We start from the raw sequence: 288,358 nt of genomic DNA on the forward strand, positions 1-288,358 counted from the left end.
CCGGGCAGCACCTGCTACCTGCGCGGCTGGGGCCTGTTCCAGAGCAGCAATCCGATCGAGCTGCATAGGAATCGCTTGCTCCAACGCCAGAACACGATCACCCTGAAGAGGAGCTGCCTGTTCCAGCGCCGTAATCCGATTTGCCAGTCGTTGCAACTGTGCCTCTGCTGCCCCGGCGTTGTGTTCGATACGTTGCTCCAGCGTGTCCAGCTGGGTCCTAATGCCTGCCACATCCTGCCGTATCAAAGCAAGCTGCTTGCTTACACGTTTCTCCAGGGACTCTACACCTGCGGTCTCCATATTGGTGGCTTGTATATCCTGTAATGATGTATAGTAGGTTTCTATGAAGACAGTGGCTAGATGATAGAGTCACAGACACAGGTATACGTGAAAGTAGTTTGTATTAAACAAGCAGCACAGAACAGCACAGGTGCTGGCGGAGCCAGACAATGACAGCAGTGGTAACAGCAGCAGAACTCAGTCCAGTAGATAGCAAGTTGTACACCAGCACTATGTAGATGTAAGCAGACACAGTCTTAAGGATGCAGGCAAGGACAGTCACTTAGCCCTCTCCCTTGCGGGAGGGGAATCTTCGGGCACAGTGAGTGGCAGAGAAAGTCACTAGGTAATTGATACTGGATGATTAAAGGTAGCAGGGATAGGTCTCTCAGGTGAAACGCACACAGCAATCAAGATCTTCAGCGCATACCGTGAGTGCTGTAGTAGCGGTGAGCGGTGGAGGCAGAGCTGGAAGGAGCCTTCAGGCAGACACCGTCAGAAGGTCCAGGCGGCGGCAGTTAGGCAGCAGGTAATCCAGGTGGATTCAGCAGGAAGGAAGGAGGTAGCACAGCGTGCAACTCCCAGCTAGCAGATCAGGTACAGGACGAGATATACAAGCAAGGTAGTCACGTCCAGGAAAGCTATTTAAACCCGGCGGGCGGGACCAACAGGCGGTGATGTCACAGGAACCAGTATGGCCGAATGAAGCCAGGCTTAAGGGCAACAGTAAGGGCAAAGTCCGAAACACAGCAGAATAGGAACGATGCTTACACAATGATGCGGTGCTCAGGCAGGCCCAATCTGCGCTGCATGGCTGAAAGGCGCGATGCAGCCATGCTTGAACGCCGCAAATGAGAGCACTCGTATCTGACTTTGTGCAGCAGCTCCTCAAGGTCAGGATAGTTCCTAAGGAAACTCTGCACCACCAAGTTTAGGACATGGGCAAGGCATGGAATGTGAGTCAGACCACCTAGGCCCAGAGCCGCGACCAGGTTTCGGCAGTTGTCACACACCACCATACCTGGCTGGAGGTTGAGCGGCGCAAGCCACATGTCGCTCTGCTCCTTGAGCGTGTTCTACAGCTCGGTTGCGGTGTGGCTAACATCACCCAGATAAACCAATTTCAACACGGCCTGTTGATGTTTGGCCGATGCAGTGCTGAAATCGGTTGTTGTGGTACGTCTGGGTGCAGGTAAGTCTGACGAGGAGTATGAGGAGGAATCAATTTGTATGGAGGAGAGGCCTGCAATCCGTGGAGTTGGCAGGACCCACGCCCTTGCACTGTCTACTTCAGTTCCAGGCTCAACTACATTTACCCAACGGACGGTGATGGAAATGTAGCGTCCCTGGCCATTTTGACTGGTCCACACATCGGTGGTCAGGTGGACCTTGCTACTAACTATATTTTGTAGCGCATGCTTAGTTTTATGCTCCACATGCTGTTGCAGGGCGGGGACGGCTTGCCTGCTGAAGTAAAAGCGTCTGGGAATGCTGTATTGTGGGATTGCAAACCCCAACATATCGATAAAGGCTGGCTTGCTCACCAGCCAGAATGGTAGCATTTCCACTGCAAGCAGTTTGGTAATGCGAGAATTCATGCCCTGTGCTCGTGGGTGGTTTGCCAAGTACGGGCGCCGTTTCTCCCACACCTGTGTGACAGATGGCTGCACACTGGATTGGGAGTGTGAGGATGCCAGCAATTGGGATGCTGATGCTGACGAAGTACAGACAGTGTGCCGCCGTACAACACTGCCTGCAGATGCACCCTGGCATTTTGGCGAGGAAGCGGGAGCAGCTGTTTGTGAGCTGGAGGAAGAGGTGGCCGCTGTGGCTGAAGAGGTGGAAGGTGGGGGACCAGCTGCAGGTGGCGAATCATCTTGGGTGTGATGCTGCCACTCCACAGGGTGCCTCTTCCTGACATGCGTCAACATATTGGTGGTATTAAGGTTGCTGACGTTCTTCCTTCCCTCTCCGCACAGTTTGTTGACAAAGCTTGCATCTGACTACTGTAACGTCATCTGCAACTTGGTCGAAAAAGGCCCATGCACCACAACTCTTGGGCGCACCCCTTGTGCTCTTTAAAAGACCGCTGCTCCTAACGGGTGCTGAAGTTGAGGGAGCCGACAACCAATTTTTCCCTCTTCCTCTCCCACGTGGACGGCCACGCTGCGCCACACCTGCAAGCTCTTCCTCTGAGCTGTCCCCACTTGCTTGCTGCCCCTCAGCATGCCATGATGGGTCAAGGGCCTCGTCATCCAATACACTTTCGTCAGCAGAAACTGGCAGCTGAGTTTCATCATCATCTGCTGACTGGGGTCTGGTCACTGTGGGCACTGGCCCACCCTCCACTTCTTCCTCAGACGCACACAGTGGTTGCGCATCTGTGCACACTACCTCTTCTTCAGCTGCAGGAATGCTGTCTGGCTGGCACACAGATTCCTAGCCAACAGATTCTGAGAAGAGGATTAAGGTTGGCTCCTGGCCCTCTGAATGTCTGGGCAATTTAGTGGACGGTGAAGAATCAGATGGGTGCTGCTCTTCAGTGGCCTGACCCGATGTGGTGGAGAGGTCCTGGGAGGATCCTGCGCTCATTGAGGTGGATGCCTCAGCTGCCATCCAACCAACAACGGTTTCTACTTGATCCTCTCTTATTAGCCTATGGCCCTGCGCTCCTAACAAGCTGCGCATAAATGACTGCTGCCGGGTGAAAGTAGGTGCTGAGTGACTTGGGCCTGCTGCTTGCTCTGGATGTGCACCATGTCTAGCTGCTGATGCACCTCTTCTGCGGCCGCCGCAGGGACGTCCCTTACTCCCTGCCTTCTTGATCTCTATCAATGGATTCATAACGGCAAGAAAGTAATTATTAGGGATTAGTGTGCTTATTCCTGTAGGACTACAAACAGGTATAAGAAACACTAATGGCACTGTATGATGGTGTGTCTGCTACACTTTATTTGAATCTAGTGTGGCCTACACAAAGAGTAACGTGTGTTTGTGGTGTTGGTGTACACGTTACGGTCGGATGATACAGCGCAGTAAATGACACTGCTGTGATACCAAAAAAAAAGGATTCTCTGGGACTGGGCCAGGTGCTGTGTGGTACCAGCCACAGAGGTTGTTTGGGCCCTCACAGTACAATCCCTATATAGTGTTTAACTTTATACTCAATAGATGCTGTGAGGTAAAGTAACACTTATAGGGGCACTCAGAGTGAATTTACTGGTGAAAAATTTTGGGGTGCGCGATAGAACAGGCCGCACTAGGGGTCCTGCAGTCTGATGTTACTACACAGATTGACCTAGTGGGTGCAGCACTCCACAAAAAATAGCACACAGGTGGCTTACACAGTGGAGGTTACTAACTGTGCAAAGCGCAAGAGGGAACAGGGGGGTGGTTTGGGTCCCTCACAGTACAATCCCTATATAGTGTTTAACTTTAACCTCAATAGATGCTGTGAGGTAAAGTAACACTTATAGGGGCACTCAGAGTGAATTTACTGGTGAAAAATTTGAGGGTGCGCGATAGAACAGGCCGCACTAGGGGTCCTGCAGTCTGATGTGACTACAAAGACTGACCTAGTGGGTGCTGCACTCCCCAAAAAAAAGCACACAGGCGGTCTGCGCAGCGGAGGTGACTAAACTGTGCAAAGCGCACCCAGGCACCAGGAAAATTGAGGGATAAATGGGGGTAAGGGATTGGGGGGGAGGTTCGGGGGGGAACCTATCACTCAAAAATCCCTATATAGCGTTCACCAAAATGTACTGGATGGTGAAGCTACACTTTTAGGAAAAAATAGGGGAAGGGGATTTAAGGGATGAAAAGAAAAGGCTTTGAAAAGGCAGTGAGACACATGGGTCGCCCTCCCAGGGCTGTGGGGTACTCTGCACCAGGCCGATGTCGGCGGGATGTGTCACAGCAGCGGTGACCTGGTCCGTGGCCCTGGGTGCCCAATTAATGGGGGAAATTGAATGGTAGAATGTAGTGAATGGAATAGTTCGTGACGCCACCTGTGGTGTTTGGCAAGTGAGATGTTAGGCCGACGCTGCATGCAGATCCTCTGGGGCTGGTGTTGTGTTGCAGCCAAGATGGTGAAGCTCCCCACAGGTGGAGCTGTAGCCCCAGGGCAGTGTAGATGTAGGGGAAGAGGAGAGGCACAAGCGGTGTAGAAGCTGGTACCCAGATGTAGCGGTGCTGGGTGCGTTGGTGCAAGAATGAATGGAGGAGACCAGGGCTTGTAGTTCCAAAGCTTTACTCACAGTCTGTAGTACACACAGGTGCCTGCCTCCGTGCCGTGTCCTCCGGGTCAGGGACTCAGTCAACCTCCAGGCAAGATGGAATTCTCCCTTCCAACACTCCGCCAACATGTGCCTTTCTGAACGTCTCCTCTATAGCGCCTTTAAGTGTGAAGTACTCCTAGTACTGAGTTACACTGGAGTGCCTCCTGACAGATGTTCCCAAGAACTCTACTTGTACGGCAGACAGCTGTAGCCTGCTTTGGGGACTCCTGAGTCCCGGCTCACTATCCAAGTAGCTGTTGTGCCCCCAAGTCTTAGATGGGAGTAGTGCATTTACATCCCACTACTCCACCGGTGTCTGCTGCAGAACCATTAGTGTCCATACAACCTTGGGGACCGGGCCCCGGCCTTGCGCTTAGAACTTCTAGGCAGGGTTCTTCCTCTAACCCACGTCCTCTGTGTTCCTTTTTACTCCTACGTTCCGTACTATTCTTTCCTTCTTATGGAAGATCAGGTTTCAGTTCAATGTCTTTCTCCTTCTTTCCTTTCCCGTGCCAGCAGACCCAGGTCACTGAGGTCTGCTGCAGAACCTCCTTCCTCCATCCCTCTCTCAGGGATCTTCTTTCCTCACTCCTCTCTGAGTGGCTTCCTCTCCAGACTGCCCGACTGACTGACTGACTGACTGAAATTCTAAACATTCCCGTCATTGGCTCAGCCTATCTTTCTATCTGTGTGAGTGTTTTTTCATCTTGCTTCACCGTCATTATATGTTGGGGGCTGCCTATTGCTTTGGGGTCTGCTCTGGGGCAGTTTAGATTTCCCTTTCTGTCTTTAGGCTATTTAGTTCTCCGGCTGTGATCGAGGGGTCTAGGACACTGTAGGAACCCTCCACGGCTACTGCTAGTTGTTGTTGATAGGTTCAGGGGTCTGCAATCCGATAGCTGCCAACTTCTCTGGTTTTCTGGACTTAGCTAGTATTTCTGTTTTTGCCTCCTACGGTGACTCATTCATAACAGAATCAAAAAACACTCACACAGATAGAAAGATAGGCTGAGCCAATGATGGGGCCCAAGCTAACTAAATAGGACAGGATAGAAAAGCTGCTGTCTGCAATCCGCCAAAAACCCTATCGAATCAAGAGCCGACAGACTGATAGGGAAAAAAGCCCTGAAGACGCTAGGCTTCAAAAAGACTATATCAGTACTCAGGTATTTTCTGAAGACAGAGCAAAAAGGAATTCAGCTCACCCCAGCAGGGAATGGCAGAAATCCAGAAAAACAAGGCAAAACAAAACCAAAACACAAATGCAAAAAGCAGAGCAGAAAACTTAGCTTTTGAGGAGCAGGAATCAGACTGGTCTCCTAGAATCTCTCAGAGAAATCACCCGCAAGGCAGAAGGGCGTCAGCTGCCTTATATCCAGTCAGCAATTCCAGTCACCCAGTCATCATCATTCTGCTCAGGTGCTTGGTAATCAGCCTCACTACCTTCCCTCACCAGAAGAGGGAGTTCATCAGACCTCAATGGTGAAGGGGAAAATGGAGGATCTGAGCTTACTTTGTAACATGAGATCTGATATGGCCAATTCAGCTGCTCTTTGTTTTACTGAGACCTGGTTGAATGAGACCATCCCTGATTGTAGTCTGGATCTACCTGGTTTTGTTATCTACAGAGCTTACCGTGATTATGTAGCTTCAGGTAAACAAAGGGGGGGTGGGGTATGTCTCTACATCAACACTAGCTGGTGCTGTGATGTTAACATACTGGGAAAAGGTTGCTCTCCAGATCTAGAGTACCTTGCACTCAATTGTAGACCATTTTACACTCCAAGAGAGTTTTCATCTATGGTTCTGGTTGCAGTATATATTCCCCCTCAAGCATCTGTTAAAGCTATTGGTGAATTAGCTTGCAAAATATTAGAATGGGAGAAAGGATCTCCAGAAGCATTTGTGATCGTAATGGGGGACTTTAACAAAGGAAAACTCAACCTGGATCTCCCCAAATTTACTCAACATATAAGCTGCTTCACGAGAGAGAACAATACGCTTGATCACTGCTATACAGTCATAAAAGGGGCCTACAGGGCAGTGAGGAGAGCAGTAGTGGGCTTTTCAGATCATTGTCTAATTCATTTAATTCCAGCCTACAGGCAAAGGTTGAAAACATCCAAACCTACAGTTTATACAAAGAAGCCATGGTCTGAGGAGGCAAAATTGCAACTACAAACATGCTTTGAATGCACGGACTGGGAGGTATTCCAGGAAACATGCTCGGGTGTGGATGAATGGGTTGATGCAGTGTCCTCATATATCCGTTTTTGTGAAGACACGTTTATTCCATCCAAATCTGTCCACTTTCGGGGAAACAACAAGCCGTGGTTTACAAATAAAGTCAGGTTGATCCGTAAGAGAAAAGAGGAGGCTTATAAAGCAGGCGATATTACTGAATTCAAGAAACTTAGGAACTCGCTATCTAAAGAGATCAAGTTAGCCAAACACGAGTATGCAAAGATTCTGGAGGAAAGGTTCTCATCAAAAGATACTAGATCTGCATGGAGAGGATTAAGAGAGGTCACCAATTATAAAAGCTACCCCACTATAGTGAACCCCAGCAGAAGTCTGGCAGCAGAGTTAAATGAATTCTACTGCAGATTTGAGGAAAGCTCTACACACAGTGGCTATTCATCTCTAAGCTCCTCAGTCTGTTCATGTAAAGATCATTCATTGTGCAACACCCAAGTAGTGATCTCCGAGGCAGAGGTGATACGCATCCTGAAGGGACTTAAGGTCAAAAAGGCACCTGGCCCTGATGGTGTATCTCCAATGTGTCTGAAAGTATGTGCTACCCAGCTTGCCCCTATACTGACAAATATATACAATGTGTCACTGAAAGAGTGCGTTGTACCTCAGTGTTGGAAAAATTCCACAATTATCCCTGTCCCCAAGAAAGTGGGATCCTCTGAGTTGAACGACTATAGACCAGTAGCACTCACATCTGTAGCTATGAAAGTCTTCGAAAGAATTATGATGTCCCACCTGATAAAATTCACGCAGAAGCTATGGGACCCGCTTCAGTTTGCCTATAAGGAGAATCGTTCGGCAAACGACACTGTCAATCTGGCACTGAAGTACATTTTGGATCATACAGATGAACTGCACTCATATGTCCGGATTCTTTTCATGGACTTTAGCTCAGCGTTCAATACCATTGATCCGCATTTACTTCATAAGAAAATGGTAGCTCTTGGAGTCCCTCTCAACTTATGCTTGTGGATTTATAACTTCCTGACAGCCAGGATACAGAGTGTAAAAGTTGGACCATTCACTTCGGACACCTTGGTCACAAACATCGGGGCACCTCAGGGGTGTGTTTTGTCCCCGTTACTGTTTTCTCTCTACACGAATGATTGCATCTCTTCAGCAGACTCAGTAAAAATCTTGAAATTTGCCGATGATATGACACTGATTGGTCTCATCAGGGGAAATGCTGAAGACTTGTATCATAGAATCATAGAATCATAGAATCGTAGAGTTGGAAGGGACCTCCTGGGCCATCTGGTCCAACCCCCTGCTCAAAGCAGGATTCGCTAAATCATCCCAGTCAGATGTCTGTCCAGCCTCTGTTTGAAGACTTCCATTGAAGGAGAACTCACCACTTCTCGTGGCAGCCTGTTCCACTCATTGATCACTCTAACTGTCAAAAAGTTTTTTCTAATATCTAATCTGTGTCTCCTCCCATTCAGTTTCATCCCATTGCTTCTAGTCTTTCCTTGTGCAAATGAGAATAAAGTTGATCCTTCTACAATGTGACAGCCCTTTAGATATTTGTAGACAGCTATTAAGTCTCCTCTCAGTCTTCTCTTTTGCAAACTAAACATTCCCAAATCCTGCAACCTTTCCTCATAAGACAGGGTTTGCAGACCCTGTCTTATGAGGAAAGTGAGGTGGAAAGAATATGTGACTGGTGTAAAGCCAATAATCTTGTACTCAACACTAAAAAAACTGCTGAGATGGTTGTGGATTTTAGGAAAGATCAACATGAGATACTTCCAATCTACATCCATGACGAAGTGGTTCTTAGGGTCACAGAGACCAAATTCCTTGGTGTTATCATCTCTCATGATCTTAAATGGGGGAAAAACGTGGATGCTGTTATAAGAAAAGCACAACAGAGGATGTTCTTCCTGCGTCAGCTGAAAAGATATGGTTTGTCTAAGAATCTGCTGATCTTATTCTTTAATGTTGTCATCAGATCTGTGATTTGTTCCTCTCTGATAGTCTGGTATGGGGGAGCCACTGCGCATGACAAACTCCGCTTACAAAGGACTTTCAGAACAGCAGAGAGAATTATAGGTTCCCCCTGCCTAAAATCCAGGATCTTTATGATAAGAGTATTCGATCCCACGCATTGAAAATTTCATCTGATCCCTCTCACCCGGGACACTCCTCATTCCAACTACTCCCTTCAGGACGTCGCTTCAGAGTCCCCAAATGCAGCACCAACCGCCATATGAACAGCTTCTATCCACTCTCTGTTCAACAATTAAATCGTCATGTGTAGACTATATACTGTATCTGTCTTGTTAGATGTTACTTGTTGTATCTGTTGTTATATATTATGTTGCCTCTTTGCCACAAAGAATTCCTTGTATAAATGTAATATGTACTTGGCGATAATAAAATTGATAGATTGGTTTTACTCCTACGTTCCGGACTATTCTTTCCTTCTTATGGAAGATCAGGTTTCAGTTCAATGTCTTTCTCCTTCTTTCCTTTCCCGTGCCAGCAGACCCAGGTCACTGAGGTCTGCTGCAGCACCTCCTTCCTCCATTCCTCTCTCAGAGATCTTCTTTCCTGACTCCCCTCTGAGTGGCTTCCTCTCCAGACTTCCCTCCTGACTGACTGAAATTCTAAACATTCCCGCTCTTTTATGTATTCTCAACTCCACCCGCCTCCCAGCACGTTTCGTGATCCAAGCAGGGAGCCACCAAAGGTGCTCTGCTACACTCCAAGCAGGGAGCCGCAATGTGGCTTTGCTGAACTACTCTGTTGTGTGGGGTGCAAGTGTTGGAGCGTAGTCAGGAGCCTCCAACTTACCTGGATGGTGGGGCACCACACCTCAGGAGGAGGTGCAGTACCTGTGTGGCGACCGAGCCTCAGGGGCGCCACACACACCACACAGTGCTGCAGCAAGAGGAGCTACAGCAGCTGCAGTGAATGTGCGCTGCACTGTCTCACTAAGCACCTCACTGATAGCCTGCACAGCGCAAAAAATGAAACTGAGCAGGGTAAGTGAGGAAAAAGACTGCTTCTGTAACACACAGGGGCTGCTACAGTCGCTGAAAAACAATTTCTATCGCTATTAGATCCGAGATCTCTCCCTATCTCCAACAGCAACCTTTCCCTAACTGCTTTCACAGTAGAGTGAGGCTAAAATGGCAGGCGCAGCCTTTTATACTGCCTGATCACACCATCCAGCCAGCCAATCGCAGCGCAGCCCCTAACTAGCAAGTTTGGATGCCTCCTACCAAGCTTAGGGGAGTTACACAATGTTGTCAGCAATTCTTCAGCTCCTGATTGGCTCCACGGAGCGGCTAAAGGCTGAAGGATTATGGGATTTCCGATGTGAAAAAAATATCGGAATCGGAATTCCGATATCGCAAATATCGGGCCGATTTCCGATATTTCAATATCGGAAAGCTCATCCCTAGTTGTACGGCTTTTAGGTTCTCGGGACGGTCCCAAAAAAAACACAAAAAAACTTTTCCCTTCCTCAGGAAAATCTGTCTGGAAGGACATGCTTGGGTTCAGGCTGGATCGGCCCACCTGCAGAGACCCCAACATCAGTGACCTGCAGCCGCTGTTGCTGCTGCTGAACCTCATAGCGTAGGTCATTGACATCCAGAGACAAACAGTCCTGCAAACGGATCCATACCAAGGGAGAGAAAGAAAAAAAAAAAAACACTGTAGGGAAAAAAAACATTCACAAATAAAACCATGTGTCATGTTTTGTTTTTTTTTAAATAAGCACGATTGGTGATAATGTCACACGCAGTGTAGGAAAGACTACATGTAACACGAAGGGATAAGGGGAAGGGAACCAAACACTAGGTAAGGAGGAGTGGAAACCCCTAGGCAGATCTAATGTCACGCTGTCTGCCCTAAGCATCCTTATATAGGTTCAGCACCTATCGCCGAGCAGGATGACTAACCCTTGCTGCCTGACCCTGGCGATAAACCCTGCATAGGGAAGGACAGGATGAGCACTAGTCAATCCCCACTTCCACTAAAGATAGATGGGATACACAAACAAGAGTAACACTTAGCTTTAGTAAACTCAGAGAGAAACACAGATGTCCTCCAAACACCAAAGAGGAAGATAGCTGACTGCTATAGCTCCGAGCCTCAACAGCGAAATGGCAATGGAAATATCACGTTGACTCCCAGCAGCAAGCTGGGAGTCATAAACACCCTTGTCCAGGTGTGTCAACTAGAATCAGGGGAGATTGCCACTGGGTCCTAAAGTTAGAAGGACTAGGAAGGAGTCTGCAAAGCCAACCACTGAGGCCTTCTGCAGCTAGATGCAGTGTGAATGTCTGCAGCCTCTGACACACCCATGACAGACGGACATGCACTGCTAAAGATCGGGCAATCTCTTGAATCGTTCTGTCCTAATGGTGATTCAAATTCCTCTATATAAATGATCTTCTTGTTAGCAAACAAGAGGTTATGGAATTGACCTAATAGTCATGGAAATTGTATCTATGGGTAAACACTACGCCCTACTGTCCTTGGAAGCAAGAACTGGAAACAAAGTAGTTCCAGTTTGATCTTTGATATGGGGCCCTATTTCTCATGCAAGTCAAGAAAACTGCTAGTTTTGATTCCTTAAAGGGGTGTTCCCATCTCCAAGATACAATCCCATTATGAAGTAGGTGTAGTAATAATAATATTATTATCAAATACCTCCAATTAGAAATGTAGTATAGTTTTGCTGATTAGTTAAGTCGCTTACCCCATGTGCAGGGCATTGCTGTAGCTCAGTGACCACTAACAGCTAACTAACTGTCACTATATGAGTGGTTGTAATCATGGATACCTAAGCTACTGCAAGAACTATACTACATTTCCAATTGGAGGTATTTGCTAATATTATTATTACACCTACTATTGGGATAAGATTTTGGAAATGGGAATACCCCTTTAATCAAATGTTTTTCCAGTAGTCTTCTGTTTTTGGCAAATTGTATGCAGCAATCATTAGATGGGTAATAGCTTCTATCGTATTATACACTGTAAGGGCTTGTTCACACGGCATTATTGATGCCTTTCCTCCTTGCGTTTCTTTGTGTGCAAAATTTTACATTAATAGCAGAATGAATGAGGAACTTCCTGATACAAAGAAACAAAATTACTGAGTTTAACAAACCCCCCATAAGATAAATAGGTAGAAAGGTAACTGGGTGTCAATAGAAATAAGCACAAGAGATTGTTTATTATCATGTAATAGCAGAATTATAGGTGACGGCTGGAGAAGGTATTTAACATATGAGCGCGTCTTTTATGTATTATGTAGTTTTCTAATAGTAATAAAAGATCTTCGTAAACATTGTGACATTAACTCTGACAATATAATATTTGGAAGCTCTCTCACAAATGTGACCATTAAACAAGGCAAGCCCATTAGCCACAGCCACATCCCTCAGCCTGAAATGGCAAATAACAATAAGTTTCAATGAATTAAAATCAATGAAGTATTGAAGTTTGAGTTTTGCCATATGTCACCCAAAGATGTGGACATGACTGTTGGACAAAATATTCCAGTTAATTAGTACTCTGGAGATTAAATTGAAGACATTAACAAATTATTACAAACATTTGTCCTTGGTGTTTGATAAATGATAGGAGGTTTGCTTCATTAATGAGTAGGACAGCTCTGCTTTCTGCGGAATTTTTTGTTCTTATAGTAATATCAGCATAATACCTGTTTTTATCAGACTTCTTGCATATTAATAGCGATTGTATCTATACACTAAAATAAAATCCTATATATATTTCGCTTATGAGCTGAAACGTTTCCAATTAATACATGGGATATATAGCATAAAGTGAGAATTAAAATATAACTTTTAATATACCCATTAAAATGTAGAAATAAAAAAGTGCCACCTCTGAAGTGAGAAAAGGGAGGGTTTTACTCACGGACGACGGTGGTCAATTAAATGTCAACCAAGGGAAAAACACCTCTCCAAGGATAAAAAAGATTCTTCCTGCAGTAGCCAAAATAGAATGGAGAGTGGAGAGACCACATGTCTCTATAGCACAGCACTTAGCACTTTATCTCCTATAACAAGCAAGTCCCCTGATGATTAGGTTTGAATGAAACGCGTTGGAACACCACCAGAGGGAGAGTGTGTGAGTAGGTTGCGAGATGCAGTGACGGACAGGAGACAGAGCAAGGGTTAACGTATCTTACTTTAACAGATCTGTACTCCACACAAGGAGAGAAAGAGTTAAATAGGGGAAATTCAGGTAGTAGGTAATAAAGTGTCAGCAATTTAGAAAAATGCAGGGGAAAGCGACAGTAGCAGTTCTTAAGGTATAACTTATCCAATCCGACGACTTCCAGACTGTAGAGTCTACGAGGCAAGTGTTGGCACCAACAACGGTCAGCGTGTGGTTAATCCGGTGTAGTCCTGAAGACAACTACGAGCTGTGTACTCCCAGCGGCGGTGAGTCTCTGATATCTCCTGCGGGATCCTCAGTCCAACGGATGCTGTGAAGGGTAAGGCACAGGCCACAGCAATGTCGTGGCCCGACAAATATGCACCGGTGGGTCAGGATTCATTTCACGGTCACACACCAGGTACTTTTAGGCGGAACTCGAGCGGTACTCACGAGCCCGGAGCGTTTGGGCCAGCGGGCACACGGTATATCTCTGTACACAGTCTCTGCGGGCAGCAGCGGGGATGCTAGAGCGCGGGCCTGCGCTGCTTCGGTGCTTGAGGGATGGAGCACTCACCTCCCCCTGCTGTGCACTGTCAGTTCCCGCCAAGTCACTCTGTTTCTGTGCCCTTTTGCTTTTTAGCCTCAGACATGCCCCCTGCTGCTAAGTGCAAAAGTTGGTCCTGTTCTTTAAGCTTTCCCCTGGACAACAGAGGAGACAGCCCCGACAGTTCCGGACCCGGTGCAAGAAAGGTACCCCCAGCCCGGTTCTTCTGCTTACAAGTGCAGGGTATGCTTAGTACAGGGGAAGTTGTGGACTGTCCTTGTCACGGCGGGAGTCTGGGGGATAGGGCACTGCTAGCCCCATAGGGACTGACAGGGTATTGTCCATTGCTTGAATCGCCTGATGACAATCTACAATACAAGATTTATTCCCCCCTCCATACAGTTATCTGATTGGGTGAAAACGTTCCTTTTATTATATTCTCACTATTGACTTATCTGTATTCATTTGATTATTATTGGCAGTGACACCTTGCTGCCATAGATGTTACATCACTCTGTTTACATGCAGACAGGGTTATACTGCCGTGTTTTTGATGACTAGGCTCAATTTACTGAAGTACCAGATTCTTTGCCTCATGACAGTATATCTTGTATTTACATAGATTCTGTCCCGGCTACTGCAGGAAGAATCTTTTTTATCCTTGGGGAGGTGTTTTTCCCTCGGTTGATATTTAACTGACCAACGTCGACCGTGAGTAAAGCCCTCCCTTTTCTCACTTCAGAGGTGGCACTTTTTGTTTCTACATTTTAATGGGTATATTAAAAGTTATATTGTAATTCTCACTTTATGCCATATATCACATTCTCCTTGGTGAGATCCATAATATTTTTTTGGGTGGGCAATTCCCCATCATTGCTTTCTTTACAATTAATACATGGGCAAATAAATAACCTATTTTTTCATCTTGAATCTTTGGAGCGCATAAAAAAAATGTGACAATACAAACAATGTAACATGCATAGACCATGCTACATCCACATATATACATTTCTCCAAGTTTTGGCTTTAGCACAGTTTTTAGCTTTAGCACAGTTTTACTGCCTATTGTAACACCCAGTTCTTTGGAAACTGACACCCTGATTTGCGAGAAACTATACAGAGGATATAGAGAACAATGAGGACAAGAGAACATTGTTTCAATAGTTGGACAGATGTATTTACATTATGTCTCAAAGGGAGAAGCAACTACCTGATGTGTAATGGTTACCAGATTTTACAATAACCCAGAAATATCAGTGTTCAGGAATAATGAAAAAAAGTGAATTCACACTCTAATATGTTATTCGTAACCTTCTATACTGTTACTCACAAGAGAAGCATCCATTCCTTTCTTCAATTCATTCAGTGAGTTGGCCATCACCAATTCCTCAGGAAGAGAATTCCAGAGCCTCACTGCTCTTACCGTGAAGAACCCTCTTCTACTCTTCTATGCTGGAGCAGAAATTGTCTTTCCTCCAAACGAAGAGAATGCCCCCTCCAAACGAAGAGAATGCCCCCTTGTTCTTGTCACAGTCCTTGGTACAAACAGTTCATTGGAGAGATCTCTGTAATGCCCTCTGATATACTTGTACATATATATTAGGTCTCCCCTAAGTCTTCTCTTTTCTAGAGTAAATAGACCTAATTTTGATAACGTTTCTGGGTATTGTAGTGAACCAACTCCATTTATCATTTTAGTAGCCTGCCTTTGAACCCTTTCAAGTTCAGTAATGTCTTTCTTGAGCACCGGCGTCCAAAATTGCGCACAATACTCCAAGTGTGGTCTGACGAGTGATTTGTACAGAGGGAGAATTATGTTTTCATCTCGTGTCCCCAGACCTCTTTAATGCATCCCATGACCCTATTTGTTTTGGTAGCAGCTGCCTGACACTGGGCACTTCAATTTAGCTTCTTATTGACTAAGATGCCTAAGTCTTTTTCCATGTCTGATTTTCCCAGCAGTTTCCCATTTAGTAAGTAATTGTAGCATCTGTTTCTCCTTCCCATGTGCATAACCTTACACTTATCTGTGTTAAAACTCATTTGCCATTTTTCAGCCCAATTCTCCAATTTACTCAAATCTGTCTGTAGTTGCAAACTGTCCTCCTTTGTGTTAACTACCTTACATAGTTTTGTATCATCTGCAAATACTGATATTTTACTGTGTAAGCCATCCACTAGATCATTAATAAATATATTAAATAGTAGGGGGCCCAATACAGAACCCTGTGGTACCCCACTAGTAACCCTGGCTCAATCTGAGTATGCACCATTAATAACCACTCTTTGTTTTCTATCACTAAGCCAGCGACCTACCCATCTACACACATTTTCCCATAGCCCAAGCTTTCGCATCTTACTTACCAATCTTTTATGTGGGACAGTGTCAAATGATTTAGAGAAGTCGAGATAAATGACATCAAATGATTCTCCTTGGTCCATTTGAGCACTTACATCCTCATAGGTTAGTTTGACAGGAGCGATATTCCATAATAGTATCCCTTAGAAACCCTTCAAAAATTTTACCCACAAGAGATGTTAAGCTTACCGGCATATAGTTTCCAGGTTCCCTTTTACACCCCTTTTTGAATATTGGTACCACATTGTGTTTTGGATCGTTGTCATGTTGGAACGTCCAAGGACGTCCCATGCGCAGCAGAATTTGCCTCAACACATTAACTATTCGTTTGTGCTGTGGGTGTAATGTATCTAACTTCCTGCACTACAGTGTCCCCCGCTGTATCTCCCAATCCTAGCTATAGCTACTTCCTTATCTTATCTTTTACATCTAAGTCCTAATTCCTTACCCTAACACCTTTCCCTAATCTTATCACACTAACAAACATGCAAAATATGGTAGTTGTAACACCCATTCCCAATATAATTAATCACATTATTATAAGCAAGCTACAGGTAAGCAACATTTACATTATAATACATTAACTATGCACACATTGTCATTAGGGGAGAGGCGCATGACAGCTCCTGTCACACCCTTAAGGTACTGTCACACTTAGCGATGCACCAGCGATCCCGACCAGCGATATGAGGCGGTCAGGATCGCTGGTGCATCGCTAAGTGGTCTCTAGTGAGATGCCAAACAGGCAGATCTCACCAGCGACATCGCAGGGGTCGGGGGTCGCTACTTACCTGTCAGATGAGGCGATCCTGACGTCCTCCCGCCTGTGTCCACGCGTCGCTCGTCTCCAGCAGGAAGCCCCAGGAGGAAGCTGACGACGAGAAACGGCCCAGGACGTTCTTGCGCGATCAGCGATAACCAGCGGGGGAGCAGTCGGAGGTAAGTATCAGACATAGCGATATCGCTAGCAATATCACTATAACGTCACAAAAAACAGTGACGTTATAGCGATATTGCTAGCGATATCGCTTAGTGTGACGGGCCCTTTAGACTATCATAGTTTTTTTTATATAAAAAAATGGTTTGTATTGCCATTTTTGAAGCAAGTAGCATTTTTCTTTTTTCTTTCATGGAGCTGTGTATGACTTGATTTTTGCATGGTAAGTTGCCATATTTATTCATCAATTTGGGTTGCATACAATATTTTGATAGATTTTTATGGCATGTTTTGAGGGAATTCAGGTTTAAAAAAAAACCTGAAACTCTGGGATTTCATTTTTTTTCTTTTTATTTTGATAGACCGAGTTTTTACAATGCTGAGATAAGAAATATGTATATGAGGGAGTGATTCAATGTTTTTAAATTATTTTTAATAAATTGCAATCTTACACTTTACAATACAATGCTACAGTATTGTGCAGCAGGCCAACTCAGTGGGTAGCACTTTACTATGTATAGGACAGCACAGTGGCTCAGTGGTTAGCCTTGCAGCGCTGTGTTCCTGGGTTCAAATCCAATGAAGGACAACATCTGCAAGGAGTTTGTATGTTCTCCCCGTATTTGCGTGGGTTTTCTCTGGGTACTCCGGTTTCCTCCCACACTCCAAAGATAATGGGGACAGTGTCAATATTGTCTGTAAAGCGCTGTGGAATTAATGGTGCTATATAAATGAGTAAAATAAATAAAAAAGTAAATATAGGACAAATCATCGTCTCCTATGAAGCTCAGCTTATGGCTGAACCTCCGACAAATTGGGAGATTTCAAGAGTTAAATGCTCCTAACATAAATAAAGATGTTGTAATCCTTAATTTGGGTATTTTATCAAACTAACCATGTAGCATGTCATCTGACAAGATTGCTATAGGTTCATAGGATCAGAACCAATAACTTGACAGGAATACAAAACCAGTACCAACATCAATACATGAATACAGAACCAGAACCACTTGTTCTTTCTGCTAGTGGCCACAGTGTTTATGTAATTATTTTTTTTCTAAGTAATACTTTTAAAAGGAACCTGTCAGCAGGATTTTGCACAGTAACCTACATACAGTGTCAGGTCGGCGCCGTTATACTGATTTGGCTGGAGTCACACTTAACGTATAAGAAAATCGGTCCGATTTTGACGGCCAAGTATCGCACCAATGTTCTCCGTACGGTGATTCGTGTGCAATCCGTTTGCAATGCGAGGATGCGATTTCCTCGCATCTAAGTATCCATGTGACATCCGTATGGCATGCGTATGCCGTTTTTTTCTCGCAGACTTGCAAAAATGGACATTTGACAGATCCATGACCTGAAATTAACTAAAATATTAATCATCAACCCTATTTATAGCCTCAACAACAGGTGACACCCTCCAATATTTGCATTAGAGTCCGTGCTTGTGTTGTGGTATTTTTGCTTTGTGTCAAACATGTCAGACAGGCTTACTTTCAACACTACTGAGTGGGTGCTTTTCCACTTGGTTTTGTCCCAATGTTTTGGGGAGCCATACCCAGTGATTGTGGATCCAAGGAGGCAGAGACAAATGTGAGTACATCCGCTTTTGAGGCGACGGCTGACTAAAGGGCATTTCCACCATCTGTATGATTCTCTTTACAGTTATCCTGACAAGTTCTTCCAGTATTGTTGGATGAGCATGCCCACATTTGACATCCTGATGGAGATTGTGTGCCCTGGGATCACCTTCAAGGACACCAAGATGTGCAAGTGTATTTCCGAAGAGAAGCACCTTTTACTTGCATTATTGTATGTATTCATTATCCATGTTAGTGATGTATTTTACTTGTGTTTTAGTGAAATACACTCATCCATTACTTTTATTGTAGTGTTTTTTCCTTTTTATTTTCCTTATAGTCTCACATTTTGACTTTGACATTATATGCTGCTTTGAATGCAAAGGCATTGAATTATGTTTTATTTTATTAAGGCAGGGTTGTTTTCTACTGCCCATAACTTTTAGGAAGGTCTAAACTGTTTTTTTGAGGCATGTATATGTAATTTTTTTTGTTTATATTCCCTTATAGATTCCTTTCCACTGTGCTCTTATATGCAGCTCTTCATCTTGAATTTTTAATTGGGAAATCCACCATCTCAGGCATTGTCCGTTCTAGGTACTCTAAAATATGGTCCCGACTGCATCAATTGGTTAAGCCTGAGACCAAAATACAAGACTGGCTTCGGATAGCCCGTGGGTTTGAGGAAACATGCCAGTTTCCAAACTGTATAGGAGCCCTGGATGGGAAACACATTCCTGTGCGTAGGCCACCAAACTCAGGGTCCCAATATTATAATTTTAAACAGTAATTTTCTGTAGTGCTTTTGGCCCTGGTCAACAGTGCCTACAGGTTTATAATTGTAGATATTGGGGCCCATGGAAGAACTGGAGACTCCAGAGTCTTTAATTCTTCTTTTATGGGTCGGTGGCTGCGCAATAATGAGTTGGACCTCCCACCCCACACCAGCTACCAGGGTCTACTATGAAAGCAGTGCTTTAGTGATGGTTGCTGATGAGGTCTTTCAATTAACATGCCACGTCATGAGGCCCTATGAGAGGCATGGACCACCTGCGCAGAATCTTTAATTTCCACCTATCATGCGCACGACGACTTGTGGAGGGTGCCTTTGGCATTCTCTGTGCCAAATGGTGGGTACTGCAGTGAGCCATTCAACTTAGTGAGGGAAATGTGAATGAGTTTACTAAAGCCTGTGTGAAACTTCACAACTTCACCAGAATCCATGACTGTATATCAAATGCTCATGATGAAGTTGCCTATGCAAATGATTGAATGGCTACTACACATGTACTGCATCCATGTCGTCAGCCCTCTGGACTAAAAGTGCGGGATGTGTTTACAAATTTTTTTCTATCACAAGGGATCTACTCCATGGCAAGAAAATGCAGTCTCAATGTTGTAATTTTTTGCTTTTGAGGGACCAAAATAAAGTAATGTTAATGTTTGAAGTGTGTGTTGTGTTGTGTTGGCCTAATAATGTGTACAGTATGAAAATAAGCACATCATCTATATCAACATGACATCACAAAACACTCATATTGTTTTAACTTGTTTTAATTCAAACATGTTTTTGTAACAAATCAACCATATTTGTATCATTGGCATATGGGACCATCAAAACTGGGCCTATACTGTATAAAAGAAAAAAACAATATGTGAGGTTTACAATTAACCTTACAAGTTCTGGTAGGTTGGGGGTGGTGATTGCGGAAGGCCAGTATGTGAGGTAGGCCTAGTTTGTTCGCCAACCTGACTTTCACCCTGTGGGATGGATGCTGCTGAGCCAGGATTCCGGAGCAAGGAAGGATTCTGTTGGGGAGCAAAGGAGAGGGGTAGAGGGTATGGCTGTTGGTACACCTGGGTAGTGGCATTGCCCATTTGTTCAGACCCCCCAATATGGCCATGTCGAGCATACCCATTTTGGGCCCAGCCTCCAACAGTTGGTCTTCTCAAGTTGCAATATTGGGCAGGTGCTGTATGCTCATAAAATTACACATGTTGTTGCGGATGTTGGGTTGGGGCGGGCTGTGGCTGAGGTGTTGGCATACGTGGGGGAGGTTGTGCAGCAACTGATGCAGCCTGCTCTTCTGGGATTCCTGGCATTTGCAGTAGGTTATTGGTTGACATTTGCCAACTTTCCAGGAAAACAAATACTGGGTTGGGATTATTTGGGGTTGTGCATGCATCAATTAGAATTTGTATGGCCGCTCTGGCCCGCAGCCTCACCTCATGGGGAATGGGACGTAAGTAGCATGCCAGACTGCGCATGTACGCTTCCTCCCCATCGTCATTGACAGTTATGGAAAGATAGTGTAAGGGGAGGCCAGGACTGTAGTCATGGCCAGAGACACTGAATCATCTGTGTCCCGACCTTCCCTCACAGAAAACTAATCCACTGCTCAGCGTATCTGCGTTTCCAGGTTCAGGTCCCCCTGGACACTTCCCAGGCTGTGACGGACCCTCTTCCAGGTGACCTCCAGTAATGGAGACTCAGTCCAGAACAACTTGAATGTTTTCTTTACTTAGAGCTTCACACATTATATCCAGAGTTGGCGCATCATGGAATTCACATTTAGCTTCACTTGCTTCCTCAGCTCTCCCTACTTTGCTGGCGTTTCTGTATGGCACACGTCTGGACCAGACCGTCTTAGATTGCTCCCCAGCTTCTTCTTGGCCTAACCTCACCATGATGACAATTCCTTCTTCCTGTTTCGCTGATCCTTCACTGACCTGCCCCTTAGTTTGCATAATAAATATCTGTACATACTGAAGAAAAAAGCAAAACCTCTTCTGTAGGCAGGTGCTGGCCGTGGCTCCTGCTCTGCAGCATAATTGCATGTTTAGTGTCCAGTTAATAAGTATTCTTGATGTCACTGAGCAAGTGTAACAAAAAAAAAATCAATTTTAAAATGGCGCCTGCCGCGCCTGCACAGTAGCTGCTATCGGTGTCTATAAAGATCCAATAGCTACTATTGCGCAGAAGCCGGCGGTGCCATCTTGCTGGAGAAGAAAAAAAAATGTCCTTCTCCAAGATGGCGCCGCCCGCGCCTGCACATTAGCAGCTCTCAGAGATCTCCACAATGGACATGAGAAATTTAAAAAAAAATACATTTTACTCAGTTCTGCAGCTGCTATTTAATTATTTGGTAAATTTAACATGCTAAAACTGGTGTAAGATATTCTTCAAGAGCCCCTTCCTCACTTTTTCCCCTACTTTTCAAAAAAAAAAAAACCCCATAGTGCTTAGGTGGTTCCCTACACAGTATACACAGTACCAGTACCCTGATTTCATTCCCCTCACAGTAACAGTATCCTCAGAAATAAAATATACTGCTCAAAAAAATAAAGGGAACACTATTCCATTTGCAACAGGCTGTTTGTGTTCCCTTTATTTTTTTGAGCAGTATATATTACTATAGTGATGTCCCCTTTTCACTCCCCATACACACATTATAAATGTCCACTCTGTGTTCCCCCTGCAATAATAATGCCTATTATGACCCCTTTGTGGCCCCCGTACATTACTAAAATATCCTACTTATGCCACCTGCTCCCTATACAAATCAGTGGACAAGCAATTCAGATTCGCAAGCCTCAGTCATTGCGGGCTGTGCATGATGTCACTGCAATGTGCCACCCCGTACACCTGCGCCAGCTATAGCGGATAAGGAGGATGCTGTTCGTCGTGGTAATGGGGACAGGTGAGAGGAATCAATTTCTGTATAATGTATTTGTGAAAAGCGGCAGAATGGGGGACATTATTACAGTATGGGGGACATTACTACACGTTGGGGGATAGCAGGGGGGACATTATTACAGTAAGGGGGACATTACTACAGATTGGGGGACAGCAAGGGGAACATTACTACGGGTTGGGGGACAGCAGGGGGGGGCATTACTCCAGGTTGGGGACAGCAGGGGGGGACATTATTATAGGATGGGGGTCAGGGCAGGTGACATTAGTATAGGATAAGGGCCAGGAAGAGGGACATTATTATAGGATGGGGACATTATTTCAGGATATGGACTAGGACAGGGGACATTATTACAAGATTTGGGCTGAGACGGAGCACATTATTACATGATAGGGGACAGGGAAGAAGACATTATTGCAAGATGGGGGCCAGGACTGGGAACATTGTTACAGGATATGTGCCAGGGTGAGGGACGTTATTACAGGATTGGAGCCAGGACAAAGGACATTATTACAGGACAAGGGAAACTATTACAAGATAGGGTCCTGGAAGGGGTTATTATTATAGGACAAATGACATTATTACAGGATGTGACACATTATTACAGGATGGGGGCCAGGATGGCACTTAATTACAATATAGTGGCCAGCACAGAGGACATTATTGTAGTATGAGGGACATTATTACAGGATATGGGCTAGTGTGGGCGACATTATTACAGGTTAGGGGCTGGAATGGGGAAAATGCATTATTAGTTTATGGGGGAAAGTGGGGCCATAACTATTATAGGAAACCAATTGGGGGATTTTATTACTAAATGTGGCCAACTGGTGGACAATATAACAGTATAGGGCCAATGGGAATTAATATTATTGTATGGCGACCAGAATGGAGGGCACTATTACTTCACAATGGTGGAAATTAATAATATTCCAAGTTTTAGCCATATGTTATTAATTCATGGAGCCACAATATAGCATGTTTCAACTGTAATGAGTCATAAAAGGTGGGCTATATAACAGTATGAGGGCAGAAATGGTGTACATTATTATGCATGAGGGCCACAAGCATTTATATTGTATGTGGGTCACAAAGGGAGACAACTCTATTGTAATTGGGTAACAAAGGGAGATGTAATATAGTGAATTTTGTTCAATAAGAGGATGGTGGTGGAGGTCATACTCTATGTGGTGATAATACATGGTCATATGGTAATATTTGATAACTATGACTACTATTTTGAATTTGGACTTTGAAAATGATCTTATTGCCGTGTTTTCTATGAGATTTAAATATTGTATCTGTATTTTTTAATGGAAAGGGGGTTAATTGAAATATTGGGTTCTTAAATTTCTTAATATATTTTAGGAAATCTGCTTAGCAGCACATGGTATGGTGAGTTTTGGGATAGCATTGTGCCACTGCAGCCCAACTGCTTCCTCCCTTCTCAGCTTTTTGCATCAGTTTTGTCATCAGCTATCATCCCGTTGAATGAACGCCCTCCCCTTAGTGAATACAAGGGGGGTCTCATGATAACGCGGCTCCCATAACTATTAATTTGATGGTGTTCAGTTGGTTTATTAAGCTCTGGTTTACAAAGACTTAATGTTTCAGTAAGCTGTGATATTTCATGAGCAGGTTCCCTGTTGTCTGGCAGATTTGGCTTCCCGCTCTTTTTTTGAACCTGTTTTGATTGGCTGACAGAGTATGAGCAGGAAGAACTTGTTATATAATCAGCTGTGTGAGACAGTTACCTCAGTTTACCTCAAGATTTCAAGATAAGCAGGATGGAGATGGATTCACTACTTCAGCAGTTACTTATGAGGCAACACAAGAACTCCAGCGAAGCCGGTCCACATCATCAGACACAGGCGCCGACATGTCAGTGAGGCGACGGGGAGGAGCACCCGGGGAAACAGCGGTGAATTTGAACTTACCGGAGACATCTAGCTGCGGCAGCCGTAAAAGAGCTGCAGCGGCTCAGGGAACCCCAGTACAAGCCAGGCAGCGTTCAGCAGCTGTCTGTGCAAATGAAGATAGCGAGGCTGTGGCTGCTGCTTTATCATGGAGAGTAGTCTCGACGGCAATGGATACCGAAGTATGCCAGGAATCATCTCCTCCGCAGCATTCGCCCGCCGTGACAGGCTTGAGTGCCGAAGCTTCCTTGGACCCGGTCAACACACAGGATCAGAGGGGTGAGATTTTTAATGTCCCTTTATCTACCCCATTGTATGCTAATTTGAAGTGTTTGGTTAGAGAAGTGTTAAGTGAATGTATGTCTGCAGGAACAGCCCCAGTGTTACACCCTCATGAGGTTTGCAGCCAGAAGCAGAGTAGTTGTAAAAACAGGGCTGCTAGAAGTCCTGTTAAAAGAATCTTTGTCATGTGAGATGTCCCCACTTGGTTTCCATATTAATATGTCATTAAAAGAACAAATTTGGCACGGGGAATACATTGATATTTTCTCCCTTTTACCATCAATTAAAGAACAATATCATAGATATGAAAGAAAAGATGAACCGGAAGAAAGGAAACGGGTGGTTATTCAGAGGTCATTTAATAATTGGCTTCAGGCATTTGCTATCTATGCTGCTGTACTGGGTGAAAAACACCCTTCGTTATGTTCGGGGCTGTTTCAGCATTTAGATTCAATTTTGGATGTATATCGGAACTTTGGGGGCATGTCGTGGTTACAATATGACGAAGCATTTCGTCAAAAATTAGCTATGCACCCTAACCTATCATGGGGTAAAAAAGACCTGGGATTATGGCTAATTTTGATGTTGCCCCAGAAGTTCCCATCATATAAGCAGAATATGTCTACACCTAGTAAAAAAGGGGTGTGTTTTGCATTCAACGAATCAAGCTGTAAGTGGGCTGCAAACTCGTTTTCGCCATGAGTTCTCGTTTTGCGGGGGTACACATGCAATGTTTAGATGCTTCAAAAGTCAGTCACAAAATGGTCAACAAGGACCCAATAAAGATGCACTTTCAAAGAGCGCTGACTCCAGTGAAGTTACAAAATATGGTCCCATGGTTAGAAATGTACCCAGACACAGAGAGTAGTTACATGCTAAAAAATGGTTTCTGTAACTGATATTTTGTTCCAACATTTTCAGGCTGTAAACAATGGAACAATTTACGATCAGCGTTAGATTATCCAATGATAGTCGAGGAAAAAATATTAATAGAGATTAAAGCAGGTAGAGTAGAGGGCCCATTTGATTCTCCTCCGTTTGATAATTTCAGGGTCTCTCCCTTGGGTTTAGTCCCTAAAAAAGAGGTGGGTTCGTTTAGATTGTTTCATCACTTATCGTATCCCATAGGAAGTTCCCTAAACGATGAAGTGGATGTGGAAATTTGTTCATTGAAGTACCCTTCGTTTGATGTTGCCGTGGAGTTTCTGCAAAGTTTTGGTCACAAGTCATTGCTAGCAAAATCTGACATAAAAGCTGCGTTCAGGTTGTTACCAGTTGATCCGAGAGGTTTCAATTGAAACTGAAACTGAATGGGAGGAGACACAGATTAGATATTAGAAAAAACTTTTTGACAGAGTGATCAAAGAGTGGAACAGGCTGCCACGAGAAGTGGTGAGTTCTCCTTCAATGGAAGCCTTCAAACAGAGGCTGGACAGACATCTGACTGGGATGATTTAGCGAATCCTGCTTTGAGCAGGGGGTTGGACCAGATGGCCTAGGAGGTCCCTTCTAACTCTACGATTCTATGATTCAATTCCCTTGGTTTTTGTTTTAAAGATAATTTTTTTTTTTTTTATAAATGTCTCCCTATGGGGTTTTTTCATTATCTTGTTGTTATTTTGAGATGTTTTCAACTTTTCTTCAATGGGTAGTGGAGTCCAAATCAAAAGGCGGTGGAGTAGTGCATTATCTTGATGATTTCTTGTTTATTGGTCCCAGAGATTCTGATGTTTGTTTTGCTTTGATGGATAAGTTTGTTAAAGTTTGCAAGCATTTTGGAATACCTATGGCAAAGAAAAAACGTGTCTCCTTGTACTTCTTTGGAATTTTTGGGTATTCTGATAGAGTCTGAATCTATGACATGCTCAACATGCTCTCTCCCTGCGGAAAAGATTGACAAAATTTGTTATATGACTAATCTGTTATTTGTCGAAGGAAAAAGTTTTATTGAAAAAAATTGCAGTCATTATTAGGTTCCTTGAACTTTGCCTTAAAAATCATACCCATGGGTAGGGTTTTTTCGAGAAGGCTATACGATGCCACAGCAGGTAACCTTGCGCCTAATTCACACCTGAGATTAGGTAGCGAGCTTAAGGAGGATTTGAAAACTTGGTTTTCTATCTAAATTTTATGGCAAGACAATGTGGCAGACCCCGTTTGTATTTGCCGAAGATTTGGATTTGTATATTTTTATGGACGAATCAGAAGGTTTTGGTTTATCTTTTAAATCGCACTGGTCATCAAACAGATGGCCTAGTTTTTGGTCTTACAGTAATATTATTAAGAAGGGAGCAATTTCAGACCTTTTCGCCATATATGTAGCCATTCTTTTGTGGGACCTAGCCTTTGCAATAAGCATATATTATTTTGTTCTAACAACCAAGGTTTGGTTTTTATGTTAAATACATTTTCGGATAAAAACAGATGGGCTAACCAGATTCTTAGGCCGTTAGTTCTTGCCTGTATGGAGTGTAATATCTGGTTAAAAGCATCATTTTCAAATGAGTTAATTAATGATTGTGCTAAACTTATTTGTCACCGCCAGTGGTCAAAGTTTTTGGAGCATGTTCCCGGAGCCAACAAAGAAGGAACGATTTGCCCAGAGAATATATGGGACATAGTACAGGTCTAATTCAATATTTTATTGGAAAGTCCTTGGCTAAAAAAAAAAAAAAAACTTGGTCCGAGTATTCGGGTGCTTGAAATGTATGGATAAGATTTTGTACAGCAAACGGTTACTCATATAACAAAGCTAAGGAAGAAACAGCTCTGAAACTTGCAGAGCATTTGGTTTTGAATGGTCTGTCTTATTCAGCGTTAGCAAAACACATTGCTGGTGTTTCATTTTTCCTTAAAACTTTGGGCAAGAAACCGACAATTTTAATGAAACAATTGTTAAAAGGATTCAGAAGGGCTAATTTTAAACAGGATGATCGTCGTCCCATATCATTTCGCTTGCTAAAAGACATTTGCGTGTCTCTCCCATCGGTTTGCGACAATTTTGAAGAAAGTTGTTTGTTTTCAGCAACATTTACATTAGCATTTTTTGCAGCTCTTCGTATCGATCGGGGAAGTAGTTTCTCAGTCAAAAAATTCACCTTCTGGCTTGTTAACGAGGATATAAAGGTATTTGAATCCTCTGTCATTTTATTTATAAAAAAGTCAAAAACGGATCAGTTAGGAAGAGGAGCTTCAGTTAGTTTATCTGCAATCTCAGATTCAGTCATTTGTCCAGTCTCGAATATGAAAAGATGGCTTAACATGGGACCAAATTTAGAAGGTCCATTTTTCATTCACCGCAATGGTAAACCGGTGACTGTTTTTTCAATTTAATTTTATTTTTAAAAAATGTCTGGTCCAATTGGGTTTGAAAAATGTTAAAATCACGTCTCACTCTTTTCGTATTGGAGCAGCAACGGAAGCGGCTAGGTTGGGTTTTCAAGACAATAATATAATGAAAATTGGAATGTGGGAATCAAAAAGGTTCAAATTGTATGTTCGGCCAAATTTATATGAATGCTAACATCTTATTCATTTTGTAGGTCCGCTAATTGTGTGGATCATCGGACACTCGTATATTTATTGAGCCGAAAAAAAGGGCGACGATGCGGTACTATACAGAGAATCTCTCATTTAATACTTCTTCCTTCCACATTTTTTGGTTTAGCAGAAGAGGAATGTTATGGAAGAATTTGGTTGGATGTATGCAGCAGTTGTCAAAGAGTCATCCATATCCTGATTTAATAATTTTGCATTTAGAGGGTAACGATTTAGGTAAAGTTAACACACTCGATTTATTAGCCTTCATAAGGAAGGATTTGAGTTTACTAAAAATGGAATTGTTGAAATCATTTTTTGTATTTTCAGAAATTGTCCATAGATTGTTATGGGCAAATTACAATATGTTGTTTGCTGAAAAAATAAGAAAAAGGGTTAACAGGAGTATGCAGAAGTTTATGATTTTGATTGACGGATTTTCTTACAGACACGTTGACTTGGAAGAAAAGATCCTCGGTATGTACAGAAGGGACCTTGTGCACCTTTCAGATGTTGGCGTGGACATCTTTAACTTGAATTTCCAGGGCATCATCAAAAAATGGCTGTGGCGTTTTGGGGGGCCATGCATTAATATGCATGGCGTGTGGATAATCTCCCTGTTTTAGGGAGGATTGGGTCATGAGAGTAATAATTTTATTCAGTGATGGAGATATTTAATGGTTTTAATGGTTATGATGAAATAAAATTTGTTGTTGAGTAACTCAAAATAAACGCCACAGCCATTTTATGCCAAACTTAGAACTCGTGTGCTTTTTTCTTATGTATGAGAGTGTGGCCTGTGTTATCATGAACGCCCTCCCCTTAGTGAATACAAGGGGCGTCACATGATAACGCGGCTCCCATAACTATTAATTTGATGGTGTTCAGTTGGTTTGTTAAGCTCTGGTCTACAAAGAGTTAATGTTTCAGTAAGCTGTGATATTTCATGAGCAGGTTCCCTGTTGTCTGGCAGATTTGGCTTCCCGCTCTTTTTTTAACCTGTTTTGATTTGCTGACAGAGAATGAGCAGGTGGGTCGCCCTCCCAATGTAAAAAGGCGGATTGAATGGTGGAATGTAGTTGATTAAATGCATAGACTGTGACGCCACCTGTGGTGTTCAGCAATAGAGATGTAAGCCGACGCTGCAGACGGATCCTCTGGGACTGATGGTGTGGTGCAGAAATGATGTTATAGCCCTCCACAGGCAGGGCTGTAGCCCTAGGGCAGAGTAGGAGAAGTGACACGTAGATGGTGTAGTGTCTGGCGCAAGGGATGTGGCGGTATTCACAGGAATGAGTGGAGGACACCAGGGCATGTAGTTCCAAAGCTTTACTCACAGTCTGTTGTACAAACAGGTGCCTGCCTCTGTGCCGTGTCCTCCGGTTCAGGGACTCAGTCAACCTCCAGGCCAGATGGAATACTCCTTTCCAGCACTCCGCCAACATGTGCCTTTCTGAACGTCTCCTCTTATAGCGCCTTTAAATGAAGTACTCCTAGTACTGAGTTACACTGGAGTTCCTCATGTCCGATGTTCCTATGAACTCTACTTGTACGGCAGACAGCTGTAGCCTGCTTCGGGGACTCCTTGCTACTAAGTCCCGGCTCACTATCCAGTTGCTGCTGTGCCCCCAAGTCTTGTGTGGGAATAAAGTGGTCACTACTTCTATTCCTCCAGTGTCTGCTGCAGGACCATTAGTATCCATATAACCTCGGGGACCGGCCTTGCTCTTAGAACTTCTAGGAAGGGTCCTCTGTTCTCTTTTACTCCTCACATTCCATACTGATCTTCCTCTCTATGTAGAGCCAGGCTTTCAGTCTATGTTGCTCTCTCTCTCTCTTCCTTTCCCGTGCCAGCAGACCCAGGTCACTGGGATCTGCTGCAGCACTTCCATCCATCTATCCCTCTCTCCGGAGATCTTCTTCTCTCTCCAACAACTACTCACTGACTACTCAACTCTTCCCTCTCTTTGTTAAACTAACTCCACCCACCTCCCAGCATGTTTCGTGTTCCAAGCAGGGAGCCACCAATGGGTGCTTTGCTATACTCCAAGCAGGGAGCTTTGCTACACTACTTTGTGGTGTGGGGTGCAGGTGTTGGAGTGTGGTCAGGTGTCTCCACCTTACCTGGATGGTGGGGCACCACACCTCAGGAGGAGGTGCAGTACCTCTGTGGTGACTGAACCTCAGGGGTGCCACACAGGAAGAACTTGTTATATAATCAGCTGTGTGAGACAGTTACCTCAGTTTACCTCAAGAAGATTTCAAGATCCCTCCCTCCCGCCCTGTTAAAAGTATTTCACTGTATTGTTGTGTCGTTTATTTGTGAGATAATCTCCCTGTTTTAGGGAGTATTGGGTCATGAGAGTAATAATTTTATTCAGTGATGGAGATATTTAATGGTTTTAATGGTTATGATGAAATAAAATTGGTTGTTGAGTAACTCAAAAGCCACGGCAATTTTAAGCCAAACTTAGAACTCGGTGTCCTTTTTTCTTATGTATGAGAGTGGGGCCTGTGTTATCATGACTTTTAGGCTCGAAAAACTGAGCCTCATGCAATAGATCTATGTGAACTCAGCCAAACACATTTAGAAATGATGGCAGACAGTAAATGGAATATTCTGCTTCATTTTAACTCAACCTAAAACCTAAATGTGAATAATCAATGGTAGCTTTCACAACATTTCACTAAGTATATAGAATATATACAGTATATACTGTACCAGTGTATAGAATGTGTTCCAATGAATACACCTCATGGTTTCATGACTTTTCTTTTTATCTGGCAATGTTAGTTTTGCTTTTTCCCAAGAAATTCCTGTGTATACAAGTAAATTCTGCCTATTCTTCTCAGTCCAAGAATATCTGAAGGGTTTACATACTTTAATACGTTCACGCATTGCTAATACCTGCCATTAACTGTCATGACATCATGATGTGTTTTATTCCAGGGTCCTGCTAGAAAGCACAGAAGAATAGGCTTTTCTAACGAGCGTGTTCCCATGTGTGGTGAGATTTACCGTGATACCGGTGCTAAGCTCCGTGCGTGGTAGGGAGGGAATATCTCACTCTCCACACCGCAATGTAGAAGACTTTCATTTAGGCGTTGAAGGAACTCTACAAGCAAAGTGTGCAACTTTACAGGTTGCTTCTGGAACATTAGATATCAATGAGAGTCTATTAATTTGTTTTTATGTGTATATTCGAGGGTTTGTTCACTACTCGGACAGCTGATTGGCTGCAGAGTCACGTGGTATAACAAGGTCCACAATATCCAGAGTAGTTTATATTGCTATGCCATGTGAGCACTATGTTAAAGGGGTTGGGATTAAACATAGTAATTAAAGGGATGATGTTGAATCATTATTTATTAGTATTTCTTAGGCCACGTTCATACTATCAGCCTTTGATGAGTTTTTTACCTCAGTATTTATAAACCAAAACCAGGAGTGGTGAAAAAATCCAGAGGTGGTGACGTGTTTCCATTATACTTTTCCTCTGATTGGTTTTGGCTTACAAAGACTGAGGAAAAATACTGACCAAATACTGAACATGTGAATGTGGCCTTAACTTCCAATTACTAATGCAAAATACTAACAATAATACTCCTGTGTATTTGAGGACTTATACCTGGTATGAGATTTCCAAGGAGTTCTCCTTTTCATTATGTAGCAGGTGACATTATGGCGGACTTCTAGGAGAACTTGGAATGGACGCACCCAGACCTGAATGTGTGACACCAACACAGCCGGAATTCCTGGCATTTTTGTATGGAGCATCGTTTCCTCTTGATATTACTTCATGTGAGCACTCTGATCCTCAGATAGATCAGAAGCCACTTGCGTAAGCCCCTGGAACATCACCGCTGGGTGGTTAAAGGGTGGGTGGAACAATTTTGAAAAGGAGGTGGAGGAGATATAATATCTGAGTGGGCTTTAAAGGTAGAAACCAGGATCAAGAATCAGCTTGTAGCTTTCTTCAAAATGTATTTTGTGTAACTGTTCTTTTTATGACAGATTAATACTGTCAGAGACACCGCACTGCACTTGCTCATAGAGCCAGTGTGCGTGTCCTGAGAACAGAAGCAGTGCTAAAAGATACCTGTGGAGTGTGCAGCAGAGGTGACCATGCGTGCTTCAGGATAATAGTGTCAGGGTCCAGTCAGCGCTGGAAAGTAAAGATGCATAGGACCTGCGGACACTGAAACTGAATAATGTGCACGGGACCTATGGTCATGTGACTGCAAGGGGGCGGGGCTTAGCATCCTGTATTCAGATAGGACAGGACACCATACAACAACTCAGAGTCAGGCAAAACAGAGGTCAGACACAGTACGGGCAAACGAGGTACAGGAGAGATGAACAGACGGGTAGTCAGACAGAGCCAAGGGTCATACACAAGAGGGCGACGTGGTACCAAGGGGACGAGCAGAGAGAAGTCGGGTCACAAGCAGAGAGTCATACACGAGAGGTAGCGCAGTACAAGAGGGTCAGGCAGAACTCGTAACACGGACAGAACCAGATCACAACCGAACAAACAAGCAAGATATCAGGCACAAGGCACACGTATACAAGAGGTCACTTAACTCAGCCGAGGGCAGGAGTATAACTGACACCGGACCCAGGTCCAGTGAACACTAAATAGCCTCCTGCTGCCAGAGAGAGGCAGCACAATTAACCCATAGTCTAACCAGGACGGGTCAAAGCGAAATCCCGTCCTGGATCATGACAGTACCCTCCTCTCAATGGGGGGCCACCGGACCCCCAGGTCTCTCAGGGTACTTGGCGTGAAAGGCTCGGATCAACCGATCCGCATGAACTGATCGAGCAGGAACCCACGAGCGTTCCTCAGGACCGTAGCCCTTCCAATGTATCAAATACTGAAGGGCGCGACGGACCAACCTGGAGTCGACAATTCGTTCCACCTCGTACTCAGCCTGCCCATCTACCAGGACCGGTGTCGGGGAAGATGATGATCCCTCCCCACTGGACCTCACAGGTTTCAAAAGGGCCTTATGGAAAACATTAGGGATCCTTAGAGATGGCGGAAGACTCAACCGAAAAGCCACCGGGTTAACTGCTTCGGTAATTACATAGGGACCTATAAACTTGGGTCCAAGCTTCGCAGAGGGGACCTTGAGCCTTATATTTTTGGTGGATAACCATACCTTATCTCCGACCTGAAACACTGGACCCACGGATCGTTTTTTGTCCGCAAAAAATTTAAATTTGTCCTGGGGCTTCGTAATGTTATTCTGGACCTCCCGCCATACCTCCCCCAACCGCTGGATCGACTCGTCCGCCCCAGGACACCCAGAATTCAAGCGGGAAAATTCTCCAAAATGAGGATGAAACCCATAATTGCAAAAAAAAGGAGATGTACCCGTAGACTGGTTAGTGCGGTTGTTAAAGGCAAACTCAGCCAATGGTAACACAGAACACCAATCATCCTGTCGGGCTGAGGTCAAACAACGCAGAATTTGCTCCAGAGACTGATTGGTCCGCTCAGTCTGCCCATTAGTCTCTGGATGGTAGGCGGATGAAAAGGACAGACTAATACCCAACCTCCTACAAAAAGCTCTCCAAAATCTGGACACAAATTGCACTCCCCTATCAGACACCACATTCAGGGGTACCCCATGCAACCGCACCACATGCTCCACAAACAATCTGGACAATGTTTCCGCATTAGGTAGAGCTGCCAAAGGTACAAAATGTGCCTGCTTACTAAACCTGTCCACTACGACCCAGACCACGGTATTACCCTTGGAAGCGGGAAGGTTGGTGATGAAATCCATGGACAGATGAGTCCATGGTCTCTCAGGAATTGGCAGTGGTACCAATTCCCCGGCCGGCCGGTTATGGGGAGTTTTCGCACGGGCACAAACCTCACACGCAGACACATACTCCCGAACATCAGAGGCTAAAGAAGACCACCAGAACATTCTAGCAATGGCCTTCCGGGTCGCTGAGATCCCTGGATGTCCACCCAGAACTGAGTCATGGAACTCCTGGAGGACCTTGAAACGAAACTGAGCTGGCACATAAAGTTTATCCACCGGCTTAGCTGGAGGTGCAAGAGCCTGGGCTTCTCGAATCTCTCGTTCCAACACATTAGAAACCTCTGCCACCACCACCCCAGGCTGAAGAATGGAGGATGGAGGTTCCGGGGGGGACACCGGATCTAGACTGCGTGACAACGCATCCGCTCTGATATTCTTGGATCCTGGTCGGAAAGTGATCGAGAAGTTAAATCGAGAAAAAAAAAGTGACCATCTAGCCTGTCTGGGAGTCAACCTTTTAGCAGACTCAATGTAAGCTAGGTTTTTGTGGTCCGTGATTACCGTTATAGGATGGACAGCCCCCTCCAAAAAATGCCTCCATTCTGCAAAAGCCAATTTTACGGCCAGAAGTTCCCGATTCCCCACATCATAGTTTCTCTCTGCCGGAGAGAACTTCTTTGAGAAAAAGGCGCAAGGTCTTAAATTGGTCAAAGTGGCGGGTCCCTGGGACAATACCGCCCCCACCCCCACCTCTGAGGCGTCTACCTCAACAATAAATGGTTCAGAGGGGTCCGGTTGGATAAGAACCGGGGCCGACATGAAACATTTTTTCAAAAACTGAAATGCCGCTACCGCTGCGGTAGACCAATTCTTGATATCGGCCCCCTTTTGAGTCATGTCTGTGAGGGGTTTAACCACCTGTGAGAACCCCCTTATAAATTTCCGATAATAATTAGCGAACCCAAGGAAACGTTGCAGACCCTTCAAATCACACGGTTGAACCCACTCGAGAATGGCCTGCACCTTACTAGGATCCATGCGATACCCTTCAGCAGACACGATGAACCCCAGAAAGGACAGTTCCTGAACAAAAAATAAACATTTTTCAAGTTTAGCAAACAGACAGTTCTCCCTGAGCCTTTGGAGAACTGCCCGAACATGACCAATGTGAGTCTGTTTATCAGGCGAGTAGATTAAAATGTCATCCAAATACACCACCATAAAACGTCCAATCAAATCGGAGAACACATGATTTATGAAATTTTGGAAGACCGCTGGAGCGTTGGTCAGGCCGAAGGGCATGACCAAATTTTCAAACAACCCTTCAGTAGTGAGAAAGGCGGTCTTCCATTCATCTCCATCCCGGACTCGGATAAGGTTATACGCTCCCCGTAGGTCTAATTTCGAAAACCACTTAGCTCCGGACAACTGATTGTATAAATCAGGAATAAGTGGAAGGGGATAAGTATTCCTCACAGTTATTTTATTTAACTCACGAAAATCGAGGCATGGGCGCAAACCACCGTCTTTTTTTTTTACAAAAAAGAACCCTGCCGCCACAGGAGAAACAGAAGGACGAATATGTCCCTTACGGAGGCTCTCAGAAATATATTCCTTCATCGCAGCCCGTTCCGGACCCGAGAGGTTATACAGGCGGGCTTTGGGCAATTTAGCACCTGGAACCAGGTCAATGGCACAATCAAATGGGCGGTGTGGTGGTAAAACCTCAGCCTCTTTTTCGGAGAAAACGTCAGTATAATCTATCAGGCACTCCGGAATGCCTTCTAGACCCACGGACGACACAGACACAGAAACAAGACATTTCTCAGAGCAATAGGGACCCCACTTAACAATGTCCCGAGATTCCCAATTAATCACAGGATTGTGCAGCTGTAACCAGGGGAACCCCAACACCAGTCCCGCAGGCAGGTTGTTCATTACAAAACACGAAATACGTTCCTGGTGTAAGGAACTCACTTTAAGGAGAAACTCTTCAGTACAAAACACAATGTCATTCTTAACCAGTGGTGTTTTGTCAATAGCAACAAGGTGAATCGGAGTCTCCAACCTAACTGTCCCTAACTTACACCTGGCCACCAAGTCAGAGTCAATAAAGTTCAATGATGAACCGCAATCCACGAAGGCAGTTGTGGATGTGGAGACACCCCCACAACAAAGTTCCACTTGGAATGACATTTTAGAAAATGCAGAAAAGGGTACCTGAGAGCCTGGGTGACCTCCACGATAATCACCTGGGCTCAGTCGTTTGTTGGTTAGTGGCCGGGAGGGGCAATCCTTTTTCCCATGTCCAGACTCGCCACTGTGAACACCGCATTTTCTCACGTGCCATTGCCTCCTTTCTTCCTCCTTACGGTTGATGGTTCCCATCGCCGTGATTTTCAGTGAAGAACTGGCTCCCCTTCCTTGGGAGAATAATGTTGTCTCGGTTTGTATCACTCCCCTTGCCCGTAACCCGCGATCCATTCGGACGGCCTGTGTCATAGCTTCCTCCAGGGCATCAGGTGGGGGGTGGAGAGCCAAGGCGTCTTTCAGATGCTCAGACAGGCCTCTACGGAACAACCCCCGGAGAGCAGCGTCGTTCCAGCAGATCTCAGCAGCCCAGCGTCTGAACTCTGAGCAAAACCACTCGGCTGAGTGTTTCCCCTGGCAAACATTCATCAGCCTGTCCTCAGCCATACGCACCCGATCAGGCTCATCATAAATATGCCCCAGGGCCTCAAAAAATGCATCCACAGTCATACGCTCAGGGGCCGTGGTAGGAAGGGAGAAAGCCCAAGCTTGGGGGGCTCCCCTTAACAGAAAAATAATGACCCCCACTCTCTGACTTTCATCCCCAGAAGAGTGTGGTCTTAAGGAAAAAAAAAGCTTACAGCCCTCCTTGAAAACTCTGAAGTCATTTTTATCTCCAGAAAAGGTATCTGGTAACTTCACTGGAGACTCAGGGGAAATTAATGTAACATCCCGAGCCCACCATGAAAGAACCCCCTGCACAGTGTCAGCGATCAGCTGCTGAGACTGAGCCAGGACTCTTTGTTCTCCAAAGAGTTTCTGAGACATCTGCGTCAGATGCTTGACCTGCTCAGAAAGAGTGTGCACAGGATCCATCACACACACAGGTGAATGGGAGCAGAGAAAAAAAAATGGTATGGGTCAGTTATAATGTCAGAGACACCGCACTGCACTTGCTCATAGAGCCAGTGCGCGTGTCCTGAGAACAGAAGCAGTGCTAAAAGATACCTGGGGAGTGGGCAGCAGAGGTGACCATGCGTGCTTCAGGATAATAGTGTCAGGGTCCAGTCAGCGCTGGAAAGTAAAGATGCATAGGACCTGCGGACACTAAAACTGAATAATGTGCACGGGACCTATGGTCATGTGACTGCAAGGGGGCGGGGCTTAGCGTCCTGTATTCAGATAGGACAGGACACCATACAACAACTCAGAGTCAGGCAAAACAGAGGTCACACACAGTACGGGCGAACGAGGCACAGGAGGGACGAACAGACGGGTAGTCAGACAGAGCCAAAGGTCATACACAAGAGGGCGACGTGGTACCAAGGGGACGAGCAGAGAGAAGTCGGGTCACAAGCAGAGAGTCATACACGAGAGGTAGCGCAGTACAAGAGGGTCAGGCAGAACTCGTAACAGGGACAGAACCAGATCACAACCGAACAAACAAGCAAGATATCAGGCACAAGGCACACGTATACAAGAGGTCACTTAACTCAGCCGAGGGCAGGAGTATAACTGACACCGGACCCAGGTCCAGTGAACACTAAATAGCCTCCTGCTGCCAGAGAGAGGCAGCACAATTAACCCATAGTCTAACCAGGACGGGTCAAAGCGAAATCCCGTCCTGGATCATGACAAATACAATATTGTGCTACAACTGCCATTTATGTTTTATTACATATTATTACATTTTTTTAATAATGTAATGTGATGTTTTTAAATGTCCAAATATATCACATACTGTATATAGTATATATTATATAATAAATGCTGATTTTTCTCATTTTTAACCCTGTCTTCAACATGTTCCGTAGAGAAAGGGGTGCCCTCTAGTGGTACATTTATGTAAAAGGTCAGGCGGTTGAGCTGGATGAGATATTGAATTAAACTGATTTTCAGTCACTTGGGAATATGTCCATGTACAACCCTTTCCAGGAGTTAGGGCCAATTTACATGACTGTATGTGAAAATCATTTTCCATCTGAATATTTCTTGCCAAAAACAGGAACATATCCAATTTTAATTGTTGGAATGGACTGCAGACCCCAATGTACTGTCATAATCGAGAGTCCTGGTGATCTTTTCTGCGTCATTTTGACCCAGGACTTACACAAATGAAAGAGCTATATTAGTAATTCGTGTGCTTTTTAAAACAAACAAAAAAACAACATATTAAATAAAACAATAGATGAATATATACTGTGTGTATATATATATATATATATATCAGTGTGTGTATAGGTGTGTGTATATACATATATATATATATACCTATATATCAAGAGGGATATCTATATATACTGCTTGTGTAAAATATATATATATATATGCTACTCAAAAAAATAAAGGGAACACTTAAATACCACATCCTAGATAGCACTAAATGAAATATTCCAGTTGCAAATCTTTATTCATTAGGAATGTGTTGAGAACAATTAAACTTGAAAATGATCAATGTAAATCAAAATTAATATCCCATGGAGTCTGGATTTGGAATGATACTCAAAATCAAAGTGAAAAATCAAATTACAGGCTGATCCAACTTTTAGACTATGTGCACACATGCGGAATTGCTGCCGAAATTTCCGCGGCAATTCCGCAACTCTCTGCCGCAGGAAATTCGCGGAACAATCGCATGCGGAATTCCAGCAAAAAACTAGCGTTTTGCAAGCGTAATTAGCTTTCAGAATGCTAGCGCTTGAAAAATTGATTGACAGGTCGGTCACACTCGTCAAACATAGTGTTTGATTAGTGTGACCAACTTTTAACTATTGAGGCTGCCTATGCAGCATCAGTAGTAAAAGATATAATGTTAAAAATAATTAAAAAAATAAAAAATTGTGATATTCTCACCTTCCGGCATCCCCCGCAACCTTCCCGATCCTCGCGATGCTCCCGGCAAGTCCCGTTCCCAGTGATGCCTTGTGACAATGACCTGTGATGACATAGCATCTCGTGAGACCACTACATCATCACAGGTCATTGTCGCAAGGCATCACTTGGAACGGGACTTGCCGGGAGCATCGCTGAGGCCTGGGAACGCTGCGGGGGCCGCCGGAAGGTGAAAATATCACAATTTTTTATTTTAATTCTTTTTTTTAACAGGTATATGGTACCCAGGGCCTGGAGGAGAGTCTCCTCTCCTCCAGACCCTGGGTACCATCCTCACATTTTCCACTTACTTTGCGCATGGTGGGCATAGCCACATGCGGAAAGTAAGCGGAACAATGCATTACTATGTGTGCGGAATCCCCGGGATCCGCAAAAAGAATGAGCATACTGCGTATTTTCCCGCAATGCGATTCCGCCACGGAAAAATATGCAGCATTAGCACAGCATGTGTGGAATGCCATTGAATTCAATGGGTTGCTTATTGTATGTGTTTGCGCAGTGTTTTTGCGGCGAAAAAACGCGGCAAAAACGCATAAAATCCGCGGCAATTCTGCACATGTGCACATAGCATTAGTGTTCCCTTTATTTTTTTGAGCTGTGTGTGTGTGTATATATATATATATATATATATATATATATATGAGAGAGAGAGTAGATTGCTCCGACCGCACTGTCTAGTTAAAAAAAAATCAATGATCTGTTTTTTAGCATGTTCAAAAATGTTTCACAGCTTTAGGGGCTATCTGTATTTCACTATCAAAGGGGTGTAAGAGGATTATGTGACTTGAAAAATGCAATTTCCTTTCAGAAACAGGGCAAATGTGTTCCCAGACTGTGATTTGCATTTCTTATTTTCGCTATTAAAGTGAATAGGGTTAGTTAAGCTGTAATACCAGGCACAGCCCATAAAAAAGAATGGCGCTGTTGGTGGAAGAAAGCAACATTGTTTTGTTTTTTTTCACACAGGAACACAGTAACAAACAAAACTTACTATAGACAGTACTTACTATATACAGCACTTACTATACAGCACTTACTATATACAGCACTTACTATATGCAGTACTACTATATACAATACTTTATACAGCACTTACTATATACAATACTTACTTTATACAATACTTACTATATACAGCACTTACTATATACAATACTTGCTATATACAATACTTACTATATACAATACTTACTATATACAATATTTACTTTATACAGCACTTACTATATACAATACTTACCATATACAATACTTACTTTATACAGCACTTACTATATACAATATTTACTTTATACAGCACTTACTATATACAATACTTACTTTATACAGCACTTACTATATACAGCACTTACTATATACAATACTTACTATATACAGCACTTACTATATACAATACCTACTTTATACAGCACTTACTATATACAATACTTACTTTATACAGCACTTACTATATACAGCACTTACTATATACAATACTTACTATATACAGCACTTACTATATACAATACCTACTTTATACAGCACTTACTATATACAATACTTACTTTATACAATACTTACTATATACAGCACTTACTATATACAATACTTGCTATATACAATACTTACTATATACAATACTTACTATATACAATATTTACTTTATACAGCACTTACTATATACAATACTTACCATATACAATACTTACTTTATACAGCACTTACTATATACAATATTTACTTTATACAGCACTTACTATATACAATACTTACTTTATACAGCACTTACTATATACAGCACTTACTATATACAATACTTACTATATACAGCACTTACTATATACAATACCTACTTTATACAGCACTTACTATATACAATACTTACTTTATACAGCACTTACTTTATACAGCACTTACTATATACAGCACTTACTATATACAATACTTACTATATACAGCACTTACTATATACAATACCTACTTTATACAGCACTTACTATATACAATACTTACTTTATACAGCACTTACTATATACAGCACTTACTATATACAATACTTACTATATACAGCACTTACTATATACAATACATACAGACAATACTATGTAGTATAGATTCATCACTGTATTAGACCATCATTCATTCTCTGTTTTCCCATTTGATAAGTTCCTTTTTTGACTTGTGCTCCACTCTGTGGCCCCATTTTCTACATACACAGATATAAAGGAAAGTGAGCAGCACAATCCTTCAGGCATCCACAGAACAATTACTCAGGATCTGAATCTGTGATTGATTGCAGGTCACCATCTATAACAAGTTTTTGACAGGACAATTCATACAATCCTGGTGAATAGAGCAGCAGGACCCCAGTACAGGGAGGTGTGTCAGCACTAGCACTGGGGGTCTGTGGGGGGCTAGGAAGACTGCTATACAGAGTAGGATGGAGTGTGAGCAGCAATCCTGGTGTGTGACCTGAGCACAGTACATGGGGGCTTGTGTCTTTCTATACAGTCATCAGCAGGAGAGATAGATGGTTATGAGCTCAGGGCAGTGAACACTGGGGTGTGTATATACCATCTACAGACGTGTGTATATTCGGTGCCATCAGTGGGGATATAGTATATAAGCTTTGGACATGGCATCATAAAAAAGACGTGTGTGTTTAAAGCAGCAACTAGTATGGTGTAGAGTGTGCATAGGAAGGGAGCATGGGCTGGGCTCCCATAAGAATAAATGTCTGTATTCATAAATGGCCATGACCTTCCTCTATGATCAGGAAAAGCCCGAGGTCCCAGGAAAAGCTGTTGAGTTCTTTATTGGTCTCCTGTCACAGGCAGCAGCCATTATTAGTCTTTATGGGATTAGGAGAATTAATTAATATGAGATGCAAACTTTTTAATTGAGTGTCAAACGAAATCAGATGAGAGGAGGCTCCAGCGTGTATTCCTTCTTCCTAGGAGGTGATACATTGGGATCCTTAATTTATTGATCCCAGCTCCTCTGCTTGCTGCATTTATCCTATAGGTCATTAATCACAGGAGAAAAACCTCCCCGGGTCTCCCCATGTTTCCCTTGTACCTGAGATGCTGTTGTCTCTGCGCAGACATTACACCTCCATTAGCTCCAATAGTCAATGATTGCTGTGCTGCTGGGTTATTCTGTGCTGGAAATTGTGCCAGTCAGTCTAGATCTTGTGATGATGGGACATAAATGCCCTTACCGAAGGGGATCAGGAACTCATAAACTAGCTCTCACTTTATAATAACTAGGAACTATTCTTAGGAAGCCATCAGAATTTGTTTCACCAGCTTCTATTCATTCCATGCAGAAGTGGTAACTTACAATTTAAATGATACTATATAATAGATAGAATGAATCCCAAAATACAAAGTAAATATCAGTAATATAAAATATGACAAGTATAATATATAATGCATAACAAGCAAAAAGTAGGAAAGAAAATGTATGAGAAAAAAATGAAATTACATACCAGAGATACTGCAATATTATTATTATTATTATTATTATTATTATTATTATTATTATTATTATTATTATTATACCCAGGCATACTAAATGAAACAATACTTTATATAAATTACATCCTAACCCAGCACTGACATTATATATGTTATGTAATGTGGTATACCTGTTAATAACTTTAGAAGGTACACATGGATTGTTTCCTTACTTTACTAGTTCGTTTAAACAAGGTTGTCTTATGTTGAGTAGATGTAAAAAAATATGACAAAGTGATTACTAATCGTACACAAATTGGAGAAGAAAATGTGTCACAAGGGCAAGGTGAATGATATATTCTCTGGTATTGACAGCTAATTTAAATGTCATTTCAGTTCAAAATAAAACAAGTGCACAATATTAATGTTATTATACCAGATAAAATGTTAATGAAAGCAATGAAAATAACAATAAACACATTTAATAATACTATAAAACAATACATAATACATCACTTAGTAAAATATGAAAAACAAGATAAAGTATTATAGAATAAATAATAATAAACACATAAATTATTAGAATGAAACAATATAAAAAGTGTGAATGCAGTAACAATAATGCAAAGAATCTTACACTGCCTCCAATAATTCCATATCATTATTATTATTCCTTTACTACCTGATCGGCACAGACTGTGTCGCACACTGAGGTTTTCCAGGTTTTCCACACTGATGCAGCAGATGTTCTGATACCTGCGACTGCTGGAAGGAGAGATCAGGACTCCGCCAGGTAACAATAAGTTTCAGCACTTGATCTCCACCCCAGAAAAAGTCATAGAAAATGTCTGAACTATTCCGATGCTTCCACCGTAACATAAGATGCATCTCAAATGAACTTCATGAAATATTAGAGATGTGAACTTGTTTTGCACAGATGTGTTAGGACTACTTGAGTTTGTCATCTTCACCTAATCCCTTCATATTTGATTTTCTCATGATGCGGATATTATTAAGGATGAAAAAAAAATAAATTCGTTCATAAAAACTCACAAATTCACATTGCAAAATTGAAATCTGACAGCACCGGTTACAGAAAGCTTCACAACATTCATTAGTTATCAGACAGGAACGAAATCCCAGAGTACAGGCATACATCACACAGTATAGGGCCAGCAAATGCATGGATAGCACCCACACATACAATACAGGGCTAGATCATCTGCAATATGGAAAGAGAAAATACAGATGACAGGGGAAGAACATATACAGTATAGAGACAGAACATACACAGTGCAGGGATAGCACATACACAACTGAGACAGCACAGCACATGGATAAACCCTATACAGCACAGGGATACATTATACACAGCAAAGGGACAGCAAATGCACAGCACACAGATACATTTCAGGGATAACACATGTATAATATAGACATAGAATATACACAGTACAGGGAGAGAACATATACAGTATAGAGACAGAACATACACAGTGCAGGGATAGCACATACACAACTGAGACAGCACAGCACATGGATAAACCCTATACAGTACAGGGATACATTATACACAGCAAAGGGACAGCAAATGCACAGCACACAGATACATTTCAGGGATAACACATGTATAATATAGAGATAGAATATACACAGTACAGGGAGAGAACATATACAGTATAGAGACAGAACATACACAGTGCAGGGATAGCACATACACAACTGAGACAGCAAATGCACAGCACATGGATAAACCCTATACAGCACAGGGATACATTATACACAGCAAAGGGACAGCAAATGCACAGCACACAAATACATTTCAGGGATAACACATGTATAATATAGAGATAGAATATACACAGTACAGGGAGAGAACATATACAGTATAGAGACAGAACATACACAGTGCAGGGATAGCACATACACAACTGAGACAGCAAATGCACAGCACATGGATACAACCTACACCGTATAGAGATAGAACATGCACAGTACAGGGATGACACATATCTGACGCAAGGATAGAACATGTAGAATAAAAGACAGCACAAACACATTGTATCCCTGTGTTATGTATGTTTTATCTCTGTAATATTCACAATATAATGATAGAACATACACAGAAATAAAACATACATAATGCACGGAAAGAACATGCATTGTGCAGACAGAGATAGAATATTTGCTATATAAAGATAGAACCGATACAGGGATGCAACTGACATTGCAAAGGGACAGAAAAAAAGAATATACAGAATAAAGAGATGGAACACACGTACTACAGCGATGGAAGAAATATATAGAATGGGATACAGCGTGCACAGTACAGTATGAGTCTGGGGGGTACATTATACTATAGACCATACATGGTATAATACAGAACACACGGGACTGTATAGAATGGACACAATACAGAGACAGAGCATACAGTGTACAGTATAGGACATGTACAGCACAGTATAGTACATACACAGCACAGTATAGAACATTCACAACACGGTATAGGACATACAAAGCACATTATGGGACATGCACAGCACAGTATAGGATATACACAGCACAGTAAAGGATATGCACAGCACAGTATAGGACATTCACAGCACAATATAGGACATGCACAGCACAGTATAGGACATACTCAGCACAGCATAGGATATACACAGCGCAGTATAGGACATGCACAGCACAGTATAGGACATACACAGTATAGGACACGCACAGCACAGTATAGGGCATGCACAGCACAGCATAGGATATACACAGCACAGTATAGGACATTCACAGCACGATATAGGACATGCACAGCACAGTATAGGACATGCACAGGACAGTATAGGACATACACAGCACATTATGGGACATACACAGCACATTATGGGACACACACAGCACGGTATGGGACATACACAGCACAGTATAGGATATACACAGCACAGTATAGGAAATGCACAGCACATTATAGGACATGCACAGCACGGTATGGGACATGCACAGCACGGTATGGGACATGCACAGCACGGTATGGGACATGCACAGCACGGTATGGGACATACACAGCACAGTATAGGATATACACAGCACAGTATAGGATATACACAGCACAGTATAGGAAATGCACAGCACATTATAGGACATGCACAGCACGGTATGGGACATGCACAGCACGGTATGGGACATACTCAGCACAGTATAGGACACGCACAGCACAGTATAGGACATTTACAGCACGGTATGGGACATAAACAGCACGATATACGACATACTCAGCATGCACAGCACAGTATAGGACACGCACAGCACAGTATAGGACATGTATAGGACACGCACAGTATAGGACACACACAGCACAGTATAGGACATGCACAGTACAGGACATGCACAGCCTCCGTGATTTAATAAAATAACACAACATTAAATTATCGATTCAGCTGCTTCATCACTTGTATGAAGAACAGTTTTATAACTATAGCGAAAAGTCAGGTCTGAAGCAGAACTGAGTTTGGGATTTGCTGCAGTTCGGGTATTTTAGTGCTTTTTAAGGACCGCAGGTATTATTATTTGTGTTAAGTCTGGGGCCAAGTTTATCTCTACCACTTATCTATAACATAGTAGATATATTATCGGTATATATATATATATATATATATATATATATATATATAAAATCAAACATAAAATATTGTATAAGTAATTGGATTGTTTTATTAAAATCGCCTACATAATGATACCGTTAGAATCAGTCATGACAATTATTGGGCAGACCGGGCAGGTGGATGGACCGGGCAGGTGGATAGACTGGTAAGAGGTGGAGAAGAGTTGTTCAGACTATATGTGGCAAGTCCCACTTTCCATAACATCAGCTGTCCAGATCAGGCAGGTCGTCGGCGCTGTGCAGCTCTCACTTTGCATGCAGGAGCTGCAGCAGAGCGTGGTGGAGGAGTGACAGGGAAGGGTTAATGTGTCCCCCAGTGTGTGCAGACACGTGTGCAGCAGGAGTGTGCCAGAGAGCAGCTCAGCGGCCAGCAGTGCTCAGAGCTCAGAGCCTGCGCAGCGCTCACACAGCCCACAGCTCGCTCTGGATCTCCCCGGCTCAGAGCTGGACCTGTTCGCCCTCCTCGGAGACGTGGCTTGGAGGGAACATTCCCAGGTAGGTGCCCGGTCCGTCTGCTCAGCAGTGATCCAGCACTGACAGCTACCTACAGTGCCCCAGAATGCCTGATGCCTGCATGTGGTCGTGTGCATGTCATTGGGAACAAGAACTGCATGGGCACATGTGGGATGTGCATGTACCTGGAGAGCAACATGTGCAATATATATATACACACCTATACTGTGAGGACATGCAGGGGAAATGTGTGCAAGGCATACATGTATATACTGAGGGGAATATATGGAATACTTAGTATATGTGGGGAGAAATGTGTCTATATATAGTATGTGCATGAGTGCATGCAAAGAAAAGCATATCCAATGCATATACAGGAGAAAGTATATACTAGGCAGCCGTAATTACAGGAGACAGTATATAATACACCCATGGCTGCAGATAAGTGTGTGTGTATAGGTGTGTGTGTGTGTGTGTGTGTATAGGTGTGTGTGTATAGGTGTGTGTGTATAGGTGTGTGTGTGTGTGTGTGTATAGGTGTGTGTGTATAGGTGTGTGTGTGTGTGTGTGTATAGGTGTGTGTGTGTGTGTATAGGTGTGTGTGTGTGTGTGTGTATAGGTGTGTGTGTGTATAGGTGTGTGTGTGTGTGTATAGGTGTGTGTGTGTATAGGTGTGTGTGTATAGGTGTGTGTGTATAGGTGTGTGTGTGTGTATAGGTGTGTGTGTGTGTGTGTATAGGTGTGTGTGTGTATAGGTGTGTGTGTGTGTGTATAGGTGTGTGTGTGTGTGTATAGGTGTGTGTGTATAGGTGTGTGTGTGTGTGTGTGTGTGTATAGGTGTGTGTGTGTGTGTATAGGTGTGTGTGTGTGTGTGTGTATAGGTGTGTGTGTGTATAGGTGTGTGTGTGTGTGTATAGGTGTGTGTGTGTGTATAGGTGTGTGTGTATAGGTGTGTGTGTGTGTGTGTGTATAGGGGTGTGTGTGTGTGTGTGTGTACATGTGTGTGTGTGCAGAGGCAGCTGTGTGTGTATATGTGTATGTGTGTGTGTATAGGTGTGTGTGTGTGTGTGTGTGTGTGTACATGTGTGTGTGTGCAGAGGCAGCTGTGTGTGTGTATAGGTGTGTGTGTGTGTGTGTGTGTGTACATGTGTGTGTGTGTGCAGAGGCAGCTGTGTGTGTGGAGCCGGCAGTGACCCCTGTGTTGTCTCCAGGTGGTGGCCATGCTGAAGCCCGGGGAAGGCTCTGCCTTCCTGAAGGTGGACCCTGTGTACCTCCAGCACTGGCAGCAGCTTTTCCCCCAGACCCACCATCTGAAGGCTGGAGTCCTGAGCCATGTCCCGCTCTCTGAGCCTCCTGCAGCTGCCGACAGCCTTCGCCTGCGCCCGGCCTCCCTGTCCTCCATTTCTTCAGCTTCTTCTACACCTGCACCCTCTGCCCCTGCATCACTGGCCGGGATCACCCCAATAACTATTATGGGAGCTGCTCCAAGCATGGAAGCGCCTGGACCACAAAGAAAGGACCTGGTGGCTTCCAGCTGCCAGGAGGGGACATCACCCAGTCGCTTGCAGTGCACCCCCGAGGAACTGGACTACTACCTGTATGGGCAACAGAGGATGGAGATCATTCCACTCAGCAACCCCACCAGTGACCCCAATAACCGTATGTACTCCTGAGAATAACCTCCGTGTACCGCTCTATGCGCAGGAATGTTCTACCAAATAAATCTACTAGTGCCTACAATAAAAGATTATACACACAGTAACACTTCATCAGCGACCCCCTAACAACTAAATGTACCTCTACTATCACCCGTGACATGTACACACAATGCCCCTCCATCAGCGACACCCAGCAACTATTTGTACCTCTATCACCAATCATATGTATACACAGTGCCCCTCCAGCAAGAACTATATGTACCCATACTATCATCAATCACATGTATACACAGTGCCCCTCCAGCAAGAACTATATGTACCCATACTATCACCAATCACATGTATACACAGTGCCCCTCCAGCAAGAACTATATGGACCCATACTATCACCAATCACATGTATACACAGTGCCCCTCCAGCAAGAACTATATGTACCCATACTATCACCAATCACATGTATACACAGTGCCCCTCCAGCAAGAACTATATGTACCCATACTATCACCAATCACATGTATACACAGTGCCCCTCCAGCAAGAACTATATGGACCCATACTATCATCAATCACATGTATACACAGTGCCCCTCCAGCAAGAACTATATGGACCCATACTATCATCAATCACATGTATACACAGTGCCCCTCCAGCAAGAACTATATGGACCCATACTATCACCAATCATATGTATACACAGTGCCCCTCCAGCAAGAACTATATGTACCCATACTATCACCAATCACATGCATACACAGTGCCCCTCCAGCAAGAACTATATGTACCCATACTATCACCAATCACATGTATACACAGTGCCCCTCCAGCAAGAACTATATGGACCCATACTATCATCAATCACATGTATACACAGTGCCCCTCCAGCAAGAACTATATGGACCCATACTATCATCAATCACATGTATACACAGTGCCCCTCCAGCAAGAACTATATGGACCCATACTATCACCAATCATATGTATACACAGTGCCCCTCCAGCAAGAACTATATGTACCCATACTATTACCAATCACATGCATACACAGTGCCCCTCCAGCAAGAACTATATGTACCCACACTATCACCAATCACATGTATACACAGTGCCCCTCCAGCAAGAACTATATGGACCCATACTATCACCAATCACATGTATACACAGTGCCCCTCCAGCAAGAACTATATGGACCCATACTATCACCGATCATATGTATACACAGTGCCCCTCCAGCAAGAACTATATGTACCCATACTATCACCAATCACATGCATACACAGTGCCCCTCCAGCAAGAACTATATGTACCCTTACTATCACCAATCACATGCATACACAGTGCCCCTCCAGCAAGAACTATATGTACCCACACTATCACCAATCACATGTATACACAGTGCCCCTCCAGCAAGAACTATATGGACCCATACTATCACCAATCACATGTATACACAGTGCCCCTCCAGCAAGAACTATATGGACCCATACTATCACCGATCATATGTATACACAGTGCCCCTCCAGCAAGAACTATATGTACCCATACTATCACCAATCACATGCATACATAGTGCCCCTCCAGCAAGAACTATATGGACCCATACTATCACCAATCACATGTATACACAGTGCCCCTCCAGCAAGAACTATATGGACCCATACTATCACCAATCACATGCATACATAGTGCCCCTCCAGCAAGAACTATATGTACCCATACTATCACCAATCACATGCATACATAGTGCCCCTCCAGCAAGAACTATATGGACCCATACTATCACCAATCACATGCATACACAGTGCCCCTCCAGCAAGAACTATATGTACCCACACTATCACCAATCACATGTATACACAGTGCCCCTCCAGCAAGAACTATATGTACCCACACTATCACCAATCACATGTATACACAGTGCCCCTCCAGCAAGAACTATATGGACCCATACTATCACCAATCACATGTATACACAGTGCCCCTCCAGCAAGAACTATATGGACCCATACTATCACCGATCATATGTATACACAGTGCCCCTCCAGCAAGAACTATATGTACCCATACTATCACCAATCACATGCATACATAGTGCCCCTCCAGCAAGAACTATATGGACCCATACTATCACCAATCACATGTATACACAGTGCCCCTCCAGCAAGAACTATATGGACCCATACTATCACCAATCACATGCATACATAGTGCCCCTCCAGCAAGAACTATATGTACCCATACTATCACCAATCACATGCATACATAGTGCCCCTCCAGCAAGAACTATATGGACCCATACTATCACCAATCACATGCATACACAGTGCCCCTCCAGCAAGAACTATATGTACCCACACTATCACCAATCACATGTATACACAGTGCCCCTCCAGCAAGAACTATATGTACCCACACTATCACCAATCACATGTATACACAGTGCCCCTCCAGCAAGAACTATATGTACCCACACTATCACCAATCACATGTATACACAGTGCCCCTCCAGCAAGAACTATATGTACCCACACTATCACCAATCACATGTATACACAGTGCCCCTGCACCAGTGACCCCAATAACCGTATGTACTCACTGATACTAACCTCCGTGTACCGCTCTATGAGCAGGAATGTTCTACCAAATAATAGTACATACAATAAAAGATTATACACACAGTAACACTCCATCAGCGACCCCCTAACAACTATTTGCACCTTTACTATCACCCATTATGTGTATACACAGCGCCCCTCCTGCTATACACAGTGCCATTCCACCAGTGACCCCAATAACTATATGGACCTCTACTAGTACCTACAAAAAACATTATACACACAGTGCCCCTCCATCAGCGACCCCTAACAATTAAGTGTACCTTTTTCTATCACCCATCACTTGTACACACAGTGCCCCTCCACCAGCGTCCCCCCAGGAACTATCTGTGCCTGTCACTCATCACACCAATAACACTGTGCACAGGATATTTTCCGCCTGTGTTTCTATCACGCGTGGATTCCTACTGTCACCTGCACACAGTAGATCACGGCGCTGATAGCAGTGTACCGAACAGCTGCGATACATTATGATATTGGGGGGCATCTGCCCCAAGGAGGGTCTGAGTAATAACTGATGAAAGCAGCCCTGAGACCCCGCAGTGACCACCTACATCATCTGCAAGAAAGTTCTCCACAAATGGGAAATTTACTATAGATATCTGTATATATATATATATATATATAAAACATACAAATGCAGACTGCATACACAGGTACATGAATTGTTTTTAGCAGAAATTTCTAGAAATGTTAATAATTATAAAACTTCCCATTAATTTGCATAATTTGCAGACATTACTAACACAGAGAAATTACTAATGTAAAGAAATGATGTAAAATCTTCAGTTTCTCCGTTGGTGTGAACGAACATAGAGCTGTAGTGGCTCCCAATGACAATCCGAGCACCATTGTGTATGTCACCTGGAAGGAAAAACACAGGAGCGCTCTACAACTAATGTACAGATGATCTATCTAGCTATCTATTAGTTATTATTATTACTACACTAATGCAAGCATGTATATTCATGACTGTGTTCCTACAGGACATGAGTGATGACAAGAAATATGATGATTTTATACAACGAATTCAAGTCCACATAAAATATATATTATTAGTAGTGGTAATGTATAGTGATTTATGAACGTGCTTTCCCGATTTTTCAATACCATTAATTTAGAAATACCAAATAAAATGTTTCCAGCACTAGTTTGAAGAATTCAGCCTGAGGCGCTGACTATAGAACGGAGCATTAATTCTATAAATGGTGAGAATAATGGTAACAGTATTTAGTATATATATTTTTATCTTTACTATAATTATATTTAAATTATTAACATTTTAGCTTCATTCTGATCAACCACGAACTGGCCTCGGCTCTTTACTGACCGATATTAATCTTAGCCGGATTTATAAAGTCAGAAGAAATAAATGTACTAAATACACTGCATTTAATGAAATAAAAGTATTATGTATGTATTAATATATACTCTCTTGTGGCGTATAATCGAGGACTATCAATACATGAGCCCTAGCTGTACACTGTGATTTCAGATTACTACGAATGAATATATATATACAGATGTGTATGTGTGTATATATATATATATAAACTTGTGCACAGTACATACATATATAAATACGTGTGTATAAATGTATATATATGTGTGTGTGTCTATATATATGTGTGTTTGTATATGAATGTATACATGTATACGTGTGCTTAAATGTATGTTTGTGCATATGATACATTTCTATTTGTATGTATATATGCACATGTACATATCTATATATATAGGTATATATCTATGTATCTATATATATATATCTATATAGATATCGCTATATACATGTGTATATATATATATATTGGTCAGAAAGTCCAGTATCCAGCTAGAGCTCACATATGGATAGCCCAGGCTTTGTGGAGCTGAGTTGGTAATTGGACTTTTTAGTTGCTTTCCTAGTGAGTCGGGCACTGACGGTGTCTGTGGAAAGTCCCGGCCCCACGATGCTCGGCCGCTGCCTACCTTACACTATTACACTCCATCAGCTATTGTCTCTGTTATCTCCTATGTGAAATCTTTAGACAATATCTAATAGCATCAAACGAAGAAATCATAAATATAGAGCTTCTACTAAGTGATAGATGAACTTTCCGCAGCTATTTCCTCCCATCACGGAGCACATGCAGTCTGATCCCTACCAGGACTGTGTGTCTGTGAGTCCGTGTGTCTGTGAGTCCGTGTGTCTGTGAGTCCGTGTGTCTGTGAGGGCAGTTTCACACTCCAGATAATTCCGGTACCGGAGCTATCAGTGTCCGTGCGCATACGTATGCCATCTGTGTGACATCCATGCGCTATCCATATAGGCTCATTCACACGTCAGTATTTGGTCAGTATTTTGCATCAGTGTTTCTATGCCAAAGCCAGGAATGGAACTTACCAAGAAAAAAAATATAATTGAAAGACTGATGTCTGTTCTTTGTTTTGGAGAAACTCCTGGTTTTGGCATACAAATACTGATGAAATACTGATCAAAAATACTGATGTGTGAAAGAGGCCTATGTCCGTGTGTACCATCTGTGTGCTGTCCGTGTGTCCGTGTTTTTGAAAAATTATTTTCAGTGTTAACCCTTTGAGTTTTAAAAACGCACACGGATTGCACGCGGACAGCACACAGACAGCATCCGTGTGCGGTACGTGTTTATACGGACCCATTGACTTGTATGAGTCCGTGTGATCCGTGCTGTTGCACAAAAACGGACATGTCAGGGCAGTTTCACACGTCAGTATCTCCAGTACATGTAATGACAGTTTTCTCACATACCGGAGACACTGACACACAGACACCTTCTAATGAATGGGTCTATGCAGATGTCAGCGTGTTTTCACGGACCGTGTGTCCGTGTGCAAAACACGCAGACATGTCCGTTTTGTGCAACAGCACGGATCACACGGACGCATACAAGTTAATGGGTCCGTGTAAACACGTACCGAACACGGATGCTGTCCGTGTGCTGTCCGCGTGCGATCCGTGTGCGTTTTTAAACGTCAAAGGGTTAACATTGAAAATAATTTTCCAAAAACACGGACACGGACAGCATACGGACAGCACACGGTTGGTACACATGGACATACGGATAGCACATGGACAGCACATGGTTGGTACTGTACACATGGACATACAGATAGCACACGGATGTCACACGGATGGTATACGTATGCACACGGACACACGGACACGGATAGCTCCGGTACCGGAATTATCTGGACGTGTGAAACTGCCCTCAGCGTGTTTTGCACACGGACACACGGTCCGTGAAAACACGCTGACATCTGCATAGACACATTCATTAGAATGTGTCTACGTGTGTCAGTGTCTCCGGTACGTGAGAAAACTGTCACTACACGTACCGGAGACACTGTGAAACTGCCCTGTGTCTGTGAGTCCATGTGTCTGTGAGTCCGTGTGCCTGTGAGTCTGTGTGTCGGTGTGCCTGTGAGTCCGTGTGTCCGTGAGTCCATATGTCTGTACTGATGCACCTACCTTTGGTTACTAATATTATACTATGCCCCTTGCCTCCTTAGGGTGGGCCAGTAAATCCCTGTGCCCTGCTGGTGGTGGCACACAGTGGAGGGCACAGGTTTTGGGTCCTGAGCCCAGCAGCAGTTGTTGCCCCTCCTATAAAGGAGGACATGCAGTCATATATTAGATTGAGGTTAGAAAAGGTGGTGGCTGTTTATTTAAGGTGATAAAATGGTCCATCAGCAGTAATCTCCATCGATATATGCCACCAGCAGATGAAGGATGAGGGGACAAGGCACAATTAATTGCCCTATAGTTTTGTAGGAGAGAGTGGAGCCAGCACCGAGACAGCATCGATCCCTGCTCCCAGCTCCTATTCATCATCTGTACACTGTATCTGGGGGTCTCTCAGGGCCAGGGGGGCAGCCTCCATACACACAATATTCTACTCTCAACCTCTTCTGGCTGACAACAAACATTTAATTCACTAATCCAATCAATCCTTCTTCTGTGTAAATGGTGATATAAGGGGCCACTAACTATCAGCATGGTGGGATACACACAGGATCACATCCTCTGCTGTCTGTTAGTCATCTGCTAGCTACTGCTCTCTGTTGTCAGACAGATGATCTACCTATGAAACTAGGAAACATGGAGACCACTTGAATTATTCGGACCCTGCCAGATGCAGCTGCACCTCCTCCCCACATGTCATGTTCTGTACATTTATACTAATGCTCCTGTTGTAATATGAAGTGACAATTGAAAACTGGATTTATTTGGGAATGTGATTATGGGGTAGTTGGGGCCTTATTAAACTCCAGGTGTCCTGTACTATGGATGGGGGCATGCTTTGTGGATGGAGTGGTGAGGTTGGAGCTAGTAAAGGTGTAAGTTTTATTGCTGCTTCATAGATCCTTGTTAAATTCACACATCTTATTACATTACTAGAGGAAGGGATAGACTAAATAAAACAAACATATCGACACACTTTATAGGTCTATAAATACAGATCTCATTGGGTGTGAGTGAGGGGAGAGATCAGAGAAGGTTTCTATGGTCCAGGATCCCTATACTGAGCCTGGGATCAGATCCGGCCTGTTCCCATGAGCTCACAATCTATCTGATCTCAGGCAAACTCACCCCGGGGACAAAGTGATAGGACACCAGCTCCCCTATCAGTGTGTGGACGGAAACCATATTAGCTGGAAGAAACTCAGATCCTTGCTCATGTCCCTCTTGGTTAGTTTTCAACCTAGTACCCTGTGCTAGCACATTATTATGCCCATCATTTACCTTATTATTGTCATAAGTTGGAATAGAAATAAACACATAAACATGTAAATGGTGCTGCAATAATAATAATAATAATAATAATAATAAACACATGTCATCACAAACAACACACATAGTGCTCACCATATTAACTATATTGCTCAATCATTCACATAATGTATCCCGATATTTGTAAAAGTGGGGGCTGATAGGCCTCCCTATGCTGACATATGTGTGGAGGGTGGTGTACTGTAGACTTGGGCTGACATTCACTCTTTCCTCTAGATCAGGTTGTAGTAAATGATATATTCATAAATTTATAGTCTTTTTAAGGGTTTTGCTTGTAAATCAAATTTGTTACATGAAGGACTCAACTGATACATGGTCCTTAAAGGGGATGTTCAGTCTCAGAAGAAAAGTCGTGCAGTCACTTTATGCCGAATTAATACAATGCCCAAAAGTCTCACCCAACTTCTCTCAAGAGAAGAGAAATTAGACAATGCAGGAGTCTAGTCGGCACGTGACGGCAAATATGCAAATCCTATACATGCGGTAACATGACCACTTGCCTGCCAGAGGAATCGTGACAGTGTGCGCATCCACACATACAGTAACTGCATAACTGCAGACTTTTCTACTGAGACTGGACAACACCTCTAATTCTAACATCAAGATAACCATTTATTTTACTCTTAAGAAAGTACAGTGGGTCAATGAGGTTTTTTTTTTAATGAAAACTATGTAAAGTGATTGAATAAGAGCATTATCTATGTATCCTATTATCTATCTATCTATCTATCTATCTATCTATCTATCTATCTATCTATCTATCTATATGTCTATCTTCCTAAACTCAGTTTTCTTAGATTGCTAGGATCAGTCTTAAATATATGTCAGCTATAGTATATTTATAATTACAGAAAAAGTATATTTCTTGGGCACTGCCAGTATTAGTTTCAGTACAGGAGATGGTTTGAGCAGTTAAATCAATTGGATTACTATTTAACTCCTAATTAGCTAGCTGAGGTTTACACTCCAAGTGAAATTCAATATAGAAATGATAACTGAGGATCCAACCTTGAAATTTGCATTTTCACATTTATTTCTAAAACTGTCAATACAATATCTATGAAAGTGGTACTTAGCGTTTATCCATTGATGTTACGTGGAGCATTATAATCCTCTCTTCATAATCGTGATCTTATTTATCATTTAAATAGTTAACATATTGTTCCACATTTAATGTATTCAGCTCATTGTGCTTGGACAAGCAATGCTCTCATTTACTCTCAGGTTCTGGGAGAAGGCAAATGTGTTGGAAAACTCTTGAGTGCTACAAGACGATGGATTCTACATTAATGTAAATATTTACAAATATATATGTATCGTAATCACATTTCTAGTATTGATGAAAGGACATGCACATAAGGAGCTGTCTTACACCACGTGCCCATACTAGAAAGTGCCTGTCTTAATCCTGTTCATTTAGACACTGTTCATATGTTCAGGTTTTAAATACATTAGATAGGGACTGCTCCATTAAGGGTTACCTTGATGAGGTGGAGTGGTTTGGTATACACTTTTTTGTAAAAAAACGTATCGACTAAATACCCTGTGTTTGTTGTCATCTTTTTACTAGCACTTGCTGATTATTGTCATATTTTTTACTGCAGGGAATTTTTGCACATTTGTTATTCTGTGCTTTCTTTTTGTGTATGGATGAAAGGAGTAGGAGAACACTGGGATCTACTACTTTCTGCATCACCGAACCTTAATCCGGTCACTGCTAGAGCAAAGTGCTGCTTAATAATTCACCCTGCCAGACTAGGAAACCTAATGAAGCTCCTCAAAAATAATCTACATATTATTTCAGCTTATAGTTACTTATGTCTATAATCTACCATGAAACCAGTGAGTAAAGTCAAAGCTCGAGTCTTATATACGAGCTGTTGGCTGTTGTGTTGCCCAGCTCTCAGGAGATAAGAATTCCAGGTATAACATAAGTGCTAATATTATATGTCTAGGTTCTGTTCCGACAACCATAGATTGTGAAAAGTGGGAATTTCTCTGTCTACAGACAAAAGGCCTCAGCTATATCCCACAACCAAAATTATTACTTTGATCTGCTACAATTTCTATCTAGTGCAAATGGCATTTACACTTTTTAGATATGAAACTTTGTAGAGTAAAATAAAAATTGGTATGGAGGGATCAGCTACCTCTTATATTATTCAATATCCACAATCTATTCATTATATAAATAATAATTATATAAAAATAACAAAAAAAGATAATGTATATGGGCAGCATGGTGGCCTACAGCGCTGAGATCCTGGGTTCAAATCCCACCAAGGACAACATCTGAAAGGAGTTTGTATGTTCTCCCCGTGTTTGCGTGGGTTTCCTCCGATTTCCTCGCACACTCCAAAGACATACTGATAGGGAATTTAGATTGTGAGCTCCAATGGGGACAGTGATGGTGGCACTATATAAGTAAGCATGATAAAAATAATGCAACTGAGACTTACAAAGCCAACCCATGAAAAGTCATTGTGGAACATGTAGGCCAGCTTTCATATGTAAAGTTTTATTGACTTTTATGATACATAACATCCCCTTCATCAATTTGTCCCATCAGTCACACATTGTTGAGGTTGTTTTGCAATTGTGCTCTACAATGGTTAGGAGTCGACTTATTTATTTTGCTTGCTTATATAGCACCAACATATTCTGTAGCGCTTTACCTACACTATCATTACCCACTGTCCTCGTTATGGTTCACAGTCTAAATTCCCTATGAATGTGTTTTTGGAGGGTGGTAGGAACCTACACAAACACATAGAGAACATACAAACTCCATGTAGGTGTTTACTATGGACAGATTGGAACCCAGGACCCCAGAGCTGACAGACAGCCATACTAACCACTGAGCCACTGTTCTCTCCATTATTATTATTTTATTTAATTTACAGTATAATTATATTTTATAATGCCGTATAATATTGAAAAAAACAGAAAAAAAAACACAATACAGTTATTAATAAAAGTAAGATTAGAGCGCTAAAGCACATACATCACATGACACATAGGGAGAGAGTAGTAGTCCTATCAGCTAACAGTCTAAATAGTGTGAATTATTTCTAATTCTTAATAAAATTTAGTTTGTGAAATAATATGAATTTAATAGCACAGCTCTTATTGCTCAATGCCAGATGGCTACAGTAAAGCGGAGAATAGCATCCTGACACGTCAACAGATAACTTTACTACAATGACACTGGTCCTTAATAAGCTGGAATAAGCTACAGAATCTTCGGTGTGAGTCCTGTCATTATTGACTACCAAAAAGTCTTTTTTTTTTATTAACTCCTGGTGACCATAAGAAGCGTCTTCAGGCTTAACATTAACATTTTCATGATTCTTTAGATTTTGTCCAAAAATGCTGCTGCTGTTGCTCCCTGCGTTGCTTGAGTAACCCATAGCGGGGAGATGAAGAACTTATCCGGCTTTGGTAACTAATTTCTAGTCCAAAGTAAATGTAATTGATGCAGTCGGTTTTACCGTACGATTGTTAATATTTATTACATGGCTTATTAGAGTTCTCAGAGTTGATGGCACTCTGGAAAATATATTCTACACGTGTTTGGTGTTTTCATGAGACATCTAACTACTCTTTATCTATCAGAGAGGAAAATATCTCTCGCAGTTTCATATCTCAAGTAGAACTTCCTGTCTTGGAGCCAATGGAGCTTCTCGCAGATAATAATTCAGGAGATTATCGCTCCAAAGAAAAATAAGTCGGTAAAAAAAGTCGGTAACGCATTCACTGTTTTATTCATCAATTAATAAATTAAACATTTTGCTTTATTAGATGAATATTGTTACCATGGTAAGAAATACCTGTCCACCACTTATCCTCATGGTAGGAATGTAGCACACATTACAACGTTGGTCCTCAGTACATTATCACTAATCCCCTACCTCTTTCAAAATTTTCTGTTTTAAGGGTCTAAGTTTAGGGATGTGTTTAAAGTGTTTATAGGTCATGTCCATGCCTTGGGTTATAAGGGCAGACCTGCTGAAGGTAGCATGTAATACGCCCCCTCTTGACCCTTTTAGATATACGTTTCACAAATCAGCTTTCCTCCAGAAGATAGAAATGTATCTCATAGATGTCTTCTTTCTGGAGGAGATCTGATTTGCATACTTTTTTGGGGCGCGATGGCTGGTAGTAGGTTTCCATACACCATCTGGATCCCTTTAAAAAACTACAGTAGTGCTCCCCTCCTCAGAAGTTGTACTGTATTCTTGCTGAATTGTGTCTCAATAGTGACAGGCCTCTGGATACCATTGGGATCTTAGGACTTAGACACAGAGCTATAAGGGATATAATTTATCTACTGCATATTTCTTGACACCTTGTGCAGAATTACTGGTAAGGAATGGGACTTTAATTAATGGCCAAAATAATTTTGTATTGCAGCTGCCATTTGATTTTGAATGACATCACAAAGTTTTTCTTTGTCATGTACCCCTAAAATTATGTATTTTAGTAATTTATTATTTATTTATAATAATTATTCTTATTTCTACAGTGCCAGCATATTCTGCTGCACTTTACATTTATTTGTTATATTTTTATATTTACTTTATGCAATAGTGATTTGATTGAATGTAGCTACTTATCTTCTACCATAGAAGATAAGTTTTGTGCTATAAAAATTGAAATCTTTTTAGGATAAAGTATGCCAACTCCCAATTAGCGTTTTTACACCGGGACGAAGGATGGAGATGTGGGACTATTTCTTTTTTATAGTATATGAATCTAACTCCACATTACATTTCCTAGTATTAGGAATAAATATCTTAGGGTGCACCATGTTGTTGAAATACTGATTCTTGATTCTCACATCTATTCTCACATCTACCCAGGTTGAGTCCTTTTCCTTTCCATTTTTATATGCAGACCAGAATGGCTTCTATGTTTAGTGCTGAGGTATTATTATTATTTATTATTATAGCGCCATTTATTCCATGGCGCTTTACATGTGAGAAGGGGTATACATAATAAAAACAAGTACAGTAAGCTTAAACAATACAAGTCATGACTGGTACAGGAGAGAGAGAGGACCCTGCCCGTGAGGGCTCACGATCTACCAGAGATGGGTGAGGATACAGTAGGTGAGGGTAGAGCTGGTCCTGCAGTGATTTGGTGGATGGGTGGTTACTGCAGGCTGTAGGCTTGTCGGAAGAGGTAGGTCTTCAGGTTCTTTTTGAAGGTTTCCACAGTAGGCGAGCGTCTGATATGTTGGGGTAGAGAGTTCTAGAGTAGGTGGATGCACGGAGGAAATCTTGTATGCGATTGTGGACAGAGGAGATAAGAGGGGAGTACAGAAGGAGATCTTGTGAGGATCGGAGGCTGTGTGCAGGTAGGTACCGGAAGACGAGGTCACAGATGTATGGAGGAGACAGGATGTGGATAGTACTATGAGTTTTATGTGCTTAATGATTGGACTATAAGCTGCCCGTTCATCCTTGGAGTCACTGAAAGTTTCCACTCATTGGAATTTGACATTGGGTAATTTATTTAGTCTTTTATTCCCAAAATCAGTTAAATTATTGGATCATGCCATATAAATCAGCATTGTGTCACTCCTATCCAAATATCTGAATGCCAGTACTAAAATCTACCTCTAATGACAGGTCACGTTACTAATGATCAAGAAATTACCGAAAAACCTTACACGATAATGTACAATGTCGTCACTTAGACTTTTCTTGTTCCACCAGTTCTCATCTCCCAAGGTCTGGTGTATGGACATGTGAATTGGCTTTCTATCAAGTTAGATAAAAAATACTGAAGTCGGCCGTCGATTAATCAATAATCTTGAATAATATGTCTGATTTTTAGAGTCAAACTGAAGGATCAGTCAGAAAAAAATGATCTTTTCTGCTTTAATATGCTTCTCAATCACTAGATCATAGTAATTAGTTCACGAGGCCCAGGAAAATGCATAGGTGCAATAGACAAGAAAGATATTCCTCATAATTCAAATGATCATGTTGTCAAGAAATTTAATTCAATTGGTGGCCCCTTCTCGGGGAATGTTATGATTACAAAAATAATTGGGGATTTTGTCGGATTGTGGACACATTTTTAGGTCTACAGCTAATATAATAATAAATGCAATGAGAGGGCAGAAAACCTGTCATTACTATAGTGTCCAGCAGGGGGCCTGCAATTACACAATGAAATGCCTTCTAGTCATATTTTAGTTTTACAAAAAAGTGATATAAAATATTTATATAAATGGATATTTACCAACTTTGTAGCCATTTTGCAGTGAATAAAGCAGTGTACCATTACTCTGACATGTCTTAGATATAATTTTTCAATATCCTGACCCTAAGGTCAAAAACCCTTGACATAGTTGTCAAACATAGCTGTACTCATCAATGTATAAAACACACTAGAACTGGTGTGCTAAGGCGCTTAGCTGCTGGCTGCTGGGATCCTCAGCAGATACAAGTAAGCAGATGCAGTAGCCATGTCAATGTCTAATGTCTTCATAGTGCACAGAACCAACTATTGTATTAAATTTGGAATTATGTGAAAAGAAAACCAAAGCACTGAGGGAACAATCTTTTCCTGTGCCTAGATGTTGGCCTTTTCCTCTGATTGTCAGCGAGTCCCCAATTATAGCAGTTTTTGTGTGTGGACACCTGTCACTAACAAGTACATTGAGAAGAGCAATAGATTTTGCCAGGACTGCTCGCATGCCTCCTGGGAGGGATGCTGACATTTGATCACTATTGACCTGAGCCGGATTGAACAAAAGTGCTTTCATTTGCCATATAAGTTGTCAGGAGAAGCCATTATTGTAAGTAATTACAGCCATGGTTCTGCATATGAGGATCATATAATAATGTCAGCAAAACAACCAAAATTCTCATACACATGTACATGCACTGACAGATGTGTGTGTATGTATTCTCCTATCTATTTTCTCCTAAACTACAACCCAGATAAGGCAGAAAAGCCAAAAATACATAGTTAATGAATATTTGCATATTTTATGCTTTATTAAATATACCGGAAATGAGCAGTACAAAATAAATTCTATTTTTTGCTTCATATTTTGCAAGCAAAATGTTATCAAATTATTATTAATTCTGACTCCAATATTTTGTAGAAAACAGCCAGAAAAATGTAATATAGTTATAATAAAATAAATATATAGTAGAAATAATAATAACAAACCTAATACTAGTAATATTACTACCTTTAAACTTCAACATATCATGCGATGGCTTATCTGGTGTGACTTACATTATAGCGGGCAGCAAGGGTGGCTCAGTGGTTAGCACTGGGTTCAAATCGCAACAAAGGACAACATCTGTAAGGAGTTTGTATGATCTCCCGGTGTTTGCGTGGGTTTCCTCTGGTTACCTCCAACATTGCAAAGACATACTGATCGGGAATTTAGATAGTGAGCCCCAATGTGGGACAGTGATGATGATATCTGTAGAATATGATGGGTCTATATAGGTAATAATAGGTGTGAGCAGTGTTCTTTCAGTTGCTGTTTAATAAAATTGCACGGTAAGTGAACTGCTAACAAACAGACAATCCCTGCATACGTTGCGGCTGTTGAACAGCCACGAGACATGCAGCTACGGGGACTCGAACATATTTTTCGAGTACGGCAAAGACACACGGATAGCACCCGAGCATGCTCAGATAACACCTTATCCAAGCACGTTCACTCATCATCTGCTATCCATCTTACTCTCAGGCACTGGTCCAGGCTGGATCCCAATGTTTCATCAAAGGTTGTGATCCGGTATCGGTCCGGTGCCTTAACCTGTCTGGAGCAGCAACTGTAACAGTATACAGATGGGAACAATACTAATATGAACAGTAGGACCAGCCCCGCGTTAAGTTTCCATCCTGTTTTGTTAAATGCTGGCTGGAAACAATAACGCAACGCAGGACTTATGTGAATCCAAGCTTTATGCTTTTAATGTTCAAATTTCAATATATTCTGAGATGTTATTTGAACATAAGTAGTAGACTCCTTGAAGAGTATACATAATTAAGGGGAAGGGGCTTATTTCTTTGCCCACAGTAATCATTAAATAGAAAATCTGGGCTCTTCTAGGGATATTTTCTCTCGAATTCACTACCCAGGACAATTCAATTAATTCCCAATATCCATAGTTTTAAGCGTGGCCTAAACCCGCATTTCTTTAGACTGGCCTACCGCCTCACCTCACTTATGTAACTATTACCATTTTGCCATTCCAAAATTGTTTTTCAAAGCATGACCCCCATAGCATTTGTTCACACCCTCCATGCATTGTACTCATACTGACTGGCGCAGCATTATGCAAATTCCCTATCTATTATATTAATGGTAGGACCATACAGTGCAAGCACTTTTGTGTCCCCCCATTTCCTCATAGCCTGTAAGCTTGCGAGCAGGGTCCTCACTCCTTGGTATCTGAGTTACATGTTATTCTGTAATGTCTTTATTGTCTGTCCTTTCTATGTTGTAAAGTGCTGCGGAATATGTTGGTGCCATAGAAGTACAAATTGTTATTATTATAATTATTATGTTTTTGGATCATTATGAAAATCTCACTGCAGCTATAAAATGCACATATAAAACGGAAAGGTTGGATCCCTAACCTCAGCTGGTGCCACAGGAAAATGGGGAGTGAGTTAAAGAACTGGAGTCATCTCAGAATGATTTTTTTTATTTACTTGTTGCTTTCCATTAGTTGCTTGATTGCATAGTGAAAATATAAAAATGGAAGATGAGCAACATTTATTACAGACATAGCAAAGATAACTTTTTATTGGAACAAAAATGGGTTTGTGATTTAGGGCTCATACTAACTTGTGAGAGACACGCAAGATTCTCGTGCGAGTCTCTTGCATGAAAACCCGGCGCTGCCGCCGGCACTCGGACCGGAGTTTGCTGCTCTGTGTATTTCTATGCAGCTGCACGCTCCGGTCCGAGTACCGGCGGCAGTGCCAGGTTTTCATGCAAGAGTCTCGCACGAGAATCGTGCGAGTCTCCCGTAACTGAGTATAAGCCCTTAGTGAAATGTTCAATGATCTCCGTTCATTCTTGACTCTTGTTCCTACAGATCTCAGTTCTAGATGTAGGATCCTGTAGTCCCAAGCCATATACTCATGCCCATGAATTACTAAGGCCGGCTCCTCGGCTTATATCCCTCTTACTGCAGGATTTTCTATGTGCATATTTCTTTAATGATATGTATCCACTTTGCTTTAATTCCCTACTATTTCTGGAAATCTTACAAAGACATTGATTTCAGTCAGTGCATCTGTGTTTTCCAGCAGCTTCTGCTACAATAGTTTACCAGTCAATACCAACTTTCTTTATTCTTACATCCATCACTATATTAACCTCCTACTACATTCTTCTAAAAAGGAATATGAGCGCAGAGGGGCTCGTAGTGACAGAAAGTAGACTTCTCAAATCCAGAATCACTGACTGCTAAGATTTGTGGAATGGATGACTTTTATATTACATGTGTAGACAACATGTCTCCAGGAAAACCATCAATAACCAGGAATTTATACAGTAGGAACCTAATTAAAATCAGTAGAACCTCATTCTTTACAGAAATCTACTCCTTTATGTCTATAAAATACAGTGAGATCCTGAACACTGTTTTCAGCATCAGATTTATTATGTTACATAATATCATGCCATAATACTCCATGCTCTCCATTTTTCGGAATGCATCAAGTAACAGAATACGTTAAATATTTAGTCTACGATAAAACGGCTGAGATGGTATTGATTGCAGAAAATTAGGAAAGCTTTGACAAATATCTCTGATATCACGTATAGACATTATACAATTCATATACTTTTATATAATTGAAACTTTATCTCTGGAAATGTCTTTTTTCAGTTGCGATGCTTTGGCCTCTATCTAGAACGCGGTTATATCTAGAGTTTGTATTGAAGGGTATACCAGCCAGGAGTTGTTTCAGAACTTCTTCCATGTCATTCAACATGTTATTAGAAATAACTTTTGGATACATTAGTCCATGATACAATTGGGGACTTTTGGTTGTGTGTTACTTGGAGTTTAAAACATTGCCCTCTATTTCTAAATTTTCATAGCCGTCCATCACATTCCTTTCATTGATGCGCGATCATTAGAGGAAGTCTCTACTCAAAGATTTCCATTATATACCATATCCAGCTAGGTTCATCTCTATATATAAACATCAATGTGTGTGTGTGTGTGTGTGTGTGTGTATCACCAACAAATCACGAAGCATCTTTCATTTCACCATAGCTGTTCAAAAGAAGCTAAGCTGTGATTGGTTGCTATGACCAACAGTTTTCCTTGCAACCAATCACTAAGCATCTCTCATTTCACCAGAGCTGGTTAAAAGTAGCTGAGCTGTGATTGGTTGCTGTGCGCAAGTTTTCCCACTTGACAACACCTCAGCAGACACTGACATGGTGGGAGAAATCTAGCATCCCCAGGAACATAAGCTCCAGCCATCGTCTGTCCACCAGAAAGGAGCAGTGAGTACATGACAGAAATGAATCCCCCCTCCTGTGTGGTATCATTAAGTGACACACATGAATGTAGGAGAGTGCACATATTAAATGTCATGTGGATTTAATATTTTCTCACAGACACTTTTATGCATTATTGATGTGTTACTGTGCTCTGATGCTGTGAGTTTTTTTTAAAGTGCTACTTTCCCCATAATTCACTTGAATATACCCATATAACATGTAATGCTTTTCCCATAACAACCCATTAAATATGATACTATACTGCATACAGATGCTGTACATCCATGAGCAACTCAGCCGGACAAATTACAAGTTGAAGGTGCATGAAAATGTGTGTAAAGGTTTCTCTACTTTACTAATGTATAAGATTTGTGCCTGTCCATTGGTGAAAAGCATGACTGTGATATTTATGCTGACAGATAAGTGAGAATATCAGCCTGATCAGTAGAAAACCTGGGATCTTAGTGAACCATGTTTCTGTGCAATTTCACTATTCTACTTTTACTGGCTTTGATGGGATGATGTGGAATATTAGGGGTAGTAGTCCGGTGGCTCTGGCTGACGGGATGATGTGGGATATTAGGGGTAGTAGTCCGGTGGTTCTGGCTGACGGGATGATGTGGGATATTAGGGGTAGTAGTCCGGTGGCTCTGGCTGACGGGATGATGTGGGATATTAGGGGTAGTAGTCCGGTGGCTCTGGCTGACGGGATGACGTGGGATAGTATAGGGAATGTGGCTATACGGAGTGGGCGGGGCTATACACTCAGCTTTATATATAGATATAATCATTATAATTTGTTATAGCTAACCGTAGTTAGTTACTATGCCCGGGCAGCACCGGGCTCTTCAGCTAGTAATTAATATTTCCCACCCATGATCCAATCCTTCTGCGTCACATAGGCTGTTTTGGGGGAATACTCTTCTCTTGATGACTGGAGTATTGGAGCTGTCACCTATAACATCCTTAATGTTAGAAATTACATTTGGCTTCTGGTTGGCTGATTGATTTAGTGACCTCTTTTTGGGGTGGTCACTTTTGTTTTGTTTTTTTTTCACCTATGTATGATTAATTGTGATGATCTTGTGTGTTTTAGGGCTTCTCTAGAAATTGTTATATAAGCATTTACTACCTTTATTTTCATATTTCTGTCTCATTAAACATTATTTAATGCCATTTTCTCTTCCATTATGGGCTACTATAGGCATATCTGTCACTAGTTATGGCAAGAACAGTTCATCTTGAAGGGTTAATTGTGTTATTAAAATGGAAGAAACCTCATTATTTGACTACACAATAGTCAAATAATGGCCCGGCTCAGCATTATGGCTTTGGTTGTGATGATGCAAATGTGAACATAGCCATAATTGTTCAAAACAAAATACATAAGAGAGACAAAAGATTCGGCACTGCTCCTTAACCCCAAAGCAGTTCCATGACTGCTATTCAAGTCGAAAATCACACACCTGGACCGACCGCCAAAATACCATCAGAAGGGGTGCTCAATCCAGAAAAGCAAACATGTAATCTGATTTTGTACAAAAGTGATGGCACTCACCGTTCTGTCGTGAAAATCATAGCCATAATTGTTACCTATTAACAAGTACATTTACTTATAGGTCTAATAGTAAATTCTTACTCCTGTTAATAATATTGTAGACGCACATTACATTAGTTGCCACAGTTGTTATACAACCTGCCTATGTGGCAGACTTCCCTAAAGGTGGCCATACACATTTCATGAATGTCGGTCAAATACATGATGCCAACAGGGCAAGCCAACCATCCAATGTCTGTTGTCGTGACTCAACTCTTCCTCGATGGCAGATCTCAAGGGAATATAATGAACTTTAATTTATACAATTCTTTTGCTTGCAAAATAAAAACTTTAACAAGATTTTTTTTTAACTAATACTGAGTACCTCTATAAATTGCTGCTGTATCACTGATTATGGAATAGTTTTCTTTTGTGCCCCTTTATTCCAAAGTTATGGCCCCAATTTTCCCTTCAACCAACTGGGCGCATACCACTGAATTTGCATCATAAAGGAGAAAAAGAAACAAAAATTCTGTGACATACGCCCAGTTGGTAAGGGGGGAATTTGCTTTCCTTATTACCGGTGAACATAACTTAGGAACAGGGCGGCACAAAAAAGAAAGAAAGTGTTCCAGAATCAGTGAAGCAAAGGCAGTAAGAGGAGACATTCAGTTTAAAAAAAAAAATATATATATAGTAAAGATCCTCTTTAAGAGCGTTACGCTCAGCTATCGGTGTCTGACAGGAGCATGCCTACCTTTTATTACTGTATGGGGTAGTGGCAGGAAGTATAGAGCGTCTTCCTTAAAGGTGTTTGGCCAACAACGTCTAAACTGTATGGCCAGGTTTCTCAGTGATGTTTCCCACAAACATTTTCTGTCACTCATTATACTTTCAGGGATGGCCATTCTTTTTTAATAAGTAGCAGCATCTTTCATGGGATCTATTAAACAAAGCTTCAAATGCTGTCAGTCGTTTACTCATGACAGCTCCTCTCCTCTGCCACTCAAGTGAAAAATTGCTGGCAACGAAGTAAGACTAATACAGGGCTGCCAACCCATTTTTATTCTTTTTCTAGAATTTTTTTTCAAAAAGCAATGACAAATAAATTTTTTATGGACACATTAGAAAATCATAGTTAATCGTAAAGATTCTATATAATACACGCCAATATATGGGCCCTATACAGTCCAATAGCTCATTATAATGCACAAATCCACCTGATTTGGTGGTGTTAGTGGCCCTCCTACCTGTTGGGCCCCTGTGCAGCTGCACAGATTGCATCATGATATGTCAACCCTTGTTAATAACCATTTACTGTGATCCATACGATGATGCTGATTACAGTCATAATAATGTGCACAAGATAGTACAGCTAAAAAAAAATAAATCACAGAATCATCAGTTTCTTTCATGGACACTGGGTGAAAGTTTTTAGAGACCATTGGCAACCATATATAATTGTTATATAGCACCACAGAGGTGTCAGCAAGCACCTGAACCACTGTGAGAGGAGCGAGAGGACAGAGACAGCTGAAGATGCTATTTTGGCCCATCCATTTCACAGTATATAGGAAATGGAGTACTCTGAAATCCAAAACATGTTTGTTTTGAGTAATCGATTCTTATGTCCAGTAATAGTTTTATCCTTAAAACCAAATATTCCATTTAGTTACAAGTGAAAAGAAAAAAGATAAAACTATAATGTAAATTAGATCACTTTTGATATATTGAACCTATTATATAATTGTCTTTATCTTATATGGCACCAATTCTAGTGTTATATGTTTAAAAAAGCTCACAAATGCTACAGATTGTCCAGATAAGAAAAGGAAACACGATCAAAACGGCCCACTTTTGTAAAAATCTAGGTTTTATTAATTCATCAAAGAGAACATAAACATGAGAGAGACATAAAGTGCACATGTGCATAGACAAATACCAGAAGGGTACAGATTGTACAGGGCATCAAAGAATACTAAACATTTAAAGATCCATATAAATGGTGCATATCAATATATAGTTAAATCATGCAAAGTGCTGGCCCACATAACGGTAAGTATGTATTCATAATCATAGGACCACCACCGCACAACTGATCTTACCTATATAATAGTAGCGATGCCCTGGGACCTGTACCCACCCCAACGTGCGTTTTGGTCTAGCCTTCGTCAGGGGGCATGAACAAGTGTAAGAAGACAAGGTATTAAAAAAGACTAGGCCACCAATGAACACACTGAAGCATATTACTGATCTACTCCCAGAAATGACGCCCACAACGCTACACATAGAACGAGACAAGCGAACAAACGGCGAAACCGGAAGTGATATCATCCACGTCATACAGGGCGGAGATCCGCAAAGACACCAAACCCCTTACCCACCACGGTAGGAAAACACCGGGAGTGACATCATCCACGTCATACAGGGCGGAGATCCGCAAAGACACCAAAACCATCATCAGTGGCGGATTAAGTGGACTATGGGCCCGGGGCTGTTCATAAAACCTGGGCCCCTGTACCCCCCTTCCCACCTGAGCGCTGCGGTCCCCGTGCGGGAATTGACAGCCGTACGGACCGCAGCACTTGGTTTGCTGCGGGTCCATACGGAAAACCCGCCACCATTCCACCATGTGAAGCCCCCACTCATCCCCCCTTCATCCTGTGAAGCCCCCACTCACCCCCTTCATCCTGTACAACCCCAGTCACCCCCCTTCATCATATACAGCCCCCAGTCACCCCCGTCATCATATAAAGCCCCCAGTCACCCTCCCGTCATCATATACAGCCCCCAGTCACCCCCCTTCATCATATACAGCCCTCAGTCACCCCCCCATCATCATATACAGGCCCCAGTCACCCCGCCTTCATTGTGTACAGCCCCCACTCACCCCCTCCCCCATTTAATTCATTTTATAAATAAAAAAATAAAAAAAGTTCCCCATACTTACCTCACAGCCGGCTCGCTCCCCAGCAGCGCCTCTGCTTTCAGCATCCTTCGGGACATGTCGGCGCGTGCACGATGACGTCATCGCGCACATCCGACATCTGACCCGGAAGTACAGCCGGAGGGAGCCGGAGCTGAGCAGCCGTCAAGGTGACGGCCGTGCACAGCTCCCAGCCCCTCATAGAATGTGACGCGGGCGGCTGTCTGCTGCCAGCGGCGTCACAGGCAGCACAGGACACGGCCGGCCCTGTACAGGTGCTGGGGGAGCGGTCCGGGTGGCATTTGCCTCTCTGCCACCCGGCCCAGCCCGCCCCTGCCCCTGCCCCTGGGCCCCCAAAAAACCTTGGGCCCGGGGCAACCGCCCCATCCGCCCCTATTAGGATCCGCCATTGCCCATCATCCACCGCGGTATGAAAACACCATTCTGCCCATAACTTCCGGCCAATAACATCATTACCATCATGCATAGCATAAATTCCCGATGACGTAGGACCCAACATCCACCGTGCTAATGCTCACCAACCTGCCCATACATTCTAAACTATATCAGGCTATAGTGAGCAAATATTCATCTCTAACAACTGTCATATGTCACAATGTAGAGACGTCACCACCCGTGAATAAGTCCCGTTTAATCATATTGCAAAGGTTAGGTAGCAATCCCATTGTAGCTTTACTCTACATATACAGATAACGCCAGGTCATATATTTAACGCATGCCAAGTCGCACACACCAGTCTGAACTGTGAGATAAAGGCCAAAAAGACCTAAAGTAGCACTGGACAGAAAAATAGAGGAAAGGCTGGCATGCGTAGATAGACCTTAGATATTTAAAGCGATATACCCATATAAAAAGAGATGAATGTGTCAAAAGATACTATATTATACAAATTTAAATTGACACCGAATATAGCATACACATATATATATACAGTGATTGCAGATATAAGTAAAGAACAATAGAAATTCCATAGTGATAATTGCAGGGACCCAGCGGGCTGAAGACCGTCACAATGGGCAAATCGGTTGAGCATGTTCCAATAACGAAGCAGGGACAGGAAGAAGGGCAGCATCATTTACACAAAATCCAAGTGTATAGACGTGATCATTGAAGCCTTAAAAAATAAAAGCAAAAATAATTAAAACAATACCTAAAACCATACACAAATGCAGAAACATGGTACAACACCAAGAAATATTGCCAGAGAGCAGACCTACACGTATAATAAGTCAATAAATCACAAGAAAGGGGCAAAACTTATGCCCTCATTGAGTCCATTTGGTTGTAAAGTATTCAATGTGTATATCCACCTTGACTCCAACTGGGCTAGTTTTTGAGAAACTTTACCACCACGGATTCCAGGTTCAATGCAATCAATGCCCTAACCCTCAAAAGTGATGAATCACAGCCATGAATAGACCAGAAATGACGGGGAATAGTCTTAAGTATATATGGGTCAGTTTGACCTAAGGCAGCAATAATGCCTAGAACATGTTCTCTTACTCGAACTTTAAAAGGACGAGTAGTTAGATCCACATAAATCAAACCGCATGGGCAAGTGGCGAAATAGATTACATTGCGTGTGGTGCAAGTAATGCGCTTCCTGATACTGAATGTCCTGGATCTATCAAAATTAAAAAATGTATCACATTTCTCAACGTTTGAGCAGGTCACACACCTGCCACATGGGGCACGTCCATTTCTCACAGGGAAAGAATCCAAAAAAGTAAATCTAGGAATGCCCACATGTTGGCTACGCACCAGAGAGTCCCGAAGATTCCTGGAGCGACGCGTAGTAATCACTGGTCTGATTGAAATATATTTGGCCAACACAGGATCAGCCAATAAAATTGGCCAGGATTTACTGAGGGCATCCCTCACCTGTGAGAAATGTGCATTGTAATCCGTGATAAAGCGTACCACATTATCCTGTTTCCTTTCAGATGCACCATATATCAAATCATTGCGAGAGGAGTTTTTGGCATGGTTGTATGCCCTTTTCATCATTCTATGGCTATATCCACGCTCATAGAATCTAGCCCTAAGTTCCTCAGCCTGTTTTTCAAAGATCTCCCTAGTGGAACAGATCCTACGCAAGCGCAGAAACTGTCCAGTAGGTACTGACTGAATCATGTGCCTAGGGTGTGCAGAGGAGGCATGCAACAATGTAATTGTGGATGTGGGTTTCCTATAGATATCCATCTGCAATACATTTCCCTCTCCACAGCAAATCAGGACATCCAAAAATTCAATTTGTGAATTATCAAAATGGTAGGTGACATGTATATTGTGATCGTTGTCATTTAAAGACTTCATAAATGTATGAAGAGAATCAATAGGACCCTGCCAGATCAGGAGAATATCATCGATGTACCGTGTCCAAAAGGGGACACGGTCCATCGACACCCCCCGATCCGACAGGAAGAGGTCCCTCTCCCACAGCCCCCAAAAAAGACATGCGTATACGGGCGCAAAAGCCACCCCCATTGCGGTCCCCTGGAGCTGTAGGAAGAAGGACCCCTTAAATGTAAAGAAATTATGTGAAAGAGTAAATTCAAGTAATTCCAGAACCAAGTTCTGGAATGCAGCAGGGAAATTAGTCATGCCCAAATAGAACTTGCTGGCCCCGATGCCATCGGAATGCCTGATACTGGTGTACAGAGACTCAATATCCGCTGTCACAAATACCGCATCCCCATCAACATGGAGGCCATCAATCCTCCTGAGGAGAGAACCCGTATCCTTGAGGAATGATGGGAGACTTTCGACAAGAGGCTGTAAAATCGAGTCAATCCACCGATTAACATGCTTCAAGAAATTCCCCACCCCTGAAATAATAGGGTGCCCCGGGGGCCATCTACTATCCTTATGGATTTTTGGCAAGAGGTATAGCGATGGAATTGCAGGTTCAGATACAACAAGTGCTGAAGCCAGATGTCACATTACCTTGACTTGGTCCTTGTTAGCTTAAACATTGGAAAGCATGCTTAAAAACACAGAAATGATTGGCTTTTTACTATATTTAAACACGTTTTTGTCTTTTCAACCTAGGATGCGACATGTGTGCAGATAATCGGAATGGAGAATGCCCCATGCATGGGCCCTTGCATTCTCTACGACGTCTTGTGGGCACCAGCAGCACGGCATCGGTGGCTCCTCCTCCTGAGATACCTGAGTGGTTACGGGATCTTCCACGTGAAGTGTGTCTGTGTACAAGTACTGTGCCAGGTCTGGCATATGGCATCTGTGCAGCTCAAAGAATTCAACAGGGCACATGGATAGGGCCCTTTCAAGGGGTCATTGTGTCTCCAGACAAAGTTCAAGCTGGAGCTCTGAGGAACACTCAGCACCTCTGGGAAGTAAGTCACTTTTAATTTGAATTTATGACATTGGTATAATTAATCTCTAAAAAACTCACTGAGCATTATAGAAGACAATGGTACATAGCATGAAGTTGCTCACAATTCTAAAGGCCATCATACAAATTAAAGCTTCTGAAACTGCCAATTTTGGTGTGATGGCGGTGGATGTGGACCAACTGCGCCACTGGCTGGGCTTGCATTGGAGGGGCATAACTAAGTTGCTACTTAGTCTTCACTAGAGCCTCTGATGGTGAGGATAGGTTTGGGTTGTTAGGGTTGCGACCAGGTGCCACACCAAGGCAGTACCAGGACCTGCAGCCGCTGGCCAATGAGTCAAGGCAGGGATATGAGGTACAGAGGGCACAGGCAGAGATGTAATCAGACAGTATGAAGTCCGGTGGGCAGCACAAGATCAGAATACGTAGCCGGGGTCAGAAACGAAGAGATCAGACAAAATGAGTAGACAAACCGATGTGGTAACAATAGGGACAAACAACAAAACACCTTGACTGGGAGCTAACTGCAAAATGGAACCACAGTTGAGGAAAGGAGTGGAGGGAGGAGCTACCAGCAGGGGTTAGGCCAGGGAAGCTAAACTTTGCAGGACACAGAATGGTTAAATTTCTGCAGAAATTGGCCATGCCTGCCTATAGCCAGGTGGAGACAAGAGGAAGTTGCAGCAGTGTGGGGAGTGCTGCAAGATGCTACCCAGTGAGATCGCCTGACACGAGGAAAAGCAGAGCAGTGACTGTGAGTAGAACAGCGCTGAGAAGACATGCGAGTTACCGGCGTGACATTTGGTAGTACCAGTTTTCCATTTTCCAAGATGTTGTTAAAAATAGAATATTTATAGAGTGGACTACTCCCCTCTCCCCATTGAAAATACAAGCATGCTTGGCCAAACCAAATATGCATGTGTATGGGGAGGTTAGGAGGAATTATTATTGCCTGAATTAGTTTTTGTCAGACAGCTGTTGATGATCTATGGGCACAATTAGTCCATCGGTCCGATTAGAAATATCTCTGAATAAAAAGAAAGTAAAGTATCTGTAATCTTAAAACCACTTATAACTGTATAAAATGTAGATATCTGAAGGAGACACATAAACTGGTACAAGATGATTACTAGATAACGTCTATTGTTTGCATATGTAATAGTAGATGACCATCATGACCTCATACTGTCTAATCAGGTGGTGCCTGATTAGAAAAGACAGTTATACAGTCAACAATCAACATCCATGAAGCATTCATCCTGTCAAAGAGAGATAGTGAAGGTATGAAAGTCATTAAAAACAATCACAGCTACACCACCTAAATAACATTGCATTGTCATTTAGGTGAGGTAGCTGCAAACATTTTTAATGACTTTTCAATAAAGGTTTTGGATTTTTTACGTATGATTCTGGACGCTGGATTTTCATGCCTTCCTCTCTCTCCTTAAACTACCAGTTGAAGCAACTAGGTGTTCCGAGCCTCTGGACCATCCAGTGGGTGAGCTGACTTCCCTCCTGTTACTTATAAATCATCCCATAAATCACAGTTCAGGCCTAACACAATCATCACCAGCCTGTGCTCTCCGCTCCTACGTGCAATTCTCCGCATGTAGTTGACGGGACAAATCTTATGATCTTCAGGTGTAGACATTTTTAGTCATGTTGCCTGTCTTAGGGTCATTGTGCATAGCCCATAATGAGTGTCGATGATCTAAGAGACCAGTGTTTACTTTAATTTTCAATGTTCGTGAGGGGCTCGTACTGATTGTTCTTGAGGTCGCTTACTTCCGCCATATTCATTGTTGGCAGTACATTACCTGTTTATGGAAGGAGATGTTCTGATGTTCTGCTGGCCAACTATAATTTTTATGGGTGCATAACAGATGCGATCAATGACAAATGAGTTTTGCTTCATCTATTGGGGTCTTTAGACTGAGCAATTAATGAGCATTCATATGAACACAGGTTCAGAGATCACCACCCCATGTAACAGAACCTCTAGAACCCAAGGGGTTCTTCTATAATACAAAAGTTATCAAAAGCGTATTATAATATTTCATATGTGTTGAAAGGGGAAATTGCAAATTTGTCTTTTCCGTATCTTCATCTAATGCTTTTTATTACATTGTGGCTCCCAGATTTAGTGTAACAGCAGAATAATCCATGATAGTATAAAGCAGCATTTAGGTGGACATACAATATATTAAAGCCATCGAATCTTTCTGATGTACGGGGCATAAAAGGGACAGTTTTCCCTGTTATTGAATCAATTGAGAGGTGCAGAGTTCAGATCTCATGATACAGAATTAAGCTAGTTTGCAGAGTTGAAGAGACAGCTTCTCTCTTTGTTCCCTGGAGTCAGGCATTGAACTCGCAGACCGCTCACTAGAAATCTATCTTCTTATCAACATGCTAACATGTTGTTTATTGCTTTGTGCTGCCTTTTACGAGAGCTCTCTGTTTCAGAAGAAATACGCTGTATAACATTTATTGATGGCCTTCCCTTTAAACAAATCTATCATCCGCTTGTAACAGGTAGAACAGCGAAATAATCCCATTAATTTGATAATCTGAAATATCAGATTTTAATTAACACAGATGCTATTTAGAATAAACCACTCGGTCCAAATGTGTTATATTTTATGGTTTGCAGCATGTTAAAAAGTAAGGACACCCTCATTAATTTCTGTATGTGTTTATTATTCATTCAAGCATTATATAAATTTTATGGTGATCAAGAAATATGAACACTGAGTTTGTAATCATTTTTTGCTTTACCCATCACAGACTATTTTCATTTTTGCATTTTTTTGTTTTTTTCCTCCTTCTTCCAAGAATCAATACTTGGTCATATGGAGGCTTATATTTTTTCCGAAGCGAGTTGTAGCTGTAAATGCCACATTTAAATAATTTAATAATTTTCATTTTTTTAGTCTTTTCCTGTAACCGGTTATATAAACTGCAATATAATAACATTGCAGTTTATGACTAATATCACAGATTCCTGGGCTTCACAGGAGTAGCAACATGGAAGCCATGGTGATAGAGATGCAGGGAGTGGACGATGGTGAGACCCCGGGACCGTGCACTTTAAATACCATAGTCAAAGATGGACAGAGGCAGCTAAGGGATTAACAGTAGTGACTGGAGCTTAGCATCTGCTTGGTATAGTGAGGGCTCCTCTTCTGAACCTGCTCCAACAAGCTCCTTAGTTGTATGGATGTCAGATGTTCAAGGAAATGTCCTCTTTAATGCACTTTCTATAGGATAGGTAATAAATGGATATTTTCTGGGTGCCGATCCGTGGAGGTCATGCATGCTGAAACATGAAATATCTATTTCTGAACTGACGCTAAATTGGAGAATTCAATTTTCTTGAAAATCACGGTGCGCCATACCATGAGACTTGCATTATTTACTGGTAGTAAGTGGCCCAGCCCAAATGATCAAAAAAGAGCGCCAGTTCCCTTTGTCCATAAGTCTACAGTTGGCCATATATTTGGGCATGAAACACACGCAAATCCATCTGTCAGACTGCCTGCTGGCAAAGAATGAGTTATTACTCTAGACAATATCTTTCCACTGCTTCAGAGACCGGCGGCGGTGTGATGTACACCACTTCTGGCATCGCACATGGTGCTCTTTGGTTTATGTGCCACAACTTTAGCACAGTAGGATTGGGTTGATGTCACTTGTTGGAAAGCCATCAATTGATGACAATACTACATTTATTCATCATTCTGATGCTGCTATTTGGCTACAGAGATAGGTTTATACTTGTATATATGTAGTTTTAGCAAAGTCTATAATTGAAATACCCAGATATAATGCGTTTTTGTTATGAGCTTCTACCTATGAGAAGGAAAGCAATTGGAAAATGGTGAAAATGTATTCCCTCCACTGTATATGTCCATATACACAACATAAAAGGCATTATGTATGGTTAGTGCACTGCTCGCTTCGCCATGTGAATACGCATTGCTCATCTGTTCCCCAAATAACCTTTTAAATACAGAGTTACTTTTATTGACCATTTAGTCCATTTTCTACTTCTTGCATGTTTTTTGCATTACAGAAACAGTTGCTAACGACTTAATTTCTGTTGATTTGGAAACCTTTAAGTTGGATACTTTACTTTCTTGCCAGTGAATGTGAAAGACTCTAAATTATGCTAGAAGTTCTATTTTAAAATAAATGCTCTGGGGGTCATGTTTTATGCCAAGTCTGGAAACAAAGATGGCGCAGATTTCTCGCAGCCACAATATATAAGCTTGGAAACATGAGCTCGATTATAAAAACTGTTTGCTGCGTCCAGTAGTTTTCTATACTTTATAATGTCTGGATCCCTAATTAACATATTGCTTAAAAAGTGCCGTAGTTCATGATGAAACTTTTCTGGTATTTCACAATGTTACAGTTTTTTATACCATTGCTATACACGGCCCCCTCTGTGTTAATCACGAAGCTTTGTGTTCTATAAAACGGGAACGTTTATTAGACTTTGTATGCAAGCGATCGCCTGTGTGTGTGCTGACAATGCCAGTCATCTTTGGTGGGGCATTACTGCCTGTCTCTGCAGTTTGGAAACTGCTTTATTTCGCCACATATCGAACAAGAAAGCCGGAGGTTAGAAATGGTTATAATAACGTCTCAGTGAACTGTGCAAAAAAAAAAAAAAGTTGTCTGATAGGGTTAATATCTGAGCCATTTCTTTTTCGCTGTTTATTTTACAAATGAATGCTGCAATTGTTAAAATATATGGCTGCCCCCATAGTCCCAGTAGTTACAGTAACATTAGTGGGAGTGACTATAGGGCTGCATGAGCTAATAATTCCACCCTCTGATTTATACATCTCATAGAAAGACCCCAGGGGCCATTTTTCATCTTATTACACTTTTATTACAGCAAATGTGGCCTATGTATAAAAGCAACAGTCACATCAAAGCGCGCAAAAAAAAACTTCACAATGAGTTGTGCTGGTAGAATTAAAAAAGACATAAAAAATGCTCTGAAATCTGAATTAGTTTGTGAAGTGCCGAATGAACATGACCGTTGCACACTTCTAGATTTTCAAGATACCGGTTAACAATTACTAGTATCTGACAAGTTTTACTCAGTGTCAGCATAAACAAGAAATGGAATTTACAATATACCTTTGTGTGAATATGTAGCAAAATTACCCTTCTATGCATCATATATGCTTCATTTTATTGTTTTGTTATTTTCGTATAAACTGCTTGAAGAAAAGAATGACCTGATTAAAAAAACATTTATTTTTCATGCTTACATATATAGCACCATCATATTCCACAGCGCTTTACAGACATTATAACCTCTCTCCCTGTTGAGGTTCACAATCTAAATTCCCTATCAGTATGTCTTTAGAGTGTAGAAGGAAACCGGAGAACCCGGAGGAAACCCACGCAAAGACGAGGAGAACATACAAAGTCCTTTCAGATGTTATCCTTGGTGGGATATGAACCCGAAACCCAGGTTATAGTGCTAGCTACTGAGCCTCCGCACTACCAGGTTATAGTGCTAGCTACTGAGCCACCGCACTGCCAGGTTATAGTGCTAGCTACTGAGCCTCCGCACTACCAGGTTATAGTGCTAGCTACTGAGCCAACGCACTGCCAGGTTATAGTGCTAGCTGCTGAGCCACCACACTGCCAGGTTATAGTGCTAGCTACTGAGCCACCGCACTGCCAGGTTATAGTGCTAGCTACTGAGCCACCGCACTGCCAGGTTATAGTGCTAGCTGCTGAGCCACCGCACTGCCAGGTTATAGTGCTAGCTGCTGAGCCACCGCACTGCCAGGTTATAGTGCTAGCTACTGAGCCACCGCACTGCCAGGTTATAGTGCTAGCTACTGAGCTACCGCACTGCCAGGTTATAGTGCTAGCTACTGAGCCTCCGCACTACCAGGTTATAGTGCTAGCTACTGAGACACCGCACTGCCAGGTTATAGTGCTAGCTGCTGAGCCACCACACTGCCAGGTTATAGTGCTAGCTACTGAGCCACCGCACTGCCAGGTTATAGTGCTAGCTACTGAGCCACCGCACTGCCAGGTTATAGTGCTAGCTGCTGAGCCACCGCACTGCCAGGTTATAGTGCTAGCTGCTGAGCCACCGCACTGCCAGGTTATAGTGCTAGCTACTGAGCCACCGCACTGCCAGGTTATAGTGCTAGCTACTGAGCTACCACACTGCCAGGTTATAGTGCTAGCTACTGAGCCACCGCACTGCCAGGATATAGTGCTAGCTGCTGAGCCACCGCACTGCCAGGTTATAGTGCTAGCTACTGAGCCACCGCACTGCCAGGTTATAGTGCTAGCTACTGAGCTACCGCACTGCCAGGTTATAGTGCTAGCTACTGAGCCACCGCACTGCCAGGTTATAGTGCTAGCTGCTGAGCCACCGCACTGCCAGGTTATAGTGCTAGCTACTGAGCCACCGCACTGCCAGGTTATAGTGCTAGCTACTGAGCTACCGCACTGCCAGGTTATAGTGCTAGCTACTGAGACACCACACTGCCAGGTTATAGTTGTACTGTAGCTCCTGAGACACCGCACTGTCAGGTTAAAGTGCTAGCTACTGAGCCACTGCACTGTCAGGTTATAGTGCTAGCTACTGAGCCACCTCACTGCCAGGTTATAGTGCTAGCTACTGAGACACCGCACTGCCAGGTTATAGTGCTAGCTACTGAGCCACTGCACTGTCAGGTTATAGTGCTAGCTACTGAGCTACCGCACTGCCAGGTTATAGTGCTAGCTACTAAGCCACTGCACTGCCAGGTTATAGTGCTAGATACTGAGCCACCACACTGCCAGGTTATAGTGCTAGCGACTGAGCCACCGCACTGCCAGGTTATAGTGCTAGCTACTGAGCTACCGCACTGCCAGGTTATAGTGCTAGCTACTGAGCCACCACACTGCCAGGTTATAGTGCTAGCTACTGAGCCACTGCACTGCCAGGTTATAGCGGTAGCTCCTGAGACACCGCACTGTCAGGTTATAGTGCTAGCTACTGAGCCACCGCACTGCCAGGGTACAATACTAACCAGTGAGCCACCGTACTGCCCAAATAAACATAAAACTAATTAATTCTGTAATAAAGTATTGGAGCCACATTATTTTAAATTGGTCATTGATCATTATTATAGCATAGTATGGATTGGATAGTTATTGGAAATTAGCCATTTTTTTTGTTATATCTTCTAATATTTTATTCAGCTTTTTGGGGGGCATACCATGGTCTCTAACATGCTGACTGAATATACCTCTGAACAACTATTTTGAAAAACTGTGTGCTCTATGACATTGCTTAAACCAATATAAAAGAAATGGTGATAGACTAATATTTGGTTTTGAATTATTTTTTTTTTACTATTTTGTTCCATAGAAGCTATTTTTATTTTTTATAATTCTTAAAAAAAAAATAAAATCATCTACATAAAGTAGTGATATTGCTACATTTGCCAGTATAATTAGTGAGTCTGAATTGCTCATTTTAATACTTGTTTAGATTAGTAAATCAGATTATATAGGTAAATGTTTAGAAATTACTGGTCAATGATCTAAACTGCAAAATCGAAAAGTAAAATTTGTAAAACAAAAGAGGTCGTTTTGGAACAGATGAAATGAAAAGGGGCGAAAAAGAAACAAGAGTCCGGGAGTGTGTGATATCACTTGGCCAAAAATATTATTCACGTTTGTTAATGTTCCATTTCTCGCAGATTCAAAAATTCACTTCACTAGCACAATGCAACTTGTTCTAAGGAAAAACAGCGTGAGGCAAACAAAGCAAACATTCTCCCTGGGTACGTAACATGTATGCCAACCATACTTTTATGGCTTATGAAAATTCCTGGTCATTTTCATTTTGGAGTAATGGGAACGATTCCGCTATAATGTTTGTGCAATAGAAGTCAGAAACGTTCTCAACAATTAGGTATTATGGATGAGTGTGAGATAATTTTCCCCTCATGTGTTTGCTAATAAAGAATTGAAAAGGCACATTTGATTCCAGCATGTAGGAAAACATTATCTCAGTTATTAATGTGTCTTTATTCCCAGGAGATAAATTAATCTCCTCGCACATGGTTTCCCCTTTCTGGTTAACATCACGGTTTTATAGGACTAGACTTCAGGAATGCATGCGTTGCAGGCTCACATTGCTATGGGGGAAAACCCGGAAGTTTCAAAAGAAAAACAACTTGCTCTAATTGAAGAGTTTTGCAAATCGTAAAAAAAAATGAATGTACCTGGGCTTTGTTTTATGCTAAATGCTAGTTTATAAGGTTTTCATGTAAACTATACCTACAATGATACAAGAAAGTGATCCTCTAGCCTGGGGCTACGAAAAAGAAAATTATAATTATATAAGCAGGAAAATGCTAATACAGTATATGCTTGCTGATACATTCTGTTAATAATTCTGAAATTCTTTCATAAAATTGTAGGGTAAGGATTTGTCCACACACTACCTTTTTTTCTGCGGAAGAAACTCAGCATTTTAAAGTACCACCAAAGTAAACAAGATTTCTGAATTCCGTGTAAATGTTTCTTATTTTTTTTCTTGTGGATTTGAACGGCCAAAGCATTTTTCAAATTTGCCGCATGTCAATTCTATTAAATATTTTCCCAGCGTTTTTCACTCATTCAAATGAATTATGAAAAAACGCAAGTAAAAATGTGCCATAACGGTGGGTATTTTACACAGTGTTTTTCCTGCCAACTTTCTGGTTTTTGCAGGAGACAAATCTGTGCATATAGCCTAATCCTTGGAAACTTGATTGTAGTTTTAAGAGAGTTCTATTGGAGGGTCAGGATTCGCACTCAGCAAGGGCAGGCAAATGTCAGAGTCCATTGCTGATCTGTAATTACTGTGTTCTGTGTCCTTTCTTTTACACAGGACAGCATTAAAATCTGCACAGGACAGCACTGTGTTCTTTTGTGTTAGGCCACTCCCCGAACTTCAGCTTTGCTTTGTGGAAACCTTTCCTTTTTGTATTAATATAGGGCCATAACTATAGAGGTTGCAGGGTTTGCAGTTGCATCCTGGCCCTTTGGCCCATTTCAGAATACCAATAGTATTAATGGCACGTGATATTATTGGGTCTTGTTGAAGATTTTGAAGTGTTGCCCACAAGCTTCAATTTACGCCACTGATATAATTAATTGTCAGCCTTTGCTTTCACCAAGATCTCTGCCAGGACTCAAACTCAGAACCTGACGCATAAGAGGAAGATACATTAAAAGTTATCCACAGAATGTCTGATTGTATTTTATCTGCTTACAAGCATAATATTATCCTTAGTTCCAGGAAGAATGTGTCGGTATATCAATATACATCTCTATATGACCTCACATTTTAGAATAATTAATGTCATTTACTGTAACATGATGAGACAGGAAATGCTCCCCTGTGCGGAGCTGCAGGGACCTAAGACAGCACTGATAGCTGAAGTTTGTGGTACCTTTCGAAATGAAAGGAATTACAATTAGAAAGCTAAATATATTTCTATTACAAACACATTTAAAAGAGTATTCTCATATTATTAAATTGTTTTAGTTAAACAGCAAGAAAATCAGCAAGTTGGCAACTGACTTGCTTTTTCTATCTGATGTTCATCATCCTGCAATGAGAACTTTTATCTTACATAGTGTACATAGGGGATTGATCACTACATTCCAGGGTGATGCGTTAACTCCTAAGATACCTCCTTCTTGCTACCTAGTCTTTTCTTTTTTTCTCTTCCTTTCTCTCTCCTCTATCATGCGCAATCATTTTCATATTTCATGACTTCCTGTGCTCTGACTTTGGGAAAAAAGAGCCTTGTGTAAGAAGTATGCATAATAGGTGATTTTTGGGTCACAGAGTTATTGTTCTCACCCTATCACAGGTTAATGTTAATAATGGTTCAAAAAAAAATTTAAAATATAAGGGACAACTTGCAAATACCTCTTTAAAGATATTTTTTTAGATGTGGACAACCCCTTTAAGGGAAAAAAATGCACTAGATTAACTACTAGGGAAATGGATGTCTGCTCCACCCAACATCACGTTACTGTGTGAGCTGTTTGCGGAATCCTTGCTGTACACACAGTATAAGTGTTTCATTTCACATTATTCAAATACACACAGGAAAGTGAGCCAAACATTTGTAAAAGTTATAATTATATTCCTGAGCAATCTGTCATCTAGGATTTTCCACTTCTTGAAAGTTCTGTTTTCAATTTAAAATGATCATTATATTTACTCTGAATGTTCACAGACATTTGCTGTACGACCGCTTGTTCCCACTTCACTCTTTAGCTTTTAGCTTCTTGAATAGCGTGTGAAAATTTTTACTTGATGGTGGCTTGGCAGGCCTCTGGGTCAGACTGTAAAAATTGGATTTCAATGGTTTTGGCCAAAATCAGTGATCCGTCTGTGTCTTTTTTGACCCAGACAGAAATGTATTACTCGAATGCACAAAAAGACCCTAAATGTGGTAAAGGAAACTATTTTGTAAATGGAGCTAAGAAAAAACTGCAGAGTAATAAAAACTGTAAGTAGAACGTAAAAGCAACAGAAATAGTAACAATAACAGCAGTAAGCCAACAGATGATAATAATGTAGGTTTAATCCACAGATCATTTCAAAATAAAATTCAAACCCATTTCTGCTCCATCAAAGATAGAAATGGCTTTCCTATTATTATGGTTAGTCCAATGTTGGCTGTAGTAACACCTTTAGCAGGCTTTATTCAATCCCTTTCAATTTCTTTAACACAACCTAGTCATACTAAGGTCAAAGTGACCTTACTACTCACCATAGACATCTGGTAGTAACCAGCATCCCATTTAATAGCACAACACACTGACAGACTTTTCATGTTTTTTTTTCATTAATAGACCCTTCCAAAAATTATCCCTGTAGTCATTTTTGATCAGGCAGACCATTTTGTGCAGAACACTGTCTTTAACCAATTGTGACTGAGATAAGGGATATTCCATATGCTCCATATTGTCCTCCTCTTCCTTCCCACTAATATGCTTTCTGGTGGCAAAGAAGGTGTATTATGGTCTACATCTTGTATTAATACTGCCAGACACCTGTTGCTGGTGGAGTTGCTTCTGTTGCTGCTAGCAGTTCCCATATTCTTAGCCATTTGTTTTTTTTTTTGTTTTACTACCTCATCCATAGCCAGTTTTTATATGTTTAAAAAGCAATTATTCCCCTCACAAAAATTAATCCACAAGAAATGAAAAAGTACAGTAGCTTGTGACAAGCAAACACACCATCTGTCACAGTTTTTTTTTTCAGAAAAATAATGTGCTACCTTGCTGCCACATTTTAGTACATTATGAATGAAAAAAGTGTAATTGTAATTGAAATACACCAGAACCAATGCCAGCTACATCATATCATTGATCAAACACATTAGGTCTGCTGGCACTTCTCTTTCCCCACTATTACTCAACTCTCTCTATCATTCCCAGACTACTACTCTCATCTTCTTCACTACTGTAGTCATACAACACACGTCTGGAGTATTGGTCCAATGTTTTAAGGCTCTCTCTTCCTATCTCTTTTTTTGCTGAGATTAGAGCTCTGACATCCTCTCACTGTCCTATAAGGCTTCATGTCCTGTTTCGGCTTTTATACCGACAATAATAGTCCCTCCTGATTGACTGCTATACACCATGTGATGTGATGGGTGTAAGGCATTTTCAGGAAGCCGGCTTGTTGCCCTTGAGGTCATGCCAGCCTTCTGTGACTGTTGCAGTCTCTTTATTACATGTAATACATTGGCTGGTATTTGTTTGTAATTTGCAAAAATTGAAATGCAAATTTTTTAAAATTCGACTTGAATTAATTCTAACATCTCTAGTATAGACTAGTAAGCAAAAAGTTACTGAATATTTATATTTTATGTTTCTTATTGTGTTTCTTCAGATGTTATTTCCTTCTACCTTTCTATACTTTACTGTAATCTACATACATAAGTATGTTCCATATTGTTCTTACATCTTCATGTGTCTACATAGTTTTATTAAAGTTCATTTCCCATAATTTTATATTGAATTTTGATAACATAACGTTTGATCAGTGGTGGGTCCAACCTACGGGACCTCCTTAAATTTGAAGAATATTTAGAGAGGTCCCTTAGGTGTTTCTCCTACACTGTTTCACCCACCCACACATTGTGCACAGAATTGTAACATATCCCCATTTACTTGTCCTGTTTTACACTTCACTTGTATTGTAGATTTCTGTACAGGAACATAGATTTGCACCCTCTTCCACATTCTAGCTGTGTCCCTTACATGGCATGTGGAAGAAGGTGCTCTGGTCAGATGAGAGGAAACTAGAACTTTTTGGGCTAAATGCAAAATGCTATGTGTGGCAAAAAACTAACATTGCACATTTTTATGAAAACACCATCCCCACAGTCAAACATGGTGGTGGCAGCATCATGCTGGGGGTATGTTTTTTTTCATCTGGGACAGAGAAGCTGGTCAAAGTTGATAGGAAGATGGATGGAGCTAAAATCACTATTCAGCAAGACAAAGATCCTAAACTATCTGCCAGAGCTCCAATGCAATGGTTAAGATCAAAGCAAATTCATGAGTTTTCGAATGACCCAGTCAAAGTCCAGACCTAAATCTCATTGAGAATCTGTGGCAAGCCTTGGAAATTGCTGTTCACAGACGCGCTCCATCTAATCTCACTCAGCTAGTTTGCAAATAAGAATGTGTGAAAATTTGAGCCTCTAGATGTGCAAAGCTGGTAGAGACATACCCGCAGCAGTAATTGCAGCGAAAGGTGGTCATACAAAGTAGTGACTCAGGGGGGCTGAATGCAAATGCACGTCACAATTTTCAAATTTATATTTGTAAAATATTTAGAAAACCATGTATCATTTCTTTTACACTTCACAAATGCTTGCTACGTAGTGTTGGTATATCACATAAAATACCTAGAAAATACATTTATGCTGGTGTGTGTAATGTGAAGAACGGTGGAAGAGTTCATGGGGTATAGATACTTTTTCAAAGCACTGTAAATATATTCTTAAAAATAATGAACATGTGCATTGCAGTGTAAAAATGATTTACTGTTTATATGTGCAGTCTTTTTGAGCTTCTTTTAACTGCGTCAGTATTCCAAAGACACTCAACGGTTAAAAGAAGTGATCTGACCATTCTTCTGGTGGTTTGTGCTTGGAAGCTGCTCACTATTTTATTCAATTAAATTTAAATAAATAACCGGTGGCCAAAAGATGTTAGAGAAATTACCGAAGCTACATTAAAAAAGGTATTTCCAGACAAAACTCGATGAGTTCACAGACATCATGCACTTATATCCTGAAAGTACCCATTCCCTTTTGATACTTTAATGTGTATGAGGGTCTTGACCACTAACATCAGCCTGCCTATATAAATGGGTTTGACGACAGTAAAATGTGTATGGGTGCCTCTGACTGATAATTGTCAGGAGAGATAAGGATCCAGCATATTCGATTTCAGACTGCAGATCCTTTTGTTTTCTAAGAGAGAACCCCCTTCACCAGAGATGTCTAGCAGCGGCTCTCTTATGGAAGTCACAGGGGCAGAGCGAGCGGTCCTGTGCATGGGAGAATCGAGTGATTGGATATGGGGGCTTTAGTGAAATACTTTTTCGGCTGACATACATGGCCTTGTTAACATGGCTGTAGTTTCAGTCTTTATGTTGTCTCATGTGTGCAACAGACAGCACACTGACTTTATAATTATCTATTATATCATGTCTCAATGGATGAAATATTACTACATCTACTCATTTTAGGATTAGAACCACCATTAGTATATGAATACATCAACAGAACCATAATCAGTATATGAATACGGTGCCAAAACCATCATCAGTACATGAAAACATACCTAGAACTATAATCTATGCATGAAGTAATCACCAGAACCACCATCATTAAATAAGTACAGCACCAGATCCACCAATAGTACATGAATACAATATCAGAGCTATAATAAGTACATGCACCAATAATAAAGCTGATTATTGGTCTATGTAAACAGCCACTCACCCAATGTACAAGAAAAATGTTCATTTGTCTAGTGAAATGATTTTGTAGCTTGCTTAAATATCATTGATCTCGGCATCAGATTGTCCTGGGTAAACATGTGTTGCCAAGAACAATGCTATTTTATGCGCACAGAACGATCAAGCTATGCATATGAAAATGTGGTCGGCCTGCTTAATAGGATATTAAATGACTGCTAATTGATTTCTTATAACCAGTTGGTGTTCGTTTAAAGGCTGTATTCGTCTTGTATAAATGCAGCCAGGTACTTTAAAGACGATGTCTTCTCTGACAGTAATTCTTTTCATGCCTTTCTTCTTCATCTGGCCTTGATGGCATAATGACTTTCCACAATCACAGCTCTTCTCTGTTGATTTCCTTCTTCACCAGTCTTCTGCAGCACATCCTGACAAGGTGCCCTTAAAAATAACAGTGTCATTAAAATACCGGCTGAGTAAAAATAACCACCCATGCTGTGCTCTATATAAGCCACATTATCCTTTCCTTCATACTGAGCCTTGCATGCTAACCCCTCTCCATTCTGAACCAACATGCTGCCCCTTTTTCATATTGTTTTTCCCATGATGCCACTACTTCATACTGTCCTCCCTCCATATTGCCAGAGAATATGGGAAGCAAGGTGTGCCACAGTCCGCGCTGCTGAGTCCACAAAATCACCTGGGATGCAAGATGTTGTAACAAAGTACTTCTTTATTCCTTCCTACGCGTTTCGGCGCCCTTCCTGGCACCTTCCTCAGGGATATTACACCAGCCATAGGAGCAGGGAATTTATAGCCCCTTCCATTAGCAATTATGGGTGTGTTCTGTTTACATATGATGTCATAATGGTCATCACTGGGGGAGGGGCCAGCATTTTTGGCACAATTTCACACAAATAACATAATAAAACAAGAAAATCCTTCAAAACACTTGCTAAAATGTACATAAAAATCCTACCAGTAAAATGATATGAAGACCTTCATAAAAATTGCAGCGGAAACATTGCCAAAGTATCCAGACTGTCAATGCAAAAACAAAAAAATTTTTTTTAAAAACATTATCTCCCGACTTTCAGGGTAGTAGAACCCATGTGTTAACTGGTTTCATTGTTTTCTCTTGTGACTTATATTGAGCGCCACCGTCGAGCTGGTATCAGTGCCTTTGGAACATAGGTTCTATGAACTATTTTTTCACAAAGCTATCCTGTTAAATATGTGATACTATGGTTTGTTAAAAAATTATTATAAAAAATTGCAATGAACAATTTTCTTTATTTTTGTTTTGTAGGAGGGAATCAAGGAGCGATGCTACTATTAAATAAACTTCATAAAATAGATTATTTCTAAAATTAACTGCTTTTAAAAAACTTTTATTTTTATTTTTATTTTCATTTTTATTTTATCTAAAAATTACTATTATATTATATTTATATTTTTATAATAATATTGTCCATCAGACTACACTTCACTCTGTAAAGGTACTATCACACTTAGCGATGCACCAGCGATCCCGACCAGCGATATGACGCAGTCAGGATCGCTGGTGCATCGCTAAGTGGTCGCTAGTGAGCTGCCACACAGGCAGATCTCACCAGCGACATAGCAGGGGTCGGCGGTTGCTACTTACCTGTCAGATGAGGCGATCCTGACGTCCTCCCGCCCGCGTCCATGCGTCGCTCATCGGCGCCACAGGAAGCCCAGCAGGAAGTGGCCGACGAGAAACGGTCCAGGACGTTCTCGCGTGATCAGCGATAATCAGCGGGGGAGCCGGTCGGAGGTAAGTATCAGACATAGCGATATCGCAAAAACCAGTGACTTTACAGCGATATTGCTAGTGATATCGCTTAGTGTGACAGGCCCTTAAGTCTCTACTTCAAACTAGAAAAAGCCCCCCTGCTTACCTGCTGCTGGCTCTGATTCCTTCTCTTCTTCTGCAGCGCTCTGCAACTAAATCTGCACCGTGATGAGGAAGACTCGGAGAGGCGTGACTAAGATGCTCACCCAATCTGACCATGGATATACAGCAGTGTACAACACCGAGATCCGAGGAGAAAAAAGGGAGGTGGTCCAGGTGCTTCTCTAGGACTGACCTTGGGTAGATGGCAGCTGACCCCCTAGGGACAGGTAGCTGGAGTGGATCGCAGGAATGTCCAAGAGATCCAGGCAGTTGGAGTACGATGACAGTTGCCAGAGATGCAGACAGAACCGGCTGACAGAGAGGTGAGCACTAGCTAGTGCAACTGGACCAGGTGATGTAGAGATGAACACTGAAAGGTGCAGTGGGACCGTCTGACATTGAGATGAGCCCTGTCAGGTGCAACAGGACTGGCTGACATTGCGATGAGAACTAGCAGGTGCCGCGGGACCAGCTGATGTTGAGATGAAGGCTGGCAGGTGCAACTGGACTGGCTGATGTTGAGATGAGTGCTGGCATGTGCAACTGAACTGGCTGATGTTGAGATGAGTTCTGGCAGGTTCAGCGGGACCATCTGACATTGAGATGAGCAGTGGCAGATGCAACTGGACTGGCTGACATTGAGATGTGCACTGGCAGGTCCACTGGACCAGCTGACGCTGAGATGAGAACTGGCAGTGCAGTGAGACTGGCTGACATTGAGATGAACACTGGCAGGCACAACTGGACTTGCTGTTGTTGAGTTGAGCATAGCACTGACACTGGCAGGTGCAGTGGGACTGGCTCACATAGAGATGAACACTGGCAAGTGCCACTAGACCGGCTGACATTGAGAAAGGAACTGGCAGATGCAGTGTACTGGGTAACAAACACTGGAACCTGATAACTCACAAGAGTATTTGGAAACAAAATCACAACATTGCATAGGCACCTCCATGTTGGAGGAAGTGCTTTAAATAGTAAATGTCCTCCAGCTATTGAGCTATTGACGCATGCAACTTCTTTAAGAAAGAAGAAGTGTGTGCGTGCGCCCACCCTAAGCACAGTGCCTGGGGACCTCTGTGGGGTGCATCCACCATGGGTAGCAGCAGACGTGGAAGGAGCAGAATGGGGGATGCGGCGGTGAGTGCGCTTGCGTCTCTGCAGTAAGAGAGGGACTACAGGCAGAGACGCTGGCACTACAGTACCCCTCTCTTTTTTAAGCCTGCCATAAATTTCTCCAGAAGAAGAGGGGTATGGATGTTCTCCCTGGGCTCTCAAGATCTCTCCTCAGAACCAAGAAAGAAGGTCTTTCCTTTTACCCTCTTGGTAGTTAGAATGTTCTCTACCTCAAAAACATCCTCAGTGCTGACATGAGCCTGAGTGGTACCAGGAACCTTGATGAAAGAACTGAAAAGAACAGGTTTGAGAAGAGACACATGGAAGGAATTGGGGATTCGCAAAGAGGCAGGGAGTTTGAGTTTAGGTCAAAGGGACTGATAAAGTGAGGCCCCAATTTATAGAACGGTATCTTGAGATAGACATACTTGGATGAAAGCCAGACTGCTATGATTGGGTCACCGAGGAGGAAAGCAAGACCAAGCTAAGCCACAGAAAACCAGAGAGGTTGGTAACTAAGCAGATTGCAGACCCCTGATCCTATCCACACAATTAGCAGTAGCCGTGGAGCGTACCTACGATGATTCTAGACGCCTCGACACAGCTGAAGAACTAAATAAGCCTAAAGCAAGAAAGGGGAAATCTAAACTGCCCCAGAGCAGACCCCAAAGGAATAGATAGCCCCCAAACATATATTGTCGGTGAGACAAGATGAAAACACAAACGCAGGTAGGAAAATAGGCTGAGCAAACGATGGGGCCCAAACTACCTAGACAGGACAGGAAAGGAAAGACACTGTCTGCAATCACGCAAAAAACCCTGCAAAAAATGCCCAACACGTCTGATAGAAAAAATACTGAAGTCACTAGACTTTGCCCACTATATCAGCACTCTGGTATATTCTGAAAACAGAGCAAAGAGAGGCCAATCTAATAAGGGACAAAAACAAACTGGCACAAACAATAACATAAGGATGGAAATTCAGCACAGCCCCAGCCGGGGCTGGCTGGCCACACAAAACTGAAATAGACAAAACCAAATCAAATGTGAACAATAGCAAAAGAACACTTAGCTTGAGCATGCAGGGACTGAGCTGGAAACTAAGACTAAGACCAGGAAAAAATCACAAGCAGGGATAGAGGGAGTCGGCTGTCTTAAATCCAGTCAGAAACTCCCAATGTCCAATCGTCGTCCTCATTATCAGGTGGCAGGCCTCGTTAATTAGATCAGTTCCATTACCTCCTGTAACCACCAGAGGGAGCCCGGAAAGAGAATTTGCGACCCCTCTGTCAATACAAGCATCTCCACTACCTTCACCAGCAACCAGAGGTAGGCCAGAAAGTGAATTCACAACACCAGACCTTATCTCCAGGAAGAAACGTCTCTTGTCCTCTTGTCTTTTCATCATCTTGGAGGATTTTACCTAAGACGCCTTGGTGTCCTCCCAGATTTCTGAAAAGTTCCTGACGAGGGAATCAGCAGCAGGAATATCGGAGGTGATAGCCACAGGAAATCGGACTTTGGGGTGTTGACTGTAGATGACAAACGGATATTTGGCTCACGTGGATACTGTATGAGAAATTGGCCCAAGGCAGGAGTTCAGACCAGTCTCTGTGGTGAGCATTGACAAAGTGCTAGAGGAAATTAGTTAGGATCTGATTGACTGTTTCCACTTGGTCATTGCACTGAGGATGGTAGGATGATAAGAAATCTAAAGTAACATCCATTAGCTTACAGGTGGCCCTCCAAAAAACAAAGGTAAACTGAACACCTCTATTGGAGACTATGTGAAGTGTAGGCCATGGGGGTGAAAAATATGAAGATTAAATTATTTTACCAGTACTGGCACATATGGAAGACCAAATAGTGGGGTGAAGTTGGCCATCTTGGAGAAACGATCGACAACCTCCCAGATGACAGTACTCCCAGCCGATATTGGCAGATTGTTGATGAAATCCATAGAGATATGCTGCCAGGGGGAAGGCGGCATGGGTAAGGGAAGGCACCGACCCAACAGAAACTGTTTGGAAGCCTTATTTTGGGCACATGAGGAACAAACTGAGACAAAATTTGCAATATCTCAGCACAGGGTCGGACACCAATAGTGTTGAGAGATAAGGAGAGCTGTCTTCTTCTGTCAGGCATGGCCCGCTACCTTAGATGAATGACACCTGAGAAGAACCTGCTTCCTATCAGATTCAGCTAAGTAGTGTAAGTCTTACCAGTGGAAAGATGAGATAAGTCCAGCGGAGCAACCGCAATTCTTTTGGAGGGCTTGATGATGTGTTTAAGCTCCTCCTCCTGGTCGGAGGCCTGGAAGGATTTGGAGAGAGCATCCACCTTGACGTTTTTATCAGCCGACCAAAAAATGTAGAGTGAGGTTGAAGTGAGTGAAGAACAAAGACCACCTGGCTTGTTGAGGGTTAAGTCGCTCTCTGGATTGCAGATGAGCAAGAATCTTGTGGTCAGTGTATATAACCACAGGGCGCAATGCTACTTCCAGCAAATGTCATCACACCAGTTCTCTATCACCAATAGAGCAATTGCGTTTCGATGCAGAGGGAAGCTTAGAGAAGAAGCCGCAGGACACCATACAACTGGATGAAGACTTTTGAGTAAAGACCCTGTTACACATAACGATGTCCCAGCGATCCCACCAACGATCCGACATGGATGGGATTGCTGGGACATCGCTAGGCTGATTGCTGTTGAGCTGTCTCATAGACAGCCCCTCCAGCGTTCAGGACTAGCGAGCAAGCTGGTTTCTAATGTAAACATCGGGTATCCAGGAGCCGCGGCTCCTGGATACCCGATGATTACCTTGGAAACCGGCGTACACGCTGGTTTCCAAGGTAAACATCGGGTATCAAAGAGCTGCATGGCTCCTGGATACCCGATGTTTACGTTGGAAACTAGCGTGTAAGCCGGTTTCCAAGGTAAACATCGGGTATCCAGGTGCCGCGGCGTCACAAAATGAGCGATCTCGCTAGCGAAATCGCTGTGTGTGACGGGGCCTTAAGAATGACACCGGCCCTTTAGAAGATGCATCCACCTCCAGAAATATCTGATTATTATGGTTTGGACGATGCAGCACAGGAGCTGAGGAGAATGCCTGCTTGAGTGACACAAAGGCGTCTTCTGCATCTGAAGTCTATTCCTTAGGATTGGATGCATTGCTGGTTAAGGCAGAAATAGGAACAGTCCGGGAGCAAAAATACGGAATAAATTGCAAATTGCCTCTTCAGAGAAAAAGAGGACTTGGACTCTATAGCACCTCCTGGCGGTAGTAGCGATCCTACAAGTCACAATCAACCCTTTAACGAGTCTTGTAATATGACTTAGGACTTGTAGGATCGCTACTACCGCCAGGTGGCGCTATAGAGTTCAAGTCCTCTTTTTCTCTGATGAGGCAATTTGCATATTATTTTCCCAGAGGAGCATTGCACGGCGAATAAGCCTCCTTACCTTGACAAGGCAGAGCTGGCATGTCACTCTCCACAAGGAGAAACCTTACCCCTTAGACCTCGGAATAAATTGGTGATAATAATTTGCAAACCCGAGAAATCGCAGGATAGACTTAAGACTGTCCGGACGAGGTCACATCAGTACAGCAGATACCTTCTTGGGATCCATCTTCAGACTGGTCTTGGAAACGATGTAACCAAGAAATGGAAGGGAGGTCTATTTGAAGATGCATTTTTCCTATTTGGCATACAGACGGTTAGTTCTCAACCTTAGCAGAACCTGGAAAACGTCCCACATGTGTGTTGGCAGATCGGTAGAGAATATCAAGATGTCGTCTACGTATACTACAGTACATGTATAGAGCAGGTCTCGGAAGATGTCGTTTATCAGTTCTTGGAAGACGGCTGGGGCATTACAGAGTCCATACAACATAACACGATACTCATAATGGCCATCGCAAGTGTTAAAAGCTGTCTTCCATTCGTCTCCCTGGCGAATCCAAATTAGGTTGTAAGCCCCTCGTAGGTAAAGCTTCGTGAAGACTCTGGAGCCCTTCAGGCAATCAAACAGCTTGGAGATGAGAGGTAGGGGTTAATTTTTTTTTAACTGTGATTTAATTAAGGCCCCTATAGACAGTGGAGGTTTGCAGAGAACCATCCTTCTTCTTCACAAAGAAAACCCCAGCGCCAGCCGGAGAGGAAGATTTCCTGATAAATCCCCTAGCAATTTTCTCCTCAATATACTCGGACATTGCATGAGTCTCGACCTGGGATGGGATAGATTTGGCCTCTTGGAGGTGATGCACCAGGCAGAAGGACAAACCTGAACGTTGCCTATGGGAAAATTGTATGTCCTTCACCAGTGGAGGAAAAGAGTAATGTCTGAAATTCATTGCTCCGCGTTGGCTGGTCATCCAGGTATTTTTGGTACCAGAGATTTGGTGAGTCGGTCTTTTGGTGGCCTGCCTTATCTCGTGATGTCAGGAATTTTGTGTAGTCCTGTGGGACTTGTTCTCCGTCCAAGCCCTGTTCTCGTTCTAGTGGTTTGTTGATGCCCTTGCCGGTGCCCAGGAGGCCATGGACCCATATCTTAATGGATTTTATTTCTGATCTTCCTGTCTGTCAGAGAATGACTGTTATCTGGGTGTTCAGTGATAGATTTTCTAAGATGGTCCATCTTGTACCACTCCCAAAGCTGCCATCTTCTTCTGAGTTGGTGCCCTTGTTTTTACAGCAGGTGGTTCGTTTGCACGGGATTCCTAAGAACATTGTGTCAGACAGAGGAGTCCAGTTTGTTTCCAGATTTTGGACAGCTTTTTGTTCCAAACTAGGAATTCAGTTATCTTTCTCCTCTGCATTTCATCCTCAGACCAATGGGCAGCCTGAGAGAACAAACCAGACTTTGGAATCCTATTTGAGATGTTTCATATCTGCTGATCAGGATGAATGGTTCTCATTTTTGCCCTTGGCTGAATTCGCGCTAAACAATAGGGCTAGTTCTGCCACTTTGATGTCGCCTTTTTTCTGTAACTTTGGGTTTCATCCTCGATTTTCTTCAGGGCAGGTGGAATCGTTGGCCTGCCCAAGTGTGGATTCTGTGGTAGAGAGAATGCAGCAGATTTGGGACCAAGTAGTGGACAAGTTGTCCCACTCTCAGGAAAAGGCCCAACGGTTTTCCAACCGGCATAGGACCATTGGTCCCTGGTTTAAAGTGGGTGATATGGTTTGGTTGTCTTCAAAAAATATTCCTATGAAGGTTGTGTCTCCAAAATTCAAGCCAAGATTCATTGGATCTTATAAGATTTTGGAAATCCTTAACCCCGTTACTTTCCATTTGGCTCTTCCAGTTACGTTTAAGATTCATAACGTTTTTCATAAATCTTTGTTGAAGAGATTTGTGGAGCCAGTAGTTCCCATGACGGTGCCTCCTGACCCTGTATTGGTTAAAGGTAATTTGGAGTATGAGGTAGAGAAGATATTGGATTCTCGTTTGGCTAGACGGAGACTCCAGTACTTTTTCAAGTGGAAGGGTTATGGCCAGGAGGATAATTCTTGGGTCTCTGCTTCTGACATTCATGCCGAGAGATTGGTTCGTGCTTTTCACCGGGCCTATCCTGACCGGCCTGGTGGCGTGGATGAGGATTCGGTGACCCCTCCTCAAGGGGGTTACTGTTGTGAATGCTCTTTCTGGGCTCCCTCTGGTGGTTACTGAAGGTAGTGGAGCTGGTCAGATTGACAGAGGTGTTGTGAGTTCTCTTTCTGGGCTCCCTCTGGTGGTTACTGGAGGTAGTGGAGCTGGTCAGACTGACAGAGGCATGCCACCTGATAATGCTAATGACGATTGGAGATACAGTCATATGTTAAAGTTTGGGCACCCCTATAAATGTTAACCTTTTTTCTTTATAACAATTTTGTTTTTTTCAACAGCTATTTCAGTTTCATATATCTAATAACTGATGGACTCAGTTATATTTCTGGATTCAAATTAGGTTTATTGTACTAACAGAAAATGTGCAATCTGCATTTTAACAAAATTTGACCGGTGCAAAAGTATGGGCACCTCAACATAAAAGTGACATTAATATTTCGTAGATCCTCCTTTTGCAAAAATAACAGCCTCTAGTCGCTTCCTGTAGCTATTAATGAGTTCCTGGATCTTGGATGAAGGTATTTGTGACCGTTCCTGTTTACAAAATAATTCCAGTTCAGTTAAGTTTGATGGTTGCCGAGCATGGACAGCCCGCTTCAAATCATCCCACAGATGTTCAATGATATTCAGGTCTGGGGACTGGGATGGCCATTCCAGAACATTGTAATTGTTCCTCTGCATGAATGCCTGAGTAGATTTGGAGCGGTGTTTTGGATCATTGTCTTGCTGAAATGTCCATTCCCTGCGTAACTTCAACTTCGTCACTGATTCTTGCATATTATTGTCAAGAATCTGCTGATACTGAGTTGAATCCATGCGACCCTCAACTTTAACAAGATTCCCGGTGCCGGCATTGGCCACACAGCCCCAAAGCATGATGGAACCTCCACCAAATTTTACTGTGGGTAGGAAGTGTTCTTCTTGGAATGCTGTGTTTTTTAGCCTCCATGCATAACGCCTTTTTGTATGACCAAACAACTCAATCTTTGTTTCATCAGTCCACAGGACCTTCTTCCAAAATGTAACTGGCTTGTCCAAATGTGCTTTTGCATACCTCAGGCGACTCTGTTTGTGGCGTGCTTGCAGAAACGGCTTCTTTCGCATCACTCTCCCATACAGCTTCTCCTTGTGCAAAGTGCGCTGTATTGTTGACCGATGCACAGTGACACCATCTGCAGCAAGATGATGCTGCAGGTCTTTGGAGGTGGTCTGTGGATTGTCCTTGACTGTTCTCACCATTCTTCTTCTCTGCCTTTCTGATATTTTTCTTGACCTGCCACTTCTGGGCTTAACAAGAACTGTACCTGTGTTCTTCCATTTCCTTACTATGTTCCTCACAGTGGAAACTGACAGGTTAAATCTCTGAGACAACTTTTTGTATCCTTCCCCTGAAAAGCTATGCTGAATAATCTTTGTTTTCAGATCATTTGAGAGTTGTTTTGAGGAGCCCATGATGCCACTCTTCATAGGAGAATCAAAAAGGAGAACTACTTGCAAGTGGCCACCTTAAATACCTTTTCTCATGATTTGATACACCTGGCTATGAAGTTCAAAGCTCAATGAGGTTACAAAACCAATTTAGTGCTTCAGGAAGTCAGTAAAAAGTAGTTAGGAATGTTCAAATCAAGAAAATGATAAGGGTGCCCATACTTTTGCACCGGTCAAATTTTGTTTAAATGCAGATTGCACATTTTCTGTTAGTACAATAAATCTCATTTGAATCCAGAAATATAACAGAGTCCATCAGTTATTAGATATATGAAACTGAAATAGCTGTTGCAAAAAACAAAATTGTTATAAAGAAAAAAGGTTAACATTAATAGGGGTGCCCAAACTTTAACATATGACTGTATGGGGTTTCTGACTAGAGTATTTAAGACAGCTGACTTCCTTCAATCCCTGCTGGTGATTTTCTTCCTGTTCCTTCTGAGGTCTGATGTCTCCTGCTCTGTTCCTGCATGGTTCAGCTAAGTGGTTCATTTGCTAATCTTTTTGCATTTGATCTGTTTTTTTCTATCTCTGCATTGTGCGAGTCAGCTTGCTCCTGTTGGGGCTGTGCTGGATCACTGCCCATATGTTACTACTTGTGTCAGTTTGTTCTGTCCCCTGTTATATTGGTCTCTTTTTGCTTTGCTTTCAGTATATACCAGATCGCTGATAAAGTGGGGGCGAAGTCGTGTGACTTCAGTGTTTTTTTGAGCATCAGACGTGTTGGATTTTTCAGGGTTTTTTGCGTGATTGCAGACAGTGTCTTTCTTTTCCTGTCCTGTCTAGTCTGTCTGGGCCCCATCATTTGCTCAGTCTATTTTTCTGCCTGCGTTTGTGTTTTCATCTTGTCTCACTGACAATATATGTTTGGGGGCTATCTATTCCTTTGGGGTCTGCTCCGGGGCAGTTTAGATTTCACCTTTCTTGGTTTAGACTGAGTTAGCTCTCCGGCTGTACCAAGGCGTCTAGGGCATCGTAGGTACGCTCCACGGCTACTGCTAGTTGTGTGGATAGGATCAGGGGTCTGCAATCTGCTTAGTTACTAACCTCTCTGGTTTTATGGTGGCTTAGCCTGGTCATCCTGCTATCCTCCTCGGTGACCCATTCATAACACCTCTCCTACAGACCATAGTCACTGGATTTTCCCGATCTCTCAGGGCAGGACAGGTTAAAGTGTTCAGAGCTATTGCAATAAAATCATGTTCCTTCAGTGCGACAAACATCCTGGCGGTGTTTAGACAGCTTTGCCTGGTCAATCTGCATGGATTCAAGGAAGGATGTCGCTGCAAGAACTTGCTTAGTGATCCGCCGTTGAAAGGTGGGAGCCATACACACAGATCCCCTTTCGCAGTTCACCTCTTTATTTTGCTCCAGGAACCTGATGTCAATCTGGGTTGCCAGGAACACCAGGCTATCCAGAGAGGTGTATATCTCCCAACCAACTAATTCAACCTTGATCCGCCTGGAGAGACCCTACCAGAAGGTTGCTACCAGAGCCTCATTATTCCACATGAGTTTGGAGGACAAAGTACGAAAACGGATCACATACTGGCCCACAGAGAGGTTACCTTGGCATAACTGGAGTAAAGAGGAAGCTGCAGAAGAAACACGGCAAGGCTCATCAAAGACTTTATGGAAGGCTTCCAAGAAGGACTGTAGGTTGACACCAAAGGATCCCCTATCTCCCACAGAGGATTGAGCCATGCTACGGCCTCACCACATAGATAGGACATGATGAATGCCACTTTGTCTCAGTCCGACACAAACTGAAAAGCCAGGAGTTCAAAGAGCAGAATGCGATGGTTAATGAACCCCCGATATAGGGTGGGAGCATCATCAAAGCGTGGAGGAGCTGACAAACGAGGTCTGGAACTTGGTGCATAACTGGCAACCTGGTGGGTCATCGTCGTGGTAAGTGCCACCTGAGAGAATGAGGAAGTGGCTGGTACTGCCAGCGTGTCTAGATGGGTATTCACAGTCCACAGATAGGATAAAATTTTATCCTGCTGATCCTTCTGGCGGGTGACCTCTTGGTATAGGTCAGAGATGGAAAATGCCTGGGAGCCAGCGGATTCCTTGGCCTGGGCAAACTGTAACGGGTTGGGTGGTAGAACAACTGTTCTGAAGTCCAAGCAAGACCTGGAGTGGTGTGACTAGGCGCCTTACCCAATATGACCAAGGATATGCAGCAGCCTATGACACCAAGATTCAAGAAGAAACAGGGGAGGTGGTCCAGGTGCTACTCCAGGACTGATCTTGGGTAGACGGCAGCTAACCCCAAGGAACAGCTAACTGGGGCAGCCCGAGGGAATGTCCAACAGATGCAGACAGGTAAAGTAAGATGACAGGTACCACAGATGCAGAATGGACCGGCTGATGGAGAGATGAGCAATTACTTGTGCAACTGGACCAGGTGATGTAGAGATCAGCGCTGAAAGGTGCAGCGTGCTCAGCTGACATTGAGATGAGCACTGGCAGGTGCAACTGGACCAGTTGACATTGAGATGAGCGCTGGTAGGTGCAACAGAACCGTCTGATGTTCAGATGAGAACTGGCTGGCGCAACTTGACCGGCTGAAATTGAGATGAGCAATGGCAGGTGCAACTGGACTGGCTGACATTGAGATGAGCAATGGCAGGTGCAGCGGGTCCAGCTGACATTGAGATGAACACTGGCAAGTGCAACTGGACTGTCTGACGTCGAGATAGGAACTGGCAGATGCAGCATACTGGGATATGATCACTGGGACCTGAGAACTTACAAGAGTGTTAGGAACAAACTCACAACATTGCACAAGCACCTCCAGCTATTGGTTGGGGACACTTTTGAGGAATGCACTTGGCTTCTTTAAGAAAAGGGAAGTGTGCGCACGTGCACCCTAAGCACAGTGCTCGATGACCTGTGTGCAGTGCGCAGCAGGCCCAGAAGGAGCAGGACAGGGGCTGCGGCAGTTAGTACGCTTGTGTCTCTTCAGGGAGAGAGGGACTGCAGGCAGAGATGCCAGCGTGCTACTGTACATATATATATATATATACATTTTTATATATACACGGTATTTACAATTCTGTTAAGCCATTGACACCCTCTGCAATCCAACGCCATATATCTATATATATCTAATATATAAAGCTCAATGTGTGTGTGTATGTATGTGTGTATATCCGGGATTGGCATCTGCACCACCGCAGCCGTAGCCACAAAATTTTGTGCAGTCACACGTCTGGACCCCGAGAGGGTCATAGGCTATGTTGTGAGGCAAAATTTTATCCCCGCGCGTTCCAATTCACCAAACAATTTTGCCTATTATTCTAATCATTTCTATGGTGTTATCATCCTTCTGTAAAACTGGAAATAACACAATTTATTACCGTGCCAACCAGACCACCCTCTCACACAGACTGCAGGGGGAGCCCAGTATCACCCAGGATAGGATTAGATACATGGCTCAGCAGTCAGTATCACACAGGATAGGATTAGATACACGGCTCAGCAGTCAGCATCACACAGGAGAGGATTAGACACATCCTTTGACAGCATGTTTCCTTCACAGCAAAACCTTCCAAATGCAACACCTCAAATCAACTCCAGGCCTTTTATCTGCTTAATTGAGAATGACATAATGAAGGGATTGCCCACACCTGTCCATGAAATAGCCTTGGAGTCAATTGTCCAATAACTTTTGGTCCCTTTTTAAAAACAGGGTGGCACATGTTAAGGAGCTGAAACTCCTAAACCCTTCATCCAATTTTAATGTGGATACCTTCAAATGAAAGCTGAAAGTCTGAACTTCAACTGCATCTGAATTGTTTTGTAATTCATTGTGGTAATGTCTAGAACCAAAATTAGAAAAATGTTGTCTCTGTCCAAATATATATATGGACCTAACTGTATACAGTATATAAATCTAATTGTGCCACCCTCTGCAACCCGTAACCCAGTGCCATTCTCTGCAACCAGAAGCTTTAGTAATTGGACCTCTAGTGGCAAATATGGCCCTGTCTGTAAGTACATTTTCTATACATCAGCCATTTTAAATTGTTGTAAAATGTAAGATGTATGGAAAACAAAAGCAAAGATATATTTTATAATTAATAGAAATTATTTATATGTATGTTTAATTAATAATTAATAGAAATTATTAATATATATTTTTAAAATCTTAGGTTCTAGTCTTGTAATACCTTTAGGTAAAGTATTTTTTTAGTGACATCTAAATAGAAGTAACTGATCTGATATACTTACTAAGTGCAGAGGATTAAACCATTGTCATCTAGACTACCACAGTCTTCATGCTGCTAGTCTGAAAGCTGTTAACACACAGATTTGCAAAAGGAATTTACAACCCGTAGGACTGACAGAGGCCAATCAGCGCACAATAAATGTCAGGTTACAGAGCTTGAGATTTAAGGAATGCTGAGTGACAGAACAGCAGTCACTCAAATCAAATGCTTAAAGGCGCAAAATTAGTTTCACTTACAATTAAATGCTATTATAAATATTTGCCAATGTTTAGACTTTTTTAAAATACCAGCATTTCTTGATAAGCTAATAATTTATTGTTTGGGATGGCAAAATGTAATATAAGATTCACTAATAGGATTTTTATGGATTAAACGTGCGCTGCCAGACCATCACTCCTCACAAGTTGTATACTTAATATATTTATTTCCCAACGCGTTTCGAGGTCATAAAACCTCTTCCTCAGGGGATGACATGTAGGTACATGTCATCCCCTGAGGAAGAGGTTTTATGACCTCGAAACGCGTTGGGAAATAAATATATTAAGTATACAACTTGTGAGGAGTGATGGTCTGGCAGCGCATGTTTAATCCATAAAAATCCTATTAGTGAATCTGAAGATTTATGGCCACAGCGTGGTCATTTGGATGTGCAGCAAGCTGACCGCGTTCTTTATGCCTGTTACTCTCCTATATACGGTGAGTATAAACTATTGTTTGATATCTTGGTTTTCTCAGATAAGACCCTATTGCGCTTTCTTTCCTTGCAGTTTCAAAATGTAATATAACACATTTTTGCTTCGAAAAAGCCAATGACATTCAATTATATTAATTTAAATGACATTGGGAAATAATAATCAAATACTATTATATATAAATAGATACAGCTGTATATATATTCTTATAAAATCTTTCACTTTATTTTATGATTTAAATTCCATGTATTCTATCTTGTATATTCTGTATATTTCATCCACATCCATATACGGTATTTCATTTTACATAATGAATTCATGCGTTTTGCTCTCTGGCTTCAAGGCCACATATTACAGCTGTCATTTTGGTGGTAAATCAAGTTCCTGCCTCTTTGTTCGCCTCACATTCTGTGACAGGAGCGATAGGATAATTGTCAATAAATGACCAGAACATGCTCTTTAAGTTATCATTCAAGGCGAGCTGAAGTTTGGCTTCTGTCCATTTATCTACTTCCTCATGCCGTCTGCTATCAATGTAGGCTAAGAGGGGACTTGTACAGGAGAAGTGCTTGAGGATGGGATAAAAGCATAGGCAGTCATTGATTGACATGCTGATTTCTCTTTGCTAGTTTGCAGGAAAAACAAACAAACCTGAATTGTGATATCTGAAAGTTGCCATCTTTTCAATTTCGCATAAAAATATTCAATTTTTTAGTTATTTATTTTACTCACTTTAAGCCATTAATTCCACAAAATTAAACTTACACGTTTCGATAAAAAAAGTTGTGATCCGCAATTTTTGGGGTAATGTTATGTCAATAGGGATGATGAATCTGGGAAAATGTGCGCTGTTTTTGTTTGATTTTCAACTTTTCTCGAATTTCAGAAGATTGAATCAATGACTCAAATTATAGGTTTCCTGAGAAGATCAATGTCATGTAATTGAGCTCCAAAACTATCACTCTTTATTTTTTTTGAGATTGTAAGTCATAGAAGTTTGGACATTTACGAATAACTATGACCTCTTTGTTCAGGAGTTGTGACCTTTATTGTACCACATTCATTGTAACTTGTATCATCAAGGAAATTGATGCAAAATCTTTAACATCCAAACCAGGTGTCTTTCTTATGTGGCAGAGGGACATTTCACTTCTTTTAAGCTTCAAGGTCTGGGTGCGACTTAATCCTTTGTAACCTATAGGCCACGTTCACACTATCAGTATTTTACATCACTATCTGTGAGCCAAAACCAGGAGTGGGTGATAAATACAGAAATGGTGACGTGTTTCTATTATACTTTACCGCAGATTGTTCCACTCCTGGTTTTGGCTTACAAGTTCTAATGTAAAATACTGACCAAATACTGAACATGTGAACGTGGTCTTATAGTTAGCTGGCAAAAAATAATGGAGTGAGAATCCTGTTATAGTTTTCTCCTTTCTTGTTTTTAGATCAGATCTTATGTGTTGTGTACCTTTAAAAAGATGTAAGCCATGGTGATGTTCTAGGGATGTAGCAATGCAAATAAACACAACTAACTTATACTCCAAGTGATAAGGAAGTAATCACTAGGAGAGCAATCTGTTGCATGGATGAAAGTGTCTTCTTGTTGAAAAACGGTTAATAAATCATCCGATATAAATATCCTGTCCGGCGATGACTAAATCTATCTAAATTCTCAATCTGCGGCTAACTGCTTCCACATTGTGATGATATTCCTAACAAATGTAATGACAGCAGAGAACATACGGCCTTCATTTCTCTCAAAGAACTTTATTTAAGCCAAACGTGCTTTGTGTGTACTTTTAATTGGAGTCAGTCTCAGAGCAGTCACCAGGGGATGACAAGTCACTCTGATCTCCTATCAGCTATTGGTTTCAAAAGCCCGTTCTCGACAGATCGTCTTCTGCAAAATGAATGGCAGGAGTATCATTCAACAATAAATTAACTTTTATTACTAACAGTGAAAAATATAGTAGATTAACTCACAGTTGTTATATGTATCCAGTAAAAGGAATATGCTGCCATCTATTGCCAAGGAGTGAGATTTCAGACTTTTAGCATAGTTATTTCATTACCGTATATATAGCACAAGATGGTTTGTTATATTTATGTCCATTGATCCATGCCCAGTGTTAAAATAAAATTCACCAGTTATGTATTTATTAACCTCCATAGGCATTGGAACAACCACAGACATATTTATTGCAATTCAATATATTATACTTATCCATTTATTATTTATACAACATAACAAATATATATTTCACATTTAGTGAATGCTCCATTTTGTCCACCGAATTATATGGGACTAATGGATTCAACATAGAATGTGATTAGCTCTTCTTGTTTATAGACAGATTACACATATATGTCAGGAGCTTTTTCTATCATGTACAATGATGCTTGAATTTTCCATATTGCTACAAACATTTGATATAAAACTATATAAGACACAAAGTCCTGAAAACAGTCAAAGTGAACTAAATAAACAAGCAAAAAATATTAGACTTTTTAATTTTTCAATGTGGAAAATGATCTTATATCACATGTTTCTGAGTGACAAAAGTATGTGAACCTTTAGGATTAGCAGATAATTTGAAGGTGAAATTAGTTTGTTGTTTTCAATCAATGGGATCACAATCAGGTGTTTGTGGACAACCTTTGTTTATTTAAAGAACATGGATCTATCTTAATGGGATCACAATCAGGTGCATGTGGACAACCTTTGTTTATTTAAAGAACATGGATCTATCAATTTTTAATCTACATGACTTATGTTTATGGAACTATATCATGGCATGAACAAAGGAGATTTCTGAGAGCCTCAGAAGGAGAGTTTTTTATGCTCATCAGGCTAGATAACGTTACAAATGAAGGATAATCAAGGCAGTTTTTACTTTCTCCATGAGTGGTCAACCAAAAAAGATCACTCCAAGAGCAAGGCATATAATAGTCACAAAGGAACCCAAGGTAAACCTCTAAGCAACTAAAGGCCTCTCTCACATTAGCTAATGCTAAAGTTCATGAGTTCATATCAGTAGGACACTGAACAGCAAACGTGTGCATGGCCAGATTGCAATGAGAAAAAACATTGCTGGCAATCTGCAGTTTGCTAAAGATCATCTAGAAAAGCTAGAAAGCTATTTGAACAATATTTAGTGGATGAATGAGACAAAAATCAAAATTATTTGTTTAAATGAGTAGTATTACAACATGAAAATCTTATGCGATCTGTGATACACGGTGGTGCTAGTATCGTGGTTTGAGTCTGTTTCGCTACTTCTGGGCCAGACCAGCTTGCCATCATTGATGGAACAATGAAATTTGAATTTTAAGAACAAATTCAAAAGGAAAATGTAAGGACTTCTGTCTTTTAACTGAATCTCAAGAGAACCTGGCCCATAGAGTAAAACAATACCCAAAGAAAAATAAGGTTAAACTTCTGAAATGGCAAAGTCAAAGTCCAGACTTTTTTCCCCTGGTAGAATTGATGTGAGATGAGCTGAAGCGAGAATTTTATGGGAGAAAGCTCTCTAACAGAAAAAAGTGGAAGCTATTTTTTAGAGAGGAATGGGCCAAAATTACTCCTAGCTAATCTGTACAAGTAATCAATTACTATTGCTACAAAAAGGGTTAATGCCAGATACTGAAACAAGGACATATTTGATTATTTTTCTTCATTTAAAAAGTTAAAGTCTAATATTTTGTCACCTATTAGTTAGATTTTGCTCTCTTCATCTACTTTCAGGACTTGTGTGAAAATCTGAAGTTTTTTTAGGTGAAATTTAGGCAGAAGCTTTCAAGCACCACTGTACACTAACCAGAGAACTGAAATGCAGTGTGAACCCACTCTAATACACGATATAATCAACCGGCTGTGCTGAATATCTTGAAATGATTGCTATTGTTTTTTGCCAAAAGAAGACTGTAAATGTCTGTAATTGACTTACATATAGAAATATGGTCGAATATTTACACAGCACCAGCAGATTCTTCACCACTGGACTTCAAATAATTCATTTCAGAATGGAGAAAATCAGCAATGAGGTGAAATTTTTAATATAACCCCATATACTGTAAAATGGGTTATACATAATTTTTACACAAATATGTATAGATTCTGCTTATTCCAGTAAGTTTATATTTAACTTAAATGGTTGTGCCTATTTTGGAAACCCTATGTCCCCGGCTGCGCTTTTATTCCCCATCCAGGGTCCAGCGCTGAGTCTCTGCCGCTGATCTCAGTGTCTGTTATTGTCTGCAGCTCTGATGTGATGGCAGCCAATAAGCGAGCTCAGTGGCTCTGCCGGAGTTGACTGCGCGAGCTGCTGAGGCCGCTGATTGGCTGCTTTACTGTCGACGTGATATCAGTGCTGCAGAAAATAAGATACCAGCAGCAGTGGAGTCTGAGTGCTGGACCTGGGGAAAGTGGAAAAAGTAGAGTTTTTATTTTTAAAAATAAACTGCAGAAAAGGAAAAACCCTGTTTTTTTTTTTTAAAGGAAATGTTGCACTTATAAAACAGCAGTGAATTAACTTTCAGTATCTGTACAAATGAGCTCCTGCCTCTTTCCAGCATATTGTTGACCCAGGGTTAAGAGTCTTGTCCAAGAGACTCAAGAGCTGCTAACTTGTGCTTAAGTACCACTTAGATCTGTCACACGAGTTGAATGAAACAATGCCACTCGCAGAGGATCGCAGGGAAAATACAGTTCCTGAGTTCCATTAATACCCTGGTTGTGATGAATGAATTGTAATAAAATATCACATGTAAGGACATAGAGCGACTGATTGACAATCATGAGAGTGAATCATTGTTTAGTAATTCTAATGCAGATTGTGCAATAATAGCTGATCCGATTTCATGGCTTTCTCAGCACTGCGAATTTGAAAATGTGATCTGCTTCTGAAGTTCCAGGCAATCTCTTTATTAGTTATTATACATACAGTCTATTTCAGAAGTCTTTTTATTTTAATTGTTTTTATTGTACAGACTATAACATTTCTTTCAGCTGTGTTCACATTGAGCTGGTGGTTTCATCAGGAGCCTTTGTCCCTCAAGATGGAAAAAACCCAAAACAAAATTACATGTTAACACAAATATAGGATTGCATTTTTCATTGTTACTAAGAGTAAATATCCTAAATTGGTCTTTGTACCTAATATTCTTTTGCAAAATTTGTATTGCACATCTGTGGACACAAGAGTCAGGTTATCCAACCTTCTGGAAGAATATATGTCAGGTTAAAGTTGTTCCACTGTATAAATGTTGACTGTGTACAGAATGCAATATAATACAGCCTGATCCTTATTTTTACTTCATTTTTTTCCTTTTTTTGTGGCCAACCTTGCAGAGGCACGCCCAACGTCAGCACGCTTGGCTTATTAATATACATGTGAGGATATCACATATCTCTTTATACAAGTCCAAAGAAAGCACATATATCATCGCCGCTGCCACACGCAGCTGTGACATTTGGGATCAGACGAAATTGCTGGCAGGGAGGTCAAACTACATAAGTGAAAGCCTTCAAAAAATTATGACTTGAATGATATTTATGTTATATAATGTGATACATTTTAATATTTATGAGGTCGTTTTCCTTGTAATAACATAATTATGTATTTGAGTTTTGAAGTTTTTCCATTTCTAAGAGGCACCTCTTTTAAGGGCTTTTATTTTTTTTTAGAGGTTCATTTTGTGCGATATGGAGGATGTCTTTAAAACATCTATACATTAAAATGTAAAGTTCTAGTGTTGTGAAGAGTTTTTTCACAGCTTGGGTATTTAGAACTTTAATATCACTTTATTTATGATCTGCACTGAAGTTCACCATTCTTGTCTCTAGTTCTCCAAGGCTTATTTAGATTTGCAGTAATGAACCTAGATAATCTACTCAGCAGTTTTTGAGGAGCTTGTCCTTTGCCCAGAAGATGACTCTTTAAACTGAAATATGTTGAAATTATTACCCTAGGAAATGACTATGTTCAACTACAAATATATTAGGACAAACCTTTTTATCTATATATTCTTTGAAATGTTTAGAACTAATGCTTGGATTAGTCCTAATAATGGTCTAAAAGGGAACATGATAGAAACCATAAAGAAAATATGCAGAAGGAACTTGGACGTGTCATAGTTTGAACACCATTCTCATGAAGCTATCTATGCTTTACTCATTATGGACTAATCTCGTTGGATGTAGAAAGAGGAGTGCATGTTTTTGTTTCTGAAAAGATCTTTAAAAAAAATCAATATTGAGCCTTGTTTTTTGTTTTTTGATAGTTTAGGGCAGGAACACCAAAAAGCTGTGACCTATTTGACCACCAATTCTTTAGAGTTGACTGTGTGCAAACTTGTTCCCTTTCAGATAGAAGAAAAATACTTCTGGTTACTGAGATAGCTGGTTACCCTGTAAGTCTTTATCCTACTTGGCTAATGGTAGACCACCATTAGTCAAGTTAGAAGGATATTTCTATCACACAAAGTGATAACGTATTGATATAATATGCCATCATTGTTTCATTGGTGGCATTTTCTTATAGTTAGCATGAAAGGGCCAAAGTGCTGCTTTCCTTTCAAAGTATCTCCTGCCATTTGGTTGTGCCATTGGTTGTGCAAGAAACTACAGAATGGCCCCATTCACAGAAAGCAGAGCTGTGGCCCCTTCATTCTCAAGATCATTGTGATTCCCAGCTGTCGGATGCCAACTGACAAGGTGTGATGAGAATTACCTTTTAATTGTTAGACATTGCCATATTCTTCACATGCATTGCAATTAAAGGCTGGTGGAAATCTATTTTCAGGATCTTGTTGAGCAGCTGGATCAGTAATCAGTGGCTGTTGGATGCGAGCCCTGTGAATCGCCTTTTACCTGACAACTTCCCAAGCTCCTCTTTTGATTAGCTGGCCTTGATGTGGCATGATGCACATGTGAGATTGTGCCAGGCTGGCTAATTAAAGGAGGCTGCCATTAGGAGGTGGTTCACTGGGCTCCCATCAGGCGGCCACAGATTACTAACTTGGCTGCTGAACCGGGTCATGTGAATCAATTACACCATCAATAATTTTCAATTATTATGATGTGAACTTAGGATAATACATACAGTGGGGAAAAAAAGTATTTAGTCAGTCAGCAATAGTGCAAGTTCCACCACTTAAAAAGATGAGAGGCGTCTGTAATTTACATCATAGGTAGACCTCAACTATGGGAGACAAACTGAGAAAAAAAAATCCAGAAAATCACATTGTCTGTTTTTTTTTCATTTTATTTGCATATTATGGTGGAAAATAAGTATTTGGTCAGAAACAAGCAATCAAGATTTCTGGCTCTCACAGACCTGTAACTTCTTCTTTAAGAGTCTCCTCTTTCCTCCACTCATTACCTGTAGTAATGGCACCTGTTTAAACTTGTTATCAGTATAAAAAGACACCTGTGCACACCCTCAAACAGTCTGACTCCAAACTCCACTATGGTGAAGACCAAAGAGCTGTCAAAGGACACCAGAAACAAAATTGTAGCCCTGCACCAGGCTGGGAAGACTGAATCTGCAATAGCCAACCAGCTTGGAGTGAAGAAATCAACTGTGGGAGCAATAATTAGAAAATGGAAGACATACAAGACCACTGATAATCTCCCTCGATCTGGTGCTCCACGCAAAATCCCACCGCGTGGGGTCAGAATGATCACAAGAACGGTGAGCAAAAATCCCAGAACCACGCGGGGGGACCTAGTGAATGAACTGCAGAGAGCTGGGACCAATGTAACAAGGCCTACCATAAGTAACACACTACGCCACCATGGACTCAGATCCTGCAGTGCCAGACGTGTCCCACTGCTTAAGCCTGTACATGTCCGGGCCCGTCTGAAGTTTGCTAGAGAGCATTTGGATGATCCAGAGGAGTTTTGGGAGAATGTCCTATGGTCTGATGAAACCAAACTGAAACTGTTTGGTAGAAACACAACTTGTCGTGTTTGGAGGAAAAAGAATACTGAGTTGCATCCATCAAACACCATACCTACTGTAAAGCATGGTGGTGGAAACATCATGCTTTGGGGCTGTTTCTCTGCAAAGGGGCCAGGACGACTGATCCAGGTACATGAAAGAATGAATGGGGCCATGTATCATGAGATTTTGAGTGCAAACCTCCTTCCATCAGCAAGGGCATTGAAGATGAAACGTGGCTGGGTCTTTCAACATGACAATGATCCAAAGCACACCGCCAGGGCAACGAAGGAGTGGCTTCGTAAGAAGCATTTCAAGGTCCTGGAGTGGCCTAGCCAGTCTCCAGATCTCAACCCTATAGAAAACCTTTGGAGGGAGTTGAAAGTCCGTGTTGCCAAGCGAAAAGCCAAAAACATCACTGCTCTAGAGGAGATCTGCATGGAGGAATGGGCCAACATACCAACAACAGTGTGTGGCAACCTTGTGAAGACTTACAGAAAACGTTTGACCTCTGTCATTGCCAACAAAGGATATATCACAAAGTATTGAGATGAAATTTTGTTTCTGACCAAATACTTATTTTCCACCATAATATGCAAATAAAATGAAAAAAAAACAGGCAATGTGATTTTCTGGATTTTTTTTTCTCAGTTTGTCTCCCATAGTTGAGGTCTACCTATGATGTAAATTACAGACGCCTCTCATCTTTTTAAGTGGTGGAACTTGCACTATTGCTGACTGACTAAATACTTTTTTTCCCCACTGTAAGTATAGAGCTATTCAGTACATCTTTTAGTGTATACAGCATGAAAACTTATGGCCTATGGTAACCCTCACTTGCTAGGAGCTTGTGAATGAAGACACTCAATCCACCGACATCCGCCACAATTGGCTGTTCTGGAAGGATTGAGAGTACAATTATGTACATTTTAGCTACATACTGTACATATCACTCTACATATAGACAGTCTTTATGGATGAGTATGCAGATAGTGAGAACTTAACAAATCTAATGGCAAGCAGTAGTGCCGAGGTCAGCAAGTGTCAATGTAACATATAAAATGAAGGCACTACATGCGCTCAGTCAATAACACTAAGTGATAAAATGTAAAGTCCTCGAATAATACTGAATGGCTGATTTTATTGCTGTCTGTTAGTGTTGATGTAGTTTCATTTCTAATTTTATGCATCTCGTTGCGGTAATTAAATTACCCTGAAATAAATAACCAAAGAGTCAAAAAGTCTTAAGTATTAAAGTCTATTGATCTTGGTAAAGATTTATTTTGGAAATCATTCTCCAAACATGGCAAGAGAGAGCATGTCAAGCTGTTGGGAGCAGTTTATTTTACACAGGCGTAGCAAGAAACTTCAGAGTTTAATTTCTCCTCCTCTGACCTCCATGTGTCTTCCGATCTGCAAAGTATTTGCTAACACCCTAATATTACATACCAGCTATCTGTAGAGAAAAGTCAAAAACTTCACTAAGATATACAGTGTATTGATAAAAAGAGACAAGCATGAAGCCAGGATTAGGGAACATACTGATAAAAGGCTGGAATTACAAGTCCCTTGAGACGCATGGATCATTGACTAAAGAATTAGAGAAGAAATGTTTAGAAACATGCTTGTAAAAGCCAAAATATTTGTGTCTAGTAAAATCAGTATTCTTGCTATCCCCATGGGCTAACATTTTGCTATATAAAATGCAACTAAAATTTGAGGTTAATTTTCAGAATATATTAGAGAATCTTGCTGCGCTGAAGCTTTTCATAAAGTTTAAGAAATATTTTAGGACTTTTTATTATAGATTGATCAATATTAATTCACATAATAATTCCTAATAATTATGATGTCATTATCAGTTCCTGGGAGCATCCAATATGGAGTAAAAGATATAATAATAATTGTTATTTTTAAATAGCGCTAACATATTCTGCAGCGCTTTACACACATTGTCATTGTTGTCCCCGTTGGGGCTTACAATCTAAATTCTCTATCAGTATGTCTTTGGAATGTGGGAGGAAACCCACGCAAACACGGGGAGAACATACAAACTCCTTGCAGATATTATCCTTGGAAGGATAAAAGGATGGTAGAACTGCAGCAAGGCTGCTGTTCTATCCATTGAGCCATCGTGCTGCCCTGTAATTCATGATTGTTTTAATTGAACACTCATTCAAAAAATCAAGTAATAAACAACATTTTTATTTATTCCATTAAGTAAAATATGTACGTACATTAATGGTTTTGTCCACAATGGGTTAATTTTTTAACAGGTCAGAAAACTACTAATTTATATTATTATTTATTTTTTATACTCACTTATATAGTGCCATTAATTCCACAGACATTATCATCACTGTCCCCATTGGGGCTCACAATCTAGATCTTTGAAGTGTGGGAGAAAACCAGAGTGCTCGGAGGAAACCCACACAAACATGGCGAGAACATGCTAAGTATTTTTATTATTGTCCCTTGCATGAAAAAGACCCATTGAGGATGAAGCATGGTTGCAAATTTTGTACACGATGGAACATATAAAAGTTGTGTTTTATATTTGATTTCCAGTGACTTGGATTACTGAACTCTTAGACCCCTTTGAAAAACCTCAAAATATTTGTGCAAAAATTTGGTGACTTTTTAAAGCAATTTACGTCAGCATTCGCCTACCTACACCAAAAGGGGAAGAGCCAGGTGGATATGGGGCACGACAGGGTGCGGCAAGGGCGTGATGCTCGTCTTAAGGCCCTGTTACATGCATCAATGTCCCAGTGATCCCACCAACGATCCGACGTGGATGGGATCGCTGGGACATAGTTAGCTGATCGCTGGGGAGCTGTCACATAGACAGCCCCTCCAGCGATCAGGACCAGCAAGAAAACTGGTATCCAAGGTAAAAAGCTGGTAACTAAGAGCCGCGTTGCTCTTAGATACCCGCTGTTTACATTGGAAACCAGCTCCCAGCGTCGCTGATCGTTGGTCTCTCGCTGTCACACGCAGCGATGCGTGCTGGCCAGCGGGAGACCAACTAACAAAAAATGGCCCAGGACGTTCGAGCGCGATCAGCGATACCCGGCAGGGGGGCGATCGCTGATATATGTCACACACAGTGATGTCGCTGGCGAGATCGCTGTGTCATCACAAAATCAGCGATCTTGCTGGCAATCTCGCTGTGAGTGACGGGGCCTTTATTCATGAAGAGTTGTTACCTTCACCAGAAATCTTACTCCACTCAGGCATTTGTGTAAGATTTCTGGTGTAGCGCACAGATGAGCACACCGCTTATTAGATGCTCCTGATTCATGAAAAGGCATGTACCTCTTCATCAATCATGAGTGTCCGACTTCACCATGACCCTTCATCAAGACAGGTGAGAAAATCACCAATCATGGTGAATTGAGGTTTTTACACTTTGTCAGTTGGGTGAAACTTTGCACCAAGACTTACATGGATCTATACTAGAGGTGCATGGGACTCCTGACTAACTAAATTCAAAGTTTTTTTTGTCATTTAGGTCCCTCCTCTACAAAAACTTCACAAATATGTATTTATCATATTACAACTACTAGAGCATCAAGCCCATGTAACAATGAGATTGCACACAGGTGAATTTCTTTTCACTAAGCATGTGACTTATGAAAGTAATTGATTGCACCAGACATTTTTAGGGACTTCATAGCAGAAGGGGTGAATATATATATATATATATATATATATATATGCACATGCCAATTTTTCGTTATTTCATCCCATAAATTTAATTTTTGCCTATATTTTTCTCACTTCACTTCACCAACTTGAGTATCACATGCTGATGCATTACACACAAATCGGATTTAAAAAATATTTAAATACAGGTTGTAATGTAACAAAATAGGTAAAAAGCCAAGGAGTGTGAATATTTTCACAAGCCACTGTATTAATTATTATTAATACTGTTAATAACAATATAAATGTGAATGATCAGGGCTATCACTTCTTTTCAGTTGGTCGTTTTGGAACTACGTCCTATTGTATGACTACGCCATCTGAATGATGTGTAGATTACGTTCTTTCGAGCTGCATGAATTGCATCAATATCGACTGCTGTTAAGTTTTGCCAATATTCTTCACAGTCCTCCTTAGCTGTCACTGCGGTGAACTTTGTGATAGATTTTAACGTGATATCTAGTGCATCTGTTACACTGTAGCCTATCAAATGTTTGTTTATATGCTGACAGAATGATGTACATCACGAGGGTCAAGGGGGAGTTGAACTGTTATTGTGTTCTTGTCAACTTAGCTTGAAAACCATTTGTATTCTTCTTCTAAATCGAGTAATAGGCCAAGTAAAAGTGAAATACTCAGACTTAGACTTCTAGGGCCGACTGGACACATTTAGGGAATTCTCTTCAAGGAGAATGTTTTTTTTCTTTTTCATGACATAGTTTTGGAGGCACAACATACTTCTCTGGGTGATCTGTCCTGACTAATTCGATGGATGGTTAACTCCTAAGCAGACACCAAACAAAAGTTAAACCATAAATCTAACAATAAGTATAACAGAACATTGAAAGGAGCTGTCTTCTGACCGAGCTTAATGGACTGCTGGTTTATATACACATGTCATGGAAAAGTTAAAATGTATGTAGGAAACATATATGAGGAGCACTGCAGAGATGTGTGGTGTTCAATGCTTTCTTTTATTTATGAAGTTCACAGTGGCCGAGGGAAGGAATGAGACTGTTCCAAGCCTAGAAGCATTACAGGTCATTGATGACATGTTAGGAACAACAGAGCCATGATATACTTGGGTCGGGTTAGCAAACTGCATCATAATGTTTCATCCATTTATAGGTAATGAATGTGAAGCACAAGTGCATGGCAGAATTATGTGTGTCTCTCATCACAGATGGATTCTGCTAGGCTTGAAGACAAAACAGGGATTCTGGATCCCTGAACTCAAGAAAATGAGGGGGTTCAAGGGTGACATTTCCACTTATCACACATTTAGGATATATTCTTTTTGTTTGAACGACACCACTTAAAAGAGTTGTGAGTTGTCTTTGGTTATGACATAATACCCCAACAATCAGTCTGAAAGCATCTCTTTGGAAACAACCTGAAAAAGAACCTATCTTGTCCTTTACTTCATAAAGTAAAAGGAATCCAAAATATAATACCTTTGTCAAATATATTATATTAGGAAAACCATCAAATTCTAGCTGACTTCAGTTACGGAAGTCTACAACTCGCACTATTTTTTGCTAGGTACACTAGACTTCCATTGTATGTGTGGAAGGGATTGTGACTGTTTAGAATGCAAAATCAGGGGAAATCAGTGCTGCTATATTACTTACTGGATATTATTACATAACTATTAATGTAAAGTGAATTCCTGTGTATTATGAAGCATCAGGTGGAGAAGGAAGAATCTAAAACCTGCAACAGCAAAAACACAGCTTCCCATCAGTATGTTGTGGCTATCCATTTGGGTGTGTGAAGTGAGAGACTCAGAATGACAATTTATCAGCATTGCTGCCCTCCTCTTGAAGAATAACCCTTTAGAAGCAGCGGTATCCTGCTACTTTATCTGACCTGCATAACACACAAAATACATATCATCATAAGTACCAATATTTTGTTGATTTGCATTTTACTGGTTTGCTGACCCTGGGGATGCATTGGTGAATTAAATTACCATGATGATTATTCCCTTTTGGAGAATTTATGAGAAAAATAGATAAATCAATAAACCCTTTATACTTTATGGACCATTAGAAAAATAGTGAACCGGTCTAGATCTGTGCAAAAGTCTCCATTTTGCCAATCAGATGCTGTATCAAATTAGAACCCCTCCTAACCTTAAAAGTTGATACCTCCCAGAGAATTTCACCTGTTTTTGCATTTAGGAAAAAAACAATACTCGCCTATAAGTGTAGGGTCACATGCCCTTTTTTCCCTATATCCTAGAAAAACAGTCCAATTATTCAGATCAGACTCTGATCAGAGTGGCATCAGTTTTTCTTGTACATGGAGAGAATAAAAAAACTTTCTCCACATTCTCCATTCTGTCAGTCAGGGAAAATCATACCACATTCAGAAGTCATCCAAATGGAATCCAATGTTTTCATGGACCCATAGACTTGCATTTCCAACTCTGAATCAACACATGGAGCAAAATCACTCAAGTCACCAATTTTTCCACAAGCCACCCAGTCTGAGGAAAAAAAATCGGACCTGTGCACAGCCCGATAGAATATCATAGGAATGAGTGCTATCCTTAAAAAGCATAAAGACATATATTTGAACAAGTCTTTCATCTCCTGTCACCTTTTCTTTTTCTCACAAACAATTTGTCACAACCCAACAGGGGTCGGTTCAGCGGACGGCCCAACACACACACAATGGGATGGTAAAGGGGAGAGGAAGGCCCTAACAATGGTATGCAGCATTTCCTAAACAACAACCTATGCCTATCCCTAAGCCCCCTAATGCCCTATGCGGGTCGTTTCCCCCGCCACCATCACTTGCCTGGGCCCTGACTGTCACCTCACAATACCCTGGCTAGTGCACTGGCTGGCAAGGACTCTAGCATCAACACCAGATGGTACAAACACAGGGGATAGTGACAAGCACGAGACGGACAAAGTAAATACACAAGTAACTTAGCTCTATGCTCCGCTGCCAAGCTCCACACCGCAGAGGATGCGGAAACAAAACCCAAAACTCCACAGAAGTAGAAGATTCAGAGTTGACACCAGAGAGCAGCAACTCCACGGCTGGTCTCCATAGGAAACTCTATTACCAACAGCAGCTTATGAATCATGTGGCTATTTAAAGGATGTTGGGAGTGGTCACCACCCACATCAGCTGACCAGCAACACAGCAGCTGCCAGCAAGGAAACTGACATTAACCCTTACAGGTCCAAAAGTAAAAACCACGTTTAAATTAAAGCAGAACCAGAGCTGTCACAACTCCAAAAATAAGTCGTGACACAATAAGTCCACTTTCACAATAACTAGAGCAGGAGCAGGTTTTGCTTTGTAATATGCTAAAGTATACAACCTCTAATAGAAGCAGTCCTGTTTCCCAATCTCAATAGGATTACAGAGAGAAGAGACAATTTCTTGTAAATTGAAATAACTAATAGAGCCAACTGGAGAAAACCCCTTAAAAATTAACCATTCATAGATAGCTCTAAAAAGTGTATCTACATATATCCAGAAAAACCCTTTAAAATGATTATGAGCTGGTCACCTGCCTATCTGTGGAGGTTGGCACCCTAAAAATGCAACATGGCGCTCCTGTTCAACATTGGCAGTCCCTGAATAACCCTATTGTCCCCTATATTAGGCACACACATATACAGTTGTGGCCAAAAGTATTGACACCCCTGCAATTTTGTCAGATAATACTCAGTTTCTTCCTGAAAATGATTGCAATCACAAATTCTTTGGTATTATTATCTTCATTTAATTTGTCTTAAATGAAAAAACAAAAGAGAATGAAGCAAAAAGCAAAACATTGATCATTTCATACAAAACTCCAAAAATGGGCCAGACAAAAGTATTGGCACCCTCAGCCTAATACTTGGTTGCACAACCTTTAGCCAAAATAACTGCGACCAACCGCTTCCGGTAACCATCAATGAGTTTCTTACAATGCTCTGCTGGAATTTTAGACCATTCTTCTTTGGCAAACTGCTCCAGGTCCCTGATATTAGAAGGGTGCCTTCTCCAAACTGCCATTTTTAGATCTCTCCACAGGTGTTCTATGGGATTCAGGTCTGGACTCATTGCTGGCCACCTTAGAAGTGCCAGTGCTTTCTCTCAAACCATTTTCTAGTGCTTTTTTGAAGTGTGTTTTGGGTCATTGTCCTGCTGGAAGACCCATGACCTCTGAGGGAGACCCAGCTTTCTCACACTGGGCCCTACATTATGCTTCAAAATTTGTTAGTAGTCTTCAGACTTCATAATTCCATGCACACGGTCAAGCAGTCCAGTACCAGAGGCAGCAAAGCAACCCCAAAATATCAGGGAACCTCCGCCATGTTTGACTGTAGGGACCGTGTTTTTTCTTTGAATGCCTCTTTTTTTTCTCCTGTAAACTCTATGTTGATGCCTTTACCCAAAAAGCTCTACTTTTGCTCATCTGACCAGAGAACATTCTTCCAAAACGTTTTAGGCTTTTTCAGGTAAGTTATGGCAAACTCCAACCTGGCTTTTTTATGTCTCGGGGTAAGAAGTGCGGTCTTCCTGGGTCTCCTACCATACAGTCCTTTTTCATTCAGACGCCGACGGATAGTACGGGTTGACACTGTTGTACCCTCGGACTGCAGGGCAGCTTGAACTTGTTTGGATGTTAGTCGAGGTTCTTTATCCAACATCTGCACAATCTTGCGTTGAATTCTCTTGTTAATTTTTCTTTTCCGTCCAAATCTAGGGAGGTTAGCCACAGTGCCATGGGCTTTAAACTTCTTGATGACACTGCGCACGGTAGACACAGGAACATTCAGGTCTTTGGAGATGGACTTGTAGCCTTGAGATTGCTCATGCTTCCTCATAATTTGGTTTCTCAAGTCCTCAGACAGTTCTTTGGTCTTCTTTCTTTTCTCCATGCTCAATGTGGTACACACAAGGACACAGGACAGAGGTTGAGTCAACTTTAATCCATGTCAACTGGCTGCAAGTGTGATTTAGTTATTGTCAACACCTGTTAGGTGCCACAGGTAAGTTACAGGTGCTGTTAATTACACAAATTAGAGAAGCATCACATGGTTTTTTGAACAGTGCTAATACTTTTGTCCATCCTCTTTTTTATGTTTGGTGTGGAATTATATCCAATTTGGCTTTAGGACAATTCTTTTTGTGTTTTTTCATTTAAGACAAATTAAATGAAGATAATAATAATAATGATATATTATAATATATATATATATATTATAATAAAGAATTTGTGTTTGCTATAATTTTCAGGAAGAAACTGAGTATTGTCTGACAAAATTGCAGGGGTGTCAATACTTTTGGCCACAACTGTATATACAAAAACATATACAATATACAAAAACATAACCTTGATCTCACTAATCAAACCTTTTTAAAGGATGTTGTCTGGAAATATGTATATACACTTTTTAGAGATATCTATTAAAGGTTCGTTCTCAAGGGTTCTTTTTCCAGTTGGTGCCGTATGATATTTGACCCCATTTAACTTTTTCAATTGATTTGCTATCTTTTTAAATTGAAATATCTATCCAGGTTAAGGGTTTTATTTACTAATTTGCAGGGAATAAAATATGAAAGGTGCTGATTGCATCCTTATACACATTAATTTTATGTAGGAATATTCTAGTCTGACCTGTAGATATAGTCACAATCATTCAGGGAACTCCAATTCTGCAGTTAATTTCTTACAGGAACCAATTGTTAATTTGCTCTTACTTGAAAATCTATTGAGAAGTAGTATATATGCCAACAAGGTAAAAACTATACATATATCTTACTAGACTTAATGGGTGCAATATATTGCACTGGTGAATAGAATTAGCCATGCCTGGTTCTAATTACTGCACCCTATAAGACATAAACCACAGTTTAAAAATCAAATATTTCATATTATGTTATAGCAAAATGAACTGAGTCTGAACTGCAACGCAGTACGTTAAGTGTAATAAAATATTAATAGGCATTGCAACCACTAATGAACATTACATTTTTTGACAGCAAAATACATAATACCTGTCATGACTGGTAACTGTTACTTTATTAATTATGTTTTCCATAATAAATGTTAGTGGTATTCTTAATTCAAAACATTATTTTCTCATGTGAAGCCTTTATCCATATAAAGATCAAATAAAGTTCAGCATGACATAGTGAAATACAATTATTTGTTTAGAAATACGACCCGAACATTGTGGTTTTGCTTCTACAATACACTTGATGCCAGTACCAGATTTGAACCACATGTAGCCACATACAAACTATACTTGAAGACAGACTTTGATCTTTGTTAATTTCATATTCAGAAAATGTTACATTAAATAGATGTCAACCAAAGAAAACATGGTTTTATAGAAGTTGCGTTCACCAAAAGAAAGGTACTCTATTTGCGTCGCGACATGCATTTCTGCTCTGAAGATTTTTATACTGTGCCAAGTGAATTTATAGTTATATGACATTTGCCTCATCCAGTTGCAAGCTTTTCTATATGCTACATTGCTTAGGTTGTTAAAAAATAAAGAAGTTTTCCGCAAAAAATTGATTTAAAACAACTTTGTCAAGTTTATTTTCATGCTGCCTAAGGACAGCATAGGATAGTCGAAGAAATGTGGAGCTCTGGAATATATATATATATATATATATATATACACTCTGGTGCTGCTGTTGGTCTTTGTGACTGCCCTCGCAGTGGTGAAGAATTGATAGGCAGAAGCGATTGCTTGGTGCAGTTGGCATACAGCCACTGCAAGGACAGTCACAAAGACCAGCAAGTTGGTGACATATTCAATACTTATTTCACCTGCTGTATATTGTTACAATCCCATACATTATAAGCTGGTGATACTTTGTTTAGGGGACGGCGTGAGCAATATTCTATCCTTGGTGCATTTAAACCATAACAGACTTGATATCCCCAAGCTCAGCTTTCCACTGCTCTTGGATACAGACAGACCTGTTTTATTATGATTAAGCCTTTTGCGTTTCGAAGCCTGTTTGCCTTCTTGGCAGCATGTTCAAGAGGTTGTGCAAAATGTTTTGAAAAAAAAAAAAACGACATAAAATGACAAAATGCGGTATACTTGGCACATTTCCCACTGTCGTTGTCTTTGTTGCTTGGGCTGCAGTGATGATATGCTCACCGGTGGCACATTACTGCTGAAGCCAAGCGGATAAGTGCCAACTGTGTTACTAGTAATTCTGAGGCCAGTGATTGGCAGCAGCGGTTGCATAGTGTTGTTGACACATCTTCATATCCATGTGCATATGCGCATATCCAGAGGGCGCGTGGTGAGGAATGTAATAGGTGAGAATAGTATATTTGTTATTAAAGACAGCCCCTACAAAGTTTGTTAGAGATTATTTTTTTAATGTTTTTGTTTGTATTCTTTTCATAGCATACAAATGCTCCATTACTATGTGGTTACTATGAGGTTTGACATTTGTATCTGAAGGGGCACTGGCAGATCAGACATGTTATTCATTGGAATAGGGACTTGTCTTCTTTAAATTCAGCCACATTAGAGGAACAGAAATAAAAGTAAATGTAAAAGTAATTTCCAAATAAAAGATTCTATTAAATGTATCAATTGCAACTATTTTAAATGTCAATTTTAGTAAAAAAAAATGAAACTTGCTGTGTGTTGTACTAATAGTGAAAAGAAAAGGAATTTTAAGAATGACATTTTTCTGAGTTCAGGTATTCGGTTTGTTACACACATTTCTACAATTTACTTTACAATAACAGCTAATTGAATTACCAATTGTACGGGGTGGATAAATGTTATTGTAGTTAGACCTCTTCATCTCACAGACCCCATGTGTTCCAGATGAAATACTGGTGAACTCATTTTTCCAAGCCTTGAAGAACAATTATAAATCAAGTAACTATTTACATACCATGAATATGGAAAGCTCATTGCAGATTATGAAATTCCTTTTCAGTTCACTTTCCATTTATTCAAAGACATTTCTTCATGGAACCTATGGATTTAGGATGAATGTATTATAGTTGCAGCACTCAGCTGTCTCTATACGTAGCTCCCATGGAGCTTGATTCAGGTAGGTCGTAACAGAGGACTGCTACCCCAGTTCTAGAGGGATCCAGTGGTGGGGCCCCCAGCAACCAAACATTTATCTCTCCTGTGTGTGGTGAAAAAAAAAATCCTTGTAAGGGCGCAATCAGACTACTGAGATCGAACCTCAATGCTCGGACTGACCGGGGGCTCTCCCGACCTGAGCGTAACAGCTTCTTATGTTTCTGCCATACAGCTGTCACGCTCAGGTCAGGAGAGCCGCGGCCAGTCCGGGCCTTGTGGTTCAATCTCGGTCCAATTTATACAGCTTTCTGACTGCCCTCTTAGTGAAATGAAAATTACCCAGTTAGTAACCCCTCCATGCCTGTGCCATTTTTCTTTTTGAACTTTTGTTTCTTTCTTCTTTTTTTTATTTAAGTGCCACAACTTTTTCCCATTGACATACCTGTATGAGAGCTAGCTTTTGTGGGAAGAGCTGTAGTATTGAATGACACACTACCAGATAATTTAAAAACCACAATTCCACCAGTGTTTTCTTATATTAGTTGTGCAGTAAAAATGACCTAGCAACATGATTCTTTATATTGGTATGATTCTTTCAAATCGAAACTGATAAGGCTATTTTTTATATTTTAGTGGTAAGCAGTATGAGGACTCATTTTTTGTGTGGCCAAGCTGATGGTTTTATTGACATCATGTATTGATACCATGCGATGGTTTAATAATTAGAAGTAAATACTCTGCTATTCGCCAAACCTAATTGCTTTATTATTATCAAATTTAGAACAACATGATAATCACGGTGGTGGAAGGGGGCGGCTGTTATGAATGGGTCACCGAGTAGGATAACAGGCACAGGCTAAGCCACAGAAAACCAGAGAAGTTGGTAACTAAGCGGATTGCAGACCCCTGATCCTGCCCACACAACTGGCAGTAGCCGTGGCATGTACCTACGATGATCCTAGACGACTCGACACAGCCGGAGAGCTAACTAAGCCTAAAGCAAGAAAGGGGAAGTCTAAACTGCCCCCAAAGACCCCAAAGGAATAGATAGCCCCCAAACATATATTGTCGGTGAGACAAGATGAAAACACAAACGCAAGCAGAAAAATAGACTGAGCAAATGATGAGGCCCACACTGACTAGACAGGACAGGAAAGGAAAGACACTGTCTGCAATCACGCAAAAAAACATGCAAAAGTCCAACACGTCTGATGCACAAAAAACAGTGAAGTCGCACAACTTCGCCCCCACTATATCAGCACTCTGGTATATTCTGAAAGCAAAGCAAGAAGAGACCAATATAACCGGGGAGAAAACAAAGTGGCACAAGCAGTAACATATGGGCGGTGATTCAGCACAGCCCCAGCCGGAGCTGGCTGACCCGCACAAAGCAGAGATAGACAAAACCAGATCAAATGCAAACAGAGTAGCAAATGAACCACTTAGCTGAACATGCAGGGACAGAGCAGGAGACATCAGACCTCAGGAGGCACAGGAAGAAAATCACCAGCAGGGATAGAGGGAGTCGGCTGTCTTAAATCCCAATCTGAAACCCCAGATCTCCAATCGTCTTCCTCATTATCAGGTGGCAAGCCTCTGTTAATCAGATCAGCTCCACTACCTCCAGTAACCACCAGAGGGAGCCCAGAAAGAGAATTCGCAACCCCTCTGTCAATCTTACCAGCTCCACTACCTTCAGTAATCACCAGAGGGAAGCCAGAGAGAGAATTCACAACAGGCGGCATTTACAGATGATGGGTGTTACCTAACGTGAAACAACCGTCACCTGTAAATGCCTACCTGGCTCTGCACCACCTTGGTTATTATTTCATTCTTATATGGAACCTGTCACCAGGTTTTCTCCATATAAAGTACTGTCAGCACCTCCACGCCTTCCGTTATTGTATTCTAGAATGCTGTAGATATGTCCTCAATCCATTCTGCAAGGTACAAAAAATAACTTTTATTATACTTTGAAACAGCATGGTCCACTTCGATGGGTGTCTCTGGTCTTGATCTGGTGCCTCCTCCATATGAGCTGTAAGGCCAAAGACCGATGACTCTTGGGTTAATGTTGATGCATGCACACTACGGTACTTTGTTCTGCCCTGCACAGCAGCACAATGGAGGATACTGTGTGGTTGATGTAAGATGCGTCATCCACATGAAGCAGGAAAGGAGGTCAGTGATTGTAATAAAAGAGGAGGTGCTGAATCAAGACCAGCAATTCCCATCAGACCGGCTCGCATCGTAGGTGAGTATAATAAAAGCTCTTTTTTGTGTTAAGCTGAGCGGATTGGGAACATTCTTTATATGGGGAAAACCTGGTAACCGGTTTTCTGTAACTGAATTTGAATAAAGCATTGATGATGTACCACAACATATCAGACACTCGCCTACCATGGAAACCTTTAAAAAGAACCTGAAGGCCTACCTCTTCCGACAAGCCTACAACCTGCAGTAACCACCGATCCACCAAACTGCTGCACGACCAGCTCTACCCTCGCCTACTGGCCCATCCCTTGGAGATTGTGAGCCCTCGCGGGCAGGGTCCTCTCTCCTGTTTACAGTCGTGACTTGTAATGTTTAAGATTACTGTACTTGTATGTATTATGTATACCCCTCCTCACATGTAAAGCGCCATGGAATAAATGGCGCTATAATAATAAATAATAATAATAATAATGTACAGCTGGTGAATGGTGCAGTATTTGATTCTCCTAATTTTTCATCTGGTTGTCACTGCCAATATGCAGAACACTACGGATAGCATGGAGTGTAATGCAAAGTCCTAGAAGTTTTGAAGATGGTTTTGTAGGTCTGATAGTGCCATACCTCATCTCTTTACAGTTGTTGATCTACAAATAATAGTTTGTTTTTTATCGCATATTTTGGGGGAAGTGAGGTGAACAAAAACCAGCAATCATGACAATTAGTAGTTTTTTTTTTTTTTTTTCAGTGTTTAATGCACAGTTTAAATAATCTGATAAATTGGAACTTTATAGAGATGATGGTGCCAAAAATATTTTTTTATTTATTTATTTGAACTGGGGAAAGCGGTGAATAAAACTTTAATTTTATTTATTTCCCTTTTTTTGTTTGTACGAATAGGGAATTTGAACCTGTGATTATAAGAACAAATAATATTACAATAGTTCTGTCTGTGCTGAGCCTTTAGTAGGAACCTAGCTGCAATGATGACCTATCAGCACCTCACAATCACATCACCACTGTCCATTTTATGCTGCTGTCAGTGGTTGAACATCTAAATGTTTATACAACAGCAATTGCAGCTATAACATAGCTGGCGTCTGCAATCTATGCCATTAAATGAATTTGGCGCATCATTTGGAAGCGAATTCTACATCATGACAGGTGTGCAAAAATAGAATTTTGATGAATAGAGGTCTTAATGTAAGTTACAAAGCATCAAACTTTGCACACATGTATCAGTACAACAATGGTCAACAGACAGAGAACTGTCTAATAAAATATTGTTTAGCAATATGAGCAATCAGATACTGTCTAATGCTTCATCACTATGGTAAGATATATGAAGATTATCAACACTTGTTATCTGGCATAAAGCAATAAATGAAAAAGAGTTATATGGAGATACTACTAAAATTCGTGTTATCAGGATCCTACAAATGCTCTATCCTACCATAAGCAGTAATATTCGTGTAACGATACAGTCGAATATCAGCACTTCTTGTTTTATTTAAGCATTGCATGTTCATTACATAATCAAAAATGGTGGCATGGTGGCTCAGTGGTAAGCACTCTATTACAGCACGGTGGATCAGTGGTTACCATTGCAGTGCTGAGATCCTGGGTTCAAATCCCACCAAGGACAACATGTGCAAGGAGTTTGTATGTTCTCCCCATGTTTGCGTAGGTTTCTTCTGGGTTCTCCAGTTTCATTCCAAAGACATACTGATAGGGAATCTAGATTGTGAACCCCATCGGGACAGTGCCAATAATGTCTGTAAAGCGCTGTGGAATTAATGGTGCTATATGAGTGAGTAAAATAAATAAATAAAAGTCTGCAATGTTCTAATATATTTAGTGTTTGGCTTCTTTACCATTTACAAGCCACTGGCTTATTGTCGTGGGATGGTAATATCATTTATATCTAAAAAATAACATATAGACCTAATTACCTGCCATAAATGTATTCTTTCTAGACAATTCTCTACATTCTGGACTGGTACCGGTGGTCCCATCTTCTCCTTTCAGGAGTGCAGTGCTTGCTGGGGGCCCTTGTGTTCCTGCTTGAGTGATCGCTCATACTAGGGCTATCATTGCACCAATGGCTTTAGCTGTGCACACTCGTATTCTGCTATATGAGACAGCTTTGCCTATAGAGCATCAGAGGGGAACAGCAGCACCAAAGCTTACTGGGATTGGGAGCTAACGGTGCGCTGCAACGTACCTGACCAGCTGGGGAGCAGTGCTTACAAGCTCTGCACATGTTTAGCCTCGATGCTAGGCCACAGTGGTTGCCAGTCTTCTAAGCCATGAGCTATAAGCAATAAAACATTAAATAATGCATACTTTTAATAAGGTGTAAATTGGAAAGTAGGTCTGTTTTTACAAGCACTTTCTAATTATACCCATCTTTTAAGCAAAAATGCTATTTGCTTGTAAATAGAGTGGCAATCTGTAGATAGTGTTTTAACCCCTTTATCCCCCAAGGGTGTTTTGCATGTTAATGACCGGACCAATTTTTACAATTCTGACCATTGTCCCTTTATGAGGTAATAACTCTGGAACGCTTCCAAGGATCCTAGTGATTCTGACATTGTTTTCTCGTGACATATTGTACTTCATGTGAGTGGTAAAATTTATTTGATATGACTTGTGTTTATTTGTGAAAAAAATGGAAATTTGGCAAAAATTTTGAAAATGTCACAATTTTCCAATTTTGAATTTTCATGCCCTTAAATCGGAGAAATATGTCACATAAAATACCGTATTTTTCAGACCATAAGACGCACTTTTTTCCTCCAAATTTGGGAGGAAAGTGTGGGTGCGTCTTATGGTCAGAATGTAGCATGGGGGAGGGGGCAGCGGGGAGTGAGATCGCACTGGGATAGCAGGAGGCAGGAAAATGTTGCCTGCTGCAGGAATCCAGCCACTGGGGAAACCAGTGGTCCCAATACTTAAAGTGAAGTGAATATTCATGAGCCGCTTCCCCCTCTCCTGTCAGCTGAGCAGTGAGCAGGGAGCAGCAAATGACAGACCCACATGGTTTCCCCAGCGGATTCATGCAGCAGCTGGGGAGATGTGTGTCTGGTGGTGGAGGGGTGCAGCAGGAGGGATCGCCACAGACCTAACAGTACAAGAATTAATTATAAGGTTAGTAACTGCAGCACATAAAAATCACTCTGACATCCTGTGGTGAACTATAACTCCCAGAGTGCCATATGATCTGCATGACTTGCTGAGAGTTATAGTTCTCCCTTGGGATCTTAAAGCAGCAATCCAGTGTTATTTTTCAGTGCTGGATTGGTGCTTTAAATATAAGCCATGTGCCCCCATTCTTATACTCACCCTCCAGTGTCTTTATATAGTACTTTACAGACAACACACTAGTCTCACAGCGCCATCTTCTACCTGTAGCTCCCAACATAATAACATACAATTATATGTTATTAAATATTTTACCACTTTTTTTGGTTCAAATATATTTTTCTCTATTTTCCACCTCTAAAACCTGTGTGCGTCTTATAGACCGGTGCGTCTTATAGTCTGAAAAATATGGTACTTAATAAGTAACAAGTAATAAGTTCCCACATGTTTACTTTAGATGAGCACAATTTTGGAACCAAAAATTTTTTTGTTAGGAAGTTAAAAGAGTTATAAGGGTTAAAAGTTGACCAGCAATTTCTTATTTTTACATCACCATTTTTTTTAGGGACCACATCACATTTGAAGTCACTTTGAGGGGTCTATATGATAGAAAATACCCAAAAGTGTCACCATTCTAAAAACTGCACCTCTGAAGGTGCTCAAAACCACATTGAAGAAGTTTATTAAACCTTAAGGTGCTTCGCAGGAATTTTTTGAATGTTTTTTAAAAAAATGAACATTTAACTTTTTTTCACAAAAAAATTACTTCAGGTCCAATTTTTTTTATTTTCCCAAGGGTAACAGAAGAAATTGGACCCCAAAATGTATTGTGAAATTTGTCCTGAGTACGCTGATACCCCATGTATGCAGGTAAACCACTGTTTGGGCGCATGGCAACTTTGAACCCCCAAGGGCTTCACAGAAGTTTATAACGTACAGCCGTAAAATTAAAAAATCATATTATTTCCACAAAAATTATCTTGTCACTGCAAATTTTTATTTTCCCAAGGGTAACAAGACCCCAAAAGTTATTGTGCAATTTGTCCTGAGTACGCTGATACCCGATATGTGGGGGTAAACCACTGTTTGGGCGCATGGCAGAGCTCAGAAGGGAAGGAGCGCCGTTTGACTTTTTCAGCGCAAAATTGTCTGCAATTGAAATCGGACGCGTTAGGAGAGCCCCTGATTTTCCTAAACACTGGAAACCACCACAGGTGACCCGATTTTGGAAACTAGACCCCCCAAGGAAATTATCTAGATGTGTGGTGAGAACTTTGAACCCCCAAGTGTTTCTCAGAAAGGAAACCAATTTCTGTCAGTGACCAAGGATAATTATCTGTCACAACTTGTGCAGGGCCCAACTAGAGGGACAGCCCTTCTGGACTTAATTTTAAGCAACAGGCCAGATAGAATAACAGAAGAACGAGTCGATGGGCACCTAGGGAACAGTTACCACAATATAATACAATTCCTCTTGTCCTTCAGTAAGGTGCCCTGGAAGGGGGTTACAAAAACGCTGAATTTCAGGAAAGCAAAGTTTGATCAGCTTAGAGAGGACCTTCGCCGAATTGATTGGGACAATGTCCTCAAAAATAGGAGCACAGAAAATAAATGGGAAATATTTAAATCAGTTTTACACACCCACTGTGAGCTAGCCATACCGTACAGAAATAAAAGAGCTAGGAACAGGAGAACACCAATGTGGCTAAATAAGGATGTAAAAAGGGCAATAAATAACAAGAACAAGGCATTTAAGAAGCTAAAACAAGAAGGCAATGAAGAAGCATTAAAAAGTTATAGAGAAAAAAATAAAATGTGTAAAAAACAAATACATTTAGGAAAAGTGGAAACTGAGAGACTCATTGCTAAGGAAAGTAAAACAAACCCCAAACTATTCTTTAATTATATAAACAGTAAAATGATTAAAATTGATGGTGTCGGCCCTTTAATGAACAATGAGGGTGAAATCATAGAGAGCGATGTGGGAAAAGCAAATGTTTCAAATACTTTTTTCTCAACAGTGTTCACACAGGAAAAGGATTTGCCAGGGGAAATGCAGAGTGATAATGTAAACTCCCCATTAAGTATTACCTGCCTAACCCAGGAAGAAGTGCAGAACCGCCTTAGTAAGATTAACATTGACAAATCACCAGGCCCTGATGGCATTCACCCTCGGGTATTAAGGGAGTTAAGTAATGTGATAGACAGGCCTCTATTCCTTTTATTTAAAGACTATAGAAACAGGGTCTGTTCCTTTTGATAGGTGGCAAGCAAATGTGGTACCAATATTCAAAAAGGGGTGTAAAAGGGAACCTGGTATATAGTTTTATAGGCCGGTAAGCTTAACATCTGTTGTGGGTAAAATTTTTGTAGGGTTTCTAAGGGATACCATTATGGAATATCTCAATGTTAATAAATGTTTAACTCCATATCAACATGGATTTATGAAAGATCGCTCCTGTCAAACTAACCTGATCAGCTTCTATGAGGATGTAAGCTCTCAAATGGACCAAGGAGAATCATTGGATGTCATTTATCTCGACTTCTCTAAAGCATTTGACACTGTCCCACATAAATGATTGGTAAGTAAGATGAGAAAGCTTGGGCTAGGGGAAAATGTGTGTAGATGGGTAGGTAGCTGGCTTAGTGATAGAAAACAAAGAGTGGTTATTAATGGTGCATACTCAGATTGGGCCAGGGTTACTAGTGGCGTACCACAGGGTTCTGTATTGGGCCCCCTACTATTTAATATATTTATTAATGATCTAGTGGATGGCTTACACAGTAAAATATCAGTATTTGCAGATCATACAAAACGATGTAAGGTAGTTAACACAAAGGAGGACAGTTTGCAACTACAGACAGATTTGAGTAAATTGGAGAATTGGGCTGAAAAATGGCAAATGAGGTTTAACACAGATAAGTGTAAGGTTATGCACATGGGAAGGAGAAACAGATGCTACAATTACTTACTAAATGGGAAACTGCTGGGGAAATCAGACATGGAAAAAGACTTAGGCATCTTAGTCAATAAGAAGCTAAATTGGAGTGCCCAGTGTCAGGCAGCTGCTACCAAAGCAAATAGAGTCATGGGATGCATTAGAAGAGGTCGGGGACACGAGATGAAAACATAATTCTCCCTCTGTACAAATCACTCTTCAGACCACACTTGGAGTATTGCGCGCAATTTTGGACGCCGGTGCTCAAGAAAGATATCACTGAACTTGAAAGGGTTCAAAGGCGGGCTACTAAAATGATAAATGGAGTTGGTTCACTACAATACCCAGAAAGGTTATCAAAATTAGGTCTATTTACTCTAGAAAAGAGAAGACTTAGGGGAGACCTAATATATATGTACAAGTATATCAGAGGGCAATACAGAGATCTCTCCAATGAACTGTTTGTACCAAGGACTGTGACAAGAACAAGGGGGCAGTCTCTCCGTTTGGAGGAAGGACAATTTCTGCACCAGCATAGAAGAGGGGTCTTCACGGTAAGAGCAGTGAGGCTCTGGAATTCTCTTCCTGTGGAAGTGGTGATGGCCAACTCACCGAATGAATTTAAGAAAGGAATGGATGCTTTTCTTGTGAGTAACAGTATAGAAGGTTACAAATAACATAATATTATAGATAGATGGTTGACCAAGCTTAGGGGAAGGATTTTTTTTCCCTATGGAGAAAATTGGCTTCTACTTTGTGGGTTTTTTGCCTTCCCCAGGATCAACAATGCAGAACAGCTGCACTAAAAATAGGCTGAACTAGATGGACATAAGGTCTACCTTCAGCCTTCAAAACTATGTTATGTTACTATGTTATGTTATGCTTCACAATTTATAATGTAGAGCCATAAAAAATCATATTTTTTTCCACAAAAATTATATTTTCGCCCACAATTTTTTATTTTCCCAAGGATAACAGAAGAAATTGGACCCCAAAAGTTATTGTGTAATTTGTCCTGAGTATACTTATATCCCATATGTGGGGGTAAACCACTGTTTTGGTGCATGGCAGAGCTCTGAAGGGAAGGAGCACCATTTGACTTTTTCAATGCAGAATTGGCTGGAATTGAGATCAGACGCCATGTTGCATTTTGAGAGCCCCTCATGTGCCTAAACAGTGGAAACTCCCAATTCTAACTCCAACCCTAACCCCAACACACTCCTAACCCTAATCCCAACCCTAACCATAACCCTAACCACAAACCTAACACTTGCACACCCCTAACCCTAATCCTAACCCTAATTCTAACTTTAGCCCCAACCCTAACTTTAGCCCCAACCCTAATCCTAACTTTAGCCCCAACCCTAACCCTAACTATAGCCCAAACACTAACCCTAACCCTAATGTGAAAATGGAAATAAAGGAGGGTATGATTTACTATTTATACTGTTATACTATTTATAGCAGGTTTTTATGTTTGGCAGCTGTCACACTCTAAAAGACACTTTTTATTTCAAAAAATAGTTTTTGCATCACCACATTTTCATATCTCGGCCCACAGAGTCATGTGGGGTCTTATTTTTTTGCGGGACGAGTTGACATTTTTATTGGTACCATTTTTGGGCACATGACATTTTTTGATCGCTTTTTATTACGATTTTTGGGAGGCAGAATGAACAAAAACCAGCAATTCAGGAATTTCTTTTTGGGGGGTGTTTATACCGTTCCACGTGTGGTAAAATTGATAAAGCAGTTTTATTCTTCAGGTTAGTACGATGACAGTGATACCTCATTTATATCATTTATATCATTTTTTTATGTTTTGGTGCTTTTATACATTAAAAACAATTTTATATAAAAATAATTATTTTTGCATCACTTTATTCTGCAAGCTATAACTTTTTTATTTTTTGCTGATGATGCTGTATCATGGCTTATTTTTTGTGGGACAAGATGACGTTTTCATCAGTACCATGTTTACTTATATCTGTCTTTTTGATCGCGTGTTATTCCACTTTTTGTTCAGCGATATGATGATAAAGCATTTTTTGTCTTGTTTTTTTAAGGGGTTCACTAAAGGGGTTAACTAGCTAGCAGGTCCGTTTTATAGGGCGGGTTGTTACGGAAGCGGCGATACTAAATATGTGTACTTTTATTGTTTTTTTAATTTACATAAAGAAATGTATTTTTGGAACAATATTTTTTTTTCTTTATTTAGGAATTTTTAAAAAATAAATTTACTCATGTCAATTTTTTTCTTTTTTAACTTTTTTACTTTGTCCCTGGGTGGGATATCACTATATAGTGCCAGATCACTGATCTGACACTTTGCAGAGCACTGTGTCAGATCAACGATCTGACAGGCAGTGCAGGAGGCTTGTCGGTGCATGCTCTCAGGGAGGAGGCCCTCAGGACAACACAGTCACATCGCGTTGTTCTGAGGGTCTCAGGGGAGCACGCAGGATGCCCCCTCCCTGCGTGATGCTTCCCTATACCACCGGAACACTGCGATCATGTTTGATCGCAGTGTGTCAGGGGTTAATGTGCCGGGAGCTGTGATAATCAGCCGTGATCAGCCGCGCTCCCCCTGTGAGCGCGGCTGATCGGTATGACGTACTATCCCATCCATGGTCATACGGGCCCGGGTCATCTGGACGGGATAGTACGTCATATGTCAGAAAGGGGTTAAATAGTGTTTTAACCATGTTTTGTTGTGTTACTGGAAGTGCATCTCTAAGAGGAGGTGATGGTATCCCTGAAGAGCCCCTGCGTGATGTGTCATTAGTGCAGAAAGGGTGCCACCTGGCTACTCGGGACCATGCGGAGCCAACCAGCATCGGAAGAGTTGAAGGGAATGAGTTCAAGTGCGGGACCCGGTCAGGTGCCTTGGATTATGAAATTCCTGGATATAAAAGTCCTGAGTGTCAAACCATGGAGGGATTTGTGCCAAGAAAAGGAGCCGTGCAGACGTGGGTCAATGTGACAGGCCTCTGCAAAGAGTGTGCACCAGCAGAGTACTGGCCGCTGTTAGGAAAAGCCAGAATGACGCCCAGTGAGATCTGCAGACCTGACTACACCGGTCAAAACCCAAGAACCAGATCTACACCAGTCAAGACCCAGAGCATAGACTGCACCGGACAAGGTCCGAATCCCCGATCTGCGCTGGTTAAAGTACAGAGGCCAGATGATGGCAGTCAAGAGCCGGAGCCCAGCCCTCTTTCCCATAGGCCCAGGAGACACTCGTCCTGGACAAAGCACCGAAGATCCAAGAAGAGACTTTGACCGGGGGGAGGACGCCTGCGGTGATAGGGGGAAGACACAAGTGAGATGGGCCGTCACTTCCTAAACCAATGTATGGTACAGGGGTCGGCCTGGGCAAGGACAACAGGTGGGGTGGGGTCGGCTGGGGTGAAGAAGACTCAGCGTTCCTTGATAGACTTTCTTAGGAGAACTTGCAGAGTGGCAAAAATACCCAGTGACCCCCGCTAGGCCCATTGTGTCAAGAGGAACTAGTATAGCAGCCTTCCCAAGAACAAGAGTAAATTCCCTGAAGAAGAGATACTAGTATAATCTTTTAAGAGACTTCTCTGATTATTCTGATTGAACTGTAAGACTTATTGTATAATCCACTTGTGTTTGTGCTGTTTTCTATTGTTAAACTGCTTTCTCAGTTCCACAGAATTCCCGCCATAACGGAAGCAATAAATAGTTTTGTTGTCTGTTTCGCCTTGTGCTTGTCCGTGCGTTGCATCCAGTCACCTGCTTACACAGTTGGAGAGAGAAAATTATGTTATATTCTCCCTGCAGCTGCTCACTTTCACCCATAGATGCAGGAAGGTGTAAGAGCTCGCTCACACAAGCTATGATTCTCTCTTCTGAGAGAATTGGATCGATTCTGGTAATGACACTCGGCTCAAACTCTGATCTGAGTTTGATCAGAGTGTCATTTTTCTGTGATTCAATTCCCTTGCATGAGAGAATCGTATCACAGGTGTGGAGACGATGGAGAACCTAATTTCTCCATCTTCATCATTGTCTATGTCAGCGTAAATCGGACTGCACTTTGATGACATCCGAGTAGAGTACGATGTTTCACATGCATCCATAGACGTGTAGGGTGCATGTGATAAAATTTGAGGAGCCGCTCGTGGCATGCTGAGATTTTTTTCTCATGCCAAATAGATGTGGCAGATCCAAGTGCTATCACACTATTCATATTGGTCCAAGTGCTATCCGATAAAACGTCAGATAGTACTCGGCTGTGTTATACACTCATGTGAGGGAGTCCTAACAGTCACTACACAGTTATCACTCCTCCTGCACTTTGACTGACAGCCTACCCCACAGTGTATGTGTTCATGGTTGCATTTTTTTTAGGATTACCACTATACCTGCAGGTAAATTAGTATTTTTGGAGGTGAAAAGTTACCTTTATAACTGATTTATGTTACCTAAGCCGATATATTGCACCAAACTTTCAGACTAGGTGAGAGTCCTGCCGATGTATCTGTCTCACAGGTGAGGGCTATCCTTCTTTGATAATTCTGTAAGAATCTTGTTCTGCTTACTATGCAGAATGCAATCCCTGGTAACAGAATTATTGCCCAAGTATGACAGCCTTTAACCATTGTGCTTACTTTCACGACATTGATATCAAATTATTTCACTTCCCACCATTGACCAGCGCTATTACAACTTTAATTTAGTACTTTCAGAAGCAAACATACCAGTTCATTTTTAACTACCGGAGCTGATTCCAGTCTCTGATCACAAGGAATGTTTTGACTAATAGTTTTAAATATTGAAATGGTATGTCATCTGAGACTCCGTAGGCAAGAAGTCACTTTGCCAAAGTATGGCGTGTCTGAGAATGGGGCTTTCTTATACGGGTGAGAGAAAGAATTCAGAAAACTTACAAAAACATAATAATTTAAAGAGAGGCATTCCATCATAGATATAAAACTCCAATCAATTCTGGAAAGAAGTAAAACCACAGGAGAATATTACTTCAATAAAACAAACATTTTCTGCAACTTTTGCTGATGTCTAGAAGAGAAGTTGTTCTCAGCCATTCTTTGTCGTCTGACTATAGCTCAGTCAGGTTGAGCGCAGGAAGCCGTTACTCTGCCATCACTTGTCAAACGCTCGCAATGTGCTTTGTCTGTTAAACGATCCCATGTTTATGTAACTGTTATGTTCCGAAAATATTCACATGGACTTTAGTACATTGTCTTCTGGTTCTCTGCAATCTATGCAAAGACTCCCAAATCTTGTATTATTCCAAGGCTGTGCTAGGCATAAACTGTGACTGAGTAGAGGAATGCCTTTTAGTTGGTGCCACAAATGCAATGAGTGCTATAGTGACTACAAAGCAGAAAAATGTGGGCAAGAATAGTACAGTGCGATCTTTATGGAGTTTGATATGTGATAATTTTGGAATCATGAGCATTTTTACTGTTCATATTTCTTTGTTTTTGGTTTACCTTGTGTCTCTCATTTCTGCACCGGGGTGTGTTACTGACATTGCATTGCTAACCAGGACTCTTCCATGGCTGCTACACATCCTATTCTAATAGGACAGGTACACAATACTTACCAGTCAAGCTCCAGACCTGCCGATACCTATCAGGAAATCCAACACATTAGTAACGCCTCTTATATTGGTGTCTCCCTTTAGTAGTGACACATTATTTGGCTTTTTTGAAAGATTGTTATGAATTCCAGTGGTTATTACTGTTTGCGTCTTTATGAATAACTTACAAACTCTGTATAATCTGACACTGCAAACATCTGTCCCCTGCTATAACTGATTTTAGTGGGTTGTCCACCACGTGAACAATATCTTTCACTGTAGCCAATTAGTGTTGAGTGAGAGACCTCGGATAAGTCGTGGAAATAGAGCACGTCTAAGATACTCTATGTTCGAGTCGCCGTGGCTGAATGTCTGGTTGTTAGGCAATCCCTGCATGTGTTGCGGCTGTCGAATAGCCGCGAGACATGCAGCCACTTTGCCTTGAACATAGTATTTGAGCACGCCAAATATACTATATTAACACACGAGCATGCTCGAATAGCACCTTATCCGAGCACACTTGCTCATCACTATAGCCAATGCAATGGGCTGCAGTGCTCAGGTTACATAACAATGTCACACAAACACCGTCAATCACAGTGTTGACATCACAGAAATGGCACCAGTCAGGGAGGTGAGTTTATGCAATTTTCATTTTACTCAGAGCACTGTTTCATTTGAAGGGAACCTGTCATGTTGGAAAACGCTATTTACCTCCAGATATCGGATTAATTTACAGGCAAATATTGTTAAAATCTTACCTGTCTGCCCCACTGGAGCAGTGGCTACAGGTAGAAAAGTATACTTATGTCCTCCCGGTAGCCAACTGCTTTCAGTCATAGAATCATGTTGGGAGCGGTGACAGTCACCACTCACTGTAAAGTAAGTGTGCTGTAATCACTTCCTAGAATTTTGATTGACAGCCTGCTCTGCACACATACACTGCACTCACACTGCAGAGCAGATGGCAAATAAATGAGCCGGGGAGTGGTTACTGCTGCTGCTTACGGAGCGGTGACTTTGACCACTCCATAAATGCCCTTATGACTGAAGCAGGGAGGATATAAGTTCATTTTCTCCCTATAGGTGTGCTTCAGGTGAGGCAGGCAGGCATTACTTTAATGCTATTTACCTCAAGAATAACCCTACATCTGCAGGTAAATATTGGTTTCTCAACATGACAGACTACCTTCATGAAGGAGTTGAGGACAACCCCTTCTCAATTACTATATTCCCTAGTGATGGGTAGTCTGGCTCTTTTTAGTCATCTGGATTGCTTCACTACTATTACCAAAGAGAGCTGGTTCTTCGGATACAACATGGATCCCTATTAGGCTGGTTTCACACTAGCGTTTTTTAGCGCAGCGCTTCGTGCGCATCCATGTGCATGCGTCCTGCGCCCCTATCTTTAACATGGGGGCGCATGGTCTAGCGTATGCACGCATTTGTATGCGTTTTCGTGCGCATGCTTTTTTTGCAGTGTGCGCTTAGGCACGCCGGACACAACCTGTTGCATTTTTGGTCCGTCCGACCTGTCTAAAAAAAACGCATGCGCATGCTTGTGCACGGAATGCAAAAAAAAATCACATTACAGTCTATGGCAACGCAGGCGTGCGCATGGACATGCGCACGCCTGCGTTGAAAATCGCATGCGTTTTAAGAGTTAACATGGCTTGAAACTGGTTAAATCGCATGCGCCTAAAAAAAGCAAGCGCATACAAAACGCATGATGCGTTTTTTGTATGCGATTCTATTGCGCACGAAGCGCAGTGCTAAAAAACGCTAGTGTGAAACTAGCCTTAGATATGTGTTCACCATTGGTGAACATATATTTAAGATGTAATTATCGCAATCGAAACTGGCGGGGTTTGGTTAAAATGGGCGGGGATTCACCCTCTGAAATTCATCATTTTACACCCAGTGAGAGCTATTTAGAGACTTTAGTGGCTCTCACTGGGATGCCGACTGCCATCGTTCCCCGTAGGGAGCTGGCTCTTTGTCTCCGATTGTTCGTGAATGACCCATTAATAGTATTCCCTCATATAAAATAAAAACAGCCTGTACTCACTACCGGTGCCGTTCCAACGGCCGATGATGGGCTGCTTCACTCTCATTTCCTCTGGACTTAACTGACATCAGGAGTACAAAACCAAACTATGAACTGGGATATAAACTGGTGTGCATGCAGCATGTAAGCGCACGTTCACACTAGCCACTAAACAGAAAAAAAGAAAGACAGAAACATAATGATTAAATACCCTGCAGTAAGTAAATAAATAGCATAGTGCATGAAAATAATATACGGTACTTAGTTAACATGTTTTTTGATTAAAAAAATAGGCAGAACACATCCCGCCTTGTCACGGCGATCGTAATTGGGACAATCCTAACTCTAATATCAAAAACCTTACTGGAGTTACAGGAGTGCATCAGGGAGCAGAAGCAACTCTCACTTCTTACGGATGTCAATTTTGGCCAAAGGAGGTGAGAGTAAAACAGCCCATTAGCAAACACTGATTGGCTGCAGGGCTCATGTGACATAGCGACATCAAGCAATCTCTAGTAGATCCAGCACCGACACCATTAGGACAACATCTGAGGTGAGTACAGACTGTTTGTATTTTACATAGGGGAATATAATAATTGAGAAGGTGTCAGAGTAGTGGACAACCACTTTAATATATGTTTGAAAGGTGTATAAAGTAGATGAAGAATACGACTGTAGGATTAGACTACACAATCTTTATTTATAGTTGGCTACCATGGATGCAAAAAAGCCTAATGGGAACCGTAGACATAAATTTAGCTGGATATTGTAAACCAAGATTTCAAATTGCCTTATCAATTAATTTTAGATACACTGGAGAAATACAATATGGTTTTGAAATTTGAAAAAAGCTTTGTCTAATGGCAGATGATGAGGCAGAACAACAAGCTTAGTAAGCCCCATCAATACACATGGAAGTCATATTCCAGATATCCAGATCCTAATATTTGATTCTCTATACATGACGGCAGGCTGTTCTCATCAGAGTATATGCTGAATAACCCTATCACATAACATACGATCTTTCTACGGGAGTCTAGATTTTCCTGCTTCAATCCTAAATGCAATCTATTGTCAGTATGAGGATTTTCCAACACGACCAGCCTGGTTTAAAGCTGGGTTTCTCACGAGGACTTGAGTAAACAGTTAGTTCAAACTAATCATGGAAATCTCTATCAGCTTGTATTTATGAAGTGAAACTTTCCAAGCAATAAAATTCCTGTCATAAGATTCATATACTGCTAGCAAAATACTACAGTTATTTCATATTTTTCTCATCTTCAAGAACCGTGAAAATCATAAGAACATTTTTCTTACAATCAGAATTTCTTTGGTTTTGTAACATTAAAATTGTTTGACTTTTCAGAATTAAAACAAATAGAATTTGTTTTGGTTGATCCATCACCATATTATGTGAGTCACGGTTAGGATTCTCACACTCCCTTATGCTGGCCTTATAATATACATTAGATACTATGAAAAGTCTGTATAACCTTATGATTTTGGTAGGATCAGCCAACCATATCATGTATATGGGGCCTCTTCCTAACTATTCCATAATAGCATTAGGTAAGAAGAAGACATTTTGGATTTTAAGAGGCTTGATGCTTTCTTATTATGTTAAATAAGCTGTTGCTGTTCATAGTGGAGTAGGGAGGAATTGTGTATGACCAGCCTACCTGGCTGGAGCACTCTTTCATTGAGAAAAGGATTAAATTTAGCTGTAGATTAGTATGGGTGTGTGCATGGCAAGATTTTATATATGTTGGTCACCTGTCCTGGCTCCAGTGTGATCCCAGTGCAGATTTTTGAGCTGCATGTCAGGGGTTAATGTCTGGAACTCAGTGCAGGTTTTGACCTGCACACCTGGGGTTAATGATTGTGGCCTCTCTTTCGTTCTGGGATAGCTTCTCAAACCCCTGGGAAGCTCCAATCCCTGTCAGTTATACTTTTGCCTTTGGCCGAGTGTGGTGACCTCTGTGTGCCTGTGCCTGTTCGTTGTTATAGCTTGGTTATATGGTTCTGACCTGGTGCTGTTCCCCGTTGTGAGTTTGCCTGTTGATTCTGTACTGCGCTACCCTCTCTGTGTATGACTCGTTGCCTGTGATCTGACTACTCTCTGCTCGTCCCTCTTGTATCTTGCAGCTATCTCTGTGTATGACTCATTGGCTACGTCCTGACTATCCTCCCTGTCTATGCCCCTTGGTAACTTTGTCTCGCAGTTACCCTGCTAGGAGTTCTCTTGCAGCTTCTAACTCTCTGGAGTTTAGGCCATGCCCCAGCAGTCATGTGCTTCAGGTCCTGCGGCTCTGAAGTATGCATCTACTCGACTGCTGCCAGCTCCACAGGTATCTATGAGCACAGTTCGCTTTACTCGCTGCAGAAGCTTAGTTTGGAACACCAAGCTCTGGCCCAGTCCCAACTTCGGGTTGAGGACTCAGTTCAGGGGGTGCTTTCCGCAGGCTTTCAGCAGGTGGGGAATAGAGATGTCATTTTAGTCCCACCAAAATACCCGGTTAAATTGCCAGATACGTTTGCTGGTAACAAAGATGAATTCAGAGCATTTAAGGAGGGCTGTAAGCTCTTTTTCTCTTTGAGACCCCGCTCCTCTAGGGATGAGAAACAGAGGGTGGGGGTGGTTATGTCCCTGCTTAGGGGGTCCCCACAAGCCTGGGCATTTTCGCTTTCCTCTTCTGCCCCGGAGAGAATGTCTGTGGATGCGTTTTTTGAAGCCATAGGGCTTATTTATGATGAGCATAATAGAGTGCATTTGGCTGAGGACAAGGTGATGAGTGTCTGTCAGGGGGAGCACTCAGGCGAGTGGTTCTGTACTGAATTCAGACGTTGTGCAGCCGAGATTTCTTGGAGTGGTGCTGCCCTTTGGGGGCTGTTCCGTAGAGGCCTGTGTGAATGTCTGAAGGATTCCTTGGCACTCCATCCTCCTACTGACTTCCTGGAGGATGCCATGACCCAAGCGGTTCGCATGGATCGCAGGCTACGGGCTAGAGGCATTATGCAACGGGAAACACCATTATTCTTCAGTGGAGATGAGACCCGGACTCTTCCTGTGGCTATGGAGGTGAGCACTGTCACCTGTGAGGAAAAGGAAAGAAGACGCCGCCGGGAGAAGCAGTTGTGCTTCTACTGTGGGGAATCTGGACACTGGAAGAAGGACTGCCCCTCCTGTCCGTCATCCTCCAAGATGGCAGGAAACGACTAGGTCTGGGTAGTAGTCGAGGAGGCTACCCAGACCTTCAGGTACAATTTTCCTCACATGCAAAAATGGTGCTGCAGGTAGAACTGGAACTTGGTAATGGTCCGGTTCAGACTACTTTTGTTGACTGTAGTTTTGCTGTGAACCTGATTGATACCAAAATTATGACTCATAATAAGATAGGGACAGTCAGGCTTCAGGATCCTGTTAAACTTGTGGAAAAACTAAGTTGTCTTGTGCTAGATAACTTGACTGCAGGACTGGTACTGGGGATGCCTTGGCTTCAATGCCATAATCCTACCATTGATTGGGTTACAGGGGAGATCACTCAATGGGGATGCAAGGATAAATGTGGCAACCTGGGACACCTTGTTAACGCTGTTAAATCCATATCTGTGTCATCTGTCGGTCTAGAAGTTATTCCGGAGTACCTGAAGGATTTCGAAGATGTTTTTTCCGAAAGTGAGGCTGAGGCGCTGCCACCACATAGACCATACCAATTTGCCATTGATTTAGTACCTGGAGCCAAGTTACCTAAGGCTCGATTGTTCAATTTGTCTGGGCCTGACCGCCAAGCCATGAAGGAGTACATAGCTGAGAGTCTCCGCAAAGGGCATATCAGGCCTTCTGTGTCACCTGTGGCAGCAGGTTTCTTCTTTGTGAAGAAGAAAGATGGTGGTTTGCGGCCGTGCCTCGACTTTCTGGAATGGAACAAGATAATGGTTAGGAACACTTACCCGCTTCCCCTCATCCCAGACTTATGTAACCAGTTAGCTGGGGCCCAATGGTTCTCCAAGTTAGATCTCCGGGGGGCCTACAATCTGATAAGGTTTCGGGAAGGGGACAAGTGGAAAACTGAGTTCCTCACATCAGAAGGACTCTTTGAAAACCTGGTAATGCAGTTTGGGTTAACTAATGTGCCCGCTATTTTCCAGAATTTCATCAATGTGGTGTTTTCTGACCTGATAGGCCATTTTGTTCTTATTTATTTGGATGACATTTTGGTGTATTCTCCGGACAGCCAATCTCACTTGCAACATCTACAGACAGTTCTCCAGAGACTCAGGGAGAACCAATTGTTCGCTAAATTGGAAAAATGTTCGTTTTTTGTACAGGAACTGTCTTTGTTGGGGTTGATTGTGTCCTGTGAGGGGTTTCGTATGGATCCTAAGAAGGTGCTGGCGATCGCTGACTGGGTTCAGCCTCAAGATCTCAAGGGGCTCCAGCGCTTCTTAGGATTTGCGAACTATTATCGGAGATTCATTAAAGATTTCTCACAAGTGGTTAAACAACTCATGGATCTTACACAGAAGGGCGCAGATGTAAAAAATTGGTCTGTACTCGCTAAGGAGTCCTTCTCAGCTATTAAGAAATGTTTCATGTCCACCCCGGTGTTGGTCCAACCAGACCCGTCCAAACCAATCACTATGGAGGTGGTTGCTTCTGAAGTAGGGTTGGGGGCAGTGCTGTCCCAGGGTCCGGCCACCCTTACCCATCTCGGACCCTGTGCCTTCTTCTCCAAGAAGTTTTCTTCAGCCTAGAGAAACTATGATGTAGGCAATAGAGAACTTCTTGCGGTCAAGCTGGCGTTTGAGGAATGGAGGCACTTTTTGGAAGGGGCGGCCCACCCTATCATGGTTGTCACGGATCACAAAAATTTGGCATACCTTGAATCTGCTAAGAGGCTTACTCCTAGACAAGCCCGTTGGTCACTTTTTTTTCACGATTTCAGTTCTCCATTACTTTTCGACCGGGGTCCAAAAATGTTAAAGCAGATGCCCTGTTTAGAAGTTTTGACCCGCTGTCTCCCCCCGAGCAGCCATCCTCCATTCTTCCCCCAGGGGAGGTAGTGGCGGGGGTCTCATCTGAGTTGGCACAAGAAATTCTAAGGGCTCAGGCCCTAGCTCCGGCAACCAGGCCAGGGGATAAATTGTTTGTTCCAGATTTATTGTCTAGACTTCTGCAGGAGTTTCATGAGTCTAGGCTGAGTGCTCATCCAGGTATCACGGCCACTAGAGAGGCAGTAGCAAGCTGTTTTTGGTGGCCTTCAGTAAGGTCCGATGTCCAGAAATTTGTCTCTGCTTGTGGTGTGTGTGCCCGTTCCAAAAGCTCGCATAACCGGCCGGCTGGGGAACTTATACCTTTACCGGTTCCTGATAGGTCATGGACTCATCTTTCCATGGATTTTATTACCGGCCTTCCACCTTCCAGGGGCAAACCGTGATCTGGGTGGTGGTGAATAGGTTTTCTAAACAGGCCCATTTCATTCCCCTGGCAGCATTACCCTCAGCAGAAACATTGTCAAGATTGTTTGTGCAGCATGTGGTCTGATTGCATGGGGTACCCCTGAATGTGGTGTCTGACAGAGTTGTACAGTTTGTGGCCAAATCTTGGAGGGCATTCTGTATGAAGTTGGGCATCTCACTCTCCTTCTCGTCGGCATGTCACCCGGAGAGTAATGGTCAGACAGAGCGCACCAATCAATCCCTGGAACAAATTCTTGGGTGTCTGACCTCCGCCAGACAGGAGGATTGATATGATTCGTTACCGTTGGCAGAATTCGCTTTTAACAACTGAGTGAGTCAGTCCACCATTCCTGATTAACTATGGGTTTAATCCTCATTTTGGGGAGCTTTCACAGGTGGATTCCGGTTGTCCAGGGGTAGAGGGGTCCATTCAACGGTTAAAAAACCTCTGGGCTGAAGTCCAGCGTAATATCTCTCGGGCCCAGGGGAGGTACAAATATTTTGCTGACAAAAAGAGAGCCTCGGGAGACATGTTTCAGGTGGGAGAGAAGGTTTGGCTTTCCACACGTAACATCAACTTAAAGGTACCATCAGCTAAGTTGGGACCAAAGTTCATTGGTTCGTACGAGATTATGGAGATAGTCAACCCAGTGGCATATAGGTTGTGTCTCCCCACCTCCTTAAAAATATCCAATGTGTTCCATAAATCTCTGTTGAAATCCGTAGGGTCTGTCAAAGAGGACTCCGAGCCTGTTGTTCCTCCAGTGCTGGTGGAGGGTCAATTGGAGTATGAGGTCGGACATATTGTGGACTCTCGGCGGGAGCGCCGCTCTTTGCAGTACCTGGTCCACTGGAAGGGATATGGACCAGAGGAGCGCTCATGGGTCCCTGCTTGCTCTGTACATGCAGATCGCCTGGTTCGGGCTTTCCATGCCAAGTACCCGGGGAAGCCTGGGGGTCCAGAGGCCCCCCGTTTGACCAGTGCCAATCTGTTTACCCCCTGCTGCAGCCAGTGTGCACCCTTACCATCATCTCACTTGGCCTGTTAAGGTTGATATGGTAGCCTTCTCCCACCTGACTATTTAGTTTGGAATGCGCACTGCTTTCATGTGTGTAGCTATAGCTAGCCACCGATCTACCCGAGCTCTATTATTGTGCCAGCTGAAACATTCTACTCTTCCATGGCGCTGCCACAAACTCGTCTCTGCTACTCAGTGCACTTGACAGACAACTTATCACTGTTGTGACTGAATTCACAGGAACACTTGGCTCAGATTCTCCAAGATGCCTCACTGCTGACTCAACTCTGCTCTTCCATGGTGGTGTCAGCAGTGTCCCTACATTCGGCTCTGCCGCTCCAAGATACGTAACTGCCAACCCAGCTTTGCTGTTATTGGGTGCTGCGTACACACTCAGTTCTGCTACTCCAAGTGACCTTTCTGGTGCTGACTGTATTAGAGCTGCTATTTTTAGGTGTCTATCCATATCCCCTACTCTGATGATCATTACACCATCCAGCATTTCTACCTTCACTGATACTCTTCCCAAGAATCATATTCAGCTCTTCTGGTCCTTGCAGTTCATGTGCTATCTATTCATATCCAGCTGCACTGCATCAATTCTTCCAGTACTTGCTGCTCACCTGATATATGGCTTAGAAAACCTACCTAATCAGGTGAGCCCATAACAATAAACTATGGCCACATGAAAATTTTTTTTATCCCATAATGATTAAATATTGGACACCACATTGTTAAGGTATATGATATGATAAGCATTAAAAAGCAGCACCATGGACTCAGAAACTGAATCATGGTATGACTGATTGTAGCTTACAGATATATTTAGACAGCAACACAAGTTTGGTATTTTAGCTGTTTACTAAAATATATTATTAAAGATATTGTTATATAATCAATATGAGCTTAACGTGCAGACTCTCAGCTTTAATTTGAGGGTATTCACATCCTAACTGAAGTAAGGATTTAAGAATTACAGCTATTCAATATGTAGCTGCCTCTTTTTCAAGGGACCAAAGATGATTGGATAGTTATCTCAAAAGCTTTTTAGTGAGCTGCATGAGCTATTCCCTCATGAATCCATCATCAATTATGCATGTAAAAATTCTGTAATTGATTCCAGGTGTGGCACTTACATTTGGAAGCTGTTGCTGTCAACCTACAACATGCGGCCAATTAAGCTTTCAAAGGACGTGAAAAAGACCATCATGCAGTAAGGTTGATTGTGCAATTCTTCACAGTGCAGATGGACAATGACCCAAAACATACTGCAAAAGCCACCTAGGAGTTTTTCAACGCAAAGAAGTGGATTATTTGGCAATGGCCGAGTGGATTATTTGGCAATGGCCGAGTCAATCACCAAATCTCAATCAAATTGAGCATGTATTTTATGACATAAGCATCACAGAGCAGGAAACCCAGCGTTTGGTGATGTCCATGGCTTACAAGCTTCAGGCAGTCATTGCCTGCAAAGGATTCTGTACAAAGTATTAAAGATGAACATTTTATTTATCGCAAAATTAATTTGCCCAATTACTTTTAACAATGGTTGTAATTCCTAAACGTTTCTAAGGATATTTTTGTTCAACCCCTTTAATTAAACCTGAAAGTCTTGACTACAATTGCACCTTAGTTGTTTCATTTTAAATAAATAAAAAAGGGTGGCGTGGCACAAAGAGCCCAACTTGGCCACTGTCCAAATATTTCTTATCCCAACTGTATTTCTGTTTTCAAAAGAGAGCATTGTATAACATATCTAAAATATATTAGGACTACCTCTGAGCTAATAGAAACTGTGTGATCATTTCATCAGTACTATAGCATTTTGTATAACCGTGGTGAATCACTGGAGACCCTGGGCCACAATTTGCAGCTGAGTGTTCTCCTATTGCCCATGGCTCATTTCTTCTATGTGCACTCTCTATCACACTTAATAGAAGATGCAAAAACAAACAAGCATACTTACCTGACTGCTTCCTTATTTTGCATAGATTATAAAGGAGAGTGGCCATATAAGCCTGGCCACCCTTTTCCTTCAGCTATATAACCTTTGGGTCACTGGCATGACATATTGTTCTTTGCGGTTCTCTAGTGCCATAAATATCCAGGACACAACTAGTTAAAATAATGTGTACCATGATTTAATTTATCTGAAGTAAGCAGGACAGGTCTAGGACTAATAGTTGTGTAATTGACTGGTGCTTCTATTCTTAATTGCAGCTTAATAATGTGTAGTCAGAACTATAACTCCAGTATTTATTGCACACTGTTTTTCTAAGAGAAATGCTGCTCAGATAGGTGTACATCACAGTATGGGAGATGGCGACTTTCCAATCCCTTGAAAAATGGCAGGCATGTCAGACTTAACAGCTGGACGGAGAAATATTTCACTTTAATTTGGAAGAATAAAATTGTCTTCCCAGCAGGTCTTTCTTAAATGAGTGTAACATCAAAGAAGGCTGGTCTCACCAGTCAACTTCATCTGGCTCCAGAAAGAAGCTAGATGGCTGAACTATCCCAACCACATTTTTTTCCTCTGCATTTTTCTTTTTTTCTTGCAAGTAAAAAGTGTAACATTTAGAGACATGTTTTAACCCCAGACTACAGCCAGATAACAGAAAGTTAATCCTCAGTCATTTACATCTGTCAAATGAAGACCACCAGAATGAGTGAGTGACCACTTTGTACACATGGTCTCTGTCAATCTCAAAGATAAGTTAGATTCAATGTACATGTTTAGCCAGATAGGAAAAGCTCGTAACTGTCAGAAAACACTGTGAAGTAGAATATAGCTACAATAAGATCAAAATAACACATTATTTTGTGCTTTTACCTTCATAATCAAAGTTTAGGAGAGCACAAAAAGAAGTTTGAATGCCTTATTTCCAAGCCTGTATAGAGTCATAGGCATGATATCACAGGCCACCCACAATGAGTGTCCTCTTGAATTGCATTTAAAGCTACTGTAATTAAATATTTGTCAGCTGTATCAGGATAACTTCTAACATTTATTTCATGTATAAAAAATAAATATGATGCAATGAGTCAAGGAGTTACAGTCATATGTAAAAGTTTGGGCACCCCTATTAATGTTAACCTTTTTTCTTTATAACAATTTTGGTTTTTGCAACAGCTATTTCAGTTTCATATATCTAATAACTGATGGACTCAGTTATATTTCTGGATTCAAATGAGGTTTATTGTACTAACAGAAAATGTGCAATCTGCATTTAAACAAAATTTGACCGGTGCAAAAGTATGGGCACCCTTATCATTTTCTTGATTTGAACACTCCTAACTACTTTTTACTGACTTCCTGAAGCACTAAATTGGTTTTGTAACCTCATTGAGCTTTGAACTTCATAGCCAGGTGTATCAAATCATGAGAAAAGGTATTTAAGGTGGCCATTTGCAAGTAGTTCTCCTATTTGATTCTCCTATGAAGAGTGGCATCATGGGCTCCTCAAAACAGCTCTCAAATGATCTGAAAACAAAGATTATTCAACATAGCTTTTCAGGGGAAGGATACAAAAAGTTGTCTCAGAGATTTAACCTGTCAGTTTCCACTGTGAGGAACATAGTAAGGAAATGGAAGAACACAGGTACAGTTCTTGTTAAGCCCAGAAGTGGCAGGCCAAGAAAAATATCAGAAAGGCAGAGAAGAATGGTGAGAACAGTCAAGGACAATCCACAGACCACCTCCAAAGACCTGCAGCATCATCTTGCTGCAGATGGTGTCACTGTGCATCGGTCAACAATACAGCGCACTTTGCACAAGGAGAAGCTGTGTGGGAGAGTGATGTGAAAGAAGCCGTTTCTGCAAGCACGCCACAAACAGAGTCGCCTGAGGTATGCAAAAGCACATTTGGACAAGCCAGCAACATTTTGGAAGAAGGTCCTGTGGACTGATGAAACAAAGATTGAGTTGTTTGGTCATACAAAAAGGCGTTATGCATGTGCTGTATTGTTGACCGATGCACAGTGACACCATCTGCAGCAAGATGATGCTGCAGGTCTTTGGAGGTGGTCTGTGGATTGTCCTTGACTGTTCTCACCATTCTTCTTCTCTGCCTTTCTGATATTTTTCTTGGCCTGCCACTTCTGAGCTTAACAAGAACTGTACCTGTGTTCTTCCATTTCCTTACTATGTTCCTCACAGTGGAAACTGACAGGTTAAATCTCTGAGAAAACTTTTTGTATCCTTCCCCTGAGAAGCTATGTTGAATAATCTTTGTTTTCAGATAATTTGAGAGTTGTTTTGAGGAGCCCATGATGCCACTCTTCATAGGAGAATCAAATAGGAGAACTACTTGCAAGTGGCCACTTTAAATACCTTTTCTCATGATTTGATACACCTGGCTATGAAGTTCAAAGCTCAATGAGGTTACAAAACCAATTTAGTGCTTCAGGAAGTCAGTAAAAAGTAGTTAGGAGTGTTCAAATCAAGAAAATGATAAGGGTGCCCATACTTTTGCACCGGTCAAATTTTGTTTAAATGCAGATTGCACATTTTCTGTTAGTACAATAAACCTCATTTGAATCCAGAAATATAACTGAGTCCATCAGTTATTAGATATATGAAACTGAAATAGCTCATGCAAAAACCAAAATTGTTATAAAGAAAAAAGGTTAACAGTAATAGGGGTGCCCAAACTTTTACATATGGCTGTATTAAAAGCTAAAATCCCAGACAAAAAAATTCAGGTTTAGCTGTAGTTTATATCCCAATCCCCAACCTATGCCATACCCATAGGGGTCCAAGAAGCTGAAATAAGCTAATTCTTTGCAGGATTTGTGCACTTGATGGCTGCTTTTGTATTTGTATTGCACTAAGGGAACAACAAGGTCACCAGTGGTTTTTTATATCAGAAAAAAAAAATCTTTTACGTCTAAACTTTTTTTTTTATAAATAGATATAGTCCTATGCAGAAGATTTAGGAAGTTGTGGAAAACATTTTTGTAAAGAAAGAATGCTTCAAAAATAGAAGTTTTAATAGTTTGTTTTCAGCTAACAAAATACAAAATGAATGAACTAAAGAAATCAGATCAATATTTAGTGTCGCCGCCCTTCGCCTTCAACACGGCATCAATTCTTCTAGGTACACTTGCACCAGTCAGGGAGTTTGTAAGATTATAGTCAGGTATATCCTTAACCAATTATGCCAATGAGGTAATATGATCATCATTTTCACAGTTGGTGAGCACAGTTGGTTTGATAGGTGAGTATGTGTTATTTTTTGATTTATCACCACCCTGGGACAATTAGCACATTCCCGAAACGGAGAGAATAGCTACTTTTGAGGACCTGATTTTTTTTTACTATGAAGAACCCGGCAATCAAATGTTAGTTGCCAGTAAGGGATTAATTTATTTACACATGCAACCCATTGATATTTTTTTTAGCTGTGAGAAAAAATTATAGAGCAGAGCTAGGCAGTGAATAGTTTTTATACAATGCTTACTACTGACAGCATGTACCTAGATTGTAACACAGTACGAACATGCACTAAACATCAGCTCATGGCTTGTGGGTTGAAGATTCACAACTTTCACGGACATTTGCCTGGATCCACAGACTTCTGGACCCTTCTGAAATCCTGTAAGACTTAATGATAGTTCCACCATGGTTTAAAAGAATGTATAAAAAAAAAACACAGTAGCTCATTAACTGGACAACATGTTTTGGCAGGTTATGCTTAATTATTTGTGGCCAACCACCATGTAAACTGGTTCATGGGCTCCTGTACTTCTTTCACTTTTTCTACGTTTTTAATAGATTGTAATAGATGTATGAAACTATTGTTGTTATTATTGTATTAGAATGGTTGCCAAAATATGTTAATTTAGTAAGATTCCTTCATCAGATGAGAGACAAAAAAGACAGACATCTTGGAAATATTCTGCAGATCATGGAATATCTTTCCAAATTGCTCCTATAGTTAAGATAATAACAAACTCCAAAACTAATTTTAGACGGTTTCCAATCAGGGATTAGTATATATAAATATATACCCAAACATCAAAGTACTACACTTATATTTACAAAGTGGTCAGTAACTCCAACATAAGAAGCTAGCTTTGGTTATCCTCTAGAAGATCCTTGTCAAAAACTGCGATGATAATACACATGCATGCTGAAAATTGACTATTGTTGATTTACCAGTATATGAGTCTTACAATATAACAGTTCTCGCCATTGAAGTTATTAGATATAGTTTTATTGCAGTTTAGTTGAGTTTGTTGAAGTATTAGAAGTTCAAAATAATACCCACAAAATATCCTAAGTAATTTAAATGAAACATTCAACTATCACGGTCTTCCATGGTCAGATTTTCTCAGGAAGTACCCCACAAATTAATATTTTGTCATAGCTTAATTATTTAGGTTTTTTTTGCAGATTTTTAGAGAAGGGTATTCTGAAATAATCTTGTTTTAAGACTCATTTGAAGTGATCAATATATGTTACGAGTCATTTGTTTCCAATCTATCGTATCAATAATTGGTTGGAGGAAATGAAAAAAAAAAGGTTGAAATGAAAAAAAGAGTAATGATTGGTAAATGTTGCTTCTGGGCTCATTTACTTTTACTCTGACATTGTTGCATAGCACACAAATCTTGCTAGACATCAGTGACGCTGATTGTACATTTCCTATGCACCGACTAAGAGGATCATTGGGATAAAAAAAAACCCACTAGATCATTTGAGATGACTTTTTAACCCACAAACTGTGTAGATGGGGCTTTAGAAATAAAGTAATAGTCAGCTGAAAGTTTATCTACTCTTGACCCTCGCTCCCATACTTATTCAGCTGATTAAAATGTGTATTACTCCTGAGAGAAGGTGTATAACTACCCAAAATCCAAAGTAAAGCTTTTTGTTGAAGATAAAATTTTATTGTCTTTAAAATATCCAACATGGCTGCTCCTTACCGCTGATCGCTGGAAGAAACCTCTGGACATTTCTTTGGTCGCTGGTCTCCTGCTGGCCAGCACGCATTGCTGTGTGTGACAGGCGGGAGACCAGCGATCAGCTGTAAAAAATAATAAAAAAAATAAAAAATATAGTTATTCTCACCTTCCGACGTCCTGTTCAATCATCTTGCCTCTCTCCACGCTCCGGCCCCAGTGATCCTTTGCATGAATGACCGTGAGATGTCACGGTCTCGAGGGATAACAAAGTCTCGCGGTCATTCATGCAAAGGATCACTGGGACCGGAGGGTGGAGAGAGGCCGGATGGCTGAACAGGACGTCAGAAGGTGAGAATAACTATATTTTTTATTTTTTTTATTATTTTTTACAGCGATGGCCAGCGATGCCGCACGCTCGACATCGCTGTGCTGATCGCTGGTGAAGCTGTCTGTGTGACAGCTCACCAGCGATCACATAGCGACTTACCAGCGATCCTGACACCTTGATATCGCTGTCGGGATCGCTGGTAAGTCGCTTAGTGTGACGGGGCCTTTAGAATGAATAACCAAACTGACTACCCTAAATAGTAGTATTTGACGTTGGTGGCATTATACCCCAGATCTTACGTCTATAATGCTCTCTAATGCTACTACTAAATGCTGGAGACATGTAAGTGTGAAAACTAATCTGCATGCTTGGTGATATTGTATTAATATTTGCTCAGTTTTGTCACCCTTCATTCAGGAGAAAGTTTCTATTCGCTGTCCAAACCTTGTATCTTAAGATACTGGTCTAGGTGAAGTAGCTTGTTAGAAGCCTTCTTGGTGCCTAGCACTTGGGTTACTTGTCCTTGTTGTCTCGTTTCCCAGCCGTGCACTTAAATTCACCTCAAGAGAACCCGGATTTAGCATTGATAACTTTAGTTTCCTACAGTTTGTCAAGTGAAAACATAACTATAGTTTTCTACACTTTGATGTTCACTAGATTATAAATAGCTAAGAATTGGCTGGGTAGAAATATTGTAGACATGACAGAGTTGATTAACTCTATCCTTTAGAATTACTTAATGGAACTGATCATTGCTCATAAGACTGAGAGTTGTCAAAATGTATTTGATTATGGACAAAATTGTCCAAATTATTGCAATGTTCCTGGAAATAGGAGGGATCTGTACTTGAGCAAAATGACTTCCTAAAAGGGTTATCCAAGACTTTTATTATATATGGTATGGTGCTAAGAACTAACAGACAGGAGGTAACTGCCAATTACCTGACTGTTCTGCTAAGGGACGGTCCCTACCAGCTCAGCCAGTGATTCCACTGCTTCACTTCATCTCTTGTTAACAGCACAGCTCTTCCTCTTCTGCTTTGTTCTGTCGATGGGATATCACTGCCGATGTCACTCTGATTGACTGCCAGCTTCCTGCAGTTAGGCAGCCTGACATTGGCAGACATGCCCCATCAACAGGGTAGAGTTCAAGACAAGATGTTTCTCTTTCGATATGATGTTAGCCGCTGAATCATTGGCAAGAGGAGTCTATGACCGCTCTTAGCTGGCAAAGATCAGTGCCGGCAGAACAGGCAAGTAGATAGCAACAACCCACCCGTTAGGGTATGTGCACACGTATGCAGAAAATTCCTGACTGAAAACTGGACTCTTTCCCAGAAAACGCATGTTTTTTTCCCGCGCATTTTCTGCGCATTTTTTGTGCAAAAAAACACAAGGTTTTTATGCATTTTTTTCCGGAGCGTCCCCAGTCTCATAGAAAATAGCAAGAAATGCGGAATTTTTCGCGAAATTAATGAGCATGCTGCGTTTTTTACCGCGATGCGTTTTTTTTGCGGAAAAAAGCGCATCAATTTGCGCAAAAAGCGCAGAATTCATTAAAATGAATGGGATGCTTCTTTTAAGCGTTTTTTAAGCATTTTATTTGGTAAAAACGCTTAAAAAAACGCGAAATAAACGCTTACGTGTGCACATACCCTTAGTCCTTAACCCACGTGCAAATTTACAAAATTCCTGGATAACCCTTTAAGCTTGGGAATAGGTGAAATTAATATAATATAGAAAATAATAAAGAGAAGGGAGTATGTTGATATATGATTTTTATTCCCAGGCCCAAACCACGTCCATGTCCAATAGACATCATCTCAAATTTCAACAGCTATCCAATGAGCAGTAGTGTAAACTATCTTTGTATTGTGTAAGGTGTCAACCACTGTGGTCTCAATTATTATTTTTTTTATTAGGAATCTATAGGAATCTAAAAGAAGAATAAAACCAGATTATCCAGAATCCCCATATTTAGCAATTAACTAATGACACATTCTAGTATCTTTGACAAATGAGACATAAATGTTATAATTGTTGATGCCAAACTTTAAACGCCACATTGTAATTTAATGTAATAATACTGTGTGTAAAAAAATAATTTGCTACATTCCCTGGACTGTCTTTGATTACTTTACCATGACTTGGGGTTAGTTGTACCACATATATCATAACACAGATTAACTGGCAAAAAAAAGTTGAGATTCAGATTATGGCTGAGCTAAACCTCATAAATACCCTCATTATTGAAAAGTCAATGTTATGATAACGTATAATTGAATGTATGTGTGGTGTCGCTGATCCAAGGAGAATTTTGAAAGAATATTTACAATATATATGAACCTTTGCTATATGATATGAGGGCACATATGATACCACCCATACACTGATAGTTCAAAGGAACATTTGTTGAATTTCAATGCATTACTAAAGGAAATCTTGGAAAGCATCATCGTCAAGTTTATGCTATATTTCAAGTCTTTGCCCTACCCTATATATCCTTTGAAAGTATGTTCTTTCAATATAATAACTGGTCACTTGATGGTAAGGCTAGTCATTTTCAGTAGGATCCAGCTACACAATGCTGTTATTCAGGCATCAGCAAGGCCAATTATACTGTAGACATTACTGACCAAATGATATGGCCGAGAATTGATATTGCAGTAAGCTGCAAAACAAAGAATCTGTTCACTTTGGCAGGATCAGACAACATTCCGATCCGTCATAATGAAATTGCGAAGGAGATAAATCTCTGCTGGAAGTGCCTCTCGCCATCGTATCCCCTTCATATTGCATGCTTGTAGTGGAGGCATAAGAAATATCTAATGGCTGACCAAGCACTTGTATGGTCACTATGTGTATGACCAGAAGATACTGAACATGCCTTTCACTATATAATTAGGTGAACGATTCTTCTTGCAAAGAGTGCCAAGCGAGTGTAAGGAGACTTATAGGCTAAGCAGTGTTCCTCTGGGAATTGAAATATACAAATAAGCTCTTTAGAAGGAAAAGGACTTTATTTAGGATGCCACTTATTGGATGTAGCAATCCAAAAGATGACACTGAAGATAGAGTCCTCTTCCTTCTGAAGAGGCAATTTGTATATTATATAATTAGGTAATCCTGATTATTGTATTATGGGACACAATAGCCCAAGATGTGACCTTACATCTAATTTTAGCCAAGAATATTATACTAATACTATTTTTGTTCATCTGGTAACCTACCTGTACCAGATATTGTAATTGCCCTGAGTGGTTCAACCATAACTCTCAAGCAGCAACTTGCTGTAATATTTGACACAGAACTTTCCTGTATTCCCTATATTATTATTATTATTATTGTTATTTATTTATATAGCACCATTAATTCCATGGTGCTGTACATGAAAAGGGGGGTTACATACAAAGTTATAGATATCGTTAACAGTAAACAAATTTACAGTGACAGACTGGTACAGAGGGGAGAGGACCCTGTCCTTGCGGACTTACATTCTACGGGATAATGGGGAAGAGACAGAAAGTCGGGGGTGCAGCAGCCTGGTGGTGATGAGGAGGCAGCTTGGCCGGTGGTTAGGCAGCAGAATGATTATTGCAGGCTGCAAGCTTTCCTGAAGAGATGGGCTTTCAGATTCCATTTGAATGGTCTGAGGGTGGTGGATAATCGGACGTGTTGAGGCATGGAATTCCAGAGGATAGGGGATATTTGGGAGAAATCTTGGAGGTGGTTGTGTGAGGAATAGTGTTGAGCATTCCGATACCGCAAGTATCGGGTATCGGCCGATACTTGCTGTATCGGAATTCCGATACCGACTTCCGATATTTTTTCAATATCGGAATTCGGCATCGGAATCGGAAGTTCAGTTGATTGACGGCCTGACGTCATCATGATGCGCGGTGTGTGCGCATCATGATGCGCCGTCATTTCGGGCCTTCCGGGGGTCTCTGCCGGCCTGCCGGGGGGCTGTGCCGGCCTGCCGGGGGGCTGTGTGGACTGCCCGGGGTCTGTACCGGCCTGCCGGGGGGCTGTGCCGGCCTGCCGGTGGTCTGTGCACCCTGTGGGGGTCTGTACCGGCCTGCCGGGGGGCTGTGCCGGCCTGCCGGGGGGCTGTGCTGATGTCCGGGGGTCTGTGCAAGCATCGTCCGATGGGACTACAAGTCCCATCGGGCGATGCCTGCTACCATGACAGTGATTGACACATTAGCCAATGATGGGACAGTAGTAGTCCCATCATCCGGCTAATGTGTTAAATGTTAAAAAAAAAAAAAAAAAAAATACTACATACATACTACATGCATGCTACATACATACTACATGCATGCTACATACATACTACATATATACTACATACATACTACATACATGCTACATACATACTGCATGCTACATACATACTACATACATACATACTACATACATACTACATATATACTACATACATACTACATACATGCTACATACATGCTGCATGCTACATACATACTACATACATACTACATGCATGCTACATACATACTACATATATACTACATACATACTACATACATGCTACATACATACTGCATGCTACATACATACTACATACATACTACATGCATGCTACATACATACTACATATATAATACATACTACATACATACTACATGCTACATACATACCACATATATACTACATACATACAATACATTCATACAATACATACATAGACATACAGTACATATAACATAGAGTAACATACTTACCAATACTTGTCACATTGTTCCCCGAAGCCATTGTCTATTCCGGGATAAATATTAACATAACAAACCACAAAAATACTCACCCACGATCCGAAGCAGTCCACGAGTGTGTCCCACGACGATCTTGGGTAGAGAACTGCAGCATCAGATGATGCTGCCGTTCTCTACGGGCTGCAGGAATCCAATGACGGAAGGTAGGTATCCTTCCGCACTGTATTCCTCCGCCACTTAAAAAAAAAAAGTCCCTAGTCTCACTTTATGCCATTGCTGTGTGGGAATTTCCCACACAGCAATGGCATAAAGTGAGACTAGGGACTTTTTTTTTTTTTAAGTGGCGGAGGAATACAGTGCGGAAGGATACCTACCTTCCGTCATTGGATTCCTGCAGCCCGTAGAGAACGGCAGCATCATCTGATGCTGCCGTTCTCTACCCAAGATCGTCGTGGGACACACTCGTGGACTGCTTCGGATCGTGGGTGAGTATTTTTGTGGTTTGTTATGTTAATATTTATCCCGGAATAGACAATGGCTTCGGGGAACAATGTGACAAGTATTGGTAAGTATGTTACTCTATGTTATATGTACTGTATGTCTATGTATGTATTGTATGAATGTATTGTATGTATGTAGTATATATGTGGTATGCATGTAGTATGTATGTAGTATGTATGTAGCATGCATGTAGTATGTATGTAGTATGTATGTAGTATGTATGTAGTATATATGTAGTATGTAGTATGAATGTAGTATATATGTAGTATGTATGTAGCATGTAGTATGTAGCATGCATGTAGTATATATGTAGTATGTATGTAGCATGTAGTATGTATGTAGCATGCATGTAGTATATATGTAGTATGTATGTAGCATGTAGTATGTATGTAGCATGCATGTAGTATATATGTAGTATGTAGCATGTAGTATGTATGTAGCATGCATGTAGTATGTAGCATGTAGTATGTATGTAGCATGCATGTAGTATATATGTAGTATGTATGTAGTATGTATGTAGCATGCATGTAGTATATATGTAGTATGTAGCATGTAGTATGTATGTAGCATGCATGTAGTATGTAGCATGTAGTATGTATGTAGCATGCATGTAGTATATATGTGTTATGTATGTAGCATGTAGCATGCATGTAGCATGCATGTAGTATATATGTGGTATGTATGTAGCATGCAGTATGTATGTAGCATGCATGTAGTATATATGTAGTATGTATGTTGCATGTAGTATTTATGTAGTATGAATGTAGCATGTATGTAGTATGTAGTATGAATGTAGCATGTATGTAGTATGCATGTTGTATGTATGTAGCATGTAATTTTTTTTTTTTTTTTTTTTACATTTAACACATTAGCCGGATGATGGGACTACTACTGTCCCATCATTGGCTAATGTGTCAATCACTGTCATGGTAGCAGGCATCGCCCGATGGGACTTGTAGTCCCATCGGACGATGCCTGCACAGACCCCCGGAGCCTGCACAGACCACCGGCAGGCCGGCACAGCCCCCCGGCAGGCCGGCACAGCCCCCCGGAGCCTGCACAGACCACCGGCAGGCCGGCACAGACCACCGGAGCATGCACAGCCCCCCGGCAGGCCGGCACAGCCCCCCGGCAGGCCGGCACAGCCCCCCGGAGCCTGCACAGACCACCGGCAGGCCGGCACAGACCACCGGAGCCTGCACAGACCCCCTGGCAGGCCGGCACAGCCCCCCGAAAGGCCCGTACAGACCCCAGAGAGGCTGTACAAGGGCAGGAAAGGGTTTTTCTTATTCCGATACCGGAAGTCCCATAGACTTGAATGGGACTTCCGGTATCGGAATCGGCGATACCGATACTTTTTTTAAAGATCGGCCGATACCATCCGATACGATACTTTGAAGTATCGGACGGTATCGCTCAACTCTAGTGAGGAACGAATAAGTGTGGAGGAGAGTAGGAGGTCTTGGGAGGATTGAAGATTAAGTGAGGGAAGATATTGGGAGATTAGTTCAGAGATATAGGGAGGGGACAGCTTGTGTATGGCTTTGTGGGTCAGTGTTTGTAGTTTGAACTGGATTTGTTGGGAAATTGGGAGCCAGTGAAGGGATTTGCAGAGGGGAGATACAGGGGAGTAGCGAGGAGAGAGGTGGATTAGTTGGGCAGCAGAGTTGAGGACAGACTGAAGTGGTGCAAGAGAGTTAGCAGGGAGGCCACAGAGGAGAGTGTTGCAGTAGTCAAGGCGGGAGATGATGAGGGCATGTATAAGAGTTTTAGTAGATTGAGGGCTGAGGAAGGGAAGGATTCTGGAAAAATTGTTGGAGGCGACACGAGGTGGCAAGAGTTTGGACGTGTGGTTTGAAGGACAGGGCAGAGTCGAGAGTCTGAGGCAGCGGATTTCAGGTGCGGGAGAGAGCGTGATGCCGTTCACCATAATAGATAGATTGGGTAGGGAAGATATGTGAGATGGAGGAAAGATAATGAGTTCAGTTTTGTCTACATTGAGTTTTAGGAAGTGAGAGTTGAAGAAGGAGGATATGGCTGATAGACACACTCCAATCACTTGGTTGCTGATGTTACCTGCATCTTAGAAACATCTCCAGAATCTGACCTATTTTCACCTTTGAAACTGCAACATTTTTTACTATCGCTCTTATTCTTTCTTGCCTGGACTACTGCAACTCTCTACTGATCGGTCTCCCTCTTACCATACCTTCTCATTTCCAATCTGTCCTGAATGTGTCAGCCAGAGTCGTATTTCTGTCCAGCCCCTTCTTTGATGCCTCCACCATATGCCAGTCATTGCACTAGTTGCCCATCCACTACATAATACAATATAGACTTATCTATCTCATCTGCAATGTGCTCCACAGTTCTGCTCTACCTTACATCCCCTCCCTCATGTTTATCACCTTACACATGCTCTCCTTTCCGCAACTGATCTACTTCTTCCATAATCCAAACCTTGCAACTCCGTCTCCAAGACTTCTATCATGCTGCGCCAGTTTTCTGGAATGCACTATGCTGGACATCTGATTAATACCTAGCCCCTACATTTTTAAACGTGCTTTAAAAACTCATCTATTTAGACAAGCTTATCACTTCACTTCACCAATCTAGCTTCCCTTTTCCCTCGTTCTAAATTTTCTTCAGAATCTGCTCCCTTTTAGTCATCTGCCTCCTCACCCTCAAGCACCCAATAGCACTTGGTAACTGTAGTTAGACAAATACTAGCTGATGACCGGATCACGCAGCTTATTTGAAATTCCCTATTTATTATGATGATGGCTGGAGCATAGACGACAAACATTTATTACCTATTGGGTCCCTCCTATTTCCTTATAGATTATAAGCTTGTAAGCTGGACACTCACTCCTCCCGTAATTGCTGAGCTAAGCGTTAATCTGTAATGACTTTATTGTTTGAACATGTCCTCTCTTAATTGTAAAGTGCTTGGGAAAATGGTGGTGTTGTATAAATCAAATTATTACTGTATTATGATTATTACTATAAGTTATGCCTGGCATTGTCTTTGAAAAATGTACTGCATGTGGTAAAAATTTCTAGAGTTTCACATCAACGAGACCTCGCTAAGGAAATATTCTCCAATAGGGCATAAATGTTTCTGTCACCTAGGCAGCATTTTGGATCTCTTTGCCATCCATTCATGAATTCCTCCTTAACCCAAAGCTCTTGTCTGGCAGCTCATTGCATAACCAGAATGCCAAAATATTGTGTGGGAAGAAAAGGGACATCTGGGATGTTCTGTAAATCTGTTTAATATACCAAAGGTTGGACTGATAAGACAAGATAAATGTATACTTCATCACAAGGTGTTTCTCTCTTAAGTCAAATAACTCTCAAAATTCACACATAATCTGGTAACTATTGGCAGAGTACTAACTTCCTATAAATGATATATGGAGGCACAAGTGGCCTACTGGAAAATGAGTGTTGACCTAATGGAGATAAATCATGTATTGAATCCTAAACTTCTTCTTGTCTAGATATATGATCAAGATGGGACACTACAGCACTTTATCGATGGAGGAGAACCCAGTAAGTCAAGCTGGATGAGGTACGTCCGATGCGCCAGGCACTGCGGGGAACAGAATTTGACAGTTGTTCAGTACAGGTAATGCGCTCAAATTTCTGAATTACATTCAATTCAATAATTAATTTTCAGAATATAACATACTAGGAACACAGATGTGTTCACTTAGGATGGACGTAGGAATGAAAACAACGTATGTATTACACAGCATGTTTGCTAGACTTCAAAAAAACAGAAAAGCAGTTATAATAATGAGAGCTCATTCATTTTGGTGGAATTTAGTTAATCTCCCTTGTTTGCTAGTTATACTTAATTGGGATATGTTCAGCGAAAGATGTAAGGAGTTACTTTAAAGTAAGTGTCCCATCTCTGGGAAGTCGAACTTGTGTAATGCCCATTCAAATGATACCTTTAGAGGGAGAGTTCTCTTTCCTTTGGATTTCTGATAACCAAGGTGCCCTTCTCTGCTTATTTGCTTTTCTTTGAGGTTGGAGGATGTAAACTATTGAAGTGAAGCTTAAAACAATGGAATCAAGATATTTTCAGTATTGCTCTTATTGTCATGGGCCTTCAAACAGCATTATTTTAAGATATAACTAAATTGAAGTTAGTTTTAGCTACAGCTTGTTTTTCTTCATTATAGAGGACCTGTCACATGTTTGAAAATATTGAATTAAAGGGAATCCGTCATGTACAATAACGCTATTACCCTGCTGCACACATAGGGTTAATAGCATGATAATAGCGTTCTGACATTGAGAGCCCCGCTGCCGGGAGGAAAAGAACTTTACTCTCCCACCAGATTTGCTCTTTCGGTCACAGTTGGTGGCGCTGGCACAGTTTTAGTCGTCGCTTTGTGTGTAGAGAGCACTGACTGACAGCCGGCTATAATGCTGATCCTGCTATCAGTCAGTTTAGACGTACCAAAGCTCACCATGCCTCTGCAGCAGGAGGAAAGGAACTCCATTCCTAGCAGAGGAGACAGCGGGGGGCAAACGGATGGCACTAGGTAGATCCACTTTGATGAGAAATGTAGTCATGTTTTAGTTTTGGGTGGAGGGTCGCTTTAACACATAGGAGCATGCATGCTAAGGAGACTATCCGAGGAAGCTGAAATACAGTTTTCTTATTTACATATATGCACCCAACAAGTACAGATTTTATAACTAATGCCAGGATAGTATAGTATGTCTTATTATCTTTTTAAAATTCTCCTTGTGGAAAGCGGCAGAATGACTGGAAATTAGAAAAAAGAAAACGAAACTCCAGCTCTAAACAGTTATCGTAGTAATCAGTGCCTTGGCTGTATTAATGACTAATGTCCCATCCTGCAAAGGGTATGAATATCCTGACATCGATGTTAATCATGTGCACTGGGCTTGAATCCAGCCAAAAGCATTACGTTCATTGGTAACTGTAGGTGTCGTGTCTGTACCCAGATGACTAAAACCGTGCAAAGGTGATAAAAGTTCACTTTTTGGCTTCCAGTCACACTACTGATTTCCAGAAGGACAAGTTTAAGAAGGTAATAATCCCCAAGATATCGTCATGTGATGACAGGGTCTTGTTAGGCATTTTACAATGTCAGCATTTGGTCTTCATGTAGCTGTACACACAACGCTCATTCCTCTGGATCATTGCTGTATATAGAGAATATGCGCAGATACTTTGAGCTGTCAGCACAGCTTTAGTCAAGGCAAGAGAAAACTAGATTTGAGGTTTTCGGCCATATGGGGTACAGGCTATGTATAATAATGGAGGCCTACAAGTAATCCAGATGAATGTCCTGAAACACACACGGGATTACTTTGTTATTACTCACTTAGGCAGACCTAAATTCTGGAAGCTATTTTAAGTCATGTCTATAAAGGAAACGTAGTTACAAGCATGGAAAATAAAAACATTTACATGCATCAGACATTTTAATAGCAATTTTTACATCCAGATGAGATGTTAACAGCTCGGTACAGTATGGATTCAGTTGTTTCAGCTTTCAGAGCAATGAACTATGAAAATTAAATAAACTCTGCTCAGTCACCAAAAGAGCGGAGTGCCTAGAAGTACAAACACTTAAGGCTTCAGCCTATTTCTGCATTGTCCAAAGTTGTCCTTTTCACGAAAAGTCAGCTGGTTTGAATTGACTATGTTATGATGTCTAATACCTAAATGGAATTTTGTTCAAAGACCTGTGTGATTGATTGACCCTCGGTTGAACGTTTTGTTTTTATTTTGAGGCTGACAATAATGTCCGTTGGCATATGTTCTACTTCAACAGCGTTAGGACGCCATGAAGCTATCTTTATGAGTCATCCAACCACAATACTAAATACATGTCAGCAAAGGAAATATTATCCGAAACGAGAAAAATCCCTTTGATGTACTTCAGCATGCAGAGAGTTGTGCGAGTTTTGGAAGCATTATCCGCTTGGAAGAAATGGTGTGTGCTTACACTATTTTTCGGTCTACCCTCAGAGACCACCCATCGCCTGAAAACAGTTCTGCTCTTTCAGCAGCAAACTGTGTCATTTGGTTTTTTAGTACGCTCATTGCTACTCCGCTTTGTTTATTTTACGGAGAGCCAAAGTGAAAGATGAAATGTTTGGAACGGTACAGCGAAGAGTAGACTTGATTTTTCTCAACTTTTAGAACTTACCATTGACTTTTTTTTTTCTAATCTAGACGAAAATGATTTTCTTTGCTGCAGGAAAAGTCGAGAAAATTGTAAATTATAGACAAGGTGGAGGTTTAAATGGGGAAAACAAAACAGGCCGCGCTGAGAGTTTCTGACAGATATTCATAGTTCATAGAAAGCTGTAGAAATGTTCTGCTTAGCCAGCAGTGCCCTCCCGAGACAACATGGCTGCTGTAAATAGAGAGAGTAACAAGATAAATGGAAGTTTTGCAGCTGCAACTAAAATATTGAGGATCTGCACTTTTCTATTGATCTTTATCTTTCTGTTGCCAAGAGTCAGTTTGTGGTGACAAAATAGGTTGACAAGTGCATATGTTACTACAGTGAAAAATGCAGGTAGGGATTCCCATACGTCGGCAGCGTTATTCTACAACCAAATTACATTGTTACAGATAACTAGCGCTGAAAAGTGATATTAAACTGTACAAAGTGCTTAGATCACAAGGCATATATCACGCCAGACTTCTATCTTTCAGAATGAATGTCACATGTTCATGGGCTGTGCCTGGTATGGCACCTTATCTCCATTGAAGTGGATACAGCTGGCGCCAGGTGCAATTTGTGGACCAGTGTGGCTTTGCTTTAGAAGAGAACAGCCATGTTTTTAATCCTATTTAACCCCTTTAAGTATTTGCCATATCAAAGACAGTACAGAGTCACTTGAGATCTTAGTCATAAAAGTGTTAGAAAAATTGGCATGCTGTATGAAAATGTGGTACGTTGATTTTACTGCTAGTTCGGCATATGTCAAATTCACTTTTTGTGGAGATAGGGCGGGGGGGGGGCTTCGGAGGCAAGCCCCAACAGGACCAACGAACGTGTGAATGAGCCCTTACATAACGTTGCGCAGCTACACATCATGAGCTATAGAGAAATTAGAGATATCAATAAAACTCCTTGTTGGGAGTCTTTTTGCACCATAGTAGCAATTGCTTGTCAAATTAGCGTTTCCTTTGTTGTTAATAGCTTTGATTATAGTAATTAGAGACAGCATTTAATTTTCTTCTATATTATTATTATTATTATTATCAGTGGCAAAACGTGAATCTCATGGGCCACAATGCAAAAATCCAACAGTGCCCCCAAGTATCATGGGTCTTTAATAGTACTGGCCTTCTCATATGGGCCAAAGGTATCTTTCGAGCCTTGATAGGCTAGAGGACCTGGGTGAGACTGTGATCCCTGTACCTACTATAGCTATGCCCCTAATTATCATCAAATAGCTACTCATAGTTAACACCCTAGAGTAGCTGGACCCAACAATTTCAGAATGATTAGATGACATCTAATGTATATAGGGGGAATCCCAACTCTCCACTAACAGTAGATGTGAGTTGGTTTTCAAAATGCCCACTCCATATAATCATGGGGGACATAAGCCTCGGCCAGAGATATCTGGCAGCAGTTTACTCCACTGTCCCCATACAGAATACATGTAAACTAGTTTGAGGCCAGAGTATATATGGATGAGGGTCAGGAGGAATTTATTTTAATAATGTCCCAGTTCTTGTGCGTTTCATATCTCCTTTCAAGTGTCCACAGTTAAAAGGGAATTTGTCAACATCAGGATGTAGAGGCAGGGACTCTGATTCCAGTGATGAATCACTTACTAGGTTGCTTGCATTAGTTTTTATAAAACAAAGGGACAAGTTAACCTGCTGTCATTTCGTCCAACCCCTGCCCTCATCACTGATTGACAGCTTTCTGAGTACACTGTACACAAGCAGAAAGTTGCCAATCAAGGATGTGTAGGGGCTTATACTGAGCTCAGCATTCAGAGAACTGCTAGATCTGCCGCAGATAAAACAGTAATTTTATAAAAAATACAACATGCAGCCCAGTAAGTGACACATCACTGGAATCAGGTTTTCTGCCACTACATTACGCTGCTCTCGATTGAAGTAACAAAAACCTGGTGACAGATTCCCTGTAAAATTTTTATAAGTGATACATTTTAAAATAAGTTGCCATATATGACTAATGTATAGAATTTTTCCACCAAGTTTCCCCTCTGAACGCTCCATCTCTAGTTATCAGTTTTCCCTGACCTACTGGGTATAGACTAGCTGCGGTGATTTTTCCCATACATGGAGACGAGCATGTCTTGCACCCCAATCTCATTGTAGCACACCCTCAGATGCAGCAACAATATGGAAGGCATTATACAGTAGCACTAAGCAGTGCAGCTGTGAAACAAGCATTGGGGTAAAAGAAAATATAAAAGAACCTTTAACTGTGTCTTTGTGAGTCTATCTAGCTATGTCTCCCTCCAACAACTTCCTCCTCCTACACCCAACTCTCTATAGTCTCCAGTAGGCAGTATCGAACCTAATCCCATATTTAACCAATAGTTCATTCTGCCACTCAAGAGTTTTACACTGTTTTTGAGAGGGAATAATTAACTTAGAAGACCAGATGGAGACCAGCAATGGGGCTGTCCAGGAAATATTTTCTTCATCATCTTCCACTGTTTTTAATATAAAAAAACTTTACTTACTGACATCAGCTTCAGTGCCAACTCTCTGCCGCTGCCCCCAGTGTTTACTGACAGGCTGCAGTGGTCACAACTACAGTGACCAATCACTGGGCTCAGCGATGATGCACGAGTTGGCACGAGTGTCAGTGGCAGAGTGGGAATGATTCTGTTTGTTATGTATTAAAAATTGATTATTTCAAAATTGCTATAGAGTAACCCTAAAAATTGACATAAAATATCCCAGGAGTTCAGCCATGTTAACCTCTCTGTCTTGTGTTTGGCTGTAAGGCCATGGTCACACATTCAGTATTTGGTCAGCATTTTACATCAGTATTTTAAGCTAAAACCAGGAGAGGAACAATCAGAAGAGAAGTATAGTAGAAACACGTCCCCATTTCTGTATTTATCACCCAATCCTGGTTTCGGGTTACAAATACTGATGTGAAATACTGACCAAATATTGCACGTGTGAACGTGGCCTAAGACAACTCTCTGCAGCCAGTTCCTCCGATCACTGCTCTTTCTACTGTGTAGCAAGAAAGAGCCATAATTATGTCTTTTTACTTAGTCCATTCTCAGTAAATTGAAACAGATCAGCCGGAAATGAATCCCTGTATTCTCGGCAGGATAACAATAAGAATGTTTGCTTTAGGAATATCCATAAAATGATGCAGACTTAGGGGCAGACACAACATTAGTGCAACCTGCGGAGCCACACAGGAGCCCAAGAGGTACATTAATGGGGCCCACTTCCATCTCCAAAGCAGAAAGCAGCTTTTGTCTCTGAGAAATAAAGGGGTGCATTATGATGAGCTATTTATCTGCAAAGGACCCATATACTGTTCTTGCATAGGGCCCTTTTTTAATCTGTGTCACCCCTGTACAGACTGACAAACTTATCTAATATCTACTTATTTTGGTTATAGATCTGGATCAGTGCAAAATCTACTATATAAGGCCGGTTTCACATTTGCGTGTCAGGGTGCAGCGACGGCCTGCGCACGGCCGCCGCTAAGCCCCGCCCCCTGCCGGCTCCCTGCCCGCCCCATCCGGTCATCGCCGCCTACTATCGCACATGGACGCTTGCGGTCTGCGCACCCTATCTTTAGCACAGGGTGCGCAGATCGTGTGCTGGCCGAGCTCTAGTAGGATTTTGGCGTGTGCTGCGCACTTTTGAAGGTGCGCCATGCGCACCGAAATGCAACATGCTGCATTCGGCGCGCACGGGCGCACCTTCAAAAGTGCGCAGCGCACGCCAAAATCCTACTATCGCACGGCCAGTGCACAATCTGCGCACCCTGTGCTAAAGATAGGGTGCGCAGACCGCAAGCGTCCATGTGCGATAGCAGGCGGCGATGACCGGATGGGGCGGGCAGGGAGCCGGCAGGGGGCGGGGCTTAGCGGCGCCGTGCGCTGCGTCGAATAAACGCTAGTGTGAAACTAGCCTAATCGTCTTATTCTGTCTGTCTGTAACGGAAATCCTGGGTCGCTGAGTGGTCACGCCCGACCGGCCGTGACCAATCAGAGACAGGAATGACGCATGCCTCCGCTACCGTTGGGATATCTGCGGCGCCGAGAGTGAGATTCTAGAATACCCGATGCGTTAGAATCGGGCCACCATCTAGTACGTAATAATGATATTAGCGATGCTAGAGTATGCTCGATATCTGATTCTCTGCTAAGAGTCAATATATCCTTCAACTATAGAAATGAGACCTCTGAGACAAACGGATCGCACAGCGATGTGCTGCCTAAAGGGCATGTCACACTAAGAGATATCGCTAGCAATATCGCTATAACTAGTGACGTTATAGCGATATTGCTAGCGATATCTCTGTGTCTGATACTTACCTACGACCGGCTCCCCCGCTGGTTATCGCTGATCGCGCAAGAACGTTCAGGACTGTTTCTCGTCGTCAGCTTCCTGTGGCGCTTCCTGCTGTGAGGACGAGCGACGCGTGGAGCCGGGCGGGAGGACGCAGGATCGCCTGGTCTGACAGGTAAGTAGCGACCCCCGTCCCCAGCGATGTCGCTAGTGAGATCTGCCTGTGTGGCAGCTCACTAGCGACCACTTAGCGATGTACCAGCGATCCTGACCGCGTCATATCGCTGGTTGGGATCGCTGGAACATCGCTAAGTGTGACAGTACCTTTAGAGCCTTATTATGAAGCAGTTTTTTGGCTGTACAGTGTCACTTTTAAAGATAATGAAAATGTCTGGTGTGGATTGTGTCATTTTTAAATACAGTATACTATTTTTTATTTTAATGGTTAAAATAGTATTATTTTCATTTTGATGATGTGTTTCCAACAAAATAGTTTTTTTTTCTTCTTGTTTAGAAGTTATTGAAGGCAGTAAATAGATCAAGTATGATTGATTTTCTGTTATTTTACCAGATCAAGCATATTCTACAGAGCTTGTATTGACATTCCCCGGGGCACAGAACTATTGGTGTGGTACAATGACAGCTACACGTCATTCTTTGGGATTCCTTTACAATGCATCGCTCAGGATGAAAACTGTAAGACATTATTCATTTTGCTGTCATAGACTGGATGGTTTTCTCTTGAGTTCATTAGAAGATGATTTTTTTTAAAGTATTGTGTGACCGCTGTATTTTAACAATGAAAAAAAAACCTTTTGTCTTGTAGTGAACGTCCCATCACCTGTTATTGAAGCCATGTCCAGACAAGACACTCTACAATCCTTCAACAAAAATGGCAAGTTGCCTTCTTCTACATTGCAGAGGTCCATAGTTTTTCCACAGACTCCATGCAATAGAAACTATTCTCTACTGGATAAATCTGGGCCTTTGGATACAGGATATAACCAGATTAATGCAAAAAACCAACGAGTTCTTGCCAGCCCAACCTCAACAAGCCAACTCAACTCAGAATTCAGTGACTGGCATCTATGGAAATGTGGACAATGCTTTAAGACTTTTACCCAAAGGATTCTACTACAGATGCACGTATGCACCCAGAATCCAGACAGGTAAAACAAGATGACATGAGTAATGTCATAAAGGTTGCTTTAGCTACAGTATTTTTGGATTAATGAGAGGCACGTACTGACATTTTAACCAAAACTTAATTTTCTCACAACCCTGAAAGTGTATCAATGTGTCTAGGGTTCCTAGGATTTTGATGGGCACTTGCTGTGGTGTTACTCTCCAGGTCATAGGTTCTCTAATGCCAGAAAGTATAATTTAAGTTAATTGAACAAATATAGCACAGTCTTATAGGGTCTGCTAACAGGTCAAGGCCTACAATTTTGAAGGATAGAGCCCACATCTTGCCACCCAATAGTAAATGGTAAGAATGAGAAATTCTGAACAATTAGTATGGAATATTTCACCCAAATAGGATTTTTCTTTTTGACTATAAATGTTTTGTAATTTGGTCCCCAGTAGTTTGATATTTTCCATCTTAACTGTTGAGATTAGTAACTTAGGCTACAGCATTAGGGCAACACATTGTACCACCATTGTGCAGATTTGGATATTTCACCCGCATTCAAATGATGTGATGGCAGTCCATATTGAGGTTGTTCTTTAAAAATAGGACCTCTTCAATGACAGTAGAGTCAGAGATTAAATTTAGGGCAAATTTAAAAGTAAATTGTGAGATAAAAGGTAAAAATATAGATAAAAACGAGTTATTGCACGCCCTTCTGGCGCGCGCTGGGATTACGAACCATGCATCAGACTGACCTCACAATAGGGTGTAACCACGCAACAGACTGGCGTATGTGCAGACTAACAGCAAACATAAATACCTGGTGTACCTCTCCTGCCACTCCTACCTTGTGTATGAAAAAGCTCTGACGTTAATACTGTTCGGGTAGAGCTATTCGATAGCGCTCTCCATGAAGAAAGTGCACGGGTAGTGCTACCCCATAGCTCAATTCCTAAAGGGAATGAATGGGTAGAGCTATCCGATAGCGCTATCCCTCAGTGTTCCTGAGCGTAAGCTATTTCACATGGTTGAGCGCACTTGGGATCTGCCCCCAAGGCCCCGCCCATGCCCAATGTTTGGTCCTTAGACCGCAGCTAGGAGTTAGTCCCGCTTTTGTGTACAAAATTTTTGGGCTTTTACAATTGTTAAAAATCTTAATAAAACACTTCTTTGTACACACAGTTGACAGAAAACTATTTGGCAACCTTAGGAATAATTTTACCTTGCTTCTGGGTCTCAAATATTTTGACCTTTATTTGTTGGCTTTTCTTTCCCATGGAGAAAGCCACATATAACTGCCCATGTGAAAACACTTGGAGAGGCAAATAAATTCCTACAATATCCAAGGACTGTCCCTGAGATTAACTGATGGAAAAATCTTAATAAAAGACTTTTTGTACACACAGTTGACAGTAAACCATTTGTCAACGTTAGGAATAAGTTTACCTTGCTTCTGGGTCTCCAATATTTTGACCCTTATTTGTTGGCTTTTCTTTCCCCTGGAGAAAGCCACATATAACTGCCCATGTGAAAACACTTGGAGAGGTAAATAAATTTCTACAATATCCAAGGACTATCCCTTAGATTTATTGATGGTCATTGCAAAAGCCAACATGACAGGAAACTGACGCCGTCGCATCTGGACTGGCAAGTGTCAGGAACACTGCACTGAACTTGCTCACTGAGCCAGTGCGCGTGTCCTGAGAAAAGCGAACTGTGCTCATAGATACCTGTGGAGCGGGCAGCAGCCGAGTAGATGCGTACTTCAGAGCCGCAGGACCTGAAGCATGTAACTGCTAGGGGCGTGGCCTAAACTCCAGAGAGCTAAGAGCTGCAAGAGAACTCCTAGCAGGGTAACTGCAAGACAAAGTTACCAAGGGGCATAGACAGGGAGGATAGTCAGGACGTAGCCAATGAGTCATACACAGAGAAAGCTGCAAGGTACAAGAGAGGCGAGCAGAGAGTAGTCAGATCACAGTCATTGAGTCACACACAGAGAGGGAAGCGCAGTACAGAATCAACAGGCAAACTCACAACGGGAAACAGAACCGGGTCAGAACCATATAAACAAGCTATAACAACGAACAGGCACAGGCACACAGAGGTCAGCACACTCGGCCAAAGGCAAAAGTATAACTGGCATGAATTGGAGCTTCCCAGGGGTTTAAGAAGCTCTCCTAGAACCAGAAAGAGGCCACAATCATTAACCCCAGGTGTGCAGGTCAAAACCTTCACTGAGCTCCAGACATTAACCCCTGACGTGCAGCTCAAAAACCTGCACTGGGATCATGACAGTACCCCCCTGTCAACGGGGGTCTCTGGACCCCCAGGCGTCCCCGGGTACTTGGCATGGAAAGCCCGAACAAGGCGATCTGCATGTACAGAGTGAACAGGGACCCATGAGTGCTCCTCTGGTCCATATCCCTTCCAGTGGACCAGGTACTGCAAAGAGCGGCGCACCCGCCGAGAGTCCACAATATGTCCGACCTCATACTCCAATTGACCCTCCACCAGCACTGGAGGAACAACAGGCTCGGAGTTCTCTTTGACAGACCCTATGGATTTCAACAGAGAATTATGGAACACATTGGATATTTTTAAGGAGGCGGGGAGACGCAACCTATATGCCACTGGGTTGACTATCTCCATAATCTCGTACGGACCAATGAACTTTGGTCCCAACTTAGCTGATGGTACCTTTAAGTTGATGTTACGTGTGGAAAGCCAAACCTTCTCTCCCACCTGAAACATGTCTCCCGAGGCTCTCTTTTTGTCAGCAAAATATTTGTCCCTCCCCTGGGCCCGAGAGATATTAGGCTGGACTTCAGCCCAGAGGTTTTTTAACCGTTGAACGGACCCCTCTACCCCTGGACAACCGGAATCCACCTGTGAAAACTCCCCAAAATGCAGATTAAACCCATAGTTAATCAGGAATGGGGACATGATGGTGGACTGACCCGGTTGTTAAAAGCGAATTCTGCCAACAGTAACGCATCACACTAATCCTCCTGCCTGGCAGAGGTCAGACACCTGAGAATTTGTTCCAGGGATTGATTGGTGCGTTCTGTCTGACCATTACTCTCCGGGTGATATGCCGACGAGAAGGAGAGTGAGATGCCCAATTTCATACAGAACGCCTTCCAAAATTTGGCCACAAACTGCACACCTCTGTCAGACACAACATTCAGGGTACCCCATGCAATCGAACCACATGCTGCACAAACAACCTTGATAATGTTTCTGCTGAGGGTAAAGCTGCCAAGGGAATGAAATGGGCCTGTTTAGAAAACCTGTCCACCACCACCCAGATCACGGTATTGCCCCTGGAAGGCCGGTAATAAAATCCATGGAAAGATGAGTCCATGGCCTTTCAGGAACCGGTAAAGGTATGAGTTCTCCAGCCGGCCTGTTATGCAAGCTTTTGGAACGGGCACACACGCCACAAGCAGAAACAGATTCCTTGACATCGGACCTTAATGAAGTCCACCAAAACCCCCTGGCTACTGCCTCTCTAGTGGCTGTGATACCTGGATGAGCACTCAGCCTAGACTCATGAAACTCCTGCAGAAGTCTAGGCCGCAATGAATCTGGACAAACAGTTTATCCCCTGGCCTGGTTGCCGGAGCTAGGGCCTGAGCCCTTAGAATTTCTTGTTCCAACTCAGTTGAGACCCCCGCCACTACCACCCCTGGGGGAAGAATGGAGGACGGCGGCTCAGGGGGAGACACTGGGTCAAAACTTCTGGACAGGGCATCCGCTTTAACATTTTTGGACCCTGGTCGAAAAGTAATGGAGAACTGAAATTGTGAAAAAAAAAGTGACCAACGGGCTTGTCTAGGAGTAAGCCTCTTAGCAGATTCAAGGTATGCCAAATTTTTGTGATCCGTGACAACCGTGAAAGGGTGGGCTTCCAAAAAGTTCTCTATTGCCAACGTCATAGTTTTTCTCAGCTGAGGAGAACTTCTTGGAGAAGAAGGCACAGGGTTTGAGATTGGTAAGGGTGGCCGGACCTTGGGACAGCACAGCCCCCACTCTCACTTCAGAAGCATCCACCTCCACAATGAATGGTTTGGACGGGTCTGGTTGTACCAACACCGGGGCAGACATGAAACATTTCTTAATCGCTGAGAAGGACTCCTTAGTGAGTACAGACCAATTTTTTACATCAGCGCCCTTCTGGGTAAGATCCGTGAGTGGTTTAACCACTTGTGAGAAACCTTTAATGAATCTTCGATAATAGTTCGCAAATCCTAAGAAGTGCTGGAGCCCCTTGAGATCTCGAGGCTGAACCCAGTCAGCGATCGCCAGCACCTTCCTAGGATCCATACGAAACCCCTCACAGGACACAATCAACCCCAACAAAGACAGTTCCTGTACAAAAAGCGAACATTTTTCCAATTTAGCGAATAATTGGTTCTCCCTGAGTCTCTGGAGAACTGTCTGTAGATGTTGCAAGTGAAATTGGCTGTCCGGGGAATACACCAAAATGTCATCCAAATAAATAATAACAAAATGGCCTATCAGGTCAGAAAACACAACATTGATGAAATTCTGGAAAATAGCGGGTGCATTAGTTAACCCAAACGGCATTACCAGGTTTTCAAAGAGTCCTTCTGATGTGAGGAACGCAGTTTTCCACTCGTCCCCTTCCCGAACCCTTATCAGATTGTAGGCCCCCCGGAGATCTAACTTGGAGAACCATTGGGCCCCAGCTAACTGGTTACATAAGTCTGGGATGAGGGGAAGCGGGTAAGTTTTCCTAACCGTTATCTTGTTCAGTTCCCGAAAGTCGAGGCACGGCCGCAAACCACCATCTTTCTTCTTCACAAAGAAGAATCCTACTGCCACAGGTGACACAGAAGGCCTGATATGCCCTTTGCAGAGACTCTCAGCTATGTACTCCTTCATGGCTTGGCGCTCAGTCCCAGACAAATTGAATAATCGAGCCTTAGGTAACTTGGCTCCAGGCACTAAATCAATGGCACGATTGTAGGGTATATGTGGTGGCAGCACCTCAGCCTCACTTTCAGAAAAAACATCTTCGAAATCCTTCAGGTACTCCGGAATACCTTCCAGACCGACACACATACGGATTTAACAGCGTTAAGAAGATGTCCCAAGTTACCACATTTATCCTTACATCCCCATTGAGTGATCTCCCCTGTAACCCAATCAATGGTAGGATTATGGCATTGAAGCCAAGGCATCCCCAGTACCAGTCCTGCAGGCAAGTTATCTAGCACAAGACAACTTAGTTTTTCCACATGAGTGGAGCCCACTTTTAGAGAAAAAAGTTCAGACCTGCAACAGATACCGTCCTGGGTAAGAGGAGATGAGTCAATTGCCACAAGTTTAACAGGATCCTGAAGCCTGACTGTCCCTATCTTATTAAGAGTCATAACTTTGGTATCAATCAGGTTCACAGCAGAGCCACAGTCAACAAAAGCAGTAGTCTGAACCGGACCATTACCAAGTTCCAGTTCCACCTGCAACACCATTTTTGCACATGAGGAAAATTGTACCTCAAGGTCTGGGTAGCCTCCTCGACTACTTCCCAGACCTAGTCTTTTCCCGCCATCTTGGAGGATGACGGACAGGAGGGGCAGTCCTTCTTCCAGTGTCCAGATTCCCCACAATAGAAGCACAACTGCTTCTCCCGGTGGCGTCTTCTTTCCTTTTCCTCACAGGTGACAGCGCTCACCTCCATAGCCACAGGAAGAGTCCGGGTCTCATCTCCACTGAAGAATAATGGTGTTTCCCGTTGCATAACGCCTCTAGCCCGCAGTCTGCGATCCATGCGAACCGCTTGGGTCATGGCATCCTCCAGGGAGTCAGGCGTAGGATGGAGTGCCAAAGCATCCTTCAGTCGTTCCCACAGGCCTCTACGGAACAGCCCCCGAAGGGCGGCTTCACTCCAGGAAATCTCGGCTGCCCAACGTCTGAATTCAGTAAAGAACCATTCGGCCGAGTGCTCCCCCTGACAGACACTCATCACCTTGTCCTCAGCCAAACGCACTCTATCAGGCTCATCATAAATAAGCCCTATGGCTTCAAAAAACGCATCCACAGACATTCTCTCAGGGGCAGAAGAGGAAAGCGAAAATGCCCAGGATTGTGGGGACCCACTAAGCAGGGACGTAACCACCCCCACCCTCTGTTTCTCATTCCCCAGAGGAGCGGGGTCTCAAAGAGAAAAAGAGCTTACAGCCCTCCTTAAATGCTCTGATATCATCTTTGTTACCAGAAAATGTATCTGGCAATTTAACCGGGGATTCGGATGGGACTAAAATGACATCTCTATTCCCCACCTGCTGGAAGCCTGCGGAAAGTACCCCCTGAACTGAGTCCTCAACCCGCCGTTGGGACTGGGCCAGTGCTTGGTGTTCCAAACTAAGCTTCTGCAGTGACTGAGTCAAGCATTTCCCCTGCTCAGATAAAGCACACATTGGGTCCATGCTGCAGAAGTGAGGAGAGAAAAAAATAGCCGGCCAGTTATAATGTCAAGAACACCGCACTGAACTTGCTCACTGAGCCAGTGCGCGTGTCCTGAGTAAAGCGAACTGTGCGCAAAGATACCTGTGGAGTGGACAGCAGCAGAGTAGATGTGTACTTCAGAGCCGCATGACCTGAAGCATGTAACTGCTAGGGGCGTGGCCTAAACTCCAGAGAGCTAGGAGCTGCAAGAGAACTCCTAGCAGGGTAACTGCGAGACAAAGTTACCAAGGGGCATAGACAGGGAGGATAGTCAGGACGTAGCCAATGAGTCAGAGATAGCTGCAAGGTACAAGAGGGGTGAGCAGAGAGTAGTCAGATCACAGGCAATGAGTCACACACAGAGAGGATAGCGCAGTACAGAATCAACAGGCAAACTCACAACGGGAAACAGAACCGGGTCAGAACCATATAAACAAGCTATAACAATGAACAGGCACAGGCACACAGAGGTCAGCACACTCGGCCAAAGGCAAAAGTATAACTGGCTGGAATTGGAGCTTCCCAGGGGTTTAAGAAGTTCTCCCAGAACCAGAAAGAGGCCACAATCATTAACCCCAGGTGTGCAGGTCAAAACCTGCACTGAGCTCCAGACATTAACCCCTGACGTGCAGCTCAAAAACCTGCACTGGGATCATGACAGCAAGTTTTTATCTTTGGAAATCAGATCAATTCTTGGAATAAGAACTGTCTGACCCTTTGCTTTTCCATTTATAACAACAGCGTGAATAATGATTGGTTTTAAGCTTTTCACATAAAGTGAATAAAAAACGAATCTGAACTGAAAAAGTAAGTTAATGTGTATGCACAATGTAAGTGCATATTAACACATGACCATTAACCAGAGAAAGCAAAAAGCAAAAAATACAAATATCCTGAACTAAAAAGTAAAAAATAAATATACTGCAAATAATGCATAAAGGTAATAATAATAATAAGGGTATTTAGTAAACATAATTTTGATCAAAATAATGTACAAGCCATCCCGCCACATCATGGCAACCCTTGTGGGACAGTCCCTACTCTAGTATTTAAAACCTTTTCACTTGCCAAGTGGCGTGAATGTGAACAAGGATCGAGCGGCTGAACCACTAGTAAAAGCTTAGGCCAGACAGGATGGATTTCCCAGCTCAGAAATTTATGTTTACTAAATACCCTTATTATTATTATTATCTTTATGCATTATTTGCAGTTTATTTTTTACTTTTTAGTTCAGGATATTTGTGTTTTTTAGGGTAATCAGTGAGAATCATAGCCTCCTCTTCTGCAATTGTGTCGACGGAGCGATATGTTGAGTGTTCACCTTGAACTTGACTAAGAATTTTGTCGTTCAAGGCGTGAACGCCATCATTTAATGGTGCAAGAATTGCTTTATTGGCAATTGCTTCTACCGTTGCATTGGTAAACTCAATTGAGTCATCAAAAATAGCTGTAATTAAATCACCCTCTTCAATAAAAGAATTCGGGATTTCAATAGTGTCTTCTGGTAGACCACATTCATTGTACAACTCTCCATTGTCAAGTTTGAGTAACCATGAGTTGTACTCAACTTCGTCGTGAGATGTTCTCATAATCTGATGTAACTGGAACCGTGAAAACTGATTCCAGCATTTTAAGTATTTATTGGTGGACTGTACAATGTGGGCTCTTTTTCCACCTTCCACTATTGGTAGGGTTTGATGAAAGTCACCACCGTTTATGAGAACTTTTCCACCAAATGGTCTTTTTTTCCACATATGTCTTGGAACAAATTATCCACAGTGTTCATATTAAACCAGGGAGTCATTGTTACTTCGTCCCTAATAATGACAGATGACTCCATAAGCTCCTTTGCTTGAAGTGAGGTTGGCTTAATTTTTGACAATGTGGCCTCATTTGTTGTAATTCCAAGGCCAAACTTGGAATGGTAGGTGCTACCATTTTGTAGTAATGTAGCTGCCAATCCAGTAGAGACTACAGAGCAAATAGACTTCTTTTCTGCTTGTATTAGCCATAAAGTTATTGGAGTGCTGATGCTCTCCTGTCATCAACTTGACTAATTGATCATCCATACGAATGGGACGTAATTGGATACGCGTTGCAGCAGGAAGAGAATGTTTTGTCCTGCGCCATTTCGTCTTTCAAATTTTTAGATTGGCAGAACTGACATCAAAATGTCAGTTCGCCAGCATAGTGCTCTTCAATATATGTCTCATCAATTTGATTAAGAAGCCCTCTAGCGGCAAATGTAAGTTGCCGTCGTCGAGTGGCTCTTGCATTTTGGACACGTCTTCTATCTTGTTCTCGTCTTTATGAAATTTGTTTATCACTTTGTGCATTGCGTGTTGCTCGTTGTCGTGCAGCATTAGATGTTCTACGTGATTCATTTACGTAATTCGTTTCTCTTGCTCTGGCCGCCCTCTGTCGGGCTGCATCAGCAGTTCTTTGACAATTTAGTTTGTCTTCTGTTTCTTAAGACGCAGGTTACGCATCCGCATCTACGTGCAGCAGCGCGATCAATTTGATCCATCTTTGCAATGTTGCCTCTCACTGTTGCCTGAGTGTTGCCTCCCAATGTTGCCTCACAGGCTAACGTTCAAAAAAGGCTTATGCTTTAACTCGTCACCAGGGAGAGCTCCTCTCCCTATTAGATATGTCACTTAAATCCTATACAGGGCCTTACAGTACGCAGGTATCCATGGTTACGCCCACACATATTGTCAGTTAGCTGCTAGTGGTAGTAACTATGGATATCTAAGTTACTGTTGAGCTGTAGATGACTCATTGCGCACAGACAGACGGTTGGGCTGTGGATGACTCATTGTGCACAGACACACGGACAAGTCCAAATTAGGTATATGGATATTATAAAACATTGGGCATTAGGGCACATGCATTGGAGGTTAATAATATAACCTCCATTACAAAATCTTCACTTTCATTCAAATTAGTTGATGCAAAAATGAATACACCCCACCAGGGGCGGACACTGACAGCTTGGGGCCCCTGTGCAAGAAATGTGTCTGGGCCCCCTTCCTTTTATGGCTAAAAAGCTATATATATATATATATATATTGCGCCACACACATACATCTATATATTACATAGTCTCCTTTATTATGTATATTGCCGTCCCTTATTATGCAGTGCCCTCTCTTGCTATGTACAGCACCGTTCCCTACATATTGGATTATATAGAGCCCTGTTTTGTATTACATACCGTCCTGTCTTGTTAGCTGTATAATGCAATGATGGCTAGTAGAGCTTCCTTTCTAATAGAGGAGATGATGGACTGGTAGTTTGGTCACCGGCTCCTCCATCAGCAGTCATTTCATATCTAAAAAGAGAGGGGACTTTGTAATAAAAGAGGGCACTGTTAATAACAAAATTAAAAAGAATACACTAAGTAAGAGACATCACTATACATAACAGCAGAGGAAGCTATATAATAAGGGAAGGCACCATATATAACTAGAGAGGATGGTAGGTAATAAGAGACGTGTTAAACATAATAAAAAAGGAAACTATGTAACTAACGATGGTGTTATACAGAATTAGTGAGTACACTATATGCTAAGGGACTGTGTTAGACATAATAAGCAATAATAATGTCTTCCTCCACCTCCCCCTGTTCCTAAGTCCATTATAAATCCCCCTTCCTCCCATCCCAATCCTCTAAACCCCTCATTGTCCTCCTCTCCCCACATCCCATCATTGCCCTCTTTCTCACCTATATCATTGCCTTCTCCCCCACCACTATCATTGCTTTCTCCCCTGCCACCCCATCATTGCCCTTTCCACCACCTCCATCATTGCCTTCTCCTCCACCACCCCAACATTGCCTCCTTCCCCATCACTCCCATCATTGTCTTTTCCACTATCACCATCATTGCTTTCTCCCCCACCCCATTTCTTCCCCCACCATCCCCATCATTACCCTCTCCATCACCCCCATCATGGCCTTCTCCCCATCATCTCCATCATGGCCTTCTCCCCATCACCTCCATCATGGCTTTCTCCCCATCACCTCCATCATGGCCTTCTTCCCATCACCTCCATCATGGCTTTTTCGCCATCACCTCCATCAAGGCCTTCTCCCCATCACGGCCTTCTCCCCATCACCTCCATCATGGCCTTCTCCCCATCACCTCCATCAAAGCCTTCTCCCCATCACCTCCATCATGGCCTTCGTCCCATCACCTCCATCATGGCCTTCTCCCCATCACCTCCATCATGGCCTTCTCCCTATCACCTCCATCATGGCCTTCTTCCAAACACCTCCATCATGGCCTTTTCCCCATCGCCTCCATCAGGGCCATCTCCTCATCACCTCCATCATGGCCTTTTCCCCATCACCTCAATAAAAGCCTTCTCCCCATCACCTCCATCATGGCCTTCTCCCCATCACCTTCATCATGGCCTTCTCCCCATCACCTCCATCATGGCCTTCTCCCATCACCTCCATCATGGCCTTCTCCCCATCACCTCGATCATGGCCTTCTCCCCATCACCTCCATCAAGGCCATCTCCTCATCATCTCCATCATGGCCTTTTCCCCATCACCTCAATAAAAGCCTTCTCCCCATCACCTCCATCATGGCCTTCTCCCCATCACCTTCATCATGGCCTTCTCCCCATCACCTCCATCATGGCCTTCTCCCATCACCTCCATCATGGCCTTCTCCCATCACCTCCAGCATGGCCTTCTCCCCATCACCTCCATCAAGGCCTTCTCCCCATCACCTCCATCAAGGCCTTCTCCCCATCACCTCCATCAAGGCCTTCTCCCCATCACCTCTATCATGGACTTCTCCCCATCACCTCCATCATGGCCTTCTTCCCATCACCTTCATCATGGCCTTCTCCCCATCACCTCCATCAAGGCCTTCTCCCCATCACCTCCATCAAGGCCTTCTCCCCATCACCTCCATCATGGCCTTCTCCCTATCACCTCCATCTTGGCCTTCTTCCCAACACCTCCATCATGGCCTTTTCCCCATCATCTCCATCAAGGCCTTCTCCCCATCACCTCCATCATGGACTTCTCCCCATCACCTCCATCATGGCCTTCTTTCCATCACCTCCATCATGGCCTTCTCCCCATCACCTCCATCATGGACTTCTCCCAATCACCCCATCATGGCCTTCTCCCCATCACCTCCATCACAGCCTTCTCCCCATCACCTCCATCATGGCCTTCTTCCCATCACCTCCATCAAGGCCTTCTCTCCATCACCTCCATCATGGCCTTTTCCCCATCACCTCCATCATGGCCTTCTCCCCATCACCTCCATCATGGCCTTCTCCCCATCACTTCCATCATGGCCTTCTCCCCATCACCTCCATCATGGCCTTCTCCGAATCACCCCATCATGGCCTTCTCCACCTACACACATACACATCAATACACACGACACACACACATACACACGACACATACATACATACATACACACACATACACTCCACACACATACTACATAATTGCCTTCTCCCATCACTCCCCATCACACTACATACATACACACACATACACAGTCACAGTCACACACACACACACACATCAGCAGTGACAGGCAGGACAGTACCTCACATGATGTCCGCTCTGCAGCATCCCTCCGGCTGCTTCCTGTGTCTCTCTGGCACAGCAGCCGCGCCGCTGAATGATGACGTCATTCAGCATTGCGCTCTTCTCTTTGTCAGAGAGACACAGGAATCTCTGGCGCCGGGCAGGAAGGATTCTTGCAGCTCCGCTCCTGCTGTTTTCTCTTGCAGGCAGCGGAGCTGTTGCGATCTCTCCCTGCCCACCGCTACACATGAGGGCAATCTGGCCAGGGGCCGCCCAGAGCCTCGGTCCCGGAGAAACTGGTCAGATTGCCCTCATCATTAGCCGCCCTGCAGGGACCCCCTGGAGCCTCTGGGCCCCCGTGCAATGCACCGATTGAACCGGCGGTATGTCCTCCCATGCACCCCACAACAAATACTACTGCATCTAATATTTTGTATGACCTCCGTGATTTTTAAAGGGGTTGTCAACTACTAGGACAACCCATTCTTGTTCAAAATGTTGGCATTCACATTTTATTATTTTATTGGGGTCAAGGGAGAGGTATGACAACAGGTTGTCCAAGTAGTGGACAACTTATTTAAACATAGCACCAAGTCTTCTAGGCATGGAAGGAATAAGTTGTTGACATATTACAGCATCTATCTTTTTCCATTCTTCAAGAATGACCTCTTTTAGAGTCTGGACGCTGGATGGAGAGTGATGCTTAACTTGTCTCTTTAGAATTCCCCATAGATGTTTGAATGGATTCAGTTCAAGAGACATACTTGTCCACTCAATCACTTTTACCCTGTACTTCTTCAGAAATTCAACAGACGTGCTTTGAATCATTGTCATGTTGGAAAAGTGTACGTCTACAAAGGGCATAGAGTGATGGTATAATAGTCATTTTATTTATATAGTGCCAATATTTTCCACAGCACTTTACCATTAAGATGGTATGATGTTTCAATATAGAGTAGTACATCTGTGAATTCATAAAACCATCAAAGAGCACTCATGCAGCCCCACAAAAGGACACTGCCACCACTATGTTTTACTGTATTTAGCATGTATTTAGCATGCATTTAGAAAAATGAATTTTGAAAAATGCATGATGCATAAAGTTAAGCATGGTAGGGGCAGTTTCCTTAAGTGGGGCAGCTGGCGTCAGGGAGCTGGATTTCATTGATAGTTTTCTGATTTCACAGATGTACTGCTCTACATTGAAAGAATCGATGCTTTTGCTCTGTGCTTTTGGTAGACATGCACTTTTTCTACATGACAATCATTCAAAACACGTATCTGTTGCACTGTTGCAGGGTGAAATTGATTAAGTGGTCAAGTGTCTCCTGATCTTAACCAAATCGAAACACCTATAGAGAACTCTGAAGAGACAAGTTGAGCATCACTCCCCATCTCCATCCATCATCTAGGTTCTAAAGGATGTCATTCTTGAAGAATGGAAAGGGGTAGATGTTGTAAAATGTCACCAACTTGCTCATTCCATGTCTAGGACACTTGGTGCTAGGTGCCGGGATTTTCCCGCTGCATGGGATGGATCCCAAGCCTTTCCTGGTGCTGTGTTCTACCATTCAGGCTTGGCCGCTGGGATGACTGCTCAGCACAGACTTCGGCCCCAGCACCTTGCTCAGGCTCAAGCTGCAGGTGTAGTTGCTGCTGGCTCTCCAGCTAAGCCTATGGTGACTACTGGTATATACGTGCAGCGTTGTGCTCTGGAGTCTAAGTCCAGATTTCACCCTACTGAGCATGTCTATGATTTGGCACCTTCTCATTGGTGCTCGGTGTCAGCTGCTCTGGTGATGTGGCAGCTTCGGATTGGTCTACAGGCAAGGTCATGCCTGTCTGGACTTGAGCTTAAGGTATAAAAGGCTCTCAATGGCGCATTTCTGTGTGCTGGTATCATTTCATATGTGTTTGGTGGATACGTTACCACTCTGTGTGCACATGTGCCACTTCTAGCACGGCGATTGTATATCTAGGCAGGCAGTGTAGGGGAGGGACTCCCGCTTGGCTCAGCATCTGACTCCAGGTGTCCTAAGTTGCATGTGCAGTTAGCACAGCCGTGTGTCAGAGCGAAAACAACCACCAGCCTAGACTTCCTGGGGGGGTAGCTATAGAGATCCCCAACTAGCGTCATACTTGCTGTATCCCTGTGACGTTTAACAGGGTTCAGCCCTCAGTGTTCTCCTGTATGATAGCGCTCTGTGGAGTAACAGCGCTTGGTATTTTGTGTTCTGTTCACAGTGTGACGGTTAACACTGTGCATTTAGGTTGCTGCTTAGCTGCCTTTAGTTTGCCATTGTTCACTTTAGATGTAGTTTTACATCTCTTCACGGTGGACCCCGGGTTGCGAGCGCACTTTATTATTATATTTTATTTAGTGCATTCCGCCAACACTAACACTAGGTGCTGTCTTTAAAAATAATGTTTTTCTACAAAATGCTAGATGTAGTTGTTTTTTATGTGGGGTGTATTCATTTTTGCATCAACTAATTATGAATGAAACTGAAAATGTTGTAATGGAAGTTATATAATTACCTTTCCATTCATGTTATTGGTTGAAAAAATATTCTATGAAACCACCATATATACTCGTGTATAAGCTGACCCGCGTATAAGCTGACCCCCCTAATTTTGCCACAAAAAACTTATTGACTCATGTATAAGCTGAGGGTGGTGCTGCACAAGGGTTAATCGTGGTCCAAAAAGATGCTCCATTGATAAATACCCCCATAAAATGCTGCAAAAGGGTTAATGGTGGCCCAACAAGATGCTCCAAGGATAAATACCCCCATATATTTCTGTACAAGGGTTAATGGTGTCCCAAGTAGATGCTCCATACATAAATACCCTCACATGCTGCACAAGGGTTAATGGTGGCCCAAGTGGATGTTCCATACATAAATACCCCCACATATGCTGCTGCCATAAAAAAAAGACATACCAGGTGCCGATGTAGCCGCTGGCTCAGGCCCACGGCACTGGCTATATTTACCGTTCCCGGTTCCATCACTGTTTCCCGGGTCCTGTGCAGTGAGGTTAGCAGAGGGCACGCACTGACTACGTCATAGTGCCCTCCGCTAAGTCACAGCCAGAGGATCCGGAGACAGCGATGGAACGGGGAGTGGTAAGTATTGCTCTGCTCCCCAATCATACTCACCACCCCCCTTCCTGGCGCCCGGTCTCTTCATCCCCTGCTTCCAGCATGATGTCGGCGTCCCAGGCTGTTCTTGCATTCAGCGGTCACGTGGTACTGCAGCCGCTCATTAAATATGCGCATATTCATGAGTTTAATGAGCGGTACCACGTGACCGCTGAATGCAGGAACACCTGGGACACTGAGATCATGGAGGAAGCAGGGGGGCTGCAGAGACTGCGCCAGGAGGGGGGAGTATGGTCTCTGAAACCCCCCACTCCTCCACCCTCGCCGACCCCCGTATATGACTCGTATATAAGCTGAGAGGGGGACTTTCAGCCCAAAAAAATGGGCTGAAAATCTCGGCTTATAAACGAGCATATATGGTAAGTCTTGTCAAAATTTTGGAAATTGTTCTTATGTTCTTTGAGATACTGATTAAAATCTTACTTTTCAAAGGGGGTGTACTCATTTATGCTGAGTACTGGAGTTCGCATCCACTATTTAGCCAAAACTACCCTGACATGTATTTATACTGAAAAACAATGCAGTTTTAAATGGTTAATATTATCTGTGTGGTTTTTGCAGGTAAAAAAGTGGTTTATGTATAAAAAAAAGGTACAAACAGTGACAAGAATTTGGTCAACTACGGTACTTTGATTTGCGGTATAGTAGTTTGGTTTTTGGATGCATCATGTGTCAGCCTGATGAGAACTCATTTGCATATGCGTGCTGGATATTACAATAACGTGTGTAGACTCATGTGTGTTCAAATATCATCCAAACAAAACCAGAAAATTCAGTTTAGGATGAATTCAGTTAAACATTTATCTCTTCTGAGATCCATCATTTAACACTGACATGGGAGACAATCTCATTTCCTATGGGTTCATTCACAAATATCACATTCAACTGTGCTATGTGTGCAATGATAATAGCATAATTACAGTGGGAGAGGGAGGGTTTCAGAATAATTTTCCCTGGTGGGGCCCAATATTTATTCTTTTTTTTTTCCATTTATAGCACCATTAATTCCACACACTTTACATACATCATCATCACTGTCCTCATTGGGGCTCATCAATTACATTTCCTATCAGTATGTGTTTAGAGTATAGGAGGACACCAGAGTATCTAGAGGAAACCTACACAAACACAGGGAAAACATACAAACGCCTTGCAGATGTTGTCCTTGGTGGGAACTGAACCCATACGCTGGGATGCCAACCATCCGCAAATTTACGACCAGTCTGCTAAAATCAGCTGTTTTTTTCTGCTGTCTGGAGTGTCCATCAGAAAACGCACCGTCCGTGAATTTTTTTTTTTTGGTAAAGCTTAGTACTGTACATACTCAAGCCGCCTGCATATATTCCTGGCTTCTAAGAGAGCAAAGCAAGCCAGATGGAGATTGCAAGAGGCAAGACAGGGGGCAGTTGTAGGCGTCAACCTGGCCCTGAGCCAATCAGTGATAAGCACGGGCTTCTTCCCGCACTTACCATTTGCACAGCCCCAGTCCACCCTTCGTCATCCTCAACCGACCTCACAGAAGACACCACCACCACCACCAGCCATCTTCTCTTCTGTGGCTCCCTCTTTCGCAGTTCTCTCTCTGGTGGCTCTCAGACCCTCTCCAGTGGCTACCTCTTTGGTTGGGCAGCTCCTTCTCTGGTTTAGCATCTCTCTCTCCAGTTCAGCAACTCCCTCTCTGGCAACGGTTGTCCTGTGCAGACGGCCCTGGCTCTTCTCCTCTGGCAGTTTGTCTCTGCCGCAGACAATCCGCTTGCTCCGTTGTTGTTGTTGTGCTGTCACTGTGTCCATGCCGGTCCCGAATCCCGATGAGTGTGTGTAATAATTAGTGTTGAGCGATACCATCCGATACCCTAAAATATCGGATCGGATGGTATCGGCCCGATACGAAAAAAGTATCGGGTATCGCTGATTACGATACCGGAAGTCGCATTCAAGTCTATGGGACTTCCGGTATCGGAATAAGAAAAACCCTTTTCTGTCCTTGTACAGCCTCTTGGGGGTGTGTACGGACCTTCCGGGGGTCTGTGCCGGCCTGCCGGGGGTCTGTGCCGACTGCCAGGGGGTCTGTACCGGCCTGCCGGGGGGCTGTGCCGGCCTGCTGGTGGTCTGTGCCGACTGTCCGGGAGTCTGTGCAGGCTGCGGGGGTCTGTGCAGGCATCGTCCGATGGGACTGCTACCATGACGGTGATTGACACATTAGCCAATAATGGGACAGTAGTAGTCCCATCATCCGGCTAATGTGTTGAATGTAAAAAAAAATACATGCTACATACATACTACATGCTACATACATACTACATACATGCTACATACATGCAACATACATACTACATACATGCTACATACATACTACAATATTACATGCATGCAACATGCATATTACATATATACTACATGCATGCAACATACATACATACTACATATATACCACATGCATGCAACATGCATACTACATATATACCACATATATACTACATGCATGCAACATACATATATACTACATATATACTACATGCAACATGCATACTACATATATACTACATGCATGCAACATACATACATACTACATATATACCACATGCATGCAACATGCATACTACATATATACCACATATATACTACATGCATGCAACATGCATGCTACATATATACTACATATATACTACGCATATACTATACATATACTATGCATGCTACATATATACTACATATATACTACATATACATACATATATACTACATGCAACATGCATACATACTACATAAATACCACATGCATGCAACATGCATACTACATATATACCACATATATACTACATGCATGCAACATGCATGCTACATATATACTACATATATACTACATATACATACATATATACTACATGCAACATGCATACTACATATATACTACATGCATGCAACATACATACTACATATATACCACATGCATGCAACATGCATACTACATATATACCACATATATACTACATGCATACTACATATATATCACATGCATGCAACATACATATACACAACATATATACTACATGCATGCAACATACATATATACAACATATATACTACATGCAACATATATACTACATATATACTACATGCATGCAACATACATATATACTACATATATACTACATGCAACATACATACTACATATATACTACATGCATGCAACATACATACTACATATATACTACATGCATACTACATATATACTACATGTATGCAACATGCATACTACATATATAATATATACCACATATATACTACATGTGCATGCAACATACATATATACTACATATATACTACATGCAACATACATACTACATATATACTACATGCATGCAACATGCATACTACATATATACTACATGCATGCAACATACATACTACATATACACCACATATATACTACATGCATACTACATATATAGCACATGCATGCAACATACATATATACAACATATATACTACATGCATGCAACATACATATATACAACATATATACTACATGCATACTACATATATACCACATATATACTACATGCATGCAACATACATATATACTACATATATACTACATGCAACATACATACTACATACATACTACATATATACCACATGCATGCAACATGCATACTACATATATACTACATGCATGCAACATGCATACTACATATACACCACATATATACTACATGCATACTACATATATAGCACATGCATGCAACATACATATATACAACATATATACTACATGCATGCAACATACATATATACAACATATATACTACATGCATACTACATATATACCACATATATACTACATGCATGCAACATACATATATACTACATATATACTACATGCAACATACATACTACATACATACTACATATATACCACATGCATGCAACATGCATACTACATATATACTACATGCATGCAACATGATCCACAGAAGTCCACGAGTGTCCCACGATGATCTTGGCGTTGCTGTGTGAGAAATTTCCCACGCAGCTTTTGCCATAAATGAGTGCCAGTGGTCGGCACTCATAGCAATGCAGTAATTCTGCTACATAGAGGTGATCTGAGCATCGCCTGTAATGCAACTGTGGGGCAGTTGCGTGCAGCCACCACCAAGGGGCACTGTTACGGGAAAAAGGGTTGCACTTAATGTAGTATATATGTATGTTGCATGCATGTAGTATATATGTAGTATGCATGTTGCATGTAGTATATATGTATGTTGCATGCATGTAGTATATATGTTGCATATATGTATGTTGCATGCATGTGGTATATATGTAGTATGCATGTAGTATATATGTAGTATGCATGTTGCATGCATGTAGTATATATGTGGTATATATGTAGTATGCATGTTGCATGCATGTGGTATATATGTAGTATGCATGTAGTATATATGTAGTATGTATGTATGTATGTTGCATGCATGTAATATATATGTAGTATGTATGTTGCATGTAGTATATATGTAGTATATATGTATGTTGCATGAATGTAGTATATATGTAGTATGTATGTTGCATGTAGTATATATGTTGTATATATGTATGTTGCATGCATGTAGTATATATGTTGCATATATGTATGTTGCATGCATGTGGTATATATGTAGTATGCATGTAGTATATATGTAGTATGCATGTTGCATGCATGTGGTATATATGTAGTATGTATGTATGTTGCATGCATGTAGTATATATGTAGTATGCATGTTGCATGTAGTATATATGTAGTATATATGTATGTTGCATGCATGTAGTATATATGTGGTATATATGTAGTATGCATGTAGTATATATGTTGTATGTTGCATGCATGTAGTATATATGTGGTATATATGTAGTATGCATGTTGCATGCATGTGGTATATATGTAGTATGTATGTTGCATGCATGTAGTATATATGTAGTATGCATGTTGCATGTAGTATATATGTAGTATATATGTATGTTGCATGCATGTACTATATATGTGGTATATATGCAGTATGCATGTTGCATGCATGTGGTATATTTGTAGTATGTATGTATGTATGTTGCATGCATGTAGTATATATGTAGTATGCATGTTGCATGCATGTAGTATATATGTTGTATGTATGTTGCATGTATGAAGTATATATGTAGTATGTATGTAGCATGTAGCATGTATGTAGTATGTATGTTGCATGTATGTTTCATGTATGTAGTATGTATGTAGCATGTAGTATCTATGTAGTATGTATTTTTTTTTTTTTTTTACATTCAACACATTAGCCGGATGATGGGACTACTACTGTCCCATCATTGGCGAATGTGTCAGTCACCGTCATGGTAGCAGGCATCGCCCGATGGGACTTGTAGTCCCATCGGACGATGCCTGCACAGACCCCTGCAGCCCGCACAGACCCCCGGACAGTCGGCACAGACCACTGGCAGGCCGGCACAGCCCCCGGCAGGCCGGTACAGACCCCCGGCAGTCCGCACAGACCCCCGGGCAGTCAGGACAGACCCCCGGCAGGCCAGCACAGACACCCAGGCAGGCCGGTACAGACCCCCCGGAAGGCCCGAACTGACGGCGCATCATGATGCGCACAGACCGCGCATCATGATGACGTCATTTCGGCAGCCAATCAGAGCCACAACAGTGGCTCATTGCATTATGGGAACTTCCGATTCTGATATTGAAAAAATATCGGTACTCGGTATCGGAATTCCGATACAGCGAATATCGGCCGATACCCGATATTTGCAGTATCGGAATGCTCAACACTAGTAATAATATGTACTAGTAATACCTGCTGCTGACTGAGTGCCTGCCTGAGTAATGTCTGTGTGTCCAGTACTTTCTCTGCCACAGCTGTACACATCACTTACTTTCCTACTTTGCAGTGCAGCACCTAGTGGTTCTGTATATAACAATTAAACCACCTTAGCTGCTGCAGGACATAGTATGAATTTTCTAAATACAGAGCTTTATCATAAATTGCACTGTACATTATATGGGTTCTGGATATACAAATTGCACAACCTCAGCTGCTGTACAACTTTGTATATCGCCATGCTATAAGAGAATAGTCATATATGATATACTGCAGTAGCTGAGGTGGTGCAATTTCTATGTCCAGAACCCATATATTGTACAGTGCAGTTTATGATACAGCTCTGTATTTAAAAGTCATATATATGATGCTCTGCAGCAGCTGAGGTGGTATAATTGTTATGTACAGAACCAGTATAATGTACAGTGCAGTTTATTATACAGCTCTGTCTCTAGAATTTCTTTACATAGAGCTCTCTAGTAAACTGCACTGTACATTATACTGGTTTTGTATATAGCAATTATACCTCTTCAGCTACTGCAGAATGTCATATATATGCAGGGATACCTCCAGGAATTTTAGGGTCCCATACTGGCAAAATTTTCGGGCCTCCTTGAGACTCTGTCCAGGCTCCACCCCAGCTCGACTCCGCCCCTCGAATCTTCCACAATCCCAACACCCACTCTTGGAAAAACTCTTCCACTTCTGCACCATGTCATCACCAATCACACATTAACTGTTCCCATCAAACACCACATCACATATATAGCCATCAGGTTTGGTTTTGGCCAGAAGATTTTTTAAGCCTGCCACCACAACAAGGTAGACTCTTTTGGTAGGGCCGTACTCTTCTCTAACTTAGTAAATATTTCTTAAAATACCAAATACTCTCTTTAGGTATATTTTTCTTTAAGGGAATGTGCCACATACATTTTTTAAAGTTACTATTATTACCACATACAAGGGACAAATACTGTCATACCATGGCCAGACTACATATTACCACCACATAGTGACTGAATAATACATCTACAAGTGAGAAATACCACCACAAAGTGACCAGACCACATATTACCTCCAAATAGTGACTGAATAATAACATTTCCAAGGAGAAATACTGCCACACCGTGACCAGACCACATATTACCAGCACATAGTAACCGAATAATACCACATACAAGGAACAAATACTGCCACATCATGACCAGACCACATATTGCCACCACAAAGTGGCCGAATACTATAATACTGATCATTAAAAAACACAATACTAATATTACCATAAGTGCCATTATACAAAGGAGCTTTGTATTGTACATAGTATACAGTGTATAGTGTAAGTGTACAGATAATACAGTGATCATCAGTGACATTATACACAGGAGCTCTGTATATACAGTGATACACCCGAGCTCTGTACATAGTTTACAGTGTGTAGTGTACAGTAAGTGTACAGGTAATACAATGATTCAACGGTGACATCTCTAGGTGAAGTCCTTCATCTTCGCTTTTCTTCTTCATTCAGCGTAGAGCCCCATGACTTCTTCCAACACAGTTATCTGGAGCATCTCTTCCAGAGCACATTCTCCAACTTCTACACTATGCAGCTGAATACAGATATCATTGTGCACCCACAATACAATATATAATCAGTTATTATGTAATCCACCATTCCAAGTATAAACTGTAATCCACCACAGTGCCCCCACTAACTATAAATAGAAACTTTCTCCACCCAATAAATATAAAAATTAATTAGCACCTGTACTTTACCCCAATTCATTACCAGTCCCACTCCTGCATCCTCAATGCCCCCCACTCCTGACTCATTATATTTAAATGCCCCCCTCTGTCCCAATTCGTTGTCATGTCATCTCTCTCTCCCACCCCCATCTCCTATTCATTATCAACTGCTCTCCCCTACCCTCAATGCATAATTTACTCTCCTCCAACCCCAATTCATCATCATTTGGTGTCCCCCTCCCTTAATTCATTGTCATTTGTTGTCCACCATTCCCCAGTCTCAATTAGTCATTTGCTCTCCCCCACCCTCAATTCATCATCATTTGCTCTCCACCCTCCCTCAATTCATTATCATTTGCTGTACTCCACCCTCAATTCATCATCATTTGCTCTCCCCTTCCCACCACCCTCAAGTCATCATTTGCTCTCTCCACTCCCACCTTCAGTTCATAATTTGTTGTCCCTGTCCTTCACCCTTAATTCTTCATTTACTGCCCCCTGTCCCCCACCCTCACTTAATTTGCTGTCCACCATCCTCACCATAAATTCATCATTTGCTTTCCCCCTTCCCAACCCTCACTTCATCATTTGCTGTCCACCGTTACCCACCTTCAATTCATCATTTGCTGTCCCCCACCCCCAGTTCATCATTATTTGCGCTCCCCCACCTCAATACATCATAATTTGCTGTCCCCCATCCGACACCCTCAATTCATCATTATCACTAAGCCCATTTAATTCATTTTATTAAAACAAATATGATCCCCTGCTGCTCTACTTCTGGACTGGTATCTTGGCGAGGGGAGCACGCACAGGCCGTCATCACAAGCGCGTCACAGAAAAGGTTGAGGGACTCCCTTGGAACTGCATGGTTGTTCAGCTTTGATGGTCGTGGAGCTCCAATAAGGCCCCCTGCGCCGAGATATCTGCCACTGATGGCAGCGCATCAGAGCACGGTACTTTATTATACCCCTCTTTACTTCTGTTCATTGGACCCCATACAGAAATAAGTCAGTAATGGCCTGATGGCGGCCCTATATATATGACTCATCTATATACAGAGCCGTATAATAAACTGCACTGTACATGATGTAGGTTCCTTGATTGAATTCTTTTATGTAGTGTTTAACTGTGTATTACTGGGTGTAATTCTCAGTATCTGCATGATTCAGTGTGTGTGTAATATATTAACCCCTTACTGCCATTGGATGGGATAGTACGTCCAATGGCAGTACCCCCGCTTTGATGTGGGCTCCGGTGGTAAGCCCACATCAAAGCTGGGACATGTCAGCTGTTTTGAACAGCTGACATGTGCCCGCAATAGGAGCGGGTGGAATCGCGATCCAGCCGCGCCTATTAACTAGTTAAATGCTGGTGTCAAACTTTGACAGTGGCATTTAACACACTTTCGGCCATCGGGCCGGAAATACGTGCACCGCTGACCTCCGTCACGTAAATGGGGGTCATCGGTTCGTCAGCATAACAACCAGAGGGATCACTGAGACCTCTATGGTTGTTGATGCTGGATTGCTTTGAGCGCCACCCTGTGGTCGGCACTCATAGCAATGCAGTAATTCTGCTACATAGAGGTGATCTGAGCATCGCCTGTAATGCAACTGTGGGGCAGTTGCGTGCAGCCACCACCAAGGGGCACTGTTACGGGAAAAAGGGTTGCACTTAATGTGTAGCACCTCGATGCAGAAGTGTAGGCTACCACCAGGAGGCAGCAGAGTAGTCAGATAGGCCGGAGTCAGCAACAAACAGGAAGATGAAGTACCAGAGGTCACAGCAATGCACAATGTCAGGTACGAGCCAAAAGTCAGGGCCAGACGGGAGCGTGGTATCCAAAACGTGAGATGGAAAGAGGAGTCGAGCTACAAGCCAGTGGATCAAAAACCAGACGGGGAACGTAGTACCAGAGTCAGAGAAACCGGTGGCGGAGTTCAGAGTTCAAGCCAAGTCACACACTGTAGGGAAATCACCAAACGTACACAAAGTCAGGGATAGGGAATGGGTCATACACACACACGGGAACTCAGAGGCAGAAGGATCACTAGGGTATACGGATCAGCTGCTCAAGCCAAGGACCAGAACTATCACTGACAAAGGCTACCAAAAACAGCACCAATGAATAGCCACCCAAGAACCAAAGAGAAGCAGCTAAAGTTAACCCCTCCATGACCAGGTCGGGGAAGGAAAAGCAAGAAGCAAACCCCAATCTAGATCATGACATTGCCTCTATGTAGCAGAGCCGATCAAGTTTTAAAAATATAAAAAAATTTAAAAAATATAAAAGTTTAAATCACCCCCCTTTCGCCCCATTCATAATAAAACAATAAAAAAGTAACATACACATATTTGATATCGCCAAGTTCAGAATCGCATGCTCTATCAATAAAAAAAAGGATTAACCTGATCGCTAAACGGCGTAGCGAGAAAAAATCAAAACGCTAGAATTAAGTTTTTTTGGTCGCCATAACATTGCATTAAAATGTAATAACGGGCGATCAAAAAAACCTATCTGTACAAACGTGGTATCAATAAAAACGTCAGCTCGGTGCGCAAAAAATAAGACCCTACCCAACCCGAGATCACAAAAAATGGAGACACTATGGGTCTCGGAAAATTGCGCAATTTGTTTTTTTAGCAAACTTTGGAATTTTCTTCACCACTTAGACAAAAAAGAACCTAGACATGTTTGGTGTCTATGAACTCATAATGACCTGGAGATTCATAATGGCAGGTCAGTTTAAGCATTTAGTGAAACTAGCAAAAAAGCCAAACAAAAAACAAGTGTGGCATGGCACTTTTTTTGGAATTTCACCGCACTTGGAATTTTTTTCCTGTTTTTGAGTACACGACATGCTAAAACCAATGATTTTGTTCAAATGTTCAACTTGTCCCACAAAAAATAAGCCCCAACATGACCATATTGATGGAAAAATAAAAAAGTTATGGCTCTGGAAAGAAGGGGAGCGAAAAACAAAAACGCAAAACCGAAAAAAGCTCAGGTCATGAAGGGGTTAATTTGTGTGTGTTTGTGTGTATATATATATGCGTGTGTATATATATATATATATATATATGTGTGCACACAGAAACACACATACACGCTGCACTGTACCACCTCTCCTGTCCTGGATAAGGGCAGAAAAATATTAAAATTTGAGAGTCCTCAGTGGTTGATTCCTTTTAGTGGCTAGCTGAAAAGTTGGTAACAAATCCCAAGCTTTCAAGACTACTCAGGTCTCTTCATCGGGCATAGACTAAAGGGCCTGTCACACTAAGCGATATCGCTAGCAATATCGCTATAACTTGTGAAGTTATAGCGATATTGCTAGCGATATCGCTGTGTCTGATACTTACTTACGACCCGCTCCCCCGCTGGTTATTGCTGATCGTGCGAGAACGTCCAGGACTGTTTCTTGCTTCCTGCGGCGCTTCCTGCTGTGACGACGAGCGACGCGTGGAGCCGGGTGGGAGGACGCAGGATCGCCTGGTGTGACAGGTAAGTAGCGACCCCCGTCCCCAGCGATGTCGCTAGTGAGATCTGCCTGTGTGGCAGCTCACTAGCGACCACTTAGCGATGTACCAGCGATCCTGACAGCGTCATATCGCTGGTCGGGATCGCTGGTACATCGCTAAGTGTGACAGTACCCTAACACTCAATCTGAAGAGTCACATATTCTATGCCTGATGAAGAGACCTGAGTAGTCTGGAAAGCTTGGAATTTGTTACCATCTTTTCAGTTAGCTAGAGTTAGACTCACAAATTTTAATATTTTTCTATCTACGGGTTAAAACGGTACAAAGCTAAATATTTTTGCTGCATACATTGTGTAATTTGAAGTATCTTCTCTGATTCTGGATATTTGGGGGTTTGGTCATAGAGTGGTGTGTTGTCTTGGGGGTGTGATCTTTGGGAGGCATAGTGTTTATTAGGGATTTGGCAAATGTCTGTAAAAATTTTAGATCGCCTGTTGGCAACACTGCCCTAACGCTGCAAAGCAACAGTGCTATCCAAGGCTGCAATTCTATAGCAGGGGCACATTTATAAGGTTATCTCAGCACAAGAAGATTTTCTTTACCACATCCAATTGTGGAAATTATTATTATTATTCCAAGATCTATTTACTAAAATGTACTTTGTTCTTGGAATAATCCTTTAAGCCACTGCCAGTCACCTGTGACTGTTGTGAGAGCAAAAGGATCGGGTATGTTGAAATCCAACATACGTATGGGGACACAACCATACTTTTTGAATAGTTGTCCAGTCCTACGGAAATTGGCTGATTCTGCCATCAGCCATAAAATTTGTTGACCACCTCTGTAACTGTCTCCGAATGATGGTGACATGGACTTCTACAGCCACGAAAGTACCAAAAGTAGTAACAAGAAAATGTATATTTAATTTAAGATGCTGCTTATTTTGTCTTGTCTGATGTAGTACATGTTGTGACATATGAGATCTTTTGTGGACATGCAGAAATATGGGTGCAGAATTTGCCCTACCCATATATTGGCATACACCTGTGTAAAATCTGCAATGTTGACGAGACACTAATAGTATCAGAACTAAGGTTGATTGTGACTGCAGCACAAATGTGACTGTGAGCTTTATTAGGTGAATGACTCACACTGAATAGAGCAGCACCCTTCTTCATTTGTTTCATAATGAGCGGAAAATGCAATGTAAAGGTGCAGTGACCTTAAAACAGTGTGTCTCTATATGCGATTTATGCCTTGTTTTCTCATGGCCGTCATACAGGAATAGATTAATGACCGTCATAGGCAGAAAACATCAGGCCAAGATTCTATAAATGCTTTTATGTCTCCCAGAGAGAGAATGTCTTGCATCTCAGTGCTTATGTGACAGTCATTGCCGGGTTCACCTGCGGTGTACTGTGTGTAGGAACTTAATTAAGTACTAAGAGGCAATGAATTGGAATTTTTTGCTTAGCACTATTTTTCTTCAGAGCATGCAAAGCTATAAATCGTGTAGAGCTGTCAAAAAGATATACCTGCTCTAGCGGTGATGTGGAGGAAAACAGATGCCATTTATTCAATAAACTAATATCCATATAGAAGAAAAATGTTGACCAGATACCTTAGAGTCAAAGTTGGTTTGAACGTTTGTCAATACGGAATTTTATGGCTGTGAACTGAAGATGAAATTTAGCTGAACAAGTGAATTAGAATTTCTGGTACTTTGGCCAGTGGCACCATGGATATAATACAGTCATTATTTATGCATCAAAGCTCCTTTATCTGACAATTCTGAGAGCAAGCAAGTGAGAAAAAAAAATCTAATTAATTTGATCTAAAATTCTGTCTTGCTAGCCTTTTTTTAATAACAAAAAGTAAATATTTCAATGAAATATGCAAGTTTAATAGGAGATATTGTAGACTCATAGATGTGTGCAGTTAAAGTAAGACTGATATGTAAAATGCTACACAGCATTTCTAGATGGAGTAATTTATTTATGATAATAAATTCTCATGAACACATCAGTAAAGAGGCAACCAGAGGGACTTATGCGATAACACCATAGCCTTGTATGCCTTCAATTTCATATAAAAGATTTTTTTTTACAAATAATTACATAATTTATGGAGGTGTGGATCAATGTATCTCTTTGTGCACAAGACACAATGGATCACCCCCAGGGCAAGTGGGGTTTCGCTCACTCGGTACCGGGCCGGTGTCTCAAACGGGATGTGTCGCGGTGGCGGTGACCCGGTCCGTGGCCCTGGGTGTCCATGTAAAATAGGTGGAATAAAGTCTATGTTTAGATAAGTTCATGACTCCACCTGTGGTATCTGGTCAGAAGGGGATCAGCGCTGCATTGCAGATCCTCTGGGACAGATGGTGTGATGCAGCAGAGGTTTAATAGCTCTCTAGAGGCAGAGCTGTAGTCCCAGGGCAGTTGTAATAGATGTTGAGGTAGATAGTGTAGTGTTTAGGCACAGAAGTGTAGCAGTGCTGAAGGGGTTGGCGCAGGAAGAAGGCAATGACACAGCTGAATGTAGTTCCACTGCTTTACTCATGTTTCTGGCATAGACAGGTGCCCGCTTCAGTGCTGTGTCCTCCAGGTGAGGGGCTCAGCCAACTCCCAGGCAGATGGAGCACACCCTTCCAGCACTCCCTTCCAAATGTGCCTTTTCTAAACATCTCCTTACTAGTGCTAATCTGAAGTACTCGTAGTTATGAATTACACTCAAGTTCCTCTTTCTTGATGTTACTCAGAACTCCACTCGCATGACAGGCAGCTGTAGCCTACTTCGGGGACTTCTTACAATCATGTCCCGGCTCACACACGTTGCTGCTGTGTCGTCGAGTCTTAGGTGGGAATAAAGTGGTCACAACTTCTATTCCTCCGGTTTCTGCTGTAGGATCATTAGTATCACACAGCCTCGGATACCGGCGCCCGGCCTTTGGCGCATAAACTTATGAATGAGCTCTGCTTTAGCTCAGATCCAAGTTCTCTCCTCCTCACTTTCCATTCTATTCTATCTTTCCTTCTGAAGAACTGATCTTTCCTTTCCATTCCTAGCCAGCAGCTCCAGCTCACAGGAGGCTGCTGCATCTACATCCTTTCACTCCATCCCTCTCTGGGGATTCTCACCTAACTTCCTAACAGCTTTCCCCTCTTTAGGGCAATCTAAGCTCCACCCACCTCCCAGCACCCTTCATGAACCAAGCAGGGGCCATAGAGGGTGCTCTGCTGTTCTAAGGTTTCCGTGCTGGGTGTAGGTGCTGGAGTCTTGTCAGGTGTTTCCATCTTACTTGGTAGTGAGGCACCACACCTCAGGAGGAGGTGCAGTACATCTGTGGCGATTGAACCCTCTGGGGTGCCACACACAATACAGATTAATTTTTTTAAATGTATCCAGGCAAATAGACCGGGATATATATTTATAACAACAGTTTATCCATATTGAAGGAGGAGGGACAGTTTAGCCCTAAGTACATACTCTACCCTATTATCCTACAAGCTATTAGAAGATATTCGAAGATACAAGATTGCATGAATTCAACAAAATATCACAGACTGAGCTGATGAGGGGTCAAGACTTGGATTTCAAAACAATTGAAAAAGATAAATAAACTTGGACACTGTACTGCCCAACTCTGCTCCAAGAACTCAACAATAATTTCACATATGATCAGAGAAAATTCTCCTGTGACCCACTACTCACAATGTTCCAACATGCATTATCTTCAGGTTTTCCACACTGGTAGTTCCACACTCCTTCACTTTTCTTGAAGATTCCCAGTGTATTTTATTCCAGTTTTCAGCTATCAAAATGGAAGTACACATGGCACTCACCAGTTGGATACTTTAGAATTCTATGTGATTTATTCACTACAATAGTGGTTTAAAAAACAAACACATCAAAAACAAAACTGTGGCACATATTAGAAAGTCTTACCCATGGTTTCACCTACACAGCTTCTGCTGGGCTTTTACTTTACAGCTGATAACTGTAAGAAAACATCCCAAGAGGTCACAAATAGAGAAGAGAGGTGAAGCAGTGTACAAAGCTAACAGCATGAAAACACTATGGATCCCACACATTAAAATATTGTGGCAGGTGGAGCATTTCATCCAAGAAAAAGGAAAATACTGGTAGTCATATGTAACATTGTTGATGAATTCTTGGAACATGCTTTACGCTGTCTCACTGTGGTATACTAGTCACAAGGAAAGGAGAAACGAGAAAAAGCCAGAAACAGTATTGGCTCATTGCTTGCCATAGCTGATGTTAGACCACATTAGGGCATTGCTTCTCCTGAGTTCAGTGAACTGCCTGTTATTTTAATTGTTAGGCCTAAAAAGAGAAATTAGCTGGAACCCACCCCTGATAAAATGTATGGAGAATTTCTGGTTATGGGGAGAGAGATTAATAATGAGAAAAGAATGATTTATTAATTTCTGAAAAACAGATGTTTAATGCATGAGCCTGTAAGTCCATTATTCTCATACCTACAGATGCTAATTCCCAAATTTCATGGATATACATTTAGACTGAGAAATCTGATGACCAGTGCTGGCGAGAGAGGAAATTTATATAAAAAAGGAGGTTTATATCATAGTAGAAAGCATAAAAACCTAACCGAAGTTGGTTTATTATTATTATTTTGTTTAATTTTTAAAAATCTGTTAGGTGATTTACTTGATTTACCCTAGGGTATGTATGTCCTAAAACAATATGAGGATTGAAATGTTAAGACCTTATAAAGGTCCCAAAAGCCAGAAACTCTTTTTAATAAGGTACTGGTGGACTCTCTGTTGAAGATTGTCCTAAAGATACAGTATGTGTTTCGCTTTCTCATAACCCTCAGGTACCCTTGCAGTTGGATTCATGCCATATTGGTGAACCATCCAAGGTCCACATAGCACACTGCACAGGTCAAAAACCCCAGCAGTGATTCTACCATATGACAGAGCTAGTAACAAAGAAAAGGAACGCATCTTCATTATTATCTTAAGCTACAAGTCATTGATTGGTGACACCACATTTATAGTTGGGCACAGATAACGCCTACTAACATTGTGCTGAGTGTACTTTGCACCTCATGTTTCAACAAATGACTAATGTTTCTCTACCAGATAGAGCCGTTCTAGAACACCAAAAACAGATTATGTGACAGGATTTCAATAGGAGATTTATGCCCATATTAAAACAACTACTGTAAGGCGCTAATTGCATGGGCCGAATTCATAACTCAGATGTGAGGGAACACAATTCCCAATAGATTATCATAATATAGAAGAAAATATTTCAGTACTTTCCAATAGAGAGTAAAGGAAAAGCCGGGACCTCGGCGTTAAACTGCAGACGGTGCGAGAACAGATCTTTCCACTCTGAGAAGTAAAATCCTATAAATAAAATTGACTTATGGCTGCTTATTCTCTATGTTTTCAGAAGCAGCATTTTCATGGCAAGGTACAATCAATACTGATGGGAAGACAGATCTAGGTTCAGCAGGAAATAATAATCTGCACCTGACAATTTTAGAAGTAACACTTTTAAGCAGAGTTGGATGCCAAGTTTTTGGTGCTAGTGAACTAAGAAGGTGCTACGATCGGCTGTTCCTACATCACACACCACAAATGAGTAGCTAGATTATGAAATAATACAATTTAGTGAGGCAGATAACCTCTAAATAAGTGTTACCTAATAATGGGGCATAGAGAGAAGACCAAAAGTTTGCAGGTCCCTCACACTTTACACAACACTCCACCAGAACCTCTTCTTTTCACCTCTTTATCCAAAATTGATACTTACTGTCAATAATAAAATCCAAAATTACGGTAGCTATTTGTAATCATTTCCATTTATTTGAGGGAATATATTATGTATACACCACAAGACGGGCTCTGTGGGGGTCTGAGCAGTCAAACCTATGCCATCAGTAACTTTCCCCCATTCTATGAATAGGGCGGGGTAACTTATATTGGTAATAATCTTGTAAAGACTGATATATTAAAGCATAATAATAGCATAAAACATGAACGATAGAAATGCAATAGAGAAGAAAAATGAGTCTCACTGACAAATAGACCAGAGACCTACACTGTCTTTTGCAGCCACTTTATATAGAGAATAGTGGTTTCTTGTGATCACTTTTATGGAGTTACATAAGTCACTGAGACAACAGTAGAGTTTCCGATCTGCTATGTTGCATGCTCAATAGTCTAATATAGCATATTCTATAGGCCCAATTCACCTTTATGGGTGTCCTATTATAGTACTAGGAAACAGAGCCGTAACATTTCTGTGTGTTTGAGCCTTTTGTTGGGATTTTATGATTTTGGAGTGTTGATATGGAAGTAAAACTAAAGCTCGGCACAGATGAATGAATCTGTTGAGCTGCCTGTAAACTTGCACTGATTAAATCTGTGTTCAGAGTTGACAGCAAGGTCAAGCAGGTTAATTTATAATGCCTCTTATTATACGCTTGGTTTCCCTTGTAAAGTATCTACCGGACCCGTGTAATAGAAGTTGAGATACATCCGATGGTAAAGTATAAAACAAATTAAGCAACCAGGCATTCCACGTACATGCAATACTGTCATCCTTTACGCTCTCCTGCTGAATGCTCACATTAGCACTTTGCTAATTGGACTACTTTGTAAGTATTATATTACTATTACATGAGTGACTGCATATTTCACATTGTAATGCTATGTGCAATAATCTTAAACATAAGTGCTAATTACTTTTGAAAACTCCTATTATAACTGGCTTATTGATCAAGCGGCTGACAACAATCTTCCCTAACTTCTTCACTAACATTGGAAAAGGTAGATAGATGGCTTCCTAACTATGCTTACCTCCAAAAAAACAGATGGTTTGACAGGTAAAATCTTGCACTATCACCATGTACACCAAGTAGAGATGGATCCAGCTGCACGGATAAAAATTCCTGAAGCTTTATTCCTTCATATTAAAAATTTCACAAAACATCTGCAGCAGAACAAAAGTGAAACATCTCTGGTGCACGTGGCACCCTTAGACATGGTCAGTTAGTATGCGACTAAGGTCGGGGTCACACTTGCGAGTGCAATGCGAGTCTCTCGCATCAATAGCCAGCACTCGGAACCGGAGTGCGCGGCTGCATGTCTTTCTGTGCAGCTGAACGCTCGTGTCTGAACTGCCGGCGGCAGTACCGGGTATTGATGAGAGAGACTTGCACGAGTTTCTCGCATTCCACACGGAAGTGTGACCCCGACCTAAGGGTGCTAGATGCACCAGAAATGTGTCGATGGTGTTTCAGTTTTGGACTGTTGTGGATGCTTTGTGGGATTTTCAGTATGAACGAATAAAGTTTCAGGAATTTCTATCCATGTAGCTGGATCCATCTCTACTTTGTTTACCTGACTGATCCAAGCTCCAGAGAATTGTGGACTACTGTGGTGAGTTGGCTACTCCTTCTGTCTTTCCACTATCACCATGTAGTATGGCTAGAGATGTTGAGCATATTTAAGATGTCCCCAAAAACCATTATTTTACAGTATGTTGAAATTAGCAGAATTCAATTAAAAAAGTCTCTATGGTCAGCTTTAGCTATGGAAGTTCTTTTCTACAAATTTTAGGCTTAAATAGGATCTGTCACCAGATGAAAAGTGGCCAATTTTTGCTCTTATTTTATTTTTGCTATTCCTTTCATTATTCTGTCTTTTCTCTTTTTTGTTAGGACGTTATAAGGGTTAAAAGTTGACCATCGATTTCTTATTTTTCCAACAAAATTTAAAAAAAGATTATTTTAGAGACCACCTCACATTTGAAGTGAATTTGGGGGGGGTCAATATAACAGAAAATATTCAAAAGTGACACTATTCTAAAAACAGTACCTCTCAAGGTGCGCCAAACCACATTCAAGAAGTTTATTAACCCTTCAGGTGTTTCACGAGAAATAAAGCAATGTGGAAGGAAAAAATGAACATTTTACTTTTTTCATCAAAAATTTACTTTGGAACCAATTTTTTTATTATGACAAGGGTATCCGGAGAAAATGGCCTACAAAATTTGTTGTGCAATTTCTCCTGAGTATGCCAATACCCCATATGTGGGGAAAAGCCATTGTTTGGGTGCATGGCAGTGCTCAGAAGGAAGGGAGCACCATTTGACTTTTACCCCTAACCCTAATCCCAACCCTAACCATAACCACAACCCTAACCCTAGCCCATCCCTAACCCTAACTTTAGCCCAACTCTAACCCTAACTTTAGCCCAACCTTAACCCTAACTTTAGCCCAACCCTAACTATAACTTTAGCCAAACCCTAACCCTAACTTTAGCCCAACCCTAAACCTAATTTTAGCCCAACTCACTTTAGTCCAAATCTAACCCTAATGGAGAAATGGAAATAAATACATTTTTTTAATTTTATTATTTTTAGCTAAGGGGGTGATAAAGGGGGTTTTATTTACTTTTTTTATTTTGATCACTGTTCTAGGGTCTATCACAGTGATCAAAGTGAACCAACAGGAAAAATTTCCTATTGTTACCAGGTGCTGGCCGACAGATTGCGGCAGGTACATGCGTCCGCCTTTTTCTCCCGGAAGAAGACACCGGCGGCCCGTGGGACTTCAGGGGGGGTTGCAGGGACAACAGAGGTACCAGGGGGAGATGAGGGAACCCTATTTCTCCTCTGATGTGCGATCACATCAGAGGAGAGAGAAATTAGACAGAAAATCTGACTTTTTCTTTGTGGTCGCCATTATATCGTTAATAACGGTGATCGCAACACCGGGGTTGGTAAAAACCGACCTGAATCATGTTCTCTGGGGTCTCAGCTACCCCAGGCAGCCGAGACCCTGGAGAATTTCTGACTCTGGGGGGCGCTATACCCTTATTCCTCAGCGCTGTTTGAAAGCGGCGCTGTGGTTTAAGTACCCTTAACTGCCACTGTTAAAAGGTGTATTGGTGGTTGTTAAGGGGCTAAGAGCAAAAAGGCACATACCCATGCAACTGGAAAGAATCCAGCACATGTTAAGCTATAGTTTGAACTCGGTGGACTTGAGTCTATATTCAACCTTTAAAAATATGAAAACTGCAACCAATCTTTTTGCTCTGTCCTCACCAGAAGTTGAAACAAGATAAATGAGATAACTGGTGGAGGATGTGTGCAGCAAAATGAGAGGCGAGTCGGGGGATCGATAAATAAGTTAATGTTATATTTTGTATTAAACTATGCTAAACTGTTTTATTTTGCATTATTAGATAAAGTAGTGGACAATCACTTTAAGGAATGCTATAAATGAAATTGTTTTTGTAGAAAAAAAATATTTTAATAGAAACATAATAGTAAACACCTTAGTATATCCAGATGGAAAGTTCATACTTGGAGCAAAACTCTTGAGCGGTTGCCAACACCACCTTTTTATCTCTGTTTGTAGCTAAGTTATTCTCTGTTGTGGGCATCTAAATGTCTTTATTAACAGGGGCCATGAGCCGGGAATCTGCTCAACATTAGCAGCATGTTCTATTTATTAAAATGAGAACATAACCTTAGTAGACTTAAGACCAGAAGACACCCATTACCAGAATTTAAATGGGAAATGACTCAGTTTTGATCATTAGCAAAAGAGTTGTAATCAGCCTGGTGACCCATTCATCAGAAACTAAGTTTCCTAAAGCCCCAAGGAATCTCCAACATTGAGGAGTGTAAACAAAAGGAGAATTAAAAGTATAGAGCACTCACTTTAACAGCTAAGTTCATAATACAAAATAGCCATCAAATAAATAGCTAAAAGGGTCGACCGTGGAGGCACATTATTGAAGCATTGTTTACATCTTGCAAACTTATTTAAAAACTAACCTAAAACTTGACAATTGATGATGCTAAAAGGATTTAATACTGATACAAAGTGAAAACACTTGTGATTAGTTAATTACAATTTGCGTTTTATATTTTTATACTATACTATACTACACTATATTATATTTGTCATTGCTATTGGAGATGTTTATTGCTCATATCAATCCAACATAATCTAATTCCAGAAATTAATGTAAAATATAAATATAGGGTGTAAAAATTACTCATATTATTATCAATTTTTTTTATGATATATAGTTTGCATATGAAATCAGACAAGTTAAATGGGCTGTCTGGTGAAAGCAAACTATTCTGAAGGATAACTTGCGCATCATGGGGGGTCTGACCTCTGGTTTCATCAGCGATTGGCAGAAGAGTGAATTTTTGTCCCCTTTAGAATGGAGCAGCAATGCGCACGGTCGACTGCTGCACAATGGAGAATGAATGGAGTGGCAGTCGGGCGTCAAACATACTGCTCCAGTTTGTAACGGGAATAAAAGTACTCTATTGAGGATAAAAAGGTCCCAATCTTCCAATCCTGTTGGTACCAGTGGTGGGACACCCACTCAACAGCCATTTATTATCACAGCAGTGGAATTTGTTTGCAAAGGCTAGAATGAGACCATTGGACTTCGTCTAAAGCCCCCCATACATAATAGATAGCTGAACAAAGTTTTGGCTGGCAGCTCTTTCTTATTTATGACTCTCTTGGCTCTGCCAAGCTCTCCTGTTTTCTGTATGAGAGAGTCAATGCCAGAGGAGTCTGGCAGTGTCCTACTTTGCAAAGAACAAAATGATTGGAAACCTGAAATGTTGGATCGTCAGTCTGATTATGTCATCATGTTACAGTGGTGGTCGCATCATTGTGACTTGACCTGGGGTGAGTGGCAGAATTAGTACTACAATGTGCGGAGGTGACAGAGGCTCCATCAATATCATCAGGTGCAAGGCAGAGGCGACATGTTGGTAGATAGGACTGCCACTGGAATGCAGCAAAATAAATATATACTTATGCCTGGTTAGGAACTAAACATGTGCTACATATTTCTAAGTCTTGTCCTTACTTCACCTTTTCCCCAGGCTCACTTTCATCATATGACGACCTGCGAGGAGATTGTAGAGGAAGACAAAACTTACATTTAGTCATCTCCAGAGAGTAATTATTACACTTTAGCTCATTAGTAAAGAGAGTGAAAAACAGCTCGTTGAACAAAACCAATGAAGAATTTTATTTGTAGATTGCTCGATCCTGAGCGGCCTTAAACTGAATAAGTAAAGGCCATAAATGCTAATAGCACCTTGGACTGGGAATGGCATTGATTATAAGCCCATAAATATTACAGCTTCACTATGTTGTCCTTATAACCAGTGCACTGTTCAGTTCATCTGCTGATTTTTACTTGTATTAGATGTACCTTTTTACCAAAATGTGAGACTACAGCTATTATCATTTCAACATAATCATAAAAGAGGATTCTTTACTGTAAGAGCAGTGAGACAACGGAGCTCTCTGCAATAACTTGACACTGAAATAGTATAAAACGGGCCTCAAAGTAAGACAATTTCTGGAAAGAAGTGTTCTATACATAATGCAGATTGGTTGATCCAGTGGTTTATTTTGATTATCTTACTTTGGGTCAGGAAATATTTTCTTTCTCCCTAAACTATGTGCATTCACAGGTGTCTCGTGTGGGTTGTTTTGTCTTCTTTTGGATCGACATTGAACATGATAGAGATGTATCTTTTTTTTAACCCTATTATGTTACATACAATAATTTTATTGAACAAGATAAAATGTATTATTAATATCATTTTATGCTGAGGCTGTTTCCCATCCAGTCAGTGTGTATTGTATACTTACTATTTTCATTAAATAATAACTCTCATCAAACTTTTTATCCTCTTAATATATTGCAGTCATCATATCATATAGCACTTGACACCACATGATTAAAAACTGACTAGCTGAATCCTTCTAAGTTCTATGTAGAAACAGGAGGTCAATTTTACTTACGTGACTCATCAGTCACTGCAAAAGTCCCTGGCAGGGGAGCGGTGGAGCAGCTGGTACTGGAGCTGATGAAGGAAATGTTTTTTTTTAGGGAAAAAAGACTTTCTGTTTCTACATATAGCAGGGAAAAGCAACTAATAACCTGGTAGAAAGGCAAAATGAGCAATTGGAAGTACACAGTGCTGTATAATATAATGACTGCAATATATTAAGAGGATATAAACCTTGATGGGCGTGCTTTTCTAATAACATGTTTTAGACTCAAAGCTGTGTGGTGATCATTTTTTCTCAGTTTTTGAAATTTTTATTCCGTATAATTAAGATAGGTGCAGAATGTACATTTTGTTTTTGACCTGGAGTTTCGTTGATATTCTAGTATTCTAAGTCTACCTAGAAAAATCCGTTTTTTTTCCATTTTATTTTGTTTAGGCCTTACCAGTGTGGACATTGTTCCCAGTCCTTCTCCCAGCCATCAGAATTAAGGAACCATGTTGTCACCCACTCAAGCGACCGACCCTTTAAGTGTGGCTATTGTGGCAGGGCTTTTGCTGGAGCAACCACATTAAACAACCACATCCGGACACATACAGGGGAAAAACCATTTAAGTGAGTAGTTAGTAATAAAAAAAAAATACCAATTCTAAAAGGTCCTACTGTGTACATGATATTGTGAAAACAATTTTATTAATATCTTACTTCATCTCTAGAATATGATTGCTTGAGTTTAAGGCCTGAATGTCTCTCCTGACGACCTGATACACAGGAAAGTTTGGCTCCTCTCACGTTGGCTTCTCTCCAAGGAAAACAAAATGGTCGGCTGTTGGGATTCCAACGTGCTGATCCTTCTTTGCACTGATACCACGTGTCACAGTCCATCCAACCGATGTTGGTGGATTAGCTCGACTTTGGTCTAATGTGTATGACAGTCTTAAATGGAATCTGTCACTAGGTTTTTGCCACCTAATCTGAGAGCAGCTAAAAATAGGAGCAGAATCCCTGATTCCAGCAAGGTAACACTTTCTGGGCTATTTGATGTAATTTTGTTAAAATCATTGTTTTACATGCTAGCAGTTCTCTGAATGTAGAGCTCTGTATAACCCCCCAAGACAACTGATTGGCAGCTACCTTTCCATGTACAGTGTACACCAAAAGCTGCAAATCAGTAATGGGTTGGAGTTAGACAGAGCTTATGAATATGTAAGACTACCTGCCAGCAGATTTACTAGTCCTCTAGTGATAATCTCCTGCTCATAAAATAGTGATTTTATCAAAACTGCCGTAAGCAGCCCAGTAAGTTACACATTGCTGGAATCAGGGTCTCTGTCTCTACATTGTTCTGTTCTCAGGTCATATCGCAAAAACCTGGTGACAGATTCCCTTTAAGTCATCTCTACTGCTAGAGTCTGATATAATTTCTTATTGTGTTGGATGACACAAACTAAATATTGTAATTGCCTTTATACATACAGTAATAACCAACACTGATCAAGTAAGGTAAGATGTACATTTTGCATCCACACAAGGTCCTTATGACAACACTGAAATTAAAGGAAATTAGACAGCATGTTCTCCAATTCAGTAACACATTCTTGGCCATGGATTTCCCGATGTATAAAAGTAATATATTGAAAAACTGTTTTCACAGTTGACGTTGTTTTTTACTTTTTTTTTACATTTTATCAACCTGGAAATATGAAATTTGGAAAAGTAGGAAAAGTAATAAAGTGAATGTGGTTTTGACTGTTATCAATGAGCCAATTGCAACCCTGTAATGACATGGAAAATATGGTCTTTACTAGTGAAAAGAGGACCTGCGGAAGTTTGGGTTCTGATACCTGCCCAAACCTCAGTCTGAACTGTACCCAAACTTGAACCTGAACCCGACCCTCATTGAAATCAATGGGGACTCGAACTTTGGAGTTGGAAAATATTTCTCTCTATTTATCTCTCTCTCATCCCCCCCGGACTCCCAAACTGTAAAATGGACTTCCAGGAGAAGTCCGTGTTCGGAGTTCAGCACCGGACTCTACTTTTCCAGTACGAACCCCGAACTTTACAGTTCAGGTTCACTTATCTCTAGTCTTTACCTATCTGATAGACCGATATATGTTTATAGGCAAATAGAAATGTGTAGAAATATATAAAATAGATCAAAGTTGCAATTTAATATGAATTTTCATCATTACTTTCCTAAAACAAGGAATTTTTAATTGTCTACAATCATGTGGATTATAGGGCTAATGAAGTAATGTAGTCCAGAAAGATACACGGCACTCCTAATGTGATGAGAGGTGCCCAAGTAGGGTTTCTAGCCCATGATTAGTGTAGACACAACTTGGCACTCAGAAGGAGATGCAGGGAATAAAAGAGTTAATTTATTTAGGCAATCTTTATAGTTTAACATTTTCGGTCCTACAATTGGACCTTTATCAGAACTGATTGCAACTGTGTAAAAAAGATGGAATGCCTTGGATAGCGCTGGCATCTTTGACACATATCGCTTTGGAAGGGAACCATTCCACAGCAACGTGTGTCGCATACACCAGTGCTATCTAAGGCAGTCCATCCTTTTACCCAGTTGCAATCAGTTCTGATAAAGGTCCAATTGTAGGACTGAAAATGTTAAACTATAAAGATTGCCTAAATAAATTAACTCTTTTATTCACTGCATCTCCTTCTGAGAGCCAAGTTGTATCTACACTAAAGGCCCCGTTACACACAGTGATATCACTGGCGAGATCGCTGATTTTGTAACACATCAGCGACCTCTCCAGCGATGTCGCTGTGTATGACATCCAGCAGTGACCGGCCCCCCCCGCCGGGTATCGCTGATGATGCTGGATTGTCCTGGGCCGATTTTTCATCGCTGGTCTCCCACTGGCCAACGCGCATCGTTGCGTTTGGCAGCGGGAGCCAGCGATCAGCAATGCTGCACGCTGGTATCCAACATAAACATCGGGTTTCTAAGAGCCACGCGGCTCTTATAAACCCGATGTTTACGTTGGATACCAGCTTGCTCGCTGGTCCTGATCGAGGGAGGGGCTGTCTATGTGACAGCTCACCAGCGATCAGCCTAACGATGTCCCAGCGATCCCATCATGTCGGATCATTGGTGGGATCGCTGGGACATCGTTATGTATAACGGGGCCTTAACACAGTAATGTACCAGCCAATGGATTGCACTGTCACAATATAGGACTGTCACATGTTTGAGAATTTAAAGAATTGAAGAAACCCTGGAGGAAATCCTACAGAAAGCAGTTACAAAAATTGTCAACCTCAAGGAGTGCGACAGGCTTTACCAGATCCCCAAATACAACATAAAGATGCAACAAAGTTGCTGTAGTTATGATGTTTCCTCTCCCTGTATTTACAGGTTGTGGGCTGTGACAAATAGCCCCCATTAGGGCTTTGCTGTTTGAAGAAATGGAAAAAGAAATGCTGAAATCCTGTCAGATATATAATTGATTTCCCCTGACTGCTGTGTAAATAGATTTTAGTAATTAATTGAAGAGGTTCTGAGGTCAAAACAGAAAATGGATTTATTTAAATACTCAGGTCTTATGTATCTGTAACCCTATGGACACCTTTATCTCTTCCTAGGTATCGTGTAAATGATGTATTAATAATAAATGATTTACAAACAAATTTTATTGTATCTGTAATAAAAAAATTTGTGAGCAAATATGTAGCTTTATTGCTTGTTAACCTCAGATTATTATATTTATCAGATTATTATATTTTTTAATCCTGATAAATTATTTCCATTGCCAGGACACAATGTTATTTAAGTACAGAAAGGCTTAGATTTTGCACTTAGGTCTAAGGGGTAACGTTCTCCTTGTGGAAAGTGACATGTCAAGCCTGGCATGTCAGAGTGAGGACACTTAAAAGCCATGCATGCTCCTCTGGGAAATAAAATAGGCAAATGAAAACAATTTGCATATTCTACACTGAAGAATGGAACTGCATTTTTTCCCCTGCATTTTGTCAGGCTCCACATACACGGTGTGGTAGATCGACTCACTTGGCTGCTTAAAGAGGTAGTCATAGGAACGCTTCTCATTTAACTTTTCAATTGGTTTATTAAAAACAGGCTTCATTAACCAGTCCAATAAAATGAAATACACATATTCAGTCTTCTTGACATAAACAAAACAGAACTCACTATAGTCCTTAACTGTAGGGTTCTCCCGCACAGGAAACAAGATTCAGCTCTGTTTACAGAACTCTCCTTAAGTCTAAAGGCTTCACTTTTACCTCCTGGACTCCTCCCTAGGGTGGAGATATGATGAACAGCTGTCCCACCCACCTCTTCAGATGTTCATAATAGACCTCGCCTTCTCGTGGCTAATTAACCGCTGTTAGCACATAGCATGCTGGAGAAAAACTTCCAGGTTTAGATCACTGAAGCTAATATCCTCAGTGAAGCATATCTCCCCTTCAGCACATTCCCAGTGACCTTCTTACATATTATCCCCTCTGTCCAAAGCCAGGGGGTTTGGCACCTTCAGTCACTAGACAGGGAAGCCTCAACAGAGCATCTGCTTTAGCGTGTAGTTTTCCTGGCCTATGCTCTACTTGTAACCTGAAGTCCTGGAGTGCCAAGCATTCTTTTACCACAATGGTATAGTTATTCTCACATGAGGATAGTTTCCTACTTAGACAAAGATTGGATGTTTCTCCCCATTTATTTCCTGTGACAACATGGCTACCAATCTGACTTCTGAAGCGTCTGTCCTTCGTGAAATCTGGTGAGACAAAGACCGGCTGTTTACATAGTGCTAGCTTCAACTCCTGGAAAGCTGTTTCTGCTTTGGAAGTCCACTTGGCAATTGATATATTTTTGCCTTTAAGGAGGTTGTTCAGAGGTGCGACTCTCAAGCCAAAATTCTGGATGAACCACCGATAGTATAACACAATTCCTAGAAACGGCCTGTTCTAGGAACAACAACAACGCCTCCTTGTTGTTCTCCTGCAGCTTGATTTCGTCCCTACGGACGATATAGCCTAGGTATTTGGTCTCCTTCTTCCCCATGGTGTGCTTTTTTGGGTTTATGGTAAACTCCGCCTTCCTCAGTGAGTTTAGTACCACCTGAACCTTCTTAAGATGACTTTCCTAATCCGGGCTGAAAATCACAATATTGTCTAGGTAAGTTGCACAGTATTTCTTGTGATGAGTTAGGACTCAGGTCGTGGCCCTCTGGAAGGTGGCTGGGGCTCCTTGCTTACCAAAAGGCACCTTGGTGTATTGGAAACACCCATCAGTTGTAGAGAAGGCTGTCTTCTCTTTGGTCATTTGGGACATTCGATTTTGCCAGTACCCTTTCGTTAGTTCAAGGGTGGTGATATAAATTGCTGACCCTAACCTTTCAATCGGCTCATCGACCTGGGGCATCAGGTAAGCATCAAACTTGGACACCTCATTCAGCTTATGATGATCATTACAAAACAGCCATTCTCCATTTTGCTTTGGTACAAGGACAATGGGACTGGACAAGCCGCTCTTTGACTCTTTGAGCACGCCCAGGCTCAACATTCTTCTCACCTCCTTTGAAATCACATCACTTTGGGCTTCAGAGATTCAATATTTAAGATTAACTCACATGTGCGGTTCTGTCAGAACTTCGTGTTCCATGGTCTGAATACATCCTGGCAACTCTGAAAACTGGCCTCAGTTTTGCTGGAGCAGTTCTCAACACTGTTGTTTCTTGACAAGTGACAGAGTCTCTGCCACCTCAATATCCTCGACATTGGTTCCAGGGTTAGCTCCTAGACAGGGAGCTTCTCCCAACTCTCTATCATGCCATGTCTTAAGCATGTTGACGTGGTAGACCTGATAGAGTTTTCTTTTCCCCTGCTGATGGTCCTTTTAGTTAACATCGGTCAGTTTTTCAACCATGTCATATGGCCATTGCCACTTAGCCAGAAACTTGCTTTCCATCGTGGGAATCAGCACTATGACTCGATCTCCAGCTTCAGCTTTGCCGACCGATTGAAGACCCTTGACTTAGCCTCTTTCCTGGAGGAGGTTCTCTTTCACAATCGGCATTATCTCTTCAACTCTCTCCTGCATCGGGGCTACATGTTTGATGATGCATTGGTTGGGTGTAACTTTTGCTTCCCAGGTCTCCTCTGCAACATCCAGGATACCTTGAGGGTGCCAACAATACAACAGTTCAAATGGAGAGAACCCCGTAAAGGACCGTGGAACTTCCCTGAAGGAAAACAGCATATACGGGACTAGGCAGTCTCTTTCTTAACCATCCTTCTCTATGACCTTCTTGAGCATGGGCTTCAGGGTCTTATTAAACTTCTCCATTAGGCCGCCCTGGGAAAAGATATGGATCAGTTTCTGGGCTATACTTCTTACTGAGTGGTTTGTTAGGGGCACCGCCTCTAGGTACCGTGTCTTCTAGTCCAGGACCACCAGGATATATTTATGACCTCCAATGGACTTTAACAAGGGTCTGACTAGATCCATGGCAATGCGGTCAAATGGTACCTCTATAATGGGTAACAGCACTAGGGGAAAAGAGAGACTTGGGCGGTTAGTTGACAAATAGGACAGGACATGCAATAGTTTCAAATCTCTTGGTGACATCTGGACCAGTAGAACCTTCGAAGAATCCGCTCTTAGGTCTTGTCTACACCCAGATGCCCACCCAAGATATGAGAATGGGCCAGGTCTAACAACCTACATCAATAAGGCCTTGGTACTACCAGTTGTTTAAAATACTTCCTCCCCTAGCCTAGTCACCAGGTATAGCAAATCCCTGTTTACTGCAAAGCGTGGAAACCTGGTGTTGGCCCAAGGCTCTTGAGCAACCCCATTTAACAGCACTCACTATAGTCCTTATAACTGCGGGGTTTGCCCACACAGGAAGCAAGATTCATCTCTGTTTACCAGGAGCCAAGCTCTGGATGTCTGCTCCCCTTCAGATAATATAGAACACTCATTAAGTCTAAAGACTTCACTTTTACCTCCTGGTCTCCTCCCTAGGGTGGAGATATGGTGAATAGCTGTCCCACCCACCTCTTCAGATGTTCATAATAGACCTGGGCCTATCATGGCTGATTAACCCCTGTCAGCACATAACATGCTGGAGAAAAACTTCCAGGTTTATATAACTGAAGCTTATAACCTCAGTTAAACATATCTCCTCTCCAGCACATAACCAGTGACCCTTTAACAATGGCTGTAGAGAAAGAAAACACCAAAAAAGCCAACAGATCAACTGTGTCTTTAAATGTACAGTGGGCATGAGTTTTGATGAATTCACATCCATTTTGCTTGGGCCGTTAAAAGCAGCTGATTTTCTACTCAGTGAAATGTAGCAGAAAAATGTAATATTTTGTGTAATATATGTGGGAACATGCACTTAATTTATTGAATTAAAAATCTGGCTATGTCTGTCTTTTAAGGGTTGGCTTATGAGATACACTAGTGGTCCCACTGCTAGGTATATACTTCATGGTATGCATGCTATCAGGCATGTGCACAAGCACCCCAATCATCTACAGCGCTCAGCTGTTCATCCCAAAGACTTTGAATGGTGTGACAGTGCTCATGTAGGCTGTTGTTAAATAGGACACACTAGATGCCTGTTGTCATGAACTTGTGAACACCTACCAAAGGACACCCTGCAAGATTTATTTATCAGCTAGCCATTGAATAAGCAATAAAGGAAGTTTGAGGGCGCAACCCTTTTAAGCTTGATTTGCATGATATGACTAAGACTATGAGAATTTTTATAGCAGCACATTGTTCCCTATCATATTCTCCAATATAAGCAATGTGCCATTCATTGGAATATACCAAAATTCCATATTATTCTTCAATAAATTCTGAGGTATATAGATGGGCCTATAGCAACTACATATTGTGTATTACAAAATAGGACATGGCTATAATGTCTATAGAGATAGCTGTCAAACCCATGCTGAGGAACAGACACTTTTTTCCTCATACTACCCCTTTAAACCCATTATCTCACCATTACCGCCTTTCAAGAGGTAGTTTCTCTAATAAGTCAATGTCTGACCATGGTACCTGTAAGACAGTTTCTTTCATTCTGTGAGAGAGACAATTTGAATACTTTTCTTCCATGGAGCATTGCAAAAAAGACCCCGCATTCCGCTATTCTCTATAAGGAGAACCAGTACTCTCTCCACTCTGCCCTCTAGACTCTGCTTTCCATTGCTGAGGTGGCAAGCACTTCAAGCAGGCTGTCCGTAGAGGAGTTTTTAGCTTGGCATCTATCTCTGGTCATGTTGTATGGCTCATCATAGGGTCAGGCATTGACTGATAGGATACATACATTACCTTTCCTAGGAGGAACTTGCAAGATAATTTCTAGCATTTTGCATAGAGCTAATTCGAATATTCATCCTTAATGGATCATTGCCATACTCACATATTCAGATGGTCTCTTCAAGGAGAACCAGTACTTCCACCTTATTTTTGTTTTCCATCATTGCATTAAAAAACTATAACTATTTTTCCCCTCCAAAGTTGTAAGAGCACTCCTGAGCCTCCGTACAGCCATGGCAGTTTGCATTAACCACCTTAGTGCCATGCCACAGGACAAGAAGGGGTTGGGGATATTGTTTATGTATCTTTATATGAAACTCTTCTATAGGAACTACCTCGAGATTAAAGAGAGGGTAATGCAGAACTGTGAAATAGTATTTAAGTGCTTGAGAAGTAGTAAATGCCTCTGTTCCAAGTTTGTCATGCAGTAAAAGGTAGTATATTTTGGCACACCAATCCACTAACTAATCAGTTTTCTAATAAACAATCAGCAATACACTAATGTGTCATCAGCACTCCAGGCGCTCGGAGAGAATCATCTGCCCATAGACATTAATGAATACACTAAAAATCATTAACCAATCAATACTTCTGAGTTATTTTCATTGAGCTGATAGGTCTGATACATTAAAGCTGACATTTTACATTTGTCAAAATCACACTGCAGTTTTTTTACCAGTAGAACAGGCGGCTAAGAATATTCCCAGATAGACAATCAAGGAAATACAACTTATTTATAAGGATATGCCCAATGACTTCGGCAGCTCAGGTGAATATATTGGCCGAAGTGTAAGGGAATGTTTTCATGCATCCTAAGTACCATATATCAGTCCGGGATTGCCGGACATAGACAAAGTGATGAAAGTAAACAGATTGAAAATGGATCCATCATGCGGACCTGAAGTCACAGACGTGTGTGGGTTTACACCATGCTCAGCGAGTTATTTCACTAGAAAGGTTTGTATTAGGCTACTTTCACACATCAGTTTTTTGCCGTCCGGCTGGATCCGGCGTATTTTTAGAAAAAACGGATCCGGCGTAAATTTTGTAGAACTGTAGAAACGGATCCGTTTTTCTGCCGGATCCGTCTAGCAGGTTATATCTGTTTCCTGGGGGCTGGCCAATTGGATCTGAGCATGCGCAGACTTACAAAAAACGGATCCAGTGGCTGGATCCGTCTTTTTCTGGATCCGGCGCATTCCGGCACCCATAGAATTTCATTGTGCCAAAAAGCCGGAAGCGTCGGATCCGGCGGAGACAAAAAACGTTACAGTAGCCGTTTTTTCCAGACCCCGGAATGAGACAAATAGCCGGATCCGGCAAAAAACGGACGAACCACAATGCCATCCGGCGCGATCCGGCGCTAATACAAGTCAATGGGGAAAAACCGGATCCGGCATTGCATTTGGCCGGATCCGGTTTTACAAAAAAAAGCCAGATCTCGCCTGACAGCGCAAAGCGGATGTGTGAAAGAGGCCTTAGTGAGACATGAGGCACTTCATACCTCAATGATATAATTTCTTTGCAGGCGAAATGGCTGCTTCCAATCAGACCTACTTCATCAAAGCATTTGAACTTAAAGGGTTTGTCCGGCCTTAGGCTACAAGTCTACAGTCATTCTATGCGACTGCAGACTTGTGAATCCTCACATCACGTACTCTGCACACTGTGAGGATTTCTCCGGAGCCTGCGCCAGGATCGGGTGGTCATGTGGCTGCATGTATGTGATATGAACATTCCAGCCACATACATGTCCATTGAGTGATGCCATGCCCATTTAGTTGGCTAGTGACCGCATGTATGCAAATCACATACTTGCGGTCACTCACCCGACACACCTGAGAATCCTAATAGCGTGCAGTGTGAGTGATGTATTTGCAAATCTGCAGTCACAAAGACTGCAGACTTATAGTCTAAGGGTATGTGCACACGCTGCGGATTGGGGTGCGGATTTGGCCGTGCGGATTTTGTAAAATCAGCAGGTAAATCTGCAGGTCAAAAGACCTGCGGTTTTACCTGCGGATTGCTCTGCAGTTTTGCCCTGCGGTTTTTCATCTCCTCAATGGAGGAGATGGCAAACTGCAGCGGAATCCGCAGAAAGAATTGACATGTCAATTCTTTCTGCGGTTTCAAAACCGCAGAAAAACCGCACGGAAAAATCCGCACTGTCTGCACTGCGGTTTTGTATTCCCATAGGGAATAATGGTACTGTACACCGCAGCAAAAACTGCTGCGGATCCGCAGCGGCCAAATCCGCTGCGGAACCGCAGTGTGTGCACACACCCTGAGTCTGAAAAACCTCTTTAAAGGGGTTGTCTTATGAAAACAAGTCAGCACCTATGAGTAGGATGAGTGATGGTATTGATCAGTGGGGGTTCGACTATTGGGAATCGCTAGAAAGGGGCACTTATTCCCTTTGCAAAGTGGAGCAACTGGTTAAAAACTTGACTGTCTCTCCTGGATGCCTGGGGTTAGACCTGCTGCTCCATTTTTTATTTCAGATAAAAACGCCTTGTCGAAGATATAAATTCCCCGTTCTGTATCAGAGATCGGACCAACACCGATCAGTAATTTGAATAAGTGCTAACTTGTTTTCACTGAATAATCCCTTTAAGATACCGTCAGTGACTTTTAAGTTTTTATGGGAGATCATCTGTTGGTAAATTTCACCCTTACTTTATCTAAGACTAAGGAAGAATGGTCATAACTCCAATATAGCTAACATATTAATGTAATCCCATAAACAGCAGTTGTTCTGCCAGTGTACTGTCACTGCCGTGTATGGGCCAGGTTGTACTGACCTGTAAGGATTAGCTTTCTTTATTGGAAATTTGAGAACATATTTTCAGACCATGTACGTACATTTCTTGAGAACAATATAATATTGGTTGTAAAGAACAAACCGAGTCCTTAAGATATGAAAAGTTTCTACTAATGTATCAAAACACTCACAAGATTTCTTTTAAAGAAATGACCCATGACTAAAATGTAATTTTTAAGTGAAATGTTCGGTCTCATTTATGAAACAAGCAAAAACAGAATTCTCTCAAATATGTTTTACATCCTTTATACTTTTTTTAATGAAATGTGCATTGAATGGCCGGCTAAGGCCTCTTTCACACATCCGTTTGTGACCATCAGTCAAAATCCGCCGTTTTGCAAAAAAAACCGGATCCGCCATTTTTCTTTGCGGATCCGTTTTTTTCCCCATTGACTTACATTGTCGGCGGATTTTGACTGATGATTGTTCATTGCGTCCGTGTTTGTGCGGATCCGCGAGAATTATGGCGCCTGCCGACATCACTGAATGGAGCTTGTAACTTTTTTTGCTTCACGGATCCGCATTTTTCCTTTTTAACCCTGAATCTTCTCTGGCTGCTGGAAGGAAGAAAATATATTCTCTCTCTCTCTCCTTACCCGCCACCTCCTCCATTCCTCGCGCGATCTCCAGCCTCATCTCTCTCATCACGCGATCTCCTCCCTCATGGTCTCACTTCGCGCGGGATGTGTGATGGCACCGCAGATGCCTGCTCTCTTCCAGATACCGCTACATCCGCCGGTATTTTTTTCTCTTTTTTTTTTCCAGGCGCGGTTCCTTTAAATTTTTACCATCGGTGGATCCATACATCCGCCGATCCGCTGTCCCCCGTTTCTGTCAGTCCGCCTGCGGATCCGTTTTCCGCTATTTTGGCGAACTTAGACTGACAGAAAAAACTGAAGTGTGAAACAGGCCTAACAGATAGTGACGTCCTAGTGAGGAAGTCAATATTTTTAAGCACTGCAAATGAAGCTAGGCTACGATACTGGACACATCCAATGAACAGGCGTGGCGCTGTTTCTAGAAGAAAGTTGCCATGGTTTTTGGCAGTTTTTCAAATATCTGCAATTTAATTTCTTCTATAATAAATTAATCTACAGGGTGGATCCAAAATGGCCCACTTCAAAATAGCCACCATGGTCACCATCCATCTTAAAAAGTTTCCCCCCTCCCATATACTAATGTGCCACAACCAGGAAATTGATATCACCAACCATTCCCATTTTATTTAGGTGTATCCATATAAATGGCCCACCCTGTATAATGATATTATATAAAAATATGTATATATAAATATATATATATGTATATATATATAAATTATACACATAACATTTCGTAAATTCACAAAATACTAAAGTATTGTTTAAATGTAATAAATGTATCTTTTTATATGCCCCCTTTTATATACTATTTGTCATCTCCTTTTCATTTCGCAAGTAAATTGTCAATTTGTATGTTTTCTTCTTTTATATATGCAACATAGTATATACTTCTTACTTTATAAGCTCATATTTCACTTCCAGGCCCAAATCATTAAATCCCTGATCTGAAATTAGCAGAAGATGAAATTCTATTTGTCATCAATTTCTTTCCGGAGGTTGCAGAGCAGAAAACAACAGAAACGATTCTACTTTGATGGCTCTCTCCTAAAAATCTCTTTTTGTTCTTTATCTATTTGATGTGACAGTGACCAGAGCAGGGACAAGACAGCCCTCTCTAGAGAAATCACCTCCCCCCATTCTATTGACAGATTCCTGTGATCTGAATCAGACGGGCCATGCCCTATTATAGTCACTAAGGCACCTCTAGTAGCCACCAATTAAACCTTTTTGGATGATGAAACCAGAGGCCACTTTTGAGTGTCTGTTCCTATTAAGTACACTGTGAAAACTTCTGACACAAACACCAAAGCATCCATGGTCTTAATTTTTCTGTTTGCCTCCTCCAGGTGCGAGAGGTGCGAGAGGAGCTTCACACAAGCCACGCAGCTGAGTCGACATCAGAGGATGCCCAACGAGTGCAAGCCGATAACAGAGAGCACAGAATCAATTGAAGTGGATTAACTGATTGACTGGTTGGAATTAAACTGCAAGGAAAGTCATGATTAAATGTCACGGACACTTAAGCAAAACCAAAGATTTCCTCTGAACAACTTTCAATCAGGCCCAGAAAACCAAAAGCAGTAATAAAATAAGTAAGATGTTAAGAGATATTGATCTTGGCATGGAAGAGAGACCAAGAAAGACATTATTTATTTATGAGTGGGGGTGAATTATATTTCAAAGGACACGGGGACTTAACCTTTTCAGTCCCACCATCTATATATAGCTTTATTTCTAAATGCATTTTGTAAAAAATAATGTTATTTAATACCAAAGCAAAAGTCAAGTTCTTCAGTCAATGCCCACATATCTGTATATGAATGCACATGGACATGTTTAGAAAAGCACCTTTTTGTAGCATGATACCATTACTCTAGAGACAAGGGCCAGGTTGGCGAGGATATCCTAAAGACAATGGAATTTAGAAGACCAGAAGGAAATTCCTTTCTGCTTCTTTTCTCACCTGGTTAAGAGATGATGTTGATGATTTCAAGTATTCGTCCAGACATTGTGATGAGACATTGTGATGGGAGCCATGTTTGATTCATTTGGAACTGATTACTGACCAAAGAGGACATTTCACTCATTCATCATCTATCGAGTCTACTTACAAATCATACTTTGTGCACTTTTCATGTTAAAGATTTCACAGACATTGTTTATGGTAAGTGGGATAATTTGGGGACTTAAACATGTTGCAATACTCCAAATAAAATATATATGTATAGATTTTCTGTGTGGATATTCATAATTTGTTGTAAAAAAATGGTTATTACTGAAATGATGCCTGCTCAAATAACAATTACCTTGTTGATCAGCTGATTGCAATCTGACACAGAGAGTCGAAGATAGCATAGTGGGACAATGGTACCATCGTCAAACAGAGTAAGTTCACCCGTTATACTAGGCAGATATATTTGAGAATTTATAAATGACCTGAGCTGGAAATATGCCAGCCAGGATAGACGCCTACCTGGACAAGAGCCACCAAGATCTGTAAAGGAAAGAAAAGAGCCTGATTCCACAAAAACGTGTTTCAATCTCAACCCCAGCAGATCGGTCCCAGATTAGAAATGAGTCTGCAGCTGAAACAGGGCGGAATCTGGATTTTCAAACATTTGCGTTAATGTACCCAATCTACGTAATGTAGGTGATGAGATTAAGACTTAAGGGCCTGTCACACTAAGAGATATCGCTAGCAATATCGCTATAACTAGTGACGTTATAGCGATATTGCTAGCGATATCACTATGTGTGATACTTACCTACGACCGGCTCCCCCGCTGGTTATCGCTGATCGCGCGAGAACGTTCAGGACTGTTTCTCGTCGTCTGCTTCCTGCGGCGCTTCCTGCTGTGAGGACGAGCGACGCGTGGAGCCGGGCGGGAGGACGCAGGATCGCCTGGTGTGACAGGTAAGTAGCGATCCCCGTCCCCAGCGATGTCGCTGGTGAGATCTGCCTGTGTGGCAGCTCACTAGCGACCACTTAGCGATGTACCAGCGATCCTGACCGCGTCATATCGCTGGTCGGGATCGCTGGTACATCGCTAAGTGTGACAGTACCTTTACTCCCATGTATGAAAAAAGTGTTGAGTAAGTATTGATAATTGTTTCATTTGTACATGTATTTTGTCGATCCAAGGAAAAGATATGAGGGTCCAGGGAGAGAAGTCCCCTTCCAGTTTCAGCTCTTGCTTATGTTCCACAGATTTGAATCAGTCCACTGCTCGCATAAGAATCACAGACTAATGGCATTGTTTCTACATAGGGTAGACTAGCATCCCCTTTATTCTGGAGATGACACAGTATTTTATCTTTGGCCTCGATGCTCCCCATACAAGCTTGCTAATAGCCTTGTTGAGATGAGATAACAAGGTCTGAGGAAAACAGACAGGAACGGTCTGGAATATATTAAGAAGTTTTGCCAAAATGTCCATTTTGATCGCACTAATACAACTAAACAAGGACAAGGGTTTCAAGTTATAATTTGATAAATTTTGAAGAGTTTGTTCAAGGATGGGGATGTCATTTAAACAATACAGATCATCCAAGTTTCCCAGAATTTGTATAGCCAGTTTTTTAATTGTGTCTGCCACTTACAGAGATATTAGTTGCCTTTAACTCCATGACATTTGATGTAAGTTTACATCATGGTCGGAAAGGTGTTCCCACAAAATTACTTAAATTACCGTCATGGCAATGATGCAGGCACAGGAGCAATGCCGGCATGATCAACATCGGTAGCTCAATTTAAATTAAAGCCAGGAGGGGTGCCTGCACTGCCTTGGGCATTTTAACCCCCTAAATGCTGAGATTGACATCAATCTCAGCATTTAGAAGGCAGGGAGTGGGCTCCCTCTCCCTTTAGATTGGCACACCGCAACATCATCACGTGGGCCCGATCATTGCCTTGGCAACCCAAAGTCATCAAGATAACCTCCAGGTCAGCTAGCTATGGCAAGCCTGTTAGACCATGCTCAGAGCATGATCTAAGAGGCTTCTGTCAGTGCAGCACTGACAAATATAATATACCAGCGAAAAGACTGATAGAAGTTTAAGTCCCAAAGAGGTACTAGGTAAAAAAAAGTAAAAATGTTAAAAAAATAATAATAAAATAAGCAAAAAATAAATAGCCAAAAAATCACACACATTTGGTATTGCCACATCTGGAACAAACCCTATAAAACTGTCACACTATTAAACCCCTTAAAGGGAATCTGTCACCCCTTCTTTCGAATATGAGCTGCCGGCACCGCCATCAGGGGTTTATCTACAGCATTCTGTAATGCTGTAGATAAGCCCCGATGTACCCTGAAATATAAGAAAAAAGAGTTAGATTATACTCACCCAGGGGCGTTCCGGGTCCGGAGGGAGTCGCGGTCCGGTCCGGCGCCTCCCATCTTGCAGTGATGACGTCCACTTCATTCCTGCCCATCGAGGCTCTGGCTCCGGCACACTGCTCTGCTCTGCTGAAGGCAGAACAGAATACTGCAGGGCGCAGGCGCTGGACCTCTCCTGGCGCCTGCGCACTGCAGGACTCTGCTCTGCCCTCAACAGGGCAGAGCAGTGCACCTGCGCAGAAGCCACGACAGGAAGGAAAGAAGAGGACGGCATCATATGAAGATGGGAGGCGCCGGACCGGACGGCGACACCCATCGTACCGGACTGGATGCCGGGGTGAGTATAATCTAAAGTGTACATCACACTAAACAATGCACCAGTGATCCCGACAACGATATGACCTTGTCAGGATCGCTGGTGCCTCGCTACATGATCGCTGGTGAGCTGCCAAACAGGCAGATTTCACCAGTAATCAGAACCAGCGAGGACGCTGGTATCCAAGGTAAATATTGGGTAACTAAGCGAGCGCGTCGCTTAGTTACCCGCTGTGTATTTTGGATACCTGCGTGCTCGCGCTGGGAGCTAGTATCCAAGGTAAATATCGGGTAACTAAGTGCACGCGTCACTTAGTTACCCGCTGTGTACCTTGGATACCAGCTCCCAGAGCGAACACGCAGGTATCCAAGGTACACAGCGGGTAACTAAGCGTGCGCGGCACTTAGTTACCCGATATTTACCTTGGATACCAGCTCCCAGTGTCTGCTTACAGCACTGGGACCTCACTGATCGTTGCTCTCCCGCTGCCACACGCAGCGATGCGCGCTGGCCAGCGGGAGACCAACGATTAAAAAATGGCCCAGGACATTCGAGCACGATCAGCGATACCCGGCGGGGGGCCGGTCGCTGATGCATGTCAAACACAGCGATATCGCTGGTGAGATCGCTGATGCCTTAACTCTTTTTTTCTTATCTTTCAGGTTACATCTGGGGCTTATCTACAGCATTACAGAATGCTGTAGATAAGCCCCTGATGTAGGTGCCGGCAGCTCATATTCGAAAAAAGGGGTGACAGATTCCCTTTAAGTGAACGCTGTAAAAAAAATAAATAAAAAACACGGCAAACAAAACTATGCTTTTCAATCATACTACCAAAAAAAGTGGAATAAAATTTGATCAAAAAGTTGTCCTGCAAAAATACAAAAGCTATAGCTCTCAGAGTGTAGCAAAACTGAAAAAATTATTTTTTTCTATAGAATTGTTTTTGGTGTGTAAAAACAAACGTAAAAAAGATTATATAAATGTGGTATCATTGTAACGATACCGACCCAAAGAAAAAAGCTGCCTTATCACTTTTACCATATGGTGAATGGCATTAAAAAAAAAAACAAAACTCCTGAATTGCTGGTTTTTACTCATTCTGCCTAATAAAAATTGGAAAAGAAAGCGATCAAAAAAATAAGCCCTTACAAGAATCTGTTGGCAGAAATATAGAAAAATTATAGCTCTTAAAATATGGCAATGTAAAAACTTTATTTTGAAGAAAAAAAAGCGTCTTTTAGTGTGTGACAGCAGCCAAAGACAAAAAAAAAAATATAAATCTGGTATCGCTGTATAATTGCACCAACCCGAAGAATAAAGTCATCTAATCACTTATACCGCATTAGGAGCTGCATATAAAATAAATAAAACCAATTCTTTACCTGCTGTTGATTGGTTCATTCTTTCTTCCAAAGATCACAGTAAGGCTTGACTCACATTTATCATGCACTCTATGCATGAGTGCTTGCACTGGGGTTTCCATGTAAGTTTCTGAAATATGTGATTTAGACAGAATCAACGAAGGAAGATTCCTTATGATGAGGCTGATGGACTCTGGACACCGTCTGGCCTATGATCCAGGGGTGTCTGACTTTTTAAGCGAGCATAAAAGCGCGGCCGGCCTCAGTTTTGTGCACCTCTAAAAAGAAGGATATTGGTGAACAGAGGCCAGACGGAGCCCAGAGTAACTCTGCTGCCTCAATATAGTGAATGGTCACTCGGGGTTTCATTTGAATCATGCTATTCGAAGATTGAGGCCGGGATCACACACAGCGAGATACGGCCGAGTCTCGCAAGATAAAACCAAGCTCTGGCGCCGGCACTCCGGAGCGGAGCGTGCGGCTGCATAGAAATAAATGGAGCCGCACGCTCTGCTCCCGTGTGCTGACAGCAGTGCCGGGTATTACCATGCGAGACTCGGCCGTATTCCTCGCATGTGTGATCCCGGCCTTATATGGAAACCCTGATGTAAGTGCTCAGCGTAGAGCGCAGGAAAAACATAATCCAAAATGTTATGTAAAATGCTCCCAATAAAATATTTAACTAAATCCACAAAAAAAATCCGTCATCTGTCAATGGAAATATAGTGGGCTTCCACGTTACTAGTAGTACAAATACTCTGGAAAAGTGCTATGGCTCCTCATCCCCAAAAGAAATCCAGCGAATTCTGCGCTCTCAAATAGAAATGCTCCCTTCCCTTCTAAACCCCATAGTGTACCAAAACCTAATTTAGCAACAACATGTTTGACATTTCTATAGCAATAAGAGCCAGTTATATTTGTGGGTGCATGCACAAGCAAAAACTGGACATAATGAACTGGCATCCACAATTAACTGGGTATTACAATGTACTGGGCACTACAATGGCAGATTTGCAATTTTCAGTCAGCAACATCCAATGCTGCTTGTTTCTGGAAAACACCTATGGAGTTTAATCATTACTACTCCTGTAGATAAATTCCTAGACTTGTGTTATCTCCAAAATGAGATCAATAGAGAGAGCATTCTGCTCTTTTGTCACTGAAGGGCTCTGCATATGGAGTCCACAAACTATTCTACTATAATTTGTTGTCCAAGAGCCAAAAAGCTCTCCTTTCCTCCCGAGTCTCGCCGTGCGGCTAAGCAGTACAGACAGACACATATATCAGGTATTCCCATAATCAGCAGAAATTGTGTGACAATATTTGGTGCCATTTTCACTCATTTTCCAGTGTGAAAATGTAAAATTTGGGGCTAAAACAACATTCTTGTGGTGAAAAAGCCGGATTACTTACCGGTAATACTCTTTTAATGAGTCCACGACAGCACCCACTGGAGAGAGGGATCCGCCCATAGGAACAGGAAACCTACAGAGATAAGAGTGCGGTCCGCCTCTCCTCCTCAGTTGGATTTCAGAGTACCCGGAGGACCGCCAATTATTAGGCCATTATATTATTCAATATTTTAATTTATCAATTCTATATCTAAGAAGGTGTATACACACTATGATAACTTCTAGGGAGGGTAGCGAGCTGTCGTGGACTCATTAAAAGAGCATTACCGGTAAGTAATCCGGCTTTTTACCCTTCACCACGACAGCACCAACTGGAAAAATTTTCAGAGACCTTCACCTGGGAGGGACCACCGTGCTGAGGACCGCTCTACCAAAGGCTAGGTCAGATGAGGATGATAAATCAAGCCTATAGTGGTTATAAAAGGTACAAGGCGCCGACCAAGTTGCGGCCTTACATATAGACTCAAATGCGACATCTCCCCTTTCTGCCCATGAGGATGCCATAGCTCTGGCAGAATGTGCCCTGATACCCTCCCGAGGATCTTCATTTCTCGCAGAGTATGCCAGATAGATCGCGTCCCTGATCCACCGAGATAGGGTACCCCTTGTGACTCCATAGCCCTTCTTTTGGCTCTGGAAGGATATAAATAGAGCCCTACTCTTCCTCCAGCTGCTGGACCTCTCAATGTATTCTAATACTGCTCTTCTCACGTCTAGTGTATGGAATTTTTCTTCCTCTGGAGTAGAAGGGTTACTAAAGAATGAAGGGAGGTGGATTTCTTGCGACCTATGAAATTTCCCCGCTACTTTTGGCAGATATGAGGGGTCTGGCTTTAATTTCAACTGATCCTGGAATGTTAATAGGAACGGAGGTTCTATTGAAAGTGCCTGTATGTCGCTGACCCTCCTGACTGAAGTTAGTGCCACTAAAAGTACCGTCTTAAGTGTTTAAGGGATATTGAGTCTAATGCCTCAAAGGGGAAGCGTGTTAGGGCATCTAGTATCAGATTCAAGTCCCAAGGAGGTACTCTGGGTATGTGTACTGGTTCGCTCCATTCACAGGCAGAGATGAATCTGGCTATCCGTCTATTGCCTGCCACGTTATAACTATAGAGGGCCTCTAGAGCAGATACTTGAACTTTTAATGTGTTCACAGATAGCCCTAGATCTTTCCCTTTTTGTAGAAATTCTTGAATGGGTGTTATCGGGATTTCTCTAGAGTCGAGAGCTGTGTGGAAGTCTAGGAACTTCCTCCATACCCTGGTATAAATTTTTGTAGTAGTCAATTTTTGACTCCGTAGGAGGGTATTGACTAGCCCCTCCATGAACCCCCATGCTCTCAACATTTCCCTCTCAAGGTCCAAGCCGTCAAGTGGAGATTGTCCACTTGAGGATTGAAGAATTGCCCCTGAGAGAGAAGTTTGGGGATTGAGGGAAGCACCCAAGGGTCTGTCACTGACATTGCTTGTAGGCATGAGAACCTTGGCCTTCTTGGCCAAAATGCCACTATTAAGATTACTCTCGCCTTTTCTACCCTGATCTTCCTGATGACCTGCGGCAGTAGTATGATTGGGGGAAAAGCATATGCCAGTCCGAACTGCCATGAGGCTTGGATGGCATCTATGGCATCCAGAATTTCCGGTAGTCTGCCACATTCAGGGAGGTGAACCTTCGCACTTGTCTGTTTTGTCTTGTGGTGAAGAGATCTACCTGGGGAAGGCCCCACAGTGACACGATGTGTTCGAATATTTGCCGGCTCAGGCACCACTCTCCTTGTTGTAACGTGTTGCAACTTAGGACTAACCGCATTCAGCTCTTTTAAGTTCGAGGAATCCTGTCTCTAGCTTATATCCAACCGGCCTTGGGAGAAGGTCCCTCCCATATGAGCCCCCCATCCTGTAGGGCTGACGTCGGTAGTAACTATACGGGAAGGTGTTATTACCCATGGTACTCCTCCCGATAGGTTGTTGTCATCTAACCAGCATGCTAGGGAAGTTAGGACTGTTTGGGATAAGGTGATTTGGTGTTGCAGTTCCCTGGTATGGAACTGGGCCCACTGAACCGAATACATGAGGTAAGGGACCCTAAGAGGGACATTGCTCTCCTTATGGACATGCCTGGTTTGTCCATTGCTAATCTGATCTTTGTTTTTATAGTTGAGATTTTTACCTGTGGAAGCAGACATTTTTGCTTTATGGAGTCTAGTTGGAGACCTAGGAAGGACTGGACGGATTTCGGCTCGACTCTGGATTTCTTGAAGTTTATAACCCATCCTAGAGCCTGTAGGGACAAGATTGTGTCAGTAACTCATCTGCTACATTGTCGAGCTGAGTTCTCTATTATTAAAAAGTCGTCCAGATAAGGTACTATCAAGGTGTCCTTTTGCCGTAGGAAGGCCATTACTTCCAACATCACCTTCGTAAACACTTGTGGTGCGATGGAAAGGCCGAATGGCATGGCCGTAAACTGGAAATGATGTATGATGCCATCGAGGGAGACCGCCACTCTGAGGTATTTCTGATATCTGTAATGGATGGGAAGATGATAATAGGCATCTTTTAAATCTAAGCCGGCCACCATACAATTGGGGAACAGAAGCTTAATTGTAGATCTAATAGACTACATCTTAAACCTATAGTTTTTGACAAATGTATTTAGCTTTTGTAGATTGATGATTGTCCTGAATGAGCCATCTGGTTTAGGGACCAGTGTTGTGAGTTCATTTTTCCCTTCACCATTGAGGTCTGATGAACTCCCTCCTCTAGTGAAGGAAGGTAGTGAGACTGATTACCAAACACCTGGGCAGCTAGATGATGACTGGGTGGCTGGAATTGAGGACTGGATATAAGGCTGCCGACGCCCTTCTTCCTGGCTGGTGATTTTCCTGCTGGATTCTTGGAGACCAGTCTGATTCCTGCATCTCAAAGCTAAGTTTTCTGCTCTGCTTTGTACTCTTCAGTTTTGTTTTTGTTTTTCCTTGCTTTTTAGGAGTTCTGCCATCCCCGGCCGGGGGTGAGCTGAATTCCATTTTTGTCTCTGATCTGTTGATATTTTGCTCTGTCTTCAGAATATACCTGAGTGCTGATATAGTCTTTTGAAGCCTAGCGACTTCAGGGCCTGTTTTTCCTATCAGTCGGTTGGCTCATTTTGATAGGGTTTTTGCAGATGGCAGACAGCAGCTTTCCTATCCTGTCCTATGTAGTTAGCTTGGGCCCCATCATTTGCTCAACCTATCTTTCTATCTGTGTTAGTGTTTTCATCTTGCTTCACCGTCATTATATGTTGGGGGCTGCCTATTGCTTTGGGGTCTGCTCTTGGGCAGTTTATTTTTTCCCCTTTCTGTCTTTAGGCTATATAGTTCTCCGGCTGTGATCAAGGGGTCTAGGGCACCCTAGGAACCCCCCACGGCTACTGCTAGTTGTTGTGGATAGGTTCAGGGGTCTGCAATCCGATAGCTGCCAACCTCTCTGGTTTTTCTGGACTTAGCTGGTATTTTGATTTTTCCTCCTTCGGTGACTCATCATAACAGAATCACCAGCCATACCGCAGATCCTAGGGTACTCAATAGCAGGAGAGAATTGTAAAAAAAAAGAAAAAAAAGGTGTCAGAATTTTTTTTTTTTTTTAGTGTGCATATTTTTTCCTCTATATCTCTGAGGCCGTAGGGGGAATTTTTCTCTCAATGGAGATGAAGCAATTGTCTGATCGTGTGTAGCAGCTCGCTGCTGAAGTGCGGGGAATTTCCGCCTATCTTGCTCATTCACATACTGCTGAACCAAAGATTCCTACTCCTGATGTATTTTTGGGGATCGGTCTAAATTCTTGAATTTCAAGAATAATTGTAAATTATTTTTTGCCTTGAAGCCTAACTCGTCGGGGAACTCCGCGCAGGAGGTTAAAATTGTCATCTCTTTGCTGCGAGGCGATCCCTAGGATTGGGCGTTTTCTTTGAAACCTGATGATCCTATTCTGAATAATGTGAATGCATTTTTTCAAGCCTTGAGGTTGTTGTATGATGAACCTAATGCTATTGATCAGGCTGAAAAGACCCTGTTGGCATTAAGCCAGGGTCGGGATTCGGCAGAGTTGTACTGTCAAAAATTCTGAAAGTGGGCGGTCCTTACTACCTGGAATGATGGTGCCTTGGCAGCCCTCTTTCGGAAGGGTTTGTCAGAAACTGTAAAAGATACTATGGTGGGATTTCCTGTTCTCTCTGGTCTTGACGATTCTATGTCATTAGCCATTCAGGTGGATCGGCGTTTACGTGAACGCAAAACTACACGAGAGATATTACCACCTGTTGAACAAATGTCTGAACCTATGCAATGTGATAGAGTTTTGTCTAGGGCGCAACGTCAGGAGTTCAGAAGGCGTAATAAGCTGTGTTTTTTTTGTGGAGATGCCTCGCATATTATTTCTGTCTGCCCTAAACGAGAGAAACGTTGTGCACACACGTTTTCTGTGGGTGGTGTTCAACCTAAGTTTCTTCTGGCAATTACTCTGATCTGCTCCCTGTCCACATTTTCCGCAAAGGCTTTTGTGGATTCAGGAGCAACTCTGAACCTGATGGACTTGGATTTTGCTAAACGTTGTGGATTTCCTATGACACCTCTGTGGACGCCTATCCCTTTGAGGGGTATTGATGCTACTCCTTTGGCGAAGAATAAACCTCAGTTTTGGACCCAGGTGGTAATGCGGGTCGCCCCAGACCATCAAGAAAATTGCAGATTTTTGGTGTTGCATAATTTGCATGATACCATTGTTCTGGGTTTTCCCTGGTTGCAAATCCATAATCCAGTTCTGGATTGAAAATCTTTGTCTGTGGTGAGTTGGGGTTGTCGGTGTGCCCTTAGTGATGCTCCTGTTTTCTCCACCTCTCCCCAGTCACATGATGTTCCTGACTATTTGCCTGACTTTTATGAAGTATTTAGTGAGAATGAGTCTGCGCCTTTGCCTCCTCATAGGAGTTATGACTGTGCTATTGAGCTGAACCCGGGGTGTAAATTCCCCAAGGGTCGGCTTTTCAATTTATCTGTACCCGAGCACGAGGCTATGCGATCCTATATTAAGGAGGCATTGGAGAAGGGTCATATTAGACCATCCTCTTCACCCTTAGGTGCTGGGTTTTTTTTCGTGGCTAAAAAGGATGGTTCATTAAGGCCTTGTATTGACTATCGTGCCCTCAACAAAATTACTGTTAAATATCAGTATCCGTTACCCCTGATTTCTGATCTATTCTCCAGAGTTAAAGGTGCTTGCTGGTTTACCAAGCTTGACCTCAGGGGGGCGTATAATCTTATTCGCATTAAGCATGGGGATGAATGGAAGACGGCGTTTAATTCTCCGGAGGGACATTTTGAGTACCTGGTGATGCCTTTTGGGCTCACTAATGCCCCTTCTGTCTTCCAGTGCTTCATGAACGATATATTCCGAGACTTTGTGGATACATTTTTGATTATCTATCTGGATGATATTTTGATCTTCTCCAAGAATTGGGACTCTCATGTGGAACATGTTCGGACTGTGTTCCGGATTTTGAGGGAGAATTCCCTGTATGTCAAGGGATCGAAATGCCTTTTTGGGGTACAGAGGATTTCATTTTTGGAATTTATTTTGTCTCCGTCAACTATTGAAATGGACCCGGCCAAGGTACAGGCCATTTATGATTGGGTTCAGCCCACTTCTTTGAAGGCCCTCCAGAGGTTTTTGGGTTTTGCTAATTGTTATCGGAAATTTATAGCTAATTTTTCTGGTATTGCCAAGCCATTGACGGATTTGACTAGGAAGGTTGCTGATGTGCTGAATTGGTCTCCGGAGGCTGTTTCTTCCTTTCAGGAGCTGAAGCGAAGATTCACTTCTGCTCCGGTTTTGTGGCAACCTGATGTCTCACTCCCGTTTCAGGTGGAGGAGGACGCTTCTGAAATTGGTGCAGGAGCGGTGTTGTCCCAAAAAGATCCTGTGACATCTAAAATGAATCCTTGTGCTTTTTTTTCCCCAAACACCAAGTCGTGGTCCTTACTGACCACAAGAATTTGATTTACCTGGAGTCGGCCAAGCGCTTGAATCCTAGACAGGCTAGGTGGGCCTTGTTTTTCACACGTTTTGATTTTGTGGTCTCTTTTCTTCCGGGCACTAAGAATGTCAAGGCAGACGCCCTCTCTAGGAGTTTCCTTGCTGATTGTCCTGTGGTGACTAAGCCTGCTACCATCTTAGGCGAGGGGGTAGTTCTTTCTGCCATCTCGCCCGATTTGAGACGTGCTCTGGAAGAGTTTCAGGAGGACAAACCTGAGCGTTGTCCCAGTGGAAAGTTGTATGTTCCTGACCAGTGGAGGAAGAGAGTGATGTCTGAAGTTCATTGCTCTGCATTGGCTGGTCATCCAGGTATTTTTGGTACTAGAGATCTGGTGAGTCGATCTTTTTGGTGGCCCGACTTGTCTCGTGATGCCAGGAATTTTGTGCAGTCCTGTGGGACGTGCTCCCGGTCTAAACCTTGTTCTCGCTCTAGTGGCTTGTTGATGCCTTTGCCGGTGCCCAGGAGGCCGTGGACCCATATTTCAATGGATTTTATCTCTGATATGCCTGTCTCTCAGAGAATGACTGTTATTTGGGTGTTTTGTGATCGATTCTCTAAGATGGTCCATCTTGTGCCACTCCCTAAGTTGCCATCTTCCTCTGAGTTGGTGCCCTTGTTTTTGTAACAGGTGGTTCGCTTGCACGGGATTCCTGAGAACATTGTATCTGACAGAGGAGTTTAGTTTGTGTCTAGATTTTGGAGGACTTTCTGTTCCAAGCTGGGAATTCAGTTGTCCTTCTCCTCTGCGTTTCACCCTCAGACCAATGGGCAGACGGAGAGAACAAAATAGACTTTGGAGTCGTATTTGAGATGTTTTATTTCTGCCGATCAGGATGATTGGGTTTCATTTTTGCCCTTGGCCGAATTTGCTTTAAATAATAGAGCTAGTTCTGCCACTTTGATGTCACCTTTTTTTTGTAACTTTGGTTTTCACCCTCGATTTTCTTCAGGGCAGGTGGAGCCTTCTGCCTGCCCAGGTGTTTACACTGTGGTGGAGAGAATGCACCAGATCTGGGACCAAGTAGTGGATAAGTTGTCTCTCTCCCAGGAAAAGGCCCAGCGGTTTTCCAACCGGCGTAGGACCGTTAGTCCCCAGTTTAAGGTGGGTGATATGGTTTGGTTGTCATCAAAAAATATCGCTATGAAGGTGGCTTCTCCTAAGTTTAAGCCTAGATTTATTGGACCTTACAAGATTTTGGAGATTATTAATCCGGTCTCTTTTCGGTTGGCTCTTCCTGTCACATTTAAAATTCATAATGTGTTTCATAAGTCCTTGTTGAAGAGGTTTGTTGAACCAGTAGTTCCTGTGGTGGCACCTCCTGACCCTATATTGGTTGAAGGTAACATGGAATATGAGGTAGAGAAGATACTGGATTCCCGTCTGGCTAGACGGAGACTCCAGTATTTGGTTAAGTGGAAGCGTTATGGTCAGGAAGATAATTCCTGGGTCTCTGCCTCTGATATTCATGCCGAAAGATTGGTGCGTGCCTTTCATCGGGCTCACCCGGATCTCCCTGGTGGCATTGATGAGGGTTCGGTGACCCCTCCTCAAGGGGGAGGTACTGTTGTGAGTTCATTTTTCCCTTCACCATTGAGGTCTGATGAACTCCCTCCTCTAGTGAAGGAAGGTAGTGAGACTGATTACCAAACACCTGGGCAGCTAGATGATGACTGGGTGGCTGGAATTGAGGACTGGATATAAGGCTGCCGACGCCCTTCTTCCTGGCTGGTGATTTTCCTGCTGGATTCTTGGAGACCAGTCTGATTCCTGCATCTCAAGCTAAGTTTTTCTGCTCTGCTTTGTACTCTTCAGTTTTGTTTTTGTTTTGCCTTGTTTTTTGGGAGTTCTGCCATGCCCGGCCGGGGGTGAGCTGAATTCCATTTTTGTCTCTGATCTGTTGATATTTTGCTCTGTCTTCAGAATATACCTGAGTGCTGATATAGTCTTTTGAAGCCTAGCGACTTCAGGGCCTGTTTTTCCTATCAGTCGGTTGGCTCATTTTAATAGGGTTTTTGCGGATGGCAGACAGCAGCTTTCCTATCCTGTCCTATGTAGTTAGCTTGGGCCCCATCATTTGCTCAACCTATCTTTCTATCTGTGTTAGTGTTTTCATCTTGCTTCACCGTCATTATATGTTGGGGGTTGCCTATTGCTTTGGGGTCTGCTCTGGGGCAGTTTAGTTTTTCCCCTTTCTGTCTTTAGGCTATATAGTTCTCCGGCTGTGATCGAGGGGTCTAGGGCACCGTAGGAACCCCCCACGGCTACTGCTAGTTGTTGTGGATAGGTTCAGGGGTCTGCAATCCGATAGCTGCCAACCTCTCTGGTTTTTCTGGACTTAGCTAGTATTTTGTTTTTTCCTCCTTCGGTGACTCATCATAACAGACCAGGTAAAGAGGAGAATAGAATCCTCTCCCTTCCTGTCCTTTGGATACATAGACCAATACTTTTTTCCCCAATTAGCTTAAAACCCCAATTCAAGGGCCCGCTGTTGGATTGGTGAGCTGAGAGATGTTATAATAACCGCATTATGGGGAACATGATGAAATTCTAATTTTAGCCCCTGCCTAATAGTGTCCAGGACCCAAGAACTGGCTGTGATCTTTTCCCATTCTTGGAGAAAAAACTTCAGTCTTCCTCCTACTGGAGGGACGGGCTCTTTAGTGTCTGTTTCTACGGAAGGAGGAACCTTTAAATATGGCTCCTTTGTTTTTGCTCTCCTTTGTGGACCAACGAATTTGGTTTTCTGCTGGTCTTCCTCTGCCAAATGGCCGTCTCCTAAACGCCCTCCCTCACAAGGAATGGCACAGAGTTTTGCCTTGGATTGCGCATCGCCTCTCCAGATTTTAAGCCACAGTCTACGCCTGGCGTTGTTAAGTAAGCCTGTTGTCCTGGCTGCCAGATGTAATGAGTCGTCAGCTATGAATGCGGCCGCACCATGGATCAAGGGGATAGCGGCTCGTAATTTGTCCCTGGAGGTTTTTTGGTCTATTTGCTGGTCTAGTTGATCAATTTAGACCAGCATAGAATGAGCCGTGCAAGTGCTGGCTATTGTTGGCTTGAATGTGCCGGTAGCTGCCACCCAAGCCCTTTTCAGTGAGGCATCGGCTTTGCGGTCAAGTGGATGCTTTAGTACCCTGCGTTCTCTACCGGTAAAGAAGATTGCTTTGAGGTAGAGGCGACCGCAGCTTCCACTTTCGGGACCTTGGACCATGTTAATTACTCCTTGTCACTGAAGGGGTATCTTTTCTTTGAGGCCGAGGGGAGGTAACCTCTCTGGTCCTGTTTCTCCCACTCCTTCCTAACCAGAGCTTTTATGTCCGGTATAACAGGGAAGGCTCTCCTCTTCCTATCAGTCCTGCAAACATTACTTCTTGCGTTGTTTGCGGCTCCTTTGTCTCTGTGCACCCCATGGTGTTTCTCATGGACTTTACTAAATTGTCCATGCTTTCTAAGGGAAAACACGAATGCCCCTCCATATCTGAGGAAGATGGTGATGTGGATGCATCAGAGCTATCAGAGATTACACACTCGTCCTCGTCAGAGTCTGAGCTGGCCACAGTCGGCTTTTTGGTCTTAGTATGTGTAGGTGTACTTCTAGACTGGGTTTGGGCCTGTAACTCTTCCCTTATCATTGCCCTTTTATCTGTGGCTGACACTGATGCTTGTTTCATGGTTTCGCTAATGCATCTTTTACAGAGCCTTTTAGTGTAAGTGTCCGGTAGGAGGCATCTACAAAGGGCACATTCTTTATTTTTTGATTTCTCTTTTTTCTTAGCCTGAGGGAGGAGACGTAGCAATGAAGAAAGAGAGAAAGGGAGAGAAAGAGTGTTTGTCAGCTTGATAGGCAGAGAGTTGTCCACTCACCCAGAGAAGCTGTAGGTACCGGATCAGGAGGCTGAAATGAGGGCTTGTTGGCGTGGCTTCTATCCGAGGAACCTCTTGGATGCTGCTGCCGTATCACCTGCCGGGAGATGCGTGCCTTGTCCTGGGGAAGACATGCTTGCACGCTGGGCTCTCTGCTGCAGGCCTTTTTATGCTCCACCATATTGCCCTTCGGTACCTCCCCCCTGGGGGCGCCTCATCAAGGTGGGCGCGGCTAATTAGTGTGTGCGCGGCCTGGTATCCTGGTATCGTGCTGCTGATACCCCTTCTCCCTTTTTTTTTTCCTCGCAGCTGCCGGTGGGGCAGGGAGCGCTCACATGCCTATGTGTGGTCTCACGATGCTCCCGAGACCGCGAGTGCGCTTTGTAGCTGGGGATCTCCGGCTGACCCGGAAGTTCCCCCTTACCATATCCGGTGTCGGCGCTGCATGTGCGCGGCCTCTCCGTCCATGTCTTTCCTTCTGGGGCCACGCTGAAGCCATAGGGGAATCAGAGGCTGTACACTTTTGCTCCGGCCTCGCACTCCCACACGGGCCAGGACGGCCATATCCGGACCCCGGCAGCGTGTACCGTGGGCGGCCTTCCCCGGACCCGCTGTTTCTGCCAGTGCTGCTGCTGCTTCAGACGAGGGGGAGCCAGATTACAGTACTTCCCCGTCGCTGCTTCTGGACCGGAGCCTCTGCCGTTCCCACAGAGACTGCACAGGCGGCTCCCTGGCCCAGGTATGTTCTGTGTAGAAGAATCCTGCGGTTTCCTATAGGAACAGGAAACCACCTGAGGAGGAGAGGCGGACCGCCCTCTTTTATCGCTGTAGGTTTCCTGTTCCTATGGGCGGATCCCTCTCTCCAGTGGGTGCTATCGTGGCGAAGGGTAACATTTAATTTTTCTTCACTGCCCATAGGTATAAAATTCTGTGACACATTTGTGGTGTCAGTATGATCACTCCAAGAAAAGAGAAAATCCCAGCACTCACATGTGTTGATTTAATTTGCTTCATTCCACATCACAGCAAAACGTTTCAGCTCATCCACAGCCTTTGTCAATAAAGCAAATTAAATCAACACATGTGAGTGCTGGGATTTCCTCTTTTCTTGGATGGATGAATCATTCTCTCCACGTGCACCACGATAACGACTGGAGTGCTGACTACTTTTCATTATCATTTAGTATGATCACTCCAGTCTTAAATGAATTCATTGAGAGGTGTAGTTTGTAAAATGGGGTCACTTTTGGTGTGTTATGCTGTTCTGGGACCTCAGGAGCTCTTCCAGTGGGTCATGTCATCCACTAAACCATAACAACAAAATCTGGAATATAATATGGCACTCCTTTCTTTCTGAGCTTTCCACTGTGTCTCAAAAGTAGTTTTTTGACTACATATGAAATGTTAGCGTACGCAGGAGAAATGGCATAAAAAATGTTCCTTTCAATTATCCCTTTTGAAAATTAAAATCTTGGGGCCAAAGAAACATTTTAGTGGAAAAAATAGAAATGTTCCATTTACTCAGCCTAATGTTAATCAATTCTGTGAATCGCCTGAAGATTAAAATTGCTCACTACACCCCTAAATGAATTCCTGGAGAGGTGTAGTTTCCAAAACGAGGTCACTTGTGGAGGTTTCTGCTGTTTTGGCACATCAGGGGCTCTTCAAATTTGACTTGGTATCAGCAATCTATTCCATTCAGAACTGAGCTCCACAATTCAGTTGACGCTCCTTCACTTCAAAACCCTGCTGTGTACCTAAGCAGTTTTCCACCACATATGGGGTACCGGTGTACCCAAGAGATATTACACAACAAGTTGTATGGTCCAGTTTTTCCTTTTACATTTGTGAAAATGAAATATTTGGAGCAAAACTAACCTTTTTTTTGCTGGAAAAATGTACTTTTTCATTTTTTACGGCTCAGTGTTATAAAAATCTGTAAAGCACCTGTTCAAGGTGCTCACCACACCTCTAGATAAGTGTCTTTAGCATGTCCATCTTGAACTGTCCTCCCACCTCTCCTCCTGCTTCCTCTTTGACCGCTTACCATCTGGCTTCACCGCATCACTCAACCAAAACTGCCCTAACTAAAGTCACCAATGACCTACTCACAACCAAGAGCAAGCAACGCTACTCTGTCCTCCTTCTCCTGGACTTGTCTTCTGCCTTCGACACAGTGGACCATTCCCTCCTGTTACAGATTCTCTCATCTCTTGGTATCACAGATTTGGCCTCTCACACAGCACCTCCTCACCTCGCCCCCTGTCTATCAGTGTTCCACAGGGCTCAGTTCGAGGACCCCTACTCTTCTCTAGCTACACCTTAAGCCTGGGACAGCACATAGAATCCCACAGTTTGCAGTATCATCTCTACGCCGATGACACGCAGATCTACCTATCTGGACCTGACCTCACCTCCTCACTGACCAAAATCCCACAATGTCTGATTGCTATTTCAGCTTTCATTTCTGCTCACTTTCTAAAACTGAACATGGACCAAACAGAATTCATCATCTTTCCTTCATCTCACTCTACCTCTCCACCAAACCTATCCATCAATGTCAATGGCTTCTCACTTTCCCCAGTCCCGCTTGCTCGGTGCCTCATGATGATCCTTGACTCTGCCCTCTCTTTCAAGCCACATATCCAAGCCCTTGCCTCCGTCTGCCGACTCAAACTCAAAAATATTGCCCGGATCCGTGCATGCCTTGACTATGAAACCACAAAACACTAGTGTACACCCTTATCATCTCCCGCCTCGACTACTGCAACCTCCTAATCTCTGGCCTCCCCTCTAGCACCCTGACACCACTCCAATCCATCTTAAACTCTGCTGCCCGACTAATCCACCTGTCTCCCCATTATTCCCCAGCCTCTCCTCTATGCCAAGCCCTTCACTGGCTTCCTATTGTCCAGAGGCTTCAATTCAAAACCCTAACTATAACATACAAAGCCATCCACAACCTGTCTCCTCCATACATCTGTGACATGGTCTCCCGGTACTTACCTACGCGCAACCTTCGATCCTCTCAAGATCTCCTTCTCTACTCCCCTCTTATCTCTTCCTCCCACAACCGTATACAAGACTTCTCCTGTGTTTCCCCTATACTGTGGAACTCTATACTCCAACACATCAGGCTTTCACCTACCACGGAAACCTTCAAACGGAACCTGAAGACCCACCTCTTCCGACAAGCCTACAACCTGCAGTGATCCTCAGTCTGCTGAACCGCTGCACAACCAACTCTACCCTCTCCTAGTGTATCCTCACCCATCCCTGTAGACCATGAGCCCTCGCGGGCAGTGTCCTCTCTCCTTCTGTACTTGTGAGTGCCTTGTTTTGCTCATGTTTGTTGTACTTGTCTATATTTGCCCCCTTCTCATTTATGTAAAGCGCCATGGAATAAATGGCACTATAAAATGTATAATAATAATAATAAATAATAATAATTTAGGGGTGTAGTCTCCACAATTGGGTTACTTGTGGGGGGGGTTACCACTGTTTAGGCACACCATTGGCTCAGCAAAAATGGCAAGGCATCCACTATCGATTTCAGCCAATTTTGCATTCCAAAAGTCAAATGGTGTCAAATTATACTGTTCATTTTCCTGTTCCTCTTGTGAAAATGCAAAATTTGGGGCTAAATCAACATTTTTGTGGGAAATGTTTTCATCTTTCCCTTCCATATTGTTTTAATTCCAGTGAAGCACCAGAGGGGTGCACTTTTTAAAATGGTGTCATTTTTGGGCATTTTCTGTCCTCTCATTGTCACTTCATATGTGATGCGGACCCTACAAAAATATTTTTTTTTTAAATTTTGTTGAAAAATTGAGAAATTGCTGATCATCTTTTAACTCTTCTGAACTTCCTAACAGAAAAAAATATGCTCTTAAAATTATGCTTATGTAAAGTAGACATGTGGTAAATGTTAGTTATTAGCTATTTTGTGCCATATAATTCCTTGGTTTAAGTGCATTAAAGTTAAAAGTTTGAAAATTACTACATTTTCAAAATTTTTGCCAAAATTCCAATATTTTCACAAATAAGATAAAAAAAATTGGCCTAAATTTGCCACTAACATGAAGTACAATGTGTCACGAAAAAAACACTCTCAGAATCAGTGGGATACATTGAAGCATTCTAGAGTTATTGCCACATAAACTGACACTCATCAAAATTTTATAAAATTTGACCTCATCAGATTGGTGAAAACAGGCACACGGGTAAATGGATTAAAGAGTATTGCCATGTGACTTAGGATAAGAATCTAAACCAGAAACTCCGCTTGCAAACACCAGACACATTTTTCAGGTTGTTTGCGCTTCTTCAATGCAAAGCACCCATGTAATAAATAGATGGGTCACATCTGCTTTATACCTAGCAGTTCGACACTTTGACTCTTAGAAGGGGGAATTAAAAAAGGGATCTTCGGCTATGATATTCATGTGAGACAAACTAAAATGAAACATGCTAAAACATGAGAAAAATCATTATATTGTATACCAATGAAGTGCTAAGCATTTGATGGCATGACTAGTAGTAGTAGTAGTTCTTGTTAATATTGTAAAGGAAAATTGCATGCATAGAAAAAACTAAAAATAAGTTAAAAATTGCCAAATTGCAATCAATTGTCGTGTCTATTTTTCACCAGTTTCTATTGTAAAACTGGTAAGCCAGAATAATAAAACATAACATGAAGTATTTTCTGATCCGGCTTCTTGAAGGGTCCAGTGGGACATCTGATGCCCCACATGATTGTCCATGATCAGAAATTAAACAATGGCATCTGACATCCCATCAGTTTTCTTCCAGTGTTTCACTGCCATGTTAGATAGGAGAAAAAAGCTCAAGGCAGAATGGATGGCAACAAGGCTTTTGGCTTAGAGCATAAGCTTAGATTCACTTTTGCATTTTTTAACTCACCTTCTATATTGTGTATATCAATTTATTTTGAAGGCCAGTTCATGAAAAGTGAATTGCCAAAAAGCAAATATACGGTATTTACAATGCAACAATAATAAAAACACTTTCTTTTCCATCGATAATGAAGGCTCTGTTCACATATCGTTTTTCCAAATCTGTTCATCCAGTACAGAGGGAAAGTTATTGGCGCATATGCTGAGTGTATCTACTGAGCCTCAAATACTCAGTTTATGCCATAAAGATACCTTTTTTCACTATATAGAAAAGAGTACTAGCACTTTTTAAAAAAGAAGAAAGAAAAGTTTATCAAATGGAAAGAATGAGGTATATCTAAAGAATAATATAATGCTGTCTGCAGAACCTGTAGAGCATCAGATTATCTAAAACTGATAATGAATTAAGGCTTGCAAGAGACATCAAAAGTAATAAGAAAATATTTTTGGGGTACGTCAAAAGTAAAAGTCAAAGATGCTACAGGATTTTTACAGAATGAAAATGGTGAAGTGGTAAAAAAGGATGTTGAGAAGGCCGAACTTTTAAATTCTTATTTTGCACCTGTTTTTTTCTCAGAAAGTAAACGTAACATCAACTGATTTTCACTGTACTATTGAAGGAATAGAAGAATCCACACTATATAAAAACAGAGAGATAGTCAGGGAATACTTAGCTAACATAAATTAATTCAAGTTTTCCCGGTCCACAGGAATTACATCCTAGGGTACTGAAGGAGATAGCAGAGCACTTTATTGAACTATTCTCCATAATATATGAAAAACAATGGAGAAAAATACAAGTCCCAGAAGGCTGTAGAAGACCAAATGTTGTCCCTATGTATAAAAGGTGGAGGAAGGTGGATCCATGGAACTATAGGCCGATGAGTCTGACTTCTATACCAGTAAAGATCTTTGAACAAATTATTAAACAACATATATACATGTATCTGAATGAGAATGAAGTGATTAACCAGAACCAGACTGGGTTTGTAACTAACAAGTCATGTCAGACTGACTTAATTTACTTCTATGACAGAACCACTGACTGGGTGGATCAGGGAAACGCAGTAGATATAGTATACCTTGACTTCAGCAAAGCATTTGCCAAACTAGCGCATAGCATCCTTATTGATAAAATGACCAAGTATGGAATGGCCAAGGCAACTGTTAGGTGGATTGATAACTGGCTTAGTGATCGGATCCAAAGAGTGTTCATAAATGGCTGCACATTCAGTGGAAGAATGTCTCAAGTGGGGTAACACAGGGCTTTGTCCTGAGTTCTGTGCTGTTCAAGATCTTTATCAATGATTTAGATGAAGCAATTGAGGGTAAACTGATTGACTTTGCTGATGACTTAAAGCAAGAAGGGATAGCTAATAGTGATGGGTGAGCACTAAAATGCTCGGGTGCTTGTTGCTTGGGTCAAGCAAATTTGAATGCTCGGGTGCTCGACTCGAGCAACAAGCCCTATGTAAGTCTATGGGAAACTCAACCATTTTTGTGACGGACCCCCCCCGGCACTCTCCAGAGGGACTATAAATTGCCAAAATCGATGGGAATGGTACTCAAATGACATGGGAACAGCATGGGAAAGACCCATGGAAGCATTCCTGACTCCCAGGTCACTGCTGTGAACAATGTTGCATTTTTGAACTTTAGCAGAGAATATGTGTGTCTGTCTGCGGGTGTCTGCGTGTGTGTGCGGCTCTCTGTGTGTGTGTGCGGGTGCCTGTGTGTGCGGCTGTCTGCGTGTGTGTGGCTGTCTGCATGTGTGTGCAGGTGTCCGTGTGTGTGGGTGTCTGCATGTGTGTGCACCTGTGTGCGGGTGTCTGTGTGTGGGTGTTTGTGTGTGTGCGGGTGTCTGCGTGTGCGTGCGGCTGTGTGTGGGTGTCTGCGTGTGTGTGTGCTGGCAGTCTGCATGTGTGTGTGCAGGTGTCTGTGTGTGTGGGTGGCTGCATGTGTGTGCACCTGTGTGCGAGTGTCTGTGTGTGTGTGTGCGCATGTCTGTGTGTGTGTGCGGGTGTCTGCGTGTGTGTGCGGCTGTGTGTGGGTGTCTGCGTGTGTGCGTGCTGGAGGTCTGCATGTTTGTGTGCGGCTGTGTGTGGGTGTCTGCGTGTGTGTGGCTGTCTGCATGTGTGTGCAGGTGTCTGTGTGTGTGGGTGTCTGCATGTGTGTGCACCTGTGTGCGGGTGTCTGTGTGTGTGTCTGTGTGTGTGTGCAGGTGTCTGTGTGTGTGTGTGCTGGTGGTCTGCATGTGTGTGTGCTGGTGTCTGTGTTTGTGCTGTTATCTGCGGCTGTGTGCGATAACGCTACTGCTGGTACTGTTGGTCACAGCGTTGCGGGAACATGCTGGCAGATGTCAGTGTGATTCTGCAGCTGACTGTGATCCACAGCGGTGACCTGCGGTAAAAAAGCAGGCTTGGCCCGATGAGACTACTTCTCCCATTTGGCTATGTCTGGCGCCACTGATAACAGTGACAGCAGGCGCCGCTGATGGGAGAGTAGTATCATCTGCCGGCACCTGTACTCACAGTTAAAAAAAGTAAAATTATATACATATTCACATAAAAATAAAAACCCATTATACTCACTTGACACCAAATCCCCGATGCCCTTGTCTCCTAGAAATAACGTAAAATAATAAACCAACATATACTCCCTGTCTGCCATAGTCCATGTAATCCAGATTGTCCCACAGCTATCTCAAATGTAGAACAGTTGTGGCAGGGGGGCCGGATTGGGGGGTGGACCACTGCTTACCCTGTCCGGAAGACAAAGACACCAGGCAATGCAAGGACGAGGCGGAGACAGATTTCAATAGAAACAGTTCCGGATTTATTCGTCGTTCTCCTGATGACCACAACCACGAACCGCAGCCTCTTTACAGTTCTGTCTCCAGGCCCGGGTACCTGCACCATTGCTCCAGTCGAACTACCGTCCCTCACGGATCTTTCGCTGGGGCTGTCCTAGACCAATCTACCGCCAGCGCTTCACCTGCCTGAGGTCGTCGTCCAATCAGTACCCCCGGGGCCTCATCCGTCCTGCGGTCCGTCGGGTCAGGGCCTCCCCCCTGACTGTCTCTTTGCTGTCCGTCCCCTGGTCGAGCTCTTCTCTCGTCACCGTCTTCTACCGAGCTCCTCCCGGGACTAACTCCTCTGGAACCCTACCCTGTTCTATTTATCCCCTCTCTCACCGGAAATTCCCCTCCTGGGTTCCTATCTCCCCGCCCCCCATGACTAAGCGTTTCTCAAGCCGTAAGCTGCTGTTAAATCCTAAGCTACTCCCCCTGCCGTCTTGTGGTCATTTCTCGGTACTGCACTCTCCTATCTACCTCTCCTAGCTGTCACCCTTCCATCCTGTCAATCTCCATCTCTTGTGCACAAACTGTCCCCTCCTTCTACCAGTCATGTCTGTCCGTCAAGTCTCCTTCCCCACACTCCTCCTCCCTTTGTCCATTGTCGTCCCGACAATCGTACTCCCTCTACCTACGTCGTCCTGAAGCTTGTCCACAGTCTGTTGTCGGACCGGTCATTGGGCCAAACCCGCTGCCCAGGGGGGCCGAACTAACTGGGAGCACCACGCTCCGCGCAGCCTACTGCTACTCGCCAGCGTGCACGCCACGTGACAACTTCCTTCGGGTTGGCGAGGTCCACCCGGACTACTCTATGGCGTGAACCTCCCACTACTCTCCCCTTCCACTACCTTCAGCTGTCCGGAACGCCATAAGGCCTTTCGCCTACCAGGTCATCATTGGCGCCCACCTGTCCTTTTGGGGTGTCCAAGGTGTCGGGGATCTGACTGACGGACCACTGACGGGTACCCTGTTCTTCGTCACTTCGTCCTTCACTTAAAAAGAGTCATAATTGGCGTCTTTGTCACATCTACCTCGTACCCGGAACCTGTTACACACATTTTTTTTTTTTGATATTCACACTACTCACTAAATCAACTCTTAACATACTATTGCTTTTACTTTAATGACCATAGGAGTTATTCAACCGGAGTAACCCCTTTTTCTCTTTTTTTCTTTTTTTTTTGTTTTTCCCTCTTTTTTTCAAACAGGTTAACATTGTTTCCAACATAATATCTTCCGCACAGCATCTTTAAAATAAAGACTCCCCCTCCCTTTATCATTAATACTCCCTTTTCCACATCCCCGCTATGTCAGGAAACAAATCGAACAACATAAAAACATTCTTTGTAACCTGGACGGAAAACGGTCCTCGTGACCTGCACAATGGTGCAGCGAAGTTCCGACAGTCCGGGCCATCTCCTGACAGCCGGTAACAAGGGGCCCCACAGCCGTGGAGCTCCCGAGATGCAGGGAGTGTCTCTAGGGGTCCTTTTTACGGGGGTTCGTGGCCTTCAGGTTCAGCAATTACGGCTACCGCATAGTAGCCGCGGGGACATTACTCCTTGTAGTACGATACCAAGTCCCCCTCCTGCAAAGCCCGGCCGTGACGGATGGAAGTCACGTTGATATATACCTTTTGGCCGGTTACGAGGTCCCGAATGAACCCGTATCCCTTCTACAGGTTGGTGTACACGAACCGCCCCATAGATCATTTAGGCGCCATGCCAGCCTCCCCTCTCTCGTGGTGCAGGTTCCAGACCTCCTGCTCCCTGGCCTTTTTCTTCCGTATGACCTCTGTGACCCAGACGGAGGGTCCGGTGTAGGTCCCGGAGTCCGGTGGGCGGGACACAGCTGGGGTTGAGAGCGGGGCAGAGGTGGCCATAGATGTTGGTGGCCCAGCAGTCGCTGGGGCCGGGCGGCGGGCAGGGGCAGCCGTTGTTCCCGGTGGGTATGCCGCAGGGCCCGACAAGCAGGCCTCGGCCGACTCTGGAGGTGACGCAGATGCGGCCGCAGGGCAGGCCGCAACCGGAGTCATGGACAGGGCCGGAGTGGCAGCCGACTTCAGGGAATGGGCCGCCGCTGACAGGTGGAAGGCAGCAGCGTCGGCCGTGGGCTGGTTCCGCACCGGCAACACCGCACATGGCGCCGCCGGGCGGAGTGGCTCAGGGACAGGAGCAGGGTCATCGCTCAGCCTGGCGGAGGCCGCAGAGCCCTCTGCAGCCGGGTTTGCAGGAGCGCAGGAGACCGCGCGGTGCGGCCGGGTGATGGGGGCTGTTTGCGGAGCCGCCGGCAGAGCTGGGGGAACTCTCACCTTCCCCGGCACCGTGGCCTCCGACAGACGGCCCCGTGACTCCTCCCGCAGCCTCCGGTCTTCACCCCGCTGTCCGGCAGGGCTAGCCTCCAGGCTCGTGGGTCCCGCGGGGAGGCTACCAGGTGACGTCTCCTGCAGCTGCTCCCGCAGGGCCCGCAGTCGCTCCACTTCTCCGCCGATGTCTTGAGGACTGTCCATGATTCCAGAAAGCAGGTCTCCCAACGAGACTCAACCTCCCGATGCCACCGCCACTCCAGGCGTCCAAGGCCACGGCAACTGCAGCGTCGCATCCCGTCCGGTGGGCAACAGTCAAATGGCGCCAAGCAGCCACAGCCGGTCTTCTCTCCCGGGCCACTCCCGCTCCTGGTTGGGGTGATGGCCAACTTCTCCACCCATCTGCCCGGGTCCAGTATGAGGGGGCCGGTGGTCTCCAGACACACGCCGATCCCTCCAGGGGTACGTTGGAGATGGTCCCAGTCCGCCCAGAACAACTGTGAATGTCCAGGCCTCTCCCCGGCATTGGAGTACCACAGCCATAATGGACAGCTTCTGGTGCCGCCCCGGATCATCTGATGGCAGCGATGATCCGTAACAAAGTCTCCAATTTTTAATCCCCAGGTGAGCAGTCTTGTAATTCACAGGTATTTGTAATCCACAGGGGAGCAGTCCAAGTCCTTTTGGGTTCTTCAGGCGCAGGCCTGCCACGGAAGATGTCGTATTAGCGGCGGCAATCCTGCTGACTACGCCAAATGTGGCAGGGGGGCCAGATTGGGGGGTAGACCACTGCTCACCCTGTCCAGAAGACACAGACACCAGGTGATGCAAGGACGAGGCGGAGACAGATTTCAATAGTAACAGTTCCAGATTTATTCGTCGTCCTCCTGACGACCACAACCATGCACCGCAGCCTCTTTACAGTTCTCTGTCTCCAGGCCCGGGTACCTGCACCTTTGCTCCAGTTGAAGTAATGTACCTCGCGGATATTTCGCTGGGGTTGTCCTAGACCAATCTATCGCCAGCGCTTCACCTGTCCTGCGGTCTGTCGGGTCAGGGCCACCCCCCTGACTGTCTCTTTGCTGTCCATCCCCTGGTTGAGCTCTGCTCTCTTCACCGTCTTCTACCGAGCTCCTCCCGGGACTAACTCCCCTGGAACCCTACCCTATTCTATTTATCCCCTCTCTCACCGGGAATTCCCCTCCTGGTTTCCTATCTCCCCGCCCCCCATGACTAAGCATTACTCAAGCCGTAAGCTGCTGTTAAGTCTTAAGCTACTCCCCCCTGCCATCTTGTGGTCATTTCTCGGTACTGCACTCTCCTATCTACCTCTCCTAGCTGTCACCCTTCTATCCTGTCAATCTCCATCTCTTGTGCACAAACCGTCCCCTCCTTCTACCAGTCACGTCTGTCCGTCAAGTCACCTTCCCCACACTGTCACAACGGGAGATGTGACCACTCTACCCGGTCTCCGGCAATACACTGACAGGAGATAATGGCTACTGCAGTTTATCAGTTCCGTGCTGTCACTTACGGTACCGCTGCATAAGAAAGTTCTCACCCAGCAGTAGTGGATTAAGTCAGAGCACTGGAGTTATGAACTCCGGTGAACTCTCATGGCAGTGCAGTGATACACTGCAGGAGATATTACCTCCTGTCAGTGTATCACCAGAGGCAGGGTAGAGCGGTCACATCTCCCGATGTGAATGTTCTACACGTGAGATCGTCGTGGGACACTCAGTAAATGGACTACGTCGGACAGTGCCAGAATTGGCGCATCTATAAGATGCGCCATTTCTGGGGTGGCTGAGAGCTGATGTTTTTAGCCTGGGGGGTACCAATATCCATGGCCCCTTCCTAGGCTATTAACCCCTTAATGTCTATGGACGCGCACAGTCCGTCATGGCTGGATGTAACTTCCCGCACCAGGACGGACTCTGAACGTCCTGCCTTTGAACTGTTACTGCTTGTAAACAATCTGTTTCAGTTCAGTGCCGACAGCTGTCTATGATAGCTGAGAGGCACGGCAAGGGGGGCAGGGACCTAGTTAACCCCTTCAGTGAACACCATAAAAAAACACAAAAAAAGTAGCAAATTATACTTTTTCCAAGTGGTATCATCATACCGCTTGGAAAAAGTGCAATAACACGCGATCAAAAAGACGGATATAAATAAACATGGTACCGCTGAAAACGCCATCTTGTCCTGCAAAAAACGAGCCACCAAACAGCATCATCAGATGAAAAATAAATATGTTATAGCTCGCAGAATAAAGCGATGCAAAAATAACTATTTTTTCTATAAAAGTTTTCATTGTGTAAAAAACACCAAAACATAAAAAAAAGATAAAAATGAGGTATCGCTGTAATGGTAGTGACTCGAAGAATAAAGCTGCCTTACTAATTTTACCGCACGCGGAACGGAGGGAAAAAAAAAACAATTCCTGAATTGCTTGTTTTTGTTCATTCTGCCTCCACAAAAATCGGAATAGAAAGCGATCAAAAACGTTACGTGCCCAAAAATGGTACCAATAAAAACGTCAGCTCACCCTGCAAAAAACAAGCCCACACATGACTCTGTCGGCCGGAATACGGAAAAATTATAGCTCTCAAAATACAGAGATGCAAAAATTTCTTACAAAAATTCTTCCAAAAAAATGCGTCTTTTAGTGTGTGACAGAAGCTAAACACGAAAAAAGTATATAAATCTGGTATCACTGTAATCACACCGACCTGAAGAATAAAGACGCCTCATCACTAATACCGCACGAGGAACGGCGTAAAAAATAAAACCAATTTGTGCATTCTGCCTCCCAAGGATTGCAGTAAGGCGATCACAGTGGTTCCCCCCCCACATATGGGGTATCGGCATACTCAGGACAAATTGCACAACAACTTTTGGGGTCCAATTTCTCCTGTTACCCTTGTGAAAATAAAAATTTGGGGGCAAAAAGATCATTTTTGTGGAAAAAAATATGATTTTTTTATTTTCACGACTCTACGTTATAAACTTCTGTGAAGCACTTGGGGGTTCAAAGTGCTCACCACACATCTAGATAAGCTCCTTGGGGGTCTAGTTTCCAAAAATGGGGTCACTTGTGGGGGGATTCCACTGTTTAGGCACATCAGAGGCTCTGCAAACGCAATATGACGCCTGCAGACCATTCCATCAAAGTCTGTATTCCAAAACGGCACTCATTCCCTTCCGAGCTCCCCCATGCGCCCAAACAGTGGTTCCACCGCACAAATGGGGTATCAGCGTACTCAGGACAAATTGCCCAACAACTTTTGGGGTCCTGTTACCCTTGGGAAAATAAAAATTGGGTATGAAAAGATCATTTTTGTGGAAGAAATATGATTTTTTAACTTTACGGCTCTACGTGATAACCTTCTGTGAAGACTTTGGGGGTTCAAAGTTCTCACCACATACCTAGATAAGTTCCTTGGGGGGTCTAGTTTCCAAAATGGGGTCGCTTATGGGGGGTTTCCACTGTTTAGGTACATCAGGGCCTCTCCAAACGCGACATGGCGTCCGCTCTCAATTCCAGCCAATTTGACATTCAAAATCTCAAATGATGCTCCTTCCCTTCTGACCACTGCCGTGCGCCTAAAGATTGGTCTTCCTCCAAACATGGGGTATCGGTGTACTCAGGAGAAATTGCACAACAAATATTGTGATTCATTTTCTCCTGAAACCCTTGACAAAATAAAAAAAATTGTGTCCAAAAAATTTTTTGGGGAAAAAAAGGTTTTTTTTTCCTTCCATATTGCTTCAATTCTTGTGAAGTACCTAAAGGGTTAATAAACTTCTTGAATGTGGTTTTGAACACCTTGAGGGGTGCAGTTTTTAGAATGGTGTCATTTTTGAGTATTTTCTGTCATATTGACCCCTCAATGTGACTTCAAATGTGATGTGGTCCCTAAAAAAAATTGTTTTGTAAATTTTGCTGTAAAAATAAGAAATCGCTGGTCAAATTTTAACCCTTATAACTTCCTAACAAAAAAAATTTTGGTTCCGAAATTGGGCTGATGTAAAGTAGACATGTGGGAAATGTTATTTATATACTATTTTTTGTGACATATCTCTCTGATTTAAGGGCATAAAAATAAAAATGTTTGAAAATTGCAAAATTTTAAAAATTTTCGCCATATTTCCATTTTTTCATAAATAAACGCAAGTCATATTGAAGAAATTTAACCACTAAGATGAAGTACAATATGTCTCGAAAAAACAATGTCAGAATCAGCGGGATCCATTGAAGCGTTCCAGAGTTATAAGCACATAAAGTGACAGTGGTCTGATTTCAAAATTAAGGCCTGGTCATTAACCTACAAAATGGCTTGGTTGTTAAGGGGTTAATATCAGCCCGCAGCTGTCTAGCCTTTGCTGGTTTGATGCTATAGGGGGACCCCATGTTAATTTTTTGACCGTGGGAACATACTCTAAGGATATGTGCACAAATTGCAGATTTGCTTGTGGAAATTCCTGCATGGTTTCTACCTCTCTTGGCAGAAAATGCAGTTGAAATTCTGAGCGGATTTGATGCGGTTTTTCATGTGGATTTGTATGCAGATTTGCAAGCTCAATAAAGATATATTATTTAGAAAAAAAAAAGAATTGTGATGTCATTTCCTTGTTCAACCTCTCCTTTTTCATCCTTCATAATATCATTACATACCATGTTCAAATATGTTTACACAGACAAAACAAATATAAGTGAAAATTATATATATATGTAATACCAAGCCCAAGGTATAGTAATGAACAGGTGTCAGCCAGATACCTTGATTAATAAAATGGTACATAAAGAGTTAAATAAACACACACACAAAATCTGTGTGAAACGCAATATCTGTTTATTTTTCCAAAAATTAAGAATAAATTGCGTGGGCTCCCACGTAATTTTCCTAACAAGCAGAGTGAAAGCCAACGGCTGAGGGCTGATGTTAATATTCTGAGAAGGAGTCAATAGCCATAAAGGCTCCCAGGCTATTAATATCAGCTCACAGATGTTGGCTTAGCCTTTACTGGCTATTTTACAGGGGAACCCCAGAAAAAAAATTGACATGGGGTACCCCTATAAAATTGAAACAGCAAAGGCTAGGCAGACAGCTGCGGGCTAATATTAATAGCCTGGGAAGGGGCCATGGATATTGGCAACCCCCAGGCTAAAAACATCAGCTCTCAGCCGCCCCAGAAATGTTGCATCTTATACAAGAGGAAGCGCCAATTCTGGCACTTAGCTTCGCTCTTCCCACTTGCCCTGCAGTGGTGGCAAGTGCGGTAATATTTGTGGGGTTGATGTCACCTTTTTATTGTCCGGTGACATCAAGCCCACAGAATAGTAATGGAGAAGTGTCTATAAGACATCTATCCATTACTAATCCAATAGTTATATGGTAAATAAAGACGCATCCAGAAAAAAGTAATTTATTTGAATTAATCACACAGACTCCTTTTATAATCTTAATTAAACCATACTTACTGAACAACTAATCACTGACTCCCTTGTCTCCTGCAACAAAAATAAAAAAATAAACCAACATATAATGCTCCCTGTTCGACATAGTCTATTTACCGAGTGTCCCACGACGATCTCACTTGTAGAACAGTCACATCGGGAGATGTGACCGCTCTACTCGGCCTCAAGTTATACACTGACAAGAGGTAATATCTCCTGCAGTGTATCACTGCACTGCTGTGAGAGTTCACTGGAGTTCATCACTCCAGTGCACTTACTTACATCACTACCGCTGACAGCACAGAGCTGATCAGCTGATACATTTCAGGAGCAATGATCTCCTGTATCGCCGGGGGCCGGGTAGAGCTGTCACGTCTCCCGATGTGGCTGTTCTACACGTGAGATCGCCGTTGGGCAATCTGGATTACCTTTGCTACAGCGGACAGGGAGTATATGTTGGTTTATTATTTTACGTTACTTCTAAGAGATGAGGCTGTTGGGGATTTGGTGTGAGGTGAGTATAATGTGTTTTTATCTTTATGTGAATGTGTATGTAATTTTACCTTTTTTTAACTGTGAGCACAAGCGCCAGCAGATGTTACTACTCTTCCATCAGCGGCACCTGCTGTCACTGTTATCAGTGACTCCAGACATAGCCGTTGGGGGGGCAGTAGTCTCATCGGGCCAAGCCTGCTTTCTTACGGCAGGTCACCGCTGCGGGTCACAGTCAGCTTCGGAATTACGATGATATCTGCCAGCATGATCCCGCAGTGTTGTTACCGATGGTATCGGCGGTAGCGTTACTGCACACAGCTGCAGACACCCACACACAGCCGCACACACACGCAGAAACCCGCACACACAGACACAGCATGTGACAAGCATGGTGGCGGCAGGTCTGATATAGACCTAATGCTGCTGTGCGGCCAGCCAATCACTGTAATGCCACAACCAACATGGCTGCGGCATTACTGTGTGTGGCAGACAATTCCTGCATGTTCATTGGCTCTTTAAAGAGTGCCAAACATAGAATCATAGAATCATAGAATCATAGAATCGTAGAGTTGGAAGGGACCTCCTGGGCCATCTGGTCCAACCCCCTTCTCAAAGCAGGATTCGCTAAATCATCCCAGTCAGATGTCTGTCCAGCCTCTGTTTGAAGACTTCCATTGAAGGAGAACTCACCACTTCTCGTGGCAGCCTGTTCCACTCATTGATCACTCTAACTGTCAAAAAGTTTTTTCTAATATCTAATCTGTGTCTCCTCCCATTCAGTTTCATTCCATTGCTTCTAGTCTTTCCTTGTGCAAATGAGAATAAAGTTGATCCTTCTACAATGTGACAGCCCTTTAGATATTTGTAGACAGCTATTAAGTCTCCTCTCAGTCTTCTCTTTTGCAAACTAAACATTCCCAAATCCTGCAACCTTTCCTCATAAGACAGGGTTTGCAGACCGGTCACCATTCTGGTCGCTCTTTTCTGAACTTGCTCCAGTTTGTTGATGTCTTTTTTAAAATGTGGTGCCCAAAACTGGACACAATATTCCAGATGAGGTCTGACCAAAGAGGAGTAGAGGGAAATAATGACTTCACGTGTTCTAAACTGTATGCTTCTGTTAATACATCCTAGAATTGCATTTGCCTTTTTTGCTGCTGCATCACACTGTTGACTCATATTCAGTCTGTGATCTATTAGTATACCCAAGTCTTTTTCACATGTGCTGTCACTTAGCCCTATTCCTCCCATTCTATATATGCCTTTTTCATTTTTATTGCCCAGATGTAGTACTTTGCATTTCTCCCTGTTAAAAACCATTCTGTTAGTTGCTGCCCACTTCTCCAGTTTATTTAAATCTTTTTGAATCCTCTCTCTCTCTTCTCTAGTATTAGCTATCCCTCCTAGCTTTGTGTCATCAGCAAATTTAATCAGTTTACCCTCAATTCCTTCATCTAAATCATTGATAAAGATGTTGAACAATACAGGGCCCAGGACAGAGCCCTGTGGTACCCCACTTGAGACATTCTTCCAACTGGATGTGCAGCCATTTACGACCACTCTTTGGGTCCGATCACTAAGCCAGTTATGAATCCACCTAACAGTTGCCTTGTCCATTCCATACTTAGTCATTTTTTCAATAAGGATTGTATGAGAGACTTTGTCAAATGCTTTGCTGAAGTCAAGATATACTATATCTACAGCATTTCCTTGATCCACCCAATCAGTGATACCGTTATAGAAGGAAATTAAGTTAGTCTGACATGACTTATTAGTTACAAACCCATGCTGACTCTGTTTAATCACTTCATTCTTATCCAGGTATTGACATACATGTTGTTTAATAATTTGTTCAAAGATCTTTCCTGGTATAGAAGTCAGACTCACCGGCCTATAGTTGCCTGGGTCCACCTTCTTCCCCTTTTTGAAGATAGGAACAACATTTGCTCTTCTCCAGTCTTCTGGCACTTCTCCTGTTCTCCAAGAATTTTCAAAGATTATGGAGAGGGGTTCAAAAATTTCTTCTGCTATCTCCTTCAGTACTCTGGGGTGTAATTCATCTGGACCTGGAGACTTGAATTCATTTAGGTTAGCTAAGTGTTTCCTCACTATCGTTCTGTTTATAGATATCCTGGATTCTTCTATTCCCTTAATAGGACAGTGAAGAACAGTTGATGTTACATTTCCTTTCTGAGAGAAAACAGATGCAAAATAGGAATTTAAAAGTTCAGCCTTCTCAACATCCTGTCTTACCATTTCATCATTTTCATCCTGTAAAAATCCTATAGCATCTTTGACTTTTCTTTTACTTTTGACATATCCCTAAAATCCTTTATTATTGCTTTTGACATCTCTTGCAAGCCTCAATTCATTTTCAGCTTTAGAAAATCTGATTTGTGCCCTGCAGGTTCTGCAGACAGCATTATATTCTTCTTTAGATATGCCTCCCTCTTTCCATTTTATAAACATTTTTTTCTTCCTTTTTAGCATGTGCTTAAGTTCTGTGTTCATCCATCCTGGTTTCCTTAAATGCTTCCTATTCTTCCCTCTTTTTGGAATTGTTAACAACTGTGCTTTGAGAATTTCATTTTTCAAGATTTCCCATCCTTCCTGGACATTTTTGTCTTTAAGGATATCCAGCCATTGGATCCCTCCAATTCTCTTTCTGAATCCCTTAAAATCTGCCTTTCTGAAATCTAACCTTGATGTCTGCGTCTTCACAAGTTTTCCGTCTCTAGTTATCCAAAATTCTAAAATAGCATGGTCGCTACCTCCTAGGGTCCCAGCCACTTTTACCTCCTCAACCATTTCCTCCCTGTTTATAAGGATTAGATCCAAGGTAGCAGTTCCCCTTGTTTTCTCCCTTACCTTTTGGAAGATAAAGTTGTCAGCAAGAGAGGATAAGAATTTCCTTGACCTGTTAGTTTTGCCTGAGAGAGATTCCCAACAAATGTCTGGATAGTTGAAATCTCCCATGACAACTATGTCATATTTTTTGGAGAACTTGGCCATTTGATGCATAAAGAGTTCATACATATCTTCAGCTTGCACAGGCGGCCTGTAGTAAATGCCTACAATGGTGTCCTTTCCATTGTTCTGTCCTTGTATTCTTACCCAAACAGTTTCCACAGAACTCCCAGTCTGTGGAAAGGCAGGGAGGGGACCCGAGCTCCCACAGAGCAACCCCTGAAATACTCGACGAACTCCGAGCATCTCGAGCAGTGAGATGCTCGGGCGAGTCCTGAGTAATGGTGAGCATGCTCGCTCATCAGTAATAGCTAATACTAGAGAAGAGAGAGAGAGGATTAAAAAAGATCAAAACAACTGGAACTTTGGGCAGCAACTAACAGAATGTTTTTTAACAGGGAGAAATGCAAAGTCCTGGGCAACATCTGGCAAAAAAAAAATGCTAAAAAGCATATACAGAATGGGAGGAATAGGGCTAAGCAACAGCACATGTGAAAATGGCTTGGGTATACTAATAGATTACAGACTGATCATGAGACAACAGTGTGATGCATCAGCAAAAAAGGCAAACCCAATTCTGGGTTGCATTAACAGAAGCATACAGTCTAAATCACGTGAAGTAATGATCCACCTCTACTTCTCTTTGGTCAGACCTCATCTGGAATACTGTGTCCTATTCTGGGCACCACATTTTTAAAAAAGGCAAGAACAAACTGGAGAAAGTTCAGAGAAGAGCGACCAGAATGGTGACCATCCTGTAAACAATATCCTATGAGGAACGGTTAGAGGATTTGGGAATGTTTAGTTTGCTAAAGAGAAGACTGAGAGGAGACTTAATAGCTGTCTACAAATATCTCAGGGGCTGTTACACTGTAGAGGGATCATCATTATTCTCACTTGCACAAGAAAAGACTAGAAGCAATGAGATGAACTGAATGGAAGGAGACATGGATTATATACTCGTATTAGAAAAAACTTTTTAACAATGAGGGTGATCAACGAGTGAAACAGGCTGCCACGACTTGTTCTTGGGATAGGTGGATGAGAAGTCTTAACCATTTTGCATGGATAGGTGATATATTGCTACTATGATTTGATGTGTGCATATAGTTTGGTGGGAGGGGTGGGAATCTGGCTGACACTCTCACTTTAACCCCTTTCCTACATTGGACGTACTATTCCGTCCATGTGACCTGGGACCTAAATCCCAAGGATGGAATAGTACGTCTAATGCGATCAGCGGCGCTCACGTGGTGAGCGCCGCTGATCGTGGCCAGGTGTCAGGGTCGCTTTCCCTGCAGGTCACCGGATCCAATATGGCGACGGGGACCTTCGGGGGCCTGCAGGGAGCTGGCTTCCTCACTGCCCGCAGAGCGCAGGCATGAGGAAGCCTGCAGCAGTGCCTGTGACAGATCGCTGATCTGTCACAGCGATCTGTGATGTGACAGATCAGCGATCTGTCACAGGACAGTGATGTCCCCCATGGGACATTAAAATAAAGTAAAAAAAAACGTGTAAAAGTAATTAAAAAAAAAAAATATTCCCTAATAAAATCATTTTTTGAAAATAAAAAAACAAAAAAACAATAAAAGTACACATATTTGGTATCGCTGCGTCCGTAATGACCCACCCTATAAAACTGTCCCATTAATTAACCCCTTTAAAAATAAAAATAAAAAATGAAGCAAAAAATAATGATTTATTATCATACCGCCGAACAAAAAGTGCAATAACGCACGATCAAAAAGACGCATATAAATATCCATGGTACTGCTGAAAACTTCATCTTGTCCTGCAAAAAGCGAGCCACAACACAGCATCATCAGCAAAAAAATAAAAAGTTATAGCTCGCAGAATAAAGCAATGCAAAAATAATTATTTTTTATATAGAAATTGTTTTCATTGCAAACCGCCACAACATAAAAAAATGACATAAATGAGGTATTGCTGTAACCGTACTGACCCGAAGAATAAAACCGCTTTATCAATTTTACCGCACGATGAACGGTGTAAAAGCACCCCCCCAAAAGAAATTCATGAAACGCTGGTTTTTGTTCACTCTGCGTCCCAAAAATCGTAATAAAAAGCGATCAAAAAATGTCACGTGCCCGAAAATGGTACCAATAAAAATGTCAACTCGTCCCGCAAAAAATAAGATCTCACATGACTCGGTGGGTCAAAATATGGAAAAATTATAGCTCTCAAAATGTGGTGATGCATAAACTATTTTTACAATAAAAAGTGTCTTTTAGCATATGACAGCTGCCAAAAATAAAAACCCACCATAAATAGTAAATCAAACCCCCCATTACCACCCCCTTAGTTAGGGAAAAATAATAAAATAATTTTTTTTTAATTTATTTCCATTTTCCCATTAGGGTTAGGGCTAGGGTCAGAGCTAGGGTTAGGGCTAGGGTTAGGGCTAGGTTTAGGGCTAGGGCTAGGGTTAGGGTTAGGTTTGGAGTTAGAATTGGGGGATTTCCACTGTTTTGGCACATCAGGGGCTTTCCAAATGCGACATGGCGTCCTATCTCAATTCCAGCCAAAAAAGTTAAATGGTGCTGCTTCCCTTCCGAGCTCTGCCATGTGCCCAAATAGTGGTTTACCCCATATATGGGGTATCAGCGTACTCAGGACAAATTGCACAATAACTTTTGGGGGCCTGTTAGTCTTGGGAAAATAAAAATTGGGGGTGAAAAGATCATTTTTGTGGAAAAAATATGTTTTTTTTAATTGTACGGCTGTACGTTATAAACTTCTTTGAAGCCCTTGGGGGTTCAAAGTGCCCACCACATATCTAGATAAGTTCCTTGGGGGGTCTAGTTTCCAAAATGGGGTCACTTGTGGGGGGTTTCCCCTGTTTAGGCACATCAGGGGCTCTCCAAACGTGGCATGGCATCCAATCTGAATTCCAGCCAATTTTGCAGTGAAAAAGTCAAACGGCGCTCCTTCCCTTCCGAGCTCTGCCATGCGCCCAAACAGTGGTTCCCCACACATATCAGGTATCAGCGTACTCAGGACAAATTGCACAATAACTTTTGCAGTCCAATTTCTCCTGTTACCCTTGGTAAAATAAAAAAATTGAACCTGAAGTAATTTTTTTTGTGAAAAAAAGTTAAATGTTCATTTTTTTTTAAACATTCAAAAAATTCCTGTGAAGCACCTGAAAGGTTAATAAACTTCTTGAATGTGGTTTTGAGCACCTTGAGGGGTGCAGTTTTTAGAATGGTGTCACTTTTGTGGATTTTCTATCATATAGACCCCTCAAAGTGGCTTCAAATGTGATGTGGTCTCTAAAAATAAAATGGTGTTGTAAAAATGAGAAATCGCTGGTCGACTTTTAACCCTTATAACTTCCTAACAAAAAAAAATTTTGGTTCCCAAATTGTGCTGATGTAAAGTAAACAGGTGGGAAATGTTATCTATTAGGTTTTTTGAGTGCCATATCTCTGTGATTTAAGAGCATAAAAATTCAAAGCTGGAAAATTGTGAAATTTTCAAAATTTTTGCCAAATTTCCATTTTTTTCACAAATAAACGCAAGGTATATGAATGAAATTTTACCACTAACATGAAGTACAATATGTCACGAGAAAACTTTGTCAGAATCCCCGGGATCCATGGAAGCGTTCCAGAGTTATTACCTCATAAAGGGACAGTGGTCAGAATTGTAAAAATTGGCCCAGGAGTTAAAGTGCAAACCACCCTTGGTAGTGAAGGGGTTAAAAATATAACATTTAAGGTTAAAGAACTGAAATTGAGAAGATACGGGTTAGATATTAGAAAAAACTTTTAGACAATGAGGGTGATCAACGATTGGAACAGGCTGCCATGAGAGGTGGTGAGTTCTTCTTCAATTGATGTCTTCAGAGGCTGGAGAGCCATTTGTCTGGGATGAGTTAGTGAACCCTGCATTGAGCAGGGGGTTGGACCAGATGATCCAGGAGGTCCCTTCCAACTCTAACATTCTATAATTCTATGAAAGTATTTAGGAATTAGAACCAGCCACCTGCTACCACATGTTTTTCCTGGGGGTTGCCTCATCACCTCATCATTCACATGACTTTGCTCTAGCCAGGCCCCTAATTATCTTCGGAGCTACTCCTAATGGCAATCTAGCAACCAGTTTGTGCTAATAAGCTAGACACGTGGTCAAAATTGTTGGTACCCCTCGTTTAATGACAGAAAAACCCACAATGGTGACAGAAATAACTTGAATCTGACAAAAGTAATAATAAATCAAAAATCTATGATAATTAACAAATGAAAGTCAGAAATTTCTTTTCAACCATGCTTCCACAAGATTTAAAAAAAATAAATAAAACTCCTGAAATAGGCCTGGACAGAAATGATGGTACCCCTGAAAAAAATGTGACAAAAGGGACATGTTAAATCAAGGTGTGTCCACTAACTGGCATCACAGGTGTCTATAATCTTGAAATCAGTGAGTGGGCCTGTATAGAGGGCTACAGATACTCACTGTGCTCTTTGGTGACATGGTGTGTATCACACTCAACATGGACCAGAGGAAGCGAAGGAAAGAGTTGTCTTAGGAGATTAGAAAGAACATTATAGACAAACATGTTAAAGGTAAAAGTTCTAAGACCATATCCAAGCAGCTTTATGTTCCTGTAACTACAGTTGCACATATTATTCAGAAATGTAAGCTCCATGGGACTATAGCCAACCTCCCTGGATGTGGCTGCAGGAGGAAAATTGATGACAAATCAAAGAGACGAATGGTAGCGAATGGTAGCAAAAAAGCCCAGAAAAACTTCTAAACAGATTAAAGGCGAACTTCAAGCTCAAGGAACATTAGTGTCAGATCGCACCATCCATCGTTGTATGAGACAAAGTGGACTTCATGGGAGATTACCATGGAGGACATCATTGTTGAAAAAAAATCATAAAAAAGCCAGACTGGAATTCGCCAAACTACATGTTGACAAGCCACAAAGCTTCTGGGAGAGTGTCCTATGGACAGATGAGACAAAAATGGAACTTTTTGGCAAGGCACATCAGCTCTATGTTCACAGACAGAAAAATGAAGCATAGCAAGAAAAGAACACTGTCCCTACTGTGCAACATGGAGGAGGCTCTGTTATGTTCTGGGGCTGCTTTGCTTCATCTGGCACATGAGAATCTGTGCAGGGTACAATGAAATCTCAAGACTATCAAGGGATTCTAGAGAGAAATGTGCTGCCCAGTGTCAGAAAGATTGGTCTCAGTCGCAGGTCATGGGTCTTGCAACAGGATAATGACCTAAAACACACAGCAAAAAATACCCAAGAATGGCTAAGAGGAAAACATTGGACTATTCTGAAGTGGCCTTTTATGAACCCTGACCTAAATCCTATTGAGCATCTTTGGAAAGAGCTGAAACATGCATTCTGGAAAAGATAACCTTCAAACACGAGACAACTAGAGCAGTTTGCTCTTGAGGAGTGAGCCAAAATACCTGTCGAGAGGTGCAGAAGTCTCAATGACAGTTGCAGGAATCGTTTGAGTGCATTGATTGCCTCAAAAGGTTGTGCAACAAAATATAAAGTTAAGGGTACCATCATTTCTGTCCAGGCCTATTTCATGAGTTTTATTTTTTTTAAAATTCTGTAGAAGCATGGTTGAAAAGCAATGTCTGACTTTCATTTGTTCATTTTCATAGATTTTTGATTTATTATTACCTTTGTCAGATTCAAGTTATTTCTCTGACCATTGTGGGTTTTTCTGTCATTACACTAGGGGTGCCAACAATTTTGACCACGTGTGTATGTCCACCGTGAAGCATGGCACGAGATAGATCACACAGAATCCGACTGCCGCCACCACATGTGAAGAACCCACACTTCGCCACCTCGCTTGACATCACTATTATGTCAGAGGAATCCTGTGGTACGCTCTCCCCACTTGCACCAAAGTGACATTATGCACCCCCTGGTTAACCGTAAGGTCAATTTGGCACAGTTTTGCTCAGACACACTCTGTCCACATTGGCCCAGAAAGACACTGGGAGTGAGAGAATGTGGCCCATGCAATCACTGACGTGGCACAGCTGGCACCTGCCTGCAGAAGCATTTTTTTTTATTCAGTATGTGATGGTATTCATTATGCAAACTAGGTGGCAGGTCACTGAGGGATCAGTGACCTGTCAGCAGTCTGCATTATGAATGTCTAATCAGAGCACCACTTACTCCATCCCCGCCTTAGGACATGAGCATATCATTAACACAAAAAGATTAAGGCTATGTGTACACGTAGATTTTGCTCCTGCAGATTTTTCCGTGCGGATTTGGAAAAATCCGCAGGTAAAATCTCAGGTCAAAAGACCTGTGGTTTACCTGCAGATTAGCCTGCGGTTTAGCCCTGTGGTTTCACACCTCTACAATGGAGAAGGTGTGAAACTGCAGCCAAATCTGCAGAAAGAATTGAACCCGCAGCAAATCCGCGCAGAAAAGTCCGCAGCATGTGAAAACAATGGTACTGTACAATGCAGCTATATCTGCTGCGGACCAGCAGAGCCTGAAACGCTGCGGATACACAGCAGAATCCGCACCGTGTGCACATAGCCTAAGAAACAGCCACAAGACATATTTCATCAACCAAGGTATCACTTTATTCAATATAACGGCGCTGACCTGACACTGTGTGTAGGTTACTATACATAATCCTGCTGACAGATTCCCTTTAATTATTTAATTCTTTACCCAGCACAAACTTGATGGATGTATGCTATGTGCACATGTGCGGATTTTTCACAGAATTTTCCACGGCAATTCCGGAACTCCCTGCCGTGGAAAATACGTGAAAAATCCGCATGCTAATTGACAGGTTGGTCACACTCGTCAAACATAGTGTTTGACAAGTGTGACCAACTTTTTACTATTGAGGCTGCCTATGCAGCATCAGTAGTAAAAAGATATAATGTTAAAAATAATAAAAAAATAAAAAATCGGGATATTCTCACCTTCCTGCATCCCCAGGCCTCAGCGATGCTTCCGGCAGCTCCCGGTATCAGCGATGCCTTGCGACAATGACCTCTGATGACGTTGGTCTCACGAGACGGCTACGTCATCACAGGTCATTGTCGCGCAAGGCATCACTGGGAACGGGACTTGCCAGGAGCATCGCTGAGGCCTGGGGATGCCGGAAGGTGAGAATATCAATGATTTTTTATTTTAATTCTTTTTTTTACCAGGGATATGGTACCCAGGGCCTGGAGTAGAGTCTCCTCTCCTCCAGACCCTGGGTACCATCCGCACATTTTCCGCAAAAATAATGAGCCTGCTGCGTATTTTTCCGTGATGCGATTTTGCAGTGGAAAAATACGCAGCATTAGCACAGCATGTGCGGAATGCCATTGAATGCAATGCCTTGCTTATTTTATGCGTTTTTGCAGCATTTTCGCCGGGTTTTCGCTGCGAAAAAACTCGGCAAAAACGCATAAAATCCGCAGGAATTCCGGATGTGTGCACACAGCCTTTCTGCTGCAGGTCAAATATAGATAAGTCATCATATATAGATATCATATTCCTCACTCAATCAATACTCTTAGTATTCAAATATGCAATAGATGTGAGCCAAACAAAGGATGAAATTAATCGCATATATCTGAACAGCACATCAATCGCATAAAAATGTTATAACCAACGGATATGCACTTTAATAAAGAGTTTTTATTAATGACTTTGCCAGATAGTTTCTCTGGTGGTCAGGATAAGTTTGTGGTTTTCAGGGAGTCCTGCAAACTCTATTTTAGGTTACATCCTCACTCCTCAGGTACTGAAGAGCAACGAGTGGGGATCGTAATCTCGAGCATGCGCATTTTCTCTCCCATCTGATTCCCAGGGTCTCTTTGGCTCAGTCTAAACTACTAAAGGTTCAGCTGGGAGACCGACCAGAGAAGAAGTATTGTTCCACGTTCCGTAGGTGGTCTACGGACCATGACTCTGCTCTCCATAGTTAGTTTTGTTTTTGTTTTTCTGAGAGGGTAAAGAATGCCTTTGCTCTGCACTCCGGTTTCTCTGGAGGCGGCTATGTCTCTAGCTATTTGAGTAGACCACTGTCTTTGTGAGAGACACAAAGAGACACCTCAATTTTCAGGGGGGGTTGGTGGACAATAGAACCTAGGGCTGAGTTTACCGAGAAACCCGTGCAGTTGGCAGAATGGTTCGCTTTACCAGTCCTCCTGCAGTTTGGCGCAAAGAGGAAGTGTGTGTTTTCTGTTTTAATAAGAGTTAGGTTGGTTGTACCTGTCCATGTATACGTAACAGCACATTGACACATTAACACCAATGACCTTCTGACAGCAAAACGTAATGGTGACCACTCTCTGCTCATTCTTCTCGACCTTTCTGCAGCTTTCGACACTGTTGACCATCCTCTCCTACTCTCTAGGCTCCAGTCACTAGGCATTAAGGACACTGCTCTTTCCTGGTTCTCCTCCTATCTTTCCGACCGCTCCTTCAGTGTTCTGTTTTCTGGCTCCACTTCATCTCCTCTTCCTCTCACTGTCGGGGTACCTCAGGGCTCAGTCCTTGGCCCCCTTCTCTTCTCTCTCTACACGGCCCCAATTGGACAGACCATCAGCAGATTTCGCTTTCAGTACCATCTTTATGCTGATGACACACAACTATACACATCATCCCCTGACCTTACCTCCGCTGTACTACAGAACGCCACTGACTGTCTGTCTGCAGTCTCCAGCATCATGTCTGCTCTCTATCTGAAACTCAACCTCTCCAAAACTGAACTTCTTCTGCTCCCACCATCTACCAACCTCCCTAAATCTGACATTTCCCTCTCTGTGGGTGGCACCATAATAACACCCCGACAGCAGGCGCGCTGTCTGGGTGTTATGTTTGACTCCAATCTCTCCTTCACCTCCCATATACAATCTCTTGCCCGCTCGTGCCGCTTACACCTAAAGAACATCTCTAGAATCCGCCCTTTTCTCACCATGGAAACAACAAAAACTCTCACTGTTGCCCTGATCCACTCCCGCCTGGACTACAGTAATGCTCTATTAATTGGCCTCCCTCTCACTCGACTCTCCCCTCTCCAGTCTATCCTTAATGCAGCAGCCAGGGTTGTCCATCTGGCTAATCGTTACTCAGACGCGTCCGCTCTTCGCCAGTCGTTACACTGGCTGCCAATTCATTACAGGGTACAATTTAAAGTACTTGTTCTCACCCACAAAGCGCTCCACAGTGCGGCACCCCCTTACATCTCCTCCCTCATTTCTGTCTATCGGCCTAACCGACCGCTGCGCTCTGCAAATGACTTTCGACTAACCTCTACCCTAATCCGTACCTCTCACTCCCGACTCCAAGACTTCTCCCGTGCTGCGCCAATTCTCTGGAATGCTCTACCCCAAGATATTAGGACCATCCACAATTTGCATAGTTTTAGGCGCTCGCTCAAAACACATCTGTTCAGAGCGGCCTATCACATTCAGTAATCAAAGTCATGTTATGTTTGTGTGTGTGTAGCCCATTCACTATCTCCATCTAACCCCCACCCCCTGAAGATGGCTGGACCATCATTGTAAATACATCATTGTAAATACAAACCTGTGCTTTGTATCTCCCCCACCTCATTGTAGATTGTAAGCTCCCACAAGCAGGGTCATCTTATTTCGCTTTAATTATTGTATTGTTAACGTTGTTACTTATGACTATTGTGTTTAAAACTGTTCAACTGTAAAGCGCTGCGGAATATGTTGACGCTATATAAATAAAGATTATTATTATTATTATTATTATTATTATTATTATTAACAGCAAACTGTGCTGCCCGGAAAACTAAGGAGCTCTGGGTTGCATGGAGTTTAGCAATTGGGTGTATATATTTCCTCTGTGGGTAGATCACAATTCTTTTTACTGGCCAAGATCAATTTTGGCGACAATATGGTGCTTATTTCAGCCTTTTTGGACAGTGGGACGGGGTTTAATCTGATTGACGCCTGGTTCATCCAGGACCAGAGTCTCAATACTCATAAATTGTCTAGACCTATACCTATAATCGCTATTGATTTGGCACCCTTGAGCCAGGGGTATTTTATTCAAGTCATTCAAGAGATACGTCTGCAGGTAGGAGTCATGCACTCGGAATCATTCAATTGTTTTGTGCAACAGGGCTTGTCCTCTCCTGTGATTTTTGGCTACCTTGGCTGACATTGCACAATCTTGTGGTGGCCTTGCAGACTCGGGAGGTAGTATGTTGGGGTGAGTACTGTCAAAGACACTGCTTGGGCATCCATTTAGCCAGGGTTGATACCCGGTCTCTGCTAGAATACCTTTAAACAAAAAGTCAAGGAAAAGTGCACCAATTAAATAGCAAGAAATTACAAAGTAAAAATAAATTATGCACTCATGGATGGTAGAGAGGGACAACTCGGAATAAATGAATAAAGAACCAACGAAACAAAACCGAAATAATGTCCAATAATTAACAAAATGTATTAAGAAATGTAAAGTACAATAAAAGGGGCGGGAGACCATACCAAGGAAAGGGCACAAAACGGGGGACACTAGAATATACCAATAAAAATCAAATTGCACAACACATCAAAATTTACATATAAGCACAATCATGTGCAGTGCATGAGGTAAAAGTTAAGACATATTAAAGTGCAAATGCATAAGAAAGTATGTGTCATGGTCACGTGTGTCTGGACGCAGCGAGTACCGCAAGGCGAACCCATATGACACCCGTGACCCTGGATGCACCGCCTCCAGTGGGACGAAGTTAAATAATAAACACGTGCAGCTGGATACACCGCCTCCAACTGGCGAATTTAGACATTACACGTATATACAAGTCTGGAAGCCCCGCCTCCAGTAAGGCAAATTTAAATAATAAGGGAAACATTAACAATGGTGGGCCCTGCGATAGGGAATAGGGAAGTGGAGACCTCCTGAGCTCCCCTGAGCCAGTATGCCTGCACTCCTAACGTTCCCTATGCCGGTTCCGCACCGGGCGCGCAACAGGAACCTAAAACCCTAGCTCGTCCTGACCTAAACCCTCACTAGGGAATTGGTCGGTGCGGAAACTAATCCCACCACTGCACTAAACACACATGAGGGAAAATGACAATACAGGGGAAACACCACTTAGCTTTGCTCTGTTGCGTACGCTCCTAGCAACAGAGCCCACCACCTGCGTGCATCTTCTCCTCCACCCGGATCCATCACCATAACTGGATCCTTCACCATAGTGCAGCCTTGGAGCAGAGTCCACCACCAGTTGCAGCTGCCCAGTAAACAGAGTCCCAAAGATGAGTCCAGCTTCTGCCAAAAAGTCCAGCATGCTTGAGTCCAGCTCTCAGCAACCAAGTCCCGCATGCTGAGTGCAACTCTCTCCATAGTCGTCACTCCACCAAGCCATGCAAGCACTTCCTGCCAACACCATAAACTGTGACTCCACCACGCCATGCCAGCCCTTCTTGCAGACCACCTAGCTGCCACTCGTTCCCTCTGGCTGGGCTGCGCAGGACTCATGTTCAGCTCCTTCCTCCCCCAGGCTTACTTGCCAAATGAACACACAATATCACCAACAGTGATTGAACCCACCTGGCTCCCTTTTATAGAGCCTAACACTAAGGTGCGATACCACTCACCACCATCGGGCAACTTAGAATGAAACACCACGTGTAAAAATTCTAATGGCCACCGGGGGCAATCACATCACACTTTGGCACCAAGCCAAAGGAAAAAAAGTTCACTTTGTACATTTAAACTGTCAGATCTCGCTGGATCATGACAGTACCCCCTCCTTAATGAGGGGCCTCCGGACCCTCAAGACCACTCCTCATTAGGGAAACACCAACAGCGGGGACGCCCAGATCCTGAGTTCACCCCACCACTACCTGACACTTCAGGTTAATGACAAACGGACCGCTGGTATTGGCAATAATGTTCGTTTTGGAGGCACCACTGATCTCCACAGCGCCGACCTGGGGAACAAGTTTATGTATGTGTATGTTTGCTGTGAGCTGATCAGACTCCACAACACACTTCCATAAGCTGTTTTTTGGTGGCCACCCATACACGCTCGTTCACACACAGGTCCGCACCTGAACGTTTATTGCACACATTCATTTGTCATATATTTGGTGAACTCCTTCTGGACACGACAACAGAGGCGTCCCCCTGCTGTCACTACACTCACACCCCCGCTATTCAACAAGGGACACACCCTCCAACCCTTTCACCATGAGGTCTGCGCCTCCCAGGGTTGGTTAATGGCGAGGGTTGAAATTTGTCCCTACTCCCCCGAAGCACACCTGCTGCTCACACCTGGAGAAGGGGACAGGAATATGGAGGAAATATACACTCGCTGGTCGCCTTCCTCCAAATGACCAGGAGGGGGGGGGCTTCGGTGGTATAGAAGATTTGGTGTAAGCCCTGTGGACTATCACCAGTCTGCTCACTACAGGGATGTACCCCTTCACCTCTGGGAACCCCAGATAGCACCATGGGGACACCAATTCCACCCACCTGTCTGGTTACGTCTGCCTGTATGAACAAGTCCCGCTCCCCAGCAGCGACTCTAGGGGGCACTTTGCCAGATCCGCAGGAATATGGAGGAAAAATACACTCGCTGGTCGCCTCCACATGACCAGGAGGGGCGGTTTCTTCGGTGGTATTGAAGATTTGGCGTGAGCCCCGCGGACTATCACACCAGTCTGCTCACGACAGGGACGTACCCCTTCACCTTGGGGAACCCCAGACAGCACCATGGGGATCACCAACTCCACCCACCTGTCTGGTTACGTCCGCCTGTATGAACAAGTCCCGCTCTCCAGCAGCGACTCTAGGGGGAATTTGCCAAACCCGCAATTTGCCAAAGTCGCCATTTTGATTTCCTGGTTGCCTGAGCAGAGGCCCCAGACCCTGATAACTGCTGCTGCAGCAGCTCTAACACCTTGCCGCTCCCCACTCACCTCAGTGAGGCCCGGTAGCGATTACTCACAGGTCTCCACATGGCCAAAGCTCACCAGAAAAAAATGTAGGGTTGGTGATAATGTCATGGTCACGTGTGTCTGGACGCAGCGAGTACCGCAAGGCGAACCCATATGACACACATGACCCTGGATACACCGCCTCCAGTGGGGCGAATTTAAATAATAAACACGTGCAGCTGGATACACCGCCTCTAACTGGCGAGTTTAGACATTACACGTATATACAAGTCTGGAAACCCCGCCTACAGTAAGGCGAATTTAAATAATAAGGGAAACATTGACAATGGTGGGCCCTGCGATAGGGAATAGGGAAGTGGAGACCTCCTGAGCTCCCCTGAACCAGTGTCCCTGCACTCCTAACGTTCCCTATGCTGGTCCCGCACCGGGCGCGCAACAGGAACCTAAAAACCCTAGCTCGTCCTGACCTAAACCCTCACTAGGGAATTGGTCGGTGCGGAAACTAATCCCACCACTGCACTAATCACACATGAGGGAAAATGACAATACAGGGGAAACACCACTTAGCTTTGCTCTGTTGCGTACGCTCCTAGCAACAGAGCCCACCACCTGTGTGCATCTTCTCCTCCACCCGGATCCATCACCATAACTGGATCCTTCACCATAGTGCAGCCTTGGAGCAGAGTCCACCAACCAGTTGCAGCTGCCCAGTAAACAGAGTCCCAAAGATGAGTCCAGCTTCTGCCAAAAAGTCCAGCATGCTTGAGTCCAGCTCTCAGCAACCAAGTCCCGCATGCTGAGTGCAGCTCTCTCCATAGTCATCACTCCACCAAGCCATGCAAGCACTTCCTGCCAACACCATAAACTGTGGCTCTGCCACGCCATGCCAGCCCTTCTTGCAGACCACCTAGCTGCCACTCGTCCCCTCTGGCTTGGCTGCGCAGGACTCATGTTCAGCTCCTTCATCCCCCAGGCTTACTTGCCAATTGAACACACAATATCACCAACAGTGATTGAACCCACCTGGCTCCCTTTTATAGAGCCTAACACCTGATTTGTAATTGGATGCACATTAACCCTACAACTAAGGTGCGATACCACTCACCACCACCGGGCAACTTAGAATGAAACACCACGTGTAATAATTCTAATGGCCACCGGGGACAATCACATCACACTTTGGCACCAAGCCAAAGGAAAAAAGTTCACTTTGTGCATTTAAATTGTCAGATCCCGCTGGATCATGACAATATGTGCAAAAAATAAAGTAAGGCTGGTAGATTATAACAATAAGCTGCAAGTGCATTAAATTAAATACCAGTGCATTAGCAGACTTTTCACACATAACAGGTGACCTAATGAATCATTATAGGTCATTGTAAAAAGAAAAAACAATACACGGTGTAACAATTAGGCTTCTAGGGTGAATAGCAAAGTGCTGTTACCTCATGTGTGTATGGAGTCCCCAGAATGCACCCACCCTGACGCGTGTTTCGGTGTTGCCTTAGTCAGGGGGTCAACGGCTATCACTCGTGCATTCCAGGCCTGGAACACATACTGAGTCCTGGTCCCAGAAGTCACAGTAATTGCGTTTCCAATTTTATCCATGTGAGTGGAACGCACGCCGGGATAATGACCTTCTGCATCAGTGTAGGTATATATCTTTGATATGGAGCATGTTATTGAATACCCATGTGAAGAAAACCACCCATGATTGGGTAGGCGGAGCTTATTCTAGTGTGTGAGTAGTTGGTGGTTATTTAAGTCCAGCCAGAATGACCACTGGTTTGTGTCATCTCTTATACCTCCTGATGAACCGTTATGGCTGGGAAATGCGTCGGGTTGTATCTGTTCATGATAAGTGACCATCTTTTAAGCCTTTTTTGATTCAAGTATTAATGGGCCCTCTGTTGGGACATGTGGCAAATGTTATAACATTTATCAGGCATGTTTTTGGTCTTTACTTGTTATGATGTAGATTGATCTGGTTTGTATCATATAAATATATATTTCTGGGAATGCATGCATTGGTTATAGGGTATTTTGATCTTTTTCATCTCTGCACTATCATGAAATTGTTTTCCTACCTATGAGAATAGGGATTGGTAGGGGAGCAAGGGATAGTCCTCGTTGAGTGGGGGCGCCAAAAAAAATCATTGTTTAGGGTGCCAACCTCCACAGACAGGCAGAGATCAGATAGATTAGGGCCTTGCAGCTCCTCAGAACAAGTATTTTTTTAGATTTTGGCATTTGCCAGTTTTTTCACTGGGAAGGTGTTGTTTAATATTGATCATTAAAACTTTTTTAAGGGATTATATGTTCACTATTGTATGATGATTCCTACTTGATCTGAGTTTTTTTCAAATTTTTAAATTTTGTCTGATATGGCCAGTTTTTTGTCGGCCCCCATTTAGGCTACTTTCACACATCAGGTTTTCGGCGTCAGGCGCGATCCGGCGTCGTGCGGGAATGCCGGATCCGGCAAATGTTTTGTAAAACCTGATGTGCCGGATCCGGTTTTCTGCCGGATCCATCTTGTTCTTGACAGACAAAACCGGATCCGTCTCATCCGGTTCATCCGTTTTTCTATCCGTTTTTCGACGGATTACGCCGGATCCGGTTTTTAAAATTGACCCTTGTGGCCTTCCGAACGGGATTGGCTACTGGAAAACTATATATAGCATGTTCCTACAGCCCTTCTTTGACAGGTTGTAGAGAAGAAAGTGCAGGTTGGAGAGAAGAGCAAGTTACTGGCGAAGATGGATGTTGTCATTGGAAATATTACCACTAGAAGTTCTGTGACAGTTTCAGGGACAATTTTCCACTATACTTTATGTCACCTCAAGGCAGAGTACACTGGGATGACAGAGTGTGAAAGATTTGTGCCCTAACCAAACTTGTGTATCTTCTGGACCAACAGTATATACCTTTGCCAACCAAAGTTGGCTATCTTGTCATGGTCTTACTATTTTTACCTTTAGGCCACAGGTGTGTACCTGGTTGTGTTTTATGCAAAGTATTTCACCTTTTAACAAAAGTTGTGTACATTGGTAGGAAATCACCAACAATAAACACAACTTTTTAGGTGAAATACTTTGCTTCAAACACAACCAGGAACACAACTGTGGCAAAAAGCTAAAATTTACCCACAGTTATATACCTGGTTTTGAATACCTTTTTACCTTTGAAATACCCTGTATTTAACCTTTTTTTTAAACATAGTTCGCCGCAGAAAGAAATGACAGACAACCATTGTGAAACGATAATTTAACTTTTATTTAAAATTTTTTTTTTTTTTGTAAAATGTTTTTAAAGTGCAAAAAACTTTTTTAATAAAGGTTTTAAACCCAATGGGCATTTTTATTACAAAAAACACACATTACAAATCTGTGTACTGTGGGGTGGAAATACTGCTGGAGGGGCTGCGGGACACTTCGACACTGGGTGTGTGGAGAGAGGACTGGGATCGTGGTGGGGAAGGAACAGTTAGAGGTGAAGGTGTGGAAAAAGCTACAGAATGGGTGGACATGTGGGAGGAAGAAGAGGTGGTGGGCGGTGGAGTGGAGGGTTGGGCAGGGACTGTAGGAGCAGATGATGTTGATGGAAAGTTGTATGGGGAAGGAGTTTGGTACGGGGAAGGAGTTTGGTACGGGGAAGGAGTTTGGTACGGGGCAGGTTGCTGGAAGTGGGGAGATGTCTGGTACTGGGGAGGTTGCTGGTACTGGTGAGGTTGCTGGTATGTAATAGGAGGGGGAGGATGGAAAGTGGCTGGAGGGGGTGCAGATGTAATAGGAGGGGGAGGATGGAAAGTGGCTGGAGGGGGTGCAGATGTAATAGGAGGGGGAGGATGGAAAGTGGCTGGAGGGGGTGCAGGTGGAGGAACTACAGTGGTGGGAGGTGGAGGTTGGGAGGTAACCTGCTGTAGAGCACCATGGCACGAATGCATTACATGCATCTGCTGGGTAGGAGATAGTGTTGCCATGCGCTCCACAACAGACCTGAAAAAGGTGTGGTTTGGCGAAGATCTTGCTTCTGAATGCATGGTTTGCAGAAGTGTCTTCACCTCCAGAATGCTGGAGTTGATCTGCTGAAAGCCTGCGGAGATTTGCTCTGACAAGACTTTTAGATAGTTCTGGAAAGATGCATTCAGATGCAAGAACTCTTGCGCATAACTCTTTTCCTGACCCCTCTGCCGCTGCCGCCCAGTACCCGCAGGTGTACTAGAGGTGGCAGGGGCAGAAGGGTGGGGTAAAGGGAAAGCGATCTCCTCACCAGCAGCTTCATGTAATGTAGGCGGCCACGATGCTCCTGTGCTGGTGGATGGGACAGATGGGTCGAATGTGTGGGAAGGCTGGGAAGGTGCAGATGTACCGGGGCGGTCGAAGTGTCCCTCGGTGCCGGTCTCCTCAGGGATCGCCTCAGAAGGGTCCAATCGTGCAGGCTCCCGAGTGCTGCTCACCGTGCTGTGGAATAAAGAGAAAAAAAAACAATTAAAATACTGACATGGTATGGCCCTGGCTGAAAAAAAAAAGTTACATCTAACATTTTTTTCACATGTGGTGTGTAATATTTACCTTCTGGTGAGCATTGTTTCCCGGAGGAACGACAGGGCTTGCGCGTACTTGTACTTGCTCCTGCGTCCTCCAGATCCACTCGGGGCCCGCATCTCTTTATTGAACTCCTTCTTGAAACAATCCCTCACAGACCACCACCGATTCACAATTCTGTTCCCTGAAACGAGAAAGGAGTGGTTAGTATACAACATCAGTGTTTCACAAACTCCAGTCCTCATGGTCCCCAGGGGTCATGTTTTCAGGATTTCCATAGTAAATAGAAATCCTGAACACATGATCCGTGGGGACCACGAGGACTGGAGTTCGGGAAACACTGGTTTACATCAAGCAACCGGTACTGTATATACTTACGCTCTTTAATCTGGGCCCGAACATCGAGGTCCTCCCAGCGGCCCACAAGGAGCGAACAGATTTCCTCCCAGAGTCGTCGGGTAACGATCAGGTCAGCGTGGCGGCGGTCAGCCATATTCCAGAGCGGCTCCCTTTCTCTGACGAGATCGATGAGGCGGTCCACATCAATCCCTCCATCCTCACCGTCAGAGTCGGGAGCACGCTGTGAAGGCTGTTAAAGAAAAAGACAAAAATAACAGAATTAGCCTCCACAAAAGAAATGAAATAAAAAGTGCAAAAAAACAAAGCAAAAATATTTATACTTACACGCTGGTGACCGCCGCGTTGCTGTCGCCGACTACCCTGGGAGGCACTGCGAGGACCTCTTGGCCGAGCACCAGATTGGGAAGACTAGAGAAGAAAACAAAAAATGTTATGTCTTTGGATGTAGGCATTTGTTTGCTGTGTGTGGTCTTTAGAACATTGTTTTCTATGTGTTGTGTGTAGTGTGATGTTGTGTTTCTGCGTTTGATGCAAAAAACTTACCAATTGTGAGCCCACTCCAGGTGTCTGTCCACCCCTTCCTTCTTCTTCTGGGAGCTCCTCTTCATCTTGTGATTCCTGTTTTGAAATAAAAGGCAATGAATAGACATATATTACAGAGATGATGGATTTTGGAAATAAAAACTTACCGTCAAACGCTGACGATGCGAGGGAGGGCTCCCAGAAGAAGATGTGCTGTCCTGTTGATGGCCAGACTCCATGGCTGTGGGTATTGCTGCTGCTGTTGCTGCTGCCAGTGATGCCATTTCTGCTGCTGCTGCTGCTGCATCTCTTTGGCGGCTGTTGAATAAAGAGAAACAAAGGGCCAATGAATATCTTGATATTCCATGGCCCTAGTTTGGAGGAATGGGGGATTTGATAATTACCGTCTCTCATCTGCTGCTGGACTCCCCTCCTCAGCATGTTCCATTTGCTGCTCCATTTGGGGTGGTGCTGATGGTGCTGCTGCTGCAGATGTCTGCTGCCTTCTCCTGCTCCTGGTTCTTGGCTTGGGTGGCATGTTGGGTGTGGCTGAGGGTCCCATTGTCTTGCTTTTATATATCTCCTGTGGGCAGAGCTACTGAGCATGCTCAGACCAAAAAACCGGATCCGGCGCATTGCGGCGCTCATAGGCTTTCATTGTGTGAAAAAGCTGGACGCGCCGGATCCGGCGTGTCCGGCTTTTTCGCCGGAGACAAAAAACGTTTCAGTAGCCGTTTTTTCCAGACGCCGGATCGCGACACATTGCCGGATCCGGCGAAAACCGGATGAAACGCATGGCCATCCGGCGCGATCCGGCGCAAATGCAAGTCAATGGGGGGGAAACCGGATCCGGCATTGCATTTCGCCGGATCCGGTTTCTGTCAAAAGCGCCGGATCGCGCCTGACGGCGAAAACCTGATGTGTGAAAGAGGCCTTATACTGACTTATGGGCACAAGATGCCAATCAGGTTTTTTCCACAAACTCATCTCCAGAGAATACAGAGAATCCCTCTTTGAAAACTCTTTTTAAAGACCTCTATCTCGGTTATAAAGAGAACATCAAGTCGTGGTGGGAGATAAGAGGTCTGGAGAGCTATATTAAAAATAAGATTGTACCTAAGGGTCTACGTATAAATACACAACCCTCTCCCCGAACTGCTAGTCCTCATCTTTTAGCGACTCGGACGAAAGAATCTATTGAGTCATCCATCTGCTTTATGCAACTCCTTCTCATCGAGGAGATAAAATTATTTGAGGAATCCACTAAAAAACTTAATTGTCTGATTGAGAAGGTCAAAAATTTAAGTCTGATCCTGAGTTTGTGAGAAGGGAGAATATCCTACAAACTTCTGTGGAGAAATTTCAGACTAATCTCAAGGACCGTAAAAATACTCAGTTTACATGTGATTTTGCTGAATTTAAGGACAATAGGGCATATGAATATCAAGTGGGAAACATGACAGAGGTGTCTTCCTCTGATATTGACATGTCTGATACTGAGCGGATGGACAATTTAGGTAATTATCGAGGAAGAGGTGGACACAATAAATCCAGATGGCGTCCACCAAGGAATAAATACAGACAAAGAGGCACTGGAAGAGGGGTCCAACAAATGTCCTCAGGGCCTTCCTTGTCCTTGCCACAATCTTTTTTGGACAGGTGCCCAATGGTGGGGTATGACCTGAGGAAAAGACCATAATAGATCAGGGTCAAATCATCAACTTATCATCACATGTGTTATCTGGGGATGAATGTCTTGTTTTACAGAAGCGGCTCAATTTTGTGCCAATGAACACTGTGATGCAGTGACCACTGTAACATCTAGGGGGCGCTAGATGGGTCATGCACACAGGCATATCCATTGTGGTAATGGCGATAGGATGGTAAATGACCGTTATGTATCCCAGGGTGAGTGGCCCTGGGATGGAAGCTTGAACGTGTGTTGATCAGCAGAGGTACTGCTGAGGTATTTGTTACAGTATATCTGGGAGAGCTTCCAGGTGGCTGGTGAGATGGGTGGGACCAGTCACCTACAAACCCACCCAGGAGCATGTGTCTAAGCACCTATAGTAAGCCTGTATATATGTGTGTATGGCTGGGTGTCTGAAATAAGACCTGCAATGAGGTCATAGCCATGTGATCCGGTAGGCGTGGCTATTGACCATATAAGGTTACCAGGGTAGGTCACATGAGAGAGAGCCCCTGGGTCTGATTGGTCTGTGTGGAAGGTCCCAGAAGGCCAATGTGCTAGAAGGTGTGCTGCCTCCTTGAAGAGAAAATGCGGAGGCCACTGACCAGGTGAGGCCTGTGTAGTTTGGCCTGCGTGTGTGGGACAGTCCCCAGGAGGGAATGGACATCCTAAATGAGAAGCAACTAAGAGGTAACCCCAGACAGGGGAAAATTAACTGTGAGACTATAAAGCCTGATTGCTGGACATAGCACAGCCTGTGTGACCACAGGGCTGAGAGAACGAAGCCCTTTGATGAACATTGACCTGTCTGATATAAAACTGTTGCTGTTTATGGTTTATGCCGTCTAATAATAAACCACATGGACTGATTTGTGAGAAAAACCAGTGCCGGACCTGGTTTATCTGCAGCCAAGTGAGTGTCCCCCAATACACTCAGTGAGCGCTACCTTGCAACACATATCACTGTTTCAACTGGGTAAAAGACTTGAATTTATTTGGATGCAATTTGAAGAGGAAGCTTTTCTTTAAGCAGCATGATCGTGAGCAATGTCTTAGATTTGGACTATTGGAGGAGGATATGAAGGGCCATTGGTCTCAGGTTCACGTCTGAATGTCATGTTACAAGTATTAATTTTCTTGATTTGATGATTATGAAAAAATCTAATGGTGGTATTAGTACGCGTACGTACAGAAAGCAGACAGCTACAAATAGTTTGCTGAGATGGACAAGCCGCCAACCATTCCCCCTTAAAAAAGGAATACCTAAAGGACAGTTCCTCAGGATTTAGAGGAACTGTTCTGATATGGGTACTTTCAGAAGACAGGCGAGTGATCTCTATGAGAGGTTCAGAATGAGGGGTTTTCCTCCACATGTACGAAATGGTTCGCTAAATGAGGCCTTATCAGTGGATAGACCTTCCCATCTTTTACCAAAGGAGGCTCGGAATGATGCTGATGGAAGCTTGGTTAAACTCATTGGTACATACGATGGGCAGGCTGATAGAGTCTACCATGTCCAAAACATTGGGGCATATTGTTGGCGGACCCCAATTTGAGAGGTCTTGTTTCATCTAAGCCAAGCATCACAAATAGAAAGGGCAGGTCTATAGGAGATCGCCTCGTACATAGCCTGTACCAGAGACCAACCGGGGAAGGTACTTGGCTTGATAGAAAGCCCCTGGGGTTTTTTAGATGTGGTAATTTTCCAGGTGCACAATAATGTCTCAGTGTAAAACTTTTGTTAGCTCGACCAATGGAAGGACTTTCTGTATTAGGGACTTTGGGAATCGCAGATCAACGGGTATGGTTTATAAGGCTACATGCACTTGCCCTATGGATTATGTAGGTAAACTACTAGGGAGTTGGGGGTGAGGTTAGGTGAACACTTGGGGGACATCAGAAATAAACTTGATACACCAGTCACTCGACATATGAATAATGTGCATAATGGCCGTCTGAGCGACATCACCTTCAACATGATTGAGCTAATCAAACCAAGAACTAGAGGGGGAATATTGACAAAATTATTCTGACACGTGAATGTGAATGGATTTTCATGTTACAGTCTCTTTCCCCGGATGGGATGAATGAGTGCTTGTCATATACCTGCTTTATATAAAATTTTTTCTCTAGTGTAGTTCAGGCTGATGACTAATTATGTCCAAATAAAATAATATGTGTATGTGGGGTACTATATCATGACTGTATATCGGAGCATGTTTGTTTTACATGGGCCACATTGTTTGGTTTTATTTTTGTATTTTTTTATATATTCTTATAGATTATTATGATATTTGGCTCCATTGTTAATTTTCCCTGTGGTGATGTCGTTCAGAATTGCGCTTTTCCACTTAATTCGTTATCTCCTGCGTTTCATGGTTGCTATGACACTGAAATTATGCGCTCCTTGTTATGGAACGCTTGAGGCAGGAAGTACTATTGACATTTACCGGATGTGTCATTGTTTGCGTTCCACAGTGGAACACAATGCGCTGGAAGTGATGCGCTCCATGTGTTTGAGCACCGGAAGGTCTATGGCTATCATGTTTGCATTCCAGGCCTGGAACGCATGCCGAGTCCTGGTCCCAGTATTCACAGTCATGGGCAGACATACTGCCTGTGCAGCCTGTGCGGCTGAACCGGGGCCCAGAGGCTCCAGGGGGCCCCTGCAGGGCAGCTAACAATGAGGGCAATCTGGCCTGTTTCTCCGGGTCCGAGGCTCCAGGGGGACCCTGGCTAGATTGCCTTCATGTGTGGTGGGCAGGTAGCGATCCCAGCAGCTCCGCTGCCTACAAGAGAAAATAGCAGCAGAGTGGAGCTGCAGGGATCTGTTCTGTTTCCTGCCCGGCACCCATGCTTCCTGTCTCTGACATGGACAGCAGCACCACTGCGACCACTGCAGTAGAGCCCGTGGACAGGTGAGAGGTGCTGTGTGTGTGTTTTTTTGTATGTAAGTGTGTTGTGTGTGTGTGTAGAGATGAGTGGTGGTGTGTGTGTGCGTTCATGCGTAGTGCTGCGGGTGAATGTGCAGAGAAGTGTATGGTGCTGTGTGTGTCTGTTTGTGTAGGTGGAGGAGAAGGCAATGAAGGGGTGATGGGGAGAAGGCAATGATGGGGGTGATGGGGAGAAGGCAATGATGAGGGTGATGGGGAGAAGGCAATAATGGGGGTGAAGGGGAGAAGGCAACAATGAGAGTGATGGGGAGATGGCATTGATAGAGTGATGGGGAGAAGGCAATGATTGGGGTGATGGGGAGAAGGCAATGATGGGGATGGTGATGGAGGAGGAAATTATGAAAGTGGTGGAATGGGCGAGGATGTGGATGTGGGGGACTAGGAAATGATGGAGGTGGTGGGAAGGGCAATGATGGGGTGGCGGAGAAGGCAATGATGGAGATGTGGGAGAAGGGAATGATGGTGGTAGTGGAAAAGACAATGAGACAATGATGGGAGTGGTGGGGAAGGAGGCAATGATGGGGGTGGTGGAGGTGGTGGAAAGGGCAATGATGGTGGTGATGGAGAGAGGAATGATGGGGTGGTAGGGAAGAAGGCAATGATGGAGGTGGTGGAAAGGGCAATGATGGGGTGGTGGGGAAAAAAGCAATGATGATGGGGTGGTGGGGGAGAATGCAATGATGGTGGTAGTGGAAAGGGCAATGATCAGGGTGGTGGGGGAGGAGGAAATTATGGAGGTGGTGGAATGGGCAATGATGGGAGTGGTGGTGGAAGAGACAATGATAGTGGTGGGGAGAAGGCAATGATGGAGGTGGTGAAGAGGGCAATGATGGGGTACGAGAGAGGACAATGAGGGGTGTGGGGGTTTGGGATGGGAGGAAGAGGGACTTATAATGGACTTAGAAACAGGGGAGGTGGAGGAAGACATTATTATCGCTTATTATGTGTAACACAGTCCCTTAGTATATAGTGTACTCACTTATTATGTCTAACACAGTCCCTTAGTATATAGTGTACTCACTAATTCTGTATAAAACCTTCCTTATTTACGTAGTTTTCTCTTTTATTATGTATAACACCATCCTTTATTACATACCATCCTCTCTAGTTATATATGGTGCCGTCCTTTATTATATAGCTTCCTCTGTTGTTATGTACAGTGCTTTCACTTACATAGTGTATTCCTGTTAATTTTGTTATTCACAGCGTCCTCTTTTATTACATAGTCCCCTCTCTTTTTAGATATAAAATGACTGCTGATGGAGCAGCCGGTGACCAGACTACCAGTCTATGAGCTCCTCCATTAGAAAGGAAGCTTTCCCATGCTCTATCAGCCATCATTGCATTATACAGCTAACAAGACAGGACAGTATGTAATAAAAAAACAGGGCTATATATAATCCAACATGTAAGGGATGGTACTGTACATAACTAGAGAGGGCACTTTATAAGGGACAACAATATACATAATAAAGGAGACTATGTAATTATATACATGTATGTGTGTGTGGCTATATATATATGTAGTTTTGCCGCCATAAAAGGTAGAGGCCTCAGACACATTTATTGCACAGGGGCCCAAAACTGTCAGTGGTCACAGTAATTGCGTTTCCAGTTTTATCCATGTGAGTGGAATGCACGCCGGGGTAATGACCTTCTGCATCAGTCTAGGTATATATCTTTGATATGGGTCATGTTATTGAATGCCCATGTGAAGAAAACCGCCCATGATTGGGTATGCGGAGCTTATTATAGTGTGTGAATAGTTGGTGGTTATTTAAGTCCAGCCAGAATGACCACCAGGTACCATCATTCAACATTATGGCATCCGGAATTTTGTACATTTTTGTCATCACCTCCTGATGAACCATTACGGCGGGGAAACGCGTCGGGTTGTATCTGCTCATGATAAATGACCATCTTTTAAGCCTTTTTAATTCAAATATTAATGGGCCCTCTGTTGGGACATGTGGCAAATGTTATAATATTTATCAGGCATGTTTTTCGTCTTTACTTGTTATGATGTGGATTTATCTGGTTTGTATCATATAAATATATATGTCTGGGAATGCATGCATTAGTTATAGGGCATTTTGATCTTTTTCATCTCTGCACTATAATGAAATTATTTTCCTACCTATGAGACTAGGGATTGGTAGGGGAGCGAGGGATAGTCCTCGTTGAGTGAGGGCGCCAAAAAATCGTTGTTTCGGGTGCCATCCTCCGACTAGCAGAGATCAGATAGGCCTAGATTAGGGCCTTGCAGTACCTCAGAACAGATCTTTTTCTAGATTTAAGCAGAGTTCACCTATCATTTCTTTGGTCTCCCCCTCCCAATGAGGAGTAGAAATAAATATCAATTATTAAAAATTATAGGAGTGTACAGGAAGAGCAAATAAATAGTCGCGGTATGGCACTGTGCCCTGTCAACACTAGAGTACCTTTTTTTTGATTACCAGCTTTACATAAAAATTTTAAAATGCAAATGAAGTTGATAGAAAGCCACAATCTACGTCCTACCAGCATTCCTCTGTACACACCTCATTATTTAGATCACTATTAGTGTGATCTATTTCCCTTTAACATTTCTCTGTCTTCAGATCACAGATATCATAACATGCTTCAGCCGCAGGCCAACGAGTATGGCCTATGATTGAACAGTTCTGGATGACATTTTTACAGTGTGAAACATTGACTAGTCATAAAAAAATTATTTCTCTAGAACACAGTCGGTGAGATCCATTTGTAGGAATCCAGATACTAAAGCTACCAAACAACAAATATTTTCTTTTAAGTTGAAAAAGATTATTAAAGACATTTAAACAAGTTATTCAACATTTATTTAGCCTCCCTTGACAGAACAGTAGAACCATAATTGTGCTGTAGCACAATACTAGAGCAAGGGGAAAACAGAAATTCTTGATGCAATAACGCAACTGCCCCACAACAAAGGTGAACTGTACTACAATGCTGTGAACAGGATAAATTGTCCAATGTGTGATACCAAACTCCTTCAAACATCAACTCCCTGCTGGTGTTCATCACCAGCGTTAAACAAAAACCAAAAATAAAAATTATTTTTTTCTTAAAGGCATTTCTGGGCCCATATGTGAAATGTGAATCTTGGTTATTACATTCTCCAAGTTGTGTTGGTGTCATCAGAGCTTAATCTTAAATGCAAGTGGTTGGATGACTGCTGATGACCCTGAGGATTTAAAGAGTGCTTTTAAGATAGTATCAGGATCAACTTCAGCTGGAGGATTTTGAGCAACACTGGAGGAGGAGGAGTTTGTGTTTTTTCGACATTAAGCTTCCTTCTTTGATGGGGTGTCACTTAATCTTAGAAGTATGGGCTGGTCTGATGTTATCACACTACTATTCAAAGGAAGATTGCATTTCATTGGTTGGCCATCTAGGTATCTGTTGTATTTTTTTTTAGGCACCAACTGCATCTTCCTTTCATACAAATGTAGAAACTGCAGGAACATGGGATGTCATCACGGACAGGAGGCAAATCAAAAGTTAACAGGTTTATTGACAACAAGTAAACTCCACGCAGGGAGTAGCAGGACAAGGGGGAGGTGATCAGGAGCAGGGTAAAACTGGGAGCTAGGAAGGGGTAGGACATGGACGAATGAGAGTTCAATAGGAAATAAACGAAAACTTATCAGTCTGTACTCTTCTTGATTGTGGCATCTCGTTTCTCCAATGGCGGCACCAGCAACAGCGGCACGTGACATCTAGGAGGTGTCTGTAGAGGACAGGGTTCCAATCCATGGAGCAGGAGAAGAGTCTTTGAAGGATGCGGGGAGCTCCCATACCCAGGAACTCCAAACACTGTGCTAGTCCAGTACAAGTAACCGCCGGAGTGAGGCTTCACTCCGTGGTGTATTAGGAACTTGGCTAAAAGGCTCTGGCCTAGTCACCTGCAGCTTAGCTTAGAGCGGAGCGGTGACGTTACAGTCTCTGCTCTTGACTGTGAGTCACCTCCCACCACGGAGGATAGCGAGGAACAGGCAGTCCATCGTCTACTTTCACTGTACCAGTACACAGGTGACCTGTCACGTCTGCCTGTGCTCACGGGATGCTATACCTTCACAGCCGACACTGCACCCGACTGCCTGCTTCAGTTTCCTGCCTGCACTCTGACGCTTTTCCCATGCGCAGCGCTTTTTAACTTGGCTCCGCCTACCTCAGTCACATGCAAGGGTCAGTCCCTCTCTGGAAGTCTTCCCCCTTGCAACATTGGTGACAGTCCAAGGGCGAGAGTTCTCTTAGCTCAGGCTGACACTCTTCCAATCCTTGAACTATTTGCCATCAAACAAACTGATCTTGATTCTATCGGGTATGGGGTACACCTGCTGTAGATTGTTCAGAGACTTGTAGGATAGAAGGAGTGGTAGAGTCCATGGGAGTAACTGAATCAGGTTGTTCTCTGGGGATGGAAGGCACATTTTCTTCGATTGACCCGTCAGCATTGGATTCTTCTTCATCACATTCAGAAAGAGCTGGTGGGACTAGACTTGGAGCATCTGGTGTTTCCTGTTCTTGGTCAGGATTTCTTGACAAGCAGGGTCCATAACATGTTTCGATGGACTATGCGAGTGGGGGCATTTTCTCTTCCCTCCGGCTGAATCTCATAAACGGGCCCATTAGCGTCGACTCTTCACCTGATATGTGTTCTTCTACCACCGGGACTCCAACTTATCTCGAGGGCGCCTCTTCCACACTAGGACATGGTCTCCGGCTTGGAGAGCTGGCCACGCAGAGCAGCAGTCCTGGAATGTTCCAATTCTTGAAACTTAGTCCGTTCCAGACAATGCAAAGTCTGCAACCGATGTCGATGTTCTCAAACCCAAGTGGACACCATGGGTTGTCTTCCTCGGGCTCTAGCTCCAGCTCAGTAATCTCTTTTCCTGGTCGACCAAACAGGAGAGTATAAGGTGTCTAACCTGTGGTGCTGTGTTTACAATTGTTATACACTCATACCAACTCGGCCATGTATTCAGGCAATTGGGCCTTCCTCCAAGGTCTGCAGCATCTGGATCAGAGTACGGTTGAACTTCGCAGATCCCATTTCCCTTGGATGATAGGGTGTCATCCTAGACTTCCCGATCTGATACAACCGATATAACTCCTCAATCCCTTTTCCAAGGAAACAGGCACCTTGATCTGAGTGTATGCGCATTGGACACTAGTACACCTGAATGAAGTTCTTACAGATGGCATATGCTGTGGACTCGGCCGCCTGGTCTCGCGTCGGAGTCACAACAGCAAACTTTTGTGAAGTGATCTGTCATCACTAAACAGTATTCATAACCCTGATGCACTGGGCCAATGGTTAGATGGTCTATCATTAGCAGCTCTAGGGGAGCAGACATCACTATGTCCTGTATGGGGTCCCTTTGTTCAGGTGGCTTGGCTAACTCGCATCTCCGACATAGTTGACAGATTTATTCCACTACAGTTTTTAATTGAGGATGATAAATTAGTCATTGCAACCACTGGAAGGCTTTCTCCGGTCCGAAGCGAGCTCCCCTTTCATGGGCCCTTGTAGCCACCTGAGGCAGCAACGCTTAGGAGATCACTGTTTGCCAGGTGACGCCCGCGGCAGTAGAACTTTTCGATACAGTATTCCTTCATGCAGCTTCAGTCTCTCCCACTGCCGCAGCATCCGCAGAGCACTAAGGGACAGAGCATCTCTTTCTTACTGGCTGGCCAGTTGTTTGGACGGCATCCACCGTCTTAATTGAGCCAGTTCTTCATCTTCCTGTTGTATCTGGACCCACTCATCACGAGGTTGTCCCAGAAGACATGCACGAGACGCTATCTGCAATTGCAACGACTGCATAAAGTCGGCATAGGCCAGCACTGGTGCCTCCGTCAAGGCCAATTTCAGGGCTTGAAACACTTCTTGTTGCTCACCCCATTGTACAGTTCTGTTCCTTGCAATAGACGGTACCCCCTTCAACAGTTCCAGTAGCAGGTTCACGATGTGGGTAAAGTTCTTTACAAAACGTATGAAATATACCGTGACTTCTAGGAAAGCCCGCACGTCTATCACGGTCTTTGGGCTAGGCCAATCTTGTATTGCAGCAATCTTTTCATGAGATGGTCTCACTCCTTCTGCCAAGACAACATGCCCCAGGTACTCACTTTGGGTGCAAAACACATGACACTTCTGGGGCTTCACTTTCAGTCCATGCTGCTAAAGATGACTTAACACCTGTTCCAGCCTCCGGAGATGTTCTTCAAATGATGGAGCAAAAACAATGATGTCATCCAGATAGATCAGGGTGGCCTCGAAGTTCAAATCTCCCAAACACCTTTCCATGAGTCACTGAAATGTACCTGGGGCATTGGCCAGGCCGAATGGCATCCGATCAAACTTGATTAACCCCATGGGAAGTATGAAGGCTGTTTTGGCTCGATCTTGCTCAGACATCTGCACTTGCCAGTAGCCACTCACGAGGTCCAACATGGAAAAGTATTTAGCATTTCGCAGGGCGGATAGGGACTCCTCAATCTTCGGCAGCGGATAAGAATCCCGTACCATGCAGGCGTTGAGTTTGCGGTAATACACACAGAAATGTAACATCCCATCCTTCTTCCACACCAGCACAATGGTTGCAGCCCAGGGGTTTTGACTCTCATGAATTACCCCCTTCTGTAGCATCTGGGCCAGCATGCCTTTCACCTCCTACATTTGGGGAGGAATTTGACAGTAATGCTCCCTTATAGGCGCAGAACTTCCAGTCGATATCTCATGTGTGATTGCTGTCGTGCACCCAAAATCATCCTTGTGTCTCGTGAACACTTCCTGGTATCTTTCCAACAATGTCTCCACCTGCTGTACCTGCTGTGGTGTAAGTTCAGTCAGCTCAGCTCTCATCTGTTCCAGGATACGGCATCCCTCCTTCAAATGTCGAGGGTCGGGTGACAAAGCAGTGTCAATGGTCACCATCCAAGGGTCCCTGTTATGAATGGGTCACCGAGGAGGATAACAGGACCAGGCCAACTAGCAGTAGCCGTGGAGCGTACCTACCATGCCCTAGATGCCTTGGCACAGCCAAAGAACTAACTTAGCCTAAAGCAAGAAAGGTGAACTCTAAACTGCCCCAGAGCAGACCCCAAAGGAATAGACAGCCCCCAAACATATATTGTCAATGAGACAAGATGAAAACACATACGCAGGCAGAAAAATAGACTGAGCAAATGATGGGGCCCAAACTGACTAGACAGGACAGGAAAGGAAAGGCACTGTCTGCAATCACGCAAAAAACCCTGCAAAAGTCCACCACGTCTGATGCACAAAAACAGTGAAGTCACACGACTTCGCCCCCACTATATCAGCACTCTGGTATATACTGAAAGCAAAGCAAAAAGAGACCAAAATAACAGGGGACAAAACAAACTGACACAAGCAGTAACATATGGGCTGTGATCCAGCACAGCCCCAGCAGGAGCAAGCTGACCCGCAAAAAGCAGATCAAATGCAAAAAGATTAGCAAATGAGCCACTTAGCTGAACCATGCAGGAACAGAGCAGGAGACATCAGACATCAGACCTCAGAAGGCACAGGCAGAAAATCACCAGCAGGGATTGAAGGAAGTTGTCATGATACCAGTGCTGGGTGACCGGCACTGCTGGGGTTAATGTTCTGACCTCAGTGCAGACTCTCACCTGCACACCTGGGACCTATTATGGTGGCCTCTCATTGGTTCTAGGGAGGCTTCTTATAGCCTCAGGAAGCTCCCATCCCCCGTCAGTTATGCTTTCGCCCTTGGCATTGTGTGGTGACTAGAGTTGAGCGAAACGGGTCGAAAAATTTCAAAAGTCGCCGACTTTTGGCAAAGTCGGGTTTCATGAAACGAAACCCGACCCTAGGATGAGGTCGGCCACGAGGTCGGCGACTTACGTGCCAAAGTCGCGTTTCAAAAGTTTGTTTTGCGCTCTTTTTCAGCCAATCAGGATCCACGGACACTGTGGGCAACCTGATGACATAGGCACGGGTCACCATCATCTTTAGAAGGGCATGCAAGTGATTGGCTTGCTTTGGTGGGCGTCACAGGGGGTATAAAAGGGCGTGCACGCCGACCGCCATCTTACTTCTGCCGATCTTAGCATAGGGAGAGGTTGCTGCTGATTCTGTAGGGATAGTGTTAGGCAGGGAAGAAGAAAAAAAAACTGCTTCTGCTGCTAGCGATTGTGCCTGTACAACACACCAGTCACTGTGTGTGCAGTGCAAGGGGAGGCTATATTGTGGTGTATCAGTGGTGTTGGTTGTTGGGCTGCCTTCTAAGGCTTCCTGACAGCTGCATTGCTGTTTACCCACTGCTCTGCAAACTGCTTTTTTAAAAGCAATCCCAATTTTTTTTTTTTGTCCTGCTGAGGTACTGAGCTGCAAACTGCTTTTTTAAAAGCAATCCCAATTTTTTTTTTTGTCCTGCTGAGGTACTGAGCGTGCATTTTTTCACACCATACAGCGGTGTACGCTCCTCACACAGTACCGTGTAACGGCTGTTATCACAGCCACAGTGAAGCTATCTGTGTCACTCTGTGAGAATAAGTCGAGGACATGTTCCGTTCTTACAGACCTGCACTCTAGGGAGATTCCTACTCTGCCCAATTCTACATACACCTTGTAGTTTGTGATACACTAGCCAATTTCTGCCTGTGACATAGCGCTGTGATATTCAGTGGGCCTCACACAATCCAAAAGTGTCCAGTGTCCACTAGTGTGAGCAGAAATTCAAAATCTCACTTATCCTCTAGTCACTTTGGTCACAGCTGTGCCATCGAGCCTGTGACATAGTGCTCAGATATTCAGTGGTCCTCACACAATCCAAAAGTGTCCAGAGTCCACTAGTGTGAGCAGAAATTCAAAATCTCCCCTGTCCTATAGACACCTTGTACCTTGTTTTACATTACTATATAGTTTGTTGGATTTTGTCTACATTTCTACCAAAAATGAGGAAGGCTGGTGGAAGAGGCCGTGGAATTGGGTGGGGGTTGGCAGCTGGTAATGATGGTGTTGGTGGTGGATCTGATAGTAGTGGCAAGAGCAAAATAGGACCGAATGCAGGAGGTGTTGAGCCTGCGTCATCGTCTGGCTCCATAAGGCTTCGAAGGCTTAGTTTTCTAGGAGTTGGCAAACCGCTTTTAAAGCCAGAGCATCAGGAAAAAGTTTTGTCTTACATTGCTGACTCAGCCTCCAGCTCTATCGCCTCCTCTTCTTCAGTTGTAAAAAGTAAAAGCACTGAGTCGTCATTGGAGGCTCATGTTCATGAACCACACCTTTCCTTGTGTCCTTCACCCCAACCAAGGTTGAAGGATGACACAGGCCATACTACTGATTACTCCATGGAGCTGTTTTCACATACCATGCCTGGATTATCAAGTCAAATGGTGAATTACCCAGGCCAAGATGAATCTGACATGGAGTGCACTGATGCACAGCCGCTGATGGATGATTCTGCTGGTACATTCACTCAGAGCACTACATTGTCCTCGCAGTGTACAGAGCCAGATTCTGACCCTGATGAGACTCAGGTGCCCCTTCCCGCACACTATACCACCATACACGGTGACACAGAGGAAGGTGCACATGACATTGAAGAGGAGGTGATGGATGACCCAGTTGTTGACCCAGATTGGCATCCATTGGGGGAAGAGGGTGCTGCTTCCAATAGCTCAGATGAGGAGCATCCACAGCAGACATCGACATCGCAACAGCTGTTATCTGGCAGGCCCGGAGCACTCCAAAGACAGGTTCCAAAAATCAAAAGAGTTGCTGGACAGCTTGTCCAGAGGGTCAAAAGATCACAGCGTGCTAGGCCGCAAAATGTCTGCCAAAGTAGGAAGAGTGCAGTGCGGCACTTTTTTGAACAAAATCCTCATGATCAGGCCAAGGTTATCTGTAAGAAGTGTGCAAAGACCTTTAGCCGAGGGAAAAATCTGAAAAATTTGAATACCAGTTGCATGCTTAGACATTTAAACTCAATGCAAGAAAGCGGACGGCACCGCTGTTACCGTGCTAAGGTCCGTGGCTGGCAGCAGGCGGAGAGCT

The 288,358-nt window shown here is 42.7% G+C and overlaps 1 protein-coding gene across 1 annotated transcript; it reads left to right on the forward strand.

Moving 5' to 3' along the window:
* Positions 1-46,219: 46,219 nt before the first annotated feature.
* Positions 46,220-221,148, forward strand: PRDM6 (PR/SET domain 6). The gene is made up of 8 exons (XM_073577025.1): positions 46,220-46,322; positions 47,492-47,939; positions 73,411-73,718; positions 160,889-161,016; positions 168,500-168,624; positions 168,755-169,097; positions 207,624-207,800; positions 220,278-221,148. The coding sequence occupies exons 2-8, from the start codon at positions 47,501-47,503 to the stop codon at positions 220,390-220,392; spliced, it is 1,635 nt and encodes a 544-aa protein (XP_073433126.1). The 5' UTR covers positions 46,220-46,322; positions 47,492-47,500; the 3' UTR covers positions 220,393-221,148.
* The last annotated feature ends 67,210 nt before the right edge of the window (positions 221,149-288,358 follow it).

The sequence above is a fragment of the Dendrobates tinctorius genome, unplaced genomic scaffold, assembly GCF_039654945.1.
Source record: "Dendrobates tinctorius isolate UK_male_01 unplaced genomic scaffold, ASM3965494v1 ptg000003l, whole genome shotgun sequence".
NCBI classification, from domain to species: Eukaryota; Metazoa; Chordata; class Amphibia; order Anura; family Dendrobatidae; genus Dendrobates; species Dendrobates tinctorius.

Excerpts from the sequence above, each read along its gene's own strand:
- PRDM6 (XM_073577025.1), top strand. The coding sequence starts at position 47,501 with ATGCTGAAGCCCGGGGAAGGCTCTGCCTTCCTGAAGGTGGACCCTGTG. Across the intron at positions 47,940-73,410 it reads CACCAGTGACCCCAATAACC|GATGCGACATGTGTGCAGAT; the intron begins GTATGTACTCCT and ends TTTTCAACCTAG. Across the intron at positions 168,625-168,754 it reads CATCGCTCAGGATGAAAACT|TGAACGTCCCATCACCTGTT; the intron begins GTAAGACATTAT and ends TTTGTCTTGTAG.